Here is a 279,582-nt window from a genome sequence, read left to right as displayed (position 1 = left end):
TTCCTTAAGAATGGCTCAAGGACAGGATTGTATCAGGTCCTAACCTTGTGTTTTAAGGGAGAGGGGCAGATGGTGTAAGTGTGTTTATGTACTTATAATATAAAAACAGTGGCATCTCTCAATTTCACATCCACATCGGTGGAGAAAAGATGAATTGTTGAAAGGAGGAGCAACTGGAGAACCAGTTGAGGGGGGAAACAAAACAATAAAAGCCCTACCTCACAGCTTACTTTCAAATATCTGCTGTGATATATTGTCTTTTTACTTTATTTTTTGAAAAATTAAATACTGGAAGAAAATGATAGGTAAATACTTTTTAAATAGTGGATTCGAAAGCTTTCTAAGAGTGACAGCAAAGTCAAAAGCCATTTAGGGAATCAGGGAAAGACTCTAATCAATTTGAATGTATGAAATTTGAATTTCTGTATGATAACCAAAAAAAGAAAAACATAGTAATGGAAATTCAAAGGCAAATAACTAGGAAAAGTGACAACATGGTTTGGACAATAGATCAGTATTTTTAATGTACAAAGAGCACCTATCAATGAATAAAGGCAAATAAACATGAGAAAGTCATTAAGAGACAATACACACACACAAAGAAATGAAATGGATAATCATGTAAAAATATGTCCTCTAGTAATTGAAAACAGGTAAATTTAACAATCATCTTTCACCTATTAAAATGTTTAAAGGAGAAACTGCACATAGTCATGCCAGGTGAGAAGAAAGTAGCTCTTACTCATTTCTGAAGTGACATAAAACGTAATACTTTTGATGGAGAGAGCATTTTGGCAATATGTATCAGAAACTGTAAAAATGATCATATCTTTTTACTTCTAAATATTTAGGAAATGAACATAGGGTGTGTTTTCTACACGTTTATGGCATGTATAATATGCATGTTTATGGCATAATTGCCCACAATAGGAGAAAATCGGCAATAATCTAAATGTCAAGTAGTTGTTATTCATTATTATTAAAATGATATATACATATAGTCCTTTAATTAAAATATATAGATTGAACACTTACCTTGTGCAAGGTACTGTTGTTTTAAGCAATGAGGATAGAGGGGTAAATAAGCCAAAGAGCCTGCATTGTTAGAATTGACATGCTAGTTTAGGGAGACAAATAACAGATAAATATATCATGTCAAATAACGAAGCAAACATAATGCAATGACAGATAATGACATGATTATATTATAAAACACCTAAATGAGTAATAGAGGCAGCCTTTTTTAGATTAGCTTGTTTAGAACAAGGAAGTCCTCTCTGAAGAAGTAACCTTTGAGCAGAGAATTGAATGAAGTGAGGTAGTGAGCCATATGTGGCTATCCAGGCAGAGATAAGCAGAAGGCCCTAAAACTAGCTAGGTAGCCAGTGAGCAAAATGAAAGTGATAGGAAATGAAAGATGAAAGAAGGCTAAGGAGCTAGATTTTGAAGAGCCAAATTTAGGTTTTTTGCTATGACCTTATTGATATTTTAGAAGGATCAGTCTGGCTGCTGCATGGGGCAAAGGTGGAAGCCTCTTGTCTTTAGTAGGCTATTGCAAGCTGAGGTAAGAGATAGTAGTAACTTGATGTAGAGTGACAGTGGTGAAGGAGATGAGAAGAGTTTAGGGTCAAGATGTTTAAAGATTACACTAGAGATGAATAGTAAATGACATGAAAATGTTCATATTATTGTAAATTTAAGACAATGTACAGTATTATCTCACTTTTTAAAAATATTAATAAAGATGTATGATAGAAGGATGTGTATCAAAATGATAAGATTGCTATGTCTGGGTGTGGGTTGGTATAGTTGTTTTTTACTTCATTGCTCTAAAAACAGGTGTTTTTTAAAAAAATTATTTAAAAAAATAGGGAAAATTCAATTATGGGCAGAGAGTAATAAAAATCTTTCTGGATTATTAAATCTGTTCATAGCATTTAGTAAGCAGTCTCTAGAGCACTATCAAAGTTCTATCATCCTATATTTTTCTAAAATATTTCTAAAAGAATGATGCTGAAATGGTCCAGGGTTTATAGCTTCAAACTAGTTTGACAAACTATGAGTTTGTCACAAGAGTGACAAACTATGAGTTTAACACAAGAATTGAAACATGCATTTAAAAGGTAGCCAGTGCATTTTATGAAAATAACAGTATAGTACCCCTAAAACAAATCAAGCAGCTTAAAACATTTATATCTCATAGTTTCTGGAATTTAAGAATTTAAGAATGGCTTAGCTGGGTCATTCTGGCTTAAGTCTCAAAAGGTTGAAAAAAAATAAAACCACAATGGGATACCACAATCTGCTTATTAAAAATGACTAAAATTTTATAAACAAACAAATAACAACTGACAACAACAAATCCTGGTGAGAATGCAGAGCAACTGGAACTCTTTAGAGTGCTGGTGGGAATGCAAAATGGCACAGCCACTTTAGAATACAGTTTAACAATTTCTTTAAAAGTTAAACATACAGTATGACCCAGTGATCCTACTCCAGGTATTCACCAAAGAGAAATGGAAGCATATGTCCACATAAAAATCTGTACACGAATGTTTATTGTGGTTTCATTCATAATTGCCCCCAAATGGAAACAACCTAAATGTCCATCAACTGGTGAAGGGATAAACAAACTGTGGCACATCAATGCAATGGTGCACTACTCAGGAGAAAAAGGAACAGATTACTAACACGTGCACCAAAATGGATAAATGTCAAATGGTTTTTGCCAAGTGAAAGATGCCAGACTCAAAAGGCTGTAAATGATTTCATTGACATGATGTCTGAAAAAGGCAAAACTATTAGGACAAAAATTAAATCAAAGGTTGTCAATGGTTGGAGGTTTGACTACTAAGGGGCATAAGGGAATTTTATTCAGTGATGATTGTGGTAGGTTTACATGCCTGGAAACATTTGTCAAAATTTTTAGAACTCTACACTTACAAAGGGAGGATTTTACTATATGTAAATTATACCTTAAAAAGGAAAACAATTAAAATATCTTGAAAGAAAAAGTACTTCAACCTGAGATGCAGTCATTTTAGACTTGACTGGGTTTGGTTTATATGGCTGGAGGATCCTCTTCTAAGATATCTCACTCAGATAGTTATGGAAAGAATGCCTTCATTTCTTTCTGATTGTTAGGAGGTTTCAAGTTCTTGCCACATGGAGCTCTTCGTAGAACATCTTGAATGTCCTTATGACATGACAGCTGGCTTCTTGATCAAATGATCCTAGGGAGAGACAGTAAGAAAGAGCAAGGAGGAAACATGATGTCATCTATGACCTAATTACACCTCATCACTTCTACCACATTCTATTTTTTGGAAAAGAGTCACTAAGTCCAACCCCACACTAAAGGGGAAGGGGATTTGATTCCGTCTTTTGAAGGGAGGATTTATCAAACAATATGTGTTCATATTTTGAAATCATCACAATATTAAACCACTATATAACAATGAATAGAGGATATTTATAGGCACCAAAATTAATAATTAGGAAAATTTTCACACAATTACTAACAGGATGATAAAAATTAAGTTCTTTACTTTTTTCCTTAGTAAGTAGATCTGAAGGGTTAATTTTCTTTGAAAGTAATCACATGACAGAAAAACTTATAATGCCAAAATAGCTTAATGAATATTTTTGAAAGTCCAGTCATTATTCCGTTATACTTAACCAGAAATAATGAAGACTAGCAGACTATTTTGACAGTTTTCAAGAGTTGGCACACAATGCTATGTTCCTGCCAAACAAAATACCTGTACAGAACAATCAGGTCATTCATTTATGTTAACATTTTACTCAGAAATTCTGACACTAAATGAATTCAACTCACAAGATAAAAATCACCTACATTTTTATGCAAGAGTTCACCTATTACAGAAACATATATTAATATTAAGCACCTGCTATATGCATACTATGTGCATGTCACTGTGTTAGGTACTGTGATGCAATTATACACTATTTGTAAAGATGAAATTTAATGATATTTATAATATTTTATCCTAAAATAAGTTGAAATGGGCAAATTGGGAAATGTTCTTTAAACAATATAGCCATTTTTGTGTTTTTGGTGGGTTTTTTTTGTATAAATGTGATATAACAATCTATTATGGAAAATTGGATTCTGATACATTGTGAGGAAAGTTAAGCAAAACACATTTAATATCTAAATACTTAATGGAGCACACACAGAAAATGGAAGTAACCAAGAATACTTTAAGTTGTGAATTGGGTGTAACTTTATTTAATTGCCAAGTTTAACCTCTTTCTACTTGATATAGGTTATACCAATTTATGTTAAAAAGATTCTGGTGGCCTGAATTATTAGACTCAGTTTTTGCTCCTTCAGAGTAGTATCATACTATACATCCATGCCCTTTCCATGGCCTCATGATGGGCAGAGTGGACTTTCCTGCCCTTTTATTTGGGGTTTGGTCAGGTGACATTATTTGGCAAAATGATATTAGTAGGTGTGACCCAAGAAGGGGCTTTGCTCAGTTGGTTTGCCCTCTTGGGCTTCTGCTATCACCATGAGAAGTACCTCCTGAGTAACTACTGCCCCTTTACCCTGGGCTGCAGAATGAGATACTTGGAGCAGACTTGAACCCAGCCAGCAGTCTGGAGCCAACCCCAGGTGGGCCCAGCCAACATCACAAAAATCCAACGAACCCACAGAGCAACGTGTGAGAAAAATAAATACCAATATTTTAAATCACTAGGATTCTGGCAATAGTTGACTAATACGCTTATGCAGATAATTTTAACTGGTGAATTTTATTAAAATGTCTAGTATAGGATGAGATACTATTATCACAAACATGTCAACTAATTTGCTTGGAAAAGAATAATCTTATCTCATTAGTAAGTTCACAAATGCTGTGAAAAGTAACGCCTTGGTACAAGAAATAATTTGGTAAAAGCAACATAAATATCTCAAAATCTTGTTTTATCTACTTCCGCCTCTAATGCTTTGTTACAAGTCAAGTGGCCAGTTTAATATCACTCAAGCTTTAATTACCTTTCCTTTCTCTTTTTGACTGGTAAAAATTTCAGGTAATGTTCCATCTATTCCTGAGCTTATTTAAAAATAGTAATAAGAACTCTAAATGTTTGGCAGCATGAAGAGAAGTATAGAATATAAAGTAGTTACAAATTAAGTTATACAGTCCTTGGTAAACCTAAACTGATATCACAGAACTTAAAAATAGTGAGGAATTGTTATCTAGAAAGTTATTAAATTACAAAATTAGTATTAATTCTCGTGTAGCAGTTCAAACTGATAAATATTTTTTCATGGCTTTATCTTTTTCTTTTGTCTCACTTTTGATGTCAGATTGTTTTACCTGGACAATCAATTCTGATCTAGGAAGCTAACAGCAATAATACAGACTAGTTTAAAACCTGGCAGTGAAGATGCTAATAGCTTTTATTGCAAGCATCATAAAGTAAAATAAATTTAAGATCTGAATAAACTGGAAGGTGAAGCTTAAGGTTGGAGAAATTAAAGCAAATATAATGCATATTTTAAATTGTTTAACATTCTAATAGTTTCATCTATTTCATAACTTTTTTAGTGAGCACTCACTATGTAGATTTCTCTAGGTAAAATTTTGATAAGTGCTGTGTAAGAGGGTTACTCAGAATGCTAATGAAACATTGAAGGATGGCCCGTAAGTTATCCTGAGAGAAAGATCATTATATTGGAAGGCTTCCAGAATAAGAAGGCTTCCAGAACATGTCTCTCAAGATGAATCTGTCACTTAGGATTCTTTCTGTTGAAAATAACAGAATCTCAACTTGCTACTTTAAATAGGGGATTTATTGAAAGGATAACCAGAGTTTACAGAATTGATGGAAGGCTGGAAGACCAGGCTTGAAAATAGACTGGAAAAAATGCTGCTCTGGAGGACTAAGAAGTAGAAGGTACCACAACTGTCTTTTGGTAGAAAAATCTGATAAGGAAGCTACTATCATTGCCCAGGGCACTGTTATTGCTACTTTCATTTTGATGTCATTTGCTCAAAATTCAAAATTCTACAATAGAGCACCTACTTGGCCAAGCATAGGTTATATTTCATCATACTGGTCATATTTCAGAGTTCTCATGAGAAGATGATTTGCCTCTTTTGGTTTCTTAGTGGAAGATAGGACACTTTTCCACTCAGATTACAGAAAAGATTCCCCACATAGCATAGAAGGACAATTGGATGCTGCATGTCCAAAGGGATAACAAATATCCAACACTGGAGCCTTGATATAAGAGTGTTTCCCTGGTATGTGGTATTAGGGAGCAGGGGGTGGTATGTGTTTGTATGTGGCAGTAGTTTAGTGGTTGAGTGAACAAGTATAATTTCAGACAGAGGAAGAGCTTGTACAAAGTTATTAAGAAGGGAGAGCTCATGCTGTGTTCAGGAATCTTAAAATAGATTGCTATGAGAGAAGTGTGGAGTTCAAAAAGAAGAATAGTAAAAAAAAAAACAAAACAACAGAACAAAATTTAATGTGTAGGCAGTGATCAGTGTTTGTGTTTGAAGGTATAATTATGCCATACGTGGGGGGTTAGGATTGTTTTGACAGGCTGATTTTCCTAATTGCCAATTAATGGTCACTTTAGGATTTTAAATTTGGAATGAAAGTATCAGATTTGTGTTTTCAAAACTTCAGTGTAGATAACTGATTAAAGGAAGAAAAGGAAGGTATGATCCTGTTCATTTTATTTATCTTATAAAATTTTTAAATATTTTTCTCTTTATCTTTAGACTTTTGGGTCTCCTATTGGCTTAATGTTATCTTGACTGTAAGGTTATACCAATATTATCTGGAAATTATTTTAAATTATTTCTTAGGACAGGTGCGGTAGTTCACACCTATTATCCTAGCACTCTGGAAGGCCTATGTGGATTGCTTGAGCTCAGGAGTTGGAGACCAGCTAGAGTAAGAGGGAGACAACCTGCCACCCACCCACCGTCTCTACTAAAAATTTTGCTGGTATGGTGGTATGCACCTATAGTTCCAGCTACTTGGGAGGCTGAGGCAGGAGGATCACTTGAGCCCAGGAGTTTGAGGTTGCAGTGAGCTATGATGACACTACTGCACTCAACCCCGGGTGACAGAGGGAGACTCTGTTTCAAAAAAAAAAATAAGTTATACATAAAGATTGGATAATGATTAAAATCTAATTGGAGCAAATCTAAAAAATCGTAAGAATGAAAAGAATTGACAGAAATTAAATTATTTCTTATTTTAAGTTTTAATCCCTCTGAAATTCTTGCTATAGTGTGAGACAGTGGTCCAAATTTATTTTCTTCCAAATTGTGCTCCAACTCTACAATTTTTCCTACTGAATTAAAATGATAAGTTTATAAAATATAAATTTCTATGCTTTTTCTGTACTCTTTCATTCTACTGATATATATGTATATATAGACCAATAATTTAAAAGGTTTTCACAGTAAGTTTTAATATGAAGCAAGCCAAGCCCTCCTACACTTGCTTCTTTTTAAAAGTTTTCTTGGCTAATCTGACATTTATTCTTCTAAGTGAACTTTAAAACCATTTCATTCTGCCCCCCTACTCTCCTTAAATACACATACAGAGACACACATACACACAACACACACTTTGGGATTTAAAGTGTATTTGCATAACATTTTTATGTTAATCTTAAGAGATAGGTTTTTTTAATCTTATGAAGCATTTCCTCCAAGAATTGATCTTTTTCTATTTGCTGAGGCCTGTATTTATGCCACTAAGTTGTTCTTATACAAAGACAAGTTATATATTTCTATTTGTTGACATTCATTTTTTAGTGTATAGTGTGAGTTGAGTATCTAACTTAATTCCCCCATCTCTACCCCATAGTGGAGGAACATTGAAAATTGAGAATGGCCTCACTTTTTTCTCACACCTCATTATTTTAACCTGGATTGTAAAACATATAGTATCTTTCAAGGTTTTCTTTCCTTTTTTTTTTTCCGTTTCATTTTTGCCATGGCTCAACAACATCTGTTCTTTCCAGTCTCAACGTTTACATTTTTGAGTTCTTAATTTTGATAATTTTTAAGTGAGCTGCCCTTTGAGTGGTTTATGTTGAGTTATTTAATTTTAAAGTGTAGCAGGAGTGGGGGAATAATTTGTGAATTCTTCCTTATATAAACATGTCCTGTTGTCTTCCCTATAGAATTCACGGATAACTACTTGTCTCTCTAAATGCACTATAGGTTCAACTTATTTTTATATTATGGAGAATTTTTAAGTCCACCGTTTTTTCAGTTCGTTTGTGAGTAATCTGATTCTATTTTTTATGCTTTTAACATTTTTTCCAGATTTCTTGAAATTAAAACAAACATCAAGCTATTTTTAGATGCAGCTGTCTTTTTATATTAATTTTACTTGGAATATAGTAAGCACTTTTGATTTGCTGCCTCAGGTCATTTTATTTTGGGAGAGCACAGAGTTTTTTTTTTCCCTTCTACCAAGTATTTGACCTTATTTACATTTTTGTTCTCTCTTTCTGGAACATATTCTATATGGGTTGATATTCTAGGATTTGCTTTCTAACATACGTATTTTATAGTCTTTCCCAATTTCACTTTTGTTATTACCCTCAAGTTAGTGCTCTAAAAGGAAGGATGTGTTTCAGAGAATCCTGGGATCAGATACTGTAATTTGTATTAACTATCAAAACGTACTCGAAAAACAAAATCAGAAAGACTTATTGGCGCTTATTATAAATAGAAAATTAATTCAGGATTGGTGCGTTTCAAGTTCATATCAGTTAAATTTTCTTTTGAAATCTTAATTTTTTAAGGCAATTTATTTCACAGGACAATTCCTGTACCTTGGCTTTGAGTTAATCAGCAATGTTCTTCACAGTTATTCCATCCAGTAAAACTCTTGTGAACAGTTGTAAAATGTATGAAGTTGCTCTCTGGTAGACACACGAATTTTATAAAGATTTTATAAGGGTCTAAACTAGATAATTTTATTGGCTATTGCCTAAAAATAGGCATTCTTTTGAGTTTAAATTTGCCCCCTGGTGGTAGTACGTAGCAGAACACACGGGGCTCTCCACACTGAGGGCAGCTCCACATTTCCTATGTAACAGAACTTAGGATCATCAATTTAATTCAAAGACAAAGCTATCTTTGGGTAACAAGCATGCTGTTTTTATTTTTTAACCTGAGATTGGGAGGGATGGAGGCACGCTGTGGAGGCGGCATTGAGACACTGAGGAGACCTTAAAACACTGCCAATCCACTTCCTGCCGCGGCCGCGGGCTGCATAGCCAAAGTGTGTGCGATGTTTAAGACACATCATTCCTGTGCGCTTTATGGTTGTATCTTAAAGCTAATAAAGGTCTTTCACACAACATAGCGTTTATTCTTTCGAAACCGAACACAAACGTGGAGGCGACACAGGGCAGGTGGAATTTACCTGCAAGTCCTGGTTGGCTGAGCCCCGGTCACGAGGCGGGGAGAGAGCTCCCGCCGGCTCCCGGAGCGACTGGCACAGCGTCCTTAGCAACCGGCCGGCGTTCCCCGCGGCCCGCGTGCCCGGGTGAGCGTAGGCTAGTGCCACATTCACCCTCTCGGGGCGAAGTGGAAGGCCCACGCGTGGGGGCGCTGAGCCCCCTTTCTTAGTGTCCCATAGCTCTGGCTGCTAGAAGAAACCTCTAGTACTCGCGGGCCCAGGCCAGGCCGCCATCCCGGCCCCTGCTGAGAGACTAAGCGGTCTGGTCTGGAACAGCCACCGGGTCATTTGATAGGGGAAGCTTTTTGCTGGGGAGACTCAAGGAGGTGAGGAACTTTCTTATTGCTATGAATGGGGGAATTCATTTGATTTCCTCGGGATTCTCTTATCCTAGGACAATCCTTAATTCAGAGGCCCTCATGTTTGGCTGAACAGTCATACGTCCTTTTGTTGTTGGTAAGATTGCATTTATGATTATTTGTACTCAGACTCTTTTGGACTTGAGAGAAAGTTCAAAAATTTTTCTCAGTGTGTGTGTGTGTGTGTGTGTGTGTGTGTGTGTGTGAGAGAGAGTGACAGGAGGTGCGTTGGGGATATGAAATAAAAAGCATTTTTAAAAGCAATTAATCTTGAGAAAGAGATCCAAGTTATCGATTCAGAAAAATTTCTAGGAGGGTATAAGACTGTGGTAGGAGTCTCTTATTTCTCTTATCTCAATGTTGTATCTTGAACAGATTCTATCTCTTTGGTGGTCTTCGATCAAATTACCCTTTCCTCTCTAGGGTTAGTCTTCTAAATCTTGTATTTCCTAATGCATGTTAACTTTCTAAAGGCTTAATATAATTTTAATGTTATCAAGTTTTCAGAAAGCGTTTGTCTTTAAAGTGTACATTTCCAACCTTGTTTTAACTGGAGCTTTCAAAAAATACAGTAGGGATTAATACTAAAACTTAAAAAAAAAATTTGGGTTTGTACAGGTTGCAGATGAACTGCCAAGCATCCAGGCAGCTTGCTAAAGCCATTTTATGAGTTGGAACATATCTCTTTAAAATGTAAACATTCTTTGTTTTGATGCTCCACATAAATCTTTAGGTTTGAGGTGAGTACCAGATTTTTATCTCAGTAAAAACAATTCTGCATGAACCTTTATGTTTTTATGAGTAATGCTATATTCTTACTGGACATCTGATTCATTATTATTATGAATTATTATATGATTCATTCATTGTCATGATTAATTTGGTAAGTGTTCTCTCGAAGTTCATTGTCCATCTGGTAAAGTGTCTGGTCACAAGTGCTTAGCATTTTCCTAAATGTATTGTGCATGTGATTCTAGGAGATGATAGTCTAAAAGCTTTCTCTGGTGAATAAACTTAGAAAAAACTACACATCACACTGCTACTCAGAGGGATTCACAGTGGACATTAACACATGTAAAACTCTGAGAAATCTTACAGTATGTAAAGCTATTTAATTTTGTTTAATCTGGTGTTTCCCAAATTAATTCCCTAACAAAAAGCTCTTTTGAGGTGATTTCATCTCAAGAAGCTGTATTCCACAGAATAGACATTAGTAATTACTTCTAAACTAAACACTATACTTTTTATTTTTGCTTATATTTCCATAAAACCAAATGAATTAGTTTCCTTAAGGTGTTTCCTACTAATTCATTACAGTGCCAAAGAAAATGAATCTTTTCACAAAAAATATGTACCTTAGTAAATTATTTTATTCTTATTATTTTGCATTGCCTTTTCAACTGTAATATAATACATTGCTTGTTAAATTTATATTTATTATTAGAATTACTAGCTCCTTACTACAACATGGCAAGTTTTTTGTTGAAATCATGTTTTTGACATTACAATATCTAGTATGTAGCAGGTGCTCTATAACTATTTGGTGAATGAATAAATAAGAAAATCATTGGTTTCTCTTTTAGAATGCCTTTCTGTAGAAGTCCAGTTAAATGATTTTAACAGTAACCCACCAAAAAAAAATTATGAGAACTTAATCTCAGGAAGTGGCCATGAGGTGGTGATATTAATATATTTCTCATGTAAAACATGGTGGGATTTGATGACTGATTGGTTTGAGCCATGACAATGAGCACAGAGTTGAAGATAACTCTAAAATTCCTAGTTTGTGAGTTTGGGTGATAATATTAACTGAGATTTTAAAAAAGTACTGGATTAAGGACAGCGTTTGGGGACTTGGAGTGGGGAAATAATGAGTTAAGTTATGGACAGTTAGGTTTTCTAAGTACTTGTGTTCAAGTTGGGTGCCCAGAGTACAGCTAGAAAACAAATCTAGACCTCAAAAGAGGTCAAGACTGGAGGCAGGGACTTAGGAGTCATTGGTCTACAGTGTAGTTGACAGCATGGGAGTGGATGGTAATAACTCCAGAGAAGTGAAAGCGTGAAGATAAGGGCCACAGAGTTGATGTGAATATCAAAAGATACAGTGAATGCGAAAGTACTTTGTAAACTACAAAGTCCCATGCAAAAGTTATTATTATTAATTTCAGAAGGCTCCCTGAAGACATAGGTTTGAACTAGGTTTTCAGGAAGACATGGGACATCCTAGGATTGTATTTGATTAAATATAACAGAAACACAACTCCAACATCTTAATTCAACTAAATAGGGATTTATTTTCTCAAAAAAGAAGACAAAAACTAAGGAATCTCAGACCTGGTGGGGTAGCTCTCTAATGCCATAAAGGTTTTAGCTCCTGTCTGTGTGTCTCATCATCTTTGTGTGTGGTTTTCCTCTTCATGATCATCTCCAGATAGCAAGATGACTTTTCTATCATCACTCTTGTGTCTATCATCCAAGGGCGTTAAAGAAATAAGAACAGAAAAGAAGAAGGTTCAGAGCCTCTATCAGGAAAGGGAACTTTACCAAAATTATTTATTAGACTTTAGCTAGAACTTCTAGTTGCAAAGAAAGCATCAAGAGAAATGTTATTTTGTTGTTTTTTAGCCAAGGATGTTGCCACTCCAAACAAAATAAGGGTTTCTTTAATAAAGAGGGGAAACATGAATAATAAAAAGGGGTAGAATAAAGCTAGCTGTACCAAGGAGTGTAGCAGTCACAAGGGGTATAGATGATAATGTATGTGGGGGAAATCGTGTAAACAGAAGTAATGCTTTACCAATAGCTAACATTTTACACAGATTTTGAGATTTACAAAATACTCATTTGGCATTTAATTTAATTATGATATCCATGGATTATAATCTCAGTAGGTCCCCAAATATAAACAACATGTGATCCATGTATTAGCCAAGAAGTAGGCACAATTCATCATATTTGAACTTTATGACATTGCTAGAATTGTATAATGGAGATTTTCACAAACAGGAAAACACACAACCTCACCTGTCTCTTGAATTTGAGTTTTATTTCTAATGGAATGGATCATCTCCAAATTGTTTGTCAATTTGTCTAATGCTTTAAAGAAACTTCTTCGATTAAAAATGATGATCACTGCCAAAACTCACAGAAGAGTAAATAGACAATCTGAATAGGCCTATATCTATTAAAGAAATTGAATCAATAATTAAAACCTAAAACAGAAAGGCCCAGATGGGTTTCTTTGTGAATCCTATCAAACATTTAAGGAAGGAATTATACCAATTTTCTACAAATCTCTTTCAGAAGACGGAGGCAGAAGAAACACTTCCTAACTCATTCTATGAAGTCAGCATTACCCTAATACCAAAATTAAACAAAGACATTACAAGAAAACAAAACTATAGACCAATATCTTTTATGAACATAGATCCAAAATCAACAAAATATTGGCAAATTGAATTCAACAATATATAATAAGAATTAACTCTGTGTTTCCTTCTGCTTCTGCGTTTGTTAACTCCCACTGACATCCAGACAGACAAGCAAGCACATAAATAGAAAACACTGTGGCTGTGGTAATCAGCCTTTCAGATGGCTTCCAGCAGTCTTTGCCTCTTGATATTCACACCCTTTTGTAGTCCCTACTCACATTGAATCAAGGCCAGTCTGTATAACTAATGAAATATGGTGGCATTAAGTAATGACACAGGGTTTGCAAGGCTAGGTATTAAAGACATTGCAGCTTTCATCTTAGCTTCTTGGGTTGTTCTCTCTCTGGGAAGCCAGGCTTCGTGAGGTGAGAGCACTCAAGTAGCTCTGAGGAGAAGCCTACATGAAGAGGAACTGAGCCCTGCCACCAACAACCAGCATCAACTTCCCAGCCATGTGATCCAAACCCCACTTAAATCTTTACATCACTGAAACCTCTGGCTGACATCTGACTGAAGCTGCAGCTGCTCTTTGACTGCAACTTCATGAGAAACTCTGAACCAGTTCTGTCCAGTCACGCTGCTAACAAATTCCTAATGCAGAGAAACCATGAGAGATAATAAATGGTTATCATTGTTTCAAGGCAGTAAGTTTTAGAATGATTTGTTATACAAATTAGGAAACTAATATAATAGCCAAACCTCTTGTGAGTTTATTTTTCTAAAGGTGTGGGGGTATCATGAAAAGGGGATTTCATTGCACAAGAACTATTATTTCTACCATGTCCCTCCTCTCATGCTATCTTCCATTTCCACCCCACTCCATCTCAATCTTCTGCAACCTCTCACTCACCCCCACCGCCCTAATAGGCAACGTTTGCTCTGTCATAACTCCCTCTTCTGGGGTTCCTTTTCCTAAGCTAACCTGGAATTCTAATGAACAAAATTGTATTTCACATCTTGTTTTAAACTAAGACTTTCTTATTTGGCAGTCTGACACATAACAAAGGTAAAAAGGAAGCCGCTCTAGTGAAACAGGCTAAGGAAGCAAACCTCATTCCCCCTTACTTCTCAGACACTAACATACAGAGACATATGCAAACACACACAATAACACAAACCCACACATATGATAGCCTGTGAGCCATTTCTGTGGAACATAGTTTGCAATTCAAAATTCTAGGTCAGTATTTCCCAAGGAGGGAGAGGTTATGCTATCATCATCTTGATAGCAACAATTCTTACTCATGAAATACTTTTTCCCAGTATTAGGAGATATATTTAGCAACCCTGTACATGGAGCACTGAATATCCTTCATTGCAACCTTAGACATTATGACAAACAGAAGCACACCTACATATTTCCACATGTTGCCAGCAGGTGGTACTGCCCCTAATAGTTAGAACCATTTCTTAAACCACAAAAAAATTGTTTCTGTAGCAGCCAGACCATTAGAGAGCTGAATGCCAGGATAACATGTTGTTGGTGTTACACAAAATCCATTATTGTTTGTTGTAATGTCATGTATTTATGTTGAGTATAAGAGACTGCCTCATGAAACTATTCTTACCTTGAGGAGGTTATTCATTACATTATATTCCATCATCTTTATGATGGCTTTGGAAAAAATGTCTTGTTACTTTAACAGGAAAAACTGCTTTGCCTACAACTGGTTTGTTTTTAAGCTTATAGACACAGTAAATTGTGGCTTTGAGCATTAATTTAAGGGAAATTTGTAGCATACCTCCAACAAGTGACTATATATGATTTTGTGGCATAAATTTTATGTGGATCTCACTACATCTCTACCTTATTTTCTTACTCTATTTTATTCTCTTTTTTTTTCCAACTTAAAATTTAATTTTCTCTTGTATTTATTTTTGGAACCCATCTTAAAGACTTTTACAAATGACAATGCATCAACCATTGAGCATTCATTAATGTAGAGTGGTATATTAATAGGAGGAATTATAATAGAGCACAAAGCCCTGAGTCAGGATTCTAGTCCAGAAAGTATATGATTTTATTTGAGGCAATTCAGAATATATTTAATTGAAAACTCTGCTTTACATGAGAAGTTGGGCCAAATGTTGATTTAGACAAAAGTGAATGTAGTAAAGTGGGAAAAAAATGACTTAAAGGCTGGCATCAAAATGACTGTTATACAGAGAACTGTCACAGAGAGTTCCACTTGAGCCATGACCCATTGTGCATCTTCATCCTCCAACTTAACTTGAGTTAAGCTGCACTGTAGGTGTGGCCAAGAAGACAGGACTTCCTTTTCTATAGGCTTCCAATTAAGGGTTCCTGTATCTTACTAGGAGGGGCGGTCTGCCAGCATTTCTAACCCCCTCCACTTGCAAGCTGAAGAGACTAAATTCCTGGTGTTTGTGCCTGAGAGGTTGGGGCTCTCTTCCTCCATGCAATCCCCATTCATAAGAAGCAGTCTCTATACTAGGTTCAGCAAGTCAAGAATGTTGATGCCTCAATTTCCCTCACTCCAGTTCATCATAGGACAGAGGTCTCACACCAGAAGAGGGAGGCCAAGAAGATCAGAAGCTATTGCCCTGCTCAGATCCTAGAGTAGTGGCTTTTTGCCTAGGGGAAAAGGCAGTTTGTAAGAAAAGAAGACTCTGAAACTCTTTCCAAAGAAACTAACTTTCTTTGAAACAAGAGTGTTCAAGCCTAAGGTTGTTGTTGAAAAATAATAGCTCCTTTTAATTAAGAGCAAAAAGTTAAACCATAGGTCATCTGGGTCACCAGAGAGAACCAGGAGAAGGGACAGCCAGTAAAAGCCCTTCTGGGGTCAGAACAAACCTCAAAGCCTGGTCTCAAAACTGTCCCTGCCTGAATTTAATTGTGTCAGACTGCTGAGCAATTTATGCTGTAGGGCATTTTGAAAAACAATAGAGTAATCAGCAGATAATTAGTGGAGACTAATGGCCTGGATATAACACAGAATGGGGAGCAGTTTAACAGAGAGAATAGGCAAAGAGACAGTCAAAGGGAGCCTTGCCAACACGGTCATTGCATCGGATTGACTGTGAATGCTCAAGCTGTGCCCTGTGAAGAGTGGCATCAAAGGCTTCACATTGTGGGGTAAATAGAGTTTCCCCAAATAGCCTAGCCAAGCCACAAAACAAACAAGCAAGCAGTAACAAAAACAAGGTCCAGAGAGGGAGGAAGAGAATCTGTACCTAGAATGCTACAATATATTCCCTAAGATAACCAATTTTCAACAAAACATTATAACACATATAAAGAATCAGGAAAGGAGGGGGGGGACAGCAGCAAAAACTGCCTATAAAAGGGACTAGATGTCACATTTAATAGATGAAGACTTTGAAGTAGCCCTTATAAATATGTCCAGAGAACTAAAGGAAACATATTTAAAGAGGTAAAGGAAGGTAAGAAGACATCATCTCATCAAATAGAAAATATCAAAAAAGATATAGAAAAGATAGAAATTTTACACACACACACACACACACACACACACACACACACATACATACGTGTGCAGTCATATACCACATAGCAGCATTTCTGTCAATGACCACTACATGTACGACAGCGGTACAATAAGACTATACTGGCTATATCATATAACTTAGGTGTATAGTAGGCTGTACCATCCAGGTTTGTGTAAGTACACTCTATCATGTTTACACAATAGAAAAATTGCCCAACAATGCATTTCTGAGAACATAGCCCCATTATTAAGCAACACATGATCTCTCTCTCTCTCTCTCCACACACATACATATACACATATATATCTATATATATGAACTAAATGTAAATTCTGGAGTTGAAAGTATAAAAACCAAAATCAAAAAATTTACTAGAGGGTCTCAACAGTAGATTTGAACTAGCAGAATAAAGAATCAGTGTACTAGGAGATAGATTGATAGAGATTATGCAATCCAAAGAACAGAGAGAAAACAAAATGAAGAAAAATGAATAGAACCCTTAGAGAAATGCGGGATGCCTTTAAGCACAACTTTCATGTAATGAGAGTATTAGAAGGAAAGGAGAAAGAGATAGGAGCAGAAAAAAATATTCAAAGAGATAATGGTTAAATACTTGCTGAAAAATATTAATCTTCACACCCTAAAAAGCTCAATGAACTCCAGTTAGGATAAATATAAAGAGATCCAGACTCAGACATATCTTAGTAAAAATACTGAAAGCTAACTACAAAGAGAGCATGTGGAAAGTGGCAAGAGAAAATGACTTATCACATACAAGGGAACAGAAAAAAGATTAACTTATTCTGGTTCTCCAGAATTGCTTCTCCTCAATATTATTCTGCAGCTTGATATTTTTGCCTCAAAATGCATTTTGCTTTGGAAAAAAACTTCATAGTAATCCCAGTATGGATACAGTTCTTAATCACTTTTCTGAAGGTCTTAGAGGTAGATTTTTGGAATTCAGAATTTTTCTGATTTTTAGAAAGGTAGCACAGAACATCCCCGATGGAGTCTAAGGCAGCACTCTATAATCAAATGCATCAACATATTTGCAATAAAATATATGCATATTTATAGTAAATTGGACAAATAACTATAATTTTAAAATTATAGTTTATTTATATAGAAATAAACTGATAAATGAAATGATAGTATAATTATAGACCATAACAATTCTTTTTTTTTTTTGATACAGAGCCTTGCTCTTTTGCCCTGGCTAGAGTGCTGTGGCATCAGCCTAGCTCACAGCAGCCTCAAACTCCTAGGCTTAAGCATTCCTTCTGCCTCAGCCTCCCGAGCCTCTGGGACTACAGGCATGTGCCACCATGTCTGGCTAATTTTTTCTATATATTTTTAGTTGTCCAGTTAATTTATTTATATATATTTTTTTTAGTAGAGATGGGGTCTCGGTCTGGTCTTGAACTACTGACCTCGAGCGATCCTCCCCGCCTCGGCCTCCCAGAGTGTTAGGATTACAGGCGTGAGCCACCGCACCCAGCCTAGACCATAACAATTCTAATACATCTTAGCTCTAAGAAAAGTATTACACATAGAGAAAAACATTTAAGCACATACAGGTTCAATCTAAACTAAATACCTGTACATATAAACACAATGATTTTTTAATCATACCTCAGGTTACTTGAGGACATTGGGCAAGAGGACATGTCAGTTTTGCCATCCTTGTGATCAGGTGAGGTTTCAGCATCTTATAATGGAATAGGAACAGAATTACCAAGTAATGAGTCAGCATTTTGATAGCTGCCCCCTTTTTTTTTCAGCCCAAAACTTCCAGCTCTACATAGCTGTCCTTTTAATTGACTTTTTCAGCATCATGTCTCTTCAATATAGGTCCAAGTATTAGCAACTGGATAAATGCCATTGTTAAGACTGAATTCATTTAAATCTTCTTGGATTCTTGGATCTCTGTTAACTACAGCTAGCCCACAGTTAAGGAAAAGTTTATTCTTTTATTTATAGAACATAAAATTTCATCACTGCATTTCTTTGTCATTGATGTTACATTCTCTGTGTGTATGTGAGGTGGGGGAACAAATACTGAAAGCATTACTTTTTATAAGAAGTCCAGGAGAGGATACAGAGAGCAGTTGTCTGAGAAGAATTAATTTTACAGTTTTTATCTTGTTCAGATTGCCTGTAATGACTGTATAACCCTGGTACAAGAAGATCATTCAACTAGTTTGGAAGTACTTCTCTGGTTATCTATAATTCTTTGTTTGCTTAGGGATGCATAGACAAATTATGTATATTCTTTATACACTGTGGTCATTTTTCTCGTTACTTCCAAGTTTATTCTATATTATTAGTACCCTGACAACAGCCAACCAGCGCTTAGTGTCCTTGAAACCTGTGTATTTCCTTTCCTCAAAGCAGCACCAGTACAAAGCTGTTTCATCAGGTTTAGGACTAAGGTTTTCATCAGATGTTACCTTAGAAATTCATTAATGTAATTGTCATCAGAAATTTGTTCACAAAAATATTCAGGTATTTTACACCATGAAACTTCTTATTAATAAATTTCTATATCCAATCTTTGGAATATGCACACGTTCAGTGTTCAGTTCTTCATGGTCAATTCTATCTTGTTTAGTGAGCCACAAATCACTCATTTCCCCTATTCAGACAGTTTAGTATTTTTCATATGTTCATTGGTCATTTGTGTTTATTCTTCATAGCTTTGCTTTTTTGTTTCTAGTCCTTTAATTCAAAAATTTGTCTTTCTTCAGCTTAGGGAAATTTTTTTCATTATTTCTTTGATTACTGTTTCCTCTCTAGTGATTACTTTGTTCCTTTAGGAATGACCTAAAGACTGTGATTTAGGCTTGGTTAAATTACGAGAACAATAACAACTAAAGGCCTTGATTTTGAACTGAAAGAATTGTATCGTCAATTACTTTCTAATTTTAGGTATTTTGTTCATTAGATAAAGGTACATTTCTTTGAACACAGGGCCAAAATAGACAAAGAACTCTGTTAAGAGAAAGATAGGTATAAAATATATCTTCTTCATAGTTAAATTTAAGTTTGATTATGTTCTAGTTCTTATCACTCATTTACAGAATGTGATATTAATCAAATTTTTTTCTTGGGCAATTTTTTCCCTAAAATCACTTCAGTCCTATTGTAGAATTTAGCATCTTCAAATGTGACAATGTTGATTTATAGTCTAGTCTTCCTTCTCTAAATTATAATTTCTTAGGGGAAGGCACCATATTTTAATTATCTTTGTATCTTTCATATACAGGAATCTCAAAATCATTAGCACTTTTATTTTTGTGAAAACTGAACCAATTTGAATTTCCTAAATGACAACCACTTAAAATGAATAATGTGGCAACTGTTTGGCATTGCTAAATATAAAATGGTCAAAAATAATCTTTTAGTTTATATGTGTTTATGGTTTTCTTTATTTCATATTGTATATTAAATACTGCAAATAAATAAAAAGTACTAGCACACAGCATAAACCCGATATAAGAATTCATAGACAATAACATCTACTTTTGCAATTCCTTCACAAGCCATTTATCACATTAGCAGTTGGTGTCAAAGCTAAATGGCTTCCTATGGTGAGTAAAAGAGATTTAAAATATTTAAATAAGTATGTCAGAACAGGGCTTTATCATTTTAGTATCTTTAGTATCAGCTTATTGTGATTTTCCTGAATAAATGAGTAAATAAGTGATTGATAGGAGATTAAAGGAAATAGTTTCTGTTTAGACTTTAATGGCGCTTTTTAGTTCATCTTCTTCATTGTCAAATTCTTCCTAAATCATCTGTAGACACTTCAGTTTTCACTATTTTGAATATTGCTGTTTCATACTAATTATGGATTATATTTATATTTATTATTCCTGGAAAAATTGTCAATTATTTTGTTTAGTACTAGAAAGTTAAAATACATGTAGCAGTTATGAATCATAGTTGATGGACTTATGTGTGCAAGAAGTAGTATTTCTGTACTTTCTTTAAATTGGTTATATATACTCCAAGCCTCTGTTTTACTTGGCTGGTTGGTTATTTAGCCTCAGTTTTTATCAGGCCTGCCCCTGCCCCAGGGTTATACAAAGGTCCTGGGTGCTTATGCATCAACAAAGCATTGGAGAGGCACCTTAGGGCATTGGGTCAATTGTCATATCTATCTGGTCCCCTCTGGCTTGACATCTCTCTTCTGGACCACAATTAGGCCAGGAAAGGATTTTTATGCCTCTGCTAAGCCAGGAGAGGACTTTTATGTCTGTTAAGTCACAGTGCCCAGTTACTTCTCCTGAGGTACAGTCACCTCCTGGGGGTGCTACTACAACAGAGGAAATGGCTCTGAATGACCTCTGTTACCTTCCAGTCTCGAGGGACATCTCTCTCTCCACAATCCCAAAAGTTTTCTTTTGCTCTATAGCGCACCCATTGTTGTTTCTTCAATGAGATTAGCTTTGTGTTTTTGTATTTTTTTTTTCAGAATATTACTGGGGTACAAACATTTTGGTTACATTAATTGCTTTTGTACCATTTGAGTCAAAGTTATAAGTGTGTCCACCACCCAGATAGCGTGCATTATATCTGTTAGGAGTGAATTTAGCTATACCCTTCTTCCCTCTCCCACCTGCTTGAATTCCTTTGAATTTTACTACCATATGTGCACGAGTATTGACCAATTAGCTCCAATTTAATTCCTATACACCAACAACAGTCAAGCTGTTTTTGTCTTTTTAAGCTAGTGACTTAAGGCAGTTTCTCCTTTCTGCCTTGGAGAAATCCAGGCAAGAAAGGAATAAAAACTTCATCTATCTACCTCTTTATCTGTCTATGTATCTATCTATCTGGTTATCTATATAAAAAATGAAATTCTACCTTTTCCTTCTGCCATATATAGGACTCATTTTTGGATAAGTTAAGGACTTAAACGTGAAAGGCAAAAGTATTAGACATACATAAAGGAGATATCATATATATGTGTGTGACCTCAGAATAGAATATATGTATGACCTTAGAATAGAAAGATGCAAATCATGAAGGGAGAGGAGTTATTAAACAAAATATACAAAGCCTTCATACTTAAAAGGCATCGATGACATCCCATTACCTATACTTCTCTTTTACAAATGTTTTTAGTGTTTTAACTATTTCGAAAAGGGACATTGTTTTATGCTGCCTTACTTTCCCCCTCATAGCGCTCTGTAAAATAGTTTCCAAATGGTGTTTTTAAATGTAAGGGTGGGTTCTCAAAATGGATGAGATAATCCAGTTTCTAACATTTTGCACAAAAGGTTTGCAATGAAGATTTATGACTGATATATACAGTGTAACTTTATAATGGAAAATAAAATAATCTATGATTTTTTTCACAAACAATGGCTATAAATATAAACTATATACTCGAACTTCATGCTTCAGCAATCTGGATAGTTCTTACCCTGAGTTTAGGTCTTATTTTATTAGAAATAGGAATGTATTAAAAGGTCTGAAAAAACGGGGTGCAGGCTGGGGCAAGAGAGAAATGATCAGGAGATTTATGTTTGGGAAAGTTACTCTGGCAGTCTAGAAGATGGGACTAGAGAAAGAGAGGTCAGAAAGAGACTGGAAGATAAGAGGTTATTGTATTAATCTAGGACAAAGATAATGGCATCCTGACCTAGGAGAATGGCAGAAGGGTTGAAAAGGAGATGATGAACAGAGCTACTTTGAAGATGGGGATCAATAGCACATAGTGACCAACAGTGCCTCCCCAATGGTTTGATGCTACATGAGCCTGTGATCAACCTGAAGTAAGATGAGGCCTAACAATGGTCAGGAAAGGAAGATTTAGACAGAGCCTTGGTCTCTTGTGACTGTGAAGCTGCCAAATAGACCCTAAATTTTCTAGTTTTGACTTTTTCCCTTTTCTTATTTTTTTACATCAGAGAGAAATAAACTATCTTGTTCGAGCCATTGTTATTTTTATTTTTTTATGTGTTACTAAACCGAATTCCAATACAAAATATTCTCTTACAATCTTATTTTTATTGAGATAAAATTTGCATAGTGAAATGCACTAATGTTCATTGTACAATTTAGTAAGCCTTCTGGTTATCTATTACTAACAACAAACCACCCTAAAACTTGGTGGCTTAAAAGTTTATCAACTCTCATGGATTTGGAGTTGACTGCTTGGCTGGGGAATTCTCATTTCAGTCCTTTCCTGTGGTTTTGGTCAGATGTCAGCTGAGGCTCTATAGTCATCTGAAGCTCGAGTGGGCTGGACATTCAAAATGTCTCACTCACATGGCTAGTGGTTTGTGCTTGCTACCACCTAGAAACTGAGCTGGGCACCTGGCTAGAGCTATCAACCTCAGCTCCTATACATGGCTCTTCCTGTGACATTGGCTTTCCAAAGCGTAGTGGCTGGACGCTGAGAGGAATTAGACTCTTTCTCTTGTGTGGGGGAGTGACAAGGTCACATTGTAGAACAACAACATACAGTATGGGACATTTTACTGTGGTCCTCTTTGAAAAATGCAATCTGTTGCAATGAGTTGTGATACATACATAAACCCATGTTACTACCCCAATGTATAACATTTCCATCATGTCACCTTCAGTCAATCCCTACTCCAACCTCACCTCTCATCCTCCCATAGATCATCACCATGAAATAGTTTTGCCTGTTCTTGAACTTCATATATATGGAAACATATAATATGCACACTTTGGGATTTGATTTCTTTCACTTAATGTAATATTTTTTAAGATTCATGTATGTTGTTACATGTAGCACTAGTTTCTTCTTTGTTAGTACTGAGAAGAATCCTATTACATAAACAAACCACAAATTGTTTATCCCTTCTCCTACTCATTGACGGTTGGGTTGTTTCCAGTTTGGGACTATTATGAAAAGCACTGCTATAAGCATTCTTGTACAAGTCTTTTTGTGACAATGTTTTCTTTTTTTTGGAATGAAATTTCTGGGTCATGACATAGGTATACAATTAACTTTCAAAGGCACAAATAGATTTCCTAAGTGGCTATAGCTTATTTTCACTCCATCAGCAACATATTAGAGTTTCATTGTTCCATATCCCACAAAACTTGGTATTGTCAGTTTTCTTTTTTTAAAACTAGCCATTCTAGTTAGTGTGAAATGGAATTTAATTGTGGTTTTAATTTGAATATTCCTGAAGACTAATGATTTTGAAGATATCAGTTTTGTTGATCTCCTCTCAGATTTTTTTCTGTATGTCATTGTAGCCTGCTCTTAAAAATTCTCTTTACACTTTTACTTTTTGGGGGTATATTTTGCTGTTATTTTTCTCATTCCTTATGTTAGCTAATTAATTTTTGGCTTTTTTTGGTGTTAGATAAATGTTTATCTAACATTTCCTCTGAAGTGTCATTTTGTTGTACCTCATAAGTTTTTACATGTAGTGTTTTTATTATCATTTAGTTCTAAGTATTTTTGAAATTCCACTGTTATTTCTTTTAATTTTTTTTCTAGTGACTTAGAATTGGATTTTTTATTTTGCAATATATGGAGAGTTAATTTATCTTTTTGTTATAGTTTTCTAACTTAATCATACTTTGATGGCAGAGAATATAATCTACTCATGTACATTACCTGCTCTGCAATTTTTTAAGACATGCTTTCTAGGCTAGAATGTGATCAAGTTTTAGAAGTTGTACTTGAGTGCTTAGGAAAAATGTATATTCTCTAATAATTGAATAAAGAATTCTCTGTATATCCATTTGGTCAAGCATATTAATTATTTTGTTCAAATCTAAACTGTTGCTGATTGTTTATGCTTATTTATTTATTTTTCGGTTGCCTACATGACTTATCAGTTGTTAAGAAATCATAACTCAAACTACTTTTTTACTAATTTATTCTCTCAGAGCCACGCTGGCTAACTACCTCTTTCTCTAACTATTTATATGCAGTTCCAAACAGCTTAGCCTCCATGCCAGGGGCTTAGCTCACTTTTTTGTTTAAACTGTAATATCTTGGATTTCACATTTCATTCTTTAGTCCAGTTGATTTTAGAGACAGGAGTCAGAAGCTTGTGTTAATTAGCCATTTTTACTAACACTAAACCCATATCACTAATTTTTCTATATTAATTGCTTATCCAGAAGTCTTTTTTAAATTGGCTGTAGTCTATTTTTTTGCGTGAAGATTCTTCTGAGATTTTTGTGTAGATGTTTTACAAATAGACAAGCTGTCCCTTCTTTTCACATATTTATACTTCATTTTTTTCCTTATATTTTTGTGAATTAAAACTGCCTACAACATTTTGAATAGTACTAATAATATGAACGTCTTTGTATTGTTCCTAGCATTTAAGCGAAGGCTTCTAAGATTTTATCATTAATTATCATGTTTGCTTTAGTTTTTCCTAGATACCTTTAATTAAAATAGGGAGAATTCCTATCCTTAGCTTGCAAAGTTTTTTGTTTGTTTCTAGAATCATGAATTGAAACTGAACTTAATTGAATTATTCTTTAGCAAATATTGAAGTATTTCCTACTCTTTTTGCTTTAAATACATCAATACATGAATGTTATGGTCTATAGTAAGAGATTTTATAACATTAAATCATTCTTGCTCTTCTGAGACTAACCCTTTTTGGTTACAGTGAATTATTTTTTATTGATATTGCTGGATTTGGTTTTCTTTTATTTGTTTAGAAATTTTTGCAGATATGCTAGTAGATATTTCCCTGTAAGTTTTTTTTCCCATACTGACCCAGATACTATAACATTGGATGGCCAAAAATTTTCTCTCTTTATAAAGTTTCTGATAAGATTGTTGAAATTCTAAAAAGGCATAAAAATAGTAAAATTACTAAAAGACTTAGGAAGGTATTCTGGGGAGAAAAAATGAGCATAATTAAAAAAGATAATGACAAAAATAATTTAATTAACAATTTTAAAGCCATTTTTGTGTAAGTGTGGCTAGTTATTTAAGTTATTATAATATTAGATATTATATTTTTAGTTTTTTAAACATTTATATATATATAATATGCTCCAAGGTCATTATTAATTTTTAATTAAATCTGAAAAATTTATTAAATCTGTATGACTGTGAATCAATAATTTAAATATTTTATTATAAAAGACTTCAAGCATGCACAAATGTCAGACAATTAGTAAATAAATTCTCATTTACTTCCAACCCAGATTTAACAATTGTCAATTAAATACATGCATTGTGATGTGGTAATTATGTAATATTTTCATGTTTAAAGTATTTATTGATTAATTAATTCATTTATATAATTAAGTAAAAGGGTATTACACAGCAAACCAATAGTAAGTAATAAGTATTCCTCTCCACTTGACTAGTAGGACCCATAACAGACAATACCATTATAATCCTTATTTATAGATGAGAAAACTGAGGTACCTGGAAGTTAAGTAATCTGCACAATGACACAGACATAGTTTGTCCTGGAACCAGGATATAAAGTAAGCTGTTGACTCCAGCATTGCACCCTTCCCCACTATATCATGCAGAAGTCTCAGAGAGAGAAAAGGCCAAGGAGGAATGTCATGATGAATGGAAAAGAAGACAATTATTTTCAGAAAGGATGACTGGCAGGTCAGATACTGTGGAGGGATCCAGTCGGGTGAGATCAGTACTGAAAAGCTCTCAGTTTACATGGAGATCATTGTCAGCCTTGGAAAGATTATTTCAGGGTTGGGGAGATAGAAACTAGATTCCAGATATTATATTTTCTGTGCTGGAATAAATTTAAGAGTAAATATCATTTAATATAAAAATTATATCTGATGTAAGTAAAACCTAAAATCCAGCTGTGTTTTTGGCTACCTCAAATACATATGCAAAGTAAATCTTTGGGATCTATTTAAATTATTGGAAACCATCCCTGGAAGGTAGCAGAGAAAATATGGTGGTGACTGCAGACCATCCTCCACTGTGGAAAGATTTATAAGCCAAGAATGTTAGAGCCAGCTAAAAGCTGGATCTTAGAAATAGTTGGCATCAAACATAATTAAGTTTTTTACCTTTCATTTCACTATTTGAGGGAAGACTTTGTTTATTTAAAAAGGAGTGCAAAATGATCTTTAAGATTGATATTATTCACTTAAGATTTTATTTCCATTTCTATCCACAAATTCAGTAAGTATCCTGTGATTTTGGTACTATAGAGAGAAAAGAATATTTACATCTTAAAGATAATTTTAATTTCCTTAAATCTCATTTTTACTTTTACATCATATTTTGCTGATTCAGGGAAAATGATGGCTATTTATTGACAGTAACGTAAAAGTGAAATAATCCAATTAAAAATCCATTTTAGTCTCTTTACATTTAATTGTTGTGATTTCCCAGCAGAATAAAAAAATGTGTCTTATATTTGATAGCAGAAGAAATACAAAAAAAATTGGCCTCATTTCAATTTTCTATTTCTGTTGTAAGGTGGCCTGGGGGGTTACTAAAAGACCATGAGATATGCCACTGTCTTCCTCTTTCTGTATGATTCACAGGTCAACATGCTGTATGCATTTAACTATCCTGGGGAATAAAATGGTATGAATTATTCCTTCAGTAGGTTTCAATACATGGTTCAATAATTTTTTTATCAAATACTATATTAGAGGTTGAATATTTCATCTCTACTGTTGACTAGTGTTTGTGACTCTAGTTCTATTATTAAGTACAACTCCACTGGAACTTGTAACTATAACCTTTTTCTTACTAACCTTTTTAGCAAGTTCTGAACCTTTCATATTTTTCATTATTCTTCTAAATCTCTTAGAGAACTTAGGTCCAAAAATGAATAACACAAAGCCCACTTTTTTGGATAAAGATAGATATTTAATCTGTCTGTCTAATGTATCATATTTTAAATGACTGTCATTTATTGACAACCTGCAATATAAGAAATATTTTATCTAATTTAATACTCATGCAACTCTGCTTAGTAGATATTATCATTCTCATTTCCACAGATGAGGAAACTGAAACTTGAATAAGTAGAGAGTTGGAGAAGGGCTGCAGAAACCGAAGGCCCAGCCTTCCTGCCCACCTTCCTGCTGCTCTGCTCCTCCCAGAAAGGAATGCCATGGAAGATGGAGATGTGGCTGTTTATATTCCTGCCTGTTCCTCAATTAGTCCTTGCAGGCATCATAGGGGGTCCTACCTCTTGGTCAAATTTCTAGTCTTTTAGGGGTGTTGTTGCTGCCTGAGAAATTATCATATGAAAGTGGTTTTCAACAAATGATACTATGAAGAACTACCCTCCCCTGCTTTCATGAACTGCACATGGCCCTCCTCCCCAACCCCTTTTTTGAATCTCTCAGAGTCTAGGATGTCACTGCCAGAATCCTGGTGGTAAAACATCATGTGTAGTTTGAAGCAATTCCCACTTTTCCTTTGCCGTTCCCTCTTCCCTCTCTCCTTACCCTTTTTCTTCTTCCTTTCTCTTTGCAGATTCTTCCCTATCCCTACCCCCATTTTTTTCCTCTCTCCTTTAAGGAAAATCAGATTAGGTGGCTTAATTTCAAAAGCTCCTCAGATGATTCCATTTCCTTTTTCCCTGTGTCCCTAACTCCCATGACCTTCTGAGCCCCCTTCTCCGAATATGAGAACTATGTTATTGTCAGTGCAGTTATTTTAACACAGAGTTTCTGATTCTAATTATATTGTTTCATATATACATTTTGCAAAAATAAAAGACATATCTAGGGCTCTCATACTATGAGAACTTTTTAAATTTTAAGGTAGCTCATTTTTAGAGAAGGGTTTTCTGCTCTAGAATATTGTTTTTCTGAATAATGGATTTTTTTTTTTTTTTTTTTTTTGCTGAAGTAAGGAATTATACTGGACAAAACTAGAGAACAAAATAGAAAAGACCAAGAAAAAATGATCGTAATTCCTACTTCTGTGCAAACCCTACATTTTCCAGGTTTATATCAAAGCTCTGATTTTGCCCCACAATTACATTACACTGCTCAGGCTACGTATTAAACTCACTTGGGGAGCTTAAAACAAAACTAGACAAACATATATTCTTGGATAACTCCACAGGGTAAATTTAATAAGTCTGGAGTTTTAGGGTGTAGGGAATCAGATTATTTTTTAAAAGTGCTTTTCCAACTCTCTGTGGAGAGGTACCAATTTTAAAATTTCCAAGTTGTCATGGAAAAATTACAATGGAAGTTAATTACTATGAAAATGAAAAATAAAAAACAAAGACATCCAAAATACAAACCCAAAATTATTAGATACAACAGACATAAGATTGCAAATATAACACAGGGAAAAAGAAAACCATTACTAAAACGGTACACATAATTGAGTGAAAGTACATATAACTAATTGATATGGAGATCAAAATTCTGCTCATAACTTTTATCATTCCTTAATCATAACAAAACAGAGTTATTAGTGAAATAGTAATTTCACATATTAAAAATCTCTATGTGGGAAAAAACCTAAAGGACTTTGAGTATGGTGGTCACTTTTTAGATATGACACCAAAGGCATGATCTATGAAAGAAATAGTTGATAAGCTGGACTTTATTAAAATCTAAATGTCTGCTCTGTGAAAGGCAATGTCAAAGAAATGAAAAGGTGAGCACAGACTGGGAGAAAATATTTGCAAAAGACTCATCTGATAAAGGATGTTATGCAAAATATATAAAGAACTCTTACATTTCAATAAGAAAACAACCTATGATTCGGCTGATCTGGCTGGCTAGGCGGGTGTCCCCTTCCTCCCTCACCGCTCCATGTGCGTCCCTCCCGAAGCTGCGCGGTCGGTCGAAGAGGACGACCTTCCTCGATAGAGGAGGATCGTTCTTCAGCCAAGGGTATACGAGTAGTTGCGCTCCCCTGCTAGAACCTCCAAACAAGCTCTCAAGAAAACAACCCAGTTAAAAAGTAGGCTGGAAGATCTTAACGGCACTCACCAAAGATGAAAAGGTGCTCCACGTTATATGTCATCACCGGAATGCAAATTAAAACAATAATGGGACACCACTACACGTCTATTAGAACGGCCAAAAAACGGAACACTGACAGCATCAAATGCTGGCAAGGATGTGAAGCAACAAGAATTTCTTATTCATTGCTAGTGGGAGTAAAAAATGGTACAGCTACTTTCGGAGATAATTTGGCAGTTTCTTAAAAATCTGAACATACTCTTAATTTACAATCTGGCGAGCACACTCCTTGTTATAATATTTACCCAAAAGTGTTGAAAACTTAAGTCTACAGAAAAACCTGCACACAAATGCTTATAGCAGATTCGTTTATAATTTCTAAAACTTAGCAGCAACCAAGATGTCCTTCAGTTGATTAAATAGATAAACTGTGGCACATCCATACAATGGAATATTATTCAGCACTAAAAAGAAATGTGCTATCAAATCATGAAAAAACAAGGAGAAACCCTAAATGCATATTACTAAATGAAATAAGCCAATCTGAAAAGGCTGTACACTGTATAATTCCAACTACGTGAAATTCTATAAAAGGCAAAACTATGGAGACAGTAAAAAGATCAGTAGTTGCCAGGATTGAGAGGTTGGGGGCATGAATAGGTAGAGCACAGAGGGTGTTTAAGGCAATGAAAATACTTTTTATGATACTATAATGGATACATGTCATTACACATTTGTCCAAACCCATAGAATGTACAACACCTAATGTAAACTATGGACTTTGAGTGATTATGATGTGTTGATGTAGGTTCATAAATTGTAACAAACTTACCATTCTGGATGTTGTCTGCTGAAGCTGCCACTGAAGCTACGCCCCTGCTGCCACCAAGTCTGAGCAAGCAGAGCCGTGATGGAGACCATGGCAAGCCCTGGGCAAGACAATTATCAAATGAAGAGCTGTAAGAACAATGCCCTAAACCCTGAGGAAATGAGGCAAAGAAGAGAGGAAGAGGGCATTCAGCTCCAGAAGCAGAAGTGCAAGCAACAACTTTTTAAACAGAGAAAAGTGGAGCTGATTAATGAACAAGCTGGCGCGTGTGATAGTCTCTTCCTGGACTCCTATCTGAGTTCTACCACTGGGGAGAGTGTGATGACAAGAGAGATGGTGGAGATTCTCTTTTCTGATGATTCTGACCTGCAGTTAGCAACCACATAGAAATTTCAGAAACTGCTCTCCAAAGAGCCTGGTCCTCCAATAGATGAAGTCATCAATACTCCAGCAGTGGAGGATCGGTTTGTGGAGTTTTTGAAGAGGAACGAGAATTGTACATTACAGTTTGAAGCTGCTTGGGCTCTAACAAACATTGCCTCTAGCACCTCTCAGCAGACCAAAACTGTCATTGAAGCAGAGGCCCATGTTTATAGAGCTGCTTAACTCAGACTTTGAGGATGTGCAGGAACAGACAGTCTGGGCACTGGGAAACAGCTGAAGACAGTTCCGTTTGCCGAGATTGCATCTTGAACTGTTCTATCCTTAATCCTTTGTTAATACTCCTTACCAAGTTCACATGACTGACAATGACACAGAATGCAGTCTGGGCCCTGTCAAACCTCTGCTGTGGGTAGAACCCACCCCCAGAATTTGCAAAGGTCTCTCGTTGTTTGCCGGTATTGTCTCAGCTACTCTTTAGCAGCGACTCAGACTTGCTGGAAGATGCTTGCTGGGCCCTCTCTTATCTGTCTGATGGCTCCAATAAGAAAATCCAGGTGGTCATAGCCTCTGGAGTCTGCTAGAGATTGGTAAAGCTGCTGATGTACAACAATTATAAAGTGGCTTCCCCTGCCCTGAGAGCTGTGGGTAACATCATCACCAGAGATGACATCCAGACCCAGGTCATTCTGAACTGTTCAGCCCTCTCTTGCCTTCTCCATTTGTTGAGCAGCCCCAAGTAGTCAATCCAGAAGGAAACTTACTGAACCATTCCAAATATCATCACTGGAAACAGGGCTTAAATACAAGCTATTATAGATGCAAATATCTCTCCTGTGATGATTGAAATCCTTCAGAAAGCAGAGTTCTGTACAAGAAAAGAGGCAGCCTGGGCCATCATCAATGCCACGTCAGGAGGAACCGCTGAGCAGATCAGGTACCTGGTTTTACTGGGCTGCATCAAACCCCTGTGTGATTTGCTGACTGTAATGGGTTCAAAGATTCTGCAAGTAGACCTCAATGGACTGGAGAACATCCTGCGGCTTGGAGAACAAGAAGGTAAGCACAGTGGCTCAGGGGTTCATCCCTACTGTGGCCTCATTGAAGGAGCCTATGACTTGGATAAAACTGAGTTTCTCCAGAGCCATGAGAACCAGATCTACCAGAAGGCCTTTGATCTGGTTGAGCACAACTTTGGTGTAGGAGATGATGTTAGTAGCCCAGCTCCCCAAGTGGGTGAAAATCAACAGCAGTTCATCTTCCAGCAGCCTGAGGCCCTGGTGAAGGGTTTCCAGCTATTGTATAATATCTGCCTCTGGGAAGGGAGGGAATGGGAAGCACCACCAACCAGCAGAAGAGCAGCCCTCTGGTGGGTGGGAAACCAGCCCTCCCACCATCAGCCACCACACACTTCTGCTGCCCTGGAGACTGTGCCCTTGACCTGCTCTGCCCCTTCCCTGGAGGGCGCACCCTCTGGACAGACAGAACCATTTGAGGTTCACATTTGGGTTTCGTGACAAGAAGGGGATGTGTTGGGTTTTTCTTCTGTACGCTATATTTTGGCTGCGAACGTCTTTAACCCAGGAGCCCATGGGTAGAGAAAGGAGGACTAAGGTAATCAATTTGTACCTTTTTAAAGTTTTCATTTTTGTTTTTTTCTTTAGCAGTGGCTTCCTTTTTTCCATCCTTCCCAGTCCTCTGCCCTGCTCTGTATAACTCCTATGGAATATTCCAGAGGTGGGAAGTAGGAGGGGAAGGGAGAAATCAAAAACGAAGTGTTCTTGTTCTGACAGAATATTAATCTTGTATGCTTGGGGGAAAAAACAAACAAAAAAACCCCTTACCATTCTGGTGGGGGATGTTGATAATAGGACAGACTGTGCACATAGGGAGTAGGAGGTACCTGGGAAATTTATGTACTTTCCTCTCCATTTTGTGCGAACTTAAGACTGCTCTTAGATTGAAAAAATAAAGTCTTTAAACAAACAACCTATATGCAAACATGGAACACACATTGAATATATCAATATCAAAAATTTTAATGTGACAAATAATCCTTTTCGTACTTTTTAATGTCTAATTTAAGTTGGATTTCAATAGTATTCTTTGCATGAACTAATATATCTATCTACTGTTTCTGTTTTGTTTTAATAATATAGTAGAAAAATGAGTCTCACATAGGTATATTGACAGGAACAGAAGAAGAGAATTTAAAATTCTCATCAATTTCATAATGTTAATTTTTTTGTCTTATAAAACATAATGCTCTATTTTCAAAATTTAATGTCACCTTTTTACCAGCAGCCAGTTCCTGTAAGTTCTCCTATTAAATTATAACTAAACTTACATTATATTTTGAAGAAAGAAATGGATTCTGGATTTGTGAACTCTGAATGTGTGAATCTTCCTTTGACAGGAAATAAAATTCAAACATTCCATCAAATTTTAAGATGTTTAGTGATAACTTTTTACAGATTGCTATATAAAGATCATCGCCCACTTTAATGATAATTGCTAAATCATAGAGTGTCTAGTTTTAGTTTTCTATTGCTACCAAAACAAATTACCACAAATTAGAGGCTTAAAATAATATTCATTTACTATCTCACAGTTCTTTAGGTCATAAATCCAAGCTGGCTCAGCTGGATTCTCTGCTCAGTGTCTCACAAGATTGAAATCAAGATTGCAGCTGGGAGAAAATATTTGCAAACCACAATCTGATAAGGGGTTAATATCCAAAATATATAAACCACAATCTGATAAGGAGTTAATATCCAAAACATATTAGTAACTCAAACAACACAATAGCAAAAAAAAAAAAAAGACCCAATTAAAAAGGAGCAAAGGACCTGAATAGACATTTCTCAAAAGAAGACATACAAATAGACAATAGGCATATGAAAAGGTGCTCAACATCACTAACCATCAGAGAAATGCAAATTGAAACCACAATGAGATGTCACCTCACACCTGTTAGAATGGCTATTATTAAAAAGATGAAAGATAACAAGTGTTGGTGAGGATGTAGAGAAAAGGGAACCCTTGTACACTATTGGTGAGAATGTAAATTAGTACAGTTATTATAGAGGTTTCTCAAAAAATTGAAAATGGAAGTATCATATGAACCACTGGGTATATATCCAAAGGAAATGAAATTAGTATGTGAAAGAGATATGTGCACCCCCGTATTCATTGCAGCATTATTCACAATAGCCAAGATATGGAAGAATCTAAGTGTCCATTGATGGATGAATGCATAAAGAAAATGTGGTATATATACATAATGGTATATTATTCAGCCTTAAGAAAGAAGGAAACCGTGTCATTTGTGACAACATGGATGAATATTATGTTAAGTGAAATAAGCCAGACACAGAAAGACAATACTGCATGTTCTCACTTATATCCAGAATCTAAAAAAGTCAAATTCATAGATTCAAAGAGTAGAATGGTGGTTGCCAGCAGCTGGAGTGGGAGGTAGAAATGGAAGATGTTGGTCAAAGGGTACAAAGTTTCAGTTAGACAGAATAAGTAAGTTCTGGAGATCTACTGTACAGTGTAGTGACTGTAGTTAATAATAAGGTATACTTGAAACTTGCTGAGAGAGTAGACTTTAAATGTTCTTACCACACACACCAAAAGATAACTATGAAGTAATGGATATCTTAATTAGCTTGATTGTGGTAATCATTTCTCATGATAAAGATATATCAAAACACCATATTATACATTATAAATATATGTAATATTTATCAGTTGTATCTCAATAATCCTGGGGGAAAAAGTTTTCAGCTGAGCTGGTTTCTTACCTGTAGACTCTGGTAAAGAATGCACTTCTAAGTTCATCCAGATTGTTGGCAGAATTCAGCTTCACGTAGTTGTAAGACTGAGGTCCTTGTTTTTATTTTTAGTTTTCTTTCATTGTTGTTGGTTTTGGCTAGGGTGAATATTTCTCAGCTTCTACAGGCATTCTGGTGTACCATCCGCCATCTGGATGACTACTCCAGAATGATTACCTACCATTGCAGCTGTCCTCCATAAAACTTATTTGTAATAAATTTTAAAATAATGCAACCTTTTCTAGTTTTATACCATTCAGAGCTAATTGTACTTGTATGTGATGATGCTGATACAATACTTCTGCTTTTATATCACTATTAATAGTATGTTCAAATTGCACATATAGTAAAGCAATTGCAAATATTAGCAATAGCTGTGCATTTATCAAGTTGCAATGAAAAATGGTTTACTAGATTTGCTTATTCTATGAGTTTGTCTTCATATTGTCAACCAGTGCCGAATGCATTAAACTATGGTGTCATTGGAATGGGGTACATAAGCTAACATCTTTGTTGCAGAATCAACCAACCTTTCCAAGAAAACATCATTGATGCTGTCTTTGACTATTGTTTTGACAATTGAATATTTTTTTAGTCTTAGCAACACAAAGTGCTAGATTATGAGAACCTGCACAAGGTTAATATGTCTTCTGTTGGTTTTTAATTCAATACTTTCAAATTTTTTTTAGTTTTTAACTTCTTTATGTTTTGTATAAATGGAATTTAAAGGGTGATGTTTATGCTTCAGTAAACAGTACATATTCAGAAATAACATGCTTTAGTTTTAGCACTTCACAAAATCAAACTCACTATGGTAGCCCTATAAAAGACTGGTAGAAATTCTTTTGAATTTCTTTGGAATAATACTATCATTATTTGGTTCATTACTATTGCCACATTCACAAAAACTTTGTGTTTTCCTTCACCAAAATATGTCCAGTGAAGCTTGTTTTGTCATCATTAAATTATGATGAAAGTTTACTTTGCTAGTTTAGCTAATTTTGTTAAAAGTAAATTAAAAACCAAACTTGAAATAAATTAGAATAATTGTAAAATAACATATTAAAATAATAATTTTTATATATTGTGTTGGACTTGTAAAACTATTTTTAAAATACCATTCCCTGCAATGTGGCCCTATTGTATATGCAGTACTGATAATAATTTCTTTGTTGATAGCTTCAAATTTGGGACTCTACTGAGAATGTGATGAAGAATACTTTTAGAAAAGGAATAAAATTTTTCTGAAAGCTAATGACATTTTCAGATTCTATATTTCAATTTTAAACCTTATTTTCTTTGTTTATTTACCTCACTGAAGATTTAATTCCAACATCTCTACTGGAAACATTTCTGAAAGCATTCATTTTTTCATTTAGACTGTTCCTATTACTCTTAGTCAAAAGCAATACTAAGTAATAAAATACATTACAGGGAACAAATTATCTCTCTTGTGTATTTCAGCACTGCTAAAAACAGTGCTTTATAAACTAATGTTGGTTAAACACTGTTACCAGTACTACCAAGATAAGCCAGAAATTGAGAGTGAGCAACTTTACAGCAATTTGATGTTTTCATACCATCCAGTCTGTGGAATTTTCTTTAACAAATTGTTGTGGAACTCTCATAATGAGCAGAAGGTATAAATAACTACCACTATTCTCAGTAGGTATGAGGAATCTTTGGACAATAAGTTCAGTGATCAAGAGAGAATTTCTAAAATAATTAGTCTCTAAGCTGTTAAAAGCCCAAAACTATGACTAATTATAGTCAACTCTGTGAAATATCTCCTAAAGCTCCAGGTCAGTTTACCTAACATAATGTACACAGAGACTAGTTTCCCTTCAATTCACTTTCTATTCAATTATTTTTTTCTTCCAGATGGCTGTACTTTTTCCTTTTCATCCATTTGGCATTAAATATTTTAAACTAATTTATCTAAAAGCATGTCTGACTCAAATTTGTATTTCTAGACTGTATTTCTGAAATATGCAATGTTTTGTGAATGGTGGGATTGTTATTTTACCACATTTCTTTTTGTTTTATTTTGAAGACACTATCTTTACCTAGTTTACTTAAACCTCTCACTTTCATAGTCTTATATCATCCACAATAAATACTTATCAAATTTACAACATGTATTAGTAGATTTATCAAATTAACTCTTTTGCATATTCTTACTTCTTGATTATTGTTCTTTTAGGCTGCCTGTGCTTATGGGTGCCTTATTATGCATTTATTGATAGTATGAATTTGTAGTTATTTTCCTGAGTGCCTTTTAAGGTAGAAATGCCCAGTGTGATGTTGTTAGCCATTAAAGAAAATAAATGTCTGAAAATTTTAATCCTGCATGGGAATAACTTTTGTTTTACATTAAAGTTAGGGCCACTCTAGATGACATTCCTGTGTATAGCTCACCACAGCTGCTGACTTAGATCTGTTTGCTTTACGTTCTGATGAATGTGGATTATTTGAAGCAGATCTTGCTGTACAACAGTAGCAATAGACAATGATGTTTTGTGTCTATTATCCATTTTATGCTGGATATTTTCCCATCGCCCTTCAGATCTGCTTTCCATCCTTCTCCATTTTGCCCTGTGCCTCCTGGCTTCTAGTTTGGTTTAGCAAATGGGAAGCACAGGCAGATGATTGGAGTAAAGTGTGTAGGAGAATGAGATCACAGTTCCTATTTTCCAGGCTAGAGGGTAGCCTCAGATTGGTAGCATCTCTCAACTCAAAGCCAAAAGCTTTTAACTAAGCACCACTCTCCTACAGTTATCCTTTCTTGGTCTATCTTCCTCTTCAGTGCTAAGTGGCAACAGCTTATCCCCTTCTTGCCAGCCCCTGAGAACTACACCATCTTGTTTTATAACTCTACCTATTTCTCTCAAAAGAACTCCTTCATTCAGTTACTCCATGTGAGTGTGTCCTATGTTTCCTGCCAAAAGCTTGACTGATCTAATGATCAGTTTTTAAATTTAACTATCTTAAAACTGAAATGCAAAATAATCCAGTATAAATATGACTATCCATTTCATTACTTAATTCTGCTGATTAAATACTCCAGTAAATACAAATAGTATGTCCTAGTTTTGATCATACACTTGTAGAATATGCTAAGGTATACTTCAGAAAGAAAAAAAAATCTGGGTGTGAGGGCAAGCAGAGAAAGCATAATCTAAATGGCAAAAAGATAAGAGACATAAAAGAAACATAAAAGTGGCTTTGAAGGACAGAAAACAGTAATCTAATAATGATCATGAATGCTTAAAATTCCCTGTATACTAGGCTCTATTCTAAGCAATGTACATATACTGAACTATTTATTTCTCACAGGAACTTTGTGAGGAGATACTATTCCCATTTTACAGGTGAGGAAACAGAGACACAGAACAGTTAAGTAAATCAGTTTGATTGTATAGCCAGTCCTCTTAGCTACCATGCCATGCTCTTCTTTCAATGGTTTTTCTGATAAAAGTGCTAAAGCAAATTAAAGACTAGATATTATATGAATGGACAAGTTTATAATAGTAACATAATGGAAAGAAGAGGTAAATTTGAAAGGTAAAATTAGGTTGGAATCCAACATCTGAGAGTTTAAATTTAAATTTTTCCTTAATAGGCTATTATACTTAAGGCCAATTTTCTATCTTGCTACCCTTTTCCACAAGTAATGAATTTGCATGACATGTATTATTTGGTACTGTGAGTGCATTTGTATGCTAACATACACATAATATTTCTCTTTAGATTTATGATCTGTGAATATGGCTGTTAACAAATCACCTGTGATTGATAAATTTGGAATAATACCTCCGTCTTATCATGGAAAACACGTAAAATTAAATTTTCAAAATTTAAATGGAAAAGAGAGTCATAAAGCAAGGTAAGTTAGAAAAAAAATTCATATTAATGTAGGGAACCCATATGCATTGTATAGAGAATTTAGAAAGTATAGAAAATTGTGAAAAATAAAAAAAGTCACTCATAGATCTCTAGCCAAGTATAAAAATGTTAAAGTTTTTTAAAAATAGTCTTATTTATTATAATGATTATATACTTTCTACAATTTTGAATTCTATACTTTTGGTTTGAAATAATCATTTTTCTATACTCACATTTTTTTAATTTGTCATAATCATAAAATGTGTAAGAGAAAGTATTTAATAACTGTTGTCTTTTGAAGCATTTTAGTTATTTCTAAGTCCTTTATTATTTCAAATTTAGCCACAGTAGAATATTTTTCCATATTTCAAATTATTTCTTTAGGATAAAGTTATAAAATGCATGCAATAGCACCTTGAACTTTTACAAAGACTTTATAGTCACAAAGTGTACTTCCTTTAGTTGTTTTCTGTTGTTTCCTTGTCCTAACCCCATGGTGATCCATATAAAAAGAAAAAGGTGGCAGGAGAGGTTGTTATCCATCCAGAATCCTACAGAGAAGAAAATGAAATTGATAATAAATCATCCAAATTTAACTCATTAAATTTTATAAAATTTATAAAATATATAGTCAGGTATAAAGTCAAATATCTCAATATTTTATGATTAGTCATTTATTGTATCTTGGTTAAAATACCTTTCCCAACCAGAAGACCATGTAATATTCTTGCATATTATTTTCTAAAAATCTTATTATTTTCTTTTTGTTTGTAATCTATGTGGAAATTTTTGTGAATAGTATTAAGTATAGGTCCAATTTCCTTTTGTTCTGTGCATAACCAATTCATCAATATTTGTTTGTAATCTGTGGAAATTTTTGTGAATAGTATTAAGTATAGGTCCAATTTCCTTTTGTTCTGTGCATAACCAATTCATCAGTATCATGTATTGAAAAGAGCATCCTTTTCCCTCTGTTTCTCTAGTACAATTATTGCATAAATCAAGTGTTCACATATAATTGGTATATTTCATTGTTCTGTATTCTGTTTCACTGGCCCATTTGTCTATTTCCACACCAATACCACACTGTCTTAATTACTATAGCTTAGTAGTAACATTTAATAGTCAATATGATAGCTTTTCCAAGCTTGTTCTTTTCAGCGGTATTTTGCATGTGAATTTTGGAACCAGCTTGTCTTTTTTTTTTTTCCCCAGAAACATGCTGGGATCTTTAAATTGAATTTTTCTGAATGTACTGAACAGTTTAGGGAGAATTGACATTTTTGTCATAATCAAGATTCCAATCGATAAACATAGTATATCTCTCCATTTATTTGGTTATTTAGAAACTTTTCTTAATAAAATTTTAGTTTTTTAAATAGGGTTATTGTCTATCATTCTCATAGGGGTATTGTAGTATTTTTGATGTCATTATAAATAGTACACATATATATATTTAAAATTATATTTTCTAGCTATTACCAGAAGAGAGAAATACAATTGATTTTTATAAATTTATTTTACATGCAGAAATATTGCTAAACGTTATTATTTCTAATATGTTTATCTCAATCTTTATTTAAAAGGAATACTCGAAATATTTAACTGACAAGGGATTAATAAAATATATAAGGAACTCAAACATCTCTATAGCAGAAAACCAAATAATCCAATTTAAAGATGGGCAAAAGATCTGAATAGACATTTCTCAAAAGAAGACACACAAATGGCCAGCAGGCATATGAAAAAATGTTCAGCATCACTAATCATCAGAGAAATGCAAATCAAAACCACAATTAGATATCATCTCACCTCAGTTAAAATGGCTTTTATCCAAAAGACAAATAATATTGGATACTGGTAAGAATGCAGAGAAAGGGGAATGCTCCTCTACTGTTGGTGGGTATGTAAATTAGTATAACTACCATGGAAAACAAGATGGAAGTTCCTCATAAAACTAAAAATACTGTAATGTGTCATACTGTACTGTATGATCCAGCAATCCTATTGCTGGATATGTATCCAAAAGAAAAGAAATCAGCGTATTAAAGAGATAGCTGCACTCCCATGTTTATTGCAGCACTAGTCACAATAGCCAAAATATGGAAGCAACCTAAGTGTCCACCAACAAATGAATGAATAAAGAAAATGTAACACATGTACACAATGGAATATAATTTAGTCATAAAAAATTTATTCAGCCATAAAAAAGATTGAAATCCTGTTATTTGCAACAACATGGTTGAGACTGGAGGACATTATGTTAAGTGAAATAAGTCAGGCACAGAAAGACAAATATTGCATGTTCTCATACGTTGGGAGGAGCTAAAATAATTGATCTCATGGAGGTAAAGAATAGAATGATGGTTACCAGAAGATGGAAGGGGTAGTGGGGAGGGAGATAAAGAGTAGAGAGGAGTTGTTTAATGGGTACAAATTTATAGTTAGAGAGAAGGAATAAGACCTAGTGCTTAGTAGCATAATAGGGTGGCTATAGCTAACAATAATTTATTATATATTTCAAAATAACTAGAGGAATGGATTTGGAATGTTCTCAACATGAAGAAATGATAAATGTTTGAGGTGATGGATATCCCCGTTGCTCTGATTTGATCATTACACATTGTATGATTGTACCAAAATATCATTGTACTTCATAAAAATGTACAACTATCATGTATCCATAAAAATTTAAAATAAAAAAATTAAAAGGGTAAGTATAAAAATCCTTCTTTAAAAAAATAAGATTTTTTTTTCTTCAAAACTTATCTGGTATTCTAATTCTATTTTGCATTTTTTTAACCCCTGCTAGATTTTATTACTCTTAAACTAGTCAACATTCCTTTATATTTTATTTCTTCTTCATCACTTTCCTTACTTTTGAATCCTTCTTTTTTCTATCTGGACATGTTTTTCATTTGCCTGATGTAATACTTTGAATTTCGCTAACTGAGATTTTGTTGTTGGCAAAAATCTCAACTTTTGTCTGTCTGAATATATCTTTATTTTATTCTTATTCTTGAAAAATGTTTAAAGCTGTATGTGGAATTATCTTTGGACCATTATCATTTTTATTCTTTTTTTCACCCTAGAATATTATTATTATATTCCACTGTCTCACAGCTTCCATTATTGCTGTTAAGAAGTTAGATGAAATTTTGATGTCAGTCTAAAATTAGTCTGCACCCCCCATGGATGATTTTTAAAGTTTCTTATTGTCTTCCATTTTCTTCAGTTTTACTATGATGTGTCAAAATGTAATTTGTTAAAAAAAATTTCTTGCTTGGATTTGTTGGAGCTTTTTGAATCTGTGGATGTGTCTTTCTTTCATTACTCTTAAAAAAATTATCTGGTATTATTTCTTCAGATATTGCCTTGACAACTCCTTTTCTATTTTCTCTCCTTATGGGACTCTTGATTAATTGTGTATGAGATCTTCTCATTAAATCTTTCACATGCCTTACTCTTTTCCTCTCCGTTTTCCAATTTTTTTTCTTTTTCTACTGTATTGTCAATAATTATCCTGATCTGTGGTCTGTCTTCCATGTGACTAATTCTCCTATTGCCAAATTTATCCATTGAATTTAAAAAAATTATATCTTACATTCTAATAATTAATTTAGTTTACTTCAAGTCTGTTGTGTAGATTTAAGGTTCCTAGTTCCCTGCAGATATTTTTAAGCATGTGGTGAGATGATTGTTTTATAATTTGTGTCTGATTATTTCAGTGACTGGAGTCTCAGTGAGTTTGTTGTTTCTACTTGTTCTCATTTATGTCATCTTTTTCCTTGTATCTTGTCATTATTCACTTTCCCTTGGGGGAAAAACGTTTCTGCATGTTTTTTGAGGACTAGGAAAAATATGTCATCCTCCAGAGAGAATCTTTACATTTGCTTCTCTGCCAGGCACCTGCAAATGCTACCAATCAGGGACAACTAAAACTAAGCTCACTGCCTGAGTTTTCTTGCCCAGCAATCTGTGTTTGTCTGGGATATAAATCTGTGTTGGGACCAATCTTTTCCACAGCAGTTCTTTTTTCTTTTGCTTTCTTTCTGTCTCTGCTGAATACCAAGGTAGTCTTCTGTGTAGTTCCTGGGGTTGGGAAGAGGGGAGTGGGTTTAGTTCTGGTTGTCGTTACCTTGGGTATTTAGTCAGACAATGTGCAGAGATTCTCCTGTAAGTTTCCTGCACTTTGAAAATCCTGACTTTTTCCTACTGTTCAGTCACTTAGAAAACATACTTGCTCTTCTTGTCTTTGTGGCCCCCTATTATCAAGGGAAGACATAAAGCAAGGACCCAACAAGGGATATCACATTTGTTTCTCTTCTTATCTTTTCATGAATATTTTTATAAGCCTCATATTCCAGATCCTTCACTTATTCTTCCTTAAGGGAAAAATGAGTATTTGTAGGCTCAGTGTGGGTTCCATTAGAGACATGTGTAGATTCCATGTAAATCCTTCAAGTGAAAGCCATAAAATTTTGCAATGGGTTACGAGTTCAGAGTATATCATTTTGTGACTATTTTATTTTATAACTAAGATTATTTTATTGCATATATTCTGTTTTCCTTTGGCTACTTCATCTCAGAGATGGAAAAGACAAAAAGATTTTGAAGACTTATGTCAAGTGTGCACATATTTTAGCTGACTGAAAAAAATTAAAGGGAATGTAAGACTTACATTAGGAAGATTTAGTCAAGTAATTACAATTTTTGTATCTTTTTCACAGAAGCTTCTGAGTATTTTTATATCTGGGAGACTGTAGTCTTCAAAGCCTCCTAAAATGTTAATATGCCTAAAATTTTCCCTTTGTATAAATGTTCTTGAAAGTCTTGTATATTCAGTAAAATGTTCTCTACAAATACATGTTCTAAATAGTTAAAATGTTATATATGTATGTCATATCTATAGATATATCAATATCTATATAATATTAATTTTGATATATATACACATTTATAATACAGTATAGTTCTTTAGGGTGGGCTCTAAATATGTGCTATCAATAGAAGAAAAACTTTTCTAGACTCATATTCTGGCCATTTGTGGGTTTTTTTTAATTTATCTTGACTATCTTTCATTTGTCTGAATTACTGTAAGCCTTTAAGAGAAATCCTAATGGTTAAGACTTTGCAATTAGGTTTGTTAAGTTTAGCCTTAGACATCTATACTTGTCAATTTTGGGACTGGTTACAGATGATTTAGCCACAAATATGGTAATTTAGAAGCTGGATGACCATAAAGAGTATGAACACATTCAATATATTGTAGTGTAGCTTCTTTTAGGATGTATTGTCCCAAATGAGAGATCAGAGGCTACTGATGAGAATATCTGTACAAAGTATACAGAGTTTTGTAAGATCTTGAAAACTACAGTCCTCATCCTTGGGCTTACACCACTGTCTTGGCCCACGTCTCTGTAAGGTAGAATATGTGACAAGGATTAAGGTGATGATATTCTATTTGGGGTATGAAAAGTCAATACAGCAAAGGTAAAGCAAAAATTAAAATTAGGCAAGAAAACATCATGCGTTACCACCCTGATCACTAGACCACAGCTTGCCACAAAGAGATACAATGAATATGTCTGCTTGACATGTAGGACTTATCCAGACAGATTGCAAGGACAAAGCACATCACACAGTAGGACACAGGATGAAGAAGTGAGGAGGAGAGGAGAAATCCAGTTCCTCCTGTCTAGCATATTCCTTGGTCAAGATTCACCCTGTAGGTGCTAACTCTTCTGTACTTTCAGATTGTGTCACCCAGCTCTTGGCTACTCCAAGTATGGTGAGGGAGGGGCAGCTCAGTGTTCAGGGACTGAAGGCCAAGTAGGCATCAGGGGAATCTGAGAATCCTTATGATGTTTATGTACAGTACAGGCACTAATCATGAAGACTTTTTGAAGCTTTATACACTTTCATTTTTGCAGATGTTTTTAGATATCAGATGTTTTCTTATGCCTAAATCCAACTCAGTATTAGTGATTCCACAGCTTATTCAAGGGGAAAAGGAAAGAAAGTCAGTGCCCAGGTGTCCTATAATACTTACTCAGTCTTCAGTCCTCCCGTGTCCTGGGAAACATGTGTTCCCATAATTAGTCCTCTGACTATGTTTGAATGACCTTTTAGATTCAGGATATACTTATGCAAAGTTTAAGCTGATCACAAATCCATTTCTTACCACACTGTTCCCCCAACACATTCACCAAAGCACTAACGTTTTCATTAGCCATGGAAGCATGTACATCTTATCCTGAATATTGTCCATCCCCCTTTACTTTCATGTAAAACTGATGTTGTCAAAATGAGAAAAATGGTGATTGGCTAATGGAGTATGAGTCTTTCCTCCATGGTCAGACATTTACCTTACAAGGGATATTATTAAAATGAGTCTCATATAGCACAAATGATAATCCAAGGAATTACCAGTTGGTACTTAATTAGTGGCAATTTCTTCTAGTATCTCACTGTATTTATGGTAAACTATGGTCACCGTGGAAACACTGCTAAATTCCCCCCTCCCATATCCATTCTCTCCTTCTTCTATACTAATAGGAGTTTTAGTTGGATACATGGAAAACCATTAAGTAATACATTTCTCAGCTTCCCTTGCTGTAAGATGTGGTCATGGGTGTAACTCTGGTCAGTTATATGTTAGCGGAAGTGATGTGTATGACTATTTGCGCTCTTTAAGAGAAGTAGTATATCTTTACAAACCTCATCCCACCTCTTCCTTATAGCTGGAGTGAGGATGTGATTGCCACAGCTACAGCAGACATCTCAGGCCATAAAATAGAAACTGTATGTTGAGAATAGGAGAGTAGCAAGATCAAAAAAATCTGAACTTCCAACATCTTGGAGTTGCTGTATCAACCTTGCATTGCTTACTTTGGTCTGCTATATGAAAAATAAATAAGGGTCTTGATTAATTTAAAATAATTTTCCCCTTTTCTTAGTAGCTAAACTGATTACTTGCCTTTGAAAAAAGAGTTTCTGGTGTTTTTTGAGATGAATTTTCTAGGACAAAGTCCACAAGCCATACTCCACAGCTGTGGTTATAATGTCAGCTTTATTCTCTTGCTGAGAATAAATGACTCATTTACTCTGCAACAAACTATAATTAGATTTAGTTTGGGGACTTAGTCCAGTTGGGTCAGTAGAGAAAGTTTGGCTGTGATGCCCATCATCCTGGGAGCTTGCACATTCAGAAATATAGTTAAGAGACCATCATTTCCTTGCTCATGCACATTATTGAAATAATAGTAATACTATTGTTTTTTGTTTTTTTTTTTTTTTTTGAGACAGAGTCTCACTTTGTTGCCTGGGCTAGAGTGAGTGCCGTGGCGTCAGCCTAGCTCACAGCAACCTCAAACTCCTGGGCTTCAGCAATCCTACTGCCTCAGCCTCCCGGGTAGCTGGGACTACAGGCATGCGCCACCATGCCCGGCTAATTTTTTCTATATATATTTTAGTTGGCCAGATAATTTCTTTCTATTTTTTTAGTAGAGACGGGGTCTCGCTCTTGCTCAGGCTGGAATAATATTGTAATATTATTATTATTTCTCCACTGACACCCACTTTGGTCACTCAGACTTGCAAATCCCTCTCTTTAACACTTGTATCTCTACTCAAACTAGCTGATTCTTAGGGCTGTCTGGCAGAAACCTGTATAATGGAAAGAAATAAGCATTTTCAGGGTTCAAGAGGGGGATGTCCTTGATGTTATCAAACATTTGTGGCATCAGGGAAAGATTAACCTATTGTCAAAAGGAAATCCGTATGTATGGTTTTAAGATGAATCTATCAGACTCATTGATTTTTACTTTCATTGGCTAATGAGAGAAAAGACAGATCAAGTTCAAAGGTCTTTTTTTTAAGCCAAATGAATGCAGGCAGTTTGTTCATCTTTGGTAGTTAAATACATCACTTTGAGTACCGTTATGTATGCTAAACAATTAACCCTCTTTGGGATTAATAATTATATTTCATAAGAGATGACATTATATTTTAGAATTTTAGTTGTTTCTTAGTGGGCTTTTTTTTTTTTTTTTTTTTGAGACAGAGTGTCACTTTGTTGCCCGGGCTAGAGTGAGTGCCATGGCGTCTGCCTAGCTCACAGCAACCTCAAACTCCTGGGCTTAAGCAATCCTACTGCCTCAGCCTCCCTAGTAGCTGGGACTACAGGCATGTGCCACCATGCCCAGCTAATTTTTTTTTTTTCTATATATATTTTTAGTTGTCCAGATAATTTCTTTCTATTTTTAGTAGAGACGGGGTCTCGCTCAGGCTGGTCTCGAACTCCTGACCTCGAGCGATCCACCCGCCTCAGCCTCCCAGAGGGCTGGGATTACAGGCGTGAGCCACCGCGCCAGGCTCTTAGTGGGCTTCTTACAGACAACCTTTAAAGGACCATTGACTGTTACCAAATGCAAAATAGAATGTTTACAAGTATAAGAGCAAACATTTAGAAGAGGAAGTAGGTTTTTATTCTTGCAAATATTTTCAGCCTTCAATTTTCTTCTAAATGGCTTTCTGCTCAAAATTCAGTGTGTGTCAACAGTCCCCTCTCCTCTTATCCATTTTGAGTTCCCTATATTAGAAACTACTAAGTAGGAGGGTTTGCATTTTCAAGGCTTAAGACAATATTCCATTTGCTAAGACAGTATCAGAAATTTAAAATCTAAAGAAATGCAAAGACAATAAAGGAATATATCAAACCATAGATATTTTTAAAAATGAATATGAGGCCTATATTTCTGGTTTCACAGTATAAAGCCTGTTGGATATCCACAATGTGAAGATGCTGTAATCAATCACACAGCAGGTATCAGTATGACAGAGAATATTTCCAGTGCCTGACTTCAAAAGCTCAGGCCCAAAATCAGCGAGTCAGAAATGATAAATTCAGGGGAGGTATTCATAGAATAAATTTCTGTACATGTCCATATCAACTCTTTATTTATGCCCTTCAGATTAATAAATCTATCCCTGAATCCTTCAAACATTCAAATGTATCATATCCATACCTAAAGTGTAAGACTTTTCTTTCATTCTGCTAGTACTTCTGGGTTTTAGGAGAAGCCATGTTAATTGTTATTTGAAATTTCTGTTTCAATTCCATTTTTTTCACCTTCTCATAGTACCAGACTTGTCAAAAGAGTAGTCAATATTTAATGAGTTTGCTTCTTTTTTATCCTTATATTCATTAGCATCCTAAAATCCGGATTCTATTTTTATTTCTCTAGTGGAACTACTTTTTAAAGATCTCTGCTACTTTAAACATTTGTCATTTCTTTGTGGTAACAACATTCAAAATCTTCAAGCTGTCCTTTTTGAAATATACAATACATTGTTATGTGCTATAGTCACCTTACTATGTAATAGAACACCAAAATTTATTTTTTCTGTCTAACTATAACTTTGTACCCATTGACCAACCTGTCTTGCATTTATCCCTCAGAATTGCACCTTGGCTATTTTTCTTTTTCATCTAAAACTTTTCCTTCCTTCTGAGACAATATGGTGACCCATGTCTCTAGTCACCATCTGGCCTCCTTTTTCTCTTATCTACCAAGATTGAAGACAGATATACCTATTGATTTATCAATCCCCCTGCTTGAAATATGTCCAACAGAAATAATGTACACCTGTACACCAAGGACCAAGTATAAGAATGCTCAAAGCAACATTTTTCATGAGAGCTGAAATCTGGAATAAAACCAGCTGTCTATCTCATGGACCAAAATGGACCAAAATGTGTGATATGTCTATGAATAAAGGATGAACAAAATGTTCTCTCATTTTTTTATGGACAGATTTGAGCTTGGCTTATTTTCTAATTCCATTACCATGAAAACAAGGTAAAAGTGAATGTCCACTGTTATTACAACCACTGCTTATGGTAAAAATGACTTCTGATTGATACACTACATCGAGACTAGGAGGATTGTGAACAAACTATAAATCCGTGACTAGAAGAACTTCTGAGCTTCCCCGAGTTCATGTTCTTCACAGGGCTGCAGAAATGCAATGACTTTTGTTTAAAATCATTGGTTTCACTTTGGAATAAGGATTCTAAGCCTATGTATCTATTACACTCAGCTCCCTGAGTGACATCCTTGCATGAGAAATCATTTGGAACAGATATAAAAGAATAGCTCCCATTTCTGTTCTGTTGTATAGGGTGCTAGGAGAATGCTCTAGAAGGTAGACAATGGCTGATTTCCAGTTGGTGTGATTGTACCAGTTTATACGACCACAAGCAGCTTGTGAGCATTCCTATTGTTCCACATCCTTCTTAATCCCTGGTATTGCCATTTTTTTAAATGTTAGCCCTTCCAGTGAATGTGTAGTAGCATCTCATTATGGTTTTAATTTGCATTTTCCTATTTATTATGTTGATCATTGTTTCACATATTTATTGGCCATTTTGATTTCTCCTTTTGTGAATTACCTATTTAAAAGTCTTTTCCCCATGTTTCTATTTTTGGGGAGTTCTGTATATAATCTGGATATGAGCCCTTTGTTAGTTATATGTTGAAAATATATGCTACTACTCAAAGTTTTGCCTTTTTATTTTCTTATGATGTCTTTATAATTTATTTTTTGGGGGAGAAGGTCTTATTTTAAAGTAATAAAAGAATCAGTATATATGCACATATTTATAAGCAGAGGTGGTAACCAAAATATTTACCTATAAATATAGTGTAGAAATGGATAAATCAAAATAGTGTGGACCTGTTCAATGTCAGCCCAGTGTATGAGAGTGTTTTTTTTTTTAACTATTATTACTGCACTGGTTAGCACGGACAACATTATATAGGAAATAATGTGCAATGTCAACCAATAAAGAAATTGGAGCATGTGTTATAATATATGCATATTACTGCATGTTAAGATCAGTTGAACTTGAGGAACGTCTTTGATAAATTTGGGAGCCTATAGCCTATCATAATGTCACATTATGCTGATGCAATCTCAAACCCCATAATCCTATTAAAATCTTGAAAGATCAAAATCCTGAAAAATATAATTCTGGGAAAAATCTAAAAAATATTTAAAATATATTTATTTACATATTTAAAAGGGGATTTATTTGAGAAACATAAAAACACAATGGAATTCTTCATACCACTTTAAACAATAAAACAGGCAATAATAACACGTATATTTTTATAAGCACAAACTGTCAGGTATACTAACAACAGTTGCATAGGTTTAACAGTTATGAACACATGAATAAATTCATAAAGAAGTAAGTCAAAACAGGCAATGTATAAACCCATATTACCATGATTGTTAATTGTGTGCATCTAGCTTTATAACTGCAGTCATCTGAAATACCATGAGGAACAAATTAAGTCTTTTGACAATATAGATCAAAACCCACAATGGGTCACCATAGCATATGCAATAGTCCAAAGAACCAAGATCTTGGGAAATTTTATCTTTCACAAAAGCAGATGTACAAAAATGACATCTCTTATGTACTTAGGAAGTTTCAAACGTTTGTATGTACAAACACAATGCTTGCCAACAAAGTCAGTGTTGTGATAATTCACTTTTGTGCAAATTCCAAAAAAAATGTATAAAACAAATCAGAACTTTCTAAGAGTCTCTATACAATTAATACCTCTAGTATTTGAAATGATGCAAAGGTGAAATACATATCACAGCAAATTGTGAAAAATACTGCTGATAATTTAAAATAGTGAAAAAAAACTAAAGAAAAAAGAAAAACAAAAGGTAAAAAAGAACATAAAACAAAACCTTTTCATATGCCTGCTGGCCCTTTGTATGTTTTCTTTTGAGAAATGACTGTTCAGGTCTTTTGCCTAATTTTTAATCAGGTCATTTTTTGCCATTGATTTGTTTCAGTTTCTTATATATTTTGTGTACTAACACTTTATAAAATGTGTGGTTTACAAATATTGTCTCTCATTCTGTAAGTTTCCTTTTCACTCTGTTGATTATTTCTTTTACTGTGCAGAAGACTTTTAGTTTGATGCAATCCCATTTGTCTTTTTACCTTTTATTACCTGTGCTTTTGGATTCATGGCCAAGAAATTATTGCCCAGACCAATTTTGAGATGCTTGTTCCCTATGTTTTCTTCCAATAGTTCTATAGTTTCAGGTTCTACATTTAAGTCTTTAAACATTTTTGAGTTGATTTTTTAAAATATGGTATAAGTATTCAATTACATTCTTGGGCATGTAGATACTCAGTTTTCTCAACAGCATTTATTGAAGAGACTGTTCTTTCCTTGTTGTATATTCTTGGTACTGTGTCAAGGATCTGTTGACTGTGAATACATGGATTTATCTCTGGGTTTTCTCTTCTGTTCCATTAGTCTCTATGTCTGTTTTATTGCCAGTACTACTATACTGTTTTAATTACTGTAGCTTTGTAATATTTTGAAGTCAGAAAATGTGATGCCTCCAGTTTTGTTCTTCTTGCTCAAGATTGCTGTGGCTATTCAAAGTTTTTGTGGTTCCATATGAATTTTATTTTTTTTATTTATTTTTTTTTGATAAACTACCAAATTTTATTTTATTTTATTTTATTTTATTTTTTTATTTCAGCTCATCATGGGGGTACATCAGTTTAGGTCATATACATTGTCCGTGTCCTGCCCATCCCCCCGAGTCAGAGTCCCAAGCGCGTCCGTTCTCATTCTCCAGACAGTGCGCCTGGCACTCATCATGTAGTCATACCTCCATCCCCTCCCCCCCCCACCTCCCCGGGTCATATGAATTTTAGAATTGTTTGTTCTATTTCTGTAAAGAATGCCATTGGGATTTGATAGGAATTTAATTGAACCTGTGGATCACTTTACGTAATATGGACATTTTAACAAGTCTAATTTTTCTAATCCATGGACATAGGATATCTTTCTATGTCTTCTATGTTTCCTTTTTGTGTCTTCTGTAATTTCCTTTATAGAAGATGTTTTATAATTTCTGTGTTTTTTTTTATTTCAGCTTATTATGGGGGTACAAAAGTTCAGGTTATATATATTGCCCATGTCCCACCCATCCTCCTGAGTCAGAACTTCAAGCATGTCCATTCCCCAGACAGTGCGCATTGCACTCATCATGTAGTTATACCCCCATCCCATCCCCCCACCCCCCATCTCCCTGAGTCAGAACATTCAAGCATGACCATTCCTCAGACTGTGCGCAACGCACTCATCATGTAGGTATACACCCATCCCCTCTCCCCACCCCCCACCTCAGTCCGATACCCAATTGGTGTCATTCCCAAATGTGCACTTAGGTGATGATCAGGGAAACCAATTATCTGGTGAGACATGTGGTGCTTGTTTTTCCATTCTTGGGATACTTCACTTAATAGAATGGGTTCAAACTCTATCCAGGAGAACAAAAGGGATTCTATATCACTGTTATTATGGTATACATATACCACAATTTACTAATCCACTCATGAATTGATGGGCATTTGGGTTGTTTCCACATCTTTGCAATTGTGAATTGTGCTACTATAAACATTCGGGTACAGGTGTCTTTTTTATAGAATGACTTTTGTTCCTTTGGGTAGATGCCCAATAATGGGATTGCTGGATCGAATGGTAGGTCTACTTGAATCTGTGTAAGGTATCTCCATAATGCTTTCCACAGAGGTTGCACTAGTTTGCAGTCCCACCAGCAGTGTATGAGTGTTCCTGTCTCTCCGCATCCACGCCAACATGTGTTGTTTTGGGACTTTTTGATAAAGGCCATTTCAGTGTTTTATAATTTTCAATTTACACGTCTTTCACCTCTTTTGTTAAGTTTACTCCTATGTAGTTTATTCTTTTTGCTGATACTGTGAGTGGGATTGTTTTCTTAATTTCCTTTTTGGGTAGTTCACTTTTTGTGTATAGAAATGCTACTGATTTTTGCATGTTGGTTTTTTATCCTGCAACTTTACTGAATTGGATTATTAGTTCTAATAGCTTTCTATTGAATCTCTTGGAGTGTTTATGTCATCTGCAAGAAGGGATAATTTTACTTCTTCCTTTCTGATTTGGATGCCTTTTATTTCTGTTTTTCTTATTTAATTACTCTGGCTAGGATTTCCAGTACTACTGAAAATAAGTGGTGAGAATAGGCATCCTGTCTTCTACTGAGTCTTAGAGGCAGTTAAAGTTTCACTTCATTGATTATAATATTAGCTGTGGACTTTTAATATATGGCCTTTATTGTGTTGAGGTAAATTCCTTCTATACTTATTTTGTTGAGAATTTTAATCATGATTGGAGGTTGAACTTCATCAAATGCTTTTTCTCTGTCTATTGAGATGACTGTATATTTTTTTCCTTTTGATAATATGGTGTATCACATTGACTGATTTTCATATGTTGAACCTTGTTGTATTCCAGGATAAGTCCCACCTGGTCATGGTGTATAATTCTTTTAATGTGTCATTAAATTCAGTTTTCTAATATTTTATTTAGGATTTTTGCATTCATGTTCATCGGGGATATTGGCCTATAGTTTTCTTTTCTTGTGGCATCTTTGGGTACCAAAGTTTGAGTGTCAGCTTGATACTGGCCTTATAAAATAAGTTTGGAAACATTCCTTCTTCTATTTTTTAGAAGAGTTTTGAGAGAGTTGATATTAACTCATCTTTGAATGTTTGGTCAAATTTACCCACAAAACCACCTGGTTCTGGACTTTTCTTTGTTGGGAAGTTTTTGATTATTGATCTAATCTCCTTATTTATGATTGGTCTATTTAGCCTTTCTATTTTTTATTGATTCTGTTTTGATGGGTTGTATATTTCTAGGAATTTATCCACTTTTTCTAGGTCATCCAATTTGTTGGTGCATAATTATTCATAATAGTTTTATGATCCTTTTTGTTTCTGAGGCATCCATTGTAATGTATCCTCTTTCATTTCTGATTTTATTTATTTGAATTCTCTGTGATTTTCTTGGTTATTCTAGTTAAGGGTTTGTCAATTTGGTTTATCTTTTCAAAACAAGCAACTCTTAGTTTGCTTGTTTTTTTCTATTGTTTTTCTATTCTTTATTTGACTTATTTCTAATCTAATCTTTATTATCTACTTCCTTATGTTAACTTTAGCATTAGTTATTCTTTTTCTAGTTAGTTGAAGAATAACTTAGGTTTTTTATTTGCAATCTTTCTTTATTTAATGTAGGCATTTATTGCTAAAATTTTCTTCTTAGTACTACTTTTGCTGCACCCTAGAAGTTTTGGTAAAGTGTGCATATATGTTCGCTTATGTTTGTGAGCATTGAGAAAGGTATGCAAAGATACACACTAAAGAATTAATCTTGGCTTTTGCTAATGGGCAGAATTGGAGACAACAGTGTTGGGAGGCAGTCTATTATCTTTTTCTTTTTTTTTTTTTTTTTTTGAGACAGAGTGTCACTTTGTTGCCCGGGCTAGAGTGAGTGCCGTGGCGTCAGCCTCGCTCACAGCAACCTCAAACTCCTGGGCTTAAGCGATCCTACTGCCTCAGCCTCCCGAGTAGTTGGGACTACAGGCATGCGCCACCATGCCCAGCTAATTTTTTCTATATATATTTTTAGTTGTCCAGATAGTTTATTTCTATTTTTAGTAGAGACGGGGTCTCGCTCAGGCTGGTCTCGAACTCCTGACCTCAAGCGATCCACCCGCCTCGGCCTCCCAGAGGGCTAGGATTACAGGCGTGAGCCACCGCGCCCGGCCTTATTATCTTTTTCTTTATGCAGCCCTGAAGGTTTGGTTTGTTGTAAACAGCACTGTTATGTTCATATTTTTAAAAAGTGTACTTTATAATGAAATTATTTAAAAATTAAATTGATGAAGGGACTACCTTTTTAAACTCCCACAACACTTTATATAAGTGGGCATATTTAATTTATTTTGCAACTTTCCTGTAGAGTAGGTTCATGTAGATCTAAAATATATTATCATAGATGAATATTGGGTGAGAGTTTTTAGCCAACCTTCACCATGTCTATCTAAGCAGATATCTCCAGAAGCAAGAGTAGAATGGAAAGTAGGAAATGCAGAATGGGGTTACTCATTTCAAGGTGCCCAATTATAGCAAACTTTGTGAGTTCTAACGCCTCAGCTCTTCCTCTATTGTACTGTAAGCTCCATGAAGGCAGGATCATTTGTCTTCTTCACCATGTATCCCAAGTAAAAGCTTAGTGCCTGATACATAGGGGACAGTCAATAAATGCTTACTGAATGAATGAATGAATGCCCACTTTAGGATAGAAGTTAAAGAGTTGGTTATTTCCTTAATTTCTCTTCTCTGGTATATCTATGTTTGATTTTAGTTTACGGAGCACCTTACTATTACTTTTGCTCAGACTGTGATCATGTGGCACTGTCATTACTTTTGGGTACATTCGTCTCCCTAATAGGAGAGACAGATGAAATCAGAAGAAAAATATGGTTTCTATTCATTTTTTTCTATATCCCACAGAGCAACTAATCCAGTAAATTCTGAATATATTAAGTTATTAAAAATGTGTTTTATTTTTGTAGATCTCTCTTTCTAATAGCATGACTCCAACAAGTTTAACCTCACAAAAATACAATTCATTGATTCTACTGTTTACTATTCCTTTTGTTTGTTTATTTATATAAGTTTATGGGGTACGTATGCGATTGTGTTACCTGCGTAGTGGTCAATTCAGGACTCTTAAGTTATTCATCATCTGAATAACTTATGTTGTACCCATTAAGTAATTTCTCATCATCCACTCCCCAACCACCTCACCCTTCCATATCTCCATTGTCTATCATTCCACTCTCTACATCCATAGTGTTACTATTCCCTTGATGTCACTTTAAAAAATATTTTTTATTTCAAAACATTAGGGGGTACAAGAGTTCTTGTTATGCAGATGTATTGTATAATACTGAAGTCAGGGCTTGTAGTATGCACGTCACCAAAACAGTGTATGTTGTACCTGATAGGTAATCTCATACCCACCTTAAATTCTGTTGTAAGTAAATCATTATAATCACTTTACTCATTCTCTTGCACACACCCTCAACTTTTTTGTCTCACTTCTCTTTGAAACACTTGTCTATTCTCTCTGTTTCCTTCATAGAATCCTTTTCATTTGAAAGACTTTTAATGCTATATGTGTACTGATGATATACCTTGTCTGAACATTTTTTCCTCAAATTAAAACTTTTCTATCCAACTGCCTACTCTCCATCTACACTTGGGTGGCCACAGTCATCTCAAACATGACATGTCCAATACTGAACTTATTCTCTACCCTTACCCCAAACCTCCTTCTCTTAACAATCTTCCCCATCTCAGTAAATAGAAATTACATTTTTCCACTTACTCAGTTGAATCATGACTCCTTTCTTTCTCTCATGCCTAATTTCTAATTCATTGGCCAGTTCATTTGGGGATAATGTCAAAATATACCCATTATTCAAACTCTTCTCCTTACTTATATTGCTATAATCTTGATCTAAGTTACTATTACCTCTCACCTAACTACAGGTATGTCACCCCCTTGCTACGTACCACCTCCCCACACTCCAATTATCAATATAGCAGGGAACATCTTGTTAAAACTCAAGTTAAATCATGCCACTCCTCTTCTCAAAATGCTGCAGTAGCTTCCTATCTCATGCAGAATTAATATGGCTACCTGTTAACTCTATGACCTTACTTACACTTCTTTCCTCCCTTGCTCACTTTACTCTAGCCACAGTTGGACTGATTCCACTTGCATGGAGGGAATAAAAGTTTAGCTTAAATTGAACCAACATCAATTTATGTGAGGAGATAAATCAGTCTTCAACATAATTGAAGCTATGCTAGATTTACCTATGAAGAAGCCATACACCAACAAGACTTAGGGAAATCACCTCAGAAACTTTTTTTTCAGAGGCCATAAAGGTCTTTGACAATAAAAATTATGTTTCTCAATCTAAGAGTGTGACAGAACCAATCTGGGAGGCTTGCACATATATTTTTTGCTGACTTTTTTGTGAAACATTCTTATTGAAAAAGATCTTTTTCTAGAATATAGTTATATTAGCCACTGGAAGTTGATTAATGAAATTTGAAACTGATAGCTGTAATTATTATGGGGTTTTCTTTGTTTTGTTTAGGCCATCATTTTCAATCACAGAGGAATTCATCTTGAAGTTCAATCAAACACAAAATTCCATAGAGGAGGAAGAATTGTTGGAAATAGCTAGAAAACACATTCTAAGATGTAAGGTAATAGCACACCATTTGATTACTTAGTATGTAACTGCAAACCTTTTCTAGGTGGTGGATGATTACATGTTCTATGAAAGGAAAATAAATACATCTTTCTTTAATTGTAAGTAGGCATAGTTAAAATATTAATGCAAATTAAAGTAAAAGCTGATGGCCAAATAATTCAGTGTCAAAGGGCTTTTTGAGTGAAGGCTCCCCATAAATTTGGGGGGAATATAGCTGTTGATACACATCCAAGAGCCCCTAGTAAAGTATCAAAGGCTGGCAAATAAATTTGTGAAATTTTTTCCTAAAACAATGTTGATTGAGATATGATATGTCCCAGAAAGGAAAGAAAGACTTCCTAAGCCTCTATTGTACAGAGTACTCTGTTCTTTCTCTGTAACAAACTATTCTTCACCTAACTTGTGAAAAATATGTTCTTTAAGAGTATGACATTGTTTCACAAATTTTCACACAGATATCAAAACAGAACAGGAAATGAAGTCCTTCCTTTGCCTTTTCTACCTTAAATTCAGTTTAAGTCTTACAGAGAAAGTATATACATATTTTGCTTTGATACTGAATAATTCATGAAATAAAAGCTGCACAAAACTAGGCCATAAATGAAGCCACCTTTTTTTGTTGTGATGGTTGTTATTTTTTAGTTCATGGTTGACCATATATTTGAAAATTTTGAAAAAAATCCAGGTAAAATATTTGATTAGAAAAAGAGTATACTTTGGATAACTGTGTATTCAGGCAGGTGCCAGGAGGTGCATTCATCAGTGAGCCCCTCTCCAGTTGGCCAAGTGGTCCCTGTGGCAGCCCCTGGAGTGGGCATGATGAGGGAAATGGGACAATTCTGATATCTCCCTCATGTTCATTAATTTCAGTCCAGTAATGCTGAAGTAGCCAAGGTTTTCCAGCAAGTTGACATCAAACCCATTTCCGTTTAATCTCATCTCTTTAATACTTTTCCCTATAAAATAAAAAATGCATTCTCTTGGGGGGGAAATGAAATAGAAGTAATCACTAGAAGGTAAAGAATAAGAATTATTTTCAGCAAATAACTAATGATATTATTCAGAATATTAACATTTTCTATATTTTAACACTAATACAGTTTGCATAAAATGTCAAAAATACAAATAATAAAAGGAAAAATATAAAGTTGTGGCTGCAGAGCATTTGCCTTATACAATGACTTTTGGAACATAATTAAGGGATAATAAAAATAAACACATAAAAAGCTGTACATTTTGATTTACATTTTCCATGCTTCCCTATAACAGCGAAAATTGGGTCTCAAAACGCTGGGCTCTGGGCAACATGTACATCTTCCTGCTGCATGGACTGAAGTAATATATCTGGCTCAATGCAAAGGAGAAATCCAAGATGGTATGTGCTTAAATTCTCATTAAGTATCCTAAATATTTCCTAGATTATCAGTGAAAGCATAATCTGAGACTTTTAATTTTTAAAAATTGTGCAGGAGACAAGAAAAGTTTGCCATTCTCTATTGAGATATCTTAATAGTGTTTCATTATAAAAGTTCCTTTTGTAATTTTGAACTTATGAATTTAACGGCTCAACTTTTAATTACAAAATTGTTTTAAAAAATTTTGCTCAGCGTAGTCTTTATTACTCTTTTTCTAAAATTAGTAACTAATTAAAAAGTAATATAAAATGTCATTCAGTGATTTCCAATTACAATAGGCACTATACTTTAGAGAAACTTGTTTCTGCATTTTATAATTTTTACTTATAAAACATTAATCAAATGGCCATTTGTTTTTCACTTATTTTAAACAGCAAGCTTTACTCATTACCTTTTAATTTATCATTTCTCATTTATGTCTCCTTTCAAAGACTCTCTAATTCAAAAAGAAATTAAATAACATTGTTTTTAAGGGGGTAAAATTCTATCTATCATTATCATAAATGTTATGTGTATGCCTTTTCAAATGAGTTTAGGATGTTAACCGTATGAGGTCAGAGAGTATTTCCCCATGTAAATTGGGTTTTGTGGTGCTCTCTGGGAGCTTTCAAATAATAGGAAGAGTAAGAACTATTTTGTGTCTAACTTGCCTTGATGGTCCTTCATCATAGTGTCATCCGCAGCCTGACCTATATTAAGTATTTAAATGGTATTGAGATAAACTCTTGGTTTACCAGCAACCAGCACCTGGTTACTCTTCGTTGCCAAGTAAATATCAGTTTTGTTCAGATATCCTGCAGTTTCATGTGACTCTGAAGAGTTTCCCAGCCCCAGGGAGTGAATCATAGGTGGTCTAAATCAATTGTGGCAATTCCCTTTTACTAGCCAGTGATTGGATTAGGTAGTCACATGACATGGTCCTAACTAAAGGAATGTAAAGACAATTCTATTTGGAACACTTCTTGTTTACTTGCCTTTGGAAAAGACATGCCTAGAAAGAAAGCCTCCCTCCTCTCCCTACACCCCTCTTTGTTCCTCTCTAGTGTGCTTGATAAGAACATGATGCCCAGAGCTTGTGCGATCATCACAGACATCACATACATCAGGGGAACTGGAAGATGAAAGGAATGTGCATACAGAGGGCAGCTATTTTAGCCATCCCAGGAACCTCTCTGATTCTGATCTTGTGAAATAATAAACATCCTTATTTTAAAGACACATTTTGTTGAGTTTTCTGTTACACATAGCCTGAAGAATTTTAACTCATTCAGATATTGTACTCCAAATAATACCCTAAATATGATTTCTTCTCATCTCCACAGCTGAAATAAACCTAATAGGTGTCCTACCTGTACTCTCCACGCAACAGAAATCATTCTAAAGCTTAAATAATTCTCAGTGACTTCTGATTACGCTTGAAATGAGCCTAACTCCATATTATGTTCACAAGGTTCTGCATGATCTGCCTCCTGGATACCTCCCTACTCATTCATTATGCTCCAACCATACTGACCTCCTTCTTGTCCCTTGACCATGTCAGGGTTTTTCCTTCCTCTAGTGCCTGCATCTGCTCTTCTTCCTCAGATATTTACACAGCAGATCCTCAAAACCTTATAATGATGTGGGGAGCTATTTTCTCTACACCCTTAGCTCTACAGTCTTCCTCCTTCAGCTCCATGGGGTGGCCCTATTTCCTCTGCCTCGATGTTCTAGACTTCTTCTGCTCTCTTTTATAGCAGTTATCTTTAGCACTGCCTTTCATCATCTGGTTCTGTCCTATTTCTCCACCATTATGTATGTGGCTTGGTGATCTATTTAGTGTTGACTGTAATAGCTGGTGCTCCTTGAGCATTTCTTGGTTCCTCTGTGTAGTCTTCCTACCTTAGTGGCTTCTGCTTGGTGGCTTCATGCCATGAAGTTAGACTTCCTACATGCCTTCCTATGGCAGCTTAGGGTACCAAAGCTAGTATCTTGAGAGAAAGAGAGATCTTAGAAGCTGTGGTGTCTTTTCTGATGTAGCCTTAGAAGTCACTCAGTATAATTTCTGTGACATGCTGTTGGTTGAAGCCATCATAAAACCTACTCAAGTTTAGGGGGAGGGGAACATAGAAGTCACCCCTTGATATGAAAGGTGTCAAAGAATTTGTAAATATGTTTTGAAACCACAGTCTCATCTTGGTGACTGAATAAGTAGTTAATTGCAAAAATTAATTGTAGCATGTAGAAAAATGGGATGATTTTTAAATGATGCAATTTATACATTTTAATATTTCAGAAGCCTTAAATATGCTTTATGCTTCCCTGGACCATGCTTGCTTTGATTATGATCATCTGCCTGCCTTATTTTTTGTTGCGGAATCAGTTTTACATAGACTCTGTTGTGATGCATTCCTAAAGACATACTTATATTCAGTTGAAATAAAGCTGACAAAGGTATGTTTTAAAAATTTTTAAATATTACTTGTACTACATGTAACCACTTGACATTTGTTTTAGGATTGAAATAGGACATTTAGATTTATTATGAAATATTCTCTTGTTTAGTTTATTTTAATCTTCACTAAATGCGATAGCACATTATTGCTTGACATCGAAATGAAGATATTTTGAAAAAATATAATTTCACAAACTATGTAAGAAAATAATATTTAATTAAAATTCAATACACTTATAATTACTATTTTTCTGAGTATATAGATTTTTCTCTTCTCCATTTTAAGGATTATTTTAATGCCACTTCCTTTGCTATTTTAAAATGCTGAGAGATAACTTTAAATGATTGCCTCACTTGTGAAGATGAGTTGTTCTTCCAATATTCTATGTCATTTTAGAGCTATAAGCTGGGAAACAATCTCTGTGTAGCTCGTATTTTATAAGGTCCTGGAAGTCATACGACTCTGCTCTATGTGATGATCATGATTGACTACTGCAAAATACATTATTAGCCAAATAAATTTTGCTTCACTAATGGTTTTACTGCAAAGAAAGAAAAGAAAGGCTAAAATTGTTTCTTTAAGATGCTTGTGTTAAATATATATGAAACAAGTGAAACAGATTATGCAAGCATATATATTTTTCTTATTCAATTTTGATTATGAACTGTTTGAAGTAAATCGTGAGAGAATATTCATGAACCAGTCCATCAGTAGAACATTTTGGGGGGATAACCATATTTAAGTCCTTATGAGTCTAGCCTAGATGCTCTCTGACACATCTGGGAGTAAAAGACTTATGGAGACCAGGTAAGAGGAGATACAGCGAGCACATGATAGAAACTGACCATGAAAAGAACTGAGGCTTTGCAGAGAAGAAGGATTGAAGGAAAGATGTTACCAATAGCTATATTGGGATAGTGAGATTATGATTTTTTTCTTTTTTCTGTATTTTCCAAACTGTCCACTATGAATATATATTTACATTTTTACAAAATTTTGAGAATATTATAGGGGTACACATGTTTTGGTTACATAAAGTGCTTTTGTACCGTTTGAGTCAAAGTTGTAAGTGTGCCCATACCCAGATAGTGTGCATTGTACCCGTTAGGTGTGAATTTACCCATCCCCTACCCGCTTGTCCCCTCCCACCTGCTTGAAATCCTATGAGTGTTATTTCCATATGTGCACATATGTGTTGATCGATTAGTTCCACTTTAATGGTGAGTATGTGTGGTGTTTGTTTTTCCATTCTTATGGTACCATATGTACATTTATAATGGAATACATATCAATATATAGGTAAATATAAAAATATAAATATAAAATATAAAAATATAAATATATTTTAATGGAAAAAATGAAGTAAAAAATTGAAATGGAAAAACATAGAGCAATCTGGCTTTTATCTCCTTTTCTTCTCATTGTTTTCAGTGACCTTTTGCCCTTTCTTGCCCTTGTATTTCTGATAGCAAAAAAATAGCTATAAAATATAGTTTTATCCACTTAATACATTGCTTATACTTTATACACATCATATCATTTTATTTCTAAAAGGTTCCTATATCTTCTTATCTGCAAAGTTAGACCATTTGTGCAGTTTCTTATAATAGCTACAAATTCTTAAACAGCACTTAACTATTTGTCTTACAAAATGATAAGTTCCTTAAATGTATTATAAATATTAACTTAATTCTCACAGCAATCCTAATAGGTATGTGCCATTATTACCTACCATTTCACAGATGAGGACACTGTGGCATGGAGAGTTTAAGTGACGTCCCCACGATCTCAGCAGAGAGGGTTTTGAAACCCAGACAGTGGACTCTCAGCCATGATGCTACACATCTACCCTGGTTCTCAGATTTACTAATTTTAAAGTTTACTCTTTATTGTTCTAATATATACTAGCTAGTGTAAATAAACATGCCTTATGTCTATAAGTACCTTTGATTCCAGGCAAGAAACCATTTCAGTTGTTCTCCTTGCCTTTGTAGAGTTTTCATTATGTATCTGAAAGGCCACTGGAAACCTCCTTTTTGCTCTTTTCTTTCTGAAAGAATGATTTATTGAATAGTATTACAATACAGGCATCACCCATCTCCATATGCATAGTTTTGTTCCTCCTTTGATGAAATGGCCCAGGGTTAGACAGAGCCTGAAATATATGATTCCTTAATATTATTTCCTTTCAGATTTTTTGTATATTCTTTCCTTTCTATCTACCTCTGAGTGTGGAATATTCTTCACTATTGAAGTCTGATTACAGAAGTGTAGAGAATAACATATAAACAACAGCAGTTTAATATATGTTAGATAGAAATACAAAGAGTGCTCTTCAAGCTTCTATGGAAGACCATGAAACATAACCAACTATTAAAATGCAACACATGACAAATATTATCCAGCATTTCTATTTCACACTTGGTTAAAGGAGTCAGAAAAATGAAGAGAAAGGAGATGGTAATAGAAGGAGAAAAAAGGGAAAAGGAAGGGAAGATGGGAGAGCAGAGAAAGATGAATTGAGAAGCAGAAATTCAGTGTAGGAGGCAAAGCCTAGTTGTCAAGCTACAGAGAGAATATGTACACAGATGACACAGGAAGAATTATGCACAGCAGGTCTCAGAGTTCCTTAGCAATGTGGAAAAGTAGATTTTTGAATAAAAATCTGGCCTTCAGAATATTACAGATGAAAGCTTTTAAAACCATTTTTCAAACATAGCTATAACTAGGGATAGCCTCTGGGTCAGGTGAAATTCATGACCAAATTGGGGTATAAATGCAAAAATTATTGAGACTGACATGCTTCACATGTATTTTCTATTTTGTCCCATATTAAATTTTTGAATATTAATTTTATTCCTTTCAATATCTATAATCCCTTGAAAAATCTTAAATTATCCCTCTTCTGACTAGCTATTCATTCATTACCTGTAGCTATGGTAGCTGTTGCCTTTAATATTGTCATCTAGAATATTGCTTTTTTTTTTTCTTTTGAGACACAGTCTCGCTCTGTCCCCCGGGCCAGAGTGCAGGGGCGTAATCATTGCAACCTCACACTTCTGGGCTCAAGTGATCCCCCTGCCTCAGCCTCCCCTGGAGTAGCTGGGACTACAGGTACTCGCGACCACATCCAGCTAATTTTTCTATTTTTAGTAGAGACGGATGTCTTGCTCTTGCTCAGGATGGTCTCTAACTCCTGAGCTCAAGTGATCCTCCCACCTTGGCCCGGATTACAGGCATGAGCCACTGCATCAGGCCTGCGATAGTCTTTTAAATGATCTGTTAACATCTACTCCCTGCTCATTTAACTTCAATATCTTAGAAAAGCACAGTAATATAACAAAGTGATAAATACGGAGAGACCTCTTGGGCATGCCTCATGAACATTTTATTTTTAGACAGGGCGCGGTGGCTCATGCCTATAATCCTAGCAGTCCAGGAGGCGGAGGAGGCAGGAGGGTCACTTAAGCCCAGGAGTTTGAGGCTGTGGTGAGCTATGAGGACACCACTGCACTCTACCCAGGGTGACAGAGTGAGACTCTGTCTGAAAAGAAAAAAAAGGAAATTGGACCTCACTACCCCTTTCATTAAAAATTTTTTTTTATTTTATAAGTCTATAAATTGTTGCATGTTTATAATTTATGAATACATTTACAAATATTGATGATGCATTCTCAAAAGTTATTTTTAATGATAGAGGCTTGTGATAAAAAAAAAATAGATATCTGGCAATTCCTGCCATAGTAGAAAGTTCATGGCTTTTGTAGCAATACACACTTCTTTGGGTTCAAAGTCTAATAATGCCCCTTGTTCACTTAATAGTCATGGGTGAAGCACTGAGACTTGGTTAGATTCATCTTTTCATTTTATTTTATTTCTACAGGTAAATCTAATAATATCCTGCGTTGCTATTAAGAGGATTTGGACACACACACACACACACACACACACACACACACACACGATAGGGACAGCTATTGTTATTATTTGGTTCTTCTCCATGATTTAGCAACTTAGGCAACTTGTATTCCATTTATTGCTATAGTTACTGTGTTTTTTCTAATTTTCTGTAAAATCTTGCAAATCATATGTTTTTGCAGACCTTCCATTTTATGTAGTCTATGTAAAACTATTTTTAGCTATGCATGTGCTTTAAACTTCAAAGAAATAAGATTTGACAATGGTTATTTAGTAATGACATTGCAAGGGTTGTTTTTTTCTTCATGAAGGAATAAGAAGCTTAGTACAGCAGACCATTAATATGCACAAGCAGAGTAGTTCTCAACACTACCTAATGCAATGTCTTTAAAACTGTTTTGACTAAAACCCATAGGAAGAAATATCCTTTGCATTGCAATCGAGCAAACACATAATATATAATCATTTTTATACTGAAACAAGGAATTGTGCAATATACTATAATGTTTTCTCTTCGCTTTTATTTTATTTAAAAATCTCTCAATTGATTTCATGACTCACTTAAGGGGCATGACTTGCAATTTGAAGAATATTGTTCTAAAGGACATAGAACAAAATAGCATTCAGTATTGGTCATTGTATGTAATATAGGGATGATTTATAAAAAGTTTTTTGGCTGAACCAGCATTTCAATCTTGATGTAAATGTTTTAAAGTTATTTCAAAAGCACATAATATCAAGTGAGCTTGAAATTGTTTTATCAAAAGTAAATATAATAATAAAATGTTTTATTTTTCATATGGTTCTTAAACATTTATTGATGCAACACAAAAATGGTTTTTTCTCTTCTCTTTTGACAGATTGGCTATTTGGTTTTCTTACGACTTTTTATATTTTTCCTGCATGGTCACCTAGAAAATTTTAAACAACATTTACTTAGGCTTCAACCATATTTATACGGTAGAGTATCTTTTACTTTTTACACTTATAAATGTTTTATGTTATACTTTGAGTAGCTCAGACTGTCACTATAAAAAGCATAAACTGTATTTCATGAAAGATAATGGGTACAGTGTTGAAGAGCATTGCTTCTGGGCCAGACTGCGTTTATTTAGCTTTTTTGGCTTCACATACTTATCATTTATTTGCAATGAGAAAATTTAAAATCAACTCTTTTAGCAATTTTGAAGCATACATTATTAACTATAGTCACCATGCTTTACAATAAATTACCAGAACTTATTCCTTCTGTCTAACTGAAACTTTGCACCCTTTGAATAACATCTCCCCACCACCTCCTCCACTCCCCCCTCCACTTCCTGCTCCAGCTTCTGGTAACTCCCATTCTACATTCACCTTTTTACTTTCCTCCTTAGCCAAGTATATGAGCTTGTTTGTGACTCAGTTTCCTTATCTGTAATAGTATCTACCTCACTGGATTTCCAGAAAGTTAAATTCATATTTTAGTAAGGTGCTGGAATTGGTGACCAGTTTCTAAGCTATATGTGAAAGAAGGTGAGAAATTCAAGAGGAAGCTGAAGTTTTGCATATTGAGTAATAGGGTCAAGATAATGATGTTTTGGAGACCACTCGCTCAACGCTGCTTGGGCGTGGCTCACCGGGCCATGGTCACACATATTTGGCTCGGAATAAACCTCTTTAAATTAAAATTTTAAAAAAAGATAATGACGCTCTGAACTGGGAAAATTTTGGAGAAATATTGGACATATTAAATTTTAAGGTCACTCAGGTACCCAGCAAGCAGTTGAAAACATAGGTTTGGAACTAGGGAAATAAATGAAGCCTGCCTGGGATATAGATTTGACAGTCATCTATGTTAATGCAGCTAAGATAACCTGAGGGTGAGGGGTGGGGTGAGGTAAAACTAATTCTAACAATACAAACATTTAATGGATTATTGGTATAACAGAGCCCAGTAAAAGACAAATAAGGGGAGTAGGAGGGAGTGATGACATCCAAGGAAGGAGGTTCAAGAAGACCAGCATCATCAAGACCCATAGAAGTATTAAACTGTAGGAGGTATGAAAAATGGTGATGGGTTTCTGCAATCAGAAAGTTATTGTTGATCTACGGAGCATCCCCAGTGGAGAGGTGGAAGCAAAATTCAGATTGGAGGTAAATACACAGTGAGGGAAAATTTAAACACAAGAAAAAGATCATGAATTAGTTCAAATGAGCTTGGCTATAAATTTTGATGCTAACATATAAATATGTGAATAGTTTTCATGAAAAAACAAGGTCAAAAGAAGAGAAGATTAGTATGTTGTAGGATAAGGAAAGGAGACTCAAGATTTTTAAAAAAGGAAATAATATTTGATGGGAAAAGTCATGGAGGAGGGAATAAAAGGTAATAGCAGAAATGTGGCGACTGATCAATTTGCACCACTACTGTAAGTCCTGAGGAGGTATGGAACCAAGAGGAAGCTACAGACTGATGGAATAGGAATTCTTGTCTACTGTATCATTTATTTTGATTTCTTCATTAAATTATAAATCTTCTTAATGCCTCAGAATGTTCAGCGTAGTGACTTATCATATTAATATATTTGGATGATGGTGGCAAATAAATTTTGGAAAATTATTCAAATAAACCCTCAACTTCTCATATGAGCTCATTATTATGGACATATTCCAAGAAAACTAACATCTTTCATATAAGAATAAAATCCCCAGCTTTTGCCTTCTTATCAAACCCTGCTAAGTAGAACCTTAGATTATATCTCTGTCTTCATCAACTGGCTGTTTTCTATCTGAGGCTGTTAGCAGCTGCTACCTATCCACATCGCTGTCCAGTAGAAGAATTCTCATTACTAATTTTTCCACTGTGTAAGATGGACTGAAACACAAAGATTGTCTAAAAGTTTATATAAAGAACAGCACTAAGATGATTCTGTTAAATATCACATAGTCTTATGTTAAATGGCATAATTTTTGCCTATATTTAAAATATATACTTTGAAAAATCAATAAAAACATCTTGAAGTAAATCTGGACAATGTTGGGTTAGAATCTATGACATTGATTTGTTTGTAGGATTACAATTTCAAAGTATATATGATTAATAGAGTGTCTATTATAACTTGATTTATTTTCATCTGGAAGCTTCCAAGCATTGTTGAGCAGTAACTATATTTAATTGGGCATTCAACCATTGCACAATTGCTGTTCTGAATTATATCAACTCTCAAGTACAAATTATTTACCTTGTAATTTTATGTTGTACCACCAGGGGGCATACATAACATTAGAAATCTTGACTAGATAGGGAATTGTACAGCAGTTTCCACATCTAAGTATTAATTTAATTATAGTTTAATAACTAAAAGACAAATGAAACACAATGCAAAATATTAATGAAATATTTCCCTCAAATGGTTTTTCTTACAATAGCACTTTCTCTCTCTGAAGAATCGTATTACAAGTACCCAAACATCTTTTCGAATGTGCTATTCATTTTGAAAACCTCGGAAATTATATGTAAAAGGGAACTGCCTTCTGAATCAATCTTTGGCCTTGTGGAAAATGAGGAAAGATATGAGGACGTAGATTCTGATATGGTGGGTATATCCTTTTGCATAATGCATCAGATAAGATTACTAGCATTTAATCAATGTGCTTGTCAATTCAGAAAGCATTGCTGAAGATGAGTTTAGCTGGGGGGAGTAGCGAATGCTAAAATACTAATTTCATGCAACCATATGCATATTTCCTGAGTAGTAGGTAATAGGATTAGTAGTGGGGCGTCAGTATGTGCCACTACTACTTTAAATGGAGTAACGACATAATTCCTTCCTCCTCATAAATTCCATCTCAGCTATTTAATTAAAAATTGTGACATAATTTAGACTGACTTATAAATTAACATTTTAAGATATTGTATTTTTATTAAAGGGAAAGTGTGCAACGTGCAGGTTTTCATAAAAGTAATACTTTTATACTTTCATAATTTATATGAAATAACAACTAAAATCAACTGAAAACATTTAAAAATAGTTTAAATTGATAAAATAATCCCTAGAATATGAAAAATCTCTTAATTTCTAAATCAGGTGTTAGTAATGAACTTTTTTTTTTTTTTTTTGAGACAGAGTCTCACTCTGTTGCCCGGGCTAAAGTGAGTGCCGTGGCGTCAGCCTAGCTCACAGCAACCTCAAACTCCTGGGATCAAGCGATCCTCCTGCCTCAGCCTCCTGAGTAGCTGGGACTACAGGCATGCGCCACCATGCCCCACTAATTTTTTCTATATATGTATTTTTAGTTGTCCAGATAATTGATTTCTAGTTTTAGTAGAGACAGGGTCTCACTCTTGCTCAGGCTGGTCTCGAACTCCTGACCTCGAGCGATCCACCCGCCTCGGCCTCCCAGAGGGCTAGGATTACAGGCGTGAGCCACCGCCCCCGGCCAGTAATGAACTTTAGAGAAAACCATCTGTCCTAATTATATAATTCCTTGGTATATAACAAACTATAATTATGCAAACACGAGTATGGTGAGCAGTATAATTGTGCGTATATCTTATAGACTGATGTACCTCAGAAGACAGACTTCAACCTTTGGGATTAATAAAGTCTTAATTTTCTTTCCTCACGTATTTTCCAAAAGACAACAGTGAGCATTTCTAAGCCTTAATTTTTTTTTGTTTTTATTGGCATACTTATTATTTTATAGTTTATAAATAGAAAATTTGTTTTCTAACAACTTCTAAACAAAGGAAAAAATTAATGCAAGTTGAACTACTTAAGGAAATTTAAGGAAGATTCTCTTTATTTGTGTGTTACCTCACAGTTTTCCCATGCTTCTCTTAGGCCCTTTCTAAAGTTAGCTATAAATTAAATATATAAGAAAAAACATTAAACCACATCTATTTGTAAACTTTCTAGACATAAGTGTTTTCTATTATATGTAAAATTATATGTAAATTATATGTAAAAGAGAACTGCCTCTGAATCAATCTTTGGGCCTGTGGAAAATGGCTCATTACCAGTGAACCATTTATATAAAAAGTGATATTTGCTAAATAAATTGAAATTTTTGGTTATAATTACTAATGAACACAAATTTCCCTGTGCAAAAAAGGTATCTGTTTTTAAGTTTAAGAAATGTTTTAACAGTAAATATATGATGTAAGGTATTGAGCACAGAAAGAACACTGGTCATGAAGAGAACAAACCTGCTGGCTACTTGGCTCTGCGATTCAGACGAGGTCCAGGAAACTCTCCAAATCTCCATTTACTTATCTTTAAAAAGTCTTCATCATCATCATCATGTCTGCCCTAACGCTTCTACAGCATTGTTGTAAAGATTGCAAAAAAGCAGGTGCTTTGTAAATTATTAAGTGCCATGCAAATGTAAATAATGATTATTGAAAAATATATTTAGGCACCCACTTTACCTAGGCAGTTAAATATAATGATTGTCATCTAAGGATTTGATTAAGTTGACTTAATGTAGTAATTGGAGTGTTTTCCCTTTAGCACATTGACTGCCACACTAGAAAAAAATTTTTTTCTTTGGGGCCACTGTGTTTTATTACGAAAACAGAATAAAAATTTCAAAAACAAAATGATCCTTTCTAATTTAATGAGAAATTTATTTTTTGTTGTTTTCCATGGTGACTTATATGCTCCCACGGTAAAGAGACGTGTGAGTTATATATGCTTCACGAGGCCCTGGGCTCAAAACCAGCATGAGTTAAATATAACTCATGTGAGCTTAATACAGTTAATGTGTTAAATAACATTCTATGAAATCTTGGCAATATAAATGTTCTGATTATGAAGGAGGCAACTGTCAATGTTAATTCTGATGTTTTCCATTTTTGTCACTCTTGGTGCACACACAGCAAGCCAATGGAAGCTTACTGCTGTACAGCTCAGCCTGATTGGAAAGTGCAAAAATGTTAACACATGAAAAGAACATATCAGTTTAGAGTGGGACAAGTCATTGAGTGTTTCTGTGTCTTTTTCCACTTTGTAGAACAAAGCTTAGATTCAATCTCTTCTAAATTCAATTTTAACTCTATCCACGTGATCCAATAAGGGGATTATAACAGATTATGGCCTATCAGATTTACTGCCCTTCTTTTTCTCCTCCTAATGCCTTATGATACGATGACTATGAATATAAGATAGTGTAACCAAAGTGCTGCTAAAACTGCTGATTCGGCTAATCAGCACTGATTCAGTGCTTGATTGCATGTCTTAAAGTTCCCCAGTTTCAGCCCAATTTTTCCAGTAGAGCTTAATCTAAGTCAGCCTCTCCAGTTCAGTTGAGTATTTGTCCATCAAGACCCAACTCTCTCACCTTGTGGGAAAGGAAAGTAAAAAAAAAAAAAGAGATAAAAATGTGACTATAAAAGATACATTTATATTCATCCTTTCTCCCTAATTAGTATATAATATAGTAGAGGATTTGTGAATTTATTAATGTAGACCTTATCCTCTGGTAATTCTGAAAAGTCCATGGCAGCATATTTTGGTCCCTGTAAAATATTTCATTTTTTATATGCTTCTATGCATTGGAGTAAAAATGATTTCTTGTCAAAATGCTGCTAAAATTGCATTAAAATTTCTGGAGACTATTGTGATACCTTAGGATACACACAATAGGGGTGTAGGTTCCACTTAAGAATAGGAAATTTCCTTTCGTCTGCTATTGGGCCCCTTTTCTTTCTTGGATGTCCTTTTAAGTGATCCAGGTACAGGGTTTCCTTTGACTTTGACAAATGGTACACTTTAATTAGCTCTGTGGATGGCAGAGCCAGAACACTGGATTGAGTTTTCCACTCTGTCCATTGCTCACTAGAAAAGCTGAATTTTCTAAGCACAGTTGTCACATGGTAATAGTAACATAGTTCTTTGCAGAAGGTAGATTTAAACTCTGTTAAAAGGCAGTAGACCCTTTATTAAATAGTTTCACCTGTTCTAAAGTCCAAATAGTTCTCTGAAAACTAGCAAACACACAATTTATATCCTAATGTGATTAGCAATCTCATCCTCTAACACTTTAAGTACTTGCAAAGCCAAAGGCTTTATCTACATTTGGGATATTTTGTGCTATACCGTAATTCTGAATAGTTACTATTACACTGAGAAACAGGTTCTTTAAAATTAGGAACATTGGCCGGGCGCGGTGGCTCAGGCCTGTAATCCTAGCACTCTGGGAAGCCAAGGTGGGAGGATCGCTCGAGGTCAGGAGTTCGAGACCAGCCTGAGCAAGAGTGAGGCCCCCGTCTCTACTAAAAATAGAAAGAAATTATATGGACAGCTAAAAATACAAATAGAAAAAAATTAGCCGGGCATGGTGACACATGCCTGTAGTCCCAGCTACTCGGGAGGCTGAGGCAGAAGGATTGCTTAAGTCCAGGAGTTTGAGGTTGCTGTGAGCTTGACGCCACGGCACTCTAGCCCGGGCAACAGAGCAAGACTCTGTCTCAAAAAAAAAAAAAAAAAAAAAAAAATTAGGAACATTATCCTATGATTCATGTCTTATTATCCTGGTAACACATTTGTATTGAGAGGTCCTTTCCTGACATTGTCAACCATCCCCAACATGACTGAAAACAAAATGAAACCTAGAAAGCTGTTTCTGAGCAGGCAAAATAGAGCCCATGCTTCAAAGCTCATTTCTGTTATAAAAGAGGGCCTGGGCAGACACTCAAAAGTTTATGTACTTAAATTTACATAAAATTCGAACTGGTGTGGTTATCTGAATTCTTAGTGGACAGTAGATTAACAACACTTTGTAGGTGGGCTTCCTAAAGTAGGCACTGCACAAACAGTGAGTGACTGACAGTCCAAAGCTGGACAGCTAGGGAGGGAGATGGAAGAGCTATAGGAAGTGGTGATAAGACCCAAGAAAAAGGAGGGGAAAAGGGAAGGAGGGAGCAGAAAAAAAAACATTCTCTCGGAGTCATTTAATAAAAGATACCTCCCAAAATTTTTGTTTAATTTTCAAACCATCACAGATGAACAATTTTGTAAAATATAATAATAACAAATTACTGAAAAATGAAAAACACATAAAAAACATAAACGTTGATTTTTTTTAGACTGAATATATACAATTACCCTGTCAAATTGTTATGAAAGTTTTTAAATAGGTGTTCTTAATTTCTGTACTCTTGTTAATAGTTTGTGAATGGCACTTACCTGCCAGCCTCCTTGAGTAGCACTGATGTGGCGGAAAGGCCCAGGCCTCGGCACCATCTAATGACTCTCAGACGATTGCTCCCTCTGGCTTTACTGCACTGATGATTACATGACGATTGTATTAAATTGCACGGTCATCATCATTATATCAGTTTATCTAAGTTCAATAAATTTATTTTTTCTTTTGAAAAAATCAGGGAAGAAACTTTAGCAAGATTTCTATGTAAATGCTTGAAATACATAAAATGCATGAGGATAAGTAATAAGCCTCACTGATCTGGAAAATTCACAGGCATGGCAGGTCCCTTTGCTCTTGATAATGTCAATGCCCTTCAGCCAAAGGCTACCAGGGGTCCACCTGCAGTTAGGAAAATTGGGTGTATTACTTGGAGACAGAAAGAAAGAGAGAGAGAGAGAAGAATACACACCACAGGGAACCATGGGATGTCTTAGCAAGAGGATGTTAGAAGGAATTAATTAGAAGATTTGGGCTTTGTTTGGGTCAGAAGTGAAGGGACTAAGGAAGCTGGGGTTCTCTTGAGATGCTGTCAAAAAGTAGGGGCAATTCTGTGATTGGGTATTTTGTGGGTGGGACAGTGATTTTACGTCTGTTTCGCAAAACAATTGTCAGATAGTTGTGTTTATTTATCATGGTATCAGAGTAATATTGCCTGAGGTTGCTATTTTGTGAGTTTATGTCCAACAGGAGATCAAAATGACCTGGCTTGGAGTGTCAGACCAGCTTGTAATAATATGATGTCAAATGAGTCCCAGACATCAGAGTGTGCTTTATTTCTTTCTCAATGATGAGTAAAAATGGCATCATATAAAATTGAAAACAAAGCTTAAATCTTGTTTATTGTCTAAATTCTGATCTTTTCTTTACCTGATGCTTTCAGGAATTTTCGCTGGTGATGGTGTATAGGTATGTTAACACAAGAATTTTTGACCTAACTGAATAGTCTATGTAGCCATGCAATATCTTTGATTTAAAGAGCAAAAAAGTATTATTTTAAACTAACTATTTAAGCCATCTCAAGCTTTGAAAACATGTTTACTTACCTATTCATTTAGAATAAGTTTGGAACATGAGGATATTGAAGCATCCAGGCAGAAACACCTAGAGCAATTTGAGGAAAGAATTTCATCCATATGGGTTCCACTTTTCGAGTAGGCTCTGACACAAGGCAGAACACTGAGTTATGTTTGATGCCTTGCATTGTTTTAGAATAGAGTTTTTCTACAGTATATTCTAACATTCTAAACACTGATTTCCTTCCATTTGTTTTTCCGAGTTATTGTACCCCTGAGTCAGTAGCCTTGTGCAGACTTTGTCTCCCTTATGCCTTTATCTCCAGCATTTAACAGAGTTCCTGACATCAAGTAGAGCAATACATGTCTGTGGCACTTAACCAGTTTACTAGAAACTTAAAATGTCTTAGTTTAAAATTTATATGTGAACTTCTGGTTTTCTATCTTAAAAATACTCAACATGGAAATTATCTTTAAATTGTATTCCTGATACACTGCTTTATATAAGAATTACAAAGTCCTTTAGATTCTGAGTGTTTCTTTTTAACATAAAAGTACAAAATATCAACTAAGTTAACAACCTGAGTACATATCACAGGTTGTGTGTTTGAATCTTTGTTGACAAAAATTCAGAGTGCTGTGTCATTATCTACCAATTATTTTAGTAAACCAATTAACTGATAAAACTGTTGAGAAGCACTCTAAGAAAAAAACAAACAGACCGTTTGTTATCTGAATTTGTAGGCTTTAAAAATAATTATTTAACAGACATTGATCGTGTCCTACTAGGCATATATTTTGTTTTTTAAAGTGGAAATACACATTTTAAAACCTAATTTGCTGTTAAATCTTTGTTCAAACTATCCTGTCACACAGAGTCTAAGAAGTACAATTTTGTCTAATAATTATCCCTTATCCCTTATGGGCTGTAAGACTTTTGTCATATAATAGAACTGATATCATTGAACACAAGGGATCCATGTGAAAAGCACATACGTTGGATTCAGGTTAACTATATATTCTAACAGAAATACACTTACGTAAATTACTCAACTAGGTGAAACATAAAGTGTAAGAGAATATGCATTTTTATTTGTGTATTCAAAATTTATTTTCATGTTTGTTCAAGTCAAAGACCTCTTTCTCAGATATATTTTTATATTTTAACTCCAGAAACATTTGCAACTTAATCACAAAGGATATGAAGTTAACCACCTCCTCTGGCACTGTGTTGCTGCTTGGTCTTGTGTTCAGAATAACAGCCCTCAGTTGAATGACGTGCTTGAACATCTCATCGTTCATAAAACACAGCTTCAAAAGAAATGCTGGTAAGGGTGATCCTATAAATCCAAAGTAACTTATGGAAAAAACTTTGTGTTTAAATGTTAAGTAACCTTGTACTTAAATGTTAATCACACCTCAGTTGACTATGAAAAAAATTTATAATCTCGGTTCCAAAGGCAAGGGCAATTTATATATTTTGTATTAGTTCATTTCATCAATAAATTGTTCTTATCTCTCTTTTTTTTGTTTTGCTAGGTGTGCTTTCTTGTAATTCATAGTTTGTTTTTATTAAATGCATTTTTTATTAATAAGGAGTTTATTCTTGCATTGAAAACATCGTTATTTTCCAAGTTGTTAAACAAAAACAATGAAGTACAATTTATTATCTTTGGAGAAAATATACTAATATTCTATTTCTTTATTCCTTGTAATATATAACAAAAATGAATCTTGAGTGATAAATGTTAGTTTCCTCCTATACATTTGCTAATTTAAGAAGGGAAAAAGAAGATTAATAGTTTGGGCTTGAGTTTAATGGAAGAAAGACTTTTTTAAAAATTGACAAATAATTATATATATTTATAGGGTACAATGTGATGTAACATGTGTATACTTTGTGGAATGACTAAATCAAGTTAATTAACATATCTATCACCTCACATACTTATCATTTCTTTGCAGTAAGAACATTTAAAATGTACTCTCTGCAATTTTGAAATATTCAGTACATTATTATTTATTCTGGTCACCATGCTGTGCAATAGATCATTTCTTCTATCTAACTGAAACTTTGTACCCTTTACTAACATTCCCTCTTTCCTCATCCTCCCCAACTCCCACCCCAGCCTCACACCATTCTACTCACTACTTGTATGAGTTCGATTTCCTTAGATTCCACATTTAAGTGAAATCATCCAGTATTTGCTCTCTGTGCCTGGCGTATTTCACTTAGCATAATGTACTGCAGGTTTATCCATGTTGTCATAAATGATAGAATTTCTTTCTTTTTAAAGGCCAAATAGTATTCCATTGTGTTTGTATACCACATTTTCTTTATCTATTCATCCATCAATGGACACTTAGGTTGATATCCTATCTTGGCTGTTATGAATAATGCTGCAGTGAACATGGGAATTCTGTTATCTCTTCAACATACTGATTTCATTTTTAAAAACATATTACCAGAAATGGAAATGCTGAATCACATGGTAGTTCTATTTTTAATTTTTTGAGTAATCTCTGTACTTTTTACCATAATGGCTGTACTAATTTGCATTCTCACCAACAGTGTATGAGGGTTCCTTTTTCTCTACATCCTAACACTTGTTATCTTTTATCTTTTTGATAAAAGCCATTCTAACAGGTGTGAGGTGATACCTCATTGTGATTTTAATTCTTGTTTTCCTGATGATTAGTGATGTTGACCTCTTTTTTCTTATATCTGTTCGCCATTTGTATGCCTTCTTTTAAGAAATGTCTGTTCAGGTCCTTTGCCCATTTTTTAATTGGGTATTTTGTTGTTGTTATCAAGTTGTTTGAGTTCCTTTTATATTTTTGATATTAACCCTTTATCAGATGCATGGTTTGTAAATATTTTTTCCAAATACCTGAATTGTCTATTTACTCTGTGAGTATTTCATTTGCTATGCAGAAGCTTTTCAGTTGGATACAATCCCATTTGTCTGTTTTTGCTTCTATTGCCTGTGCTTTTGGGTTCATATCCAAGAAATCATTGCCCAGACTGATTTTGTGGAGTTTTTCCCTGTTTTTTCTTCCAGTAGTTTCTTCAATTCTAGTAGTTTAACAGTTTCAGATCTTAGGTTTAAGTTTTTAATCCATTTTGAGTTGATTTTTGCATATGGTATGAGATTAGGGTCTAATTTAATTCTTCTGCATCTGTATATCCAGTTTACCCAGCACCATTTGTTGAAGAGACTATTGTGTTCTCTTGGAGCCTTTGTCAAAAATCAATTGACTGTAAATGCGTGGATTTATTTCTGGGCTCTCTATTCTGTTCCTTTGGTCAATGTGTCTGTTTTGATGCTAGTACCATGCTGTTTTAATTACTATAACTTTGTAATATATCTTGAAATCAAGTATTGTGATGCCTCCAGCTTTTTTTTTTTCTTTTTTGGTTTTTTGGTTTTGTTTTGTTTGGTTTTGCTCAAGATTGCTTTGGATAGTCAGGGGCTTTTGTGGTTTTATGAAAATTTAACATTTTTTCTTTTTTTTTTTTCTGTTTCCGTGGAGAATGACATTAAAATTTTGATAGGGATTGGATTGAATCTATAGATCACTTTGGGTAGTGTGGACATCTTAACAATATTGATCTTTCCAATACATAAACATGGGATATCTTAATATTTATTTGCTTGATCTTCAGTTTCTTTCATCAATATTTTATAATTTTCAGTATACAGATTTTTTTACTTCCTTGGTGAAATTTACTCATGAGTATTTTATTATTTTTTATGCTATTGTAAATGAGATTGTTTTCTTAATTTCTTTTACAGATAAAAATCTGTTTTTAGTGTGTAGAGTGCTTTTGATTTTAGTATGTTGATTTTGTTGCCTGCAAATTTATTTAATTCATTTATTAGTTATAATAATTTTTGGTAGACTCTTTAGGGTTTTCTATACATAAGATCATTGTGTCAGAAACAGGCAGTTTTACTTTTTCCTTTCCTATTTAGATGACTTCATTTTTCCTTGCCTAATTGCTCTGGCTAGGACTTTCAGTACTATGATGAATAGGAGTGGTGAGTGGACAGTCTTATCTTGTTCCTGAAAGCTTTTTACCACTGAAGATGATATTAGCTGTGGGCTTGCCATATATGGCCTTTATTGTGTTGAGGAACTTTAAAGGACTATGTTTGAGGAAATTGAACAGAGGGCATTCTTTTTCAGTATTTGAGGAGGCTCAGAGTTTTGAATTTCTTTTTCAATGATAATAATAATAATCTGTCATGCCATACCAAGGTGAAAATTCAGTTCCCATATATATGTATTTTTATTGGTTACTTTTATATTATATTTTTATATTAGTTATTTTTAAGCCTCTGGAACCCATCCTACACCAAGAGTCTTTATATATGTAAATTCTAAGTTTCTGAGAATCAACTGCAGACCCTCCTGAGAATTTGGAGCATGCCTTATTAGCAAAAGCTATTTTCCCACTTATGTTTTGGAAGTTTGTGGAATGCTAGATAAAGTAAAGATTTCTGGAGGATGGCTTAGAATTTACCTAATTTCCTAGAAATGACCTAGTGTAGGTGAGGGTTCATCAAGAACTTATTTTGTCTCATAGTCTGATAGGAAAAACCTATTCATTCAATATTGCACTTTGACAAAGATTGTGATGTTTTTACATTTTAAAACTAAGAGTAGTATCTATAAATAGAAAAATAAAATGCAATAGAGAATATTTATTATATAAGTAACACCTAATATAATTTTAACAAGTGTATTTTAATATAGAACTCCTAAATACAGCAAAATGAGAGATTCTCATTGTTGCTAATTACATCGTTGTGGAAGCCACAGTGATTCTTTCAGACCATTCTTAATTATAGAAAGTAAGTTGTAGGAGATTCCAATATACAATTTAATTCTTGAAAGGGCAAACAACTAGGACTACTTTGGCTCCTGAAAAACTCTAACTTGGTCTAGAAAATAACAGAAGTTGTTTTTTAACATATAAAAGTAAATATTGCATGCCTTTGTCAAATTTATTTACAAAGTACTCCAATAATTACCAAACAAACAAGTTTAAATAAGTGCTAAAACAGTAAAAGTGGCTGATTAAGATATCTAATTCTGGAAGCCAATTAATTGTTTCTTTAATCAATTTTTATGTTTTACTCTATTCTATCAAAATCTATTTAATTTGCTAATGATTTGTGTGTAAGGTTGTAAACATTTATGAGGCAATTTTTATACTTAGTATTTTATAGAATTTAAAGGTATGAGGGTTAATACAAAACAATTTTTATTTTAAAAATGAAGAAACTGAGGCCATGTTTGTTATTATGTTTATTAACTCTCTGTCATTCATAACAATAGTAGTGACTGAACCCAGATTTTAAGGATCCCAGTATAGCACTGTTTCCAATGCATCATTCCACTGCCATTTTGGATGCATTGTTAAGTAGTTACCTGCTTTGAGACACTATGTCACTGAGTCCTGACTTTTCTTTTTCTGGGAGGATATTATGGAAACCAGATGAAGGAGGCAATGGTAGCGTTTAGACAAGGCTCAATGAACAAAGGGGTAAATTGAAAAAAATAATAAAATACAGTGACTGCTTATAATAGAAAGGAAAAGATAATTGCTAAAAGGAGTACTGCCAAATAGTTTTTTTTTAATTATCATGGGTACATGATACTTGTATGTATTTATAGGGTACATGTGATGTTTTGATACAGGCATACCATGTGAATTAATCAAATCAGAGTAATTGGAGTATCCATCACCTCAGGCCTTTATCATTTTGTTGTGTTAAGAGCATTCTAATTTCACTCTTTTAGTTAGTTTAAAGTATACCTTAACTTATGGTTGATTATAGTCTCATTCTATTTTTTTTATAATTTTTAAGAAAAGGATTTAATCTTTCTTAAAAACTATGACTAGTAAACAAAAACTATTGACATTAAAGAATAATTTTTTTCAAGTTAGCAATTTGAATATTCTGTTAATTATTACATTATACCAATATTTAAAAATTAACTTTTATTCTTATAAAGTATTTAATTTATATATATAACAGCCTATACACCTTTCAAGAGGCTATCACCCCAGATAAGACAAAACAAACTGTAATATAATTATGAAAATCAAACCAGAAATACTTTTACATTTCTGGGGAAATTTTAATACTGGTGTCATGTACTCCTAAGGTGCCACTAGGTACATAAAAAAATTAAGAGAATGCATTGAATATATTTAGAATGAAATGGAAATACTGAGGCATCAGGCCCCAATGGTAAATTAAGACTGCGTCAGCTTTTGGTAGACCATAGCCTTAGAATTGTAACACTTGGTCAAAGATACCTTTGGTTTAGTACCTGAAATTCAATGCCAAGTGACCATTATCAGGAATAAGCTGGGCGATTTCATTTGCCGTGGTTACCGGGAAGGTATCATGATGAATAAATGTTCAGAAATTTAAAAAGCTGAGATAGACTGTTTAACTGAGATATCAGAAGAAATTTCATTTATAGTGGCAAAAATTGATTGTGTCTGTGTGTGTCCATAGGAGCGAATGGTTCTCATCTGTCCATTTCTAATGCCATTGATCAGTAGATAATTCATCATCTATCTCCGTGCCTGACTTCTTATCCCCTTTATAAAGATCCTACAATACAAAAAGAAACAAATAGAAGCAAGTGGTTTCAACTGAGCCTGGAAAAGGACAGGCTTAGGATTCATGAAAGGACTTAAGGAGGGCAATTGCTGAATTAGAGCAGCCTTGTTGGGGGACAGGGAAAAACTGAGGAAAGTATGTACTGAAAACAATAAATTACAAAAACACAATGAAGTAGGAAAAAAGAGAATGCAGGAGCCCCCTCCCAGCTGCCATGTACGGCCTTTATCTGCCCGGAGCTGGAGATAAGCAGCTTGCTGGAAGGCAGATTTCCATTTAATATGGTTCAATTTTATATGATGCTTCATACGCTCAATGCTCCACCCTGTGGTTTGGCCTTTTATGAACTGCACCATTTGCTCTGGGGAGATAGCTCAAGTCAATGCAAAAAGCTTTCTAATCTAACATGAAAATAATGAATTGTGTTTATAATTGAATTATTAGCCAATGAAGACTGCTGAGAAATGCAGTATGGCATTTCAGCAGAGCAGTATAACATATAAAATTATATCTCCCAAAGCAAAATAGCCGATTTAATATGCACCATGAATGTATTCCAAGAAAGCTTGACAGTTTAAAACCATCTTGACATGGCAAGTGTTTTCCAGATGTACAGTATTTGTGTTTGCATCGAAATGAATAGAGCAAAGAATGAACTGCTTTGTGTGGGCAGCAAAGGCTTTACTGTCCAGCTAGTTCATTGATATCCACGTTGTATATATGCCTGACCCCAGTAATTATAATGTTCATGTAACAGTCTAACCCACACTATTCAAACAGAAGTTTGCATCGGTAATCCTTCATTCTTCAAGAGCTGCAATGTTAATGTAGGTTCTCAGTCTTCAGTCATTTCCTTGATTTCTCTGTGGTTCATTTCTTGGATTGCTTATTAATCCTAATTCCTGGAGCCATTTAGTCTGTATCAAGGGTAAATATGCAATGTATGTGCTGCCACACCATCACGCAGTAAAAAAAATATTCAACCCGAAATCAGAAGTCCTGGTTTAGACCTTTTACTACCTAATTTTGAATGAGTCACCTAACTGAACCAGAGTCTGCTTAGCAGTTTGATAGATATATTAGCCATCTCAAAGAACTTTTGGGAGATTTAAACAAGTAATACGATGGCACCTTTTATATCTAATTCTTCCATAGTTACTTCATGTTCTGCTAGCTCAGATTTGAACTAATTTTTCCCCAGTCAGGCTTCTGCCTGCTGAATTTCCACCTCAGTACATATCCTAGCTTCTCCTCAAGTTAACCAAATTAGACATCTTATCTCCTCCACCTCACTTTCCCCATCCGATCCAGTATCTGAAAGTGTTGTACACACATTAACTGCATGTCAGAACTGCTCTCTTGCTCTCCATTCCTACTGTCACAACCTTGGTTTGGGCCCTAATCACCTCACGACTATTGTAGCTTCTTCACTGCTCTCCTTTCCTTAAGTCCTTCCCCTCAGTAATCTGTCATTCCCTGCTGCCAGCATCACAAAGTAATGTGATTATAACACTCTCCAACTTCACTTTATTTAAGAAGAACTGTTTGTCCATGGCAGGAGTTGCATTCCCAATCAGTGTCTTATAACTTGCCATAATATTGAAAACATAAGAACAAAAATGATGACTGAAGGATTCTGCTACTGGGATTAATTACCACCAACCACCAAACAGCCAGAGGTGCCTGATGAGTCTGGGTGGAGGGAAACCATTAGTGCCCCACCTGTGCCTTCCTGCTGAGACAGGACACGCCATCCCTTCCTTCCTCCCACCAGCTGCCCTGGAGCTCCAAGAATGGAGTCCTACACGCAGGAGAAAAAACCCTTTTAGCAAGACTTGCTGACGACTAGCTTTTTGTCATCCATGTTTCTTGAGTTTCAAAAATCAGGCAATCGCAATATAAATATATTTTTTTAAACTAGTTTTCCTAAATAGTCAAAGTATAGAATGATATACTGACTGGCCTCTTCTCCATGTGCAGTGAAGACTGAGACTAATTTATTTACCCAGTTAATTTTATACTAACCCTCCCCTTCCTAGTCTGTTAATATAATCTTGAATTTGTGATAACATTATAAACAATTATTTAAACTATTCTATCTTTTCATTAAAGAATTATCTATGTATTTGCATTTGATTATTTGATCATATTTGTAAAATTACTTTCACTTATTATAATTTATCTATTTTTCCCACTTGTTTGCACCCATTTAACACTAGGATTTTCCCTTCTCAAACTGCTCAATATTATTATTAATTTCTTTGTTGGCTTGAATAAATTACTAAGTATGGGCATAGATACTTATTTTATTAGGTAAGCCCATGATTATACACAACTTTATTAATAAAAATAAATATTTATTAATATCTCTAAATGTTGCATGCTGTTTCTTAGAGTTATGATGAAATGTTCAAAGCCATGTCTTCCTCTCTTTCCTCTTTAATTTTTAGTCCAGGATTTTTTGGAAAATCTTTGTAATTGGTAGCCAGCAGTTAGCTGGCACCCTTTCTTGTCTCACTGACCAGGAGGCTACTGAGCAAATTCTCTGCTTACCTGGAGAGAAGCCCCTGCTATCTGAAGCTGTGCACGGGTGCTATGACTCTGGTCTACGTTTTCTGAAGGTGTCCCATTGATTGACTGCTCTTAGTTTGCACTTGCTTCCAACTCCTGCCTCTCTGTGCTTAGGATTGTTTTGTTTTTGTTTTTGTTTTTTATGCTATGGTAGGAAAGTCCATATATTTCTCATGGATGCTTGCATTAATTTCAACTTCTTGAAAATGGAAAGGTTTTTCTTCAGTTGAATTTCATTTTTCATCATAATTTTAAATTTTCTTTTTTTCTTTCTTTCTTTCTTTCTTTCTTTCTTTCTTTCTTTCTTTCTTTCTTTCTTTTTCTTTCTTTCTTTCTTTCTTTCTTCTACTCTTGATTTTATGTTTCTCTGGCTGTTTAAATAGCAATTAGTTAATAATATGTCTAAATTTGCCATTTTCTTCCTGTATGGAAAAATTTCTCAGGTTTTCCCCCTTTGAAGTGTTACTTCTTCAGTTAACTTCTTCAACTATGGATTTTAATTATATTGTCATAATTTTTAATTTTCTTGCCATCTCTTTTTATCTTACCATATTACCTTTCATCTCAGCATCAAGGCTTTTCATTGTGGTTTCTTATTCCTGAGCTTTATTAAAGATGCTTAAGGGTCTTGTGAAAATATCTTCTGGTTCCTGTAAGAAATACTTTTCAGAATTATTATTCTCTCTGAGTATTAAGACTGATACTCTCTTTAGCTCTTGTTATGATACATTTTTCATTGGTCTCATGTAGGTCTCTCTTCTCACTTTTACATTTTACTTATCCTAGAACTGGGAATAATCTATAAAAACTCAATATTTTTAAATAAGAAGTTTGTGTTCACAGCATATATAAAAAAGTTTTTTAAAAGTACAATACTCAAGCTATAAAATTACCAGGGAGTTCTCAGTATTCTCCCTACTCTTTAATAGTTTACCTGTGAGGAGAAAATACACTCCTGTATTCAAATTATATCACCCACCCCGCTTCTTCTCCCATCCCACATCCCTACAAGCACTGTTTTCTACCCTTTTTAATCATTTGGATGCTGTCCTCTCTGTGTAAATATGGAGAGATGAGCATGAAGCACAGAAATAGTACTCTGGCTACTTAAAAATCAGTACACCAAGATGAAGTATTGGCTGCACTTTCTCTGATTCTGTGAAAACAGGATAAACAGTAGAGATTATTATTTTCTTTAAAATGTGTTTTTCTTTTAACTTTCTTTAGGGAAACAAAGCTGTTGTGTTTCATGAAGTGATATGTGTATACTCCTTATTCTCCTTGCTGCATTTCTTAATCCAGCTCTATCAATTTTATGGTTTGTGGAAATTCCCTATAAATTGCTGTTGTTAGTGACCTCACTTTCATTCTGAGTTTTTAGGGCCATGTGGATTTTTGCCATTGCCGATGTTTTATGAAATGCTTATTACAAGGTTGGAATAAGTTGTATTAGGGTTACTATCTGGGGACAATTTCATTCCACTTTTAAAAACAACAGCCTGCTTGTTGAGGACACAGGTATAGAGAAGTACGAAGAATCTAGGAAAACTTTTGAATGTTGATGTCCCTAACCTCTTTATAAATGTGTGTGTGCGCGTGTGTGGATAGTTATTTTAGACAAGACTGTAAATTTCTGGCTTAGTTTCTTTATTTAAAAATTAGGGAAAATCTATAATAGTTATAAATTACTTTGTACATATTTAATTTCATGGCAACATAAAATTAAGTCAATGTACTGATAATTGAGACATTTTGTATTACAATCAATTCACAAAGAAGCGAGTGCTTTGTTAAACTTTCTAGCCTAATCCAATTTAAGTTCTTCTTTCAGTGTGCATTGATTTTCAGTTTTTCTTTTTAACAAACTCCAACTTATAAGTATTGATGCTTCTATTTTTGGTGAAGGCATTTTTCTCTTATAGAAAATTTTGCAATCAGCAGCATTGATTGAAAATAGTGTGTTTGTGGTGAAGCATTTTCCTACCATAGGTAGCTGACACTGATGGATCTTTTTCAATCCATAGTTCATTGAAATGAGAATACCCTAGGTTAGGTACAATTTTCTAGACTTAGAACAGAAAGACCAAAACCTTGTGATTTTGAAGTATATTTAGGGGAATATAAGTTTTATGTATTCGATGAGTATCCTGTCTTCTACCTGACCCTGTTGTAAAGTATAGACGATAAACACCCTGGAAAATGACTCATTCTCCATCTTGGAAGTCATCTGGACCTCTTCTTTCAGTCACTCTAGAACTTTATAGAGAAAGAAAGTTATGAAACTTGTATCTTTTAACTTTGAGGATATAGTGTGTTTGTATTTCAGTTCAGTTTAGCATTTCAAACCTAGTCATTTTACATAGAGTATTTCATTTAAGTCTTACTAGAGTTTCTGAAAGGTAGGTTTTGCTATATTTACTTTATAGATCAGTAGAGACTGAGCTAGTGTACATAAATTACCCTACATCATGTACTTAATTAGTGGCAGAGCTAAGAGTTCATCTCAATTTTTCTGACTTTAAAGTTCATGCTCATTAATATCATGTTAAGTGCATTGGTAGGATTTGATCTTCTGTTTGTGACGGAAACATGACTACAGTTGCATAACCAGATAAAGCTTTATTTATCGTACATGACTAGCAGTGCAGTACTGATGCAGGTGCTTAAGGAAATCCTCAAGCCCCAAGCTTCTCTAGTTTCCTTTTCTGTCATCCCTAGCATGTAATATTCATTGTCATTGTTGCAAAAAGGCTATTTTGCCTTCTGGTATCGTGTATGTATTCCAAGCAGGAGGAAAGGGGTGAGCAAAAGAGAAAAAAAAAAAAACGAAACACATGTTATTTACATTTATTTATTTTTTCTTAACCAGAAAAATAGCTTTCCTGGAAGCCTTTCATAATATGTTTTCATTTATATCTCATGAACCAAATCTACATTGTATAGCTACTCTAAGCTTCAAAGTAGTCTGAACAGTCAATTTTAAATCAAATTTATTGAGATATACTTTAGACACAATAAAATTTATGCATTTTACATAACAGATCTATGACCTTGGACAAAAACATACACTCATGTAATCACTACTCTAATCAAGATTCAGAACATTCCATCTTGAGGAGACAAACAACATTGTGCCATCTTGAACAAAATTTAGGTTCTTAGAAAGGAAGAACAAGACAGATGATATTAAGGAGGGCACCTGCCACACTAAGGTTAAAAACTGAGGTACTTAAATAAGGGTTTGGAAAAGCAGAATTGCAAAACGGGAAATACCCTAGGTGGGAGAAGACCTGAGTTACACTTCAGCTTGCTTAAAAAGTGACCTTGGACAAGCCTCTGAGACCTATTTAATGTCTCAGTTTCTATATATGTGTGTGTGTGTGTGTGTGTGTGTGTGTGTGTGTGTGTGTGTGTGTATACACACACTTAGGTTTTGCAAGGTCTTACATGGGTCCAAAATCATTGTTCAAATCAAATGAGATAATTTATGTAAAAGAACATTGAGATCTATGAAGCCTTATTGAAATATAAAGAATTGTCTTTAATTTCCATTATCAGAGGTGTTTCCTTTTGAAAGGGATGATGAACCTGAACTTATTGGCCTGAGATATCACAGTTGTGAAATTCAAATATTCTTGTAAAATATACTAATTTTTAAATGTATTAATGGCCTATAAAATAAGACAATAAACAGCTATATACAGTAGTAATTTTATAATATATTTGCATTCTTTTCAGTTTTCCTTCACACTGTGCCTCTTTCAATTGGGTAAAATAGCACTAAATATATAAATTTCTGAAAACTTCAAAGTATATATCCATTTATAGCTAGCATATTCTTATGTGATTTCCCAGTTATTTTATAATATTTTGAAAAGTATTACCTAACAGTCTTTGATTCATGTCAAATATAAACTTGATTTTGAGAAATTGTACTTTTTGCAAAATCAAATAATGCTGAACTCTTGGAGTATTTAGGAAAGTCATTTCTTTTATTTGTTCTCAATTTTGAGGAGGAAACACTCTTGAAATTCATTCCATGGAATCAGTTGCAAAAAGTTAAAAATCAAAACCTATTGTAAGATTTTGAGGGCACTCTAGACTCAGAGCTCTTGATTGCTTGTCATTTAGGATCTATGAAGAAATATGATCATTTGTGGTATTTATTGCTCTCAGACCTTTGTCAGAGCACTACTCTGAATTCAAAATCTTGCCAAAATTTGGCTTTTTTGTAGACTTTTACCATAATCAGTGTCAATCAATACCAATATTTATTGAAAATAAAGGTATCTGGTAACATTGACATTCATTTGCTCTGGACTATTACTTTTTTAATTAAAAAATTAATTAGTATTATTTCCCATTAAAATCTTTGTTCTTTTTTCCATAAAATTTCCAGGTTGGATTCAGTGCTGGCTTTGTTGATCCTGGGGGAGGCTGCCAAATTAAACATGGCCTGCTTGAAAGCTTTAATGGACCTAGTGAGAGATTTTCTTTCAAGCATTATGTCTGTTCAGAATCAGGTAACAACATTGCTACTTTTGACATGAAAAGAGACTTGAATAGGAACATATTTTATTTTTGCCACTATTTAAATTATATATCATATTAGAGCATATAATGTATATAACTTTGTAATAATAATTTTAATTAAATATAAATATGCATTTACCATTATATTTACCATTTATCATAAACAAGTTTCATTGTCATTATGTAACATTACATAATGGGGTAAGAATTTATTTAGCCATTTCTCTATTGTTGAACATTAAGTTTGTTTCTAATTGTTCATATTTAATTGCATGTAATGTTGAATGATTATTCTTATACATAAAATATTTACATTTCTGTGTATTTATATAGAATTAATTAATATAATTACTGAGTGAAAGAATAACAGACTTTCTTTTAAGGTTCTTGGGAAAAATGTCCAAATTGTTCTCCAGAAGATATAACTTTCTCACATTTCTATAAAAAAAATATAGGAAGGTGCCACACACCAAAATTGAGCTTTATATCAAAAAGATTCTTTTCTAACATAATGTGGAAAATAGTATCTCATTGGATTAATTTTCATTCGATTGTTAGGGAAATTGAAAAAGTTGTTCTTTCTATACTTATTATCTACTTATAGTTTTTGTTCTCTGAACTGTGTTTTATACAATCTACCCTTGTTTTTAATGAATACACTTGGAAATGTTAGTTTACTGTGACCTTTTAACAACTCCATAAAATTTTAAGATACTTATTTTAAGTACACTATATAGTACTTAATTATGACAGAAGATATTTTGATTATCTAATACCTATTTTCTCATTTCAGGAGGAAAGCTGCAAAGTAGATGATTTTTCCTGGGCCTGGAATGTGGTTTATCTATACACAACAATTCTTGCAGAAATCTGCTTGTATGCGGCCACTTCTGATTTACGAAAAACTGCTTTTGTTGGTTTCTGTGACTGTAAAAGTTCACGAAAAAATATTTTACCCATGGACAAATCAGAAAAACAGCCAGAATTACGAGAAACAAGTATTTTAAGTCTTTTGGAATATTTCTCTTCAAAAATGTCAGATAATTGTAAGTAAATTTTTTTTCACCTTGATGAGGAATATTTTTTAAGTGTCCTTGTCTACATATAGTAATAAGCTTTTTACAAAAAGTTAGCATTTAGAAGTGGGAAATAATTTTAAATTCCTACAAATTTAGGAAAAATATTTTATAACATGGAAATTTTTATTAATGATTTTAAAGCAACCAAAATAAAAACTAGATTCAGTTGATTTATTATGCCAGTTATATTTCTTGAAAACCAAAGATGGCCTTAGGAAACCTCATGTAGTGTATATAAAGTTTATTTCCTCTTTATTTTTATTTCTTTTCCCCTAAGAATTTCTCTTCTATCTTCAATTTTCTCTAGGCATTTACTGTTTCTCTCATGTTCTTTTCCTACTCAGAGGATTTCTCTACAATCACTCACTCAACTATTATAATACAGTCTTCACACCTGACATCTTATACTCCATCAAATAGTACCTGTCTTATGTCTCAAGACTAAAGGTCATTTTGCTCCTGTGTGTATGGGAGCTAATAGAATAAAATAATTTTATTTTTCAAAGGGTACTATGGGGGCAATATTAATTCAAATGAGTCCTTTTCAGTTTAATAGAACTTTCTTTATAGGTTTATTGTGAAAATATTGTAGTCTATATGTACTTATAATCTATTGTGTATGTGAATCTCACTTCCATTAAATTGTAAGATAATGGAGACTAGCGAATTATGTCTAAATTGTACTTGTGTTAACCCAGCATCTAGCATAGTAGCATATAATAGGTGGGCAATTAATGACAGTAGATCTATTAAGTAATAAATAAATCACCAAATTTGAAATATAGTTGCAAGATTTGGCAGTATTGAAGGAGACAAGATATTGTCCTTTGTCAGAACCATAGAACTATTGATTGAAGTAAATTTTGCTTGAATATAATTTTAAATAGTAAGGCTTTAATAGCAGATATTAATTTCAGTCTCTAAAACTTGCTCACTATTTTTAAATTACTTTCAATGTACTTTTGGTTTAACCAATAGATTGGAAACTATCAGTTCTGAGTGTAATTTGCTTCACCATCTCCCACTTTTCAAGATTATTTTTAATTGGTGCCAATTTTAAACACATCTTTATTCTTCAGTACACAAATGGTATTTTTTCCATGTTTTTAGTATTGCTAAAGTGCAGAGATATGTATTCATTTCTTTTGCTCTTCACCCTTTCAATTATTCAGAATAGTCATAAATCTTCCTGTACAGCAGCTCAACATATGATTTTTAAAATGCTACTAAACAGACTCATCTGACGTGTTAGGCCTTCAACTCTTGTCTAGCTGTAAATTAGTTCTTTTTGGCTTCTTTCACTGATCTTCTCATGGTGGGTCCAGAACAGGTCCTCCCTGGAGAGAATCTTTACTTTCAGAAGCCTCCTGGCCTCCCTTTGGCCATGATCCCCTGCTCTCCGGCATAAACTCATGATGTTGGATTTGCATCTTTGTGCAGACACACATTTTTTTCCTCTTCAGCAGTCTGATATTTTTTTCTAGCTAGTTTGTAATTTTATTGAATCCATTTGCTCATTGTTGATCCTTTCTTTTGACGTTTCTTTCTTCCCCTGAAGACTTTATTTATTTATTTATTTTTTTGAGACAGAGTCTCACTCTGTTGCCCAGGCTAGGATGCCGTGGTGTCAGCCTAGCTCACAGCAACCTCAGACTCCTGGGCTCAAGCGATCCTCCTGCCTCAGCCTCCCAAGTAGCTGGGACTACAGGCATGCGCCACCATGCCCGGCTAATTTTTTCTATATATATATGTTTTTAGCTGTCCGTATAATTTCTTTCTATTTTTAGTAGAGACGGGGGTCTCGCTCTTGCTCAGGCTGGTCTTGAACTCCTGAGCTCAAACAATCCGCCCTCCTCAGCCTCCCAGAGTGCTAGGATTACAGACATGAGCCACTCTGCACCCGGCCGACTTTATTTTGACGGCACAGAATTCGGGTAAGTTCTTGGAAGAGATTTTATCCTTCCGCTTATCATCTACCCCTTAACAATGCTCAGTTTTCTGGAAAACACACCCAAAATCTTCCTAGCTCAAATAATGTTTTCTTTCCCTATAATGGCATCAACAACAGAACTATTGAGAATTCTGTTGGCATTTATGTAAGCGTTCTGACTTCTGAACAATGCCACACATTGTAGAGAGCTATCAGACTTGCCAAGGATATGTTATCCTTGGTCATTGTTTTCTCATCTTTATAAATCTGAATAAGAACATTTGTTTCTGTATAGTATGAATCCAATACCAAGGGAAAAGTAGGGCATCCAAGAACAGCAAATGCTAATTATTTTTATATGTGTCTCAAGGTGAGCTAGACACCTAGATACTTGTATGGTGAGCAATGGTCTCATTAAAGTTGGTGCTTTTATATAATCATTTGTCATTGAATAAATAAATTGCTTTATTAGCAGTTCCTGCATCTCTTTGTTCCAACCACCAGACAATGTTATGGATCAAAGAGCCATCTCTACAGATCACATGCTATCAGCATTTTATTCTTTAAATGGCATGGTGATAGAGAAGTCGAAGGAAATCGCTAACAGACTAGATTCTAGACGGAGATGCCCTTTGTACATTTACAAGTGGCGAGAGACAATGGATGGTTTTGCATTTACTGATGTCCTTCTACGCTTGCACTTGAACAAAGCAATGAAATGATTAATCAGTATTTTGTCAGTGCTTAGTAAACACAGTGGGCAAGTAGATATTTGTAGCTGGATATTTGTAGAGGAATGCTTTTAAAGATTTGATCAGCAATAAAGAGGACAGGCATTTCAAAAGTACCTCTTCCACAGTCAAAAGTCAATACATTTTCTATGACATCAAACTTCTTGTATTAATATAAACCATAAATAATACTAGTGGCATTTGTCTCACTGATGATTCTGTGTATTTTGAAACCTTTAATTCCTACAGAATATTTGTGGTTTCTTGTGGGAAATGATTTAAATAAGTTAATAGTCTACTAATAGTTTGATTGAAGACATCTCAAGGATGTGTTCTGCAATTTTCTTTATCTCCGTCAGAGCCAGAGAGTATACCACCTCTGGACATAAACTCTTGCTCTTGTCTTCCTCATGTTTCTTCTACTGAATCTCTGGCTTCCTATGTCAGTCACTGCTATGAAAACTCATCACTTGGCAAATGCATTGTCAAATATTTCACCAGATTAAAAAACTATACTGATGTGGTTCATTATAACTTGATCCTTTATAGCATCACTGAATAATTTTTTCACATAGAGAAAGTGGTTTTGCCTGGGTTTTTCTGTATGTATGATCTTTGGTAATGAAGTCCAGTCCTGCAAGACCACAGAAAATAGAGGGTTCCAAAAGCAGTGTCATCTGTTTCCATATGATTACTGGAGAAGATGGTCTTTTTTTCTGGAAAGTGATATTAAAAACCTGGGGCTTCTGCTTTATTTAATTTAAAATTTTCTTTTCCTCATAATTTTACCCTTTAAGTCAGTCTTTTGTTAACAGTGAAAAAAAGTCAGCTCTGGAATAACATTAACCTGTACTGTATTTTCATTTTGTCACTTAGAATCCTAGATCAAAGCATTTAATCTTTCTAAACCTTACTTTCTTGGCCTGATAATTATGATAAGAATGCTATCCATATCATAGGACTTTTTGTGAGAAAAAGTATGGAAACATACAAACACTTGGCATATTACCTTTTGCATAAAGTTCAATAAATGTTAATAGATGTTATGGTTGTTAATATAGTTATTAATGTTGTTATAATAATGAGAAATCATCAGTGAGGAAGGATTTCTTTTTCTAACACTTATTCATACGTACACCATATCCTGAAGGTCCTTATTTTATTTATATATAAAGCTTTAAATGACAGTAAAAAACATTTAAAAATTGTATTAATGACCTTTTAATGAAGGGATTAAATAAAATTCACATGGATCATTTTTATGTAAAACCTTCATTATAAAGAAACAATTTAAATCATAGTTTTTTGAAGGCATTATTATAGGAAACTAAAATAATGACTTCCACAAAGATAATTTACTATTGATCTTACATAGGAGCAGAACTTGAAGAATCTAGAGGGATGCATGGCTACTTAGTGTGGCCCTTTCCACTCTAAGATTTATACCAGACAAGCTTTCGTAGAGTCAGGTGTCTATTAATTCAAGAGTGGCATCTCTGGGTAGTGACTGAAGTGCTGAGTTTTGGTGTTTTAAAAATTGAATAGAAATTTCTATCTGTTCTTACAAATACCACCTATACATTTAACACTTGATTGAAATTCAGAGTCTGACTTTTATTACTGCTTTTATGGAGGGCCATCCTACATGCTTCTCAGTGCAGTTGAGCTGCAGGAAGATTTGAATATGCTCAAGTGCCTGAATGAATCCTTATTTGAAATACAAATTTTTGCAGCATAGTCCCTAGAAGAGATTATTTTGAGTGGGAAAAATATGAGGGAAGGTGATAAAAATTAAATTATTTAAGCACACAGAAGTTTTGCTTGATCCCTATTGAGATTCTGATTTTGAAAAACATTTTGCCTTTATGGGTCAAAAGGATAATATTAGTTAACTTATATTTATTTAATTTATTTATTTATTGAGCTCTTACCATGTTCCAGGTACTTTTCTAGGCACTAATATGAATCACTTACTTCATTAATCATTACAACAAAATTACAAGATAGAGATTCATATTTTCCCCATATTCTAGATGAGAAAACTGAGGCACTAAAAGTTTATTTGTTCAAGGAAATATAATTAATGAATGGTACATTTGAGACTTAATGCAGGCATTCTGATTTCAGAGTCTATGCTGGTAACTACCTCTTTATACTGAGCTAACTAGGTTAGTTGATCCATTCAATAAAATTTTTAAAAAGTTGTTCATCTGCATGTTGAAGAATGTGAAAATGGTGACATTGAGAAATTCTCTCAGAGAGTCATTATCCAACAGCACTGTTTGTAAAAGCATTGCCACAGACTCTGTATTATGTGCGCTCCTTATTTTCAGTGTAGGTTGCTGGGCCTTGTTCTAGAACTTTGCATCAGACATTCTAAAAGATGTAGTCCAGGAATCTGTGTCATTAAAATACTTCCCACATTATAGTTTGAGGAAACCTTGCCTTCAAGTTTAGCTGTTAAACACAGTGGTAAAATGTTATCATAGAGGAAAATATTTCCTTTAATTGTTATTACAGACCTATAAGCATTCAGTTAGTATTTATATCTGATGATTTATATATAACTTTACAAATATGGAAGCACAGCTTTGTGTTGTATCCTTTACGTTTGAAATGCCATCTTTCTATGTTCTACTTTGGTTTCACAGTGATAAATGATAGATTTTTAAAGAAGCCTCAATTATCTGAAGTCTATGTTGTGATAATAAAACTTGGAAATGGTGTATTCTGTGGAAAACCAACAGACATAGATTCAGCGTGTCTTATATAAGAACACAAAATGTTTAGGAATAGATAATGAATGATAGAACCAAAAATAGAGGAGTAAAAATCTTCTCTATCATATAGTATAGTCTTGCTCTAATACAAACATCTCTTCTAGACCATTTGCAAATAGTGAACAGTTAGATTCTCCTTAAAAGTCAGCAGAGAGGTGGAACTCCCCATCTTGCAAAGCAGGGCACTTCACTTTTGGACTCAGTGAAAGAATCTTCCTTATATTACAATTAAATCTTTCTTTTGATATCTTCCAAATTTTGGCTTAAATTTTGCCCCCTCGTGGCAATCAACAAAAGCCTCTTCCTTTTCCAATGTTGCAAGCCCTTCAAATATGTGAAGATAATCACGCTGATTTTCCTTACCACTTCTGCATCCTGCCATCACCTGTATCTTTGCCTACTGCCTAGTTTCTGCGGTAATTTTTTGGAGTACATGAAAAACATATTTACAATATGGTTCATTATGAACTTCTTAAATGGAACCTGAGTACTTTCCTTTCAGTGTTGTCTCTGAATGGAAAAAGTAAATATAGCACTCTTTCATTTGTTTGTTGAGAATGATTTTCTGAAACTGGTTCTCCAATGATAGTAGTGAATGAAATATATGTCACAGTTGTAAAATAACTTTGTGTGCTTCATTTTGATTCATTTTAACTTAGGAAAAAAACATTAGTACAGAGCAATAATTCCTTTTTTAAAAAGTAAATGAAAGTTAATTGGAATATTGGAACCAGTTGAAACTTTTAATGATACTCTATTAAATCTTCTATATACCGCTTACCTTGATGAAGGTTATTCAGAAAAAGTATTCAGTAATAAGGTTGTGGTTTTTATGCTTAGAATATATTTAACTGCCTTAAAAATCTATATACATGTTAGTAATAGAACTGAGGCAATTTTAACAGTTCATGATTCTGTGTGCTGACAAATCTAAAAGTATAGTACTGCTGATTATTTTATATACATATACAGAATTTATCCAAATTAATCTGTTTTAGATTTTTAAAATAGCTTTAGTGATGTATAATTGACTTATAATAAACTGTGCATATTTAAACTCTACATATTAATATATATGCAGACACCCATGGAACCATCACAATAATAAAGACAATGGGTACAAAAGCCCAGACTTCACGACTATACAATCTACACATGTACAGAAATTCAACTTATACTTCCTAATTCTATTAAAATTTTTAAAAGGGGAAAAACTATAAATGAAAAAATATATCATCAAAAGTTTACACATACCCCTTTGCAGCTCCTCTCTTCCATCGTTCTCTACCACTTACCACACTCTGTCCCCAGGTAATCCCTGATGTTTCCATCACATTAGAGTAGTTTATATTTCCAGAATTTTAAACAAATGGAATAATTTACATAAGTGAGTCTTGCCTGGCTCCTTTCACTTAGCATAGTTATTTTGAGATTCTATCAATGTTATAGTGTGTATCAATAATTCTTTTTTTTTTTTCCTCTGTAGAATTCTATCATATAGATATGCCATAGTTTGTTTATCCACTCACCTGTTGGTGGACATTTGGGTTGTTTTCTGGTTTTGGCAATTACGAATAAACCTATTATGAACATTTGTACACAAGTCTTTGTCCATGTGGACATAGGCTTTATTTCTATTAGATAAATACCTAGCAGTAGAATACGGCGGATCATATGGTGAGTGTGTTTAACATTTTAACAAACTGTAAAACTGTTTCCTAGGTATTTGTAGAATTTTGCATTTCAAGTATAATAAGTATATAGGAGATCCTGTTCCTCCACATCCTCACCAAAGCTTGATGTGGTAATTCTTTTTAATTTAAATCATTGTAATAGGTATATCATGGTTTCTAGTTGTGGATTTAATTTTCATTTCTCTAATGACTAATGGTGTTGATTATTTTTTCATGTGCTTGTTTTGCATCTACATATCTTCTTTGATGAAAATTTTAAATAATAAGAAAAAAATTGTATATTTACTCATGTAGCTGCTATTTCTGGTGATATTTATTCTTTAATGTAGGTCCATATGTCCATCTGTCTCATTTGTCTTCTTCTTGAAGGACCTTTAACATTTTTTATGAGGTGGTTCTCCTAGTGATGAATACTTTCAGCTTTGTATATCTTAAAAAGTATTTCATCTTTGTTTTTGAAGGATATTTTTGTTGGGTTTAGAATCGTTAGTTGATAAATATTATGTGGTCTTTTTTGTCCCCCTTTCAGTACCATAATAATGCTGTTCTATGTTCTATTTTCTTTTCACTTGCATTGTTTCCGGCTCATCTAGCATCACCCTTATCTTTGGTTTTTTGTAACTTCTCTTTTTAATTTGGCTGCTTTTAAGATCTTCTTTTTATTAGGGTTTTGAGAAATTTGATTATGATACATTTTAGTGTAGTTTTCTTCATGTTTCATTCATGTGCTTGGGACTTACTGAACTTCTTATACCACAGAGTAGATGTTCCAGAAGAAATTTGTTATGTAACCTGTAGAGTAGAAAAATCAAAGTGATGTGTAGGTTTTTAGATGTAGAAAGACAGGTATTACAGAACTCAAAAACTGGCTTTGCAGATTCCTGTCTACTAAACAAGAATCATACTTTATAGAGATAGAAAACCTGGCCCCCAATGGCTTAAGCTAAATGATATTTATTACCTCATATAACTGAATAGTCTTTTGCTAGGGCTGGATTCATGCACAGCTGAATTTGGGGTTCAGGTATTGATATTATTACTTTGTTTTTCTCCACTCTCAGCTCTTCCCTGGCTTTAGTGGCTTTCCTCTTAGATCAATGATCTGGCAACCTGCCACTAGCCATCTTTGGATTGTTCATCCTCTTAAATTCAAGTCTAATGATAATCACAACTCATTGGTTTATTGAGTTATTTGCTTACCCTTGAAACATAGCCATGAAAATGTGACACATTGCCTTGCTTGGGCATAGGTCTTATGAAACCCCTGAAAAATTGGGGCAAGATTTGCTTTTCTTAAGCCACATGAGGTATAAGTGAGTAAATTTTTGGTAAATAGTAATGAATTTGTGAGAAGTAAGGTGAACCCCTCATCCCTGTAGCAACCCAGAAGATTATCTTCATTGTTGACACTGACTGTGTTAGGATTTGGACCACCAGGGTCTCCATACGGCATGTTGTCCTTATTAACGTGAAGGGTATCTTTAATTCCATCTTAAAAATGATTTCATTATTTTTTCTTCTTTGTTATAATCCCTTCTATGACGTTTAACACATTCCAACTTCAATTACATTTTAGATCGCTTCCTTCATCTATCACTCTTCAAAATTTAGACCTAGTATTTATTCACCTCACTCATCTCTCCTTCAAATGCCTTAATGACTGACGCATCTAATGGTAGAAATTTGCTGGGTAGTTTGTTGGGTAGTTAATACTTAATTTCTATTATTTGATACTAGTTTTCTTTTTTAATAGGCCAATGCTTAGATAGTACTTGTTTCATCATAATTTCATTCCTTCCTCATCCATCTAATTTTTGCATTAGAATGGGGTAAACATATCACACACATCAGGATATAAATGATTTATAGTTTTATTATCTTGCTCAATGAGGGGCAAGGAGACTATTTTAGTCACCCGTAGTTGTCATTAAGATTCTGTTTCTTTACATCTGTCTACTCTGATGTCTCATGATGTTGGATTTTTATTCCTATGCTTGTTTTTTGTTTATTCATTATTAAAAGATGGCTTTGGGCTCCAGATTTCACAGACTCACATAGTGTTGCAAGGCAGGAAGAAAGAAGGAGATACTGGCTCTCTTCTAGAGTCTGTCCCTCTTATCATAAAATAACAGATTTCCCAGAAGCAGCCTAGATGACTGTCCCTTGTGTAAAATTGACAGGACTGGACACACTGGTCACCACTAGCTACCAGGAAGCCTGGAAAAATAAATGTCTGGTGGAGAGGGATGCATTTGTTATGACCCATGAGAATTCATTTCCAGGATCTGGGTACAAAACAAGATTCTATTTTCAAGAAAGGAGCAGGGTATGGCTGGTGGGTAGACAACTAAGCATAGTTAATGACTTTCTTTGAACAATGAGAAAAATGTCAGGGTTTTTCAACTAGCACAACGTACTAAGACAACTTAGTGATCTATTTTATCACCTACAAGCTTTAATATCACAGCGTGCACAGATTTGGAGCTTGCCATCTTATTTGATAACATATCAAATGTCAGAGGGGCTTTGTATACACTGGATATTATCAAAGTCTAACATTAGTTTGTTTCGTAGAATTACTCAAATACTTGTAAAGTATGTTATTTTATTTTTATATTCACCTGGTGTCATTTGTGCTATTTTTGTTTTAACCTGAATTTATAGTACACACACACACACGTGTGTGTATATATATATATATATTTTTAATAGATATAAAATTGGTGAATTGTCATTTTTTTGGATACTGAATTATTTTAGTTTCATTTGTCTAATACTATTTTATAAATTTCTTTTTTTATAACTTTACAATTTTCCCACTGAGATTATATTGCTTTTATTTCCTTCAAGTAATTATTTTCTTGGTTGGTTTGGAAATAAAATAACACTCAGCACCTCAATCACTGTGTTCTTTTGACAATGTTGTAACGTTAGACTTGATCCTAATGCATCTGAGCCTTGGGCTATACTAACGATAAAAAAAAAAGATAAATTCAAATTTAAAAACTTATGAGAAATAACATAAACTCTATCACTGATTACCTATGTGGTTTATGGCTTATTATTTTTGTAAAAAGTCTACCAATAGGATGTGAAAGTCTGTCCTTGCTGTGCTGCTTTGTGTTGCTGGGCTCTGTGCTCCATCTTTTAGGGAAACGTTGCTAAGCAGCACTGGCCTTTGGTTCTCTGTGTCCCATTCACATTAAGAATATTTTGGATGTAAAAAAATTCTGGGATACATTTGCGTGTGTAATTGTGGTATTTGTACATGCGTGCACATGTGTGTGTATGTGTGTGAAGGTGTGTATGTAAATACGCTATTTTGATATTTCATAAATGCAGCACTTTAAACTAATGGGAATGGATTGAAAAGAATGAATTGTGAATAATGTTTTGATAATCAATTATTGACTTAACTTTTTAAAGTTATTTAAGTATCACCATTGTCACATATAAGTTTAAAAAGTTAATTATGAATGAAAACCTTTAAAATAACTAGAAGAAAACAGAGCACAATACCTGTCTGACCTTCAAGCAAGCAAGAGTTTCATTAACAAAACAGAAAAATCACAAATCATGAAAGATGTGATTGGAAAATTTATACAATATTTGAGAAGAAAAAATGAGAACAAGTTAAAATAAAGTGAAATTTGGGAAGTATATATACATATTATAAAATAAAGATAATAATAAAATAGTAAAAAAAATATCATTTGTCATTACTATTGCCATCCTCAGCTTCCAATATGGTTTCTAAACTTGCTAGGTGGCCATAAATGGACCAAGAGTAAATCTTCACTTGACCTTTATCCCATTCTTTCTACTTCCCCCTTCCCTGGGATTAGACTGTGTGCCACAAGTTGACCTGTAAGTATTGGAACATCAAACATGTTTTCCCACACCTGCAAACTTCCCTGAGGAAATGTATGCAATGCCCAGTTTGGGATGAGTTGGTCGACTCTCTGGGCAGGGTACTTTACTCTTTCTTGTTTATATTAGTACTTCAAGATGTGGGTGAGAAAGGCCTGGAACTGGACATGTCAGGAAAATTGCCCTGAGCCTGGGACCTCAGAGACAGCAGAGATCTGGGTGAGGAACTGCTGCAGGCACTGTTCCCTTCTGTCCACTCACTGCAGGATCGAGCTGCCACACAGGGCCCTTGGAACTGCAGGAGAGGCAGAGGAGAATGCTTTCAGTTCAGAATGTGTGAGAAGAGCTGGAAATTTTAAGCATGAGGTGAAGGAAAAAGAGTCGTCCCTGTGGCCAAATATTCTGTCCACTTGTACTCCATTTTCTAAACCGTGAATAAGAGCTAAATTTTGTGGTCTAAGATTGCTTTATACCTAACAGATATGTGGAAAGCTGATAATTTCCTTCCTTGTCAACACTGCTACAGCAATTAAAGCTTCACCTATGGGGTCTGTAGAAAATAGTTATTAATGTAGAGGTGAGACCTCACTCACCCTCTAAATTTACTTGAGGATCTTCAAAAAGCCCAAAATAACCAGGATAAAGAGTTATTATTAATTGTGAGAGTTCAAAAATATTGTTACTCTTCTCAAGAAGTTTTGCTGTCATTCCTATAAATGAATCTTAATCTAGCTCTATACATGCTTAAACTAAAAGGTTCCTACTATCTCCTTCTGTTTATTCTCTAGATTAGTTACTATTGTTCCCTTTGTTGGGATAGGCTAAAGTAACATGCTAGACTTTTTAATAAAAAGCCTTTCACTGTGTAAAGATTTTCACATACTCAGAATAAAGGAGCTGAGAATTTTATGAGATTGTTGCTCACATTTTGGAGGTATAAACAATACAAAGTATCCCATTTGATCCAATGATCTAAAATTCATCTGTAGCTGAACACTGAGGAAAAAGACCTATGAACTAAAAATAAAGCAGTATTTCCAAAGTACTTACGGTGCTAAAGTACCTTCCAATGTGCCGTTTTGAAACTCAATTTTTGTAATAATATATCTTAGCAGAAAAGAAAAGTAAGATAGATTTAAGCTTCCTATGCAAATTAATTAAGACGGTGATGTGTATTTATTAATGAAAATAACTCACTATGTACTTGTAAATTCCCTTGTTATGCCAGTTAGAATTATATTAAGATCCTCCAGCATGTTTCAGAATGATTTTTTTTTTTTTGGTAATTTAATTTGGTCCAGGAATGAATACTAATACTCTAGTGTCACTTTACTCTTCACTCCTTCCATCCATCAAGAGTAACCTGATATGTTCACAGACAGCGAAATCACTAATTTAATCTAGTACATTAATCCTGCATCTATAGGCACAATGTTGTACAGCAGATCTCTAGAACTTATTCGTTTTGTGTAAGTGAACTTTTGTACCTATTTATTGACAACTCCCTCATTTCCTCTCACCCAACCCCTGGCAGCTACTATTCTGTTCTTTGCTTCTGTGAGCTTCACTATTTTAGATACCTCATATGGGAAGATCATATTGTATATGCTTTTCTGTGACTGGCTTAATTCACTTAGAATAATGTCATCAAAGTTCATCCATGTTGTTACGTATTACAGGATTTCCTCCTTTTTTAAATGGTGAATATATTCTATTTTGTGTGTATGCTATATTTTCTTCATCCATTTATCTGTTAACAGAACTTTAATTTGTTTTCATATCTTGGCTATTATGAACAGTGCTGCAATGGACATGAGAATGCTAATATCTCTTTTAGAGCCTGATTTTTTTTTCCTTTGGATATATACCCAGAAGTTGTATAGCTGAATCATATGACAGTTCTATTTATAATTTTTTGAGGAAACTCAATACCGCTTTCCATAGCACCTGCCCCATTTTCCATTCCCCCCAACATACCACAAGGATTTCACATTTCTTCACATCACCAACACTTGTTGCCTTTTTACAAAATAGTAGCCATCCTAACATGTGTGAAGTGATATCTCATTGCAGTTTTGATTTGCATTTTCATGATAAAATATTGTCTTCCAATCCATGAACACAGGATGTCTTTTATTTGTGTCTGCTTAAATTTCTTTCATCAATGTTTTGTGGCTTTCAGTGTATAAGTCTTTAATTTCCTAGATTAAATTTATTCTTAAGTATTTTATTCTTTTTGGTGCTATTGTAAATGTGATTGCTTTCCTAATTTCGTTTTTGTATAGTTTGTTAGTAGTGTATATAGAAACATAACTGATTTTTGTATGTTGATTTTGTATCATGTAAATTACTGAATTCATCTCTTTGCTTGTGGTTTCTTTGTCTAGCTTTCATATCAGAGTAATGCTGGCTTCATAAAATGAGTTTGAAAGTGTTCTCTCTTCTATAATTTTTTTTTTTTGGAAAAGTTTGAGAACAATTAACATTCATTTTTTTTTAAATGAGTGGTGGAATTTGCCAGTGAAGCCATCTGGTTCTGGGATTTTCTTTGTTGTAAGGCTTTTGATTACTGATTCAATGACCTTACTAGTTATAGGTCTATTCAGATTTTGTATTTATTCATAATTCAGTCTTAATAGGTTGTTTGTTTCTAGAAATTTATCATTTTTTCAAGTTATCCAGTTGGCATATAATTCTTCATAGTACAGTAAGTCCTCACTTAATATCATTGATGGATTCTTGGAAACTTCAACTTTAAGTAAACAATGTATAACAAAACCAATTTTACCATAGGTAATTGATATAATTAAGATTTAGGCGCCTAGGACATATTTCTGGTCACAAAAACAGAGTGCCAAGCGCACTGTCTGGAGAATGGACACGCTTGAGGCTCTGACTCAGGGGGATGGGCGGGACATGGACAATGTATATAACCTGAGCTTTTGTACCCCCATGAAGAGCTGAAATCAAAAAAAAAAAAAAAAAGACCCAAAACACTTCTAATATTAAACATTGAAATAAATGTAGGCTATACATACATTTAAGATTAATAAAAACAAGATAATTATTTACCCAATTTTTTGTGAATCAGTGAGTGATGACAGTCACAGTGGTGGTGGGTTAAAGCAAAGAATAAATATTTGTAAAGCAATAATTGTAAGGAGCACCTCCTACCATGCACAGTTCAAAAACAAATAAATTACAGACTTGCTGAGTGCTTTCATTACTATCAGTTAATTTCATACATACTTATATACTTCACAGATTTTTGTTTTACAATAATTTGTATTTGTTCATTCATTTTCCAACCTTTTTATTTCAGTTCAGGGTCACAGGTAGCCAGAGCCTATACGAGCAGCTCAAGGTGTGCCAGGTGGGAACCCACCTTGGACAGGACACCATTCCATGTTAGGGCACACTCACATGCACCCCCTACACACCTACTCAGACAGAGACCAACCGGTTAGACTTGCCAATTAATGTAATGTGCATATTTTTGAGATGTGGGAGGCAACAGGAGTATCTGAAGAAGACCCACCCAGACATGGGGAGAATGTGAAGACTCCACACAGGCAGTGGCCCCAGCCAGAAATCGATCTTTATTCTCATCAAGATTATAACAAAATTATGTTATTTGAGGACCTGCTAGAGTCTCATCATCTTTTTTATTCCTGTGACCTGAATTGTAATGTTTTCTCTATCATTTCTGATTTCATTTATTTGAATCTTCTCTCTTTCTTAGTTTAGCTAAGTGTCAGGTTTTTTTCGTATTTTCAAAAAACTCTTAGTTTTGTTGATTTTTTCTATTGTTTTTCTGTTCTCTATTTACTTTATTTCTGTTAAAATCTTTGTTCTTTCCTTTTGCTAACTTTGGATTTAGTTTTTTTTTCTCTTTTATGTTCCATAGTTGTAAACTGAGGTTGTTTTTTTGAGATCTTCCTACATTCTTGATCACAATAAATGTCCCTCGTAGTACTGCTTTTGCTGAACTATAAGTTTTATTACTTTTGTTTTCATTTCTTTAATTTATTTTTAAATTTCTTCTTTGATCCAATGGTTATTCAAATAACACAAATTACCAGTTTTTGTTCTGCTATTAATTTGTAGTTTTATTCCATAGTGGTTAGAAAATATATTTGATATGATTTCAGTGTTACTGAATCTGTGAAGACATTTGTTGTGCCCTAATAAATGATCTTATCCATCCTGGAAAATTTTTTAGGTACACTTGAGAAGAATATATATTCTGCTCTTTTGGGTTGAATGTTCTGTATTTGTTAGGTGTATTCATCTTTAGTGTTTTTCAAGTTTGCTGTTTCTTTATAGATTTTCTGTTTGGTTGTTCCCTCTATTATTGAAAGTAGGGTATTGAAGTTTTCTACTATTATTATTATTGTATTGGAGTATTTCTGCTTTCAGTTCTGTCAATGTTTGCTTTATACACAGTCTTTCATTGCATAAGGATAAGGGTATGTTCTAAGAAATGCCTTATTAGACAATTTCATCATTGTGCAAACATCTTAAAGCATGCCTATACACACCTATGTGGTAACCTGTTGCTCCTAGGCTACACACTGTATAGCATGTTACTGTGCTGAATAATATAGGCAGTTAAAACAGAATGGTATTTGTGTATCAAAACATAGAAAAGGGAGTGCATTTCACTACAACATTGCAACAGCTATGATGTATGTCCCTAGCTGATAGGAATTTTTCAGCTCCATTATAATCTTATGAGACAACTGTCATATATGCAGTTCATCATCATTGACTAAAATGCTGTTATGTGGCACATGAGTGTATTTAGGTGTTCTGATGTTGGTTGCATATATACTCACAATTGTTATACCTTCCCAGTGGATTGATGCTTTTACATTATATAATGTCCTTCTTAGTCTCTTGTGACAAATTTTGATTTAAAGTATATTTTTTCTGTTATAAGTATAACCATCCTTACTCTCTTTTGGTTATAATTTACATGAAATATCTTTTTCCATGCCTTTACTTTCAGCCTATGTGTGCTCTTAAATATAAAGTGACACTCTTTCAGACAGTTTATGTTTTTTTTGTTGTCGTTAATCTACCCAGCCACTCTATATCTTTTGATTGGGGAGTTTAATTCATTTGCATTTAAAGTAATTATTATTTTGTTACTTTTTTTCTTTTTCTCTTTTTTCCTCCTTTATCTTCCTCTGTGTATATGTGTGTGTGTGTGTGTGTGTGTGTTTGGTATTGACACACTTTGATCCCTTTTTCTTTTTCTTTTGTGCAACATCTATAGGTATTTTTTTGATACTACTGTCAGTCTTATATCAAATATTTTATAACAGTCTAGTTTAAGTTGAAAACAACTTAACTACATTCTCATGCATGAGCTCTACACTTTTATTTCTCCCTCCATGCATTTTATGTTTACAGTGTCACAATTAACATCTATTTATATTGTGTATCCATTAACATATTTTTATTTGTTATACTTTTGTCTTTGAACTCTTTTTTTTTTGCTGAAAACAATACACATTTATTATCTTCCAAAACTTATGTGGATAAGGAATTCAAGAGCGGCTTCGACAAATGATTCTGGTTTGAGATATCCCATAACAGTAGAGTCCGATGTTAGCCAAGGCTGCAGCTATCCACAGCCTTGACTGAGGTTGGACAGTCTGCTGCCAAAGTGGCCTATTCCTATGGCTGGCAAATTGGAGCTGGCTGTTGGTGGGAGACCTCGGATCCTTTCCATGAGGGTCTCTCCACAGGGCTGCTTGAATATCCTCATGGCATGATGACTGCCTTTTCTCAAAGCACGCAATCTAAGAGAACAAGACAGAAGTTGCAACACCCTTTATGACTGATCTTCTGCAGTCGTACAGTAGACAATTCTGCCATATTCTTTTTTGTTTTGTTTTGTTTTGTTTTCTTTTATTTCAAAATATTAAGGAGGTCTTTTAACTCTTACACTAGAATTGAAATTCATTTACCTGCCACCATTATAATAATACAGTATTCTGTATCTGTCTATATATTTACCTTTACTGATGAGTTTTATATTTTCTTATGATATACTATTTTTGTTTATCATTGTTTTGTTTCAAGATAAAGAACTCCCTTTAGCATTTATTGTAAGGCAGTTCTAGTTATATTGAGCTCCCTAAAACTTTTGTTTGGGAAAGTCTTTGTTCTTCTGTATTTTTAAACAACATTTTTGCTGAGTATAATATTCTTGTTTGGCAGTTTTTTTTTTTTCTTTTAGCACTTTGAATATATCATCCACTTCCTTCTGGTTGTTAAAGTTTATACTGAAAAATCTTCTGATAGTCTTATGGTGGTTCTATTGTACATCAAGTTATTTTTCTCTTGCTGCTTTCAAAATTCTCTCTTTGACTTTTGACAATTTGAATACAATGTGTTTTGGTGTGGATTTCTTTTGGTTTATCTTATCTAGGATCCTTTGGGCTTCCTGGATCTGGATATCCATTTCCTTTCTTAGATTTGGGAAGCTTTCAGCCAATTGTTCTCTCCCAATTGTGTGGCACAGTGAGTTATGGTGTGAGGATGTTTCTACTTTTTCTACTGGTTTTTGTGTGGCTAGCTTCACACTTGCCTGCTGTGCAGGGGCCTTTCTACTAGTTTCTAGATTTCTCACAATGGTAATTGATCCACTTGTTCCTATTGAATTGTTTTATCCATTTGGGGAAAGAGAATCCAGTGCTTCCTATTCTGTCATGTTGCTGACTTTACCAAACTTACTTCCCTTTTTAAAATTATCCTTAAGTAGTTACTGATTGGAAGGAATAAAAGTTTTCAAATGGATTGGATGAAAGGTGAGATATTTAAGTAAGAAGAGGATGGGAAAGTAACACCAAAATTGTTTCAAAGTTTCAAATAAGGCAGTTTAGGCAAAGAAATGTTCATTGGACTAGACCGGTGTCAGCAATTTTGGATGCCAGAAATCTGGGATGAGTTACAGCTCAGTTGTCAAGTTCAGAGTGACTTTAGGAAACTTGTTATATCTTTCAGAATTTTAATTTCTTCAAGATTATGAGTTTTAAAAGAGTTTTTGCATGTAACATAATATACTTACAAACATAAAATTATTATTTCTGTTTTTAGTTTCAAAGAACATTTTGTTATTTTCTTCTTCTTTTCTTTGTTGCCCCTGGAATACAAAAACTTGTGAGAATTTTCTATTTCCATTTAGACAGTTCATATCTCTCAGTGGTATGAATTTAGTTTAGTGAAATTTAAAATAAATCTAGGAATAAGATGTGTGATATTTGTTTAATTTATTTATAAGAATCACAGTTGTTCTTGAAAAGAAAATAATCAACTTTCATCCTTGGTTCCAAGTTATAACTCTAGAAGATAAATATTTTTAATTAATACATTTTCATAATTGACTATTGGAAACGATCATGAACTTTTAAGTAAGGCAAGTTCTACTCAGCTTCTTAACTATTTGTCAACATTTCTGCATCCTACTTGCCATCACATTTCAATCAACTACCACATTCTAATGAAAGAGTTAGCTGATTTTTGGTTTTCCATCTTACCTGCAACAAAATATGGACATATTAGTAATACCTTAGTTCTCTTCAGTTTATTCTGGATATTATTTAATATGTGCTGTGATCAAATATGATAATATATGCAAAATAACTCTTTGACTAGTATTTATATGTAGATGTCTTATATACTTACATAGTGATAGATATATCATCATCATCATTAGTATTATCATAGTATAACAATATTCTAAGACAAAGAGTGTCCTAGGCTTTCTATTCATCCTACTATGTATCCAAAATATATTCCAAATTTTTCTACCTCTCTCTATCTCTGTTGTTATCTCCTGAGAAGTTCAGGAGTCCTTAACACTGCCCTCTCTTCTGACAGCAACTGCCACTTTGAGGATTGCCGGAACCACCCTCCCTTCTGACACCAGCTGAGAGTCTGGGGTTCCCTAAGACAATGCTCATGTTTGATGATTTGCTAGAAGGACTCACAGAAATTAGCAAAGCCATTTTACTCATGGTTATGGTGTATTACTCTGAAAGAATACAGATTAAAATCAGCCAAGGGAAGAGGTGCTTAGGGCAGAGTCCAGGAAAGTTCCAAGCACAAATCTTCTCATTTTCCTCTCCTAGTGGAGTTGTGCAGAGAACAATTGCTTCTCCTAGCAATGAGGTGTGACAATATACATAAAGTATAGTCAACCATGGAAGCCCATCTAAGCTTTGGTATGTATAACTTTTATGTGGGCTTAATCACATACACTTCGTTTACTACCTGCTGCATGGCTGACCCTAGTCTCTGGCCCTTCCAGAGGTCAAGCTGATAACACATGGCCCAAGCCACACCACCAGAAATCATGTTTTCAGCATAGACTATTTGACATAACCCAAAGACCTCAGCTAAACAAAGACTTTTTATCAGGCAGGACATTCCAAAGTCCATGAGATCATCTCCCAGAGCTGAGGGCAAAGGCCAACCCTCTCTTTAGGCATGGTTAATTCCTCAGTGTACACATTGCAAGTCTAAGTCATCATCACTTTGCTTATAGATTACTTCAAAAAGTTAAATGTCTCCCCATTTCCCTCCTACATTCCATGGAATCCTTCCACGAAGAAGCCAGAAAGATAAAATGAGTCATTTCCCTTTCTTATTTAAAATGCTATGATATAAAGTTGCAGGTATGTAGGATAAACAAGTCTAGAGATTTAGGACTATAGGTAATAAAATTATATCAAATATGGGGAAAAAACCTTTAAAAGTATTATATGGAGAAAGGAATATGTTGATTAATATTTAATAAATATCTTGCGGTTTTGAATTAGTAAAAATATGCTACCATAGGTTTTATTATAATGAGAATAAAATCCAAGCTCCTTTCTATGTCCTCCAGATTGCCTGTGATCATTGATAGTGTGCCCCGCTAAAGGGCACACCTACCTGTAACAATCTTGTCCCATGACTGTCAGACATCTTATACTACATTCATTCTGTCCTTTCTTCTACTTCTCTAAACTGTCAAGATATTCTAGGTCCAAAGCCTTTGCATTTTCCATCCTCCCTGTTGAGAACACTTTTTCCTGCTCCTTTGATGGTTAACTCTTTTTCATCCATCAGATCTTAGCTGAATATTCACCTCCTCATAGAGATGTTTCTCACTCCATCTATAGTAGATTTCTTCTAGTCATTGTTGGTCACATTGCCATCTTTTATAATTCTCTTTACACTTATGAACTGATATTGTTTTGCTTACTTTCTTTGTATCTGTCTCTGTCCATTAGTATTAAGTGTCCTGAAAGCAGTTATTTGTATTTTTTTTTTTTTGGCTATAAAGAGCAGTGATTGGCATATAGCATCCACTCAGTAAATATTTGTTAAAGACATGGCTGGCTGACAGGTTCTTATATAACTGTTACTTTCTTGGCATTGATCTAGTTTCGTCCACTTTACATGGTATTTCATAAAGTCAGTGTTTTGAACCACATCTTAAATTTGAGTTTCCTTTCAGTGACATTTGATTCTGTGTTATCAAATTATACTTGTCAAAATTGTAAAGGCTATACCCACTTATATTCATTCCTATAAGTAGAAATATTCATATTTCACTTTTACCAAATATGTGAAATCTAAATATCTAACCAATCAGCACTCATGTGCACAGATGGAAGTAAAACTCAATGGAAATCATGCAGGAGGGAGGGGATGGGTGAAATCATACCTAATGGATACAATGCACACTATCTGGGTGATGGGCACACTTATAACTTTGACTCAAGCAGTATAAAAGCAATACATGTAACCAAAACATTTGTACCCCTGTAATATTCTGAAATCAAAAAAAAGAAAAAAGAAAAAGAAAAAAGTAAAGAAGATTCAATTGATAAAATAATACAAAAAAAATCTAGCATGGCAAAAAAGGATATCAAACAGTCCAAACACTTAAAAAATTGCTATAAAGGCTCATACTATTGGTTTTTAAATGCCATGATTTCTTAATAAATTTTAAAAATTCATTAAGAACTTTGTTTTGGTTTGGCTTTTTTTGTTTCCTAGGATACTGTCTGCTTAGCTGCAGACGACACATTTTCTCTCAGTATATTTAAAGTGACATCTTTGATAGCTGCCACAGGGTCACTCAAAGCAGAACAGAAGAGTGCTTTCTGCTACAGCTTGGTCCCTGGATGTTTCATAGCAGGCATGCTTCTCAACAAATGTCTAGACGTGAAGATTAGAATGCAGTCTACTTTTTATGACAGTTGTAACACATGCCATCTGTCTTTGTAAGTTTTTGTTTCTTCATTAGCTGTCAGTCAATTGGATGTAATAGATTCTGCCTGCAAATATTATTCATCAGCTCTTCCCTGGAATTTAAACCAACAGGTGAATAGCTCACTTTTAGAATAATATAGTTAGAACCACAATGAGATATCACTAAATCCAGTGAGAATGGCTTTTATCAAAAAGTCCCCAGACAACAGGTGCTGGCATGGATACAGAGTGAAAGGAACATTTGTACACTGCTGGTGGGATGGCAAACTTGTATGTCTATGGAGATACCTCAAAAACTAAAAGTGGGGCGACCATGATCCAGCAATCCCACTACTGGGTATTTACCCAAAACAGAAAAAGACATTTTATAAAACAGACACTTGCACTTGAATTTTATGGCAGCACAATTCACAATTGCAAAGATGTGGAAACAACCCAAGTGCCCATTGATACACAAATGGATTAATAAAATGTGGTATATGTATACCATGGAATATTAAATGGTGTACTAATACCTTTTGTAACAACCTGGATGGAACTGGAGACCATCCTTTTAAGTGAAGTATCGCAAGAACAGAAAAACAAAAACCACACGAACTCACTACTAAATTGGAACCAATAGATCAACACTCATGTGCACATATGGTAGTAAAATTCAATGGATATCAAACAGGCTGGGGGGAAGGAAGGGATGGTTAAATTCACACCTGACAGGTACAATGTATACCATCTGGGTGATGGACACACTTATAACTTTGATGTAATCTGCACCAAAGCAATTCATGTAACCAAAACATTTGTACCCCAGTAATATTCTGAAATAAAATAAATAAATAAATAAAATTACATAGTTAGGATAGTTTTTCAAAAGGATTCTCCTAATTTGAATAAATAAATAAGAAAACAAAAAAATAAAAGGATTTGTGAGTTTTGAGAACAAATTAGAGTATATTTTACAGTTCAATGTTGGTCTTATGGATTCTAAAACCAAACCAAATTAAGGTTGGCAATTCAATTATTGTAATCTTATAAAATTTGTTCTTCAATAAATAATATTATTAATTTTAAATATACAGAGGAAGGTAATTTGTATGTACTTTTATCAATCACTTCTGTTAATGTAAATAAGTTTGGAGTTTATAAATGAATTTAGAAATGAGTTAAAATTCACAGTATGTTTTGTTTGTAATATTTTTCAAAAACTGTTTTTTTTCCTGAGGCTCACAATTCTAGAATTAATTTAAAAACTCATAATTGTTTCCTTACTCATATTGAATTCAAGCTAATGACCCACAAATCAATAACCTCTTGCTATTTTACTTGCATTCTAGCCATGTTTCTGCAACAAGCTACAGGACATTCAAAATTAGACTCCCACTTCTCCTTGCCACATTTGGCAAATAATATTTATCTCCTTGCTCCTAAAACTGACTCCTCTACGCAATCTTCTCATTTCTGCAAGTGGTTTTTATTATTGTTCCAGTCTCATGAGCTTAAAAATGTACTTCTCCTTTCTCCTTTATTTCTTTCTCCTGATAGCTAAGAAGTCTTATTGGATCCTCTCCACAGTGTCTTAGGCTTGTTCCTTTCTTTCAAATCTCCTGCTGCCCATCACAGTAAAGACCTAGATTACCTCATTAAGCTCCCATATTGGTTTCCTAGTTTGTTGCTTGAATAGACATAATGTTGCATTGAACAAGCATAACATTATCCTTGGCTCAAACATCTACCATTTATCTTTAGCTATTTTACCTTATCCATTTTGAATATGAACTCTCCTCCTCAGCTCAGTTTGAGATCCTCACCATCATTCCTTCTCTTCTCTTTCTATATAGCTACCTTTATGCTGGGAGTCCTACCTTGGTCCAACTGTGCTGATTTGCTTGATACTGTCCCAGTTTTGTCCTTGAACGTTTGTGTTCCAAGAAACCCCTCAGGCCTAGGCAAATGGACACAGTTGTTCACCCTATCTACTTCTCCCATTCAATGAACAGATTTTTATAAATTAGATCTACTATGTTGTAGGCACTATGCTACGTGCTAGAGAGGTACGAGTCAGTAAAAGACATTCCCTGTCCTCCAGTAGTTTAGAATCTATAGGTGAGATATGCAATTACAATATGACATAACACATTGTAATATATTAATAGTAAGTACAAAGGCACCTAGCTAGCCATGGGGATTCAGAGAAGCCTTCTTAGTAGAAAGAATGTTTCAAGGACAAAACCAGGACAGCCCCCAGAAAATTAGGATAGTTGGACTGGGAGTGGGATTCCCAGCGTGGGGTAGCTATATGGAGAGAGAAGAGAAGGGATGATAGTGAGGATAGGAAATGGATAGGAGCCAGGTGTGGTGAGGATGCATTTTGGGACAGCATGGCTTGGGGTTAAGAAAAAGCAAAAATTTTTACAAGGGCTGGAAGATTGAATGAAGGGTATATTCCAGAATTTTGAGTAGTTTCATCTGTCGTGTAAGAGGGATGGGAATGAATGAGTGATGATAGATGTGTTCTAAAAAAGATGTCTTATTAGGAAGAGTTGTAATTGTCTAGCCAGACAAATCTTTGTGATTTAGAATTTACATTGGGTCAGATGGCAATCCTTTGCTAAGTTGTGAGTAGAGAAGCAACAGAATTGGATTAGAAAGATCACTTTGCACAACATGGATTAGTAATGGTGAAGCAGTATGTCATAAGACGGGAAGGTGAAAGAACAACCAGGAAGCTATTACAATATTTATTCTCATAGCTAACCTTTTTTTCAGATATTCTCCCATCTAAAATATTCCCCCAATATCTTCCTCTGGACTTTTTCCAAATTTAACTATTGGACAAGGTCTGATAATGTCTCACTTTCTCAAGGTCCTTTCCCTACTCTGATCTCTTGCTTTTGTGGTCTAATTGCATCAGTGACCATCATCTTTTCATTGAACTGCTGCCCTGTAACAAATTTTTATACTCTCCTGACTTGTCAGTTACATGAAGCCTAAGGTTATCTTTCTCTCACCTTAGTCAGGAGCATTGCACAAAGCAAATAATTTTTAAAAAAGGTTAAATTTGTGCTTCTTGATTACATTCCAAATTTTTAGTGCTACAATGTTAATTATCATGAATTCTAAAAGAGTTGTCTTTCATTTATGCATAATTTCAAATATTGCAGTACCTTAATTTTAACTAATAAAGTTGCTATGAGGGGAAAATGACATTTCCAGAAGAATTAACTGCTTAACTATATAGCTTCATAACTGCAGCTTATACTTTCTCTTCTAAAGCTCCAAGAGCAGAAAAGGTAAATGGTGCCTTAAGATTGGAAGTTGGACTTATGCCTTCCTCTGCCAGCTTCTAAAACTTGCACATATTTTATCTTCTGCCTCCTCTTTCTATCCTCCAGACTTTTTCTTTTCTATGAATGGCATGAATGGTGATGATTGGAAAGAAAAGTGCTTGTTGGAATTGAAGAGGCTGTGCAGCAGGGGATAAGATGAGACCAGCCTTTACCTGCTCTGTCACCCTCAACAGCCGTCTGAGGCTAGGGAACTTTCCAACCAAGTTCTGGTTCATATATTCCCTTCTATCAGTCTAAAGGCAATAAGATCTACTATATGGTAGGATTGTAGTGAGGACTAGAATTGGGGAACATAGTTGGTACTCCCATATATGCCAGTTATAATAATAATAGCAATTATTATTATCCTGTATTACAAAAATGAGATTGAATTAGGGAAAGTTAAGGATATGACTTTTCAGATCATGCTTATGTCTTTATCAAGAAGGACATTGATGATTTCCAGTGTTACATGGGCTATCACCAGGATTTGGGGGAGAAGTGAAATATAGGATTTAATGGGCTTTAAAACTTTTCCATCTGCCTCTTTGAACCTCTTCTTCCTCTTGTTCTTATCTGCTTCACACATACTCAGTACTGTTATGTTGCTCTTTCATTAACTTAAGTTCATCTCCTCTTTGAGGACTGTATTATTTCATTCTGCAAATTAATTTCTCCCACCTCTACCTAACTCAGAATTCTCTTTTCCTGACTATTAGTGCAAAGCAATATACCATAATTAGGTAAGAAATAGTCAATATGAAGAGTAAATAGAAACTTCTTTCTCTTTTTTGTAAGGAAAATACATATTTTGAAAGTGGAACTTGATAATGTATATAAATTGCTAATTACAACATAAGTTTTAGAAGGAGTGTCTTAGATTTTTTTTTTATCTTCTTTGCATTCATTACTCCTTTTCCCCTATTCCAATTGATTTATGTTCCTATTATTAAAAGAAATATTCCAATCTATAAATATAACAGTAATTTTTGTCTGATTTTCACATTATTTAACATTTTTTCTTCTTCGTTCAAATGCCATGTTTCATAAGATTTGATATTTTTTATAATAGAAAGTGATTTTTCTCTTGTTTCTCTAATTCATTATAAAAAAAATCACCATGGTGGTTTAAGTGTCCATATTGCCTTGAACAAATTCCTCTCTACTTGAATTCCAAGGAATTGTTTTTAGTATGCAGTTCTCCCTGTACCCATTTAACTTTTAAATTTATCAGGTATATTAGTTAGGTGCAGTTTATCTTTTCATGTGGTTAGAAATTTTAAAATGATCTGTTATCTTTTAAAATTAAAGGACAAAAGCAGTGAAGGATCAGAAATTTCCAAAGCTTAGAATTTCAGACTTTAAAATATCATCATGAATTTTGTTAAAATCAGGTTTCTTCTTTTTCATACAACCATACTTTAGCAAGGTGAATAAAAGGACATATTTCCAAAGATTGTTTTTTTTTTTTTTTTAAATAGGTGATCAAGTGGTCTGGATTGGATACTACGGTTTAGTGTATAACCTGGTGAAAATGTCATGGGTACTTCAGGGAGATGAGGAACAGGATGGACTTAGAAACATAATATGGCAAACATTGCAGAAGACAAAGGATTCTGAGAAAGATGCACGAATCCAAAATGCAATAAATATTGCTCAGGTAAGGTCAAACACTGGGCAATAAATTGGTCCTTCTATCTGCGGGAAGTGTGCTTGTCATTTCTCTCTATGGAAAAGCAATATCCATAGTCAGTATTAGCAGTTCATAGTTGAGAATATATTTTTAAAATTTAACACAGACCTATTTTTGATTAAAGATAAGAGGGTTGAGCTCTAGATAGTGGCATAAAAACAGTTCTCCAAAAGTCTTTAATAGAGCAGAATTAAATAGATTTAACAAATCTGGAGGAAAATGCATCTTAGTGAGGAATGATTTCACCACAGAACTCTACCTTGCTGGAAAGTTCTGTTAGATGTATTGGGTACACTCTATAGAAGTATGTTGTCAAGCCCTGATTCTTTTTTTTTTTTTTTTTTTGGTGAAGAGATTTGGAAAGTAATGGAAGTTTTAAGGAGCATAACACATACCTCTAAGTTGAAGGCTGTTAGGATGGGCTGTGGAGAAGATGCGTAGAGGCACTTTCTCCGCCTCGTACTCACAGGAGTGAGTCAGGCTGTGGGCAGGATTCTAGTAGGAGGGGCCAGGGGCTTTTCTATGATGTAGCTTTCTACAGATGTTAGGAATCCAGAGACCTGTTGCTCCTCAGGTGTTTCCTCCCTCTTCCAGTTCAGTGAGCAGAGATAGCAGGAAGAAGGCTGAACACCAGCCTTGACACTGGACCAGGGAGAGGCTAAAGGTGGCCCTAGCTTCAGTTATTTTAACAAACAGAAAATAAATAGGCAAAGGTAAAAGTTCTTTTGTTGGATTGCCCTCTAAATTCCAAGATTTCTCCCCTCTTCTCTCAGCCTGTTTGATAATTGCATTTGTCAATAGAACCTATATCTTTCAGCCTTCTAAATTACAATTTAGAAACTAATGGGCATCCTTTAGTTAGTGAGAGGATGGAAGGATATTCTACTTTTGTAATATGGGTAATAACATACTAAAGAACTACCTCGTTAAAGGAAGAACACACAAAAACATCAGTTTTTTTTCAATGCTATATCCCAATACACACAGTAGATGCTCAATAAATAAATGTTTAAACGATTGCAAGTAGGCTCACTTTAAATATTAAAAGAAATGCTAAGACCATGTTTAATAATTGAGTTAAATTTAACATTCATTAAATTTATAAAATTATTTTTTAAAATAAAAATTAATAATTAATTTTGTTATTAAAAATAACAAAGTTAATGAGTAAAATCTGTAGTCATTTGGAAATTAAAATGTGTCTTGATAAACAAGTATTAGTACTAGGAAGAAATTAGTCCATTTGTTAGCATTAGCCATTGTTTTGGGTGCTGTTGTAAATAAGCAGATTTATATTCTTTGAAATATAACTTGAATTTTGGACCAGGGAGACTGACAATAAACTTTCAAAACAACAAATTACAATATAATATCAAATGGTGCTATCTACTATAAAGGAAATAAAATAGAACAAAGCCACTGGAATGTGACTGGGTAGAGTGGGAAGTTGATACTTAGCTAAAGTGGTGAGGGAAGGCTTTCCAAGGAGGCAGCATTTGAAATGAGATCTATATAATGCGAAGGAAGTAGCCACAAAAACAAGATACTCTGATAGAGAAGACTGCAAAGCCTCTGAGACAAGAATTAGTTTGGTGTGTTAAGAAAGCAAGACAACCAGTGTGTGCAGGCTTTAGTAAGCGAAGGAAATATTGGCAAGAGATTAGGGTAGACAAGGAGAGTTATGGGCTACGGAAGCACAGAATAGTAAGCTTTGGGGAATAATTTTAAGATATTTGCAAAAAATGAGACAAAAGTTAAGTGGGAGATACATTAAAAAATAAAAGTAGACTATAAAACACATAGAACTGATATATCTTAAAATTGTTTCTTTGGCTAAAATACAAATGATACATTAACTATTTGTAGACTTGGTAATATAATGGAAAATGAGGGAAAAATTTATTAATTACAAAATCTGGAAGGATAGAGGGAATAAAACTGTAAGAAGTTAATTGTAAAATAATTATAAAAGGATCAATTTACAACTGTATGCTAATATATTTGAAAATACGGGCACAGTGAATGATTTTCTAAGAAAATATACATGATAGAAATTGACTTAAAGGGATATAGAAAACCTTAACAAACAGGATTTAGATACATTCACAAGTGACCTACTAGATTTGTTTATATGAATGTCAAGGACAAGACTAAGATATTCATTATTATCACTATTAACATTATGTTTGACACACTAATCTGTGCACTCAGATATGAAAAATAACTGAATGTATGTTGACCAATAACTGGAGAATGTTTAAGCCAAGTTTTTCACACCATAGCACTAGATTTGAGTAGCCAAACACTTGGAAGCAAAGACAAAATAATGCAGTTTAAATTCCTTATTTATAAGTTTTCCTTTTCAGCATTAGATAATATAAATTGCAAATCTGGACTTGCCAACACTAAAGTTTTTCCTTAAAGTTAAAAATCTATATTACAACTTATTTTTTCTAGTTTGGATTGAATGACAATGTATGTTTTTCCTCACATTCAAACAAAACTATTTTGAAATTGGCTAATTATTATTCATAAAATACAAAGATGATTTTTCAGTGATGCTTTATCCATATGGCATCCTATGATATTTTAAAAGCCCATCAAACATATTTTTCTTCTTTATGTGTTATTTTGAGGCAGGTGAACCTGTTTGTTATCCTAAAGTACCCATATATTTTGGTCATTGAAAATTTTTGGTTCTTTGTAGTTTTCACAGCTGTAACTATCCTAATATTAATGTCTTGTTTTTAATAATAATCATAGATATGAATTAATGTTAACAGGTAGGAAGGGAAATTAATGAATTTTCCATGCACAATTTATTGTCAAAGCATATGGATGGGCCATTATGCAAAACCCAGAGTACCTATATATAGTCTAGATTTCCTTTTTATTATTATTATTTCAGAATATTACAGGAGTACAAATGTTTTGGTTACATGATTTGTTTTTGTGCATTTTGAGTCAAAGTTATATGCATGCCCATCACCAAGATAGTGTGCATTATACCCATTAGATGTGAATCTACCCATCCCCAGCTTCACCCTCCCACCTGCTTGGTTTCTGTTGAGTTTTACTACTAAATGTGCACATGGGTGTTGATGGATTAGTTACAATTTAATAATTAGTCCATGTGGTATTTGCTTTTCCATTCTTGCAATACTTTGCTTAGAATGGTCTTCAGTTCCAACCAGGTTGTTACAAATGATATTAGTTTATCATTTTTTTATGGCTGAGTATACTCCATAGTATACATATACCACATTTTATTAATCCACACATGTATTAATGGGCACTTGGGTTGATTCCACATCTTTGCAATTGTAAATTGTGCTGCAATAAACATTCGGGTATACATGTCTTTTTGATAAAATGAATTTTTTTTTTCTTTTGGGTAAATACCCATTAGTGGGATTGCTAGACCAAATGATAGGTCTACTTTTAGTTCTTTGAGGTTGTACTCTAGATTTTTAGTATGAAATAAAACCTCAAGTTCTGCCTTTTAACCATAAGCACAATAGTAATAATCTTTATGGAGTACTATCTAAAAATAAACAGTTCATCATTTTCTCTAGATATTCTAATTTTTTTCCTTGAAATAAGATAGACAATCACAGAGCTGCCCACCTGAACTATAGTGTTTTGAATTTCATGGAATTTCTTTTATGTAACTGTGCTTCAGCTTTATCCTTGGTTTTGGATTAGGAACCAAAGAAAAAGAAAAACAAAGATAATTATTATACTATTATAGCAGTGGCCACTATATCACCCAATATTCCTTTTATTGGGATTTAGGAAATAAATCCTCCTTAGTGTCACATACTCTGTGAATCTTATTATTGATTTTGTATAAACTGCTTGATGGAGCTTGAAAAAATGAGAGCTAAATTTTCGACCAATTCTAACAGAAATAGAAAATGGTATGTACTCATCTCACCCAGCCTTATTATTTTCTTTTTGTTTTATCTGTTTCCATGATTCTTTCAATTATCTATATTACTCTCTGGTCTCATATTCTATTTTTATATGCCACCTCAAATCTCAAATGGATTATACTGCAACTAACTAAATAAGTCAACTCAAATTCATCATTTCTATAATTAGGATTCTATTTATATGCCTGTTTTGGGGGGCCAATCATTTGGTATCAGATATTCTTCCTTCTTCAAAATTTTAGTAAATATCTATAGATAATTGCCTTTGGAATTCATAATTCAATCAGATTTAGCAAATATATTTTAGATATTAGATGCAAGGAAAGATCTCATTACTCAGTCAGTCAGCACTGAGAATAAAGAATACACAAAAGCATAACCATTACATTTGCTAATTAGTTTTCAATTCTTAGTCAGAAGACTTCTGAAGGGTGTTTCATTCATTTTAAATAGTAAATGGGCGTGGGAGGCAAGTTTTCCTCACAGAAAAATCTAAATTAAGAAAATTTTAAAAGCAGCCATATTAATTTAGGCATAGTATATATTTAATATAAAAAAAGTTTAATTTGCATTAGATAGATTAGCTAAAAGACACAGTTCGCTCTAGACCTGTTTTATATAAAAAGCTAGCATTTGGATTATTAAAAATAAAATGTATGATTTATGGACATAAATGATAAAATACGTAGCTGGTGACTTTAAAAATTACTTAATTTAGTTTTAACTTTCTTACCATTTAGACACTACAAATATAAGTAGGAAATTACATAGAATTTTTTACCAAAATAGGTAAAAATATGAAGTATATGTGTTTATTAATTACTTACTAAGTCTATTCAGCCTTGCTGAATTCTATGGAAGATGCAAAGTGTAAAAAATGACCTTTACACACGTTTTACTATCTCATCCAAAGGACATATTCTCCAGAAATACATAAATAACAATAAAAATGGGACATTATATCTGTGACTAGTTGCATCAAAGTTCACAGCACACAGTGGGAGCTCAGGCAAATGTTTGGTCCCTAACTTTTTTTTTTAATATTAGTGAGGAATACATTCTTCTCACCTTTAAGTAGTACTTGAATAGGAAACTTAAATTATGAGTTAGATTACATGATGCAAGGTGGCAGGGTCAAAGACAGCTTCTCGCAGATAAGGAATTATCATGAGCCTTGCAGAAATAAGAACACTGTAAGAAAAAGTTGTGGGTTGACTAGCCTCATTGGGAGAGTAGTTTGGGTTGAGCGGTAGTGGGTGTGTTCGGATTACCAAGCTAAAGTGCTGGAGATGTGGGTGGCTTCATAGAAATGGAGATGCTAAGTGAAGGAATTAGTTTTAGAGGAGAATTGTTGGTTCTAACTGAATTTTAATTATTTAGTAATTTACATTGGGTAAAACTTGTGTACAATTTCCTATATATTTTTAAAATAATGAATTACAGCTTTGGAACTTGTGGTACATTGTTAGAGTAATTGTCCCCAATTTATTCAAAGCTCTCTACAACTACAACCTTCCATCATTCCCCATGTACTCAAATTCTTGGCATGACCACATGACTTGACTTGGATAATATGACAATAACAACTCTTATACAAGCAGAGATTTGAAAAAGTGCATACACACTGGGGACTGCCCTCTTATTCTCTTGGAACCCTGCGACTACCATGTCAATAAGTTTGTTATTCAGTTGGAAGATGAGAGACAGCATGGAATAGAGACAAGCCATCCTAGCTGATGCACTCCCCTCCCCAAGACTAGCCAGTCCCCAACTGACCTAACAGCAGACCACAGAAGCATGCGTAAACCCAGTGAAAGCCAGCAAAGCCATTCTCTGTGCCTGGCTCAAATTGCTCACCTGCGGAACTGTGGGCTAAATAAGTGGTTGTGTTAAGCCTCTAAGTTTTAGGTGATATTTTTACATAGTAAGGGTTTCTTGATTGAGATCTGCATAAGTAGGATTTTAGTCTGCTACATTGTTCAATATGAATGTTCTTCCTTTCCTATTTATCATGTTTAAAAAAGCAATATACCTAAGATTTGTTAATATGTGCCATATGTTAAGTACTTTGCACGAATTATTTTTGATAAAAACCATATGAGATATAATATGTATCTCAATATGTGTGTATATATAATTGTGTATATATGTAAATATTTTTTTGCAAAGTGAAGTACTTGCCCATGGATACATAGCTAGCTAGCAGCAGTGCTTGAATTCAATTATTCTATAGCCAGTGCTCTTAAACTTTCTGCCCAGCAAGTTTTCCCCTTTACTGAATTCTTGAGTTATTTGAAGAAAATTTATAAGAATATGAATACTAATGAGAATCACAATAGACAAAAATATTATTTACATTATTACTACATAAATTTGGTGTGCTAATTTTGCTTCTGACTTCATTGTATTTCCTTACCATTTTTTCTTTGTTCTGATTCTTCATATACATTTTATTCTGCTATGGTACATATAGCACTCTGTAAGTCGTTTTGACTTTTTATTAAATGAAATGATACATACACAAACACATGAAAATAAAATAATAGATGGTTAAAGTTGGAATTATAACCAACTATGAGCATATGAAAATATCAGAAGAGATGAAATTTTTTTTTTCGGATTCATTACCTGAGCTGGATAGCATAGAGCTCACCTGGCTATAGAACTGGCCTCCACATGGATTGTTAGATGGCTAATTTCATTGGTATGCTGTGATAACTTGTGATTTAAATTTGCATTTTCTCATTAATTCAAATATGGTTGAGTATCTTTTCACTTTTTATTCACCATTGGTATTTCCTTTTTTTGTGAATTGCCAATTCAAAAAAATTTTTAACCTTTTTTTCTTCTGGGGTTTTCTATCACATTGATTGTTAAGAGGTCTTTATAAACTCTGAATATAACTTCCTTCTTTAATGGTTATCCAACACTACTTTTGTCATTGCACAAATTGTTCCAGCTTTGGCCATTGGAAGCTTTTTCAGTTTGTTTTTGTGCATCTTTCATATTTCCCTCAATCATTGTCTTGATAGACATGTAGGATATTTCAAGCTGTTATGAATAATCTGCTATAAGCACTTTGGAAAAATCTTTTGATGTAAACTTACATGTGTTTCTGAGTGACTCATATGAAATAGCTGATATTCAAGTGGCTTTTTCCATATGAAACTGTAATTTCATATGGCTCAATATAGTACTGGTTATTGAGGAGTAGGAGGACTGGATCGTAAGGGAGGAATGTATTCAACCTCAACAGATCGTGCCTTCTCAAGGTGTATGAAAGTTCTTGTTGCTTCACAACTGTTATGGTTTGAATTGTGTAACCAAAAACATATGTTGAAGTCCTAACCCTCACTACCTCAGAATGGGATTATATTTGGATATAGGGCTATTTGAGATGTAATTAGTTAACACAATGTCAGTCAATACTGGAGTAGATGGGGCCTTAATCCAGTATGATTGGTGTCGTTGTAAGAAGACAGTCATATGAAAACAGAGACACAGGAAGAGCCATGTGAAGATAGAAGTGGATTGGAGTGATGTATCTACAAGCCAAGGAATGCCAAGGCTTGCTGACCGCAACCAGGAGCTAGAAGAGATACGTGATTCTTCCTCAGACCTTCTGAAAGAACCAACCTACTGATACCTTGATTTCCAATTTCTAACCTTAAAACTGTGAAATGATAAATTTCTGATCTTCAAGGCACCTATTTTGTAATACTTTGATTTGGCATCCCTAGGAACTAATACAACATCCTTACCATAAATTTTAATACTTAGATTTTTGTCAACCTTTTTTACTTAGACATTCTAATGGGTGTATAATGGCATTTCATTGTGGTTTTATTTGCATTTACCTGTGACTAATGAGGATGAACATCTTTTTATTTGTTTATTGGCCATTTTGATATTGTCTTGTATGAACTGCCTGCAAAAAATTTTATCCCATTTTTTTACTACGAGTTTTTTTCTTGTCAATTTATGGGAACTTTTACATATACTATATACCCTCTCTTTGTTGCTGTAAAAATATTTTCTTATACATTTTTGTTGCTTTTCATGTTATTAATAGTTTTATTTCGTGAATAAAAGTTTTAAGCTGTAGTATCATTCATTTTATCCAACTTATTCCTTATTATTAGTGCTTTTTGTGTACTATTTAAGAAATATTTTCTAGGAATTTGTCCATTTCCCTGAATTCAAAGTATTTTCTAAGGTTATTCATAATATCTACCTATGGTATTTTCAATGTCTTTAGAATCTGTTGTGATGCCCACTTCTTAATTCCTGACTCTTCTTATTTTTGCCTTTGTTCTTTTTAAATCTGCAATTATAAGGTTTATGAATTTCTTAGTCTTTTAAAAAAGCAGCCTTTGATTCTCTTGATATTCTGTTTTATCTATTAATATTTGATTAGTTTTATTTCATTCTCCTAATTTCCTTACATTTAATGGGTTGTTCTTTTTCTAAGTTTATTGAACTTTATTCCTTGTCATTGATTTGTAGCATTTTCCTTTTCTAATTATGAGTTTTACTCTATTCATTTTCCTCTAATAATATTCTAAGAAGTGTGATAAGTAGTATTTTAACTATCATTCAGTTCAAAAGATTTTCTAATTTCTGTTGTTATTTCTATAAAACCATGGGTTATTTAGAATTTTATGGCTTAATGCCCAATAAAGTCTAATATAGAAAAAGTTTATATTTTCCTGGATCATAAAATGGTCTTATAATATTTTAAATACATTTATTTCTCCTTACTTACACAATATTTCTTACTTACACAATAATTATATGTATATATATCTGGATGTGTGTGTGTGTGTGTGTGTGTGTGTGTGTGTGTGTGTTTATAGCCACCAATATGTTATTGTTTTATACAATCAATAATCTTCAGGTTTACTTACATATTAAGCAGTTTCTTTCATTACTCTTCCTTCTTAAATTTCTGACTTTCCATATGGAATTATTTTTCTCTGGCTCAAATAAAGCCCTCTTAGTGAGCATCTGCTGGTGTTGAATTTTGTCAGTTTTCATTTATTTGAATTTTTTTATTACATTTAATAGTGAAGGATGGTTTCATTGTCTTAGAATTCTGTCTTGGCATAGACAAGACATAAATTTAAGTGTCTAATCAATTGCTCTGTTTATTCATTATCTAGCCAGTGTTTTTACTTGCATCATTTTTATGACTTTGGTCATAAAAGGTTTTTTTTTTTCAGTTTATTGTTAGATGGTATATTTCTAATGTCAAATGGAGTATCAGTATGTCCATATTGGGTTTTAGAAGTAATAATAGCTAAACTAACTCTCTTTAATTCTCCACACCTAATTATACAAAAGATCAAAGTGATTAGCATTTGTGTAGGTCTCAGTTTTCCTGTCTTCCCTCTACTTACCACTCTGTTCTTCTGTTACTTTTATGTGATCTTTTGACTCTCCTGAATTCCATAGCTGAAACTCCTTCTCTTTCCTGCCTAAATTTACTGAGTAAATAAACACTCATATTTATTAAAATTTTTAAAGCTTATTTCTCAAGGGAGTTAGTAATGGAAACTTAGACTAAGTTAAACAACCAAATGCCACATATACAAATAAGACAAACCAAAATGATTCCCAAAGAATGATCATATGTGCTCTCTATGTAAAATGTTTTAGAAAAAAATATTTTGAATTTATTAAAATTGTATTTTCTTATCTAGAATAGTCAGAATACTTTCCATGTAAGTTAAATGGGGCACGTATTTACAGGTATGCTTAATTTTATGGTAAAACATGAGAATGATAAGCTTGAGATTTTCTTTTTTCTTTCTTTGTTTTCTTTTGTTGGCACTATCATGGCAATACTTATTTACAGTAATAAAACTCCAAAGGTTATTTATTTATAAATGTCTATATATTTCCTTAGGAACTTGTTAATTCCTAAATTCCATTGAACCAATGCATAGTATTGTACTGTGGTACCTCTTTGGACAAGTTCTGTGGTATAAACTAACTAGAAGCTTTCTCTCACAAGTGTTGGGTGCTCCCTCACTACATGTGAATAGGGGACATCTAAAAAACACCTACACGGTGAAGGCTTGTGACTCAGATACTTCAATATAAAATAAAATATGTATTCCACTGTTATTTCAGTTATTGCAAATGACTGTTTATAGCACAGTTTTTGTTCTTTCTTTCCTTTCCTGATTATTTGCTTTCAAAACCATTCTTTACGTAATAATCTTATTACCTGCACAGAATGAACCATGGCTTTAATCATAAACTACTGTACATTATAAGAAGGAGTTAGTTCATAAAGATTGAGTATATTTAAATGCTTATGGAATTAAGTAGAATTTTTCTGTTTTCTCCTTTAAAAATAAATGTTCAATTCATATGATAAACTACTGAATTTAATAAATAAAATGTTGTATTTAATACCTCAATTTATCTACAACACTGGTAAATCCATTACTAACTAAATTATCTATTCTCATATCTTATATTTTTAAACTCATAAAATATTCTATAATCTAAAATTCTTGTTATAGCTATTCATAAAATTTTCTGCTTAGTGGAGGTTGAATGAGAGGTGAGACATTTAATAAGCATATTTGAAATGAAAAACAGTTCTGAGGAGATCCCTAAACATGAGCTCTTCATGTGACAAATTCAATATAAACCTACCTGTTGCCTGAGTATTTGGGAAAGGAATCAAAAACTGTCATATACTCACAGTGGCATAATAAACAAATGTTAATTGATGTGCTTTGTTTGAAATACTTCCAGGGAGACTTGCAGTGAGCAAGGTTTTTTTCTGTATAGGCAATTCAGCAGCATATGTTGGCACATCTAGGAAAAGTCATCATGTATAAGTGTTTTCTGCCATCTGGTATATGACCTAGAATATCAAAAAGAAATATGGATAGCTAAAATGAGTATGTAACTTTATTCAGAGTACACTTTGTGCTTAATATTTTATGGTGCAATCTTTAAAATAAAATTTGTTTTTATTCTTAATGATATTTCCATACTTCTAATGAATTCTGTAGAGAAGCAAAATAGATAGAACAAACAGTATTGGTTTCAATTTTTTCAGTGCCTGTCTCTCTCCTCCTTCATGTGTGACTTTACCTTTGACATAAATGGAAATTCTGAGTATGAAAAGTGAGATGTATTTTTGAACAAGTATACTGCCTTAAATCAATAGAATGTAATATAACAGATACATTGATTTAAGAGAAAAAAAATGTAATAACAATTACCACAGTAAAAGATGTGGGGATGCTTTCATTTTACTGAGAGAGGTGGCATCTTGATCTACAACTTCTTCTGTCCTGGAGGGAAGAAAGCAAGGAGTCAGAAAATGAGGCAAGATGAAAGAGTATCAAGATTCTATAGTATGGGTAATGCTACCTTTGAGAACAAGGTATTTTATCAGAAATTATGTCATGAGAAGACATTATTTTTGTTGACCCGTTCGTTTACGCATTCATTTATTAATTCGTCACTGCCTTAGTGAGCAAAGAACTCACTGAAATATCTTACATTTGTGTGATACACGTTGCTATTGATTTCAAAGTGCCTTTTCGTATGAAAAGTTAAGCCAGGAGAGGTTATCAGAATAAACAGTACAGGTATTGTGATTACCATTTTACAGATGAAGCTATAGACTTTCAGATGTTAAGTAATGTCCTCTAAGTCACAACAGCTATTACGTGTCAGAGACACAGTTGAACTTCTTGTTTCAAATTGAATATACTTTCCATGATTTCTACCTAGTTAATAGGCAGTATACTCAATGGAGAATAGTATAAATGTAACTGTACACAGATTCCAACCTCTCAAGGTAATTGAAATCAAAGATATTTTAAGACTGGACATATTACATTGAGGACTAGTGATAAAGATTTATTTTCCAAAAATAGAAAAAAAAGGAAGGGCTCTTTTTTTGATGGTGCCACTTTTTTAACATTTTATTTTTCATTGACAAATAAAATTATATATATTTATTGTGTACAACATGATGTTTTAAAATATATATACATTGTGAAATGGCTAAATTGGGCAGATTAACATATGCATTACATCACACGGTTATCATTTTTGTTGTGAGAACACTTAAAATCTACTCTCTTAGCATTTTTCAAGAATGCAACATATTTGTATTACTATAGTCACCATGGTGTACATTAGATCAATTGAACTTATTCTTCGTATTTCACTGAAATTTTGTATATTTTGACCAAAATCTCCCTAGCCCTCCACCTCTCAGTCCCTTTAACCACCATTCTAATCTCTACTTCGATTAGATTGACTTTTTTAGATTACACATATAAGTGAGATCATGCAGTATTTATCTTTCTGTGCCTCACTTATGTCACTTAACATAATGTCCTCTAAGTTAATCCATGTTGTCACAAAGAGCAGGATTTTCTTCTTTTTTATGTCCAAACAGTATTTCTAGTGTTCATCTATACCATATTTTCTTTTTATTTTATTTCAGAATATAAGGGGGTACAAATGGATTAGGTTACATGGATAGCTTTTGTAATGCCTGAGTCCTGGCTATAGGTGTGCCCTTCACCCAAATAGTGTTCATAGTACCCATTAGGTTGGTTTCTTCTCATCCCCTCTTCCCCCAAAGCCCCTGGTTTCTTTCCACTGAGTTTTACTTTCCTCTGTGCAATTGTGTGGTCATTGGTTAGTTTTAATTCAATAGTGAGTACATGTGGTGTTTGCTTTTCCATTCTTGAGATACTTCACTTTGGACAGTGGTCTCCAGTTCCATCCAGATTGTTGCAAAAGGCCTTAATTCATATTTTCTATGGCTGAGTAGTACTCCATAGTATACATATACCACATTTTATTAATCCACTCATGAATTGATGGGCACTTGGGTTGATTCCACATATTTGCAATTGTGAATTGTTCTGCAATAAACATTTGAATGCAGGTATATTTTTGGTAAAATGACCTTCTTTTCCTTTGGGTAGATACCCAGTAGTGGAATTGCTGGATCAAATGGTAGGTCTACTTTTAGTTCTTTGAGGAATCTCCATACTGTTTTTCATAGAGGTTAAACTAATTTACATTCTCACCAACAGTGTATAAATGTTTCTTTCTCTCTGCATCCATGCCAGCATCTATTGTTTTTGGACTTTTTTTTTAAAAAGCCATTCTAACTGGGATAAGGTGATATTTCATTGTGGCTTTAATTTGCTTTTCCCTGATGATTAGAGATGTTGAGCATTTTTTTCATATGTTTATTGACCATTTGTCTTTCATCTTTAGAGAAGCTTCTGTTGATGTCTTTTGCCTACTTTTTAATTGGGTTTTTTTTCCTTGCTTGTTTGCTTTAGTTCTTTGTAGATTCCAGTTGCTAGCCCTTTATCAGATGTGTAGCTTGTGAATATTTTCACCCATTCTGTAGGATGTCTATTTGCTATTTTGGTTGTTTCCTTAGCTGTGCAGAAGCTTTTTAGTTTAATAAAATCCCAATTATTAATTTTTGTTGTTGCCATGATTGCCATTGGGTTTAGTCATAAATTCTTTGCCTAGGATGATATCTAGAAGAGTTTTTCCTACATTTTCATCTAGAATTCTTATGGTTTCATGCTTTATATCTAAATATTTTTAACCATCTTGAATTAATTTTTATGAGTGGTGAGAGGTAAGGGTCCTGTTTCATTCTTCTGCATGTGGCTGTTCAATTTTCCCAGCACCATTTATTGAATAGGGATTCTTTTCTCCAGTGTATGTTGTTGTCTGGTTTATCAAACATCAGTTGGTTGTAGGTAGATGGTTTTATGTCTGGGTTCTCTGTTCTGTTCCATTGATCTGTGTCTCTATCTTTATACAAATACCATGCTGTTTTGGTTATTATAGCCTTGTAGTATAGTTTGAAGTGTGGTAATGCGATGCCTTTTCTTTTTTCTTAGACCTCCTTTGTCTATTCAGGCTCTTTTCTGGTTCCAAACGAAGCATAGTTGTACTATGAAGTACAACTTTGATAATTTGATGTGGATTGTATTCAATTTTTAAATCACTTTGGGTAATGTGGACATTTTAACAATATTGATTCTACCTATCCATAAGCATGATATGTTTTTTTCATTTGTTTATATCCTCTGTGATTTCTTTCCTCAGTGTTTCATAGTTCTCCTTGTAGAGAACTTTCACCTCCTTGGTTAAGTATATTCCTAGGTATTCTATTTTCTTTGTAGCTATTGTGAATGGTATTGAGTCCTTGATTTGACTCTTGACTTTTATCATTATATAGAAATGCTACTGATTTATGTACATTGATTTTGTATACTGAGACTTTGCTGGACTTATTTATCAATTCCAGGAGACTGTTGGTGGAATCTTTGTTTTTTTTCTAGACAGAAGATCACATCATCAGAGAATAGTGATAGTTTGACATCCTCTTTCCCAATTTGGATACCCTTAATATTTTTATTTTGCCTGATTGCCCTGGCTAGGACTTCAGCATTAGGTTGAATAGGAATGGTGACAGTGGGCGGCAGCCTTGTTTTGTTTCACGTCTTAGGGAAATGCTTTTACCTTTTCCCCATTCAGTATGATATTGGCTGTGGGTTTGTCATATATGGCTTTTACTATTTTGAGACATGTCCTTCTATGCCTAGTTTGTTAAAGATTTTTATTATGAAAAGGTATTTTGTCAAATGCTTTTTCTGCATCTAGTGAGATGATCATATGATCTTTGTTTTGGCTTTTGTTTATGTGGTGAATCACATTTATTGATTTATGTATATTGAACCATCCTTGCATCCCTAGGATGAAGCCCACTTCATCCTGGTGGATTATTTTTTTGATGTGATACTGAATTCAGTTTGCTAGTATTTTATTGAGGATTTTTTTGCAGCTACATTTATAAGGGTTCTTGGTCTGTAGTTTTCTTTTTTTGTTGTATGTTTTCCTGGCTTTGGTGTCAAGGTGATACTGGCCTTGTAGAATGAGTTGGGGAGGATTCCCTCCTTTTCAATATAATGGAATAATTTCTGTATTATGGGTACCAGGTCTTCTTTGTAGGTCTAATAGAATTCAGCTATGGATCCATCTAGTCCTGGGCTTCTGTTGTTGTTGTTGAGAGGTTTTTTATATTACTTCTGCTGCTTCACATACTAACATTCCCATATCTCTCTCAGTGATTGCTAGGATTTTTAAATGACTGGGTCATCTCAAGAGCCTTGACTTCAAGCTTTGAGATTCTTTCTTCTTCTTGGCTTAGTCTCTAGAGTGTTAAAGCTTTCAACTGCATTTTGAAATTCCCTGAATGACTGTTTCATTTCTCTAAGTTCTATTATATCCTTTCTTATTTTGTCTAGCTCTCTAGTCACTTTTTCATTTTTTTTCATTGATTTCCTCAAATATTTTTTTTGGCTTCTTTTTGTGGGTTTTCAACTTTCTCTTCAATTCCAATCATCTTAGTTGCCATCCACATTCTGAATACCATTTCTGTCATTTTGGCAATGTCCTTGTGGGTGGAGCCCACTAATGTAGCTCCACTGTGTTCTCTTGGGGTTGTCTGACTATTTTGGTTTTTCATGTTTCCAGGGTTCTTTCATTGGTTTCTTTTGATCTAGCTTCTCTTTATTGACTTTGGTTTAATAGATATGCAGGGCACTGGCTGGGGACTTTCTCAATATGTGTCCAGGAGGAATGGCTGCTCAGGGCTGGGGGTTCCTGAGTGAAGTGTTGGATGTCAGGGAGGTTCTGCTGACCCAGTGGTAGTGGCGGGGACTCAGCTGTGGGGTTTTGGAATCCAGGCAGAACTCAGTAGTCTGAGGGGTAGAGCCACAGGCCTGGCAGGGGCCCTGGAACTACAGGGGAAGAGCCTCAGACTTGGGCACAGTGAGAGCTTCAGAGCTGGCTCTGGGGGTTTTGAGGGCATAGCCACCTATATAAGGGGCTATTCTACCAATGTGGGGACTGCTGATGCCCAGTCACACAGGCAGGGGATTCTTTCAGGGGCCCCAGCATCCATGTAGGTGGGCCAGAGCTGCTGGTCAGCCAAGGTTCTTGCCCCATACCAAGGACCTACTGAGGCACTTGCCCAAGGCTTTGTAAGTGTTGCCTGTGGCATCTGAGGTTCCCCCTCTGTTTTCCATGGTGAGGAGGAGGCGTATTCAGCCCCTAGTCACAGGGCTTGACATGGGGGAGTGTCTGTCCTCTCCTTGCCTGGCCAGGTGATATTATGTTTACTAGTGGATAGCTGGGTCCCGAGTGGACCTGGCTCTGTGCACCAGAGTGATCAGGATATCGTCAGCAGCAGAAGCCTGATATTGGCAGCCACCAGATCTCTGCAGCACCTGTTCTTTAGTGGAATGTCCCTGCACAGACTCTGAGTAGCTCTGTGATCAGCCCAGACATCTGCAGTGGAAGAGGGAGATGCCTCACAGATCATGCTGTCTGTAACTTTTGTTTCTCTCCTAATATACAGTGTCCCCTTGGGTTGTCTCTGTCCTGCTGTCTTCACCTCTTCCCAGCCGGGTGAATTGTATTGGGTCCCCCAGCTTAATCTCTGAGATGGTGGGTGGTACTTGTGAGTAAGAATATTATTTTTTCCCGTTCTCTGTGGATTTCAAAGTCCTGCACTTGTTTACCTCCCTTTTGATATTTTCTCATTGCTTTAACCCCTTTTTTCAGTCTTTGTATTCTTTCCACTATAATTTTGTCTAGATAATGCAATCGTCAATCTTTCAACAGTAATTTAATTGAGCCAAGCCCTATCTTGAAATCCTAAAGAGGTTAACTTAGATGTTCACATGTAGAAAAACATTTTCCATTCCTACATTTTCTGCCATAGGATTGATAGGCATCTAAAATGAATCCTGAGTGACATTACAAGCTGCATTAACATAGATAATAATCAATAAATATGCAAAACCTTAAATGAAAAGAAGCAGCATCTGACTTATTTACAGGAAAAAGGGTTTCCAGTATGAACATATTGTGAACATAAAAAGAAATTTTAAAGCATACCATTTTACTTACATTTTCATTTATTATTACTGGTTATAGCCAAGGAAAACATGCCTCTGGCCATTTCAAAAGAAGTAATTAAAAAATCAGTCATGGACATTATCAAACATAAATAGGAAAATTCCGAATATAGCTCGTTCCTGAATAAAGATTGCTTAACTGTTGTGGAATTTTTACATTCTTTTTATGTTTTGAACATATTCAATTTAATCAAAATCTAAATCCTAAAACATTTTCAATCTAAGATAAATACAAAGTTCTTGTCTGTTTTTCAGTTACAAATTTTGTTCTATAGAAATGCTCTGTTCACATAAAGTTGAGATTGTGTATAGAAAAATGAAAATCTGATTTAAAATGCACCTTACTTCATTTGATTGCTTAATTTCTTATTAAGTAAATTTTATAAATGCTCGTTAAATTCTTGTGTGGCAAGTATACCAAATTTAAGATTATATTATTAAATTTTCAACATTTTAAGACTGGATGCATTAATGCTTAATTGTTTATTTCACTGAAAATTGTTGTTAGGATTTTTAAAATCTTTTGGGAAACTGTATGTTTTTTTCTTATGAAGGTTAATTTTATTAAACAGGAAGAATGCAATATTAGTCAATGAAAATAAACATACATTTTTACTTTTTATTTAATAACACATTTTTCCTCTCATTTAACCCTATTTCAAGTGGTTCCTTTTTCTTTTCTTTCAACAGGCTGAGCTAAATGACCCAACTGATCCTTTCACTAGGTATAGTACAAAAGTTTCATCAAATGTAGGGGAAGAAGTTTTCTCCAAATACATTGGATGGAGAATTGCCAATGCACTTTCCAAACTATTCTTTCCCTCCACTGGTGCCCCTGTCCTTCCTTTGAAGAAACCATCTATGAAAGGGGATCAAATGAAACATCTGAATAAAAAACAGGAGTCCATGAAAAAGAGAGTTCTACACTTTACTGTAAGGTGAGGCACTATTAGATCTATTATTCTAATACATTACATTTCAAACTCACATAAATTTTAGATAATCATGTGTCATATTATTTAACTCAGTTTCTCTTCTTCAATTCAAATCTTAGCTAGTCATAAGCAAGTTTTTCCCTTCTGAGAAATTGTTTCTTTGTGTTTAACATAGTTATTATTTTATAATACAAATCAATGTTAATGTAATTCTTATGTGTGAAGTATATTGAATTAAAACAAATATCATTCAATATTTGAAATTTTAAGACTATTCATTTTATGTATGTGTGTATACATACAAATAAAAATATTTACATATTTAATGTTTATTTAATTTATCAAACTTAAGTGATAATTGTGAGGATAAGTATTAAATGTTATGCTTCAACCTTTCATAAATATCTTTAAATTTACTTCTAATGACTTCAGGAAAACTTGGCCTTAGGAAAGATCTATTTAAGTGAATAATTTTTAGATTTATCTGCTGTTTCTTCACATGGTGCATTTATTTCTGATTCTTAGGATCCCTGTTACTGTTTTAACATATATTTTGCACACTGTCACCCTTCTGGCAGATTAAAAAATAGGTGAAAAATCACTCTGCTGATATATAACATGAGCCCTGTTTTTCATTTTTAAATCTTTTAAAGCTTTAATACAAGCAGAAGTGTTTAACCCAAGTCATTTAAAGAGTTTATTATGCTACATTTTCCTATTAATTTTGACAAATTCACTATGGAGTCAGCTTTCTTTATAATTGTACCAATTCATTTTTTTGATATGTTTTGATGCTCTCTTGAACAGTTCATTCTTGGTAGACTGTGATTGATAGATTGTACTTAAATTTTGATTTTGATTTTGCTGTTCCTGATTTCTTTTTGTTGATTGCACCTGCTACATCTTGTCCATGTCTTATACATTGCATTTGATTGGCTTTGCCTTTGTGTCTTTTTATAATCTAATCTAAGAGCCCTTTGTTTTGGCTCAGAGAAATTTAATCTAGCGAATAAACTTACTTGTTCTATATAATTGATGATAATGTACCTGCAAATATAGATTTAACTGTAAGTTCTATTCGTGTTACAGAATGTATACATTCTTAAGTATTTATTTTTATTTATTTTTTCACTTGACTGAAGTATTATTGGATTTTTCAAATGCCTGCTAAATATTTTTAAATATATTGTATTTTCCTTTACAAATGTGTTTGTATAATTTGGGTAATGTGTTTAATTTGGGTAAATATATAATTCTCAGTTCAAAATCACTTATCCTTTATAACTATTGCCACAGTACATTATTGTGTTTGTAAAGTCTGCTATATTGTGTGATTTTCTTTCCTTTGTATGATCTCCCCCCCTTTTTATTACTAGCAAATAGAGTTCAACAGCATACTAAAAGGATCATACACCCTAACCAAGTAGGTTTTATCCCTGGGATGCAAGGGTGGTTCAACATATAAAAATTAATTAATGTAATATACCACATTAATAGAATGAACTATAAAAATCACATAATCATCTCAATAGGTGCTGAAAAGGTATTTTACAATATTAAACACCATTTCATGATAAAAACTGGAAAAATTTAGAAATAAAAGGAATGTATCTCATCATAATAAAAGCCATATATGAAAAGTCCACAGCTAACAGCATGCTCAATGGTGAAAACTTGAAAGCATTTCTTCTAAGATTAGGAACAAGGATCCCATTCTTGCTATTTCCATTCAACATAGTCCTGGAAGTCCTAGCTGTAGTAATTAGAGAAGGAAAAAAGTAAAGGTCATCCAGATCAGAAAGTAAGACGTATAATTGCCATTGATCGTGTGATATGATCTTATATATAGATAACCTTAAAGATTTCATCAAAAAACTGTTAGAACTAATAAATGAATTCAGTAAAGTTGCAGGATACAAAACCAACAAACAAAATCAGTTGCATTTTATATACTAACAATGAACTATGTAAAAGAGAAATTAGGAAAACAAGTCACATTTACAATAGTGTCAAGATGAATAAAATACTTAGAAATGAATTTAAATAAGGATGTGGACTTCTACATTTAAAACTATAAAACATTGTTTAAAGAAATTAAAGACTAGAGGAACAAATTAAAGATACCTTGTATTCATGCATTGAAAGACTTAATATTGCTAAAATGTCCATATTACCCAGGGATTCACAGATTCAATACAATAAAAAACCCAATGTCCTTTTTTAAAGAAATAGAAATAACAACATCATGAATAGCCAAATCGATCTTGAGAAAGGAGAACAAAACTGGAGATATCACATTTCTTGATTTCAAAATATATTACAAAGCTACAGTAACCAAAACAGTATGGTAGTGACATAAATATAGATGTTTAGATTAATTAAACAGGAAATAGAGCCCAGAAATAAATCCATGCATATATGATCAACTGATCTTTGACACGGGTACCAAATATGCAATGGAGAAAAGATAGTCTCTTCAATAAATGATGCTGGGAAAACTGGATATCACATGCAAAAGAATGAAATTGGACCCTTGTATCATACCCAAAACCAACACAAAATGGATTAAAGACTTAAACATAAGAAGTGAAACTATAAAAGTCCTTGAAGAAAACACAGGGGGAAAGCTTTTTGACATTGATCTTTGCAATGATTTCTTGGGTATGACACCAAAAGCACAGGCAACAAAAAACAAAATAAACAAATGAGATTACATCAATCAAAAAATCTGCACAGCAAAGGAAACAATCAATAGAATGAAAATGGATCCTACAGAATGGGAGAATATATTTGCAAACCATATATATGATAAAAGGTTAATCTCCAAAATATATAGGGAACTCCTACAACTCAATAGCAAGCATAAAAGTAAGAAACTAATCACTCTACTAAAAATAGACTGAAAAACTGAATAGACATTTTCTAAAGAACACGTAAAATTGGCAATAGGTATATTAATATCACTAGTCATCAGGATTTTCTGTGGGAGAGAGAGGCCTTGGAATATGAGACACCACATGAAAAGAAAGGTCACATGGAAAAGAATCAGTACCCCACCTGGGAGCCCACAGCAAGGACTTAGGCATACTAGGAGGCCACCTTGAGCCTTACAGCACAGCCCAGCTGCCAGCTGAATACAGCTGCATGAATGAACTCAGCTGATACTACATGGTATGCAGACTAGCTATTCCTGGTAAGTCTTCCCCAAATTTCTCTATTTTCTATAGCTATCGGCAAGGCTGATACTCAGCCAGAATGCACATAACATGTATAGCTAGATTCAATTCTTATTGTTTAAAGCCTCTCCTTTAAAAGTATCTGGAATATCAATCTTGATATCATCTCTTTAGATCTTTTTCTTTCTTCTTAACTGAATTTTAGCAAATTATATTTTCTTTGAATATTATATATTTCATCCCATTTTTCAGCATTTATTTGGCCATACTTGAACAAAGTAGTCTGTTGTGATTCCTGTAATTCTTTCTCTTTCTCTGATTATTTAACCAATTCTTATTTTGTGTATTTGAATTTGTCCCTTTTATTCCTCTTAATTAGTTTAGCTATCTATTTTATCTTATTTTTTCAATGAACCACCCTTTGGATTCTAAGTCCTGTATTTTTATTCTTATCTATGAGTTTGCTACATCTTTCCTCTGATCTATTTTGGGGTTTATTTTCCAATTTCTTGAAGAAGATGCTAGGTCATTTGGGAAATTTTCTTCCTTGGCATTTGTCTAAATCATTATTTAAGTTCCAAAATCATGGGAGTGTTTCTGCCAGATGGCACACTTTATTGCAGCTGTAATAATTGATTGCAGCAAGGCCAATAGACAAGCCTGCGTTTGTGTACACAAATTGTCAACAGAAAAGTACTTGAGAAGAATTTTGACATAGTTTGGAGCATTTTCTTAATCAAGAATTCTAAAATCAATGAGGAAGACATGTAGAGTTGAGATTAAGTATTACATAGCCTGGGCTTTAGTAGTCTCATGTGCAGAAATAAATTTTACAAAAATACTTCATCATATATCACACATATTTGTAAAATTGTAACACAATCTAGGTACAATGAGAATGACAACTCTCAATGCCATGAGTAATGATATTTACTTTGGAGGCCTGAGATGTATTCTGTATCTTCTCAGGGACCACAGACATGGAGGAATAATCCATCTGGAGCCATAGAGAGGACATTAAACAAGCATACTTTGGTTTTGCATCATGATCAGTTAGAGGAATAGATAGCAAGAAAGAAACTGGAAAAATAGAAGAAACTGGGTATTCACAAAGGAGATTAAGAAATAGCAGGGACTGGCCAGGCGCAGTGGCTCACTCCTGTAATCCTAGTACTCTGGGAGGCTGAGGTGGAAGGATTCCTTGAGCTCAGGAGTTCGAGACCAGCCTAAGCAAGAGTGAGACCACATCTCTACTAAAAATAGAAAAAACTAGCGGGACATGGTGGCACACGCCTGGGAGGCTGAGGCAGGAGGATTGCTTGAGCCCAGGAGTTTGAGGTTGCTGTGAGCTAGGTTGACACCATGTCACTCTAGCCTGGACAACAGAGCAAGACTCTGTCTCAAAAAAAAAAAAAAAAGAAAAAAGAAAAGAAAAGAAAAAAGGAAAAGAAATAAAAAGGAAAAGGGTAAATAGATGGTAAAAAGGCAGATGGAGATGAATGGTGCCTGCTGGGACACAGAAAAGAAAGAAAAAGAGAGACAAAAATAGACATATGGGGAATACAAGAAAAAGGAAGCATAATGGAAAAATAAAAGTTATAAGCAGAAAAAAAATGAAAGAACACGAAAGGGAGAATATGTAAGTAAGGAGAGAGGCATAGAATGAAATCAGGAAAAGAGGAAGAGAATATGGAAAGTCAGGGAAGAATGAGACAAAAGAGAAGGGTTGGGTTAAGGCCCAAAGAGTTCTGTAGGTTTTGAGGGATTAGTAAATTAAAATTCTCCTCATAGCCTACAATTCATTAAGTAAATGACAACTATTCTTTCCTGGCCTTTGAAAAACTAGTATTTGCATATCCATTTTTTTTTTTTTTTACAGTTCATTACGGGCTCTAGCAATTGAACATAGTCTCTTCCCGGAATGGAAGCCACAGCAGCGCTGCAGCCGGAGGTGCCCACTAGCAAGAGTGCCTCAGTGCTGCTCCATGGGGTGGCGTTCACACTGCACCACTCACACCATAGGGCGGCATTCACACTGCATCACTCACAGGGGTCTATGTGAACACTACTCCCTGGGGTTGTGCACACTGCCAGCTCCAGTTAGGTAGGGCACACTAATCTCTGTGTATAACAGTGAGTGAAATGGGGCTACAGCTTGGTGACATCCAGACAAAGCCTAGGTCAGGCCTGGCTTGACATAAGACAGTCTTTACTGTCTTATTAGGAGTGGATTATACCTGCATTTTTTATGAATTGCTGAAAAGCAAATTTAAATCTAAGCCATGCATTGAAAAAATGTCTCTGGTTTGCTAAACATTAACTGCAGGAAATTTCATGTCTTCCATTTGCTGATTCTCCATCTAATCAGGTCTTCCAGCTAGTTCCTTTTGTTAGTTCATCACTTCCTCCCACATCTAGGCCCACAGACTGGAATTAATGGAGTTAATGAACATCTGATCCTGTAGCCTCACAGGTCTAAGTACAAAGACATAATTTAAATCCTACAGTGGGCTCAGTTCTCTTTCACCCTATAAAGGTCCTTATTCATAGTGTTGTTGCCTTACCAGTTCCTCATCTAGTATGCCTAGAAATCTCCATTTTGTGAAGAAATGTGAAAGAGAACAAAAAGGCCAAAATACAAGGACTCCTATAAAACACGGGGCACGTTTAAAACAGGAAAATTAAGGTAATGTTTCTTTATTGTCTTGGAGCACTAAAGCATGCTTATTACAGTGTGAAAATCTGAAAATTTACTAGTGAGGAGAAGATGGGAACTTCCTTGTTCATGAAGCAACTGCCGTATCTCATGACCTATAATTTTTTCCAAAAATTTTTTTCCTTGTGTTTTAGCTTATAAATTATTTGAAAGAATTTTGTCTTTTATGTCTTTATAAACATATTTTGCTCTGAATGACTTGAAGGTTTGACCTTTTCCCTTTATATAATTTTCCAAAAGAAAATTGATTATTTTGCTTTTGTGTATTTAATCCTTTTGTGTTTTGCTCTAAGTTAGCAGGACATGTTGGACGCATGCACTTTTTGCCTCTCAGCATTTTTTCAAAAATGAAAAAATCATTATGGTTCTTTACTATGTCATAAAATCTGCAGCCAGAAAACCAAGTATATAATACTTCTACTTCAAAGCATAGTATTTCTCTTTTCTCTATTTGTCAGTAAAACTATCCTAAGTTTACCTAAGGCTAAGAATTAAGAACTATGAAGAACAAATTTTAACAAACCAGTTACCACATCTACACTTTTTTGTTTCTGAAGTTTCTTGTGGTGTATTTTTTAAGCTCATGCCTTGAATCTTTAAAAACTCTTGAACAATTAATTACTTGCATATGTATAAAGAATAGGTGAATAGTAACTTAAAACTTTATCTCTAATCATGCTTAATTTTCTCAAAATTTTATTTTAGAAGACTTTAATCAGAGCAGCACTTGGAAGAGAGCCCAGGTAGTACTAGTAAGAATGGACTGAGAACATCCGTGTCACTAAGGCAGAAGATTTTACACTTACCCAAGGCCTGTGCTCCTCTTCTGCAGCTTCAAGCTAGCTCCAAAGTGGGAGAACCAGGAGTAGCTAACACTTACTGAATGTTGGGAAGGTGGCAAAGGTAAATGCCGTAATGTCCCATGAGATCGGTTAAAGAATAGGCATTATTAGAGAGACTTAGAAACCAATGGTTGGCAAAAAGAGGAAAATGGTCCCCATTTCTCATTGCCTCATTGACAGGGGTGCTGGAGCCTGGGGAAGCAATTGGATATTCACTGGGTTTGTGTTTCAAGGGAACAAACCCTGCCTGACTGCTATTCTACCTTCTTATAAGTATAAAAACCTCCTTCTCAGTAGAAAAAAATATTGTGGCCTCAGTTAGCAAGCCATATGAGGCTAGTTATCAGTTGAGTAGGGGATTCTAGACTTGCCAGCTGCCCAAAACCTAGAGCCTTTGAGAAGTGTTCTTAAGAAAATATTGTGATCCTTGGGAAGTTGGGTTTAGGAGAAGAAACATCACAAAATAGAAGACTCTTAGGATCCTTTGTTCTAGCCAGCAAGTTGTTAAGTAATTCAAGATGAACAATTCTGTTTGCCACCCAGTGTGAGTTAAGGGACTATGTTAAGCTCTACCCTTAGATATAGATATGATTATTGTATTCATTTGTAGATGTATATATTGAGTCTTAGAGAGGCAAAGAAATTTGGCCAAGGATTCACAACCATTAAGTTCGGGAGTTTGAACTTAAACAAAAGCATTCTGACTCTTGAGTTCATTGTGCTGTTTTCTTCCCCCTCCTATGCCCATCATCTGATTTCAAAACCTTGAACAATTATCAACAAACTTAGCTTCAAACCATGAGAAAAGAGATTTTTGTTATTTTTGTTATTTTTTCAATTTCTGCATCTTGATATTTAGAACTTAATTTTGTTTAGGGAACATATTTTTTCTGGGCCCTAACACATCTCTAGTTAATATTAGGAAATACATTATGTATCAAGGAAGAGGCACTTTCTAGGAAGTCAGTATGATTTGGGCTAAAGCCAATAAAGAAATACATACATAGCTGGAAAAAAAAAGGGCCCCAAAAGAGGACTTGGCCTCTTACTTAATATTTTCTGGGCTTGACTGTGCTCCTAGTATTCCTAAATAAAATGCCTTAGACAAATGTGCCTAGTTCTGTTTCATGTAGGAAAAAGTAAAAAAGTCCATACCTCCTTCACACAGTATCAAATATGTTTATATTGTATCTTTTTTTCTGATTTATTTAAAGTAAGGTATTCAACTTCTCTGAGCCTTAGGCTTCTAATCTTTAAAAATTTAAAATCTATATTGCTCTCAGGTTTGTTCTGAGGATAGAGGAAAAAATATATAGGTAATGAGCCTAGACATGTTAGTTCCTTGTTCTTTTGTTCTGTAATTTAGTAGACTTTCTAAAACATCTACTTTATTCAGAATATATTATTAATTCTTACCTTAGTAAATTTATGATAAATAATAAGTGGAAGGTGTACTTAAATTTTGCCCCCGCCTTTTTTAGCTATGAATTGCTAATTGCTGCTATCAACTTTTCAAAGAGAACTACAGTTTCATGATGATTTTTCTTTTGTTTATGTTGTTTCCCTTCTTGTTTCTAGTTATTTAATTAAAAAACAATTCGTGTCTGGTTTTGACTATGTCATATGTATATTTCAGGAGTATGGTGACAAGACATATTATGAAAGAGTAAAGTTGTAAATGTTGATAGTCAGCATTGCTGATTATAGTTGTTAGTTGGAGAGAGATAAAGAACATTGAATGGTTCCTATTTCTTGAGCCTTTGTGAAATATTTGAGTATTAAGAAATTGGTTAGATCATCAGCTCAGATTAATCACTTAAAGTGTTGAATCTCCTAGAGATTGGGAGTGCAGATATCTCTTCAACATACTGATTTTACTTCCTTTGGATATATACCCAAAAATGTGATTGCTGGATTATATGGTAGTTCAATTTTTTTTAAGGAACTTTCATACTGTTTTCCATAATGCCTGTGCCAATTTATATTCCCACTAACAATGTATAAGCATCCCTTTTCTCCGTATCCTAACCAGAACTTGTTATCTTTTGATATTTTTTTTGATAATAGCCATCCTCATAGATGTGAAGTTACATGTTATTGTGGTTTTGGTTTGCATTTCCCTGATGATTATTGATTTTGAAAACCTTTTCCTATACCTGTTGGTCATTTGTAGGATTTCTTTGGAAAAATGTCTATTCAGTTCCTTTGCCCATTTTTAATTGGGTTATTTGGTGTTTTTCTTTTTTTTTTCTTTTGGTGTTTTTTGTTTCTTCACTATTGAGTTGTATGTCTTCATCATATATTTTGAATATTAGTTCCCTTATTGTAAATATGGCTTACAACTATTTTCTCCCATTTCATAGGTTGTCTCTTTCTTCTGTTGACTGTTTCCTTGTGCAGAAGTTTTTTTAGCTTAATGTAATTCCATTTGTTCATTTTTGCATTTGTTGCAATTGAAGTACTCTTGGTAGCTCAGAGGTAGAATCTAATCACCAGAAACAGAACCATGCTTCATATATCTATTTCCAGTACATTACTCAGTATCTATCTACAGACTTGCCTTGGAGATAGATCAGTCCTCACCTGTATATTTATGTTACATCTCCGATCCTGTCCTACCTTTCCACTGGTGAAATAGAGCCTTTGTCTGGGCAGGAATTCTACGTGTCATCAGTGGGGCCATAGCTTTAGCTGCTGACTTTTGCTGTGGCAGCTTTATGCTTATAGACAGGTGTCTGTCTTGAAGTCATCAATTCTAGGAGTTCTCCATTCACTGTGATGTGACGGGACGCAGAATCTTAAAAATGACACAGGTATTAAAACGATCTTGTAAAATGATATGTAAAGTCATTCTATATTTCAAATACAAATCAACTAGAATCAAAATGACAGCCCTAGTGAAAGACAAAAGTTATGCAACAGAAAACAAAAAACAAAATCTACATTTTTTGTGTGTGTTTTGTTTCATTTTTCATGTGCTCTTTGCTCTTTCAAAGAAAAGGGCAATGTTCAGCTTGTGATGAAATATTTTTACAGTAGCTGACAAACATGTTTTAACTGCTTAATTAGAATTTAAACTTGGATATGACATTATTCAAATTATTATAACCTAGCCACTTTCTGGGTTCTCAGAAAATATGAAGTCAGTCAGTTCAAGGGCTTCATCTTTGCCTATTTCTAAATATCTCAGTAGGGTCAGGTACTTGATCAGGCATGTGAACACTTTGAAAACCTTAGTATCCAGGACATTCCATTATCTGTCCACCTGTCAGGGCAAATCTTGCTACCAACTAAACAGCCTTCCCATGGCAGTCACTTGTTAGGGATTTAAATAGTAAGCAGGAAACAGACCTCCTCACGGAGGTCTTATGGCTTTAATTGAACACCTCTGTGTGAAGGCTTTGTGCTAGGCACTAGGAATATAAATTAAAACAAATCATGCCCAACATTGTGACTGATGAAATCTTGTCCAGAGTAATTCTCATGTCTCTAACATATTGGTTGTCCACCAAAAGTTATTTGGGACTTTGCATTCAAATAGTTTCCTATTTTTTTATACATTCATTTATTCAACGATTGTTTATTGAATATCTAATATAAAAGAAAATGTCTCATATAAAATACTTAATAAAAATAGTTACAATTCTTTCCCAGTAGAATTTACAATCAAGTATAGGAGACAGATGTTAATTAAAATCACACATCTATTAATACATGTAAAAGCGCACATATATGTGTTAAATCTCTATAATGATGAGTGTGATGGAGGGCTAGATGGTACTATAAACAGGGATAAGTGTCCTGAGGGACAGGTATGTGGTGCATGAAGGCATGTAATTGGGAGGGGGGCTGGGGAAGAGGGGAAGTATGTCAAGCCGAGAGGACAGGGTGTGCAAGTCCCTATGGTGAAAGGGACTGTGGAACATTTAAGGAACTAAAAAAGCAGTGGTGTGGCTGGGTCGCTGAGACCACAGAGGCATGAGTCTAGAGAGGTGCTCAGGATTTTCAACTTTGTCTTAGAAACCATAAGGAGCACTAAATGTGTTTTATGTGGTAGAGTGGGGAGTAGGAGATAATGTGTGTGTATGTGTCTGAGGTTGTGACATGATCAGAGTTGTGAAGTACTATAACCAAGTGACCTTGGGCAAGTTAACTTAACTTTTCCTAAATGCCTTTGTCTATAAAATGAGGTAATGATAACACCTTTGGTGTTGGATGCTATAAGAAATTAATTAGGTAGCAAATTAAAAGTGCTTATTACAGTACCTGGCACAAAGTAAGCACAGTTTATTATTGTTACTGTATTAATAAATATAGTGTGATATAACATAATAAATATGCTAATAGATTATAAATTAGTATAATAATTATGTTATTATTAATACATCATCATTTTTACTGTTGCCATTGTTGGCTTTGTTATGCAGAGAGAACACATAGGATGCTATTCAATATAATATGCACTAGATTGGTGGCAATATAAATGGAAAAGAGGCAGATGGATTTGTGTAATATTTAAAAGCAATAGGATCTGATGATGATCAGATATGAGAGGGTGACAGGAGGTGAGAGATAAAAATGTCAAAGGTGGTTCCTTCTTTTCCAGGCTGAACAATTGGTCCAATGGTGGAGCCAATCACTGAAACAAAGAATGATGGAAGAGGACAGGTGTGGTTGGGGTGGGGAAAGATTGTGGGTTTTGAACATGTTGAATTGAGGTAGTGCTTTTGAGTTCTCTGAGTGGAGATGTCAAGTAGGCAGTGAGTTTCACAATTCTGTAGTTCCAGGAAGAAGACTGGGCTGAGTTATTTGAATGAAGGTGGTGACTGAAGTCATGGACACAGGCAACAGTGCCTTAGTAAAGAACATGGAGTAAGATGAGAAGTAGGCCTAGGGTGGAATTTTGAGGAATGCCACTGCTCAGTATGGAAAAAAGGAGAATGACATAAAAGCACACAACAAACCAAACCTTAGGAACAGCTAGAGAGGTATGAAAAAATCCAGGAGGATTTATAAAAACTTAAAAAAAAATTATGGAAGGTTGTGATAAACTTAAAATATGATATATTAATGCTTTTAAAAATTTTCAGTATATAGGGGTGTTGATTTTAAGGACAGATAAGGAAGATTTTCCTAAATGATCTAGCCAGATGGTAGTAGAATCTTCCTCTTTCAATATCTCTGAGTAGCACATTCTGTTCACTACATACAAATGACAAGAAAGAGTCATTCATATATGAAATATACTTCCAGACAACTTACAATATCAGCCTAATGAAAAAATCTTAAGAAACAAAACAATAAAAGCATTAAGTGCCAAACCAGTACATGAAGCTTTCCAGGTTTGTAGACAAGATCTATTAGTTGAGAAGGTAATATAATATACTGTATATGATATATGTATATCTATGTACACACAACAGAAATGAATTTCTATTCCTTAATGAAACATTTACACTTATCAAAATACCAAGAAGATATGAAGGCAGATTGTTACTTAGAGGCAAAATTTAGCGATCTTTCTTGCTACTTCATAGGCATATAGATCTTTGTAAAATTTTACTAACTAGTCTTTTAAAAATTTTTTAAAAGATAAGGTTTGTGAATTTGTGTATGTATATAAAATTAGCAATGACACAGCATGTCTCTTCTACTCTTACATCGGTTTCTATAACAAACAAGGTGCAGAGATATACGTAGTTAGGGTTACTTTCTTTTCTTTCCATAGCACTTTTAGTTTTAGTCCTTCATTTTCATTTGAGTAAGGGAAACTCAGTGCAAGCAGGTGAACCAGACTTTAAGAGAAAATATTCATGCCAAGGACTGCAATGAAATCAGAAGTCTTAGAGCAGTTCAAAAGGTCCTCCAAACGGGCTTCAGGTGCTGTGTAATATGGACCCCAAAGAGGAATACCAATGACCAGAAGGAAAGCGTGAGGAAGACGAATTGGAGATGGTCCCACAAATACATGAAAATTTTGTGACTCTTCTGTTTCATGCATGTCTTCCTTACCCCCAAGTGATATTGCTGCTGAATTTCTAGAATTTCACCATTTGTTTATAAATTTAAAGTATGCTGTAGATATGTCTGCTTAAATTTTTAAATTTCATATTCTAAATTCCCTTTGTATTTGTTTTGTGTTTCCTTTTACCTCCTACCTCCTTTTTCAAAGGGTGCATCTACCTCCAACACTAATCATGCCTCTATTTTTAATAATTTGTCACATCCATTTATCATTCTGAACAGCTTCCACTGTCAACGCCAACTCTGTCAGTGTAATATAAGATCAGTAATTGCTAAGCATCCATCATATCCGCAGTGATATGTCACTAAATTCTTGGCTGTTCACTATAGTTCACTAACCTGAGTCTTGCTGAGCCAGAACTAATGTCAAGTGGTCCCCTTTCTGTATTTTTTCCCTACATAAAACCATTTAAAGGGAAAAGACTATCTTAAACATTGAAATTTTACTAAACCATTGATGTAAACAGACCAATGTTGTCACATAGAATTCTAAGCACAGCTGGCCGGAGCATCAACCACAGGTTAAGCACACTGGTATGAAGCAAGGAGAGGCTGTGACAAGTGCATGTGTATCACATGAATAAAAAAGTCACATAATATTATTCACAACTCCCTTTTCCCTTCTCTTGTTCAATTTCATGTCCTACTCTATTAACAATCCCAATGTTGTGGAAGCAGTGAAAATCTCTAAATTCTGGATGCTAAAAATCCATCAATATTACACGTGAGCCAAGATAGGCCCAGTGAGTAGTATTACTGTAAATTCTTCCACTCTTGGCTCAGAAGGCAGTAACTTTATCCCTGTATTTCAGAGTTTTTATTACCACTTGGTCAAATATGTTAAGGAGAATGATAAAGTGATAGGCCCAAGACAGTGGTAATTTGGCTGGAAGATATAAAAAAAGAAAAATATAATTGCTTTTTTGGGAGGATATATAGGCAGAACACCATATATTTAGGAGAGAATATGCTTAAATAAGTGGAAGTACTAAAAGAGTTCTCAATAAGGCATTTTCTTTCCTTCCTGCAGTTAGAGATCCATCTAACTCAACCCTTGCTCACTGGGATTTCGAATCCTCAGAAATGGAAATTATTCAGTGTTCGTATGCTCTGTTGCTGAGTAAGCCTCACTGTCAGAAAGCTATTCCATATCTTTCACCTTTAATTGTAGCTATATGTTACTGCATGAGTGAAAATTGGAAGAGAAGGCAGTTAATTTGATTGATGTAGACAGGCCAAAGTGGATAATTCAGACCCCTGAAATTCCCTTTAGGACTTCAATGATCCTATTTGGCTATCTTTCTGAGTCACAACAGTGGGATAATTACGGTATTTTTACTCCAGTATGTGGACAAGTACCTCTGATACTGTATTCTCAGCCAATTTGCATTTATAGTCTATTGGGTAGTAAAATGATGAGGGGTGAAATTGACCATAAAATATATTAGTATGTTCAAATTCAAGTAGACTTTAAAAATAATTTAACAATCCGAGGGAAAACAGGCTTGCACACACATGAACACACACAAAGTCCCCCCCAAAACAAAACACAAAAAGCCAACAACAAAAATAAAAATATATGGTTGGTGGAAAAAATAGGTCAATGTAACATGCACTTTTATCTGAGATGTGATAGAAAGTAAATGTTTAGTCTTTTGTATAATTGGGACCAGAGAAGATTACTGTCTTAGAAGAAAACAAACTACCATCAGGGAGTTATTGATGGTGAAACTGGCTCAGAGCAATAAGCACTTTCTATGTTTTAATGATAATGAAATTCAAAGAATTAGATATGTAAGTCTGATCTGGGAATATCCGTAGGCAGCATTGTTGAACCAACCAGGTTTCTCCATTTCGCATACGTCATTCTACCATTACTACTCTCCCCTGCCCTAATTCTGGTAGACATTTGAGTAAAATAACCAAAAAAGAGAGGAAATAAAGAAGGAGGATGGTTTAGTTTAATATAATTATGTGAATGTAAAGATGTTATTTAGGACATCTTGAGTACTTCAAACCTATTTTTTTCCCCCAACTATTGTCAGTGTGAACAATTCAGGTTAGCGGCTGGTGTTGCTTTGCTTCCTCTACTCCACTAACCATCTGATTACCTCAAGGACTTATTCTTAGGCTAGAAGTTGAGTTCATTTCCACCTGTGAGGAGGCCAAACAGCCAGAGCAATAGAGAAGAGGGCTGTCTCTAGTTTCAAGAGCCATTCCCATGGAAGAGCCATACAACTCCTTTGGTCCAATGCCCTTATATTTGAGGAAATAAAGAGTTCGCAAGGTTAACTGACTTGTCCAAGATCACCCAGGAGATAAGGGGACGAACAGGAGACTTTGTGTAAGAGACCAAGATTTCTTCTCTCCCTATTTGGTTTTGGAAACTCCCATACTTTTCATAGAGATATAGCAACAGTCTAATTGTTAAAAATAGACTCTCTTGAGGGGAAAGGTATACATGGATAAAAATTAAGTTAACTTTGTTAACTTTTCTGAGTTAAAATATTTTCTTGTATGGAAATAAATGTTTAGTCATATTTCTGTGACATTGTGATGGCTAATTTCATGTATCAACCTGCCTGGGCCATAGAGGGCCCAAATATTTGGTCAAACATTATTCCCGGTGTGTCTGTGAGGGTGCTGTTGGATGAGATGAACATTTGACTTAGTAGGCTGAGTAAAGCATGTTGCCCTCCCTAATTTGGGTGATCCTCATCCAATCAGTTGAAAGTCTGAATACAACAAAAAGGCTGACCCTCCTGTGGGTAGAGGGGAACTCCTTTGGCCTGACTATGTAAGCTGGGACATCTGTCTTTTCTGGCCTTCAGACACAAATTGAAACATGAACTGTACTTGGGTCTTGAGCCTGTAAGTTTTGACTGGAACCATGCATTGGCTCTCCTGGGTCTCTAGTTTGCCAACTGCAGATGTTGGAGCACATCTTGGCACTTGTTAGTCTTCATAATCACATGAGCCAATTTCTTATTTTTACACACACGCGCACGCACACGCGCACACACACACACAACAATTCTATTGGTTCTGTTTCTCTGTGGAACCCTGACTAGTGAAGGTAATTTTTGTATTACCATCAATGCTACTGCTCTGCTGTCCTCTAGCCCAGCTCAGCATCTCTGAGAGAGCCCAATATTTAAAATTTACAAAGAACCCACTTTGTTGTGCTCAAGGAGCTATATTAATATGTGTCCTCTGTATTTATTTTTTTCTGATTGGTGTTCCATAGCTCCACATTTCAAAGGAGAGTTTTAATAGAGGATTATAAAATGTTCATATTTAAGATGAGCACTAGTACAAAAACTTACAATAATTAATTATAGCAACTGTCTGAAGTGACTATTTAAAAGTAAACAAATAATTATGTTCATTTATAGCTGTATGCATAAATCCTATGCCATGTTCACAAATTACCTGATTGATTCAGGCTAATAAACTGCCAAGATATTTCAAGGAATAAATTGTCCGACCTGAAAACAAAAAATAAACAAGAAGAAAGGAAAAAAAAGACACACATAAAGAATCAATTATTCTATATTATACCGTTTTAAGGATCAGGTCATTGGGTACAGAAAAGTCAAGGACATCGTTTTCCTCTAAAAAAGTCATACAGCCTCATTTTATGCCCAGTCATTTCATAACCACGCAGATTAGTATTTTTAAAGCATAAGATAAGGTGAAGGAAAAACATTTGCTATTAATTCAGCAGCAAAATCTAAGACCTGCTCTGTATTACAGGACAAGAATAATGGGCTTGTGTAAAACAAATTAATTCCACAGAATTTCAACTTAGGTGTACCTGAGTAGACTAGGCTCTGGATGCACATTGCTGAAACATCTGGATGAAGATTGGAATAAATCATTCAATTAGTACAGTTAGTGATATTCACAATCATAAACATTTTTATGTTGGTTTCTAGTGGTCCCTTAGCAGCCTGATTTTTCCCTTCAATTTTATACACAGGTATGTAACCATCTATATTTGTTGTCATTTAAATGAACTTATAAACACTTCAAATTTAACATATCCAGAATTGAACTCATCTCCCTCTCACCCAAATCTGCCTATCTCATTATTTTCTCAGTAAATGGAAAAATTCATCCTTCAATTAATTCTGTTTTATTTACATTACACAATCTATCAGACAATCCTATAGTCCTTACCTTTCAAATAGTTCCAAAATCTGGTCACTTTTCACTACTTCCACTGTTTCCACCTGATTCAAAAAAGAAGAAAACAAATTAACATTTGGGACAGGTCAGACTAGCTGTCTAAGTAGCTTTTGTTAAGCCTTGGAATGATGGCAAAAATAATACGAAGCTAAACGTAACTGAAATCTCTACTGTAGGCTAGGAACCATACTAACTATCAGAGATATAGTGAACAAGACAAATACATTTCCCAACTTGACATAGTTTATAGTCTAAAAAAAATGACAGATAAATCAATAAGCAAATGAGATAATTGCAGATAATTAAGTCCCATATGTGAAATTAACCAGATGATAAGATCGAAAGTAACTGGAGAATTCTACTTTAGATAGCCAGGAAAGATGGCTTTAAGGAAGGGATTTTAGGTGGAGATCTGCTGAAGGAGAATGAGCCTGCCCTGTAAAAGAGAGTTGTAGGCATAGGGGAGTAGTGATTATAAGGCCCAGAAGAAGGAAAGGATCACCATGTGTGGTCAGTGTGGCTGCAGAGTAGTGAGTGAAGGGAAAGTAGGAGATGAGATTGTCAATGAAAATAGACCTTGTAGGACTTAAAAATCCAAAGAAGGAGATCTAGTTTTATTCTAAGTATGAAGTGAAGTCCTTTGAAGGTTTAAACCAAGGGAGTGGCAAGAGCCAGTTTACCCTTGAAAGAGAAAGGATTGTGGTCTGAAAGTGAAGTAGACTAAATTGATGTTTCTTTTATTCCTTTTATTTCCCTTTCAAGATTTAAAATTGGTCTTGGAAATGACTAAAATTGGTCTTGAAAATTCCTTTGCTGGAACTTGTCCTTCCTAGTCCCTAACTGGAATTTCAGTTTGCATCCATAGCTGTGTGATTCAGCTCTAGTTTCAGCCACTGGCAACTCAGAATTCACTGGTACGCCGTTTCTGGCCTGATGAGGGCAACATTTGACCAATTCATTCAATGGGATTGGAATAAAAAGAATAGAGGTGCAATTATGAAATGATACCTATATTTTTAAATTATGACAACCCTAAAAGGTCAGATTTTTGATGTTTGTCTTTAATAATCATACACATATACATGCTCTATAGAGGGGTTTATAGCAAAAACAAAATAAAAACCAAAAACAAACAAAACACTTAGAAAAAAATTAGGTCCTAGCAACTATGTTTGTATGTCATCCTGATGATTAACAGTAACTTCATGCATTTCTGTACTAGTCATCTCTTTTCCTTATTATCATAAAATTTCCAGCAATAAATAAGGAAAATTTCTATTTTGACAGTGATTTCAATCCTATTTCACATTACATTTACTTTTTACAGTTTGGGCTCTCAGATTAGTTTACTTTCTGTGAATAATTTAATACAGCTCCATTAAAAACTCAACAAAACTCATCAAAACTTTATTTCCCTACAAGAGTCTCAAAATAGATTAGACCTAAGTGAATTAGTTAAGTAAGAGAAGGGTCTTCCCCACTTCTTATGGTGCTTGTTTTCCACAAACCACCTCTTTTGCACTTTGCTAGCTTCAACCTGTGAATCTTGAGGTGTTACAATGTTATAGGGGGTTTTGTTTCAATAGTCACTGAAAATTTTATAGAGGTCTCTTGAAGGCCCAAAAGCTATTGACCCTAGAGAATAAATTTTTAATGGAGAACTTCCAGGAACATAGCCATTTCATGTGGGGCTGTTTGAGATCTGCAAGGCTTTTCTCCTTTCCTTAAATTACACCCACCATGAGGACCTTTAAAAGGGCCATGTATGCTGCATTCATCTTAAGGGTACACTACACTTGCCTGAAATAAATTTGTCTCATGAAAAGTCATCTTGTAACTCTATAATGTAGGCATTCAAAAGTTTTCATCCTTGCTTATACTTAAAATGTCATCATAATTTCCTTTTAAGGGTTATATAACATTATCACAATGATAAAGTATAATGATTAATTATAAAAAGAGTGATTAGTATTTATATCTAATTTTCTCTTGCAATTCCTTTAAAAACAGAAGCTAATTAATAGGTTAAATGCCAATATTTTTCTGTTCAAAGAGTTTAGTGCATTATATTATGATTTGCTTTTAGCTTAAGCGCTTCCTCAGCATTTTATTCTGTGCAGATTAGTATAACAGAAGGCAGATATTTTTCTTTTCTGTTCCACTGTAAGAAGGTGGAAATGTGTTTGGACCACTTATTGTACCCATTTGTGCTTGCGAGAGCTATGGATACAATGGGAAAAGTGTCACTTTCTTTGGGGGAAACATTTTACGGGATTTTCATGAATAACTTTATTCCAGGAAAAAATGCATATTCCTAAAAAACACGTGAAGAATGTTTTGCAAACTACACCATTTCACATCTTGTATTTTGAATCCATTTAATAAAGATTTAGAAAAGAAGTCAAAGTTCTTTTCATACTAGAAGAACTATTTATATGTCTAGATGAAAAACCAAAGCTTTGCACTTTCGTGACACAAACTGGTCGTTTCAGCTCCCCAAATGGCCATTCCAGACCCATGATGATGTAGCAAGTTTGCTATCTTCAACTTTAAATGCAGATTATACACTAGCATAGCCGTCAGACCTAGAAAGTACTTATTGTGACTATCCATTTGATGTCATTATCCCATAGGTGTTGGTTTCTGATTATTTTCTCTTATCTTACTGTCTATTATTTATTTTTCATTCCCTCTATTTGCTTTGGGTACACTTTTGTCTTCTTTTTTAAAATTTTTTTTTATTTCAGCATATTATGGGGGTACAAATGTTTAGGTTACGTATATTGCCCTTGCCTCCCTCCCCCCTGAGTCAGAGCTTCAAGACTGTCCATCCCCCAAATGGTGTGCATCACACTCATTATGTACATATACACCCATCCCTCCCCTCTCCCATCTGCCCAACGCCGGTTGAATGTTATTCCTATATGTGCACTTAGGTGTTGGTCAGTTAAAACCAATTTGATGGTGAGAACATGTGGTGCTTATTTTTCCATTCTTGGGATACTTCACTTAGTAGAATGGGTTCCAGCTCTATCCAGGAAAATACAAGAGGTGCTCTATCACCATTGTTTCTTATAGCTGAATAGAACTCCATGGTATACATATACCACATTTTATTAATCCACTCATGTATTGATGGACACTTGGGTTGTTTCCACAACTTTACATGTTTTCCCATGCTTATTTCAAAAGTCTTTAACTTGGGTTTGATGAAATGGATGCATTTAAACTGTTATGAGGCATTAAAATTACCCACCCCCTTTATTTATTTTCCTGCTGTCCTCTATTCTCATTCCCTCCCCCTTGGCTTATGTGACTCCATATCCAAGTGTTGCATATTCAAATTAATGCCTACAGACATAGGAAAATATCATAAATGTGTAAAGCAGGCCAAGTTGGGGAAATATTAGAAACATTAGAAAGTTCTAGAGAATGAGGTAGACTGGAAAAAGCATGCATTATGTAAAGGGTCAACCTCACCAGCTTTTGCCAATTAGGGAGCCATTGTTGCCAGATTTGGGACTTCCAAGATAAGCTGAAAACATGAATTTTTGTCTGAAATTTATTTACTATTAAAATACTTTTCAGTTCAAAGCCAACTTATTTAATTAGTATTCAAAGTGTCCGTCTCTTTGTTTGCTTGTTTCCATTGTTGGTGGTTCTTCCATTTATGTATTCTTCCCCATTCACTTGGAATACTCCTTCATGCAAGTCTACCTAAGTCCTATTGATCTATGCTCAATTCAAGTTTCATGTCTCCAAGAAGCTGCTTAGAGTCTTCTAGGCTTCACTGTTCATCTTCCCCTTCTGTGAAATCTATAATATTTATAGTCTAGAAAACATTTTATCATTCAATTTTATTACCTTTGTACACTGAGTTGTGCTTCAGTTCCCAGCATCTTTTCTTCATTTTTCCATAGGTTTTCAACACTCATTCATTAATTTATAGTTGGTATTTATAATAAGGGCTTTTTAAAGTATGAGGGAAGATGAAACTATAAGAGGTTTATTGATTTGGAGGGGACCATAGATATATCTGATCCAAACCCTTTATTTGACAGATGAGAAAACTAAGGCCCACTGTTAATTGATTTACCATTGATCAATCAAAAAGTTAATGGCCACATCCCAGGAATCCAATCCTTCTATCTGTTTCTCTTTCTACCAAAGACACAGAACTCAGTAGATTTAAAACGTGGTATTTTTCCATTTAATATCAAAATATGAATTTATTCTGTTACTTCCTCTAAGTTCTCTTTTTAGGGTAGCTGAGTGACATAGAATAAGACTCTTAAAGAGTCAAAGAGATAAAATATCTTTTCATCAAAATTGGGAGTATCTGATGGTCATAAACAACCACTTAAATTTGGAAATGGTAAAGGTTATGAGTCGGCCTAACTCTTGTTTCCAACATTCTGATTTTATAGTCTGTTTCCCCTTATGAGCTTTGTAAAAAAAGATGTCCTGGTTTTGAAAGAATCACTTGGGTCCTCTCATCTGAGAAATCTATTCTCTCATAAATTATTATGCAGCATAAAATTTTATTAAGAAAACTGTAGCATTCTAAAATAGATATATGAGGGCTGTCCAGAAAGTATCCAGCCATGTAACCATTCTCGTTACATTAACAATGGCTGGATACTTTCCGGACAGCCCTCCTATATTCTCCACTACTTTGCATTTACCTTTCGAGCATAATCATTGTACCACACGATGGCATCCTAAATCAAGTTCTATAAATGCAACATTGAAAAAACATAAGGTATTACAGATATGAAAATTATGCTCTTCTAATCCAAAAATCTAGATGAATAACATTATTCATAAGCTTCGTGATTCATTAAAATTATTTGCAGCTTCTTTCCTCAGAGCTTGATATAAAAAAGTAGCAATTGTTTTTATGAAATAAAACTGCATTCATGTTCATTATGTTGTTAAAGAGCTTACATATTGTGCATTACAGGTAAATTTGATTACCTAATTTTTAGCACATGAAAAATGAAAATATTTCTGAAATAAACTACAAAATAAAACTATCACAATAACTGTAATTTTTTTTAACAAAACCTCAAGTTTCCAATAATAATTTGTGAGTGGAAATTTTTGCTGTAATTTTGTGGTGTGAATGTAATTTTTCTAAGAAATCACAAGATTAAATTATAAATAACCATATCTAACTTGAAAAATAATGCAAAAAGGATACTCCCCCCCACGTGTGTTAAATGCTTCAGTTCCATTATTTCTTTAACAATATTATGCTTATAGATTAATGATTCTTTACTAGCAAAGGAAACATACATTTGTTCTTTTTTATTTGACAGATATTTATATTCTTCCATTGATATTTAATAATAGAGTCATCATTCTTCCAAAGAGACCAGATCACTTTTATTTTGGCTCTAGTAAATAAAAAGTTACAAATGTGACATTAAGTTAATAGCATTCATTTTATTTATTTTCATATTACTATTATCTCAGCAATATCTATATTTATTTCCTGGAGTCAAATAAAATATTTTATTCAATTTTACATTGCATTTATTACTATAATGGTTATACTAATATACATTCTTGCCTCATTAGATTTTTGGCTCAGAAAAATCATAATTTTTTCTATCTGTAAAGCCTTAGGTTTTTATTTTGACATTCCCACAGTACAAAATAGGACATTTGGGCTAAATGTAATGTTTTATTTAATCAACATGTACATTTTCATTTTGTTTTTTCAACCAAATGAGATAGTCTCTGAAATATTATTTTAGAATAGATCAGGAGGTATGATACTTTATTGCACAGTGGAATTAGATGAGACAACTTTTAAAAATGCTGATATTAAGGCCCTACCCTAGTCCAATTAAACCAAACACTCTAGAAGTGGAATGTTGACATCATTATTTTTTAAAGCCCCTTAGATGATTCCAATATGCAACCAAGTTTGAGAACTACTGGAATAGATGAAAGGAGAATGTTGATATACACGGAAAAGAAGATCTAGTTTAAACCACAGATCTCTCCTTCAATTTGCTGTGATCTTCTCAAATTACTTAATTTTTTAGACTTTAATTTACTTGAGGTAATATTTAATATGTGAAAAATATTGTGCAATGTAAATATGTTACAAAGTCTAATTGAAATAATAGACACTCATAAACCTACCATATAACATCAAAACTAAAAATTATACTGTGTTCTTATTATCCACAATCCTGTTCTCCTGCTGCCCTCATAGTTAACCCCTATTTTAAATTTGGTGTATCTTTCAATAATTTTGTGAGAATATTTATCATACAAATATGTCTTCATAAATAGTATATTATATTATTTAGCTTGATTTTATGCTATATAAAAATAATCCTTACTATATGTAGTATTCAGGATTTATTATCCTTTTTGTTCAATCAGTATTATGGTTCAGATATTCTCCCACATTTGTATATAGCTATAGTAATTCAGTTATTTTTGTGACAGTATGTTTTATTGTGGGAATATGTTATAATGTATTTTTCAATGCCTTTGTCAATTCAGGATTTCTTACTTTTAGTTTTTATTATTGAATACAAAACTGCTGTGAACATTTTAATACAGTCTTCTGTACTTATGGTATTGTTTTTCTAGGATATACCTAAAAGTGGAGTTGTGGGTCACAGGCTATGTGTATGTGTTGCTTCAAAGATAAAGCTGTTAACCTCCCTGCCCTCCAAACGATTGTATTGATTTATATACTTTCACTACCAGCTATGAGACTTCCCACTGTTCCACATTCTCACCAACATGTAGTATAGTCAGATTTTGTTATTTTGGGCAATCTAGTGAGTAAGCAAAAATATTTCACTGTAGTGGTTTTTACTCAGTTTAATTTCTTTCATATATTTATTTCCATATTGTATAACTTTTGAAATGTCTATTCCTGTCATTTGCTCATTTTTTTGTTTATTCATTTTATTGACTGAAATGTAGTTTGGCTTTTCATATTTGTTATGCTATTATCTGATAAACTTAAGTTTTTTATTTTAATGAATCGTTACTTATAATTAGAATATTTGATTCAGTTTAATCAACCCTTCCCCATGCCTATATCATAAAAAGTATGCTCTTAAATATTCTTCCAAAAGTTTAAAAAGTTTGCTTCTCATGTTTTAAGTTATTAAAGGATGTAGGGTTATTGTGTGAAGTAGGGATCTGGGTTCTTTTTCCCATAAGGATAGTCAATATTCACATACCATTTATTGAAAGCTGTTTTGTCCACATTGATTACCCATGCCATATATATTATATATCAATTTCCATGTAGACAATGGCCTTGATCTGGGCTACCTGATCTGTTCCATTCGGGAATCTATTCATCCTTATGCTAATAGCACATTATTTTAGTCATTTACTTCAACTTCATAGTAATTCTTTAGTATTGGTGAGACAATTTCTTCTACTTTATTCTTCTTTAGCAAAGTCTTGGGTCTCATGCCTATAGTATCATGTACACATTTTTGAATTAGACTACTGTGTTTTTTGAGTAAGCTTTTAGAGATTTTTATTTAAATTGGCTTAAATGTATTAATCAATTTAGGGAAATGAACTGCTTTATGATACTAAGTTTCCATCTCTATGAACATGGTATAACACTTATTCAATTATGGATTTCAAAATAATATTTTAAAAAGTTTTAAAATTTCTTCCATAAAGGTTGGCTCACCCTTTTTGGATTTATTTCTAGAGGTTTTTTTCTCTTATAAATGTTCTTTTTTTTTTTTTTAACAAACTGCCATTATGAAAATTTTAAATCATAGATAAATAGATCTCTTTTTATATAACTTCTAGCTCCAACAATTATCAATCATGATAAATCTTGTTTTATGTATTCTACCACTTATTATTTCCCACCAACCACAGATTATTATGAGGCAAATCCCTGATATTATATCATTTCATTTATAAGTAATAAATATGACTTCAAAAATTTTTTAAAGTATGTCTCCTAACAGTTGCAAATGTATAGAAGTGTATACATTTTGGTATAATTATCTTGTGTGGAGCCAATATTCTAAAATCTCTAATTAACAATATCTCTCTGTAGAGTGTTCTCGGTGAAATTTGTGACTAATGGAAATTTTTTAATCTTCGTTTCAAATCCTTAGAATTTGTTTTTCTTGACTCACTGCATGTTTGGGCACTGCATTAAATTTTGAATACTAGCAGTATAAATGTCTTGTTTTCAAATTTGAAGGAAATGTTTTAAACTTTTCACCATAAGAATTATTTGCTGTAGATTTTTGATGAATGTGATTCATCAGAATATCAAGTAACTTTAATTTTTAGTTAACTGTGACTTACCATGAATAGTGATTTAATGTTATCAAATTATTTTATCCAATGCTAGATATAATTTTTTGTTATGTAATATTTAAATATGTTAACACTTTTGACATAACTCTAAATTGGTAAAGATATTTTATTTTTGTAAATGTGTCCATATTCAATTTACTCAGGCTTTGTTAAGAAATTTTGCTTATATATGCATGTATGAGATTGGCCTGTAATTTTCCTTTTTGTTAATAATCTTATCTGCTTTTGTTATCCAAGATATTCCACCTTTATTCTCTCAAGGATTTTGTGCAACATTGGAATGATCTGTTCTTTGCAAGTTTGTCATATATTGTCTGTAAAACTGTACTGAAATGTTTTTACTTAATAGGGATATTTTAAATGTCTTCATATTTTCCTAGAATTTGTCCATTTTGTTTAGACTTTGAAGTCTATTGGTATATAAATGATCATAGTAATCTTTAATTATGACTTTACTGTTACTTTTTTCTTTCCTGATGTTGGTTACTTTCCCTATATTTTAAATTTGCTTTTTAGCTATCGCATCAAAATAATATTTATTCAATCTTTTCTGAGGGTGTAATTTTGAATTTGTTGCTCTTCTCTAACCTTATTTTCTACTTAATTAATTTCTGCTCTCACTTTTACAACTTTTTAAAATCTAATTGGAATTAATGGAGGGTTTTTAAATATTAAGATGTAATTCACATACCATAAAATACACTTTTTAAAATTGTCTAATTATGTACTTTTTAGTATATTAATAAAGTCATGTAACCATCACCACTATCTAATTTCAGAATATTTTAATCAGTGTAAAATGAAACCTTGTATCCATCAGTAGATACTTCTCATGTCTCTCTTCCCCTAGTCCCTGGAAACCACTTATCTACTTTCTTTGTCTATGGATTTGTCTATTCTGGACATTTTACATAAATGTAATCACACAATATGTGACCTTTTTTGTCTGGCTTCTTTCACTTAGCATAATGTTTTCAAGGTACATCCATGTTGTATTATATATCAATATATCATTTTTATACATAGCTCAATAATATTTTATTGTATGGATATACCACATTTTATTTATCCATTCATCAGTTGAGCATTTGAGTTGTTTCTACTTTGGAGCTATATTGAATAATGCTGGCATAAACATTTTGTGCACAAGTGTTGTGGACACATATTTTCATTCCTCGTGGTTATCTACTTAGGAGTGGAATTTCTGAGTTGTGTGGTAACAGTATGTTCAAATTTTTTTGTAATTGTTAAACTTTCTCAAAGCAGCTATACCATTTTACATACCCATCAGCAATGTATGATAATTTCAATTCTCTGCATACATGTAAAAACTTATTACTGTCTGTCTTTTTAATTAATGTGAATGTGAAAGGTATCTTACAATGTAAAAAGTATCTCATTGTGTTTTTCATATACATTTCCATAATGAGTGATATTGAAAATATTTTTATATTCATTTTGGCCATTTGTATATCTTCTTTGAAAAAAATATCTATTTAAATTTAAATATTTAAATATCCATTTAAATTTTTTGTCCACTTTTTAATTGGGTTATGTGTCTGTTATTGTTGAGTTGTAAAAGTTCTTTCTATATTCTGGACACAAGTCCCTTATCAGATATATGATTTCCAAATATTTTCTCCCATTCTGTGGATTTTAACTTTCTTGATAGAGTTCACTGAAATATAAAACTTTTCAGTTTTGATAAAGTGAAATTTATTTTTCTTCTGTTATTTGTGCTTTTGGTGTCATATGTAAGAAACTATTGCTTAATCCATGGATACCTATTTTTCTTATAACAGTTTTATAGTTTTAGCTTTTGTATTTAAGTCTTTGATCCAGTTTAGTTAATTTCTGTATATGGTGTGAGGTAGGGTTTATAAATTCATTTTTTTTTTTAACATTTGGATATCAAGTTGTCCCAGCACTATTTATTGGAAAGACTTGTTTCCTCCTCTCTGCTGTCCACCCCACCCCACCCCCCGAATTGTCTTGGTGCCTTTGTTGAAAATCAGTAGCTGATAAATGGATGGGCTGGTTTCTGGACTCTATATTCTATTCTATTGATCTATATGTCTATCCTTATGCCAGTACCACGGTTTGAAATCAAGGAAGAGTGAAGTCTTTCAACTTTCCTATTCTTTTTCATGATCGTTTTGGCTATTTTCCTTTCACCGGATTTCCATTTGATATCAGAATCAAATAAAAACTTGTCAGTTTTTGCAAAAAAAAAGTTTTAGGTTTTTTTATTTTTTTATTTTTATTTTTTTAATTTTTTTTGAGACAGAGTCTTGCTGTGTTGCCCAGGCTAGAGTGAGTGCTGTGGCATCAGTCTAGCTCACAGCAACCTCAAACTCCTGGGCTTAAGCGATCCTACTGCCTCAGCCTCCTCAGTAGCTGGGACTACAGGCATGCGCCACCATGCCCGGCTAATTTTTTCTATATATATATTTTAGTTGGCCAGATAATTTCTTTCTATTTTTAGTAGAGACGGGGTCTCGCTGTTGCTCAGGCTGGTCTTGAACTCCTGACCTCGAGTGATCCACCCGCCTCAGCCTCCCAGAGTGCTAGGATTATAGGCGTGAGCCACCACGCCTGGCCCAGTTTTAGGTTTTGATAGGATTTGTGTTGAATATGAAGATCAATTTGCAGAGTATTACCATCTTAGCAACATTAAGTGTTCCAATACATAAACATGGGATGTCTTTCCATCTATGTATGTCTTTAATACCTTTCAATGATATTTTGCAGTTTTTATTGGTCGAGTCTTACACTTCTTCTGTTAACTTTCCTCCCAAGTATTTTATTACTTTCTATGCTATGGCTAATTAAATATTCTTAATTTTATTTTTCAGACTGTTCATTGCCAGTGTATAGAAATACAATTAATTTTTGTATATTGAACTTGTTCCCCGAAACCTTGATGAATTCATTTGTTAGTGCTAATGTTTTTACAGCTGTGCATATCATGTAGAATTTTTTTTACATATAAGATTTTATCATCTGCAAACAAAAATAGTTTTATTTTCTCCTTTCCAATGAATGCCTTTTATTTATTTATTTTTGACTAATTGCCAGGTAGAACCTCTAGTACAATACTTAATAGAAGTGTCAAAAGTGGATTTCTTTTTCCTATTCCTGATTTTAAGGGAAAGCTTTCAGTCTTTCACCATTAATTATGATGTTATTGTGGGCTTTTCAGAGATGCTGTTTATTAGGTAGAAGAAATGCCTTCTATTCCTAATTTGGTAAGTTTTTTACTCTGAAGTATGTTAGATTTTATAAAATGATTTTTCTGTTTCTATTGAGGTGATCTTGTAATTTTTATTCATTATTCTATTGGTATGTTTTATTACATTAATAATTATCAGATATTTAACCAACTTTTCATTCCTGGGATAAATCCCACTTGGTCATGCTATATAATTCTTTTTCATATGTTGCTGGTTTCAGCTTGCTAGTATTTTGCTTAGGATTTTTGTTTTTATATTCATAAGGAATATTGAGATTTTTTGTCATTTTTGTCTGGTTTTGATATCAGGATGACACTGGCCTCATGGAATGAAGTGTGGGAAGTCTTATCTTCTATTTTGGAGAGAGAGTTTATGAAAGATTGTTGTTAATTCTTCTTTAAATGTCTGGTAGCATTCATCAGTAAAGCCATCCAGGGCTGTACTTTTGTTTATGAGCTTTTTTGGTAACTAATTCAGTCTCTTTACTTATTAGAAGTCGATTCAAATTTTCTATTTATTCTTGTGTCATTTTCAGTAGTTTTTGGTTTCGAGTATTTGTCCATTTCAATCAAGTTATTTGTTTTGTTTGGTATATGATTGTTCATAGTGTTCCCATGTTAACATTTTGATTTCTGTAAAGTTAGTAGTAATGTCTCCTCTTCCTGATTTTACAAATTTTTATCTATCTTTTTTCCTTGGTCAATATAACTAAAGGATTGTCATTTTTGTTGACCTTTCAAAGAACCAACTTTGATTCTGCTGATTTTCTCTATTGTTTTTCTATTCTTTATTTTATTTATTTCCATTCTAATCTTATTTCCTTCCTTCTTCCAGCTTTAAGTTTTGTTTGCTCTACTGTACTTAGTTTCATAGATGGTGGAAGGTCAAGTTATTGCTTTGAGACTTTCTTTTTTAAAATTTTGTTATGTTGGGTTTCAATTTTAATTCATCTCAAAGTATTGTCCAATTTCTCTTGTTATTTCTTCTTGGACCAATTGGTTATTTAGAAAAGTATTGTCTAATTTTATATATATACGTGTGTGTGTGTGTGTGTGTGTGTGTATTTTCCAAATTTCTTTTTCTTTCTTTCTAGTTTCATTTTTTTTGTGTGTGTGAAAAAGATGCTCTGTATGATTTTAATTCATTTAACTGTGTTGAGACCTGTTTTATGGCCTATTGTATGGTTTTTCCTGGGGAACCTTTCATGTGCATGTGAGAAGACTGTGTTTCTGCTGCTGGTGGTGGAATGTTCTGTATATATTATTGTGCCTACTTGGGTTTTAGTGTTGATCAAGTCTTCCATTCCTTCTTGATCATTGATGTAGTTGTTTTATACATATTAACAGTGGGGTATTGAAGTCTCAGCTATTATGGTTGAATTTTCTATTACTCCAGTTCTGTCAGTTTTTGCTTCATGTATTTTGAGGCTATTAGTTGTACACATATTTATAATTGTTATGGATTCATGATGGTTCACCTTTATATCATTATTAATTTTTTTCCTCCAGTAGCAATTTTTATCTTAAAATTTATTTGTTTCATATTAGTATAAATATTTCTTTTGTATTTTGATTACTGTTTGCATGGTATATAGTCTTATCTTTTTGCTTCCAACCTAAATATGTCTTTGAATGTACAGTGTGTCTGTTGTTAATAGCAGATATTTGGAAGATGTTTTTTAATCCTTTTCCCCAATCTCTTCCTTTAATTGGAGTGCTTAATCCATTTATATTTAAAATAATTAATGATAAAATGGGATTTACATCATTTTATAATTTTTTCTATATGTCTTACATATTTTTTGTTCCCCTTTTTATTTATTGCTCTCTTTTTGTTTTAAATAAGTATTTTTCTAGTGCATCACTTTACCTCCTTTTTAATTTATTTTACTGATTTTAAAGTTATATTTTCTTTGTGGTTGGGGGTTATAATTTATATCATAACTTATACAAATTTTGTTCACATTGATACCAGTTTAATTTCAACTGTGTGTAAAACTTTGCCCTGCTATAACTCTATTTTCTTCCCACTCTTTTGTGCTGTTGCTGTCATGCAAATTTCACTTTTATACATTGTATGCCCATCATCATAGATTTATAATTATTGCTTTATTCAGTGCTTTTTAAATCATATAGAAGAAAAAAGTGCAGAAACAAAAAATACATTTATACTTTCTTTTATATTTGCCTATACAGTTACCTTATGCAGTATACTTTATTTCTTCATGTGGATTCAAATTACTGTCTGGTGTATGCTCATTTCAGCCTGAAGGATTCCCTTTAGTATTTCTCCCTTTAGTACTCCCTGTAGTATTTCTTACAGGGAAGTGTGCTATGGGAAAATTCTCTCAGTTTTTTTTTTTTTTATTTCTCTTTAGTATTTGAAAGATAGTTCTTCCTTGGAATAGAATTCTTGTTTGATAGTATTTCTGATTTAGCCTTTGAATATTTTTGTTTCAGTACTCTAAATATATGATCCCACTGCCTTCCACTTATTTTCTTGTTCCTTTTCTAATGATTTAGCTAGATAATTCTTTTCTTTTTTTAATCATTGATATTTGTGGATTTGGTTGTAGAAGTCTACTTCTAAACTATGTGCTAAATTCATTTGCTTCTCTCTGATTTTGGTTATGTAAGCTCATCATTAATTAAAATAATTTTTAATGTTTTAATAAATGTTCTTGCTGGATGGTATTATATTTCTGGAAACTGATGTCTCTAATCGGCACTGTGTTATACATGTTTGCTCTTGTTTTGTGGATGTGACATCCTCTCCTAGTTGTCTATTTATTCTATCAGTTATACTTCCTAAGGTGTTAAATCTTGTTTCAAGCTTGGGTTCATTAACTCAAATATTTAAGGATTCTTGGTTTAATGTTTACGTTTGTATTTTAAATTTTATTTTATCCTGTCTATAATGTTGCATATGTGTGCTACATCTTGCTTCTAATAATTTTCAGGATAAGAATGAGAAATGTTGCAAGCTGGTGTGCAGCAAGACCTAATCTCACTTTTTGAATGCCTATTGTTACCAGCTTTCACCAGAATTTTGGTGCACAGCCTCAATTTTCTAGCTCTGTTCTAATACTTACTGATTCTGCTACTTGGCAGCATTTTGTGGGGTGAGAAAAGATAAAAGCACCTGGATGTAGAAGACCAAGGGGTCACCTAAATTGTTGCTTCAAAGTCCACACTTCTCACATGCACTACTAGCTCCAGTGCTATTCCCATTTTCTGAAAAAGCATGCTACTATAATTTGGGGCTGTGGTTTTCTGCTTTAATCCACCAACACATTTCCATGGTTCACAAATTGGTCAAAATGGTACACATATGAACATTTGATGACACTCTCTCTTGTTTTCCGGCTCTTATGTTAGATATTTGTTTTGTGTGTGTGTGGGGGGGGATGTTATATACTTTCAGAGATTTGACCAGAAAAGGGGGGAAGAAGGAGAATGTCCTGTCATCATAACCCAGTGGCCAATGTTTTCATTTTACATATAAAATTTATAGGTCAAAGACAAGTTTTTTGTCTAAAGAACTTAGCTCTTCAGCAACAGGTCAAAGAATGGAAATTTGGTTTTCTGACTTCTGTTGCTTTTCCCTGTATCATATTTGCCTATTTGATGAAATGATAATCTGAAAAATCATTTTATCATCCATATATAGCAGTATAATTTAACACTGAAAAACTTACATTAAAAGTAAAATTAGAAGGTCCTAATGAACTTCTAAGAACAGACAATAACCTATACTTTAAAGGCAGAGTTGGAATGACAAAAAAGATTATATAATTCTACATAGAAATATAAGGTCTAAGATTGATTATTAACATGACTTCAGTTGATGCCAAATTTACAAAGAGGTCTTTATCAAGTACGTGTGAGTTATTAATGGATAATTAAAAGATAACAAATAGTAAATACATGTTCAGTGGGTATATGAGAAAAAATTATATATGTTAATCTTCTAATTTATGGTATAAAACAAATATAAATCAGTGAGGCAGTTTTTTTAATTTGAAATAAAATGTTCATTTACTTGCCAATACTGATCAGCCTTCAAGGCTGGAGGAAAAACACTACTTAGTGTATATGCTATTGTGAAATAGGTTGGTATTTATTTTATTTTATAAAATATACAAGTATAAAGGGAATATTTATTTTGATAGATACTTTTTTGACAGCAATAGTTGTCCTTCTTTGCCCTTGCTCTCCACATCTCATTCTTATAGTACAGAATAGGAGCTGCTTTGAAATCTGTCTGCCACTTTTGCATCTTGTGGCATATAACGGAGAACCAGTTCAAGCAGAGTCTGCACCAAGATGAAAGGAAATGAGTGAAAAACCGTTTCCTTGCAAGAAGAGTGCTGTAGGCCTTGGGGGAGGGGGCGGGGGGACAGGATTGTGGCAGAATCTTTTCTCAAAACAAAATTCAAATATTTTACTTAGGTATGACCAATAATTTAATATGAACTCCATAATTATTCATCATTTTCATTATCTCTCTTTAACTAACCTGTAGAAGAAACCTCTGTAAATTCTTCTTTACACTAGTAGGTTAAGTTGCTCCAAAACCTGGCATTTGCATATAAATAAAGGATGGAGCAAAACATACTGTTTGACTATTCTGGTAAGGGCTAGGTATAAGAAATGAAATGGTAATTTTTTTCTTAATCTCTGGAGATCATTTTTTTTCAGGGAGAATATAGAGGTTTTTCTTTTCTTCCACTGCTATTTATTTAAGTAACACCGGAGTAGACTGTTGTGCTTACTTGGCATTAACTTCCAATTTTTATTTCTGTAGGGTATAAAACAAGCTTCAAATGTCACTGAGAATTAAAAGAAAAAAAATGCAGAAATAATGAGTAGCTATTTCAAGGATAAATATTTAAAGCTGTATATGAAAAAGAATTAGCATTAATGCCACTAATTGAACATATTTAGTGGAGAAAAATAGGATTATGTATTTTTTATCTCTGCTGAAAAAAATCACATTAAAAAATTATGTTGAATTTTGATAACTTAATAATACATGCCTAAATCATGTGGTTGTGAGATTAAGTGAATCCTTTCCCAAAAAAGTTCTGGATTTGGGGATAGAGCGCTTGCTTTCATGTAAAATGGCACTTGTATTTAATAGCATCTTATTAGACACTGACACAAGTATATTTTGAAAATGATTCATTTAATTAATAACCACCACAAAAAGGAGAATATTAAGTATCATAAAAACTTGTGGACAACTAGAAAAACCCAAAACATCCATTGACAGTAAAATAAATTAATAAGTTGTGATAGTCATTAATAAAACGAGAATGAACAGACTATAACTACATGCAAAATAATGTTTAGCTAAAGAATCAAGATACAAAAGATATATGCTTTATAATGCCATTTATATAAAGTTAAAAAAGAATCACGACTAATTTTTAGAGTTATAAGGCAGGATAGAAGTTATATTTGAGAAGGGATTAGTGACTGAAAAGGGGACATGAAGGGCCTTCTGTTATTTTGGTAATTTTTTTTTATTTCTTGTTCTAAGTGTTGTTTAATAGAATGCATTTACTTTTTGATAATTTACCAAGTTGTATGCCTATGTGCTATAATCTATATATTTATGTTTTAATTCAAATAAGTCCACATGGAGAAAAATGTCTAGGATAAATGACTAAAATAAAATATTTTCCTACCTCTTTGCACATTATATCTAAATGTATTTTGGCAGGAGCAGATAGAAAAAAAAAATCAGTCCAATTAAAACCTCAGGCCTTAAAAACATTACTTGCTATGACTCATGAGTTAGGCTTAAATATTTGAGGGGACTAGGGAAGTAATAAAACTATATAGACTAGTTGTGGTATATTGGAAAAAGCCAACAACTTTTTCAAAAATTTCTAGTCCTACCATGGTCATATAGATAGATCTAACCATAGACTCAGTAACACTTTAATTAAGTCCCAACCAAGGATAACAATCTGTGGCTTTTCAGTACCTTATTCTTAACCCACAAAAAAAGAGGAAAAAAGAAATCAATGTCTCCATCTGCTCTTAATCAAAACACTTCTACTTCTCCTGTAACAAAGCACAGACAAAACATTGCTTAGCATTTCATTAGCTAGCTCAAATGTAATTACAGCAGTGGTCTAACATAAACAAGGCAACTTTGGCACCTTAAAAGCTCAGTAAACTCAAAACATTGCCTTATGATATTAACATCTTGAAATTGTGTTAATTCCCTTTGCTGTGCATACGGAATTTCAACATCAATGCCGACAAATGAATTTTCATAGTTTCTTATTCTATCTTCCACTTCGTATTTAACACTCTGAATCTTATTTTGTATAATTTACCCTGTATCTGTTTCTATATATACTCATGCAAAATGTGTTGGAGAGCTGAAGTCATTTTCTGGATAATCCCAGCCAAGAAATGGCCTCAGTTGCCTAGATATTTCAGATGAAGTTGTGTTTTCCTTGGTTTGACTTATAAGGACAATTATGGCAATTCTCCATTTTACATGCATAGGCAAATCCTTAGTATTCAGAGTGTGGAAAATTGCTGAGGACAGTGATTTCAAAATGAAAGGAAGAAATCTATTTTAAAGTAAAGTAAGAATTTAAAATTTATGGTAATTATTTTGACTTAAAGTTTAAAAACTTTCTCTTTTTAATATTTCATTAATATTTTAGTGATCAGATTGATTTCTGTAGTTTATAAATTAAAGTGGGAACCATATAGCAGCAAAATCGGGTCGATGTTGATGATTAACACAGGAAAAATTCATAGCGTGGGATACAGTCAACTTTGCTGTGAATACATAAGAATAAAAGATGCAACCCTTGCCAAGAGATTCTTATGGCTGAGACATGTCACATGGTAATGCTATTCAGAATGCAATAATGAATGCCTTTCCACTATAATAACACCTATTCTAATCCTCTCATTCTTAACTGAACATAAATATAAAGGATATTAAGAATATATTTGAGATGTCAATGAAATAAAATGTTGTCACAGGATAATGGTCTCCTGCTGCTTCATAAAATACCAAGCCAAAGGCAAGACTTACATTTTCAGAATAGAAGACATTAATCCCATGACAGTGTTTTATTGCAGTGATTGTATTTCCATTATACAAAAATGAGCATGTAGATTTAATCAATTCATTTGATGGATGTTGATGTAGTAAGTTGACGGTGGTTTATCATGATTATGAAATTGTTTTCTTTTTGTAGGCAGTTTATCAAAGACAATACAGATGTTTTAGGAAACTGAACTTGGGAGTGGTGGGAATAGAGGTTTTTGACTAGGTGAAGTTTTGTTTTTAAGAGAGTAATAGTTAGTATAACAGTCAAGGGACAATATGATTGATGTACTCAAAGAGGTTTGTGTTATATTCTTGTTAATATTAGTTTTGCATTTCAACATCCTGACAAAAACATAATAATTAAATATAATTATTTGAGCAAAAAACCACAATTAAACAAAGAAAGTTGAACCCCTCCTCAGAATGCCTAGCTTAGGCATTTACAAAACTAGCTTTGTTACTTTGAATAATGATTGCTAAATAATGGTTGGTATCACTAGACTAGAGTATCATTTCCTATTTCTGGGTGCTGCTATAATGTGACAAAGATCCATTGTGAAAGATAGTTTGTACCTTCTTATGGAAGCTCAACCATCTAAGTTGAACCAAGCATTTTCCCAATAAGAAATGGGAAACATTGCTTTCTTTCTTCTGTAGAACATACAGTAATGCCAAAATATTGGGATGTATTCAGTTGAATGGGCTTAGAACATTATGTTTCATTTAGAAATACCAGTTCTTTTTTTTTTTAATTTCAGCTCATTATGGGGGTACAAAAGTTCAGGTTATATATATTGCCCATGCCCCCCCATCCCCTCGAGTTTGAGCTTCAAGCGTGTCCATTCCCCAGACAGTGAGCATCCCATTCATCAAGTAGGTATACACCCATCCCTTCCCCCCAGCCCCCACCTCTGTCCGATACCCAATTGGTGTTAATCTCTAATGTGCACTTAGGTGATGATCAGGGAAACCAGTTTGCTGGTGAGTACACGTGGTGCTTATTTTTCCATTTTTGGGATACTTCACTTAATAGAATGGGTTCCAACTCTCTCCAGGAGAACCAAAGAGATGCCATATCACCGTATTTCTTATAGCTGAGTAATATTCCATGGTATACATATACCACATTTTGCTAATCCATTCATGAATTGATGGGCAATTGGGTTGTTTCCACATTTTTGCAATTGTAAATTGTGCTGCTATAAACATTCGGGTACAGGTGTCTTTTTTATAGAATGACTTTTGTTCTTCTGGGTAGATGCCCAATAATGGGATTGCTGGATTGAATGGTAGGTCTACTTGAATCTGTTTAAGGTATCTCCATATTGATTTCCATAGGGATTGCACTAGTTTACAGTCCCACCAGCAGTGTATGAGTGTTCCTGTCTCTCTGCATCCACGCCAACATGTATTGTTTTGGGACTTTTTGATAAAGGCCATTCTCACTGGAGTTAAGTGATATCTCATTGTGGTTTTGATTTGCATTTCCCGGATGATTAGAGATGTTGAACATTTTTTCATATGTTTGTTAGCCATTTTTATATCTTCTTTTGAAAAATTTCTATTCATGTCCTTTGCCCACTTTTTGATAGGGTTGTTCGATTTCTTCTTACTGATTTTCCTGAGTTCTAAATAGACTCTTGTTATCAGTCCTTTATCTGATGTGTAGTATGCGAAAATTTTTTCCCATTCTGTAGGTTGTCTGTTTACTCTCATGACTGTTTCTTTGGCTGTGCAGAAGCTTTTTAATTTGATCAGGTCCCAGTTCTTTAACATACAAAACAGTCCTCAGGTTTGTTTCGAGAAACTTTTCTAATTTTTAAAATGGAGCCCAAGCAGTACACTTAATTTGTATTCCCAAAAGCAGATCTGACCTCACCCACACTTTTTGTTCCATGTGTTGGCTGTCTTAATATAAGTGAACTTCATGTATCTAAAGACCATCTATGTTATCATCATCTGTCTGTTGGTATTATAAGGTCAATACATCTGAAAATTAAAAGCTCAATCTTCTTCAAAATATAAGAAATGAGGTAACTAAAAAAGCTATTATTTTTCATTAAAATGCAAATAATCAAGCACGTATATCCCTTGGGTCATTCAGAGAAAAAAAATCAGAATGGCCAAAAGCGCAATAAAAATTACATCTGGACAATGATAGCAGACTGGAGATACTGCTTGTCATTATGTTCTTCATTATAAGACTTACTTATAGGCAGCCACTGTCAACTTAATTCTTTGTATAAAATCTAGAACCATTACAATACTTTTCTATATTAATTACAAATCTATTTTTTCTGGACATTTTTATTATGGACTCTATTTTTCTTGACCACGTACTATGTAAGTTTGCTAGGGCTGCCATAACAAAATATCAATGGCTGGGGAACTTAAACAACAGAAATTTATTTTCTCATAGTTCCAGAGAATAGAAGTTCCAGATCAAGGCTTTGGCAGGTTTGGTTTCTCCTGAGGCTCTTCTTGACTTGTAAGATGGCTGCCTTCTCCACCTGCACTTTTTGTGTGAACAGGTCCCTGTTGTGCCTTTGTGTCAGAATTTCCTTTTCTTACAAGGACACCAGTCAAGTTGGATTAGGACCTATCCATATGACTTCATTTCACCTTAAGAACTTTTTATTTATTTATTTTATTATTATTATTATTTCTTTGAGAAGAGGAAGTGGATCTCAGTATATTGCCCAGGCTGGTCTTGACCTCCTAGCCTCAAGTGATCCTCCCAGGTAGCTAGGATTACAGGCATAAGCCACCGTGCCTGGCTTTAAGTTCCTTTTAAAAGCGCTATCTCCAAACACAATAACATTCTAAGGTAGTGTGATTTAGGGCTTCAACATATGAATTTTAGTGGAACACAATTCAGCCCATAACACATACCAATAAGATTTCCTTTGAATTCTAATATTATACAATTAAAAAACCCAAATAACTAAGTGGTGAAATGGGTTGCTCAACACTAGCTACAGCATGAGTAACAAAGCCATGATATTATAATATGTGATCTTTAAAAATATGAAAAATGATTGTGTTGAAAGGATTTTGTCACTTTTATTCTTCTAAACTTTTAATCCCAACTCAAAGTATATCATTTTTGTATACTCTCATATTGATACAGCATTTCTATGTGAACTTAATTTCTTCTATTCTAGGTCTAATCTTTTCTACAAGGAATAAGCTCCTTGAGAAAAGAGACCATGTTTTATAAAAGTATGTTTGCACTTTACACCTTGCACAGAGTTTGGGCCATTCTATAAATATTGGGGAAATAATGGGATGGGTGAATGAATGGATGGATGGAGGGATGGATGGGTAAGTGGATGAAACCATTTGCAAGTCAATTATCAATTTAAAGCTGTAATTTAGATATTTTTTAACTGAACTTATGCTAATGAGAAAATTCTCAATTATGACATAAGACACTTTAGGAATATTACTGTTTAGTGTACACAGAACTAGCTCTTAAAATATAAGAAGCAAACAGATTTAAGAAAATCTTATACAACGTGTCTACTAACCAAAACCATTAGGCAGAAAACAGAAAGGAAATAAAATTATACTGTTCTGAACTCTAGGTGGATTTTTGTACATACTTCCTCGTTAAACATCTATCTATTTGCTTGTCTGAATTTCAGAGGTAATAGGAAAACTGTGAACATTTGGCATATATTAAATACATAGTTCCAACTAGACTGTAAATAGTCAGTAGCTTGGGTGGGCAAGCCAGGATTTGTATTCATATTATTCACTTTCTGCACCATTGTTCTCTGAGCACAAATCTCTCTGAGCACAAATTTATACTCTGTCTTTACAGATGCTTTTCCCATCTCCAGGAAGTACCTACATTTTAAGCTTAACAAGAAAAAAAAATTTAAATGTAAGGACTATACGTGTATTGTTGGAAAACTTAGAAAATATAAACAGATTCAAGGAAAAAAAAAGCAGCATTAAAATTCTACTTCCTAATAATAGCTACTGATAATATTTATTAAATAAATATTTCAACATTTATATATACTTAAATATGTGTGTTAAATCCATGTAAATGTGGAAATCAGTCTTTTTCAGTCCCAGAGTCAGCTGAGACTCCAAAAGGATGTACAATGTTAGCATGTATCACTACTCCCAGCTGAGACTCCAAAAGGATGTACAATGTTAGCAAGTATCCCTACTCCCACATGCTAAGGTGAGCTGCTAGGTTCCCTATGCAGTGCTTCCTGAGGACTATCTAAAGAAAAGGTTAAGTTACCATTAACCACCAACCATGCCCTAAGGAAACATTGCCTAAAATGTTCTTTTTTGAAGAGTTCAAGGGAGAGAAATCCTTTGGGGAAGATTGTTGAAGTCCTCTGCATCTGCCTTCTCAAGGAAGACTCCACTTTACCCTCAACAAAGCAAGAGGTCATTCTTTGAAACCTGGGCCATGTGCTGTGATGTCAGAATGAGAAGTGGCTCATTTGAAATACTCATTACTTATTGAAATGTGTCAGGCCAAAAGAATACATGAGTGTTTCTCATAGACAAGGTATGGGCTGTCCAGGAGTGAGAGGCATACACATTCATATACCCACATGTGAGCTATTTTCATATTTCTTTCAGTTTACTCATGTTCTCTTTTTTCTCATGTTTTAGCAAAAAAAAAAAATTATAATTGCAAGTACATTCTTACACCTCCATCCGTTTCCCCTTCCTCCCTCATCAGAAGTTATCACTATCCTAAAATTTGGCAATGTCATTCATGTCAAGTGTCTATATTTATTTTAATTATTATACAATGTATCAATAAGCAATCTACTTTCTTTGTTTCAGTGTTTTAAATTCTACTAAAATTTTCTCCTATATTTATGTATTTGCAACATGCCTTTTTATACAACATTGTGTTTTTCAAATTCACCAGAGTGCAAATTGTTTTTGCTCAGGATTATATATTTTAGAGCTATCTATGTTGATGGTTGTAGCTCCAGGTCATTCATTTTAACTTCTGTCTAGTGTACAAGTGTATGACTAAAACTCAGATCACCTAGTATGCTACAAATGGCCAATTAGGTAATTCCAACTAATTTATTTTTCAATTCCAATCAATGTTACAGTGAATATTCTGGCTCATGTTTCTTTGGGAACATGGGTAAGAGCTTCCCAGGAAGACATATCTAGAGGAGGAATTGTTTTTTTTTTTTTATTTCAGCATATTATAGGGGTACAAATGTTTAGGTTACATATATTGCCCTTGCCCCCCCTCCCCACCGAGTAAGAGCTTCAAGAATGTCCATCCCTCAGACGGTGCACGTCACATTCATTATGTGTGTATATACTCATCCCCTCCTCCCTGTTCCTATCTGCCTGACACACGATGAATGTTATTACTATATGTGCACTTAAGTGTTGATCAGTTCAAACCAATTTGATGGTGAGTACATGTGGTGCTTATTTTTCCATTCTTGGGATACTTCACTTAGTCGAATGGGTTCCAGCTCTATCCAGGATAACACAAGAGGTGCTAGATTACCATTGTTTTTTGTGGCTGAGTAGAACTCCATGGTATACATATATCACATTCCATTAATCCACTCATGTATTGATAGGGGTATCAATACAGCATATTATAGGGGTACAAATGTTTAGGTTACATATATTGCCCTTGCCCCCCCTCCCCACCGAGTAAGAGCTTCAAGAATGTCCATCCCTCAGACGGTGCACGTCACATTCATTATGTGTGTATATACTCATCCCCTCCTCCCTGTTCCTATCTGCCTGACACACGATGAATGTTATTACTATATGTGCACTTAAGTGTTGATCAGTTCAAACCAATTTGATGGTGAGTACATGTGGTGCTTATTTTTCCATTCTTGGGATACTTCACTTAGTCGAATGGGTTCCAGCTCTATCCAGGATAACACAAGAGGTGCTAGATTACCATTGTTTTTTGTGGCTGAGTAGAACTCCATGGTATACATATATCACATTCCATTAATCCACTCATGTATTGATGGACACTTGGGTTGTTTCCACATCTTTGCAATTGTGAATTGTGCTGCTATAAACATTCAAGTGAAGATGTCTTTTTTATAGAATGTCTTTTGTTCTTTTGGATAGATGCCCAGTAATGGGATTTCTGGATCAAATGGTAGTTCTACTTGTATCACTTTGAGGTATCTCTATATTGCTTTCCACAGACATTGCACTAGTTTGCAGTCCCAGCAGCAGTGTATGAGTGTTCCTATCTCTCCACATCCACGCCAACATTTATTGTTTTGAGACTTATAAAGCCATTCTCACTGGGGATAAGTGATATCTAATTGTGGTTTTGATTTGCATTTTCCTGATGATTAGCGATGTTGAGCATTTTTTCATATGTTTGTTAGCCATTAATCTATCTTCTTTTGAAAAGTTTCTGTTCATGTCCTTTGCCCACTTTTTGATAGGGTTGTTTGATTTTTTTCTTGCTGATTTTCCTGAGTTCTATATAGATTCTAGTTATCAGCCCTTTATCGGATGTGTAGCATGCAAATATTTTCTCCCATGCTGTAGGTTGTCTGTTTACTCTCGTGATAGTTTCCTTGGCTGTGCAGAAGCTTTTTAATTTGATCAGGTCCCATTTATTTATTTTTGTTGTTGCTGTGATTGCCTTTGGGGTCTTCCTCATAAATTCTTTGCCTAGGCCAATGTTTACAAGAGTTTTTCCTACATTTTGTTCTAGAATTCTTATAGTTTCACGCCTTAGATTTAAGTCTGTTATCCACCGTGGGTTGATTTTTGTGAGAGGTGAAAGGTCCAGATCCTGTTTCAGTCTTCTCCATGTGGCTATCCAATTTTCCCAGCACCATTTATTGAATAAGAATTCTTTTCCCCAGTGGAGGAATTGTTGAGTCATAGAAGTGTGTGTATTCAGCTTCACCAGCTATTGCCAAATTATTCTTCAAAATGATTGTATAATTTATAGAGCAAAGTGTAAAGATTTCTGCTAATCCTAATTTTTGCCAAAATTTAAGATTTAAATTTCATTACTAGTATGTGAGATGGTGTTACAGTGTTGCTTTGATTTGCATTCTCTTACTACTGCTGTGGTTGTGAATCTCTAATTAGGATGATTGGCTATTTTGATATCCTCTTCAGTGAATACCTAACTATATCCTGTGCCATTTTTTTTTCTACTGTTTTGTTTGACTTTTTTCTCATTAATTTGATGTTTTAATTTAAATTCAAATGTTTCCCCAATTTTTGCTCAAAATGTAAGTTTTGTTTTCATTTTCTTTAGGATGTCTTTTCATGTATGAAAGTTTTTAAATTTAGTGCATTCATTTTATGATTTCCTTTAAGTATTGTGCATTTTTGTGTCCTGTTCAAAAAATCCTTTCCTATCTTGATATCCTAAAAATATTCTCCTGCATGTTCTTGAGAAAATTCCACAGTTCTGGTTTTCACAGTGTGGTCTTTAACCCATCTGGAATACTTTATTTTTGTGCCTTGTATAATGTAAGGATCTAATTTTATTTTTTTCCCAAATGGAACACAAATTGTCTCAGCATCCTTTTATTGAATAGTTATCCCTTTACAACACATTTGTAATGCTCAGTCATTTGCTTTTCTGTTTCTGTCCCAATACCTCATTGTTGTAATGACTATAGCTTTACAATGAGTCTTTGAATATGGCAGGGCAAATTCTTTTTCTAGTTTTTCATGAACAACATGATCTCATCCATGCTTGATCTTTTACTTCTCTTCATAGATTTTAGGATCAGTTTGTCAAATTCTATGAATAATTTTGTTGGAATATTGATTTGAATTATAATGAATTTATAGGTCAATTGGGGATAATTGTGATCTCCATAATGGTTCCTCATTTTTAGATCTTTCACCCTTTAATGAAATTATATAATTAAAAAAAATTTGTGGATACTGCATAACTACACTGTTGATTACTGTATATTGATACTGTATACAGTAAAACTTTTGAACTCTCTTAATAGTCTTGATAGTTTGCAGATTTATTTGTATTTCTATGTGCAGAATATATCACCTATGAATATTATTTTATGTTTATTTCTTTTTCTATACTTATCTCTAGACTAAGGTGTCCTGATAATCTTGCCTCTGGTTAGCCATCTTGCTCCACCGCTCATCTTTTATAAATACTGCAAACACTGCTTTTTAGAATGTGTTTTCAATTTTGGTGTGTTTTTAGAATCCTATTTTTCTCAATATCTTTGTGACATTTTATTTTTCATTGTGTTTTAACAAAATAGCCTATTTTGGAACTTTATATTATTTCAATCTCAACATCTTTGTCTTTTTTAGGAGAATCAAATATATCCCCTTTCTCATTATTTTCTTTACTTTTAAAAAACCATATTGTTCAAATGTTATGTAATTATTTTAGGTTTCGATATTTAAAATAATTTTTATTGTTAAATTTTAAAGAATATATTTTAAATCACACGTTGTTACTGCTAAGAAAATTAAATATTTAGAGTAATTCCTGCAAATAATAAATGCTCAATAAAGATATCTATTTTAAGTACTTATTACCTAGTTTATTAGCTCTCTAGAAGATTTTATTCAATTGAATTGTTTTAATACTTCTTCTCCCCACTTCCTTTATATTTTATTAAAATAATCTGGTTTTATATATTCAGGGTTATTATTAATTTTTAAATAATCTTAGTCTTTTTAAATAATTATTTTTAACATTTCTTCTATGTTGATTTTTACAAGCACATTAAAATTTTTAAAATTAACCTTAGGATTTATGAATTTTATTTTTTAGCAGTAAATGTCTAAAGATGGATGTTGATCCTAGATTAGTCTTTCTCCTTTATTATTATCTACTTTTAAAATATATTTCAAGTCCTGACTTTTCTAATCTGTAGCTTCCTTAGCTACAACAGACTTAAAACTTTGTGGTCTTAACTTTTATTAGTAATGAAATTTTCTTCAATTGTAAACCACATGAAAAGATAAAAATGAAGAGAAAAACAAAAGAAGGTCTTTTTTGCTTGAAGCTAAGAAATTTGAATTTCTCAAATAAACAATAGGACTAAATATTAATAATATATATAGGGTTTCCTTTCCAGATCTTCTCCTCAGCATTATATTTAATTCAGTAGCACTCTTGTGAGCTCTGCCTACAAAATGTGCTTGAATACCATTCCATCTCCACTATAATCCCCTCCTAGTCTAAGCCTTCATTGTCTTTCATCTTGATAACTATAGTAGCCTAAAGTGATTTCTCCACTTCTAGTTTTGCACCTCTTCAAACTAGTCTGTGCTCCACTATTAGACCAATATTTTACCTCACTGAGTGAGATTTACTTAGGAGTCCCTTCATTCTGAGTGGAGAAGTAGAGGTGATCTTGACATAAGTGTGGATCTCTACAAGAATTAAAAGAACCGCACCATTCAAGGGTAAAATGCCCTCATTTAACTTGTCTCCTGAGTTACATTTATTTGAATAGTAGTTTTTAGGGTTCATGAAGGCTTCCTGGTTATCTTAGCCTGCATTATTCTCCCAACTCAGAAATCTTATAGCACTTTGAGTATGCTGTATAGGTTAGACATTAAAATATGATTTTACTATGGTTTGTATACTGATACTTTTATTACCTAATGTTTATTATTACTTTCTATTGTTCAAAGTTAGTTTTTCTTCACTTTCTTATCCTTGTATTTGACTCAGTGGTTCCCCTTATGTCATATCCAACTCTGGATTGTAAACCCTTTGAGAGCTAGGATAATATATTTTATCCTTGTGTTTTCTTCATTAAGTTGATAAAAAAAATTTTCAACAGGCATTCTAATTGATTAATTGATAAGGCTAAAATGGAACTCTGGGGTCAGATGATTCCTTTACAAATACAAGTAATTAAAATTTGAAGTAACATAGTATTTTGAAAGAATAAGAGACATATCACACTTGAAAAAATATATTTGAAATAGTGATACAATGATCATAATTTCAGTCTTTACAGAAATAAAAAGTGTTTCCCCCAATTCTTCTCATTAAATTTAATGGATGATATCAGAGTGACTCAATTAGATTAACTTGTCTGGAAAAATAAAATAATCAATTCAATAGTTAAACATAGATCCTGGTTCTTACATTGAAATCAATACTAAACAAGGCAATATTTTTCTTATTTACTCTCCTTCAAACTATGGAGATTATAGTTTTAAAACTAATTTTCACATAAGGGTCAATTGTTTAGATTAGGTTTATTAGCAATGTTAAATTAGGTGTGACCTAAAGCTGCCTCTGTACATATTTTAGGTTTGGCCTAAAGGTTTCTCTGAACACACTGAACTGTAACTTAACTTGATGTGTAAACAGAGTGTAACCACCTCTTGTAACAAGTAGCTGAGGCTTGGCCTATCACAGCAGCCAGATTTCAGTTAACCACAGGCAGCCAATGGTTCAAACCAGGTTCAAATAAGGCAAACATCCAGCTGGACCCAATCCAGCTGTTTCCTTACCTCACTTCTGTTTTCTGTGTATCACTTTTTCTGTCCGTCAATGTTATCCAACCATATGCCAGCCCTGAAGTTGTTCTGAACCTATTCTGGTTCTGGGGGCTGCCCAATTTGAGAATTATTCTTTGCTCAATTAAACTCTGTTAGATTTAATATGTCTAAATTTTAACAGCAACAAACGTCATGAGGTAGCAGTGAAATAGCATTAACAATACTTTGTTACTAAAAGACTTTGGTTTAAGTTTTAATTCAACCACTTACTAGCTTTGTGAGTTTAAGCAATAGACCTGTCCACTCAGAGCCTCATTTTCTTACTATGAAATTGGAATATTTCTGTCTGCCTCATGGGCTCCATATAAGGATTAAATGAAATGGTACTTATGAAAGCATTTATACGCTTAACAGCATATCTAGAGAAAAGTATTTCGTTGTCTCAAGAGCTAATTTTACTTTAATAATTTCAAATTCTTACTTTGGGCTATAAAATAAAAAGTCATTGTCCTAAAATGTATTTTCTAAATAAAAACACCTTTCTTTCTTCTATTAATAAGAAACTTGTGTTCATGCATCCTTTGATCTGCTAACTAGGCCATTCTAACAATCAATAAGATAAAGTAATTTAATTAAACAAAAACTATTACAATAGCCTCTCTCTTTGCTCAGGTGAAGTTGTGAAAGAGCTTATGTTAGATTTTCTACACAGGTTATAACCTGCTAAAAGATTGGCCTTCTATTATATTTGGGTGATTGTTTTGCTTAGAGTGGATGTGACTATGGAGCCAATGGCCTCTTGAACTTCTGTTCCCAGCATCCTGCCTCGTCAGTGGTGAATACTCTGTATAAACTGTAGTCCAAATATGTTTGTTACAACAAAAGATGCAAACACAATCACTGCTTATCAGTGATGCTTTTTCTTCTTGCTGCATTTCTCACCATGGAAGTAGAATAATGAAAATGATGAAAGAATGCGAGTGATGGGTTTATTTCTGTCAACCTTGTCTCACACCGGCCTCTGCCTAGACCTTAGGATCACTCCTGATCATTGTTCCAAGCCACAGCAGCCTTTCTGTTGCTTCTCCCACAAATAGGTATTCATGTCACTCCAGCATTATTTTGATTAATGTTAACATTTTATATGATAAGTGTTGGGATAGTAAATGGTTTTCTAGCCTTTTACTTTTTTTTCCATTTTTGTAAATTTTTTTTTAATTTTATATTTATTTATTTATTATTTCAGCATATTAGGGGGTGAAAATGTTTAGGTTACATATATTGCTTTTGCCCCACCCTAGTCAGAGCTTCAAGAGTGTCCATCATCCAGACGGTGTGCACCGCACCCCTTAGGTGTGCATATACCTATCCCCTCCTCCCCCTCCCATCTGCCAGCCACACAATGAATGTTATTACTATATGTGCACTTCAGTGTGATCAGTTAATACCAATTTGATGGTGAGTGCATGTGGTTCTTGTTTTTCCATTCTTGGGATACTTCACTTAGTAGAATGGGTTCCAGCTCTATCCAGGATAATACAAGAGGTGCTAGATCACCATTGTTTTTTGTGGCTGAATAGAACTCCATGGTATACATACAGTACATTATATTAATCCATTAATGTATTGATGGGCACTTGGGTTGTTTCCACATCTTTGCAATTGTGAATTGTGGTGCCATGAACATTCTAGTGAAGATGTCTTTTTCATAGACTGTCTTTTGTTCTTTTGGGTAGATGGCCAGTAATGGGATTGCTGGATCAAATGGTAGTTCTACTTGGATCTCTTTGAGGTATCTCCATATTACTTTCCACAGAGGTTGTACTAGTTTGCAATCCCACCAGCAGTGTATGAGTGTTCCTAAATATTTATGCACCTAACTCAAGTGCACCTATTGACCTTTTACTTTTAATCTATTTGTGGTTAAGAATGAGTTTCTTGTAGGCAGTGTATTCTTAGGTCTTTCATTTTTAGCATACCTGGAAATCTTTACTATTAAATTGGAGTGGTTGGACCATATGTATTTAATGTAATTATAGATACGATTAGATTTAATTATGACATCTTTATTATTCATATATTCTTTGCTCTCTTCTTGTTCTTTTTTGTGCTCACTTTTGAATTAAGCATTTCTATGATTAATTTTGTCTCCTTTGTTGCCTTATTAGCTATAATTCCCATATTTGGTTCGATGGTATTACATAGTTCATAACATACATTAGCTCATTACAGTTGACTTTCATGTAATATTACAATATTTTGCATATAGTGTAAAAACATTATATTAATGCTTCTATTTCTCCCCTTTTGGCCTCTGTCTTATTTTTACACAAATTTTGTTTTGATATTTATTATAAATCACATAACATATGTTATTATTTTTACTGTAAATACTAAATTGCATTTTAAGTGATTTAAATAATAGGGTAAAGATATTTTACTCTATTCATGTAGCTACCATTGCTGGTACTCTTCATTTCTTTGTATAATACAGATTTCTTTCTGCTATGCTTTTTCTTTTGCCAGACGGACTTCTTTTAATATTCCTTGTGGTGAAAAACATGCAAGACTGCTGGTGAAGAATTCTCTAAGTTTCAGTCAGTCTGAAAAGTGTTTATTTTGCCTTAAAATTTGAAAGATATTTTCTATGAGTAAAAAATTCTATGTTGATAGGATTTGGGGTTTTTTGTTTGCCTGTTTGTTTAATTTCAGTACTTTAAAATGTTGTTCTATCTTCTGTCTTGCATTATTTTCTGTCTTGCATTATGTAGGTAAAATCTCCTGTCATCCTTATCTTTATTTCTCTGTACATACTGTATATATTTTTTCTGGTTACTTTCAGTATTTTTCCCTTTATCTCTGCTTTTTAGTAACTTGATTATGATATGCCTTGGAGAAATTTTATTGATGTTTCTTTGCTTAAGGTTTCTTGAGTTTATTGGTTCCCTAGTAATTTTCAGCAAACTTGGGGAAAAAATGGCTATCATTTCTTTAATTTTCTCCCTCGCCCTATTTCTTCTTTCCTTCAGAGATTCTAATCATGTGCATATTCATCCACTTGAATTGTTCCACAGTGTATTGATGTCGTGTTTCAATTTGCAAATTCCATTGAAATATCCTCAAGTTTACTCATTTTTTTTTGAAATGTTATTGTTTTATTAATCCCAGAAGTGTCTTTTTCAATTAGACATTTTACTTTTTATTTCTCAAAGTTTGATTTGGGTCTTTTTTATACCTTCCAAGTTTCTATATGTTCAGTCTTTTCTCTAGCATCTTGCATGTATAGTATTCAGTTATAGTAACTGTTATACTATCCTTGTCTACTATAATAATTCTATAATCTATGTCATTATTGCATGAGTTTTAATTGGTTTTTCTTATTATAAGATGGTTTACGTACCTACTAATTTTTTAATTGGATGCCAGATATTGTGAATTTTACCTTGTTGTTGAGTTTTGTTCTGGTGCATGGTTAAATTACTTGAAACTAGTCTAATCCTTTTGGACCTCCATTTTAAGCATTGTCACGTAGGTCTAAGGCAAAATTTAATATAGGGCTAATTTTGTCCCACTACAGAGGCAAAATCCTTGTATGGATTTTAATGAACTATGAGATTTTTCACTTTGACTAGAAATGGATATTTTTGGCCCTTTATGAACATCAAGGATTTTTTTCTCAAACTTCTTGCCAGTGATTCTTTTCCCAGCCCCTGATAGTGTCACCGGATGCATATGCTGATGAGTGCTTAGCTAAGTGGAGCCCTCTGGAGACCTCCAGAGTTCTTTCTCTGGGAAGCTTTCACCTCTTTGCTGTCTTGCCCTGCAAACTTGAGCCACTTTGGCCTTGTTGTACTCCCAGCTCTATCTCCTCAATTCATGGAATCTGCTGAACTCCATCTGGATTCTCCTTCCCAGCACCACAGCTTGATGATTTTCCCTGGGCAGTAAGCTGGGACAGTTGGACCTCATTTGTTTTCCATCTTTGAGGATTATGGTCCTTCCCTGTTTGATGCTTAATGTGTTGAGAAATGTTGTATATATTTTTTTCCTTTTCTAAAACAATTTTTCAGATAGAAACATAAATAGAAACCTGTTACTCCATCTTGGTTGGAAGCTTTAATTCATGTATAACACTACGATCTATCAAGAATGGAATTTTGTAAATGGTGTGCCTAGGCTTCAAAATTTTTCTTCCTGATAAATATCCAGTGGATCCAGCCCCAGTTACTGAAAAAGAAAAAACATGGCCTTTCTTCACAGCACTACAGGATCACTTTTGTCATAAATCAACTAACTCTATATGGGTGAGTCTGTTTCTGGACTGTGTATTGTTCCATTGGTCTATTTCTATATTCTTGCACTAATATTGTCCTCTTATTTCTGTAATGTATAATACATATTGATAAAATATTTGGTCTCCTACATCAAGACAACCCTAGAGCTCTTCAGTACCTTTTAATTTTCACAAAAATCCTAGCATGAACTTTGGAATATTGAATTTAGGAACTACTTTGGGGAAAAATTCTATGTTTACAGTATAGAGTATTTCAGTCCATGAGCATAGTATAGTCCTTAATTTATTGAGATATTTAATTTCTGACAATATTCAGTATAGAAGTCTTAAAGATTTTTTGCTAACATTATTTATAGACATTTGATTTTTGATGTTTTGTGAATAGTATCTTTTAAAAACTTTATTTGCTATTTATTTGTTGCTTTTATAAAGAAATAGTAATGATTTGTATATTAACTGTGTACAGCAATTTATCAAATATAGATATTAAGTCTAACAATTTATCAGTGGGTATCTTTATTTTCTATGTGCAAACGTCACAGACAATAACACTTTTTTTCTTTTCTCCATTTTAGTATTTGTATCTTTTACGTACTTGTATATGCCCATTGTACTGGCATTCAAGAAATGCCCACTATGATCACTTCTAATTTATAGTTAAATAGAAGTGATCATAGTGGGCATTTCTTGAATCATTCCCAGGATCATGGGTTAAAGTTTCAGTAAATCACCATTAAATGTGATATTAGCTATAGTTTTTAAAATCTTTACCAAGTTAAGAAGTAACGTCTAGTCATAATTTGCTAAGATTTTTTTGTTTTATTTTGATTGATACATAACAGTTGTGCATATTTATGGAATTCAATGTGATGTTTTTCTATAATTATACATTGTATAATATAATGGTCAAATCAGGGTAATTAACAAAACCATCACCTCAAACTTCTATTATTTATTTATGGTGAGAATATTCAGGATCCTCTCTCCTAGCTATTCTGAAATATACAATACATTATTATTAACTATAGTCACCCTACTATGCAATTTCTTCATCCTATCTAACTGTACTGTGTACCTGCTGATCAATCTCTCCTCATCTTCTCCTCCCCTTACCTTCCCCAGGCTATGGTAGCCACTTTTCTGCTCTCTACTTTTATGATATCAACTTTTTTATATTTAACATGAGTGAGGTATTTTGCAATATTTGTCTTTCTGTGTCTGATTTATTTCCCTTAACGTTATGCCCTCCAGGTTTATTCCTGTCATTGAAAATGGAAGGATTTCCTCTTTTCTATGACTGAATAGTATTCTATTATGTATATATAGTACATTTTCTTAATTAATTTATCTGGTGATGTACGCTTAAGATGATTCTATATCTTGGCTATTGTGAATAATGCTTCAATAAACATGGGAGTGCAGAATTCTCCTTGGCATACCTACTTCATTTCCTGTGGATATATATCCAGTGGTGCTGTGGTCCCCAACCTCTGGGCTATGGACCAGTACAACCTTAGTTCATTGCACTTAACATTATCATATCTATACACTCAGTTTAATGTAGTTTTCTAATTTTTCTTGTAATTTTTTAAGCTTTTAAGCAAGATCTTCTAGTAATAAAATCTTTCAGCTTTTATTTATTTGAAAATGACATTATTTCACCTTCTTATATGAAACATATTTCATTGGGAAAAGAATTTTGGATTTGTGATTATTTTCTTTCAAAACTTAAAGATGGTATTCCATTGTCTTCTGGGTTTCATTATTCCTGTTGAGGAGTTAGCTGTAAGATTTATTTCTTTTTCCTTTGAAAATAATGTACTCTTTCTTTTGTCAGGGGAGGGTTCTTGTTATGGATCAAATTTTGTTCCCCCAAAATTAATATGTTGAAACCTTAACCCTCAGTACTTCAGAATGTGACCTTATTTAAAAATAGTGACATTGCAGATAGAATCAGTCAAGATGAGACCATACTGTGGTAGAGTGGGCCCTAATCCAATATGACTGCTGTCCTTATATAAGGGGGGACCTGGACATAGATACACACACGGGGAGAATGTCATGTGAATGTGAAGGCAGGTATCAGGGTGATGCAGCAAAAGCAAAGGGTTACCAAAGATTGCTTGAAAACCACTAGAATCTTAGAGAGAAGCGTGGGACATATTTCTCCCTCACAGCCTATAGAAGGAGCCAGTTATACAGACACCTTGATCTTGGACATCTAGCCCCAGAACTCTGTAACAATAAATTTCTATTATTGAATCCACCCAGTTTGTGTTACTTTTTTATGGCAGTCCTTACAAACTAATACAGATCTTATTTGAATGTCTTTATCTTTTGTTTTCAGCAGTTTTAATATATTGTACATAGGTTTGATTTTCTATGTACTTGTCCTGTCTTTAGTTTGCAGACCTTTTTGAAATATTTCATTTGTTTTGGAACTGATAGCCTTCATAGTTCTCAAATTATGCTGCAAATGCAGCTTTTATTTGTAGAGGCTCTCTGTTAGCATTAGTGTATTAGCTTCCCAGACTGCACAGCTTTAGAATTTAGCAATACCTTGAGAGAAAAGCTGGCTGAGATTGAAGTCCATCCATTATTCAGTTTTATCTCTCCAGCCTTAGAAGCCCACCAAAAGCTGTTCAAATGTTTTGTGTCCCCTACCAGTAGGCTTATGCCCAGGCAAAGCCCAGATATTTAGTCTTCTATTCTGCAACCTTAGTTAACAAATTAAATGGAGAAAAGTATCTAGAAGGGTCAGTATACCTTTCTATAGCTCTCTTACTTTGAAAACCTTTCTTATCCAGTCTTTATTATTTTAGCAGTACTAGATGCCTTTAGCCAGATGAATTATTTAAGTTTGTTTTTTCAGTTTTATCAGTGGGAGTATTGGTCTGCCACCCATCTCCTTTAAAAAATTTTTTTCTGCTTAAATACATATTATATTTCATAAAATTTGAGAAAATGAAATGTCATCAATTATCCCATTTTAAATCAACCTTAGATAATCATTATAATATTTTAGGATATTCCCTCCAGATCTATTTTTGGGGGAGTGGCTTATCCAGTATACACACACACATACACACACATCACACCACAGTTTGGGCAACGCTAAGATATCACACTTTCTCTATGAACTTTAAGATCAAGAAATAAATATACCTTAATGATAAGGGGACAGATTATACACACCAAAAAATCCCTGTCAATTAAGTTACTAACTCTAATAAGTGAATAAACTCATCTAAAAAAATGTGTACTATTAGGAGACAATTAAGCAGTGGAAGCATAGAAAAGCAAGCATTGGAGAAACCAACTCCCGTGTATCTAATTCTCTGATCTTTTGCCCCATATGCAAACATTTTTTTAATAATTGGTTTCCTCTGTGGAGTTGCCAACATTATGTTTTTAGATCGATACTCTTTGCAAATAAGTATCTTGACATTCTGCTTTTGTGTGTACATGTATATCTGTGTGTGTGTGTGTGTGTGTGTGTGTATATATATATATATATATATTTAAAATTTGGTTTATATGAATCCACATTAGAGAGTGATCCACTTTCCTGTGTTGGTATAACTTGCTTCTGTTTCAGCAGTATGGCTACTGTGGTAATATAATTTTGGAAGTCTCTCAGGGTAGTACTGGGTTTTCTCAGGAAACACCCAATATCTCCACAAATGCCTTTTCTATTCAGACAGCAGTAATCAATTGGTAAATGCATAACTTTTTGTTTTACATAATTGAGATTATTTGGTATATTCATTTTTTAACCTGCTATTTTAAGTTATTCATGAAAGGTGAAATTTTTTCCAACTCATTAAATATCTCAAGAATGAACGTGTCATAAAAGCAGGAATTTCTGTCTTGTTAATTGCCATATCCCATTACTAAAGCAGAAAGAAGCTGATGCATGGTAGATACTCAGTAAATATTGGAGGAATAAATTAAAAAATGAACTGTTATTTTTTTCTAGCCAATTAGTAGTAGTGAGTACCATACTGCATGTAGGAGCCATAACTCATTTAACCGGTCATTTAGTTAACATCCACATTATTTGCTTTTATCAATAATGTAGTAATGAATGAATTTGTAGATACAGCTTTGGGCACATTTTATTATTTACTTAATTCAAATTCCTAGATTAGTGGTTGTATATATGTGTTATTATTTTGGAATGTCAATTTCTTTTTTTATTCTTTATTTTTTTTTTGAGACAGAGTCTCACTCTGTTGCCCAGGCTAGAGTGCCGTGGAGTCAACCTAGCTCACAGCAACCTCAAACTCTTGGGATCAATCAATCCTCCTGCCTCAGCATCCCGAGTAGCTGGGACTACAAGCATGTGTCACCATGCCCGGCTAATTTTTTCTATATATTTTTTCAATTGTCCAGCTAATTTCTTTATATTTTTTTAGTAGAGACAGGGTCTCGCTCTTGCTCAGGCTGGTCTCGAACCCCTGAGCTCAAATGATCCGCCCGCCTTGGCCTCCCACAGTGCTAGGATTACATGCATGAGCCACTGCTCCCAGCCTGGAATGTCGATTTCTAAAGAATCCGTTAAAATGTTTATTTATATACCAAAATACTGAGATGCTAGTCTAAATAGACAATTAAAATTAAAAATCTTTATTAAATAAATGTAACACTATGGAGGAAAGGTAAATAATATTCTGATACACTTAGAACCCCTATACTAAAACTGGGACTCAGCTAAAATATTAGGCAGACTAACTTCAGGGCTGGTAAAGTGACTGGGATCTATGCTACTATTATATGATGGTTAATTTAGGTTGGCAACTTGACTAGACTGAGGGATGCCTAGTGAAGCATTGTTTCTGGGTGTATCTGTGAGGGTGGTTCCAGAGGAGATTGACAGGTGAGTCGGTAGCCTGGGAGAGGAAGACCTGCCCTCTAGGTGTGTAGGAACCATCCAGTTGGCTGACAGCATGCTAGAATGCTAGAACAAACAAGCAAAAGAAGGAGGTTGCCCTTGGACTTCAGACTCCAGGTTCTTTGGGCTTTGGACTCTGGGACTTGTACTGGTGGCCTCTGTGGGCAGCACTGTTGGCGTTCCTGATTTTGAGGCTTTTGAACTTGGACAGAGCTATGCTACCAACTTTTCTCATTCCCCGCCTTGAAGATTGCCTATTGTGTGGGACTTTGCCTTTTTTTTTATCATGGGAGCCAATTTTTCCTAGTAAACTCCCTTTCACATATATTCTATTGTTTCTGTCCCTCTGGAGAACTCTGACTATGACAGCTACCCTTCCGGAGACCCTGCCTTGCCATATGATGTTAACCACCAATCATAGATGGCACTGATGGAACGGTTTAAGAAGTTGAATGTGACAATTTTGTCAGGCAAAGATCCCAGTGATAAATAGAGAGCTGGACATAACCACAACTCTGAGGAACTTCTAGTTTGATGCCTAGCTGATACAATATTTCATCAAAACAGCCTTACAAGCAACCTAATCTTCTTGACCTCATTTTCCCTGTCTTTGTCTATGAGCATATTCATTGACAGTGTGCTAATGCAGTAACAGAAAGTAAAGACAGCTTTTCACTCTGCGTACACGTTGAAGATCTTTGGGTAGTAGTGCTTCTCTATGATTTGTTAAATAGGCTCAGTTTTCTTCAGGAAAATTTTCTGTTTCTAAGGATGTACTGACTTAAGGAAGCCAGTCCCCCACTTTGGCTGGCTTCCTGTGTAAACATTACCTAGACAGGAATTAGTAGATTCCGCTTTTGATTTCTTATTGGGGTCCTTAAAATGCATGCAGTTTAGTGAGCTGTAGCATGGAATTTTACAGCAGGTTTATAATAGATAGATTCATGATTTGCATATGTATATATATTAATATGTGTGTATACATATAGATATAGATATAGATGTAGATATAGATATAGATATATATGTTTAAATCCCAGGTCTTCCCAAATGCAATGGTGATTTATGTTATCTTAGTTATCTCTTTTTGTTCAAAACATAATGTTCTCCATTTATTTTTTGTATGGAATGATTTTTGCCATTAACTTAGTGTGCATCAAATTTCATGTTATATAAATCTGATGTTTCAAAATATGAGAATTGTATATCCTCTAACTAATGTTTTTTGATACACCTGAGAATAAATTTGAGCTTAAAAGTCACACCATATGCTAGCAGGGCTGGACTCTTAAGTCTCCAGTTATATTTATGGCATTCTTCCAGTTGCAACCACCTACCAATTAAAAGCATTTTGAGCAAATTGGCAGCACTTTTACGTCTGGATTCCAGAGTTAGTCTGGCCCCATGATGGCTTGTCCAGACTTGAAGGTTTTTGTCCTTTCTTTTCCCTCCCCGGCGTCTTTACTTTTCAGCCAGCATCAACGTATTCCCAAGATGCTGACTCAAGCAATGAATAGTGAGATATTATTGTCTGGCAGAAACAACATTATAAGGCTATATTTCTTGTGTAGTTTTTGCTCATTTTTCACGCATTTGATAAATATTTGTCAAGCATCTACAATTTGTCAGCCACCGTACTCTGCTGATAAAGATTGAAAAGGACAAGTTTCCTCCTCTGATGGCTCTTTTAATGGTGAAGACAAATAACTATAAGTTCAGTGTGTGAAAAGTGCTATGAAACAAGTTCAAGTAATAGAATGAGTGTGGCTTCTTTATATAAGGTGGTTAGGAAAGGCCTCTCAAAGGAGGTGACATTTGAGTGAAGACCTGCATGACGAAGAGACAGTTATGTGAATATCTGGAGGATGAGTGGTTCAGATAGCAAGCACAAAGGCCCCCGGGAGAGAATTATTCAGCTCAGCCTCTGTAAAAGGCAGAAGGAAGGTCCATGTGACTTGAGAACACAGAAGCAAGATGCGCTACAAGGACACCAGGTGGGAGATACTACTGTAGGGAAGGTGGGATACAATAGTGGGTCTGGATTAGGGCAGGAGTAGTGGAGTTGGAGAAGAGCGTTTTTAAGGTGTAACTAACCACAATTGCTAAGGAATTAGAGATGGGGGAAAGGTGGGAAAAAAAGGCCTTTGGAGTAAGACTCCATGTGTTTAGACTCCACAATAAGGAGAATTTTGCCATTTAACTAAAATGAGGAAGAAAGGTTTTAAATGAAACCAGGAGAAAAGGCAGGACTAAACGAGCAAGAATAATGTATTTAATATTTTTGGAGCATATAAAGTATAAGATATCCAATAAACATACAAATATGGTATATACAGGCATACCTTGGAGATGTTGCAGGTTTGGTTTGAGACCACCATAATAAAGAGATTATTGCAATAAAGTGAGTTGCACAAATTTTTCATTTTCCAGTGCATGTAAAAGTTATGTTTAAATTCTACTATAGTGTATTATGTGTGCAATAGTATTATATCTAAAAAATGTACACACCCTAAATAAAACTACTTTATTGCTAAAAAATGCAGACAATCATCTGAGCCTTCTGAAAGTCTTAAATTTTTGCTGGTGGGGGTCTTGACTCGATGTTGATGGCTGCTAGCTCTTCAGGGTGGTGGTTGCTGAAGGTTCAAGTGGCTGTGGCAATTTCTTAAAATAAGACAACAATAAAGTTTGCCCCATCGATAGACTCTTCTTCTCACAAAAGGTTCCTCTGTAGCATATGATGCTATTTAATAGCATTTGACACACAGAACTTCTGTCAAAATTGGAGTGCTCTTGAAGCCTGCTGTTATTCTATCAACTAAGGTTATGTAGCATTCCAAAATATTTTTTGCATTTCTACAATGTTCACAGCATTGTCACCAGGAGAAGATTCCATCTCAAGAAACCACTTCCTTTGCCCATCCATAAGAAGCAACTCTTCATCCATTCAAGTTTTATTATGACATGGCAGCAATTGAGTCACATCTTCAGGCTCCATTTCCAATTCTAGTTCTTTTGCTACTGTTTTTACCACAATCTACAGTTACTTCCTCCACTGAAGTCTTGAGGATTGGAATCAACTTCTTCCAAACCTCTGTTAATGTTGATATTTTGACCTCCTCTCATGAATCATAAATACTCTTACTGGCATTTAGAATGGTGAATCCTTTCCAGAAGGTTTTCAATTTACATTATCCAGATGCATCACAGGAATCACTATCTATGGCTGCTGTAGTCTTACAAAATGTATTTCTTAAATGATAAAACTTGAAAGTCAAAATTACACTTTGATCCATGGTGATCCATAGGCTACAGAATGGATGATGTGTTAGCATACATAAAAACAACATTGATCTCCTTGTACATTTCCATCAGAGCTCTTGGGTGACTAGATGAACTGTCAATGAGCAATAACATTTTGAAAAGGCTCTTTTCTCTACCCAGCAGGTCTCAAAAATGGGCTTAAAATATTCAGTAAACCATGCTGTAAACAAATGTGCTGTCACCTAGGCTTTGTTGTTCTATTTTTAGAACACAGGCAGGGTAGATTTCGCATCATTCTTAAGGGTCCTAGGATTTTGGAATGGTCAATGAGTGTTGGCTTCAACTTAAAGTTATCAGCTGCATTAGCCCCTAACAAGAGAGTCAGCCTGTCCTTTGAAGTTTTGAAGCCAGGCATTGACTTCTCATCTCTAGTTATGAGAGTCCTAGATGGCATCTTCTTTCAAGAGAAGGCTGTCTCATCTACATTAAAAATCTGTTTAATGTAGCCAACTTCATCAATTATCTAATCTAGATCTTCTGGATAACATGGTGAAGCTTCTCCACTGGCACTTGCTGGTTCCCCTTGCACTTTTATGTGATGGAGATGGCTTTGGCTTCTTTCCTTAAGCCTCAGGAACCAAACTCTGTATTTTGCTTCTGCAACATCCTCACTTCTCTCAGATTTCATAGAATTGAAGATAGTTAAAACCATACGCTGGATTAGGCTTTGGTTTGAGGGAACATTGTAGCTACTTTGATCCCCTATCCAGACACTGAAACTTTCTCCGTATTAGCAATGAGGCTGTTTTTCTTTCTTATAATTCATGTTTCCACTAGAGTAACACTTTGAATTTCCTTCAAGAACTTTGCATTTGCATTCAGGGCTTGGCTAACCATTTGGTGCAAGAGGCCTAACTTTCAGCCTATCTCGGCTTTCTACATGCCTTCTTCACTACGTGTAATCATTTCTAGCTTTTGATTTAAAGTGAAAGATCTGTGACTGTTCCTTTCATGTGCACAGAGGAAGAGGCCACTGTAGGTTATGAATTGGCCTGGTTTTAATATTGTTGTGTTTCCGAGAATAGTGAGGCCCAAAGAGAGGGAGAGAGATGGGGGAATGACCAGCAGGTGGAGCAGTCAGAACACACACAACATTGATTGATTGTTTGTTGTCTTATATGGGCACTTACATGTTTCGAGGTGCCTCAAAACAATTACAATAGTAGCATCACAGATCACTGATTACAGATGACCATAACAGATATAATAATAATGAAAAAGTTTAAAATATTTCAAGAATTACCAAAAGTGACACAGAGACAAGAAGTGAGTATATGATGTTGGAAAAATGATGATGCCAATAGACTTGCTCCATGCAGGGTTGCCACAAACCTTCCATTTGTAAAAAATGCAATATCTGCAAAACTTGATTAAAATAAAGCACAATAATAAAATTAAGTATGCCTGTAGTAGCATTTTTGTATGTGCGTGTCTGTCTGTCTATATGAAGTGGCAAAGTATCCTTAAAGATAATTTTTTAAAGTGTTTTAAAAATGATTTGAACAAAAGCAATAATTTATTTGCAATATTGTTTGACTCAGTGTTTGGCATCTCAATGTAAGTAACTTGGGTAACTTTTTGCTTTGATACAATTTCAAACAAAATGGCAAGATTATTACAAAAACCACCCATATGCCCTTTCCCCAGATTCACAAATCTTTTACATTTTGCTGCATTTACTTTATCATTCATTTCCTCTCCATCTGCATACACACACACATATGCTTCACACTCATAGACATTTTCACTAAACTGTTTTAGAGTAAATTTCAGACATTATGCCCTTTTACTCCAAATACCTCACTGTATTTCCTCAGAACAAGAACATGCTCTTATGTAAACACAGAACAATGATCAAAATGAAGAAATTAAAATTGATACAATACTAACGTATAATTCACAGTAGTACTAAAATTTTTCTACTTGTCCTCACATTCTTTTATAACTGTTTTCCTCCAAGTTCAGAATCTAGTCCAGGACCCTGGACTAGATTACATTTAATGGCCATGCCTCCTTTGTCTCATTTGTTTGGAATTGCTCCTCGACCTTTCTTTGTGTTTCTTGATCTTAATGTTTTTATAGACTACCGGATATCTCTTTGTAGAATGAAACTCAACTTTAGTTTAATTTTTCCTCATGTTAGTTTCAGGTTATGCATCTTTAGCAAGAATAGTATGGATGCACTGTGCCCTTCTCAGGGTATCACATCAGGGATGGTATTGGTTTGTTCTATTATTGGTGATTTTAATTTTCATCACTTGGATAAGAGATGTCTAATGAATTTTTCTACCATAAAATTACTCTGTATTACCTTAGTATTTAACTAATTTGTAGGAAAATATTTTGACACTACCTAAATATCCCATTTCCCGTTAAACTTTCACCCACTAATTTTAATATCCATTAATGTTTCTTGCCTGATAATTCTTACATAGCTATTATCATTGCAAAATTGTGACTTTTCTACCTCTAGCATTTCTGCTGCATTTATGAATTAGCATTCTCCTGAATGAGTTTTTAAATTTTTAATTAATTAATTGATTAATTTTAATGTTTAATTTCAACAGCCAGTAGACATACTCTGGTAATGTTTTTAATTTGTTATTGTACAAGGTAAAAGACAGGACTTATTCCTAAGGCTAACCTAAGGCTAAAACACCTGTGATTTTTTTTTTTTTTTTTTTTTTTTTTAAGACAGGATCTCCCCCTGTCACCCTGGGCAGAGTGCAGTGGTGGCATCATAGCTCACAGCAACCTCAAACTCCTGGGCTCAAGTGATCCTCCTGCCTCAGCCTCCCGAGTAACTGAAACTACAGGCGTGCACTAGGATGCCCTGCTAATTTCTCTATTTTTGGTAGACATGGGGTCTCGCTCTTGCTCAGGCTGGTCTCGAACTCCTGACCTCAAGAGATCCTCCCACCTTAGCCTCCCAGAGTACTAGGATTACAGGCATGAGCCTCCATTCCTGGCTGATTTTGTATTTTTAAGATCAAACTCAGTGCTATGTGTCTTTGAAGCTTTGTGAGCCTTTTAACATTGAGACACAATAATCTGTGGATCAAAGAATAAAAACTTCAGTCCAAATAAAAGTTGGCCCACATAGTCTAAAGATAGTCCTACCCTGCCTACCATTAAGGGACAAGGATTGCTACTGATACAGTTAAAAATATCAGATAGTTGATGTTTCCAAGGCAATGGCATAAAATATAATGTCTAATATCTATATTTGCTATAGGGAAGTATGTAAAAATACAATGAGGCTGGTAAAGAAATGTGCCTAGATCGGTTTCTGAAAATGCCGTCAAATGGTTGTCTCTCCTCAAAAATGCCTCAAGATCGTCCCAAAGAAATAATTTTTGTTACACTAATGGAGGCATTCATTTTGATTTGATGCAGTCAGTAAAGCTGAAAGTAAGAAAAAAAACTCAAAGGGATATAAATGTAATGTTTGATATTAGAAGCAATTTTACATATCAGTTTAGCAAATATTTATTTGCTAAATTTGCTTTTATATTCAACAGCTTCCAACCAAGCTAGCACAGTAAATTCGTGATTTCACTCCCCGAGCATTTCATCTCCCCTAACTGCTCCAAACATGTAAGAGGGATATAATGGTACTTTTTAAACTTAAAAATTCACAGTCATACAAAAAAATAAGAACAGTATATCTGTATATCAAAACCAGAACAGTAAACTAGTGAATGGGTTTCAATGTTGTGGCCAAAAGCTGGTGGATACTTCCACGAGTTTGGTTGTTATGAGGGTTCTCAGGAAATAGATGCACCCCACATAAAGTGAGGAGCTCTAGCCAGGCTCACTGCTATAGTCTCAGCCAGCCCCGACCTCTCCTGCAAAGCGGTTGAAGATGGCTACTATTAATGCTGCCAGGGCCTATGCTTCAAGTCAGGCTGCATTCCTGGAAAATGAGGGGGACACAGATGTAACTCCTAAACTGGGAACCAAGCTAAGCCACCTGCTAGCTCGTTGATTTGCAATATCCTCATATTACTAGAGACCAGGAGCTCCACAAGGCCAATACATGACCTTGTTTTGTGCTAGAACATTGAGACAACCTGAAAAAGATGATTACAAAACTAAGACACAGGGAAGGTTGAGCAAAGATAGAGGGAAAGAGGAGGATAACAAATGAGGGGTAGAGGAGCAGGGAGAGAGAAGTAAACCATCAACTTAAAATTAGCCTGCAACCAATATTCCCAACATTGAATGCCTCAAGAGAACCAAGTAAACAAAATTAACAGTTGAAAGATGGATTCATTCAAGATGACATAAAAATAACAAAAATAATTTAAAACAAAATAAACATGCATAGAATCTTAAATGTATAGTTGATGAAAAAACGTTTTTATTTATAAGATATCATGATAAGCATTGGTGGAAAAACACAATTTCTATCCTCAAGGAGCTTATGATAAGGAAACCATATTTTATTAATGTATAATATATAATATAGTATTATGATATATTATAATGTATATCATTTATTATCTAACTGTGGTATTTGCAGTTTTATATATATGTTAATAAAAAAGTTGGAATAGTTTCTTCCAATATATACCATTATTTTCATCAGAAAATCTTCTTTGCATTCCATTTTAACTTACAACACCTAAATTCTTCTTTACATGACTTCCTTCTCTGAGCATAATGCATTTGAGAATTCATCCATGTTTTTGCATGTATTAGTATCCATTTCTTTATATTGCAGAATGTTATTTCATTATATAAAAATACCAGTCTTTATTCATACATCAATTCAAGAACAGTTGGTTTCCAGCTTTTTTGTTGAGCATATATAGTCATTATAACATGTATTTTTATTTCACCTGAGTAAACACCTAGTGGCGAAATTCTGGATTGTATGGTAAATGTATGTTTAACTTTATTAAAAAAAAATAGCCAAACTATTTTCTCAACTTGCTATAACATATTGCCGTCCCATCAGAAACATATGAAAATCCCAGTTGCCGGAATTGGGTATTGTCTCTATTTTGGTTTTTTGTTTGTTAATTGTAGCCATTCTTATAGGTATGCAGTAGTATTTCATTGTGGTTTTAAATCTCCTTTGCTGAATGACTAGCTATGTAGAGCAAATTTTCATGTACTCATTTAGCATCTATACATCTCTTTTTCATATATATATCTTCTTTTTTGAAATCATTTGTCTACTGTTTGTTGAGTTTTTTTAACTAATGAGATTTCAGGTTTTTATTTTTACATAGTAGATCTAATTCCTTTGTCAGAGATTTGCTTTTCAAATATTTTCTCCCTATTTGTAATATGTCTTTACAGTCTCTTAGCATTATATTGTACAGAGGAAAAGTTTTTAATTTTGATAAAGCCCAATTTATTAATGTTTTAATGTAGTGGGTGCTGCCTTTTGTATAGTAACTAAGAAATCTTACCTAACCCAAGAAGGATTTTCTCCTGTTTTCTTATAGAAGTTTTATAACTTTCAGTTTTATATTTGTCTATGATCTATTTTTAGTTAATTTTTTATCTTTTGCAAGTTATATATCAAAGTTCTGTCTTCTCTTTGCATATAAAAGTCCAACTATCCCAGCATCATTACTCTAAGAGACTATTCTTTAATCCATTATAATTGCATTTGCACCTTTGTCAAAATACAATTGGCTATATGTATCAGTGTATTTTGGAATCTTTTTTCTGTTCCATTGACCTATTTGTCAATCCTGATGCCAATACCACACTCTCTCTTTTATTGTAGCTCCATAAGTCCTGAAACCAGGCAGTATTTTTATTTTTCACAATTGCTTTTCTTATTATATTTGTTTTGCTTTTCCATGTAAATTCTATAATCAGTTTATTTATGGCTATAGAAAATCCTTTGAGATTTTCATTATGATTGTATTGCATCTCTAAATCAATTTGAAAAGTATTGACAGCCTCATGATATTTACTCCTCAAATTCATGAACACTGTATATCTCTCCTTTTATTTAAATATGTTTTGGTTTCTTTTATCGGTATTTTATCATTTTCTGCACATAGATTCTGCATATAGTTTTCAGATTTATATGTAATTATTTCCTATTTTATTGTTATTATAAATCTTTTTATTTGTTATTTTAAATTATCTATTGCTAGTATATAGAATTACAATTGAGTTTTGTATATTGGACTTTTATCATGTAATCTTGCTAAATTCACTTATTAGTTCTAATGAACTAATCTTTGTAGATTCTTTTTCTGTAGAGTCTTCTTTTGTAAATTTCAAAGGATTTTAAGAGATAATTCTGTAAACTGAAAACAAAGAAAATGTTTTTCCTCTTAAATCTGTATGCCTTTAATCTCCTATTTTTACAAAAATTTATTGCACTGGCTAGGACTCCCAGTTCAGTGTTGAATAGAAGTGGTGAGAACAAACATCCTTGCTTTGTTCCTGATCTTAGGGCAAAGCATTCAACTTTAACCACTATGAAGAATGTAAACTTTAGGTTTTCATAGATGCCTTTTATCAAATTGAGGAAGTTCCCTTCTATTCCTTGTTTTCAAGGAGTTTTTATTATGAATGAATATTGAATTTTGTTAAAAACTTGTTCTTCATCGGTTGCAATAAACCTATGAAAATTTTCTTTCTCTAGTTTAGTAATGTGGTTAATTATAATGAATGAATTTCCAATGTTGAAACAGCCTTGCCTTCCTGGAATAAACCCCACTTGCTCATAATTTATTATCCTTTTTATATATTGCTAGATTTTATTTGCTATCATTTTGTTTAAAAATTTTCTATATTCATGAGAATTATTTCTCACTAGTTTTTTCTTGTAATATCTTTTTCTGGTTTTAATATCAGGGCAGCATTGGCCTCATGATATAAATTGGGAAATGCTACTTTTGTAAAGAGTTTTTGTAGAATTGGCATTATATCTTCCATAAAAAGTTTGGAAGAATTAATCAATGTACACATTGGGCTTGGCATTTTTTTTTCTTGGACAAATTTTAACTATGAATTCAACTCCTTTAACATTTATTAGAGTACTTATGTCACACTTATTTCCTTTTGAATGAACTTGGGTAGTTTATACCTTTCAAGATATTTGCCCATTGCATCTGTGTTGTTGAACTTATGGGCATTAAATTGTTTGTATTATTTTATTATTATCCTTTTAGTATCTGCAGGTTCTGTAAAGGTGTTTCTTCTTTCATTATGATACTGATAATTTGTATCTTCTTTTTGGGAGGGAGGGGTTGGTAGGTCTGGCTAGAGATTTATCATTTTTATTGATCTTTACAAAGAATAAGCATTTGTTTTTTATTTACTCTAATGTTTCTTCATTTTCAATTTCATTGATTAGTGCACCTGTATCTTTGTTTACGAGTTTCTTAAAGTAGGATCTTAGATCACTGATTTGAGATTTTTTTCTTACGTAAACATTTAATGTTATATATTTTCCTTTATACATTTTCCTCTAAGTACTGCTTTAACTGCATTCCTAAATTTTGTGTTTTTATTATCTTTCAATTTAAAATATTTGCTTATTTTTCAAATGTGACTTCCTCTTTGACTCATGGGTTACTTAAAAGTGTGTCATTTACTTCCAAATATTTGGAGATTTTCCAGATATCTTTCTGTTACATTTTTCTTTTCTTCTTTTTAGAGACAGAGTTTTGCTATGTTACCCACAATGGAGTGCAGTGTCTATTCACAGGTGCCATCATGGCAAACTACGGCCTCAAACTTCTGGACTCAAGAAATCCTCCTACCCCAGCCTTCTCAAATAGCTGGGACTATAGGTGCATACCACTATGCACAGCTTACTTTTTTACAGTTTAAGATTTTTTATGATAGTAAAATAAATTTTGTATTTTTTAAATTCTTTAAATGTGCTACAATTTGATTTATGGCTGAGAAAATTTTCTAGTGGTTTCATGTGTACTTGAAAATACCTCCTATTCTGCTGTTGTTAGAATGTTCTATAAATGTTAATTACATGAAGTTGGTGGATGATGTTGTTTCAGGCTTCTATATCCTTATTGATTTTCTGCCTGCTTGTTCTATTAATTGCTAAGAGAGGATTGTTGAAGTACCCAAGTATAATTATGGATATGTCTATTTCTCTATTCAGTTCCATTATTTTTTTTCATGAATTATCAAGCACAGTTTTTAGATTCACATACTTAGGATTGTTTTTTATTCTTAGTGAATTGATTCTTTTCATCATTTTGTAATGTCCTTTTGTGGGCCTGGTAATATTCCTTGTCTGGGTCACACTGTCTAAGGTGCTTATGTTTCACAACCTTGGCTTTCACAAACAGGCTTGGTGTTTAAAAAGTGAAATAGTAAAAGAACTGAGAAGACTGAGTAGGATGGACAACTCACAGGAGGTAATCAAGGCTTACACACCAGCTAGTCAGTAGCAGAGCCAGGGCTAAAATCCTTATGCTGGGTAAGCTCTAGTTTCACCCAGACTGAAAATATGTCTGCCAATGTATTTGCTCCTTATAAACACGTTGTTAGCCTACCAAGTTCTAAAGGCATACAGCAGAGATTTAAAGTCAGGTATCTTGCATCTGAGTTTCTAAGAATGGAGAATTCACTTCTCTCTGGTAACAGATTACAGGGGACAAGTCATCATGCTGTAGGGAAATGAGCTGAAAAGACATTATAAAGTCATTTTCTACATTCTTTTTCTAAGATGAAATTGTTAACAAGGCACAGCAATGATCTTCATGATATCAGTGAAATAATCACTATGTGATAACAATGTAACTTTCAAATACAGCCAGCTTCAGTTTTTAGTGCCGTTGCATCGTGAATTAGCTATGACTTTTTGGGTTTCCAGGTATTAATACTTCATTCAAAAACTTTATGTTAAAACACCTCACACATTGTAAAAAGTATATGCACACATTCACGTACAGTATTTTCACATCATATTAGGAACTGAACCCTGCCGTTTATCACTTTTGTGGGAGAAATTATGAATGACAAACACATTTGACTTAAAGTCGTTAGCAGCCTGACTTTTTATTTGTTCTTGCAATACTGTCTTTACTCCTAAAATTATTAACCTAGAGAATAAAAACACAAGGCTATATATTCAGAAATTCTTTTGAAATATATTTTATCCCCAACTCTTTCTTCCATTTCTTTTTATTCACATTGCTATAGGAATATTGAAATTTTTATGGCTGTCCTTCTTACGATGTATTTTCAGAATCTGCTCAGAGAGAATTTGATGAAATCTATTTTTGGTCTCAGTAGGAGAATCCTAATTTGTATCTCCTCATGGGTCACCATGGCCTAAATTGATCTGCACTGACCTGGTTCATTTAAAATCAATTCAGGATTTTTCTGTGTGCACACAGAACAAACTACTACCTGTACTTCAGATGCTACAAAATCAATCCCAAGGAAATTTAAACGATCTTGATGGGTTCTTCAAATAAAAGCATACAGTGTTGTTCTGTTCAAAATTGAGAGGGGTATTGAGGTGAATCTAAGACACTGGAAAAGATTAACCAACCAGCTAGTCAAAAATTATATCCGTTGTTTGTGTTACAAAATACATTTTTCCCATCTAATATCTAATTATTATTTTATTTATCTGAAATGTTTGCTATAAAATCAATTCAGACAACATTTTATTGTATTTATTTTAAGTATATGGAATATTTTTTGAGGCAAGATGAACAATTGCTACTGTATGGCAATTGTAAAGATTGTGCCAGGTTATATTTTAAAGTCAAGATTCTGTAGCCAGCTTGACTTTAGAAGTGAGATGTAAAAAATCAATCTAAACTGAATTAGGGTCTATGGTGGGTTTTTTTTGTTTGTTTGTTTCTTTCTTTTGTGTGTATGTGTGTGTTAAAACATGCTGAGCTATTTAGCCAGAGTAGATAAAAATAGTAGTTGAAACTTCTTTAGATATTTTAGCACGTTTGTAAACAAATTATCTCTTAAACTGCTGAACTATAAGGAGATAGTTAGATTTCTTGTTGTATTTAGAAACATTGCTGTACTTGGAAATATATTAGATTTTTCGAGCTTTTAAAATACCAAATGTGTAAAAAGTGCTGTTCATAAATACCTATGGTACTAATAATAAATAGTAAATGCTATAAGGAAATTAAAGGACTATAAGGGTTTTTAACAGGGAAAGAATGCTTCTTTCTGGAAAAAATTAGGAAATATTTATTGATATTAGTCATTTAAGTTAGACCTTAAGGAGAAAATAGATTTTGAACACTGAAACATGAAAAATGTCATTCTGTATGAAAGGAAGAGTATAAACAAAATCATTGAAGGAGAGGATTGTGAGAATGTATTGAAAACAAGAACTAGAAAGTTAAGGCATTGACTGTGAAAGTTGAGGTGAATATGGAGGCTGTGGCCAGAAAATGATGACTCTTGCAAACCAGCCTAAGACTTTGAATTTTCTTTTTTAAGCAAAGAAGGGCTATCAAAGTTTTAGAGCTCTTGAAATAGTTCATAAAATAACAGGATACATTTGCAAAAGCAACACCTAGAAAGGCATATTTTCGGTGAGTATTTAATTTCAGGCATATATGCTAGGTTCTAGAGATAAAAGAGAATATTCTTGCTCTCAAGGAGTTTTGAGTCTGAAGAATAGATGCGCAAACACAAAGGACATGAATTATATGCTGAAGGCTTCTCTAACAGAGGTAGCTCCAGGGTGCTGAGGAAACAGAGGAGAGGATGACATAGCAGAGCCATGCCAGCTCCAGAAACAGATAAATCCTGAATTAGTGGTGGCTCGACACAATAAGCATTTATTTTTTGTTCCATCACAGCCAAATGTGGTGTTCCTTATAAGGTGACCTCCTGTGTGGTCATTTAGGGACATAGGTTCCTTCATTTTGTAATGCCAGGCTCCTCTAGGCCTTCCAAGTCTTTTCCATGGGTGAGGATAACCAAGAGGGAGGCCTACATGCATAACCGATTCAGCTCAGAAGGCTCATACTAGTCCATTGGTGAGAACCAATGGAACTGGAAAAGTGGTCCAGCGTTATGTCCAGGACACATACAACAAGAGTTCTGATGAACACATTGTAGTCTCTGCCCCAAGAACATGTCTGACTATGGGGTGGGGTGAGTATATGCAGGAATGCTGGAAACCACTGATATAGTCATATTTGGCTGTTTACATCTAGGGCTTGTTCTAATTGGTTTGAACCTGTCTGACACCTGTTTTGATTAGTTGGTGTTCATGTCATTTAGTTGTTCAATATTTTAATTAATTCCCACAGTTTATCCGCATTTGTGCTAAGCCTGGAAGAGTGAGGGTGAATCCAAGGATTCCACTTTAGCATGGATGAACTGGCAATAGTTTATACAATGAACCATAATTGGAGAGAATTGGAAGCAATGAGATAATTTAGGAGGCTATTTCAAAAGTACAGGTGAGAGAGGTGAAACCTGAATAGAGAGTAGAGATGAAGTAAACTTGGCCAAAAAAACTAAAAACACAGTTCCAGACTGCTAGTTGAATATAAAAGCAAGAGAGGGAAGAAAGTTAAAACGTGATCAGAATTAAATGAATAAGTAAATAACTGCCAGTGATGTTGAGCCTAGGTAATTCAGAGGTTGATAGTGCTTTTACCAAAACAGAGAACAAGAAAAAGGAACATGTTTTATTATAGAGGATGCCATTACAGTCTAAGCTTTTTTGAAGGTAAGAATTTGCTTTGTAGTCTCAGAATCTGATACAGAGCTGAGCAGATGGTAGGTGCTCCACAGATAATCATGTAATTAAGAAAACAAAATTACTTCAATTTTAGATACCCTGAGTTTTTGGTGTCACTAAGATATTTGGGTAGAGATGTTCAGCACGTGGTTGTAAAGGTAGAACTGGGGTAAAGAAGAAATAAAAACCTCCTAGGGAAAGATAGTAATAAAATCCACATGATTACAAGAAAGAACAAACTGGAAAGAAAAAAAGTGACTCAGAAAACAGATAGGGAATTTTTAAAAGGGATGATAAGACATTAAATGATACAGAGACATTAAGAACTAAGAAACAGCCATTTTATTTGAGAATTAGGGGGTAAAAATTAGCTATGTTTTTTTTTTTTTTTGCAGATAGTTTTCTTTCATTCACTTTTTTTTCCTTTCTAAATATGGGCACAAATACATAATAGCATGTATCATGAAAGTGCAAATTATCTATAATCACATCATCACATATCCTTGAGATAATGGTTGTTAAATTTGGCATATATCCTTCAAGTCATTTTAAATGTAGATGGAAAAAGTCAACTAAGAATGCATCTTTTGTCAAATGTACCATTTGTCAATATAAAATTACCTTCTAAACTATTTAATGATTTTGCCTTAAATTCTACTTTGTCTGAAAATAGTATTCCAACTCCTGACATTTTAATGTTTAGAGTCTCCTAACATTCATTTTTCTTCCCTTTACCTTTTAAATTTAATATTATCTGTTTAATTAAAATTTAATAAAAGGTACATTCACTTTAATTTTTCTTTTGCCTTCTATGGAATTAACAACATTTACTTTTATTGTTATAATTTATACCTTTTGTTGTCTGTCTTTTTGTTTTATATACTATGTTTTGTATAATTTCTTGTTTTTACTATGTATTTATTTCTATTTAAAATGTATTTTTTTGTTTTGATTTACCCTAATGATTTGGAAGGCATACATCTTGTTTTTAATTCTTACAATGATTACATCCACATTTCCAAAAAACCCTTATATCAAAAATTGTCAAAAATCAATAATAAAATATATATGTTGTATAGTATCTTTCTGTTGATCCTTTTCTCACTCCGTGTAAAGGCAGAATGTGACACATTTTTCCTTCTTTCCATTCTGTTCTCTTACATTTTAAAACTATAATATGTATGTTAAGGCCCAGATTAATATTAATTACATTATTTTATGCATTTATTCTTTTCTCTTTAAGCAACATTCTATTTTTATTCAATTTCGTAACAACATTTAAAACAATTATTTAGACTGACATTTATGTTTGATTCAGTATTCACTGCTAGACTTTGTAGAAGTATGATTGTGGAACTATACAACACATCATTACTCTCAAAGTATTTATAATCTAATGTTTTTTTCTCAATATTATTACTCTTTCTTGTTCTCTTTTTTGGTTAAAAGTACTACTAAACTCTGAGTTACCTCCATTCTTAATCTCTTAATGTAAGTACTTTATAGAAAGTATAAAGGAGTAATTTATACTAAATACTTAAAAATCTAAAAATTCTTGAGAGCAAAAATCAATACTTTATTATTAGACATTGCAAGGGAGAGATCTGAGGCTGATTTTTCTTACGCTTACATAAGTAAACTTATATTTGCTTATTTTTCTCTCTCAATATTTGTATAATTTTGCTTTTGTCCTTGTAGTTTATTTGTTCTTGAGTATTCATTTTTTTAAACTAGTCTAGTAAGCCATTTTAGTACGTACATTATTTTTTAGCTGTTTAAGTTTTCTGTGGCCATAGCTTTGAATACTGCCTCTATTCAAATTTTTCTGGGTTTTTAAATTGATAATTATTGGATTAAATAACATCTTTTTATTCCATCTTAGTTATCTCTTCTCTCTTTATTTTCACTTGCTATTTTTCTCTGAACTTCAGGAATTCTCTCAAATTGATAACCCATAACACTGATTTATTTTTTAATAATATCTTTTCTGGTTTTCTTAACTGCTTTTGCTAGGTATGGGTCTTTTACTTGGCACTTTTTGTTCTTATGCCATCCTTCCTCATTTCACATCTTTTTTTCTCTGACTTTTCTATTCTTGTGACTTTCATCTCCTATTTTGTGAATATTATAACTTACATCCTGTTGAGTGTACCAACCCGTTTTCTGTAACTTCTTTCCAGTTCCTGAAGTAAATAATTATTAAAAGTTTATTTTCTTTTGGATCTATGGAATCATATATCATTCTTCTTGCCTTGCAATAATTTAGAGATTACTTGGATGTTTTCTGCTTGCCATATTTTGAAAAGGGCTCTCTATAGGATTGGTGTTTGCTAACAGACAGGATTTACAAATTGTCCCTGTGTCCTTCTCTATACATTCGTGTGCTAGTAGAATCTCCTACTTACCTCTGCAGCTGGGTGGCACAGTGACAACCATTGTGCCCAACCTGATTCCCAGTCTTTGGTAGGCTTATATCTAATGTGACTGTGCTAGAATGTAAGAAGATTTTTTCTACCTATTCTGTCTGGATCTCGTATCTCTCAACAGTTCTATTATCCTCAGTCTGTTTGGAAAACAGGGCCCTTCAAATCTTTGCAAGTTTTCCCTTTCAGAAAACAGAAATTTATTTCTTGCAAGGATCCTTTCTAAGATGCAATATAATCTCTACCCATCATTTTTCCTCTCTTTCCTTTTTAAATTATTTTTATGAACTGCAGAAGCTAATCATATATATAGGAGAGCTGTTATAGGGAGGGAAAATGTAAGCCTCTAGGTGCTGCAGAATCAGTACCTGTGTGGCTTGTGTCTGTGTTACCCTGGGAGCAAATAGTCATAGGGGAGGACTGCCTGCTTTCACATGAGCAGCGTCACCTATTTCTGTATGAAGAGTGCTAGGTTCTCAATTCCATCTTGAACTCTAGTTCCGATGACTCCTATATTACTAAAGATTCCCACAAAGAAAATATAGATTCTCGGCTATGTCTCAGTTTTCAGAATGCTGGTTGTAACTTCGTTGATCAAATTCCATTCAAGAACCATGTTATAATAAATGAAAGTGAAATTGTTCATTATAGGAATTCTGCAAGCCCAACAGAGTGTATTTTAAAAGAATGAATAATCTCCAGAGTTTTGTCCTAGCTATGATTAGTAGTAAATAATTTTTAATGTACCTCACAATAACGGAAATATGCCAGCCTGTCAAGACTTCACAGTTGAGAACTTCTGCAATAAAACACTGACAGGATATTACTATTTAGGTATTCTTAGTCATTTAGATTGAAGCTTAAAGTCTTATACTATTACATCTTCTAACTGGCAACAGTGGAATCACTCAGAGGCAGAAAAAAAGAAAAAAAAATGATCTTTTATATATCCTCATTTCCCCACCCCCAAATCTGTATAGTTGCTATGGCAATCAGTTGCCCCCCTGCTAAGAACTCTTCCAATCTTTCATAATCACTGCCACCATTCTATCTCAATAGGAGCAGAAATGGTCCCACATCTCTAAGTATTTCTTGTTCAATCTGCACATCTGTCAGAGCAATCATTTTGAAACAGAATTCTGATCATACTATTTTACTGCTTAAAAGTCTTCAAAGACTGCAAGGATGTTGTACTGAGTAAAGGTAAAGACTTCATGTGGGACAGTCAGATTCAGAGCCTCTACTTTGTATCTCTCTTACTTCCACTTTCACTCCTTCTATCCTCTCTCTGTGTGCCAGAGTGACACATCCCAGGCCGGAGGCTGTCTAGCATAAGAAAAGAAGGCCTATAGTTGCTGACATCTGGTGATTCCCCAAGAAAATAGCTTCACCCCTGTGGCTAGCAGCCTCTCACATGCTGCCCAATGATCCTTATCTCCTAATACCTATGCCCTTGTTCAGTCGCTTTCTCTGAGTGTTGCCTTGATTTAGTTATTCACTTCTAATGGATAGAATATGGAAAAAAGTGATTAGATACCATTTCCAAGTTTAGGTTACAAAGACTGTGGCTTCTGTCTTAGGGACCTTCTCTACTTTCTCGTTTACTCACTTTGAGGGAAGCCAATTGCCATGTTCTGAGCTGCTCTGAGAAGAGGTTTGAATGGCAAGAGACTGCGGTCTCTGACCAACAGCCAGCAAGGACATGAGGCTTGCCAACAGTCATGTGAATAAGCTCGTAAGTGGCTCTTCCTCCAGTTGAGCTTTGAGATGCCTGAGGTCCCTAACAACACCTTGATTTTAACCAGTGAGAGACTCTGAGCTAGATGCCATGCCCCAAAACCTGTGCAATAATAAGTGTTTGTTATTTTAATCTCCTAATTATGAGGTAATTTATTATGCAGCAATATGTACCTAATATAATCACTACTCAATCATTCACTACATGTTTAACATGCCCCAGCAACGAAGCCATAGCTCCCAATTGACTTTGTACTATTTTGTTCTTAAACGAAAATAATTGAGAAAATGGGCATGCAGAAAATTTAGGAGAGAGTCATGTGATGGTTATGTTCATTTTCTTGAATACAATGATGGCTCCATGGGCAGGCATATGTCATAACTATCAAGTTATATATATTTAAACATATGAAATTTATCATGTGCAATTTATACCTTAATAAAGCTGTTAAAATATTAATGGAGAAACAAGTCTCACAAAATATTTGAAAAAAGACTCCAACATAATAGGCAGTCGCTCAAATTAATAAAATGTAAAACACGTTCAGAAAAAACTGAACAGGACAGAAGGACAGAAGAAATGTCCAAAGAACTCTGTAATTATTGTCCTCTGAGAAATAAATGAAAATTTTTTCATCCATGAAAAATGAAGGCTATAAAAAGAATAGTATATGAATAAGAAAGAAGGAGTTCTTAGAAATTGCAAACATAATAATGAAAGTTAAAAATTCAACAGAAGGTTTGGAAGATAAAGTTGAAGAGATATTCCAGAAAGTAGAATAAAGACAAAGAAGAGGAAAATGGGAACAAAAAGATAATAAAATGAGAGGCACAGCTCCAGAGGTCTATAGTATAATTAAGGGAAGTCCAGAAGAAAATAACAAGGAAGGCAAAAGAGAGTTATTTATCAATGAATTTATTTTTTAATTTGAAGAATTAAAGACACATTTACATATTTAAAGGGCCCAAATAGTGCTCAGAAATGAATTTAAAAAGAACTACTTTGTATTAGTTATCCTTTGCTATGTAACAAATGAATATAAAACATGGCAACTAAAACCAACATTTATTTATCATCTCATGGTTTCAGTGGGTCAGTAATCCACATATGGCTTGGCTGCATTCACTAATTTAGGGTCCTTCACATGTCTACAGTCAAAGTGTTAGCCAGGACTGGGGTCTCATCTGAAGGTGAATTGGGAAAGCCACAGTTTCAAAATCACTCATAAATGATTGGCAGGATTTACTTCCTCATAAACTGTTACACTGAGAACCTCAGCAACTTGCTGGCTGTTAGCCAAAGACCATCCTCACTGCCTTACTTGTAAGCCTCACCAATATGGCAAATTCATTTATCAAATCATAAAAGCCAAGAGGGAAAAATAGAGAGTTTGCTAATAAGACGCAAGTCACACTTGATTATGGAAATGATATCCCATCACCTTTGTCATAGTCTATGGGTTAGAAGCAAGTCCTTACGGCAGCCCATGCTCAGGGAAAGGAAATTACACAAGGGTATGAGTACTAGGAGGCAGGGATTACTGGAGGCCATCCTGGAAACTTGTCACCATACACTTCATTGTGAAAATGGAAAAACTAAGGAAAAAGGAAACTTAAAACTTCCTGTGACAGAGACCATTAGCAATCATAAAACATTTCATGTGTTTCCTTACTTTTCCCAGAAGACTTCCTTGCAGTTAGGTTACAGCAGTGGTTCTCAAACACAGGCGATTTTTGCCTCTCAGGGGACTTTATCAATGTTTATAGACATCTTTGGTTGTCACAGTGGGGGATGTTACTGACATCTAGTGGGCAGAGGCCAGAGATGTTGCCAAATATTCTACAGTGCACAGGGCAGCACCTTCAACAAAGCAATATCTAAGCCCAAATATCAATATAGTCAAGGTTTAGAAATCTTGAGTTAGAATCATGTATTTTTTGCCAAGTACTATTAACAAAAGTGATGTAACACATCCGTGACAAAGCAGTGAAGAACCATTGCGTCCGAGACCAGGCATGGTGGCTCACCCCTGTAATCCTAGCACTCCGGGAGGCCGAGGCAGGAGGATCAGGAATTCAAGACCAGCCTCAGCAAGAGCGAGACCCCGTCTCTACTAAATATAGAGAGAAATTATCTGGGCAACTAAAAATAGAAAAAAAATTAGCCAGGTGTGGTGGTGCACACCTGCAGTGCCACCAGCTACTTGGGAGGCTGAGGCAGGAGGATCGCTTGAGCCCAGGAGTTTGAGGTTACTGTGAGCTGAGCTGATGCCACAGCACTCTAGCCCAGGCAACAGAGCAAGACTCTGTCTCAAAAGAGAAAAAAACAAAACAAAACATTGCATCCATTCCACATGTTTCTTCCCTGGTCAAAATGGCCTTGAAAGCCACATGTTGAGGTAGTGGCATTACAAGATGGAAAAAGCCTGGATCCCTGGGTCTTCAGATGAAGGAGAGCTCCTATTGAACTGCATCAGTCTTAAGTGAGCAAGAAGCAACCATTTTTGTTTTGTTAACTGAGATTTCTGCATTTGTCTACTCAGAAAATTAGCAAAAAATATCTTAAATAATACAGCTCCAGAGAGACCAAGCAAACAAAACTACAAACACCTGAAATCAAGATGGCACTAGACTCTTCAGAAGCAGCACCAGAGGCAAGAAGCCAGTGCAGCAATTGCCTCAGTACACTGAGGGACAATAATATCCACCCTAAAATTATAAATATACCTTGTTATTCAAGTGTATTTGGTTCATAATGTTTGGAAAGTAGGTAACAACATTTCATATAAAAATTTATCTGAATCTCTTTTGTCCTTCAAATTGGGTCATGAGAGTTCAGATAGCAAATAATACCTGAATATAGTTCTGCCCCTAATCTATCAAATGTGAGTGTAGAATCAAAATATTTTCAAATATACTGGGGTTTCAAACTACTTACCTTCTATTCACCATGTCTTAGAAAGCTTCTTAAGAATGTGTGCCCCCAGAGGAAAGGCATAGATCAAGGATAAGGAACATAGTGGGGTACAGAAAGCAGCGGTCCCAACAGAGAACAGAGATGGGGAGTATTCCCAGCACGACAGCAACATAGCAGGCCAAGAGAGCAACCAGTTCTACTTGGTGTGAGAAGACACTTAAATTTCACATATTTCGAAAGGACATTATCACTTGTTCTCCACCCAACCTTATCCCTCAAAGGACAATTTGATATATCTAACAGCTACTCACATAAGTCATATGTACCATTATTCTCACTGACTTTACACTCGCTCCTACTCATCCCTCCAGATTTCTTTCAGAGGTATTGTGGAGATGCACCTCAGCCTAGGGGCACATTATGTTTTCTCCTGCTTTGAGAAACCATCTGCATAACATCCTTTTACCATGTCTTTTGACATGTCTTTGACATCAGTCACATCACAGTCCTGTTGTGATAACCACACAGATTGGTGTCTACAGTGGGATTGATGAAAACACCCCACACCCTCCTGGAGAAATCGATTTAATGGATTGTAGATAAACTGCAGTGGAAGCTGACTCTGTAATGCTCGTGTAGCAGCAGACTAATCGTTGGACCAGGACTATAAAATTTTGTGTCTGAGAATGCGGGAAGAATTGTTTCAATGGAACATGTCCAGTGGATATTCTGACTTGGTGAATTGAAAAGAAATTAAAATTCAGAAAGCCTCGACTGGCTTTGAGTTCCTCAGCTATTTCTGTAGGCTCTACTCCATGTGACAGCAACACCTAAAACTTTCCAGCAGGAACTGTGCAGTGAAACCACGAGGTCAACAGCCTGGCTGGCAAGGAAAGTGAGACTGAAACTGTGGAAGCTGAGATCTGAGACAGAGGGCCCTGGGACGGGATCACTGGGAATGGCAGAAGCCCAAGGACCCCAAGCCTCCTTTGACTGGCAGTTCTCCGTGCCCAGCAGAAACGGATCATTGCCCAGGCTGTAGGTGTTGGAGGGGTGAGAGCAGAACAATATTTTACCTCTCACCGAGCAAACTGTATCTGTAGAATGTTTTAAAATACAGGAACTAAAAAACAAGGTCAATCAAATACAAGATATTTGTAATATGGGAGCAGGTAATGGTAAAAATAGTAGTCAAATGAGAACAAGTTTTTTCTTTACCAACCTATTTTTAAAAAGTAGCCAAGGAAACTGATTTGGTGTATTAATAGTTTCTTTTTTTAACTTTGTATAATTTTCTTGCAAATATTTGTGCTTGAAATCTTGTCCTTTGCCAGCAGCTGTAATCTTGAGGCTGTGTTATTTAAACACGCTAATTAGAGTCAAAGAAAATAAAAATAATGTTCCAAGTGTACTCAGATATGATTTACTACTTGCACCAATCAGCCCTCCCAAATGGAAAATTAAAATTATATAATTGAGATATAAATCTCTCATTCACGTGCCCAGAAAATCATCTACTTTCTAACCTCCTGCCTTAAAGATGCATAAAAGATTAAATCTGACCAGGTTCTGAGTGTGAAAGTTACGGTTAAATGTGTCTCTAAGGATTTGAAAGCTTAGTTTCCAGGATGATCCCTGGTTCCTAAGAATACTGAAATGAAATGAAATTGGTAAAACTACTACTGAAGAATTAGCAGATAGTTCTACTTAAGATCTAATTTTGTTAAGCATGAACTGATCTTTCTGAACTGATTTGTAGGGGAGAGACTGGTGACATGCTGGGGGACTTCCAAGTCCCTTGGAATAATTCTGGTCAGTTTGAATTCTGCTTTCTGGTCTTGGTTTCTGCAAATCCTGGTTGGGGAAAGCAAAGGCACGATAGGCAAGGGGTTGTTTTCCTTTTCTCCTCCACCCTAATCCATTAGTAAAATAAGGATAAATACTATGGAAAATGAAAGACCATTATAAAAGGTGGTGTGATTAAATGGACAATGTCGTCAGGCATGGTGACTCATGCTAGCACTTTGGGAAGCCTAGGAGGGAGGATCACTTGAGGCCAGGAGATCAAGACCAGCCTGGGCAACATAGCAAGACCCCTGTCTCTATAAAAAGAATTTTAAAAATTAATCACACCTGTAGTCCCAGCTACTTGGGAGTCTGAGGCAGGAGGATTGCTCAAGCCCTGAAGTTTGAGGTTGCAGTGAGCTATTATGATGCCACTGAACTCTAGCTTGGGCAATAGAGCGAGACATTGCCTCAAAAATAGATAAATAGATGAACAATGTTAAGTGGAGGACAAATCTATTTTATTGGAGGAAAAAAAGCATCAAAATTTGTTCGTGATCTCTGCACTCAGACTATGAGGGGCGGAAAGGCAGTCCGGTGGCCTCTCACTGGGAAACAGAGCCAAGTTAGGCCTTAGAGCCACGAGCAGGTTGTGCCTTCTGTGTTTCTGGGCAGGCACAGCACAAAACTGGCCAAGCTGGATGAAGCGATCAGAGGAATACAGCATAGTATCAGACAGACCTGGACAAACACAAGTGACTCCCGGTTTGTACAGGAGAAGAAGAAAGAGCTCAAGAGAGGGAAAGATCAGATTTAAGTAAAATTTACTCAAAATATTGAATGCTCACAAGGGGAAACAGCAGAGCCCTGCCCAAAGCAGACTGAGGGAGACTAAGTCCCTGGCTGTCTCCAGCCTGCGTGAGGCTACAGAACCCCAATGCAAGTGATGTTAGAAGGCCTGGGGTGGGGCCACGTGGTTCGTTCGGATTGTGATGCTGCAGGGACTGAACAGAGATGCTGCCTCATCCAGTAAAACCTTCAGGGCTACCAGCCTCATAGCAAATAGTTTATTAAATTCCTAGGGATGGTTTGGGTGATAGTGCCTGAGATACTGCTTAAGGCAAATAGTATTGGTTCTATCCAAGTATAACCAGCAAGCCCAATACGTGGCCAGCCTATTTGGATTTTGTCACAACTGTATTTCATGTTTAAAGACTTTATTATCCATGTTCATCAAATAACCCACACAAAAGTGCCTTTGTAGCTTTTGTTTTTGATAATTAGACAGTTACCGCAGAGGGCAAATTCGTGCTTCGTAACATGTTTCATTCATGCAAAATTGTGCTTTTTACTTCTTTTTCTTTTTTATTTTTAAATGTGTAATATATATGAGGTATCTAATATGGATGTACAATTTTAGTAATACCAATGGTAATGATAATGATGTAATAAAACTAGCGTCAAGGTTCTCACCATTCAGATTAGGAAATGAGTATTACTAAAAGTGGAAATTCTTTTGTATCCTTCCCTGATCTCTTGGAGCTTCTTGCCTGCAGAACGAACTACTGTCCTAAATTTTGTAAATCGTTTTGTTATTTTTATCTACAGTTTTCCATATGTGTATGCATTCTTAAAATTGCATTGTTAATTTTATATTGCTTTGAATATTTATAAATAAAATTACACTACGTTTTCCTGTATAGATCTGTTTTTTGTGCTCAAACTGTTCTATGTGGTTGCATCTAGATAGAGTTCATTCATTTATATTAATAGCATTTAAAGTATTTAAAGCTTTTTTGAATACTCAAAGTATTTCTGTTTTATAAATCTTCCACAATTTATCCCTTGTACTATTGGTAAATATTTTGGTTGTTTTCAATTTTGTTATTATAAACAATGCTACTTTGAACATTCTCATATATGTCTCTTCTGCTCTTTTTTTATGTTTTTGCCTTTTATTGTCTCTTGATTTAGCCTAAATGTTTCCATTTCCCTATTTTCTCGTTCACTAATCTTCTTTTCTTCTTTGTCCGATTTGCTATTATATCCATGTGTTGACTTTTTAGTTTCACTTGCTGCTTTTTTTTTCAATTCTAAAATTAACTGTGTGAATTTTTAAAATGGATTCCAGTTTTCTGGTGAAATTCTTCATCTTATTATTTATTTATTTAAATATATTTATCATAGTTATTTTAAAGTCCTTATTTGTGACCCAATATGAGTCTTCTGTGTAATTTTTGTTGGTATGCCAGATCATTTTTTATTGAATGCTGGATCCTGTGTATTAAAAATTATAGGCCGGGCGTGGTGGCTCACGCCTGTAATCCTAGCACTCTGGGAGGCCGAGGCGGGTGGATCGCTCGAGGTCAGGAGTTCGAGACCAGCCTGAGCAACAGCGAGACCCCGTCTCTACTAAAAACAGAAAGAAATTATCTGGCCAACTAAAAATCTATATAGAAAAAATTAGCCGGGCATGGTGGCGCATGCCTGTAGTCCCAGCTACTCAGGAGGCTGAGGCAGTAGAATCGCTTGAGCCCAGGAGTTTGAGGTTGCTGTGAGCTAGGCTGACGCCACGGCACTCACTCTAGCCTGGGCAACTGAGCGAGACTTTGTCTCAAAAAAAAAAAAAAATTATAAAGAGGTTAATGCTATATACCTCCAGAAAGAGTTCGCTTTCTTCTGCAATGTAACTTGATTGACAGAGGAGCATTTTAATCCAACCAGTGGCTGAACTGACTCAAAGATGATCTAACTTTCAAGTTAAATCTACATGTGATTCAAACATAACCCCAGTGTATAGATAGATTTTCAGGAGTCCCAAATGGGAGCCCGAGATACTTTTCAATGCCTCTCCAGTTTTGCAGAGTCTAAGCTACAACTTTTGTGTTCCTCTCTACTGTAAAGTTGCTGGAAAAAATCCCACTCTACTGGTCAGTGACTTCTTTGCTTGGCTTGTGAGCCTGCTCAGTTTAATAATTCAGCAAATGCCTTCAGGAGAAACCTAGTGATGTGTGCGGAGCTCACTTCTCTTGAGCTTGATCCCCCAAGTCTTGGCTATCTTGGCAGCTCCAAACTTTAATTTTTGCCTTTCTGAACCTGTGAGATTGCCATACGCTCTCCTGTTTTCTCTGCCTCTGATCAAAATTTTTCTGCCTGGATTTTTCTCCTTTTGTTCCATACAGTAAATGGGGAAATGTCCTAAAGAGAATCATATGTTGGAGAATGTTATTCACTTCCCCATGATTCCATTGTCTCTGATATTTTGGCCCTTCAAGTCCTGGCTTCTTCAGTGTATTGGCGATGCTTTTAAACAGATTTTATTAAATAATCTTTGGTCCTTATAATGATCTTTGTCTGTAGGATTACTGTTCTGCTGCAAGCTACTCTCCACAGTGACAAACAGAAGTCCTAAAGGCTTTTAAAAAGTTTACTTAGTACAATACTGAGATCTATATTTATTCAAAGGTTTTTAATGAATTGGAATTTAACACAAAAATTCCTATGAGAGAATTATGGCACTAGAGACCATGGAAAATGAACTAAGTAAAATTTTAGAGTAAAACAAACATAATTTTTATAAAACCCTCAGAGATCTTATTTGTATTGTACCTTCTATTGCTATTGGGTACTGATTTGTTATTCTAGCTGAAATAGTAGTTGTTTTGAACCTACATATTCTTCAGTTTACCTTGGAGAGAGGAAGGACTTTATTTTCCTTTCAAGTAATTATTGATCCAGTGGTACTAATGAAGTGAACCTCTGGTTGTTAACCTTTTCAGGCTCAAAGAACAAAAAATGGAAACTTTTAAATGTTGGAGGCAATTTGAATACATAATTGATTACCCTTCTTTAGTATCGTGCCACAAAGCTGACTAAAAGAGAAAACTTAGAGTGATATGCTCTTAAAGAAAGTTAAAAAGTAACTTAACTTAATCAGAAATTACATGAACCATGATCTTTTGATAAAAAGTGATTTTCTTACCGTTTTAGAGTGATTTAAGTAGTTTTTATTTCTAGTATCATACTGTTTAACTTTAAAAGTTTTAAGGAATCATCCAATATACCACCATATATCCCAGATTCAGGTTTATAATATCAATCTCTTCTAAAAGAAATCAGGGCTTTGTGGACAGTGTCTATAGCTTGGGTTTGTTGCCTTTAGCAAGTAAGGCTTTCATCATAAGATATTGCAGTAGAACTAAAGACGAAAGGAAAGTGGGCTAAAGAGACGGTTCTGGTAGCCAAATAATGAAAACGTAAGCTTCCAAAAGAAAAAATAATTGTATACAATTAATTGGAGCAAGTTGAGTTTGAAATCAGGGAAAGGTCATTAATCTATAACGAATTTCTAAAAGGAGAATAAAGTGTTGTATGGAAAAGCCATACCAACCAATGGGTCTATGGGTACACAATTTTTCTCAAAAAGTGGGATAAGGGGCACATCATTCAGTTGTTAAAGAAGGATGTTAATTGATACAATATCTTTCCCTCACTGGGTAATTCTAATGGTTATTGTAGTTTGCTTGAGATAAAAGCAAGATTTTATTGGCTGAATTTATGCCTAAACAATGAATCTTAGGTCAGTGTGTGTGATGCAGGAATAAAGAGGCCTGAGACCCGTGCATGCCACCTGCACCTGGGGAATATCTCCTACCTTATGGGATGCTTAGCCCAGACCTCTATGTCTCCAGGACAGCTTTGTAGTGATTAAAAAAACCCATAGTTCTGCATAAGGAACTATGTTATTCCCCTTGTATTTTGTAAATACCTCTGTACAGTTGTCATCCTTGGTATATTAAGGAAACTGAGTATGTTCCAAATTTGTCTTTTCATCAATCTCATCATCATCCTATTGAGACAATCATGCATAATCCATCCAGTAAGATCTCTCTTACCCACTTTCAGACTAAATTAAATCATACCATCTACCCACCTTCGTACTCCAAAGAACCCTATTTTACCATTTTATGGGAATTTTCCCAGTGCACTGTGGGTAGTTGTTTGCATATATTCCTCCATGTGAACTTCAAATTCCTGGGGGGCAGTGTCTAAGCTTTTCTTTTTATTTTTTCTTCCCACTCCTTATAATAACATCTTTTTTTGCAATAAACATTTGAATAAATGAATGAATAAGTGAATAAATGAGCCTCCTCCTCTTCCCTTCTGTGTATTCTAGGTTCCAACCATCTCAGTCTACATACCTCTCCCCAGATGAGTTCTTTATTTTCTTATTCTGAGTCTTTGTTTCTGTCTTGTCATCTGTAGTGGGTTGAATTGTGTTCCCCCAAAAATATATCCAAGTCTTAAACCCTCATAACTGTGAATGTGACCTTACATAGAGAAAAGGATTTTGTAGATATAATTAAGCTAAGGATCTCAAGATGAGGTTATCCTAAATTAGAGTGTGTCAAAGAAAAATTGAACTAGACAAATTAAACAAGCGAATAAGATTTTATTCGAAACTATTGCAATAGGGGAGAGAGATTGAACTCAACTCCCGGAAACAAAAGGTAGGAGGATTTTTAAGTGCTGGAGTGAGCTAGTTGGAAAGGTACTAGAGGACCTTAGAGAGTAGGTTGGTCAATGTGTTTGGATAATGTGATGTGTTTGCTAGTTGTCACTTATCAAGTTAGGCTCCTAGATCTCCCACAGAGATTGGGCCATAGGTGACTAACTTCCTTGTTGATTACATTTCAAAAGATGGCTTTTGAGAAAGACATTCATAGGTTATGAAACAGACAAGATACTAGGAGAAAATTTACATTTCACAGGAACAGAGAGAATTTACAATTGAAAGTTTCTAAAGTGAATGCTCTGAGAAAAGGGAGGTCAGGGGCCTATAGCCAGGAAGACACCTGTCTAAAATTCCACCAAACTGAAGAGATTGCTCAGGTCATGTGGGCCTTAAATTCAATGACAGTATACTTATATCCGTATAAGAAGTGTCCTTATAAGAAACAGAAATGGAGAAGAAACACAGAGTCACAGAAGGGAGAGGCCATGTGAAGACAGAGACAGAGATGGCAGTGATGTGTCTACAAGCCAAGGATTGCCAACAACCACTGGAAGCTAAGCGGTTAAGGAATGGATTTTCCCCCAAAACTTCTAGAGGAACCAGTGCCGTCAGCACCTTGATTTAGTATTTTTGGCCTCCAGCACCGTGAGAGAATGCATTTCTGTTTTGTTAAGCCTCCAAGTTTGTGGTAATTTGTTAAAGCAGCCCTAAGAAATTAATACACCATCTTTCTGGAAAAGTCTCTCACCACTTCTCATTTAACTAAAAACATAAAATTCTATATCTCATTTAATGCTTGACAAAACTGTCTTATCCTCCATTCCTTTTTCTTACAATTGATAGTACCAGCTAGAAGCCATGGCTCTCTTCTCTGAATTCTTTTAATAATGGAGATGGTAAAGATATTACACCTGAAACTTGTTTAGTGTTTTATTCATGCCTAATCCCTTTTTAATCCTTGTGAAAACATAATAAGGCAGGTGCTGTTATTTTTCTGTATTGAGAATAAAGAAACTGAAGAACAGAGGGATTAAATAACACTAAATGGCAGAGCTAAAATGTGCTTCAACATCTGCCTGAGCACAGAGCCCACGTGCTCAAACATTTTACTGTTTATTTTTTATTTCACTGAATGTTTACCACTCTCATGTATCATGTTCTCTTGTATTATGGTTACCTGTGCATTTTTATTGTCTAATACAAATTATTCAACTGAGGTAACTAGAAATCACAGGTGCACAAGGATATACACTTACTTTTCACATTTTAAAGGTCTTTTGACATTATGTTGCTTGCATTTTTTAAAATTTAAGCATAGTATTTAAGAAAAAAATTAGGAAACTTGCTTGAATACTTTTAACCTTTACATGATTTTAAGGTTATGTCTTATTTATCTTTTCACAGCATTTAGCACAATTCTTTGAATATCAAATGTGTCCATATTTCCTTGAATGGATACAGTTAACCTAAGTCTCATCCCCTTTGTGTCCCCCAATGTCCCAACTTCCTAGGGTCATATTTTTCTTTAATAAAGCACTCTAATAGATTGACTAGAGGCCCTACTCTGCATGCAGTAAGCAGCTTAGTGCTTTTCTGCCGCACAATACTTCTGAATATTATAGTTTGGGAGAGAGCTCCATTTAACCTTGTTGCCTGTCACTTCCATTGTTCTCCTTTGAACTTCTGCTGTCAACTCTGCTCTGCAACTTGTCTCCTGAGATTGCCATCTTGCTACATGGAATACTACTCTACTGACGCAAAAGTGCTGTATGGTAGACTCTTATTGATGGCTTGGAAAATAAAAGGGATGGAAGCATATCATAGCCTTCATTTATTCATTCAATCATTCAGCAAACATACAAACATTCATTGAGTGTCCAGTGGCACTGTGCTGGGCACTGAGAAGACAATGGTAAGCAATCAATCAGGTAAAAGTCTTCATGATCACGTAGCTCATGCTCAAATTAGAAAACATATGGCTCACACAGGCAGACCACAAACGTGGAATTACAACTGAGGTAAGCATAACGCAGGAAATGTCTATAGTGGATTGAGAGCAATGGTAGTGGGCTTGAACTGAGAGCTGGAGGATGAGTAGGCAGTAACCATCCCTGCAGCAGGAATAGAAGAGGAGAAAAGCATTAGAGAAAGAAATGACAGCCTGTGCAAACAAACAATAGTGGGGTGCAACCATTTGCAATCCAGCAACTGCAAGAAAGCCTGTCCATTAGGGATACATAGACTTAAGCAAAGTAAGGAGAGAAATAATTCTGGAAACCATGGAAAGCCACTTTAACAAATGCACAGTCTACTTCAGGCTTCCTTGACAAACATGATAATAATCCTGAAGTTAATGGGGAAATATTGAATAGTTTGATATAGGAGATTGACATGATTTGTATTTTGAAAAAAAAATCTGACTACTTTTTAGAGACAAGAATAAAGTGAGTAAGGAATGGTGGATGCAGAGATTCCAAACATGCGGCCTTCATTCAGGTGAGAGATGATGATGGTTTGGCCTAGGGAAGAGATGGTGGAGATGAAGACAAAGGAAATTTTTTTGAGAATCCTTCAGCACAGAATAGAACAAGACGATCTGGGGAAATGAGGGGTGCAGGGGTGTCAAGAATGTGGAGCTTAGTGGAATGATATAGGCAGCAACTTGAAAAAAATAATGGTAAACATTACAGTCTTAAAAATTAGACTCTTTTGGATATGGAAATTTCTCACTGGCTGTCTCTCCTTGGGTTCTTCCCTAAGACTTTCTCCTCTATACCCACTTTTCCTCCTTCAAAACCATCCTCTACCACCATCTCTCTACTTGATATATTCTGGACTCACACACTTTCTTCACAACTTTAATAGTACAATTAGTGTGTGGATTATTTAAACTATATCTCCCTTAGTTTGAGGCCCAGCTTTGCACTGCCAACAATTTCACTGAGCTATTGCTAAGCCATCTATCACAGTTACACCCTTAGTAACACACAGACCTTGGAGAAGTATTGAAATCAAATCTTTTTTAGCACATCTTTGATCAAATTCTTAGGTTTAGGCTTCCACCAGAACCTCCAGAGTTGTGGAGCTATGTGTGGGGATGGGCACGTTCATCTCTCCACTGGGCACTGTCTCCTTCAGACTTCCTTAAGGCCTTCATATCCTAGCATCTCATTCGCTACTGACTAGCTGTAGTATTGACATCTGCTGAGAGAAGATTGCCTTTATATTATTTTCTAGTTTTAATGCATATGGCTTACTCTACTCTCAAAAATGTCAGTTTTAGTCATCCAAGATGGTTTATAGAAACTAAAAGGTAACTTACAGTAGACTACGCTAAGTACTTTACGTTAATGTAGAATCAAAATGCTGAATGAATTGTGACTTACAAAGCTGTCTATTTCCAGGGATAATAAATATCTATACCTAATGTTGGATCTGTTCTTATTTTCCTTTTAAGGGAGCATCCTTCTTTAACAGAACTTCCCATGTTTCCGTATCCAGATTTCTTCACCAGGGCGGATAAAGAGTTGGCAAAAATCATTGACCATCATGTAAGATTGATTTTTTTAAAACAAGCCACAAAAGCTTTGTTCTTTAAAGGCACTTTGAATTATTAAGTGTGGTTCTGAGAGTGAAATATTAGCATGTGAAACTTAAAAGTATAGCCCTGATTGGTCACTGCCAAACTGAGTTGTGTCTCATTATGCTGTCTGTTTGCCTCAGTGCCTTCATTGGGTTACAGAAAATTTGGCCTTCTATCATTTGCGAAATACTAGCCCAGTCCTGTTTCCTGAATTAGTACTGATTTCTTGTGACAAGAGTCTGATATTGAACACTGATTTCTTCGGCAGTGTAGTTCTAATAACGGAACAAAAATCCTTTGGCTCAATTTTCAGTGACCATTCTTTACCCCTGACAGATCAGAAAGGTCATTAATCACTCTGTTCTTACTATGAGTTAAACAAGCAGTGGCAATACAAGCCTATTCACATAAGACACTTTAATCCATTGTGCTATATTCAGTTGATAATTTCTTACCAAATACTCATCCTTTTATGTCTACTTCTTTTTAGAAGCAAACTTAGAGTAGGAGAGAAAGTACTTATTTTCTATATTTTTCTTTGGATACAAAATGGATTCAATAATATATATAATGTATTTAAATTAATTTTATCAATATTATCTATCAGATTGTAATTATATGACCATGACTAATTTTTTCATATTCCATTTAATTAGTATTTTTGATAAAGAATAAAGGATTATTTGATTTACTGATCACGTTAAATAGTTATTTACTACATAGTTAATATTTAAGCTACTCTAGCAATAGCTATAAGTATTGGGGTTTAGAGACTGACTGATACCTTGGAATCACAAAATGAGAGCTGTAATATTGTTCTATTATCCACAAATAAAGTTTTTGCTAAACCAATATATCATATACACAGGGCTTTCTAAAAAATTTCTAATGGTTTGCAAATTTCAACATCTACATTTTCCTACTCACATTAACTAAATCATCTAGAATAGATTATAAGAGATAATAACTTGCTAACATTTATATATATATATATATATATATACATACACACACACACACACACATATATATTTTTTTTCAGATAACTACTTTGGGCTGCCTAGAGCTAGTTAAAGAGACAGAGGACAGTATTTTGAGTGACAGAGAGAATAGGTTAGGAAATAGCTTCTAATAACCATCATCTTTTCCTTTTTCCAAGGGTATAAACATTATCTGAGTAATCATTGCCATGGGCCTGCTTATACTGTAGCTAAAGAAGGGTAAAGGAATCCTTTTTGAAAATATAGTTGAGAATTTATCCAAATTGTTTGATATATGGCTAGCCTAATAAATAGTAAGTAGTTTATAGTATTGATTTGGGAAGGTTTATTGAAGTGTCTCTCTGAATATTATATTTTTAAAGAATTCATATATAATACATATCATTTCTTTTCAGAGGAATGTAGCAATAGGGCTTCACACTTTCCAAAGTGCTCTTATATTAATTAATTTCATCCTCACAACAGCACTGTAAAACATTTATTTACCCATAAGAAAAATAAAATAGTTGTTTACAATTCAGTTATTTGCTCAATGTTTCAAGGTCAGTAAATGGCTGAGTCTATGCACAAAACCACATCTCTCTACTCCAAATTCCACTCTCCCTTTTACTTTTTCATAGACATTTAAGTTCTTGCTTTATAATCCCTAAGCAGAATTGGGGGTTTAAGGGGGGGACTTGTAATATTGACAAAAAACAAAAGCACATCCCCACAGCTACAGGTATAATTCTCATTCTAAGCTTACAACTCACTTTAGTTGAGTGGCTACAATATGCAAGAAATAGGGACGATACCTCATTGCTTTGCTGATACACAGGTACCTTGTACATTGCTGGTATTCCAGAGCATGATGATTGTATCACTGAGTTAATGAATTGAATAAAGCAGTAAAAGGTGCTTCCATTTCCTATCAACTTCAATCATATCTATATCCTCCTAGCTCCTACGATGGTAATAATAGCAAGTGAAAGTCCAGACAATATAATGATTTTATCCAAATTGAACTTGTTAAGGTCAAGAAAAAGTTTACTTTGTTCCTAGCCTAATGAAGAGAAGAATTTTGATGAACTCCAGTCATACCAAATTCTAATGGGAAGAGCTGCCTCCTGCACCACAGTTATGATACCCCTGCTTAGCTGCTTTCAAATGTATTGAAAGTTGTTTGGGAACAACTTTATGTTGTTGGGAAACCAAAGAATTTAATTTTACCAGCAGGTCTTAAGAATTAATCCTGTGTTGATTTTTCACAATGTAAAGGACAAAGTCATTAGATACATTGAAATCTCTCATACTAAGTAGATTAATGCTCTCTGTTTGTAGATATTATCATTATTACACCAACTAATACTTCTATGCTATAACATAAAATTGGTAATTTTGTTAAAAAATTAGATTATTATTTAGTTTATTATATGAGAAAAATAATGTGTCTCAGTTGAGTATCATAGAACTTGTAGAATAAACCAAAGCATGAATTTCCGCCTATGCCTGAAGGTTCTGGATGTTTTGCATCAATTTTCTATATAAATCATACAAAAATGGTTTCTGAGAAACCAAACATATGAATAATAACTATGTGTAGGTACAGTCTCAAGATAAGTGCAGTTAACTTTTGTATTTCTTATGTCATTAAAACTTAACTGGGGATAAAATAAGTGGATATGATATTATGCTTTAATTTTTTAATATTTTCTCTAATACAAGTATGTTAATATTTTACAAAACTTTATTGCCTTCAGCAAAGCTGAGTGACCTGATATGGACTCTGAGTTCTGCTTATTATTATCTGTATATCCCAGATGACAAATAGTAGTCACGATGCACAGCACTGGTATATAGTGTAATCTGTAAACTAATTGGTAGGTTGCTAGTCTCAGTCTGGTCATTTGTGTATGTGCATGAGCTGAGGGAGACAAAAAGACCAGTGTTGGCAGTGCCCTAATTAGGAGTTTCTAACATTTCATGCTGGGAGTCATTCTTCCCTGAACCTTTTACCCAGCCTGAAAAGGGTTTACCATTTGTTTTTACCATGTCTCTCATCAAATGTGTTAGAAGGAGAAAAAAGTCCCTCAGGATGATGTTTGGTTGATTTATTGTCATTAGTTTCAACACTGTTGCCCACTCCTAAGACTCTTGCCTCAGATATTTTGCTATTGTCATGAATTAACATGGCCATTTGAGATGGACCTCTTACAAGTGTTTTTACTTGTCTACTGCATACTAAGTTAGTCTGACCATTAATTTCATTTTCATCCTCATATGGAATAGTATCACAGTTTTTGCTTTTCTCTTTAATTTGTATTTTTTGTATTTTTTCTTCTTACTTTGTTGTAGCTTTGTTTTTTATTTTATGATCCATGCTGTCATATAAATGCCAATATTGATAAAGAAAGTAAAAACCTTTGGGATATAGAAATATAAAGCATATTATTTCTTTGTTTCAATGATTTGTTATCCTTAAAAACTATTAAGAGAAAATTCTGTTTTGTGGGATTTATACACATTCTAATAGGTGGCACACCTATTTTTCCAGTATGTTAGAGTATAAAATTTCTGAGGAATGTCTGTGAAAAAAACTTAAGAGGATAATTGGATAAGGATCTGCATTTTGAAAAGCTAAATTGATATGTATATTTTTTCATGGAAAATCATATGTAAATGAAGTTTTATTTCCATAACAGTGGCAGGAAGAACTAAAGGTCCGACAGAGAGAAGATGCAATATGTGAGGCCCAAGAACTTAAAGATAAAGAGTTAGAGAAGAAAAATCACTTCCAAGAAATTATGAAGAAAAGAGAAGAGAAACTGCATAAGCAAACCAAACCCTATGAGCTTCCTCCTAGGACTGAAGTAACTTCATTAGAAAAAAAAATGACACCCCCAAAAATTGATGTCTACATGCCAGAAATTCATAACCCAAAAGATACCAAGACAGCTATGTGTTAGGAGAATTTGTTTGTAATTAACTTGAGGCATTTTTTTAAGAACAGAGTTGTTATTCTAGTGCAAGCTGTTTAATAGTCATTTCATAGTCCTAAATTAATAGTCAACTTTTAATCACACTTGAGTGAAGTGATTTCACCAGTTAAAAATTTCCAAGACAACAGCCAGTGCTTTTCTCGATTGATTATCTCATTATTGTACAGCATACTTGATAACTGATTCTCAGAGAGTTGATATTCATCGGACGGTCAGAAGAAAATGAATTGCAACTTAATTAATGAGTCCCTGTGTAGGAATTATTTCTTGAAAATAGAATGAAGAAAAGCTGATATGCCTATAATCACTATTATTCAAATAAAAAAGCTATGAGACCTCTTTTGATTTGCATTTTAGAATCAATTTATGCCAAACCAAACCCTGTATCAGAAACTTGAATTTGATAAATTACAGTGTATAAGCAAATCTAGAAAGGCCAGTTATCTTAGATTGGATTGATCTTTAATGGATGTCAGAGAAGAGTCCTGAGTGACAGTGGTTTTATTTTTCCCTGTGAGTCTACGGGAATGCGTTTGGATCATCCTGGAGGATCCAGTAGCACCGATGGAAGGGATTCATCTGTCCAGTCAGGAGTCATCTTATAAATGGCACCTCACTTTATCTGAAGCTCTCAGTCTATGGGTAAGAGTAACAGTGTGGAGTTGTTGTGATGTCTTATATTTCTTTTCTGAAAAATATAGATTAAAAACTATACTTCAGTTTCATGCAGGTAGCTTGGGGGTTCTCAAGAGACAGGTACTGTCTCAGGGGTATCAAATTGAAATGACTGCACAGGTCAGGAAGGTTGCATAAATCAGTGGAGGGGGCTAGGAAATACCTATCCCATCTAAAGAAGGGTCCCACCACTCACTACATTCTGAAATGTAAGTCCAGTATTGTTAGACAATCCAGTCTTTCAAGAAGAAGCTTTCAAAAGGGATTATTTTTAAAAATCAAAATTGCTAAGTTTCAAAATGTTGGCAAGTAATTTTTTTTAAATCACATTTTTAGGTTAAATTTGACACGTGGGCCACAAGTTTGTGACCTGTATTATGTGAATTTAAGACATCATTCTTTGCTTAAGATAATACCACATGGCAGAAAACCGTTGGGAGCAGGTTCCTGTTTTGATTCCCTGTATAACTTATTCAAACTTGTTTCTCTTCCCAAACCTTTTGTCTCATCCTTGTGTCCTCATACAGATAATATGCAAGTTCTTGGAAATAATATCTTCCAATTCACCTTTCCAAATTCCTTCATCCACTTTTGCTTTTTTCACATGCGGGGAAAAAAAAAAAATCTGTCTTACAGAAAACCAGCCCATCCCTTTTCCCTGAATCCTATCCCTTCCAAAATCTTGTTCCATCATCTATTCACTATCTCCTTCCAAGTCTCTCCCCATTACTAAGCAAACTACTCTCTCATTATGGCCACCGGTGACATTAGCTTTACCAAACACTGACTGTCCTTTTAGGTTGTAATCTTTCTGTTGGTTTGTAGGGATATGTAGCCACTGGACTGTACGGTATAGGGATGAGATTCTGGAAATCTAACAAGTGCTACTTACGAGAATCCTGCCGTTTCAGCATCACATTTATAGAAAGAAGGTTGGTGCACCAATTCCTGAAACTTCCTGGCATTGTGAAGCATGATTTAGTCTGCCTTAAGGCTTCCTCACCACACAGTGAGGCTCATTTTTTCTCTACTCTGCTTAGTCTGTTTCTATTTTTTTATGCTCTATCTTACTTTCACAATTTTATTAATATTTCCAATGTGCTATTATCTTTTCTCCTTATGGATTCATGCCTTAAAAAAAATTTTGCTATCATATTAGTGGTGGTTTGGAAGGGAGCGAATCAAAAAATCTATATATAGATCTATAGAGAAAGAGAGAAGGAGGATTATATTAATACTTTTATTTTTGAATTATTCTTTAAAATCCTTAAAATTTGGCAACACATCCCTCATGGTCTTCCTCCTATGTCTCTGAGTCTCCTGAAATATTAGCAAAATTTGTGGCTTGTAGATCCAGGGTCACATTCCTGTTATGCCTCCTACCAGCTATGGAACATTAGCAAGTTCCTGAACCCACCTGCACTTCAGTTTACTCCTTTACAAAATGGACACAGTTTATGTAAAGAGTGGTATCGGTAAGAAGCTAATTAGGAAAAAGAACGTGTCAGCCATTTTAATAGAGAGAATTTAATGTAAGGAATTGTTTTCAAAGGTGTTAGAGAACTCAGAAAATGAAAAGGGGACATAGAAATAACCCAGAAACAGAAGCTGCAGGAAACTGCTACCACCTTTGGAGCAGCAGCAGAGAGAAGAGGTCGGGATTATTAGACTTCAGAGCTCGCAGGAAGCACCTCACACAGTGGGGCTGAGATCTGAGATGGGGAGACGGCCCGGTTATTGCCGGTCCTTCTGCGGGAGCACAGCCCAGCTGGCTCTGCAAGTGCAGGGCAGAAATGGAAACTGGAACAAATTGTCTATTGCTGAAACCACACTGCTGGGCAGAGCAAGAAAACAGGAAGAATCACGTATTTGCCTCCTCCCCATCTTGGAACCCTTCCTCATATGCTTCCTGTTCTGTAGGATCACAAAGCAGAGGATAAAAAGGGTGGGTTTCAAGCTGAAATACACTAGCTAAGTAACTGGAGAAACGTGTGAGCACAATGGTGAGAACATATTAGACTCTGCAGTGAAAGTTAATTCCCCCTTCTTTTCTTTAGCATCTTAGGCCCTTTTTTCTGCAAGCTCTGCCAGGATCCTCCAAAATAAAAACATAAATATAAATGAGAAGATAGCATCACTTTTTGAATTAATCTAATGGCTTAAAAAGAAACTTTACTATAATTTTTTATAACTAACCCTTAATTCTTCCAGGAAGTACTTAATTTAACTGAAACACAACTGGAATTCTTTGTAATTTATGTTAGCGTTAACTATGCTTCAAACATTGCAGAGTTCTGTGAGTCTCAGGCTGAGCTGGGTACCATATGGATCCTTTCAGCTTCTCGCTTGTTACTCAGCTTATGATTTCTCAGCCTTAGTTACTTATTTTCCCATTCTTTCCACTTTAAGTTGGTATGAGGAAGAAAGAAAAAGAGAAAGATATTCCATGTTTATCTACTCCGTACAGCTTTTAGTCACCTTTAAATACCTCTACTATTAGGCAGTGTTAACCTATCTCAGGTCTAAAATCCTTTCTGTCTAAAACTTGTCACCATGCTACTTTACCATCTATGTTTAATTTTATTTTGAAAGGATAAACTCAGGTCTTCCTACATTCATGTACTATAGATTCTCTGTAGGTTTCTCTTAATAACAACCAAAGCAAACTCTTTTTCACAGAACCTACCTCATAGAGCTTTTACCTTATTAGGAATGAAATACTCATATTACTTTTAGCTAGTTTCATTAGAGTGTTAGAAATTAAAAGACATGTTAGGGGGGAGAGAAAAGAAAAGACAAATAGTGGAGTAAATTCTGACTAACACAAACATGAAAATAAACATTTCTCTTATTGCAATTTTTTTTTTTTAAAAAATAAAGCAGATCAAATGATTCACAGAGGTGTGTGGGAGTATATCGAAGAGAAGTTTAAGGAAGAAAATTTCTGAAACAAATATCTTTACTCAAGCATTTGTGAGTGGGTGTTTGGGGAAAGGGGACATATAGAGATTACAGACAAAAATAACTCATTCTAGCAATTTTAGAGACTTTATAGTAATGTTTAGCTATTATAATTCAAGTAATTGATTCTTCTGCTTCTATCAGTAAAAACTCTCTCTTTGTACCAGTTAATTGTTTTTTGAGTGTCCTTTCTCATATTTTTAAACTTAACAAATCCAAAGAAAGTTACAGTGTATTGTCAATAAATTCTTGTGTTGCTTAAAACCCATGAAGTAGCAAATGTAGTTTCTTCTTTCATATACCACCATAACTATACCACTGTGTTCTTACCACATGGGTATAGAGAAGGGTTTTTTGACATTTGGATCTGGATAATTATTTAATATGGGGGCTTTTCTGTGAATGTGAAGCTTTTAAGCAGTATCTCTGGTCTCTATCCTTTAAATGTAGAAGCAGCCCCCCCTTCCCCTCCCCTACCCGTGTGAGTTGTGACATCCAAAAGTACCCTACAGGGTGAAATTGCTCCTGGTTGAAAACAAATACTCTATAGCTTCCATGAACTCGACTTCCAAATTTCAGAGTTAGCTGCTTGGGGATTGCTTTCAGGTTGCTTTCAAATTTTTTCCAGCTGCTCACACAATAAGCTTTTGCTATGGGTCAGCCAGTGATTCTCAATTAAAATCACTGTAGATCTCATGAAGCCTTTTTATTCCTCCTCACATCTCAATTTGCTGAAGTAAATGAACAAGAACACCCCTATTTTGTTTTTACCTGTTATTAATCAATGGCACTTATTACCTCCTCTGTGGGCTAAATCTGAAGGAAGATAAGGAGTCGTGAGAATCTGTTGTGCCAATGCCTATAATAGAAAAGACATGTCTAGTAATAAATTCAGTCCACACTACGCTTCTCAACCTTAGGTAGCCCACTGGAGACTTAAGTATTTGTAAGGCTCCTTGCACTAATTCTAGCTATTTTCTCTGATATATGTGTTGTGTTTGTAAACTTAAAGCAAAACACACTTTAAATTATCACCTTCTATAACATAAACTCATATTACTTGTATAGTTTTGCCAATTTTGTTGATGACTTGGTTACTTTTGAGCTACATGCATTTTTCATGGTGACATAGATTTCAAGGATAATTTGGCTTTAATGTTATTCAAGCTCACTTTCCTCCAATCATTCTAGATAAGGGACCTATTTACATAATACCTAGTGCCTTGTTATTTTTTCTATTCCTGCTTCACTAGAAATCCAAAAATAAGCGAAAATAAATGTATTGCTAAAGTGTTTTTAGTTGAAGGATCTCTTTGGTATACAACTACCCAGTAAAATTTCCCAAACTGATTCTACTTTGAAAATGCAGGATCCTCTTTTATGACTTATTGAGTAAGGTATAGGTCAAATATTTCAGAAACACCAGTGCAACTTCTTTTATACATAGTCAGATAATTGGAAATCTAGTAATGCTTTGAATAGTGCTTCAAATAATGAAGAAATTGAAAAAAAAATCTGAACAGACCAATCTGTTAACATATAGGTCCAATTTCTCATTTGACTTCCCAGTTAAAAGCTTCACAATCAAAAGCAATGCTAGAGGACACATACAACAGAGTTTCTTCCTTAGCATACATCCTCCAACACGATAGCTAGGTTGTGAGACTTAAGGCCTTAAAGAAGAGGAAAGGAAGACAGGCTCTTAAGGAAGAAAAGTCTCAACCTATTCCAACCAGAGAGATTGTGGGGGGAGGAGAGTTAGAATAGAAAGATAGATTTAAGGGTGCTTCTACCCTTTCCCTCAAGAAAAGTGGGGGAAGAGGGAAATCTGGGGGAGTCTAGAAACATCCAGGTAGATATGAAGCCCGAGAATATCAGGTTAGTAGCATTAACTCCTATACTACTGAGGAACTGATGAGTCACTAGGAGAGGTCTTGTACGCAAACATTTCCAATGACACATGCAATTGTCAAAGTGAGATGAGAAGCAGATGATAGGAGACAGGTCTCCTAAGCCGAAGTGGCCAGAGAGGATTAGGTCTACTCCAGAGCACATTAGTGAGAAAGCACTAATCATTCATCCACTCTGCATTAGTGGCCAGGGTGAAGTCAGAGGACATCGGGAGGATTTAAGGGCCCAGGCTCCCATCTACTGCCTTACACAGGCCATAACTTTCCCTATAGATCCAAGGCCCATCTTGGAAGAGAGTGAAGGAAAGAGAAATTTGAAAGTCAAAGAAGTTATCCCAAAGAAAACAAGTTAATATTTAAAAGATCTCTTGATTTCCCAGATGTGGATAATTTTAAAACTGAGTCACTAAGCTTCATCTTTGCCCTGCTCCAAGTAAACCAGCAGAGGGAGCATCGTGAGGACAATCAGAGCGGTTTTATAAAACTTTAGAAAATAAACTTTCTCTTTATATTTAAAGTGTAGTATAAAATTGAATTTGCATCCTCGTAACGTATATATGAAACTGATGTTTCAACTATATAGATAGATGGAGTTAGAGATATATAACCTGAACATTTATACATCAATCTGATACATGCATGCATGTGTCCATTCATTCAGAAAATATTTATTGATTGCCCGCTGAGTTCCAGATGCTCTCTTAGTCACTGGGGATATACCAATGAATCAATGAACATGACAGAAAATATAGTATTCTTCACACTAAAAAGTAACACATGTGTAAAACAAGCAAAAATTAAAATGTGTTATTTCAGGAAGAGATAAGTGTGAAAAAGAATAAAACAAGTAAGAAGAGAATGATAAGGGCAAGTCTGTTTTAGATTGGGTCAGCAGATATGACCTTTCTTAGGATTGCAACAAAAATCAGAATGATGTTAAAGAGTCATCTGACAGAGGAAGGAACCTTCCAGGAAGTGTTAGCAGCAAGTGAAAAATCCCTAGGGTAATCATTCAGGCTTTTTGCTAAATATTTCTGTTTCTTCCCTTTTTTGAGGCACATAGTAGTATTGTATTTTCTGGCCCCATTTTGTTCCCATGGGTCATATGACTAATTCTGAATAGAAGTGATGGCTGTCACTTATGGGCTGAAGCATTTACTTGGCTTGACAACTTACAGTGTTTCATTTTTCCCCCTTCAGAGCAACAATTAATGTTCAAAATGGTGGGTCTTCTGTCACCCTTGGCTCACTTAATAAAAATGCTGGACTTAAGAAGATAAACTCTTTCTATTTTGAGAGTTTGAGATTTTAGTTATGCATTACTACAGAATAACCCAGCCTATCCTGAGGGGATAGGAGTAAATTTAATAAGTTCAAAGAAGAACAAAGAAATCTGTGGAGATGGAGGTGATGGCCAAGAGGGGTGGGAAGGAGATAAAATTGGAGAGGTAAGTTTGAGCCAGATCATGTAACCATGAAAGCCATGGTTTCAGCTTTGGATTTTTTACTAAGAGCGGTGGGAAGTTATTGTAGGAGGATGATGAAACAAACAACTTTAGCCTAATCTATAATGCTTTGAAACTTATATTAAAAATGTAATGATTTCTTTCTTTTGAAATTGATGTTTAATACACCAAAGGCTTAATATACTTTTCTAAGAACTTAACACACTATAAAACTGTGATTTTAGGAGATGAAAAGATTTCAAATTAAACCTAATACCTTGGATAAATTACAGCATAAAATAAAGATGGATCTTGGCATCTTTCCATTTGAAACATTTAGAAATATATGAAATGCATATAATTAACTTTATAAAAGTTTAAACCAAATAACAAAAACTTTTTAAAGCTAACTCAAGAGTCTTAACATTTTGTTGGAAAAAGATGGGTTATGAATAAAGATACACCCAACTTTACGCTACAGAAGATTCCTTTTCTTGTCATTGTTGCTCTGTTCAAAAAAGGGGGAAGAGTTTGACCACTTTCTTGTTACTATTAAGTTGAAACAGTGGCCTTAATTTTTGTCTTCTCCATGAGAAAGTCACATATTTAACATATCAATGGTCATAATTCCATCAACCCAGGAAAGAGAGGTGGGAATTGAAGTAGTGGCATGATGGAGCACTCACAATACCTATGTGCAGGTGTTTCAGTGGTTTTCATTCACTTCATAGCTGCCATATCAATTGCAAGGAAAATAGATTTGATTGGATTTGGCAATAGCTTCCCTCTAACAATATTTTCAAGGGGTGGGATTGTTCAGGGTTGAATTCCCAATTATTTCCTGTTGTAAAAAGCAGGATAAAACAAGGCCTCCAGCATCCAACGTAATTAGTCCTTCTTTTGACTTGTGCTTTTAATGTTAAAATCGTACTCCTTTGGGGGGAGAATGGGCAAATACCAGTCTTTCACATTTATACACTAATATCCTTGAAATCTGAGTGAATTTGTTTGGTAACTTATTTCTATGTCTCTGAGATCAAATCTCTGAAGAGCTCTGAGATCAAAGCACTAAGGAGAGGGGACACAGGAAGTAACATAAGTGTTATTTTGAAATATTAAACTAATATATATTGTGCATTTTATTCTTCCTAGCATAAATAACATTCCTTTATCATCATTTAAATATTATAGTACTCAAAGGGAAGGGGGTACACCATGTTCATAGCAGCCTTAGTCACAATAGCCAAACGGTGGAAGCAACCCAAGTGACCCTCAATGGATAAATGGATAAACAAATGTGCTATATACGTACAATGGAATATTATTCAGCCTTAAAAAGGAAAGAAATTCTGACACATTCATAATATGGATGATCCTTGAGGATGTTATTCTAAGTGAAATAAGACAATCATAAAAAGACAAATACTGTATGATTCCACTTATATGATACATGAGTCAAATTCATAGAAACAGAAAGTAGAATGGTGCTTTCCAGGGGCTGGGGAAAGGAGAAATGGGAAATTGTTTAATGTATAAAGACTTTTAGTTTTGCAACATGAAAACTTCTGGAGATTGATTGCTCAACAATGTGAATATACTTGATACTACTGATTTGTATCCTTAAAACTGGTTAAGATGCTAAATTTATGTTATGTGTATCTACTTCAATTAAAAATAAATACATAAAATATATTTTTAAAAGGGAAGGGGATGGTGAATATTCTATTGAGAAGAGGAAAGTAAGAGGATCCTTCTTTGTAGAAAAATGAAGAAAATACACATCACAAGATATCACATCATTGAATACTTGGTAAAGTATGGAAAAAAGAAAAGAGAAACATTGGTATGAAAGAGAGCTCCAATATACATATTCTTATTTCCTCTCTGGAAACATATCCTGACATAAACATCCAGGAGGAGTAGAGGAAGAGAGGGAACATCAGGGAAGCTGGAGAAAAGCTGCCCCTAGGGCAGACTAGAGGGGCACAGGTCTTTAGAACTCCACGTCCTTTTCATCCAACATGGCACTGGAATGTTTTTGCAGCATTTGCAAAGGAAATGCTGGCTGCATACGTCTGAGATACTTCTCACCACCCTGTGTGAGGCCCAGGGATGGAGAAGATCTCACATGCTGAAAGGTTTTTAGAAAGGATGCTAATAGAATGTCCTGAGAAACAAACAGGGCCTATAGCCACCATCTTGGAGAAGCAGAGCAGCATCATGATAAAGAAAGAACACGAACTCTGGATCCTGGAATTGATTTCTGGCTTCCACACTTTTAAGCAATACAAATTCGAACAAGTTGACTCACCTCTCTGCACAATTTCATTCTTAAAATGTGGTAATGAAGGCCGGGCGCGGTGGCTCACGCCTGTAATCCTAGCTCTGGGAGGCCGAGGCGGGTGGATCGCTCGAGGTCAGGAGTTCGAGACCAGCCTGAGCAAGAGTGAGACCCCGTCTCTACTAAAAATAGAAAGAAATTATCTGGCCAACTAAAAATATATATACAAAAAAATTAGCCGGGCATGGTGGCTCATGCCTGTAGTCCCAGCTACTCGGGAGGCTGAGGCAGTAGGATCGCTTAAGCCCAGGAGTCTGAGGTTGCTGTGAGCTAGGCTGATGCCACGGCACTCACTCTAGCCCGGGCAACAAAGTGAGACTCTGTCTCAAAAAAAAAAAAAAAAAAATGTGGTAATGATAATACCTGCGTCACTTTGTTGCTTTAGGATTAAATGAGTTTATACATATAAACATCCTAGCCCAATACCTGACACATAGGCCCTCAATAAGTATTAATCATTATTTTTTGTTATTATTTTTGAAAAGGAATATAAGGAGAGCAATCAAATATAAATTTCTATACACTGCCTAAAGAAACTAAGTCACCCAACTTCAAACAGAAAGTCTAAAGATTCTACCATCTGCCATCCAATTGATTGTCAGTTAGAGAAAAACATCAACTCAATTATTAGGAAAAAAATGATACAGCTTTTTTTTTTGGTACAATGAGCATAGTGTTCACAAATTTTTGATCCTACTATACAAGGGATCCTCTGGTATTCCTAAACTATGTGCCTGTACTTAAATTTGTGGATTTGAGACAAGGATACAACTAGAAGCCCATATAGCATATGCATAAGTACTTAAATCATACAAATCAAATCAATAGACTGTTAAATAAAAACGTTCTATCCTTTTATTTTAAAAATTATACCTTTAGAATGAACTGGAAGGCCATACTCACATTTAGACTGAGCATGGAGTTCCATGCCAGGACCTGGTGAGGCAGGAAAGCAGACTGTGCTCTTAGCTGCCTCCGACCCATCCCCTGCTCTTCCCTCTATCTGGCTGTGTCCTGCACGAGGCCTAATGCACATGAATTGTTTTCAGCCTCACCCATGTGATCAGGCTGTCTATACTCCTGTAAACAGGCACTCCTTGCCCACCCCTCAGGCCAAGGGATGCAGACATCAGTGATGTAGGCTGGTCTTCCAGGTACTTGAAATATACTGCATTTGGGAGAGGGGATTGGGCTCTAGGTGGGCATGTTTATAAGCCCAATAAACTTGCCCTGTATAGAGTGCCTTCCTTGGCCAGAGTACCAGAGCAGGATTCACTGATGTCTGTGGCCCAGAGTTAGTGATCTTCTTGCCTGCATCTATAAATGACAATGTGTACCAGGAACTGAATCCAAATCCCTCAGTTACAACTAGCAGAATCATCCAAAGTTAGAGACCATCCCAACCCTGAAAAAGAAAGAATATATAAAGGGATAAAAAAAATACTCACCAGATGGAGAAATGGTAGTGACATAGAAAGTTATCTCTAAGGCCTTCTTGAAATCAGGCATTTTGAAAAGAATGGACCTCTTCCAGAAAGAGAAACCCAGCTCCAGCAACAGCAATCAGACTGTGAAAGTGGTGACCAGGAATATGCTGTTTTCCATTCATTCTAAGAATCACATTTATTTTAGATTTTTATATCTTAAAATTGGGATGTTTCCTACAATTGATGGTATTTTACAATTGCTATCAGCCAAGTAACAGTTGTGACATGGTTGTCAGGGCCAGTGCACGCACAAACTTGATCGTAGCTGTTCACAACTAACCTCACTTCACATGAGCTTCACAGAGTATGTTGGCTCTGTACAAATTGTATTAAATTGCTATTTAAAATGTCTTCAAAAAGATTACACTATGACTTGGCACTAAAACAAGTTAGTTTGTGTGCAGGAAGACTCAGAAACAGACAGCAGGGCATAAATTTGATGTTAGTGAAACAAATGTTCATTATTGGAAGAATAACTCAAACTTCATATTTGTTTGCAAAGTAATAGTAAATTAAATTGTGAAACTTAAAGATAGCCATAAATAGATGAAGCTGTGTGACATTTTGCTACTGGGTCTACTGTTAGTTATTACTACCATAATGTTGTATAACACCAACCCAAAACTCAATGGTTTAAAACAACTCATCTATTATCATGTATGTGTCTGCAGGTCTGGTGTGGTTCAGCTGGTCTTGGTGAAAAGTTACCTAGAGAGCTTGGCTTCCCATGTTTCTGATCCACATGGCTCTCATTCTCCACTGGGGACCAGCAGGCTAGCTGGACATGTTCTTCTCTTGGTGATGGCCAAATGCAAAAAGAACAAGTGACAACATTCAAGGTCTTTTAGGGTCCTGGTCTGGAACTAGCGCACTATCAGTTACCTCATTCTACTGGACAAAAGAAGTCATATAGTATATTAGCCAGGATTCAACCAGACAAGTACAACCAGTAGGAGATATATATTAAGATATTTATTAGAAGGAATTGGCTTATGAAATTGTGGGGTCTTTCTAGGCAACTCTGAAATCCATAGGGCAGGCTATCAAAAGGGGCAGATGAGAACTCTTGGGCACAGACTGAAGCTGTGAATTCCACAAGCAGAATTTCTTCTTTGTTTTAAAGGTCTTCCAACCAACTGAATCAGACCCACCAGGATTACCTAGGATAACATCCCTTACTTAAAGTGAATGATGGATTTTGAACTTTAATCACATCTATGAAGAACCTTCATAGAAAAACCTAGATTAGTATTTTATTGGCTAACTAGTTACTGTTATCAAGTCAAGAGATCCTTGAAAAAGCCAGGGGGTGGAGAAATATTCCTTGCCTCATTGGCAACTAGAACTGCACAGTTCCATGTTCTGTGAAAGGACCATATATGCAAAACAACCCCCAAATGCAGCAGGAGCCATGAAACTAAAGAACAAAGCAAACAAATTCAGTTTGTCAGTGTAAAGTGATTCATTAAGGAACTTAAAGACAGAATTGTGGTCTTGGGTGGCAGCAAGACAGGTAGCTCTCCACACTGTTACCCTCAAGACTGAGGATTTATATTCCACAGGGAAAAGGTGTATGAATGCAATAGAAACAACTAAGGACAACCCTCTAGAACAGCCAAGATTGCTACATACATCATAGTCTATAATTTCTGTGAAACACCAAGGTCATTTTGCTCTAAAGGCAGGATTTATGGTGAGTACGTGTTCTTATACTTAGGAGAGTAAACAAAGCAGGGATCAGGAGACATTAGCCGGGCTGGGGTTAATCAGAAGATAACGTGGCACATTAGCACCCAAGATGGACTCACTTTTGTTTCCACATTCCATAATAAAAAGGATGGATATATGAGGCAGGAGTAAAGCAATGGGACAAAATTATAATCTACCACACTGACATATGCTAGAAGACTACCTATCACACATCAGCACAAACAACTGAAGACAAGAAAAGTCGCTAAATCCTTCAGAATGGATAAAAGAAATCTCAAAACAACGAGAGGGTGTTATGACCAAATTATGAACCATGTGAATCTATCACTAGAGTGTTACTATATAGTTTATTTGGTAGGTTTTTTGTTTGGTTTTTGGTGGTATAGCAAATAGTGCCCCTTACAAGCGAAGATATCTTAGATTTGATAAATTATTATGTTTGAAAAGACCATTTTTTTTAAGGAAGAGATTGTATTCTTTAAAAAAAGAGAACCTTCAGACAGTCGTGTAGAAGTTAAGGTCAACTTGAAAGGTCACAGGAATATAGAGGCTAGGGATGGTAGTGGTGGTTCATATTGGCCTTATGTTATTTAACTGGGCTGGCACCCATTTCTCTCTTGAGCTCTGGTGACTAGACTTTGGGGTGGGGCAAGGCTGGGGATGGGGAACATAGGAAAAGGTTTGGCTGGGTGTCAGAAACTGCTTCCTCTTGCTCTTCAGCAGAGGCAGCTCCTCAATCCATGACTTTTTCCTATGATATGAGACACACAAAAGGCTTCTCCTCACATAAAGAAAGCTTTTTGTGACCACATGCTGAGTGGGAAGAGTGGATTAAGGATGGCTAGATGCCAGTAAGAAGCAAGATTCCTTGGTGGAAAGAGCTGAAAATGCAATAGTGATAGTTTAGTGTCTCATACGATACCTAGGCTTGCTTGCCTGGTTAAATATGAAAAACATAGGGGTTAGATAGATAAACAGATGGAGAAATAACTTTTACTTTTGAAGAAAGGTGGGGGCATCTGGATTATAATGAATGCTCTTTGCGATGGTCCAAAAGTGTATTAGATGAAAAATATAATGGTAATATTTTGAAAATTATAAGCCAGTGTAGTTTTTGTTCTTTCCCTCTCAAAAAAATCAGCTTCTTGGCAACAATTCCATTATAAATCCAAGGATCTGTGGACAAGGAATGGAGTTCAAATTTTGGGTGTTCTAGAGGCAAAGAGAAGAATAAAGGGCCAGAAAACATATTTAACAAAATAATAGCTGAAAACTTCCCAAGTATAGATTTAGACATCCAAATACAGGAAGCTCAGATATCTCCAAATAGATACAACCTCAAAAATTCTTCTCCACAGCACATTATAGTCAAATTGCCAAAAGTTAAAGACAAAGATTTCTAAAAAGAGCAAGAGACAAGTGTCTAGGCAATTATAAGGGAACCCTAATCAGATTAACAGTGGATTTTTTCAGCAGCAACCTTGCAGGCCAGGAAAGAATGAATGATATGAGCTGAAATAAAAATCTGCCAGCCAAGGATACTGCACCCAGTAAAGTTATCCTTCATAAATGAAGCAGAAATAATGTCCCAGACAAGCAAAAGTTGAGGGAACCACTAGACTAACCCAACAAGATATGCTTAAGGGAGTCTCACACCTTCAAACAAAAAGACGATATTTACCATCAAAAAAACACACAAGATAATAAAAACCACTGGTAAAGCAAACACACAAATAAGGAAGAGAAGGGACTTAAATGTTCTCACTACAGAAAACCACCAAACCACAGTGATAAACAATAAGAGAAAGAAAGGAACAAAGAATACATAAAACAACTAGAAAACAATTAATAAAATGACAGGAATAAGTCCCCATATATTGGTAATAATCTTGAATATAAATGAATTGAATTTTCCACTTCAAAGATATAGACTGGCTGAATTAATTATTTAAAAAAAGGACCTAACTATATACTGCCTACAGGAAACTCCCCTTGCCTGTAAAGACATACAGGCTGAAAGTAAAGGGATAGAAAAAGATGTTCCATGCAAATAGAAACAAAAGTGAGCAGGAGTAGACATACTAATAGCAGATAAAACAGGCATAAGTCAAAAACAGTAAAAAGGGGCAAATAAAGTCATTATATAATGATAAAGGTATCAAGTCAGCAGGAAGATATAGCAATTGTAAATAAATATGTGCCCAAAAGAGGATTAGGTACAGAAAAAAAGTATTATTAGATCTAAATGGAGAGATAGACTTCAATACAATACTAGTTGTAGACTTCAACACCTCACTCTCAGTGTTAGACAGATCATAAAGAAAGAAAATTAACAAATATTGGATTTAAACTGCACTTTGGACTAAATGGATCTAACGGACATTTATAGAACATTTCATTCAATAGCTACAAAATGTACATTCTTCTCATCAGCACATAGAACATTCTCCAGGATAGACGATATGTTGGGCCACAAAATAATTCTCAATATATGTTTTTTAAATTAAAATCATATCAAGTATCTTCTTAGACTATAATGGGAACAAACTAGGGATCAATAACAAGGAGAAATTTAGATACTGTACAAGCACATGAAAATTAAACAACATGCTCCTGAATGACCACTGAGTCAAGGGTCATGGAACCAATGAAAAAGAATATCAAAAAAAGTTTTGAAACAAATGAAAATCAAATCACAACATACCAAAACCTATGGGCTTCCATAGCAAGAACAGTGCTAAGAGGAATATTTATAGCAATAAGCATCTACCTCCAAAAGTAGAAAGATTTCAAATAAACAATCTAATGATGTACCCCTCAAGGAAATAGAAAAACAACAAACCAAACCCAAAATTAGTAGAAGGGAAGAAATAATAAGGGTAAGAACAGAAATAAAGAAAATAGAGACAAAAAAATACAAAGGATCAATAAAAAACTTGTTTTTTTGAAAAGTTAGTATTGATAAATACTAGATAGATCATCCAAAAAAAAAAAAGAGAGAGAGAGAGAACAACCCAAATAAACAAAATTGGAAATGAAAAGGAGACATTACAATGATACCACAAATACACAAGATCATTAGAGTTTATTATGAACAGCTATATGCTAAAACTGGCAAACCTGGAAGAAATATATAAATGCCTGGACACATACAACCTACCAACATTAAATCTAGAAGAGCAGACAAATAACAGGTAATGAGATTGAATCAGTAATAAAAAGTCTCCCAATAAAGAAAAGCCCAGGACAGGATGGTTTCACTTCCAAATTCTATCAAACTTACCAAAAAAAAAAAAAAAATTAAGACAAATTTTCCTTAAACTATTTTAAAAACTTGAATAGGAGAGAATTCTCCCTAACTTATTCTACTTCAAATACAAACATGGAAAATTGCTTGATAATTTCTAGAAGTTACAGATGGTCTGTTTATTTTTTCCTACCTTTTTTGGCCGTGTCCTTCAAATGGATATTGTCTATTGATCCATCTTTAAGTTCACTGAATATTTTTCTTCTACAATTTGCTTTAAAATCCATTAAATGAATTTTTGTTTTCAAATATTATAATTTTAAATTTTAAAATTTTAATTTGATTCTTTTTTATTTTAGAACTTCTCCTTCTTTCCCCAAATACTTCATCTCATTATCCATTTTATCCGTCCTTTGCTGTATATGGCTTAACATATTTTTCATAGTTATATTCAATTCCGGAACTCCTAAATCTAATATCTAGACATTTCTAATTCCATTTATATTGACTTTTTTTTTTCTCCTGGGAATGGGACACATTTTCCTGCTTCATCACATATCTTCTAAGGTTTTCTTATATTATAGATATTGGGTGTGTAAAATAGCAATATAAAATTTTTAATTTGTTTTGCTTCTTTGCCAAAGAATGCAAACTATTGCCCCCGCCTGGCAGTTAAGGTGAGGGAGGGTACTGGCATTCAGAATCTTTACAGTCAAGTTGAACTTGTGCTACATCACAGCACCAAGTTCAACTGTGATCAGCCCTGCTCCACGTTTCCAGTATCACCATTGTCTTTTTTATCTCGTCTGTACTTGAGATGAGAGAAGGTTGGGCTGCAGTGTAAGATATTTTCAGCTTGTCTTTGCATTCATCTTTGTCAGGGCTTCAAAATATAAGCAACACAAGAATATATGATTTTTTTCTGCTTATCAGCCTCTCCTCCATGGCTGATTTCTTGATAATATTCGGATAGAGAAAGTTATTTGACTGAGCAATTTGGTTTCGGCTTAACGTCTTCTAGATTCAAATAGCTCTTGGAGTCTCTGTGTCATCTAAATCTCAGCTGTTTTCTTTTTAACCCTACAGAGTCTCCCCACCAACAGCAGCCCCACACTTCTACCCACCTGTACCCAAACCAGGAGCCATCACCCAGGTAGAGAAGTTGCTGCGGTTCTCTCTTCAACAAGGCAGCACTTGTTTGTCTCTGGAATTCAGCTCATCAGGTCTTTATTATATTTACTATTCTTCAATAGCCCCTTAGAAAATGATGTTTCCTTAATCAATTTTGTTGATATTGTTGTTCTTACTATAATTTGGTTTTTCTCCATATAAATTGGAAGTGGAAGCCAGCTAAATATTCATCTCTGAACTTAAATTTCTACTCACAGTTGTATATTCCTTTTCATAAAAGTTTCCCCAAATTGCCTAAGCTTTAGGGCTCACATACCTAGATATCCCCAGAATGAATTAAAACACTGTATTCAGATTATAATGTTTATTTTTTTCTTTTTTATTTCAGGATATTATGGGGTTACAAATGTTTAAGTTATGTATATTGCCCTTGCCCCACCTGAGTCAGAGCTTCAAGAGTGTCCATCCCCCAGACGGTGCACATAGCACTCATTATGTATGTATATATCCATCCCCTCCCCTGCCCACATCTGCCCGACACCTGGTGAATGTTATTGTTATATGTGCACTTAGGTGTTGGTCAGTTAAAACCAATTTGATGGTGAGTACATGCAAATTATAATTTTTAAAGTCAAGGAGATAGCAAAATAGACATAAAATAAATCCTACATAGGATCTACATTAAACATTTTTTTCTCTCCACCATCTTTTACCTTCTCTTCTGCCACCTTCTACCCCTCTCTCTTTACTCAAGAGACAGAAATAGAGATGAGGCTAAGAGGTCATAACAACAGAATAGGCTCAGAAAGCAAGAAAGAAGCAATGTTGGAGGCAAGGAATTTGCATGGACATTGGAGGTATGCTTATATTTGATTGTATAAGTTAAGTCTCCAGAAAATTTAGACGTTGAAATTAAATTCACATATTAAATTTTACCATATTTCATTTTGAAATATAAAGATGGCAAGAAGGGAGAAGGTGTAGGCACCACACAGGGAATATGGTAGTAAAAAGGGGTGGGGAGAGAAAGGTAAGGTTGTGGTAAAGGAGCAGAATAAGAAGGAAACTTCATTAAAAAGTCCCACCCCAAACCCACATCACTATTTGATCTTGTAACTAATTCTTCTTTTCTCTTTTATCTCCCGGCTTGGAGAATTTGCTTAATGTTGTAGCCAGCCCTGCTCAACATATTCCTTCATTTCCACACCTTCCCTCCTCCATCTGCACCCCACCCCACAAACAGCTGAAAATCAGTTTAGAGATCTCTTTAGCTCTCCCTGACAGGTCCAAGCTGCATACTGAACATTTCCATCTTACTGCTTTGGATTACATTAACGGATAAGGGCTCATAGAATATACTAAATTCAACTCAATTTTGAATTCCATCAGCCCAGATCCCTATGTGTTTTTATTGTGTTAATAATTCTTCCCTCCAGTATAAATAATTCCTCTGTTTTTAACAAATCTTTGCAGCAGGTCTGCAGCATCGTAAGCTTTAGATATCCTCTGATATCATTTTGAAATCTTCTGAGCTATGAATGGTCCCTGGCAGCTCTCTGCCAAGCAATCGTTTTATGGATGGCTGAAGCCACACAGATCAAAATAAGAATACGGGACATCCTTAGTTATCCCAGAAAATCCTACGGGGAAAGTCAGTGTCATATCCTGAAGCACCACCACGGATTAGTAGGTTTTTCTAGCTGAGAGTGATGGGAAAGAGACATTCACATTGGGGCAATTTCTCAAATATATTTTAACACTTTGATCTATTTCTCTGCCCTATGGTAGTTTAGATACGCTTTCTAATTCTGCTCACAGTCCAAGATTTTGTTACTTAAAATTTTCTCTGGAATTGAAATACCAAGACTGAGATGAATCTATTCATACTAGCAGCTCAAACCTTTCTTGTAAGGAGGCAGGCCGACAGCAAATGGCCCCATATCCATGAAAGGCAATCTATAGAGAATGTGTCAAAAGCACAAATGAGTTGTCTTATTTTTCTTTTTATCAAAACATTGCAAAGTTTAAATACATTAGAAGTTATCTGCTAGATTATAGTGAACATATCCTGTAGTGGGTATTTGCTGTCTTTTTGGCAACATTTCCCTTCCATTCTGGTCATAGGTATCTGGATTTTCTATTAAAAAATTATTTATCTTCCACTGTTTGTACTCTTGGTGAGACTGTCAATCAAGGTGTGTGCACCTCCTCTAGGGACAAGTGTCATTCACTCTAGGGCATCTCGACATCTGAGTTTGAGTTGTGAGTCAATGGATGGAAGAATAAAAAACACAAACCTTTTGAAGAAGTTACTTGTCATCAGCAGTGTGCTGATAAACTGTCACCAACTTCTGCCATCCAACTTCCCTGAGCAAGGTGCCTCTTCCCCACCTTGCCAAGCCTGGTTCTCTCCAGTTCTGTCACTGATTATGGTGCTGTCTCAGATACTTCTAATAATTTCCTTGTGGTTAAATTACCCAGGGGGTGTTTGTATTGTTTGCAACCAAAGAAACCCAACTCATACAAATGTGCGAAGTTAGTTAGATGGTTGATGATTTTAAGAGTAATTAGCTATTTCATAATATACTTCTGCTTTCCTAACAATACAAACATTTATAATAATATTTAAAGTTCTCGAAAAGCGGTTTAAGTATAAGTCAATACTTTGTGAGACTGCAGCAAGAGGTAAAAGATTTAGTCATGAAACAATCTCAAGCAGCAACAGCAATCTTCTTTGCAGAGAAAATGATGGATCAGTAAGGCAGTGCAGTTCTGGTGTCCCTAAATCCAGATGGGTTTAGAACTGGGATTTCAAACTGAAATATCTGTAGGAAGTGAGCAATGATGCAAATGGATGAGTCATCTGGGACACTTCTCACTTCCATAAAGAAGTATAATCGAGCCGATTTTTCTTCTTCAACCTCTTCAGTTTCTCTTTTTTGTCTCCACCTCTGATAGAGACATGTGCTCAAAGACATATTACTCAACTAAGGAAAACACCAATGCCAGTGCAATGACAAATAGCAACTGAAAATCGCCACCAGTCTCAGGAAAACAAGAGGAATCATCAGGACTCAGAACTGGAGAACACATGCTCTTTAAATGGGGCAACACTCCTGAGCTCTGGCCAATCACTGCTTGGCAGAAAGGCTTGTCCAGTATTGCTGTACCTTATGAGTTTTAAAAAGTAGTCACAGATATTAATGATTTTTTTAAATGTACAATAGCCTCTTTATTATATATTAGCAATTCCTTTGATTAAAAATATATTGGGTCAGCTTAGGAAAACAAATGTACATTCTGCTCGTGGCCTATATGAGAAGCTGGGCTGTGATATTTGATATAAATTTGAGGTGTATAAAACACTTACTAAGCACACCATTTCAGCAAAGAATTTTTTTCTTAACAAATCAAATTCATAAGCCAGAACAGGCCACCTCAGTCATGGAGTAATTTCCCAGGGGCAGCCCAGCAAGTGATGGAGGACAGGCAGAGAGGGAAAACCTCGTGTTGCCAGCAGCTCAGGAGGGCATATTGATACACTTTGCTAGGCCAAAAAGACAAGTCATACCTGGTTTGGTAAGTGGTTCAGTCATCCTGTTATATGCAGAAATAGATTAAAGAAAATTCAATATTGATATTTGAAACTTATGCAGTTTATTCATCTCAGATCTTGGAATGCCCAAAGGTGAAAATAGAATATTGTGTCCATGTCAAGTTGTTTTTAGCATTTTGCTACATATGTTACCTAGAAAAATGAACCACTGTTTTACTACTGAGCATCTTCAAACTTAGAAGAGAATAAGATTGACATCACTGTCCAGATCCATTAGTCAAACTACCGTAGCTTTGGACAGGTAGTTTCCGAAATATATCAATCTCATTTATACCCAACAGCAACAACAGACATTGGGAATTTTTCTGCAGTAACATGAGGCTTTCAAATACCAAGGGAGAAAGTGGTTATTGATACACACCAATTTTAGGAAAAGGATTGAAAGTAGGGGGTGAAATGACAAAATAATATCTATAACCTAATGATTATAGAAAAGAAAAAAATTTTGTTTAGGGTATAGATTAAAATCAATGAAGGGGTTGTTTGTGTTTTCCTTGATTTGCTTGAGTTTTTGTAGATTCTGGTGATTAGCCCTTTATCAGATGTATAGCTTGCAAATATTTTCTCCCATTCTGTAGGTTGTCTATTTACTCTACTGATTATTCCCTTAGCTGTGCAGAAGTTTAATTTAATCAAGTCCCATTTGTTTGTTTATTTGTTTGTTTGTTTGTTTATTTATTTATTTATGTTGCTGTCATTACCATTGGGATCTTCTTCATAAATTCTTTGCCTAGGCCAATATCTAGAAGAATTTTTCCCACATTAAAAAGTGGGCAAAAGACACTAACAGAAGCTTTCCAAAGAAGATAGACAAATAGACAATAAACACATGAAAAAATCCTCAACATCACTAATTACCAGGGAAATGCAAATTAAAACCACAATGAAATATCACCTTACCCCAGTTAGAAAACCCTTTATAAAAAATCCAAAAACAATAGATGCTGGCATGGATGCAGAGAGAAAGGAACACTTATACACTTTGGTGGGACTGCAAATTAGTACAACCTCTATAGAAAACAGTATGGATATTTCTCAAAGAACTAAAAGTAGACATACAATTTGATGCAGCAATCTCACTACCCAAAGGAAAAGAATTCATTTTATCAAAAAGACACCTGTAATCAAATGTTTATTGCAGCACAATTCACAATCGCAAAAATGTGGAATCAACTCAAGTGCCCATCAATTCATGAGTGGATTAATAAAATGTGGTATATGTACACCATGGAGTATTATTCAGCCATAAAAAAGAATTAATACCTTTTGCAAAAATCTGGATGGAACTGGAGACCATTCTCCCAAATATGGCAAGAATGGAAAAACAAACACCACATGTACTCACTATTAAATTGGAACAAACCAATGAGCACACATGTGCACAGAGGGAAACAAAACACAGTGGAAATCAAGCAGGGCAGAAGGAGAGAAGGGGGTGGGCGAAAACTTACCTAACATGTACAATGAACACTATCTGGGTGATGGGCACACTTATAACCCTGACTCAAGCATAACAAAATTGATACATGTAACCAAAATCATTTGTACCACTGTAATATTTTGAAATAATAAAAATAATTTTTAAAAATCAATGAAGGAACAAAAGATACAGCAAGAAATCAAGCAGTATGATAAACAGGGATCTTCTCAAAAGATATGCCACATAGGTCTAAATGTGTCTAAGAAAGTAGAAGAATCTGCTTATTCTTGGAAAATTATGATTCTTATAAATGTTACTACAGTATTTATTACTTTTATTAATTTTAAGTAGTCAGTTTCTTGTACCTCAGACATCCTACATATTGACATTTACAATAAATATAATTAATTTGGATTCTGGAAATGTATAACCTAGAATTTGCTAACTTGACTTTCCCTGCCCAGTGATGCACTGAAGTGGTATAATATGTGTATTAAAAATGATGTGTGTCCAATATGTTTTTAATCTGAATTGATCTTACTTTCCCAGGCTTCTATTATTAAGGTGAAATATGACATCTCTGAGAGAGTATATCTTATTTCTTATTAATACAAAAAATTATAGTTATTTATTTGAGCATGGAATGGTAATGTAGCAGGTATTATGTTCATTATGTCATTTAAATTTTAATTCTTACATCAAAATATCAGCTAAATCAGGACATGTAGCTTCTGCCTTTACATTTGAGAAAAGTTTAATACAAAGAATTTAAATAATTGGCTCAATATCACACATTTTATAGGTAGAGCAGTCAGAATTTTAAGTCTGCCGAATTCCAAATTGCCCATTTTTCACTCACCTATACTGACCTAAGGCAGAATGAGTGAGAGTTGATTGATGAGAGGGGAATTGTTGTTCTAAATATGACAGTTAGTGTTTCAACATTTATGATAGCACAGGGCTAGGGAAGGCAGGCCAGAGGACATATAAAGGGATTTCCTTTTCTAGAAGTACATGCCAGAGACTTAAGAGCAGAGAGTACTTTCTGCGCATACTTCCATCTCTTCCCCACAAAATGCACAACATAGTGGTCTTTGACCAGAAGCAGTCTGGTGAACATGCACTTATCAAACATCAGGGCCACCAAATGTGAGGAGTTTGGAGGGACCACAATAATAATTCACTAGTGGTTTTAGAATATCTAGAAAAGAAGGTGCTAGGGGTGGCAATCTGTACTAAAAAAGGCAGCAAAGGAACTGGTCTTCAATCTGAACTTGCATAAAAGAACACTGGTTTGTGTTTAATGTGGAGTCATTTAGGGGCCGATGGAAATCAAGAGGAGCTAAGATACTTCACAGTACACCCAGTGACCTAAAAGGAAGAGCAGTAGATGGAGAGAATCCCAGGACAGGGACGAGGGGGTGACAGCTGCACGAGGACTTGGAGAGGGCTTTCAGATGAGCAGTAATGAGCGCAGATTGACCTTGGAAGAGGGATAAAGCGGATATTGTGAGGTGAAGAGGCAGGACCTAGACACACGGGCATTGTCTCCAGGGACAGTGTGAAGGAAGACCAGCGAGGAGGCCATGGTTGGCTGTTGGGGGGAAGCAAACCCAGTTGAGGGTACCCCAAAGTTCCCCAGTCTGAAGAGGACTATGGTAGACATAGATGGCTGCCCTGTGCCATGCAGAGAAATCCGAGCGATGCTGAGGCAAGGAGGCAACTAATAGGCATTTTGGCAATGTGCAGATCAGCTACGAGTGGATAAAGCAATACCGTGGAAAATATGTGGTCTTTCTTTTTCTTAATGGGGTTTGAGACAAAGGGGACAAGGTAATTTTCTTCTCTTCTTCATATCTCATTTTCTTTACAGAATTTATCCTCTTCCCCCATAAACATTAAAAATAAACCAATAATAAAAATATCTCAGATTTTTCTATCCTCTCATTGTCTCTCCAAGAGATTAAGCCCATTTTCTCTAGGTTAAAAAATTTTTTTAAGGGGCTATTTTACCAAGAATTTGAAACCAGTTTGGAGCAGAGTCAACTAGGAAGAGAGCAGCTCTGAGGGCTCACTCTCATTTGCATGCCCCACCGCTCAGGCTCAGCGTTAGGAGAATCCCGCTCTACTCTTTACACCTGCCTCAGGAAGTGTCTTTATTCCTGCTGACAGCAGGATTAATGGCTGTGCTCAGAAGAAAACCAACTGTCAAAAAGCGTTTACTTCCTGTGGTTGTCCTCCCTTTCTTTGTGCTGTGTAAGCTTGTTTTTGTTCCCGGTTTAGATGGTGTGTTGTTCAGGGTTCTTCATGGCAGACCATGGAACCTGCTAGTTTAAGCAGAAAGGGCTCAATAAAAGTGTGTAGGTGGCTCATAGCATCTTCGGAGGGCTGAGGAAAGAGATTCCAGGCTGAGTCTCCAGAAATACCCACCACGTCCACACAGATGCTGCTGCTTCTGCTGCATTGGAAGCCACTGCTACAACCACCAAGACCAGAACTGTATTGATCCTATTTTTTAAAATTATTTATTCATTTATTTTGAGTTAGTAAAGTTGATAGCCTATATTCTTCCTGTCTCTCCAAACAATAGCCCTAGTAATCATGGCTATTGCTCATTGGAGAAATTCTATTAAATGGGGAGAAATCGTATATTAAGAGGTTTGAAGGGAGATTGAGAAATCATTTTTCTAATCTCTTAGCTTAATGCAGCCATGTGGCTAGACACTTGTGGCCTTCTCAGTATCTGGGCATGTTCTGAGACTATCACGTCTTCTTGTAGCCTTTACAATCGCATTAAGCACACAGCTCATGATCAAACTAAACCAAGGTAACTGGCACGTGGCATCAGAGCTGATGGATCATGGAGTGGTCTGTGCAAATCGGTCTGTGGTGAGAATTGAGGGAGGCTGTGTGACAACAGCCATAGCCTTTGCTCGTATCCTCAAACCTGTAGCTTCTTTGGGCATCTACAGAAACTGCAGGCAACAGGTCAACAGACCTTCTGGAGTCTGCAACTCAAGAGCAGGAGCCACTGTCTTTATTTAACCTGCCACAATAGAAACCAGCAACCATTTAATACCTAGGTGTTTCTCTTGTAGAAGTTTGTTACATACATTAGCAACAATTCTTACTTCAATTATTTCCTGTCAGTATAAAACTGTAGACCCATTTTTTTCCTTCTACACAGATTTGTAAATGACTATATAATGGAGAATTTCCTGGTATATACACAAGTGAGAACCATCCTATCCTTGCAGCAGTGAGTAGATAAAAAAGAGAGATGATCATGTTGGCTAAAGCTTAGAAGGAAGGTAACTTAAAACTGGTTTTAATAAGATGCTTGGAGACAATGTGTGAGTTTTATTTATTGGGCTGCATCTGTCCCCTTTTCTGTGAATAATTAAGAGTTGACAGTTCATGAACTCCACAGCCTCTCCTATGGTGAACTGTGTTCACCTGGGGTGACAAGTTACTGAGAAAAGAACAGACTATCAATAATAGTTTTATATTTTTAAAACAATAATTTCCTCTCACTCCAGACAGAAGCAACATGCTGTGCAAAATTATACATCATGGAGCAGCAGCTGAGAAGTCAACATATATCACTATCAATGCTGCCTCTATAAAAGCCAAAAAAATTACCATATCTAACAATAATTTTTACTTTAACAGAAAGAACAAGGGACACAGAAAGAAACCATCCTTTTCTTATAAATGGTTGGTTTAACATACAGTGAACAAATTGATGTGTAAATTGGCTTTGATGAATGATTGTGTTAAATGTGGTTATTTATTATGAGTTCCATTACATAAATTGGTTGCAAAATTATAACAAATGTTCTTTATTAATCTTACCTTCTCCATGGCTAGAGAATGACTCAAGGCAATTATCTTTCATGGACTTCAGCACCATTAGTGCTAATATGTTGAGGAGGGCATACTAGTTCTGATAATATGCAGAAAATAGAAGAAACATGTTTTTTCTTTGCTTCTGACGTGGCGTATGATATTTCTTATACAGTGTCCTTCATCTTCAATTACATGCGTTAAATTGTTAGTTTGGGATATTTTTGAAGTAACAGCCACCATAGGTGTCAGAAGTATCTTATATATTGTGCTTTTCATGGTATGACATTTGAAATTTAAGCAGATGGCATAGATCCTATTCTTGAGGAACTTAGAGTTTAACCAAGATGGCCTAGGTGCTTTTGGGCCTCATTTGGCTACCTCATAGGAGTTTCAAGCATTTGCTCTGCGGTCCAGTGACAGATTGCAGAACTGTCTTAATGTTTTCCTCTTCAGCATGGGATATAAATAACTGGAAGATAGTGTCTTTCTGAGAAAGGAAAGGAAATATTTCTTCTAAGAATACTCTCGTGACCTGACTTTCAACCAGGTAGAGTTGCCTGAGTAGATGACCTAGAGAATAGATAACTTAGAGCCACCACTTAGTTACCAGGGGACACCATTTTTAGTCATGCGTTGTTCAGTTCCCTGCTTTTCATCTTCCTCTCCCCTATGGACATGTTCTTGTCTTTTAAGCTCTCCTTACATTCCTGAGAGGGCAAACCAAAAAAGAAGAAAAATAATTCATTCTGTTAACTATGTATCTCTGACTAATGACTGAAGATGAGGTTAAATGGTGGAGGTGGGACAGTGTTTATAAATCATCACTATACAAAAGAATATAACAAAAATAGCAGTGAGTATTTGTAGTCTGGAGAGGTCACAGGCAGATGGTATAGATGCATTTTTCATTATTGAATTTCAAACACCACTGATTTGTGAGCTCCTGAGCTAGTTACTGGGTGCTTGAGGTGTGTGGGGGAGAAAGAAAGTCTATTGCACAAGAAACACTAACCAGCAGCCTGACACCCCAAAACTTGCTTTATCTTGATGCCAATTGTTCATCACTGATATAAGTACTTACACTGTTTATCAGTTAGGACGTAGTTCAGCATTGCAAAAGAATATCCAAAATGACAGTAAATTAAACAAGTTAGAAGTTGATTTTTTTTTTCACTCTCAGGTGAATATCTGTATAGGCAAATCAGTACTTATATGCGGCTCCTTTTATCTTGCTGTATTATCAGGCGTGACTTCTTTTCCAAAATTCACTTCATGTCGCAAGACAGTTGCATCAGCTCCAACTCTCATGTCTGCATTTGAGTCAGCAGAATAAGGAAAAGTGAGGAGAAGGGTATGTTCCCTCCTAGTAAGGACATTTGCTGGAAGTTGCCTAGACAACTTCCATGTACATATAATTAGCCAGATCTAGCCATAAGAGTGGCCAGAAAATGAAGTCTTGATTCCAACTTGTCACATGCCCAGCTAAATATTGTATATTCTGGGACTTTCAGTTTCTGCTCAGGATGTATAATGCTATAAAAAGCATTACTTCCATACTTACAGCAACAATCACAACAACAGCAGCATCAGCAAAACACCAAATAATCTGAAAATGTACAACTTTTCAGAGAAGTGATGAGTACCAGCTAACCTATAATCTAAGGAAAGTCAGGCACACCCAAAGAGAGTTAGATCATCAGCACTTGCTTACCTGGGTTAGACGTTATTTGTCACTGGTAAGAAGAATTGAGCTTAATTTTTAAATGAATTGCTAAAGTTCAACTGTGGGCTGAGAAGAGAATATAGAGCCCCCGGAGGGCACAAACACAGAATTTCACTCATCACAGATTTTTCTGCAAAGGAAGAGGTGATCACACAAAAGATGAGCAAAAATCCTGAAAATATGTCCCTTATAATGCAGGCCTGGAATAGTGAGGGGACTTGGGAGAAAGCACAGATCACTCTCCCCTGTCTCTTCTGCGAACCAAAGCCTTAGACTGCTGGAAGGAGAGCTACACAACCCAATGCTCTTAGTGTACTGATGAAAACTCAGTGGGAAGGGAACAACAAGAACAAAACCCTATACTCCTGAGAGGGGGTAGAATACCTGTTGGGTCCAGACCTACAGCTGAGAGTGAGACAAAATTACTGAGAAAGAGCTAACCCCAAGATTCAGGGAAACAATGCCTGCTGAAGACTGAGGCTTAAGCAAAATGACAGACAATGCCCTGACTCCCACCCCAATTCTTTCCTCATCAGGTTAAGAAGCATTGAGTAACCAGTAACAGTGACTTGCTGCCTGAGGAGGAGCAAGAGCAGGCAGAGAGATGCTTTTGGAGCGATAGTGCAAAGAGAAGGCCCAAAACTGAGGTTGGAGCAGACACTTCTTATTTGAGGTAAAGCCCCTGTAGCAAACCAGCACACATGCTGAAAAAGAAGGTAACCTTAGATGATTTGGAGCTTACATTGTACTGAGAGTAATCATGGAAACACTCAAAATCCCAGCTAAACTCCTAACGAGAATAACTTAACCACTCTCAACACATACACACACACACACACACACACACACACACACATCCCACTAAGCCTAAAAGAAAAAAAGATGTGTCCATTTCCAGGGCTCAAAATCTCCTACCTCATATTCTACTGTTTTACACAAGATGGCAAGCTCTTGCTTCCAACAGAAAACATTGAGGCATTCAAAAAAAAAAAAAAAGGTAAATAACAACTCACTGTCAAGAGATAAAGCCATCAGCAGATCCAGGTTTAGATATGATACAGATGTGGGAAATATCTGATAGGAAATTTAAAATAATTATGAATATGGTAAAGGCTCTAGAGGAAAGGGTGGAAACCATGAATGACCAAGTCAGTAATTCAGCAGAGATAAGGTATAAGAAAGAAAAAGAAGTACTAGATAGGAAAAGCACAGTAACAATGACATGAGGAAGAATGCCTTCAATGGGCTTATCAGTAGATTCAACATACCTGAGGAAAGAAACAGTAAACTTGAAGATAAGTCAATATAAATTACCCAAATTAAAACACAAATAGAAAAATGGAGAGAGGGAGAGAGAAATTAAAAAAAAAAAGACAGAAAAATGGAGCAGGAAAGAGAGAGAGAACACAGAGTATAGAAATTATTTAAAGAAATACTGGCTGAAGACTTTCCAAAATTAAAGATATGCACAAAATGATAAGATCCAAGAAGTTTATCTGAGAGAACACCAAGCATAAGTACAAAAACAAATCGATAAGCAAGCAAGCAAACACACAAACATACAAACAAAAAACACCTAGGCATATCATACAAAAACTGCTGAAAACCAAAGACAGAGGGAAAAAAATATAAGAATTACAGGTTTCTCATGAGAAACTATTCAAACCAGAAAGAAATGGAACTATATCTTTTAAGCGGTGAAAGGAAAAGAAAAATCTTTCAACTCAGAATTCTATATCTGGTTAAAATATCTTTCTAATGCAAAGGAGAAATAAAGACTTTCTCAAACAAATGAAGAAAATGAGAGGATTAATGGGAAGAACAGCATTAAAAGAAATATTAAAGGAAGTTCTTCAAGTAGAAGAAATATGCTATCTGACATACCTTAGAGCTATACAAAGAAATGAAGTCCACTGGAAATATATCAAATGTAGTTAAATATAAAATCTATTTTTTAAATTTTTAATTGATCATCAAATATAACTGAATGTATAAAGCAAAAATAATAGCAATGCATTGTGTGTTTATGGCATATATAAAATTAAAACATATGACAATAATAGCACAAAAAACAGAAAGGAGAAATTAGGAATATATTATTACAAAGTCCTTACACTACCATAAAGTAATATATTATTTGATGTATAATTATAAATTCCAAGGCAACCACTAAAATATTTTAAAAGGGTGTAAACAATAAGCTACTAATTGTGATAAAATGGGATACTAAGAAACATTAAAAGAAAGGCAGAAAGATGAAAAAAACAAAAGAATAGACAGAGACTTTAATACAAACATATCAATAATTACATTAAATATAAACTATCTAAAAACACTAATTAAAAGGCAAAAATTGTTCTATTGGATTTTTAAAAATTGTTGGATTGCATAAAAAAGTAAATTTCCATTATATGCTATCTACAGTTAATAAACTTAATTATAAAAACATTGATAGGCTAAAAGTAAAAAATGGAAAAAGATATACCATGCAGATACTAATGAAAAGAAAGCTAAGGTAGCTGTATTAATATTAGCAAAGTAAGAAATGTTACCCAGGATAAAGAGTTACATTACATGATGATGAATGGGTCAATTCTTTAAGGAGAATTGAATAGTTAGGCACCTAACAACAAAATTACAAAATATATGAAGCAAAGTCTGTTAGAACTGAAAGAAAAAAATGTCCAAAAGGATAGTTGGATACTTCAACACTTTTCTCTCAGCATTTGAAAGAACAAGTAGGCAGAAAATCAGGAAAGACATAGAAAACTTGAAGAATGCTATCAACTAACTTCATCTATTTGACATTCCTAGAGTATGCTACCCAATTACAGCAGAATACACATTCTTTTCAAGTGTACATGAAATATTCCCCACATTAAGTCATATTCTGTATGGTAAAACAAATATCAACAAATTTAAAAGAATTGAAATTATTTGAAGTATGTTCTCAGATTATAACAGAAATAAACTAGCAATCAATAAGAGAAAGCTACCTAGAAAATTACCAAATACGTGAAGATTAAGTGACTCACTTCTAAATATTAGGTATTTCATTGTTACTGAAAGAGAGAAAATGAGATACTGTGGAATAAGTAGGCTCTTCTAGACACAAATCTATAAACACTGTGCTTGTGCTGACAGAGTGATTTCAGGTTAGGTCACTGAAATAAGTGTTTAATGCAGTTCTTATTGACTGAATGCTTGTGTCCCCCCAAATTCATATGTTGAAGCTCTAATCTCCAATGTGATGATATTTGGAGGTGGGAGGCCTTTGGGAGGTATTAATAATTAGTTGTAGATGAGATCAAGAAGTAGGGCCCTCATGGTGCGATTTGTATCCTTATAAGATGAAGAAGAGAGACCAGAGCTTTCTTTCCCCACCACGTGAGGACACAATGAGAATGCAGCTGTCTGCAAGCCAGAAAGAAAGCCTTGGACAGGATGGAATTGGCATGCACCTTGATCTTAGTCTCCCCAGCCTCCATAACTTTGAGAAATAAATACCTGTGGTTTAACCCAGCTAGTCTAGGGTATTTTATTTCAGCAGCCAGAGCTGATGAAGAAAGTAGTGCATATTATTAAAATGGAAAAACTCACCACCTTAATTTTTTTCAATCTACCAAATCATGTATACCCTTTGACCAAGAGACTAGACTCTTAACCTCTTTCTGCTCATTGCCTCCTTTGACTGAGACAGTAGCTCCTTAACCTATGTACCCACTCCTCTTCTGCCTTCCCATAGTGCTCTTTTGGGAGAGCAATTAAAGCACCAAGTTGATGCAATAGCTAAGCAACCCCGATAACACCACCTGGAGAATGACCCCTGCTATCTCTTAGTATCAAAAATAGAACAGACTATTAGAATACTCTAGAACAGTGGAAATAGCTGGTAAAACCGACAAGGGAACGTGAGCTCCTTTCCATTTGCTTTGTTAGGCTGGTGATGCCGTATGATACACATGTGGGAGACACAATGACATGCACCAAGCTCAACCTATCATTAAACGTGCTGGCTCTGCATGATCCTTTCATCCATCCACTAAGCCCTTCACCATCTGATTTATTATTCCACTCCTGCCCAGACTCCTGCATAGTCAACCTCAGTCATTTTCATTCTCTTGTGGTTACAAGTGCAGTAGCATTTGTACACTTTTATCTTGACTTAGTATCTAAATATCTTGGTCATCAAGACATGTTCTTCCTCTGAATGAAACAATTTTGTTTATACTAAATCACTAGATTCTATTTTCAATAAGGAAATACAATATGTACATTATCCTTCAATATGCTTGAGCACATAATTATAAATTTCCATTATAAATCCTTTAACCAACTTCATTTCATTCCTTTTTTCAATGTAATATTTGAGCATGCTCCAGTATGCTATATTTTCTTTGCAATTAATATTGTCTATTTTTTATTATGTAAGTAATATCTTTCTTTATTGTTAGATGATAAGTTCTATAAGGGCATGGATAATCACTTGTTTTTGCTCATTTTATCCCCAGCACCTACCTGACACATTGGCTCAATAGATATTTGTTGCATGAGTGAATAAATGAATGAACACATGTAGATTGTGTCCCACAGAGGTTGTTTTACACATACATGCACATGCACACACTCACCCACACTCACCCACACCTATTCATATGGCAGCCTTGGACTTCTTTGCTAATAGACATGTACCAGCATTTCTCTAGCAGTGTTTGACACAGTTATCGCACCATATTCATCAGCTATGCCATGCTTATTAGCCTGGGGGGATACTTACAAGCTGTGCAGCAAAAAGGCTATCCCTGCCATGATAGTTTACTGCAAAAAAGAGGGAATAAAATAAAGCAAGCATCTAGTGCTACACACACACAAACCAATAAACAAACAAAAGGTCTAAGCTGCGATGGCATCGTTGTGACAGCAGTGTCTTGAAGAAACTCCACTGGTTCTAACTCCTGTCAGAAGCAATGAGTGCCTAGTGTGTGTGTACTGTAATGGACTTGGAAAGAAACTGCCAGTTCTTTCAAAACGTCGACATGCAAATGGTAGATGAATCTTCCTAAAGGTGAACACTGTCGGTACACAAATTCTCTATTTTAGTCAGGGTCATGGCTTTCTGTGCTATTATCACCAAAGAACAATTACTAAAACATCACATTATCAAATCTGTGTATTTTAAAAGACATTCAGATTTGAGAGGATGCAGAGTAGACGGAAATTTGTTCATGATGTACATAACTAGGTGCTGATATTCACAGAAGATCCTTATTTTAGCTTTCCTACGTCTCGGGGTGAGGCACTCGGAAGGGAAAATCTCCCTGCTCCCTTGGCCACTCTTCATCATCCATCGTATGATCCCAGCTACTTCAGCGTTTTCCTTAGTGTCCAGAAAAAAGACATGCCAAAGGAGGGAAGAGAGGTCAATAGCATCTGATACGTTGGATTCAGCTAAGATTTCCCCATACAGGAGATCTGATTTCAGGCTGAACTGCAGCACTGAGCCAAGGTTGGTCTATCCCCAGAGAGTGGTGACAAAGGGTCACTCTGCAGAGTATAAGAGGTGGCAGACTGTGACTTGTCATCCAAACCTTCTCAATGTTAGGGTGTAGAGAAAATATTTTTGGCCAAATACCTAATCATTCTCTTCTGTGAGATAGGACTCTTCAGTGAGATGGTATAGTAAACCCTATAATTTCCCTTCTCTACTGCCATTTAACAGAGAAATAACAGTCACAGATTGTGGGAGAAGGGAGTAGCTAGGGAAGTGAAGAAAAGAGTTTAATTGGTTATGAATATAGTCAGGAAAGACACAGCCATCTTTTATTTCTTGATGTTCCCCAAAGATAGGAGATGAAACTCCGCGCAAGTCAGTCCTTCTCCCTCACAAGATGCCTCCTCCGTGACAGACGCAGGTATGAACCAGAGTTGCCAATGTTTTGGTGGGGAGGGGGAGGTAGTGTCATCACAGAGGATGCTTATTGTGCACATGATATAGACAGGTCTGACTTGCTCTTTACTTTTGTTGGCATTTTATTATGAACTTCACTGTGGCAATGGAAAGGATAAACCTGATCTCTGAGTAGCAACAGCCAATGGCCCATTTATTTCTAGTGTCTGTATTTTGCAGAGCTCCAGCAGAAGCGTGGTAATCTTAATACCTGTCTGATATTGGCATTTAGAAAAGAGCTTGATTCTTGTTCAGTTTACAGTACATCCAGTCCTTTGAAAGGCTTATTCTAATGCAAGGTCATGCAATATGTTTGTGTGCAATTGATGGTGAATTTTCATGCCGGCTGAGCTTCATGCCAGAATCCAATGTAATTGTTAAAACAAACAACTTCACTTTTATTTCAGCACAAATTTTGCACTCAGGGTTACCAGATGTCTTGGGTTTGTTTCAACAGAGAATGTTCTCAAATTCATCATCCTCTGGCCGTGAATGTATGGTTCTTTGTTCAGCCACACATTGATTTTTTTTTTTTTTTTGCCACTGTTAGGAAAAACACATATACTCAATCTACCTGTTCATTTCTCAACCTCCTGGGTGTCTTGAAATTTTTTTTCATGTTTCTGAAAATGAACACTCTCTCCTGATTCAAGACTTCTTCCATCATCTCCTTTATTCTTCTCTCCTCCATCATGATTAAGCTCACTACCTTGTAACTCACTCACTATGAAACTAACCACCCTAGGTCACTGTCATCCTCAAAACACCTTCCTCACCTTCAAGCATGAACAGTCTTCTGCGTCTGCCTGCCCTCCACCATGTTTTTCATGCACTGCCTCAACTACCACGGCTTGAGAGTCTTGCCTTTTATTTATTTTTATTTTCCTTTGACAAAACTGTGGTTTACATGGCCTCCAACCCCCTTGGATGAGATCCTCTTTCTATGGAATAAAGGCCAGGTAAGGAAGTGAAGAAGGCTGCCTGGATCTGGAAGACGTGATTGAAAGGCATGGTGACTGTTGCTGGTATATACAGTGCATGAAGCCGGGCAAGAGATGTTAAAGCCCTTTTCAGAGAAGATTCTAAGAGTCACATTGGTGATGGATGGACAAAAGGTAATCAGTGCAAAGCAGTTTGACCTGTATTGCTGAGGATAGGCTGGGCAGTCGGAGAGCGCAAAACGAACAAGATGCAAGTACAGTCCAGTGAATGGGAGCGTATCGGGCATCTTCAGGGAAGGTGGACCACAGTATGCTGTAAGGTTTTTTATAAACATCTAGAAGGACATTTTCATGTATTTTTAAATTGATTTCATGGATATTTACATTGATTAATGGCATCCATCTGTAAAATGAACGGTGTTAATATTTAATCTATTCTTCCACTTCAGTGGAATGTTAGATAAATGAAATTACTGTGGACTGGTGACTTTCACCAGGCTCTGTAAACATTTTTCAAAAAGAAGAGGAAGAAAAAAAAGTCATAGTTTATTTTTTCAGAAGCCTAGAAGGAAGCCTATAGGCATATGGGAATCAGAAAACATAAGCAAATGAAATTTTCTCTATGATATTCACTCTCCCTTTTATGATATATTCTCTCTCTCTCTCTCTCTAACTTTCTTTTGAATTTGACTGTGAGTGGATTTGCTGATGACAGCTGCTATGTTGTACTAGCCTGGGAATCTAGAAGTAAAGGAGAAAGTACCAGATAAGTGAGAGAAGAGAGAAAATGCTATAATGAAGCAGAAAGTAACAGGAAACTACTGAAAATTGTGTATGTTGGACGGGGGGAGAACAGATGAAATCTTGTAGCCCACTACTTTGCCAGAGTTTTTTTATAGACTTCTTCAATCACTCCTAAAAGTCTGGGTAGGGCAGGATTATTACTTATGATGGTATAATTGGGCCAAATCTAGGTCTCCGGCCAGGCGCAGTGGCTCATGCCTGTAATCCTAGCACACTGGGAGGCCAAGGCGGAAAGATAGCTTGAGCTCAGGAGTTCAAGACTAGCCTGAGCAAGAGCGAGACCCCATCTCTATTAAAAACAGAAAAATTGGCTGGGCTTTTTGGTGTGTGTAGTGCATATCATGGTGTGTAGTCCCAGCTACTCGGGAGGCTGAGGCAGGAGGATCACTTGAGCCCAGGAGTTTGAGGCTGCTGTGAGCTAGGCTGATGCCACGGCACTCTAGCCTGGGCAACAGAGTGAGATTCTGTCTCAAAAAACAAACAAACAAACAAACAAAAAAATCCAGGTCCCCACACAGGTTGAATACTTCATCTTTTCAACAGTGACCTTTTCAGGAAATTTTGAGACTCTGTCTAATGATTCCTCCAGTGCTTTGCTGCATTCTGAACCATTCTTGTTTTGAGCAAGGGAGGACACTAGCCCCTTTTCAGAAGAGTGAACCAGATTGATTTGTCCTCTGGCAGCTGTTAAGACCTGTAGAATGACCCACCAGGCAACTCCGGGGCGGGGCTCCCTCCCACCTGCTCCATCCCAGGGAGGCGCTGGGATCCCAGCAGGCTTCCAGCTGAGTGTACCCTTGATCTTCAGCCCTGAAGAGGGACTATGCCAGATGCTGTTTCCTTCTGTATAGGGACCTATTCATTTAAGGAGCAGCCACCAAATCTAAAGATTTTTAAAAAGCCATTTTCATATCTAATATTTAATATCTACTTTAATTAAAATGAATATCTATTTAAATTATTTAAGAAGGTAGCTCTTTTATCATGACTGCTCATTTCCAAAGACTGAAGACAGCAGAACTCAGCCTCCTAATTAAAGGTGATAGCCTGAATTAGCATGAAACTGCTTGCAATGTTTGTCACATCACTAGTAAATGTAGTTTTAATGTTCTTATTTTTTTTTTACTTGAGATTTCTCCCTCACAAGCAAAGTCTTAGTCCATTTGGGCTGCTATAACAAACTGTCATAAACTGGGTGGCTTATAAAAGATGGAAATTTATTTGCCATAGTTCTGGCAGCTGGAATGTCTATGATCAATGTGCCAGCACATTTGCTGTCTGGTGAGAGTCCACTTCCCTGTTCATAGAATCACAATTTCTTACTATGTCCCCACATGGTGGGAGCAGTAATCAAGCTACCTTGGCCTATTTTATAAGGACACTAATCCCATTTATGAGGGCTTTGCCCTCATGACCTAATCACATCCCCAAAGTCCCACCTTTTAATACTATCACATTGGAAAGTAGGTTTTTACATATGCATTTGGGGGGACACAGACATCCAGACCACAGCACTCCCCCTTCCCAGAAAAAGGGGGTGAATTGTGCTGCAGTGTGGTAGATTCCTAGAGTTTATGAATGGTAATGATTACTTGGAAGCACTGAAGGAGCCCTCCAGATTTTCCCAAGCATTATCAACTCTTTGTCACTATAACATTTGCTTAAGGACTGATTATTTGATATTTGATGTCACTCCTTGATTTCTAAAACACAGCTGAATTGCCCTTGGTAACTAGTCAGCATTGAAATTTATAACTTCTTTTCTAATGAGCCAATATCTGAGGAGTTTAAGAAAGGTGAAAATAGGTGAAACTGGTTCAGATTTTTTATTACACTCTTGTAATCATATCAACAAAGAAATGAGTTGTCCCACAGCATGATGTAACCTGACTGGACCTGTGATTTGATAAGTTATATCCAAGGAAAGATGGGAGTCTCAAGAAGCAGGGTCTCACTATAAGCCCTCGAAATGCTGTCCCACGATGAACTGAGGTTTCTGATCTACTCTGGTAGGGCACAAAGGACTCAGGAGACAGAAGGATGTCTTTGTTTATTAGTTTATTTTTGTGTAGCCCTTGATTTTTTTGCCTCCAGGGATCAAGGATTTTTCCTACCAGTTGCTTCAACGGCAGAGCCTTATTTCTTCTCTTCCTCTGGTAATAAACTTCACCCTCTGGTCACGGAGATGGGACCATAAACCAAATCAGGACAACATCCTTCTGAACAGAATGGTTAGCACAGGGTATGTAATCAAAACAGGCCAAATTGGATTGTTCCCTGGGAATGTTTTAAGTCGTAGCTGCCAGGGAAGTGCTCATTTCTCTCTAATTGGGTAGCTAAAAGGAAGTGAGCCAAAAGTAGCATAAAGTCATGAGCTCTCTGTTTAGAGGAGCTGAAGATTTTAAAAAGCCACTCTGCAGAGAAAGAATCATAATTGAAACTGAGGCCCTAGTTCCAGATGTTCCACTGGCCAGTTTCTCCTCGCTCTTTCTATCACTTGATTAGATAAGTCGATATAGTTCTCTTTTCTTTAAGCGAATTTACTTTTTGTCACTTGCAGCCCTGACTAGAACAGTGACCTTAAATACAAAGGTGTCTCACCCTCTTGCTATACTGTATTTGAATTAAGCTTTGTTTTCTACAGCAAGCCTCAACCAATGATGGTCAGGAGTTGTACAAAACATATCAGCTCCCTCATCTCTTAGGTAGCATAACTTAGAAAAACGTCTCGGCTTTTCTTAGTGTGTCCCCTTAATATTGAGCTTCAGTTGCCCACTCTGGTAGGTGACTTAGCAACACATTCTTATTTTCTGCCTTCCCTTCCATGTGTCCTTTACCCATTCTCAACGAATGCTTCTTTCCTGCACCTCCCAAGTAAGTGACTTGCACTTAGATCCTGCTCTTAGAGTCTGCTTCTGGGAGAATCTAACCTAAAATGGAATTTGAGAAACCAGTAATAAAGTATTTCTTACACAGGGAATGTGTTTGGAAATTCTCAGGAGAGGTATCTGGAATTTATTACTCTAAAATCAAGAAGGTTTTAAAGATAAGGGATAGGAAATAGTTTTGTATCAAAAATAAGCCCTTACTTTTACAGCCAAATGATTTTTGACAAGAAAATCAAGAGAATTCAATGGAGAAAGAAGGGTCAACAAGCAATGCTGGGTCAAGTAGATGTCCACATGCAAAGAAGAAGAAGAAGAAGAAAAAGAAGAAGAAGGAAGGGGAGGAGGAGGGGGGAGGAAATTCTAAGTCATTATATACAAAAATTAGTTCAAAATAAATCATAGACCTAAATATAAGAGCTAAAACTGTAAAACTCTTAGAAGAAGATATAGACATAAATATTTTTGATCTTGGATTGGGCAGTGATTTCTTAGATACAACATCAAAATCACAAGCAACAAAACAAAGTAAACAAATTAAACTTAATCAAAACAAAACAAAACAAAAATCCTTTGTGACTTCATATGACACAATTAAGAAAATGATAAAACAACCCAGATAATATGATTTTCTATGTACAAAATCCAAAAGAATAAAACAAAAAATCTACTCCTGGAACTAATAAGCAATTATAACAAGGTTATAAGACACAAGGTTAATATATGAAAGGCAATCATTTTCCTATATACCAGCAATAAATAAGTGTAACTTGAAATTAAAACATATTATCATTTACTTTTTCACATGAAATATTTGGGTAAAAATATAATACAATATGCACAAGATCTATATGAGAAAAAAACCCCACAAAACTCATGAAAGAAATCAAAGAACTAAATAAATGGAGAGATATTCCATGTTCTTGGATAGGAAAACTCAATTTCATTAAGATGTCTGCTCTTTCCAACTTGATCTATAGATTGAAATCTATAATTACATAATCCCAATAAAAATCCTAGCCAGTTATTTTGTGGATATCAACAAACATTCTAAAGTTTATATGGAGAGGCAAAATGAAATACTGAAGGAAAGCAAAGTTGTAATACTGACACTATCAGACTTCAAGACTTACTATAAAACTGCAGTAATCAAGACAGTCTGGTATTAGTGAAATATAAACAAATAAATCAATGGAACAAAATAGAGTGCCTAGAAATAAGCCAACGCAAATATAGTTAACTGATCTTTGACAAACGAGTAAAGGCAATACAATGAAATATAGTATTTTCAACAAATGGCTCTGTAACAACCAGTCACATGTAAAAAAAAAAATTAATCTAGACACAGACCTTCACAAAAACTAACTGAAAATGGATCACAGACCTAAATGTAAAATGTAAAACTAAAAAACTCCTAGAAAATAACATAAGAGAAAATCTAGATGACGTTGGGTTTGGCAATGACTTTTTAGATACAAAGCCCTTTGGCACAATCTATGAAAAAATAACTGGTACGTTTGAGTGATAAGTTGAAGTTTATTAAAATTTCAAACCACTTCTGTGTGAATGACACTATCAAGAGAATGAGAGGACAAGCCACAGACTAGAAGAAAATTATTCAACATATACAAAGAGCTATTTAAACTCAACAATAAAAAAAAAACAACCTGATTCAAAAATGGGCCCATGACTTTAACAGATACTTCACCAAAGAAGATACACAGATGACAAATAAACATATGAAAAGATGCTTCATATCATATGTCATCAGAGAAATGCTAACTAAAACAAAAATGACATCCCACTACATACCTATTAGAATGTCCAAAATCCAGAACACTGACACCAAAGCAAAGATGTGGAGCAATAGGAACTCTCATTCATTGCTCGTGGGAATGCAAAGTGGTACAGCCACTTAGGAAGACAGTTTGGCAGTTTCTTACAAAACAAAACATACTCTTACCATACAATTCAGAAATTGCATTCCTTGCTGTTTGCCCAAAGAACTAGAAAACATGCCCACACAAAAACCTGCACGTCGATGTTTATAGTAGTTTTATTCATAATTGGCAAAACGTGGAAGCAACCAAGATGCCCTTCAGTAGGTAAATGGATAAGTAAACTAAGCATCCATACAATGAAATATTATTCAGCACTAAAAATAAATTAGCTATCGAGCCAGAAAACACATGTAGAAAACTTAGCATATTGCTTACTAAGTCAAAAAAGCTAATTGGAAAAGGCTACATATACTTTGTGATTCCAACTATATGACCTTCTGTAAAACGCAAAACTATGGTGGCAGTCAAAAATTTAGTCTTGCAAGGGGTTAGCAAGATGTGAAGGATGAACAGGCAGAGTACAGAGGATTCTTAGGGCAATGAAATCACTCTATATGATACTACAGTGAGGGATATATGGCATTATATATTTGTGAAAACCCACAGAATACACAGCACCAAGAGTGAACCCTAATGTAAACTATGGACTGTAGGTGATTGTGATATGTCAGTGGAGGTCCATCAATTGTAAAAAATATATCACTCTAGTGGAAGATATTTATAATAGGAGAGGCTGTTCATGTGTGGTGGCAGAAAGTGTATGTATGGGAACGCTCTGTACCTTCTGCTCAATCTTGCTGTGAACCTAAAACTGCTCAAAAACAAATAAAGTCTATTTAAAAAAAAATAAAAAGACAATGCACACAATCGGAGAAAATATTTTCAAATCATATAGCTGATAAGGAACTTGTGTTTTGAGTATACAAAGAAGTCTTAAAACTCAAAAAAAGGCAAATAACCCAATTTTTAAATGTGCAAAGGATTTGAACAGATATTTCTCCAAAGAAGATACACAAATAACCAATAAACACATAAAAAGATGCTCAACATCATTCATCATAAGGGAAATGCCAATCAAAACCGTGAGATAACTCTTCACGCCCACTAGGGTGGCAATAACCAAAAAGATGGACCATAACAAACACTGGTCAGGATGTGGAAAAATTGGAATCCTCATATATTGTTAAGGGGAATGTAAACTGGTGTCACTGCTTAAGAAAATGGTTTGGCATTTCTTTAAAAGGTTAAATGTAGAGTTACCATATGATCCAGCAATCTACATCTAGGTATATATCCATGCAAAAACATGTCTACAAATGTCCATAGTAGCATTAGCCATGAGAGCCAAAAGGTGGAAACAATCCAAATGTTCAACAATTGATTAGTGGCTAAACAAAATGTGGCATATGAAATAGGCTTTGGTCTTATAAAAGGAATGAAATATTGACACATGTTATGATATGAACAGAGCTTAAAAGCATGCTACATGAAAGAAGCTAGATATAGAGGCCCACATTGTATGATTCCATTTACAATAAACATCTAGAATGAGTCGGAAAGTAGGGTAGTAGATTCCAGGGGCTAGGGAGAAAGGCAAATGGGGAAAGACTGCTGATGTGCTCAGAGTTTCTTTTTGGGGTGACAAAATTGTTAGATAGTAGTTATGGTTGCAAAACTGTAAATATACTAAAAACTACTGAACTGAACATTTTAAAATGGTAAATTTCATGGTATATGAAGTCTATAATATCTCACTAAAGCTGCTATTAAAAACAAAACAGCAACAAGAACAGAAATAGATTGGGTTTTATAAATCCCAAAAGCAAAAGTCAGGAGGAGAGAGTGTTTTTTGTTTCTTGATTTGAAATTAATTTGCTTATTTATTTTTTGAAATGCCAAATCAGAGGAGGAAAAAATTACTCAGCTAGAACTCTGAGAATTATGAAACAAATTTTCTAGATAAATGTTTAGTTGCTGATCCAATTTTTTTTTTAGCAGAGAAGCTACATAAATGGATTAAATTTCCAAGAGAAATGGGGAGGTAATCAGCTTGCACACCTAGAATCTAGTCTAGGCAAACCTGCATTCAAATCCCCTCAAATGCCAAGTAGTGGTTATGGGCGAGTTAGTTGCTCTCCGTAAAATGCAATTTACTAATTTATTCAGTGATGATAATTATACACATTTGCAGATTTGTTTAGCCACAAATGTTGAAGGAAGAACTACTATGTGCAGAACACATTTCTGGCAGTGGTGCCACAGTAAAATAGCAGACAGATATACTCTCTGTCCTTGGAGAGCTCACATGCCAGGGAGGAAGACAGACAACAAGTAAACTAAATAAATAAGCCAGACAGTTTCAGTCTATGAAAAGTGCTACAAGGGAAAATAACAGGGATATGTGGTCATGAGTGACGATGAGTTGACGGATGACTTTAAATCAGGTAATCCAGAAAGACCTCTCTGAAAAGATGATATTTGAGCAAAGAACAAAAAATTAAGGAACCAGCTATGTAAAGATATTCAGAAAACTTCCTAGGCTAAGAGAACTGCAAGTCCCAAGGCCATGAGGATAAAGAGGGAAAGAGGTGGAAAAGAGGAATGTTTAAGAAAAGTCAACCTGGCCAGAGCATGGCAAGGGGAAGCAGGGGTTAATGTTGGAGGTAGTCACGGGCCACATAGGTCCAGGGCTAACACCCATGATGAGGAGGAAATGGGATCATACATGGAGAATTCTTAGCCTCCCTGTTTACCAAGTGGTATACGTTGTTAGTAAGGTACAATAAAGTCATTGTCCAGTGGCTTGATTTCTCCCAAGGGATGCAACAGGAAGTGCCATATGGCTGTGACATCCTTCTCTAAATTGACAATCAGGGATGACCTGATTGCTCTCACCAGCAAGCCAGTGACCCCTTTCCTCCCTCTCCACTCTATGTGTATTCCCCTCAGAATGTGGACTTCATCAAATGAGGACGGGCCTCTTAGGAGAGAAGCATGTAGGAAATGCTCTCGCTTCCCTGCTAGCAGCTCCATTAGTGGATGTACCTTGTGCCGTACTGTGCAAAATGAGTGCTTTCTCTTTTTCAATTAAATTGATCAGCATGACTAATACTAAAGGGCCTGCTGCTTGAAATCTCCTGAGTATTAGCATTTGGGCCATCTGAGAGGCTGAAACACAACCTTAGAGGCTCTCACTGAGTTGTTCTAGATACTACAGGAAAATCCCAGCCCCAGGAAACAGGGTGCAGGGAGCTGTGATAGGACCCCAGTTTGCTTCTGTATATTTGCATGCTTCTGCTGCTACCTGTGATGGCAGGCTGCTCTCACCTGGAGGACCAATTATCCTCCGTGGACCTCTAGCAATCCAGAAAGGAAGGGTCTTCCTTTTGTGCTTACTATAATGCCTCAGACATTAGGGAAGGGGACAGTGAAATATGTTCATAAGTATCACATGAAAAGCTCCCTTTTATTTTCTTATGTCGAGCACATTAGAAGAAAGTTTGCCTTTCGAGCTACCGGCCACACTTCTCTAGGGGAAGATGCATTCATTTATCTCTTGCTTTCGCTAAGGCCGTAAGTCAGCAGTGAGAGCAACTACACCTAGCTATGTCAGCTCTTTTAATTGAACTTTCCATAAACTGCAAGACAACAGAAACAAATCTGCCCATTATTGTGTGTTTGGGGAAACTGGGGGTCGGGAATGGGGGAGGAGGCAATGAGAAAGGGGGTATATTAGTGTGGTCTGTCACTGTGCAACGAAATGCATGGTATAAGGCTTGGAAAATCCTAATTCCTTTAAAGAATGAATCTGCAATAATTAATCTATGCTGTATACTGAACCTAGAACAAAGGCTACAGCCAACAATGGACATGTTATGAGACTATAACTTAATCATAGTAATTTATTAATAATCCGGAATGTATACATGACCACAGTTTCTGAGAAATACACTCTTGTTGCAGTATTTGGTTTTGTGCAATAACTGTTTCATTATAGCATATCAGCATTAATTTCATAGATTGAATTTCTAATGACTTAAAGATGCAATGGTGATAGTTATATTTTATTCTATGTTATTAACCATATATAGGAAACTTGCTGGTGCAGGGATGAAAGTGTTTAGTGAAAGAGCTATTTTCAAGTAATAGCCTTAGGTAAATGAAGATAGATACCGTCTTCCTAAAGGTTTTCCAAGCCAGTTCCAGCTTCCTATTCTCTGGAAGCATCATAAAACACAAGTTTAAACTCTGCCACCACAATGACTAATGGGGTCCAGTTACCCCATAACTGAATGTGGTCTATGGCATGGTCCATAAATACACAACTGTAAGTCAGGGTCTCGGCTCTATTCAAATTATTAGAAGCATCTCAGCTGATCTTGTGCCGTATTCTCAAAATGACCTTTCCTGTGACTCACACTTGAAACAACTTATGAAAACCATCCCATATGTCAAACTTCATTTCATTCAATTTTCTCCTGGTTGGAAATTGACACTAAAGATGTTTTGTCTTTCAGAACACTTTCCTTTGGGAGCCAAAGGCCTGATGATGTATAATCCTTCCTGAAGGTTTTATGGCAGGGCTTCACAAAGCAAACATTTTTCCCCTTATTTTATATCACCCTGACAAACAGAAATGCTGAGCCATTTAATTACAGAACCTGCCTGACACATCCAGAGAGTCAAATATTCTGGCAGCGTCTCGCTGAAGGGGAAAAATGCACTGAATTCCCAGAGTTACTTGTTAAGACGGTGACACCAAGAAAACTAGTAAATAATCCGGTGGGCCCAACAGTGGATGCGACGGTGTGCTAGAGGAGTCCCCGCAGCTCTGTGTCAGCACCATTCGCCCTGCAGCTTCACATCCCAGGACGGTGATATTTTGTTTAAGCTTCAGGCTGAGCAGCCAGCAGATGATGGGCATAGGTCAGAAGAACAAAAGTCAAGCCACAGGCCCGCATGTCATGAGCCGGTCTGTGCTTTACAGAAACTTCCAGATCTAAAGATTGCACTCTTAATTCCCAAAGTAATTCACAAAACGAATCTGCACAGATGCAACTGAAAACCCTCAAAACCCCAAGAGGTAACGGACAATCCCCATGACTATGTGTGAGTACACTGAGATATTACATCCGGTCATATTTCAAAGCCCCAACATATAATCAAAATGTGTTGAGTTACATTTATTTAACGCCCTTTCTTTCCTTCAGAACAGTTAATCCATGTGATAATTTCTAGTTTTTTTTTACAGTAACAATAAGCAAAAAGTATGCAAGTTACTCTGTTGAACAGTTTTTGTGTGCATGCTTTAAAGTTTTCTCTCTTCTTCTTTCTTCTGTCAACCACATAGTAAAAAGTGGGAGGAGTACACCTACTGTGAGACAGGCACTATTCTAAGCACTGGGACTGCGCAGCGGAAATGATAGACATCATCACTGTCTTCAAGAGAATTATATTCAAGTTGAGGGTTATTTATTATCTTTTCACACATTTATTTTCTGGTTACATAAATAAATGACATAAAATAAATGCATCAAAAGATAAATAAGATTATTTTGGGGTTGTAAATGCTCTAAACAAAATAGTTTGCAGAATGATATGGAATAGTTTTAGCGGTGGGACTTTCTTAAAGTGACCGGGAAAGTTCACTTTGAAGTGATGATTTTTGATTTGAGACAAGAATGATGAAAATGATGAGAGAAGGCAGCCATGCAATATTTGGGTGAAGAGTCTTTAAGGATAAAGGAATAACGTGTGCAAATGCGCTAAGACATAAAAGAGGGTAAATACACGTTATGAAAATAAATTCAGTGTGGCCAGAGAGTAATGAACAATGAGTATAATGGACAAAGGTGACATTGAGGAAGTTTTCTAAGGTCAGATCATGTAAGGAAGAATTTGAAAAGGAATAATTGAAAAAGGAACAGTTTAATGAAAGCAAGAATTTGAAAAGCAAGAATTAAAACTATTTTTATTTGAAACAACATAATCGTGTATATATTAATAGAATATTCTAAAGAATACACATGCGCGCGCGCGCACACACACACACACACACACACACACACACACACACACACACACGAAACCTACTAGAGGCCATAACCAAATTTACGAAAGTAGCAATATACAAGATCAATGCATATTACATTTCTAGGAATGTAATCCAAAAGAGAAATCCAAAAATTCAATCAAGAAAATTATATTCAAAATAGCATCAAAGGAAATGAAGAGCTTAGGAACATTTCCAACAAAAAGGGTAAAATCTATACATTGAAAACTATAAAATATTGCTAAGAGAAATTTAAAAATACATATAAAATGGGAGACATCATATTAGAAAATTGGAAGACCAAACATATTTATGACGACAATTCTCTCCAACTTGGTTTTATTATTCATTTCAATTCCTCTCAAAATTCCATCAGGCTTTCTTGTAGAAATTGACAAGCTGGTCCTAAAATTTATATGGAAATGGAAAAAACCTAGAATAGCCAAAACAATTTTGAAAAATAACAAAATTGGAGTACATACGACCTGATTGCAGGTGGCATTGACATAGGAACAGACATGCACATCAGTGAAAACAGAACCAAGAGTCCAGAATAAATCCTTCTATTTATGGACAATTTATTTTTGACAAAGGTTCCAAGGAAATTCAATGGGTAAAGAATTATCTTTACAACAAACTGCTGGGACAACTGGATATCCACATTAAACCCTTATCTCACACAACAGATGAAACTAAATTCAAAATGGATCATAGACCTAAATGGAAGAACTAAAACTATAAATCTTCAAAATAAAATATTAGAGAAAATCTTTGTGAGCCTGGATTCAACAAATATCTCTTAGTTATGATACCAAAAGTACAATCCATAAAAGAAAATACTGACCAATTGGACATTATCAAAATTTTTTAAAAGCATAGTTTCTGCAACAGACACTATTAAGAAAATTAAGAGACAAGCCATGGAATGGGAGAAAATATTTTCAAATTATGTATGTAATAAATGTGTGTCTTATATAAATGTATAAAGAACTCTTATAACTCAAAAATATGAAAAAATTTTTAACGGGCAAAGCTTACATAAAAATGGACAATAAGCACATGAAAAATTTCTCAAAGGGAAACAAAAGTTAAAACAACAATGGGACAATGCCATACTTTACAACACTAAAATGGCCATAAACAAAAAGACAATCAAAGGCATTGTTGAGCATGGGGAGAAACCAGAAGACTTATGCTTTGCTGGTAGAAATGTAAATTGGTAAAGCCATTTTAGAAAGCAGTTTGGCACTTTCTGGAATTATTGAACATATACTTATGATGAGACCCAACAAATTCACTCCTATGTATTTACCCAAAAGAAACGAAAACATGCGTCCATACAAAAGATTTGCTCAATAATGTTTATAGCAGTATTTTTATAATAACTCAAAAATGGGAATAATCCAAATATCTATGAACTGGTGAATGGATAAACAAAATGCAGTATATATAAACAATGGATTAGTCTTCAGCTAAAGATCAAATTACTAATGCATGCAACAACATGGATGTACCCATACCCTTAGTGAAAGAACCCATAAACAAAAACTTGCATATTGTATTATTCTACTTACATGAACTTTCTCAAAAAAGACAATCTACAGAGACAGAAAGCTGATTAGTGATTGGGGCTGGGGCAGGAGCGGGGATTGAAACGTGCATGAGGGAACTTTTCAGGTGGTGGAAATGTTCTAAAACAGGATTACAGTGATAATTATACAGCTATATAAATTTATTAAAAATTGTCTAACTAGACATGTACAATGGATAAATTTTGTGAATATGTCTATATTCTTACAAAGCTGTTTTACGAATCACAATGGTCTTATTGCCTGTAGTTATCATTATAACCTAAATGTTAGGTATTAGTTGAATTATTTCACCAATTTTAGTTTCATTTTCCAAGATTAAATCCCAATTAAACATTTTATCTCTATTCACTATGATGTTGATGTCCCTGTTTTATATGGTTTCACCTTAAGTGTCCTTTTTTCAGCACCAATTATCCTCAGATAATGAAAAAGTTTTACATGGACATGACTTCATAATATGCTGTATCAGTTAGACACAGTTTAAAATACAAGTGACATAAAACCCAACTTACAGTATTATAAAATTAGGTGAGGTTTTTCTCTGTTTCGTATAACAGGAAGTCTGGATGTAAGAGGCTACTAGCAGGTTCAGCTGCTCAGTATCAAACAAGATGGTCGCCTCAGCTGCAGGCATCATGGGAGTGTTTAGAAGAACAACGAGAGGGGAGGGGGAAGTGCTAGATGGAAAGAAAATTTTCCCAGATAACTCCGCTAAGTTTCTGGTTTCATCTCCACTGCTCAGATAAGTAACTTGACTACCTCTGGCTGTGGAGGAAACTGAGGAAGAATCAGTTTCCCAGACTATCTATAATAAAGGTGGACATGGAGAATAGTATGTCAGCCTGGTCAATAAAACAGTGACTGTCCCTTATACCGATAATGTCATTTGGGAAATGTCAGAATAGGATCTAATTGGATGAGGATCAACCCCCAGGATATAGGATACTATTGGTGATCCATGTAATAAATGAAATGGGGACAGAATACATTGAACTTCACTTTGTATCCTCTCTGCCTGCAGAAATATGAGTACATGAGGAAACCAATCCCATAATGTTAATCTAACACTTTAATTTTATGTCTAAGGAAATTGTGGTCCAGAAAGATTACCTAATTTGCCCAAAGCTGCTCAGCAAGAAACTAACAGAGCATGAAGCTCCACCCAGATGTCTGCAATCCCAATTCTGTGCTCTTGCTGTCACGCTAGAATAGCTCTGGTTCCTTGTTTTTCTAATGGTTGCTTTTATTTTGACATTACTACTAGACTGCAAGGGAATCACTTTTTTCTTACCTTTCCAACTCCTTTAATTGTATCAGCAGATTTGAGCACACAGTTTCTTGAGAAATATTTAGCTGAGCATCATACGATAGAGGCAACAAGAACCCTCTGTCATTCAATGAAATGTATGGGAAAAACAGCTATCATTGTAACATTCAACTTTTATATGGAAATTTTCTATGAACTGCTGCTGATGTTTACTAAGAAAATTTAATTCCTGAGACATCTATTCCAAAGATCTTGCTCACTAGTGTTCCTGAAATAGGTTTATTTAGAAGTTGCATTTTTTGCGTAAGTTTTAAAAGGGCTTGTTGAGATTCCAAGAAGACTTTTGCAGTTGTAGAGTTTTGCTTTAGAAAACTCATTTGCAGAACATTTTCTGTAACTGATCTAACTTTCTCTTTCGACTCAGTGAAGCCTAAAGTGCCGAGCAAAAAAGCCACTCTGTGTGTGATGAATACAAGAGAATCAACCCGGCAATGTATTAATAGAACACATAAAATAAAACACCTTTGTCTTTTCAGTACCTTTGGTCTTGATATAGCCATGCTGCCTAGCCCCAAGAATTGAAGACTGTTTCAATCACATGATAGAACACTGGCCTTGGAATTGAATGAAAAAATAAGCAATGAAAGATAAGGCCCTTAAGCCTGGTTATAAGGAATGTTTACATTAGAGAGAACACGGTAGTAATGCTGACATTTGCAGACCAAGCTTTTAACAGTAAGCAAGTCCATCACAGCCATTTAATGAGATAGAAAGAAATCAAGTGGGTAAGGCAGCGCTAAAGAATAAACATTTCCATGTCAATCCAGCTTATCCGAAACACTGGAAGTCAAATGGTCCTTTTCACCTTTGTTTCAGACATTCACATTACCTTTCAATGAAATACTTCTTAACAATAGCAATAATTGCATATAAATTTCATGAGATAATTACTCAAACCTCATAAGAGATGGGAACAATTTAATTGGTTTAAGTTCTGAAACACTTGAGAGGCACCAATATCCCACATCAATCTCTACTCCATCAAGCAATGGGCTTTATTTCTGCAAAGCATCAGCAGGCTGTAATTACATAATAACATTAATATCAACATTAGACATGTCATTGCTACACTAAAGACAAAAATACACGGAAAGAAAATCAGGCTTACAGAAGCAGAAGACAAATTAGTACCTCAAAATAGCAGTCCATATTTCTACTTGAATAATACCCAAATCACCAGAATCATCCACTGCACTGAGGAAACTGTATGCCCAATATAGCCCCACTAGCTGAGCACATTCTTGAAGGAGCACTAGGCCAAAATGAGAAAATGTAATATACAGAGATGACACAAAATATTTCTGAAGGGCAAGACTAGGGCTGCTTTAATTTGGGAGTAATTAAATACTTCTTGAACTTTTTGTTTTCCATGTTACATGATTCACTGACAGAATCTTTTAATCTTAACTAATAGTCATCAATTAAGTGATGAAGTATAGAGTCCCTGCAAGTACTCCTTAGTTTTCAGGGTATACTAAAAGCCACGGCATTATGTTTTCCCTTGGCTCAGAGAACTATTCCAGGACTTATGTCTTATTTACCACTGAACACTTCCTGGTCAGCACACAGGATCCTTATTAGGTGGCACTACACATTGTCGGTCTTTTATCTTGACTCACCCTTCCCCTTCTTGCTTTGTTTCCTTGTGGACATAAAATGCCAAATGTATATTGTCTACTTTGTGTATTACTTGTAAACTTTATTGCGTATTGTTACTAGGGTTTCCTTCAGTCTCCACACTCCTTACACTTGAAACAATAGTAAAACAGCTAGTGTTTGGTTTACCCAGAATTCCTCTCTCCATTCCACCTGTAATAACCTTTCCATTCTTTAGGGAAACTTTCCTCCCCACTTTCTGTGGCCATGATAGGACTTTGAACTACATACACCATTTCTCCTCTCTTGACCGAGAACATCATGAGTCAGTGATTTGCACAATGGTAGAATTATTTTCTAATCTTTGATACATGGTGTTAGAAATATCTGTCTTTTCCACTGGATCATGAACTGTATGTAAATACATGTTTCCAGGGCTATGACAGCCTGACCATTGCAATTTATGGTCATATCAAGTCTTGGGGAGGACATGGAGCAACTGGAACTTTTTTGTACTGCTGATAGTAACATGATACAACTACTTTTGAAAATGATTTGGCAGTTTTTTAAAAAGTTAGACATATACCTACCATGTAACCCAGATATTCTACTTCTGAGTATTTACTCAAAAGAAATAAAATCACATCTATACACAAAGAGTTGTAGACAGATGTTTATAAGACCTTTATTTGTAATAGCCAAAAACAGGAGATGATCTAAATGTTCATACAATTATAAATCGACAAATTGTGGCATAGTTATTCAACAGAATACTACTGAGCAATAAAAAAGAACTATTAATGCACACAAAGTGGATAAATCTGAAATAATTGTGCTGAGTGAAAGAATTCAGACAACAAATAATATATACTTGTGATGACACTTTCATACAATTCTAGAAAACTCAAGCTAATTTAGAGTTGCTTTGGGGAGTCATGAGGGGTAGGAGGGAAGGGATACAAATGAGCACAAGGAAACTTGTAAACATGATCAATATGTACATTCTCTTGACTATGGTTATGGTTTCACAAATTTATATATATATATATATACACACACGCATATATACACATTATACACACACATATATATATCCAAATGTATCACCTTCTATACTTTAAATACATGTAGATTATGTCAAGTATGCATCTATTAAGCTGTTGGAGAAGGAACATAAAATATAGACAATATTATCATTAATTAAAAAAGTTACTCTCAACAGGCTTTCACCAAAGGAATTTCTAAAAGAAATATTTATATCCCTGAATGAAAGACTGAGCTGCAGAGTACTGCCTATCACTACAGAAGCCAAAAATACCAATTCAGCTCTCCCGATTCCTGCTGAGACATGGTGTGCTACCTGAATCTGACATAGTGGATATTGTGACACAAAAAACTAGGAACATTCCAGAATCCAATCTGATGGTGGCAGAGGCAGCAGAGACAGAAACAGTAGCATCTGGAAGGCAGTGGCAGCTCTGCCTGAAGACGAAGCAACCCAGCAGCATTCCCCGTTGTCTGGTAGTACCGGAAGCAACAGAGCCCATGGGGACGGGCACAGCAATGGGACCAGTGCAGGCGGTGGCATTCGAACCAGGCTCTTCCTAGGAGTGACAGGAGTGATCTTAGCAACAGCTCTCATCACCTACCTTACCCCAGCGATGTTCATTTCCTAAGCCTCGTAGCCTTCCTTTCTATTCAAACAGCTACCCATTATCCTTCCAATAAATGTCCTTTCTGTTTACATTAGAGAAGAAAGGTTAGAGATTTTATAGAGCAATATAAAGGTTTAAGTAATATGCATACTGATTAGTTGACCAGTAAACTATATTTTATATATCCTATACTTTACAAATGAACAGCCAAACTTTACCCACAATGAAAATCAAACGATGCTGGAGAAATTTGCCTGTAGATAGATGTGAAAGTGACCAGATAGGAAAGGCTAATAAAAGCAGAGTAAATTACCCTGATCTATCACTATACATTATATGCATAAAACATCACTATGTACCCTATAAATATGTACAACTATTAACGTGTCAATTAAAAAGAAAAATAAAATTAAAAAATAATATTTCAAAAGACTATAACAAGGTAGAAAAGAAAACAGAAAAAAAGTAGAGTTGTATCCTTCATTTGAATGGGAAGAGAAGAAACTTGAGCTCTCAATCCTTCCTCCAGGATGGCAGAAATTCCAGATAACATATCTTACAATCAATGTAGTAGGGACAAAGGCACTGCATATTGGGATTACAGTCTCCTTCAGGGAAGCTGGGCATTCCAATTTGAGTACTTTATTCTCCAGTGGTCTGAAGAAATGTAGGAAATCAGGAGTCCACCCATGTGGAGTCAGCCAAGCAGGGGGAAGATTACAAATTTTAAGAGTTCTTTGATTTAAGAATCCAAGTTTCTTTATGATTCCTCTCTGGCAAGTGAAGATTTTAATAGGCATTTAATTACTTGCTGTGAACTTTAAGTAATTTATTTCATGTGGAAAAATAATAAAAATCATAGTGACGTCTCCAGGAGACCAAGCAGTGACATTTATTTTGGCAGTACCTATTGATTCCATTCCTCAGTGTGAATTGCATGTGAGCAACTTTTTGTTTCCAAGACAAATAGAAAAGTTGTATTTGCACAGTCAGGCTTTGAGAACACCAAGGATTAATGGAATACTTGCAGATGAGTAAATACTTGAGGGAATCATAGGCTTAGGGCCTTCAGACTACAGACATGGGGCAGATGTCACATTAGATAAGATGTTAAACGCTTTTTGAAGTAAATCTTTTCACCTCCACCTCTGAAACATACCCCGAATCCTGCCATTCTCTTCACCTTCTAAGCCCCTTACATTCTCGCCTGGGTTAGTGGCAACTGGTTAATCTGTTACTTCTGCACACTAAAATCCATTTGCCACAAAGAAACTAAAGTGATCTGTTAAAAATGTATATCTGACTGTGTCTCTTCCCTGTTTGTAACATTCAAATGTTTTCCCAATACTTTTGGAATAAAATTAAATTTTCCCACTAAGGCCTGCAATGTCCAAAACTATCTTGATCCCCACCACCCTGCCCCACGCTAGCTCTGCTCCTGCCTCACTGGGCTTCCTGCTGTTGCCTGATTGTACTAAGCTCCCACATGAAGGCCTTTGCACGTGCTTTTCCCTTTGACTGGAACAATCTTCTTCATATTCTCAAATAACTGCTTCCTCCTTATGCATCAGGATTTTGTGCAAATGTTTATCTCCAGAGAAGCCTTCCCTGACCACTCACTGTGAAGTGTCCCCTATCATATGACTGCTTTATTGTCGTCCTAGCATCTACCACTGTCTGAGGCTGGTTCTCTCTATGTTTTTTCTTGTTTATTGCCCATTGCTCCCACAACAATTAAGCTCTTTGAGAATAGGGGTCCTGTCTGTTATAGTTATCACTTTATCTCCAGTGTCTATAGCAGTGTCTGGCACACAGTAGGTATTCACTAGTTATATAGTTTATGACTTAGTAAATAAATGAAACGCAGAAAGAAGAATAACCCCAGTTACATTTATCATGACCTGAAAATCCACTGGGTGGAAAGATAGTATTAGCTCATTTGCAGCCTCCTATTGTTAAAGAAGAATTATGCAGTGATACTTGTTAAAGCTTGGTAAGGAAGACTGTATTTGGGACGTCACGATAGGTATAGGAACCAACCACTGCAGTGGGGTCTTGCAGTGAAGGGGAGAGACTGGGCTCAACTCCGAATATAGCATGGACAAGTGGGAATTTATAGCCAAAGAGCAGTGTGGGGGGCAGTGGATGGAAAATTACTAAGAGGAAATATCCGGGGTAAGGGGGATTCTGGCTAAACTGACCTAAGAGGATTCTTGCTGAAGACAGACAGGGTGATCAGACATTACCTGAGGGACGGTGGAGGATGAAGAACCTGATCAGATTTGGGAAGATATAAAATATTGAGGCTAGGGGAGTGGGTTCTTGCTAAACTAAGTAGGGTTCTTGCTAAAACTGGGTTTTACAGGAAAGTGCACAGATGGGCCTAGGAGAAGATTCAGAAGCCTGAATAAAGTTTGGCC

General features: G+C 34.8%; 1 protein-coding gene and 1 pseudogene across 1 annotated transcript; both read left to right on the top strand.

The window, feature by feature from the left end:
• The first annotated feature begins 30,554 nt into the window (after window positions 1–30,554).
• Window positions 30,555–32,371, top strand: LOC123648181 (annotated as a pseudogene).
• Window positions 32,372–38,451: 6,080 nt separating this feature from the next.
• On the top strand, window positions 38,452–225,197 carry TMEM232 (transmembrane protein 232; the record flags this gene model as incomplete). Its single annotated transcript, XM_045565626.1, has 13 exons — window positions 38,452–38,579; window positions 56,687–56,798; window positions 58,076–58,181; window positions 60,497–60,654; window positions 65,435–65,534; window positions 67,986–68,152; window positions 74,951–75,105; window positions 87,395–87,518; window positions 88,322–88,574; window positions 114,695–114,873; window positions 132,542–132,789; window positions 220,903–220,996; window positions 224,711–225,197. Coding segments are annotated over 13 exons (2,088 nt in total), but the record flags the coding sequence as incomplete, so codon positions are not given.
• Between the last annotated feature and the right edge of the window lie 54,385 nt (window positions 225,198–279,582).

Source organism: Lemur catta, chromosome 12, assembly GCF_020740605.2.
Source record: "Lemur catta isolate mLemCat1 chromosome 12, mLemCat1.pri, whole genome shotgun sequence".
NCBI lineage: Eukaryota > Metazoa > Chordata > Mammalia > Primates > Lemuridae > Lemur > Lemur catta.
This window is presented reverse-complemented; position numbering and strand designations above follow the sequence as displayed.